The sequence below is a fragment of the Doryrhamphus excisus genome, chromosome 8 (assembly GCF_030265055.1).
Source record: "Doryrhamphus excisus isolate RoL2022-K1 chromosome 8, RoL_Dexc_1.0, whole genome shotgun sequence".
NCBI lineage: Eukaryota > Metazoa > Chordata > Actinopteri > Syngnathiformes > Syngnathidae > Doryrhamphus > Doryrhamphus excisus.
Genome location: NC_080473.1, coordinates 4657157 through 4945514, shown reverse-complemented (window position 1 = coordinate 4945514; position 288358 = coordinate 4657157). Strand labels below are relative to the sequence as shown.

Sequence of the window (288358 nt, the reverse complement as noted above, 5' to 3'; positions counted from 1 at the left end):
ATGGCTTTTTCTTGGCAGTCCTGCTATGAAGTCCAGCATCCTGAAGTCGCCGCTTCACTGTTGATACTGACACTGGTGTTTGATGGCTACTATTTAGTGCAGCTGTGAGGCATCTTTGTCTTAAACTACACACTCTCTTGCGCAGTTGTGCATCATTTTTCTGTCCTTGTTAGACACAGTTTTTGCTGCTCTCTGAAGGGAGTAGTTAACAGCATAGATGGCTTTACTAATCAACGATTAGCCTTATAAAATGATGAACTTGGATTAGCAGCCATACCAGGAGATTGATGCAGAGGACTGACAGTTGTTGATAGTAAGCTTCTATGCAAAAATGTAAATTGTTCTTTGAAATTAATTGTAATTGTTTGTGAAATGGAAAAAAAAAAAATTTAAATGCATGAAATTGTGTTTTTCTTTGGAAAACAAAGACATTTCCAAGTGATCCCAAATTTATGAGCGGTAGTGTATATATGAATGTAAAAAGCTACCTCAAATTCCTTAAATACAAAGTCAATCAGCACCTGTTACATGTAATAATGAGAGTCGTCCACTAGATGGCAGCTGTAACTCTCAAATGCACTACAGGCATTGCACGTAGAAATACTGCCAGGGAAATGACAGTGAAAATGAAGTGGAATGCATATGATGATGATGAAGGTTAGCTGGGAAGAAAGTGACTCTTCTTCACGGCGGCTGTGCTTGATGTCATATGCAGATGCATGGATGCACACAGGGGGCTATGTTTCCTGCATATGTCTTCTACAGATGCTACTTTGATTCCATGTCTCCGCAGTGCGGGCCAGATTGTTGTACACAAGCTGTGTGTGTTCACATGAAAAATGCTGGGAGAAACTTGAAGGAAGGACAAGAGGGGAGTATGAGAATATGCAGTAAGCTGCCTGTCATTGTGTGTGTGTGTGTCTTAAAAGTAAATAATGAGCCGATAAAACCGTCTAAACCGTCAGTGCGAGCCGCACCTGAGTCTGTTGTTGATTCTTCTCCTCCAATTAGAAGCCAGCAAGTAATGCATTGTAACATTTGCAAGGATTGACTGTAATAGGAGTCGCCTACAAATAGTTCATGGGGGATTTTACAGGGGAAATAAAATTGACCATTTGTAATCCTGGGAAAGGTTCATTTTTAATTGATTGCATGTCAAACAGATGGCTATTGAGGAGATGTTATCATCTCACATCTGTTATACAAGCGCTATCTTGAGCCTGTTCATTTACCTTTATGTGGATTTACTCCCAGTAAGATAGCATCCTCTGGAGACTAAATAGCTGCCATATACTTTCACCTTGTCTTGTGTATTTTGGCCACTTGAGGTCATTTGTCAATGGTTCAAATCCCGCTTACATGTATTTGTTTTGCCTTTAATTAGGTTTATATTGTTCAGAAATCTTAAATTTTATTTATTGCATACATTTCTATGTGAGTGTGAATGGTTGTTTGTCTATATGTGCCCTGTGATTGGCTGGCCACCAGTCCATGGTGTACCCCGCCTCTTGCCCAAAGACAGCTGGGATAGGCTCCAGCAGGAAAAGCGATAGAAAATGAATGAATGAATAAATTTCTATGTAATTTCTGTCCATTATTTCACAACTTGAACAGGAAGGGATGTGCTTTATTTATTTCTGTATTTATTAGTTTTCAATTTATTTACATCATATATATTTTGTATTTTTTTATAATATTTTTATTTTACTTACACTTATCTTATTATGTTCACATTTTATTCTATGTGTTTTGATTTAAATTACATTTAACATATTTCTTTATTTGTTATTATTTTGTATTTATTATATTTTTATATGATATTACAGCATATTATATATTTTGTTAATGATCAATTTTATTAAACCTTACTCTGCAGTATTTTAATTTGTGTGGTGTTAATTATTCTTTTTTCTTGACTAATAGATATTTATTCAAGCATGGATATTTCTGGGAGTTTTTTTATTATTATGAATGTTTGTTTGAGGATGTTTTGTTTTTATTGTTTTATTATTTAGAACTTTGCCTTAAAAACGGAATGTTAAAAAACGGAATGTTATTCCTTTCTGCTACATATTTATACTTTTCTTCCTTTCATCCGTTCCCTTCATTGCTTCTCATCTTCCTCTCTCAGTGGGACCTCGTGCAAACGCTAAGCAAACACTGCGTTCTTGTTTAGGGCAGGGCCAGCTCTCTGCGTGACCACTCCCGGGGTATAATGGCCAAGGAGAAAATCATAATTGCTGATAAACTGATGGAAGCATGATTGTGTTGACTGCCGAGTGTGGAGGCCTCAGTATCTGGCATCAGCCTAATTGACAAAAACAATCTGCCTCATTTGGTTGCCCTCGCTGGCAGAAGCGCGCTTGAAGGGTGCAAAGTGTTCTGAGTGGGCCCATTTGGGAGCCCTTTCAAGTGTTTTTCAGTCCTCCTCCAAAAATGATTCCACTCCGAAGCGTTTTGGGATCCTCTCTAAACAGTCGGACGCGATAAACAGCTTCTATTTGGAATTGTTAGGATTTATTGTCAGAAATGATGAAGGGAGTTTGACCACCAAAATGGAATGCTTCACGTTTTGTACAAGCTATTTTTAACACCACACATTAAAAGCAACAGAACATTGGTGCCTTGTATTACATTCATTCATTCATTCATTTTCTACCGCTTTTCCTCACGAGGGTCGCGGGCGAGAGGCGGGATACACCCTGGACTGGTCGCCAGCCAATCACAGGGCACATATAGACAAACAACCATTCACACTCACATTCATACCTATGGACAATTTGGAGTCGTCAATTAACCTAGCATGTTTTTGGAATGTGGGAGGAAACCGGAGTACCCGGAGAAAACCCACGCATGCACGGGGAGAACATGCAAACTCCACACAGAGATAGCCGAAGGTGGGATTGAACCCTGGCCTCCTAGCTGCGAGGTCTGCGCGCTAACCACTCAACCACCGTGCAGCCGCCTTATATTACATTCAATAAATACTGTATATAAATATACAAAATCCTTAGTTTTGTGGAAATGTGAATACTACCATACACATTGGTGTGAGGGTGTAATATGGCAAGAAATAAGGAGTTAGGAAAGGAAACCACGTCCTTGTTCTCTCTTCATCCCTTGACATCCCTCCCCTAGCGTAAGCCAAAAGGAAATGACCCAACTCAGGGCAGGAAGTGCTGCAAGGTGACCGGTAGCTGCCGACTGGAAGGTGTTACTGTTTTTCTGCGTGTGTGTTTTTAATAGTGTTACATAAAGTCTTTGGTGTGTGTGTGTGTGTGTGTGTGTGTGATTTAAAGCAGTTTGGGTCAGGAAACAGCTGTGGAGTGCAAAGTAACAGTCTGCACTTACAGCCGTTGAGACTTAGCCAGCCTGGAAGCAACAGAAGAACCCTTTCCCTGAGCACCAATTCAAAATTCATAAGTAAACCACCTTGATCACAACCTTGATGGGCGTCTGTCATTCTCGTCATGTCGTTTTTAAAAATATTCTTTATCCTTTTAATCACTTTTTTGCCTGTCTGTTTACCTCCCTACGTCTGCCGCTGTCAATCTTGACACATCGCTGTCACATGTTGACGACAAACTTTGTGATTAATTTATAATATATTTTTATATTTTTAGCCGACGGTGATGAAGAAGTGTCACTGTGTGGCTACATTACCCAAGCATAAGCCAAGTATTCAATAATAAAAACCATAAAAGTGTGTGTGGCATTAACTGTGAACGATGTTGGCAAGGCTATATGTATTGGACACAGTCACTAAGCAGCATGAATCACATTTTGTTTTTTTGTTTTTCGTTTCTCCTTCCAAACCTGTCTACCCTCGGGAAAAAGACTACAGCCTTCAGAGCCAGAATGGAAATTGTGTGGGATTCATGTCCGATACAGCAAAAATGAGCTAGGGTCATATTTAACTTACTTCAGTTAAATCTTAAGCGGGACCTTCATTCATTCATTCATTTTCTACCGCTTGTCATCACGAGGGTCACAAGGATGCTGGAGCCTAGCCCAGCTGTCTGGTCGCCAGCCAATCACAGGGCACATATAGTCAAACAACCATTCACACTCACATTCATACCTATGGACAATTTGGAGTCGCCAATTAACCTAGCATGTGTTTGGAATGTGGGAGGGGGAGAACATGCAAACTCCACACAGAGATGGCCGAGGGTGGAATTGAACTCGAGTCTCCTAACTGTGAGGTCTACGCGCTAACCACTCGACCGCCATGTATCCCTTAAAAGGGACCTATGATGCAAATTTTTTGGCCCTTTGTATTGAGTTGTGGACTCCTATAGAGCAGCTACAAACAATAACCCACAAAGGAAATGTTCTAGTTCTTCCAGAATCTGCACCTATTCCTTTGGTTTCCGTGTTTTCCCGCAATTAAAATGCATTTCTTTTGCTGGTAGGGCATCAGGAACTCCAACAACTTGATGATGGTGGCGTCTTTAGGAAACATGGCGTTCCCTTTCTAGGCATTGCCAGCAAGTAAACAGCGGAGCAGCACTTTGTTGAGGGCAGAGAGTTTATATATAAGGAAGTCCGGCCGTCTGTGATGTCACACGTCTTGCCACGCCTTTTTGAAACCAAGCGTTTTGAACCATCCCAAACGTCTTTCAGGGCTCACTTCCAAGTGTGCAAACCTCATCGTTTGTCATCGTTTAACACGAGAATACAACATTCTAACTACATTTATAGGTCAGAAAAGTAACAAAAAAACAAAAGCATAATAGGCCCCCTTTAACAAAAAACTAAAGTTAAGGTCAACTTTATTTATTTAACACATTTCCAACAATTAACTACCAAAAGTGCTGTACAGCAGCCAATAAAACACCAAAAAAAACCACACACACCTAATAATAAACAGTACAGCTGAAGGTAAACATGGTGCACAAAGTAATGACACTAATAAAAACTATAAAAGACAAAAAAAAAACAATGCCCAGGTTTACCTGTGTTAAAAGCCAGACCATAAGAGTAAGATGTCAATAAGGATTTAAAATGCTCCAGTGATTGTGCAGATCTAATGTTCTAATGTTAAGGGGCAGGCCACTTGCAACATAGAAGGCCCTATCACCCCGAGATTTAAGATTAGATCGAGGCGTGGTTAAAAGGAGCTGTGAGCTGACCTCATCGTTCGAGTGGGAACGTAAACAGTCATTCAGTCAGATAAGTATGACGGATCCAGTCCATTCAGTGATTTAAAAACCAAGAGAAGAGTTTTCAACTGGATCCTGTTAGCAACAGGTAACCGGTTCAAAGAGGCCAGGATTGGGGTTATATGTTCCCGTTTCTTGGTATCAGTTAACAGGCGGGCAGATGGATGACTTGCCCAAACCACAATGCAAAGAATTGCAATAGTCCAAGCGGGAAGTAATAAATAAGACGTCAACAGGAAGTTAAGGCTTTACCTTTGCCAACCTGAGCTTGCCCGAAATTGCAGAAATTGCACCTAAGTCAGAGTGTCATCTTACAAAGAACACTAAAGTCATCACACGGCAACTTAACACTTGAAAGGTTAAATCTATGTTTTCAATGCGTTGATGGCATGACAGCGTAACTAGTGTGCGTGTGTTATGTCGGCATAGTTTCCGGATTCAATTCCGATATTGCAGCCTTGATACCGATTTCAGATCATATATACACATTTATTACTTAGTGTGGAATGTTAGAAAAGGCTTAATAAAATGATATTACTCGTGAGAAAAACGGACCCATTGATGCATCTGGTGTATAGTTTAATCCACAATAGACATAATGTAGTGAGGCTCGACGTGCTCAATGAAGCGTTTAAACCCGACATAACTCACCACTGACAAGGGTTGGCTCTTTTCTCTTACAGCCAATGACTTTTTGCCGCTCCGTGGAAGTTTCTCACGCTTTGCAAATGTTTCAAACAGCGGTGGAAAACATTTCTTTAAATGCGCAATGAGATTATTCGTATTAAACTTCCCTGGTTGTGTGCCATTTCCGGACTTTTACCGAAACGAAATATACACTCATATACTCATACTTGGGAGTGCTGGCGCAGAGTCTGGAATGAACTTCTTGTATCGGAGTATCAATGTTGGTGATTTTAGATGCAGGACTATGTTTTTTTGACTGATCACCGAACAATAACGGATTGGGACACTCCTATTACTCAAAGCAGGAAGTTGCATATATAATGCATTCGGTAGGTTCAAATGTTGGAGCCCTGTCGACAGATGGGGGGGCAGCATACAGATTGCCCCAATAGTCAGCAGGAACTAAAATGCCTTCCAACTTTTTGAAGCAAGTATTCTTCACTGTAGTGGCTATTTGTCCTTCAAAAAATAAACGTAACTTAAACTATAATCAGAAGGCCACTGATGCACCACGGGTTGTTTTATGCAGGCAAAAGAGTCATTGTCCAAACAATCTTGTTCCGTTTCTTCTTATTTCCTTTTATTACCAAGCAAGCAAATAAACAAAAAAGAAACAAGGGCCTTGTCTCCTGTTGCACCTCTTGCGCTGTTACAAAAACCATAGGCCCACCTAAAATATGATAGATAAACAAATAAATAACTAACAAGAAAATATTATCAAGTAATCCAAACAAAACAACAACAAAAAATAAATCAACAGATATTAGAAACCTAGGAACACACTAATAAATAGTTCCTACATTCACTTTGCAACATCTTTAAAAATTTACCTGTGTTGTTTGAAAACGGTGTACATTTCTAGTACATCAGCTAGTTAGCATTAGCCAGTGATCTTTTCAGTCTTGAATAACGTATAGCGTACAAATTGTTGGAATGTTAAATAGTTAAGACAGAGGAGGAATGTGTGCACGAAGAGCAGTCCAGGGGGAATGAGCAGGTAACGGGCCTGAAGCTGCTGAAAGATGCCGTCACTCCCCACATCCTTGACCTCAACGCTGCACCCCTTGTAAAATTCCACACGAGGAACAAGAGAGACGCCACAAAAAACAAACACCAAATCCCCCCCCCCCCCCCCACCCCATTAAGCATTTCACGCCAGATCCATTTAAGAAACTCATACATTACCTCCTGTTTCTTTCCCTGAACATAGGAAATATTATTATTGCACCATAGCTGATAACATGTCACACTTTTTAATCATAATCCGACATTAACTGGAAGCAGCTGGCCTCGGCATTTATAGAATGATCTGAAATTTCATTATATGGCTTTTCCAGCTGCTGAGAGGTAGCTAGCAGCATCTGGCAAGCAGCCTGTTATCCCGTCTCCTTCTTCAGTGTATGCATTTGAATGGAAACACGGTTAAGCTAAACAATAAATGCAGTAGCTGGGAGCTTGATGACATGCGGCATAATAGCATAGCTGATTCACTGTTGGTTATGCGGCATTGATGGTTGATTCATTATGTCTTGCAGCAGAGTGCAGTACTTGGTTGCAACCAGCAAAGGCGCTGTTGATTGGCTCTGAAATAGTTTGTCTTCTCAAGAACATGAACATGAAATTAAGTGATTCCCACATCCCGTTTAAAACAGTATTTAAAATAAAAATAGCAATTCACTGATCGATGAAAATGTTTATCCTACTGTGAAGAATTACAGTATACACCATTAATTTATCCCCAACAATAGCATACTTAGTACATTTGGTAGTACTATGGCTGTGTTCGAAACCGCATACTAACTACTACATACTTCCATGCCCATACTATCTACACTCCATACTGCATACCCAATCTATCAGACAGTATGTAAAGCGTATACACTACAGCGTACTACATGATAACCCACAATGCATTGCGCTCCTACCCGAGCAGAAATCGACAAGCTGATGCTAATTTCACTTTAGCTCTAAACTCTTTGAATACATCACTTTATTGAGATTTTTTTTTTAATCAGGCGAGAAAGTGTCTGTTTAGATCCTGAGTGTGACATTTATTTGTCCAAATACCAACCGTTTACAATTTTGTTCGGACAAATTCCGCAAAATTTAAGCTAGCTGAAGTGAGCAACGCACTTCTGGTTATTTTCAAAAAATAAAACACCCCTTACTTTTCTCATACAAAAAAACATAGTGATAAATCACTGCTTTTACTTTGAAAATAAGAAGCAAACCAACTCGCAATATATCCTGCTTGACATCGCCGTTTGGCCCATCCTGCTGCTCAGTTTTGGTTTTTTTTTCGCGGTGACGTCACGTCGTGTTGCATCCTGGGTAATATGGGTATGAGTAGTAAGCTGATGATACATACTCAACATTTCCGGCGAATGCAGTATGCATCCGGGAACTTCTCGCATACTCAAAAACGGTATACTGCCAGTGTAAACACACTGCATACTCAAATAGTTAGTATGAGTAGTAGGTAAGTATGCAGTTTCAAACACAGCCTAAATGTAAAAAATAATAATTTATGACTGCTTCTGATTCTGTGTTGTGAATTATACAGCCGGTTTGAGACACGACTTGGAAAGCCCCTGTGTTTTTATGGATAATAGTTCCTCCAATTGAAATTTTATTCAAACGGCCCCAATTCCCACATGTTTTAGCTATCGTAGGCGCTTCAACCTTGATTTTTTTTTTCCATAAAATGGAAAACCTGCTTTGTGAACAGGCACAAAGGAGCCATAAGTTCTATCTTATGTAGTCAATCTTGGAAAAATTGTCAGTTTACTGTAAAGCCAACCAGGCAGGAGGTGTTGATTTTGTGTCCTTTTCTGTGTCTTGTTGAGAGGCTTTTAGCATGTTTGGTGCTGTAGTTGAGGAAATCCCAGCCTATAGTTTTTACATGCAGAAAACAATGCACAATAATTATTAAGAGCAGATGGAACTTATTGTTGATGCGGACTTCCCATACATCCTGGTGAGATCGAATTCAATACTTAAGTCACCTTCTCTATCATAGTGGCAGAGAAGAACTTTCTGGTGGGTTATTTAGCACTCGTGCACAATTCTTTAAAAATGCTGGGTGCTTTGTTCGGGCATGAGATTCCACGGAATGATACAGTACAGCGCTGGGCTGTACAAAATTCGAGTTTTGGCTGTACATGAGAAAGTCACACATTTTTAAAAAAATGGTTACATTACAAAAATGAAGTGGTAATATCACACAAACAAAATTTGAAGTAAAAACAAATTACATTTGTGAGAATAAATTCATAATAGTCGTCCCTCGTTACATCGCGGTTCAATTATCCATCCAAAATGATTGAAATACAAGTTATATGCAGTATTCTGGTCGCTCCACGTCAGTAAATAGACATTACTTTACATTACATTACCTTAACACTGCATGGAGTCAGCCATTGCAGACCCGACATTGCATAGCGAAAAAAGTTGTACCTTACATTTAGTGTGGAAGTGGTATATTTTTTGCTTGTTACTCTGCCCTTCTGCCGTATTCGGTTTGAAACCTTTCTTCTGTTTGGAATAAACAAATTGGAGGCTAACTAGTTAGCTCGGGAGCATGCTACTGTAAGTTTAAAGTTGTGGCTGTCTCTTGTGTTGTATTTAAAAGGTGTATTTAGAAAGTCATAAATGGGTTTTCTATGATCTAACTATGAAAATATTTATATATTATAAATACTGAATCTTACTTTGTGGAAATTCACTTATTGTGGTTTGGGTCTGGAAGCAATTAACCACAGGAAACGAGGGATGACTGTATTATGAAACAAAAGTCAAGAAAGAAATTATAATTGTAGTAGTATGAGAAAAAATATATATTTTTTAGACAATAACAATAACAAGCAAAATAAAGTCTTGATAATACAAAACAAGTTTTATGACAAAGACTTTTTTACAAGAAAAACTTTGGAATGTAACTTTGTAACTATACTATATAGAGAGGAGCAACTATACCATCCATCTATTTTCTATGCCACTTATCCTCACTCGGGTATGCTGGAGCCTATCCCAGCTGTCTTTGGGCAAGCAGCAAGTTGGGAAAACAGAGTACCCGGAGAAAACCCATGCACGGGGAGAACATGCAAACTCCACACAGATACCGAAGTGGGTCTAACAAGGACAGAAAAACGATACCTAAGATAAGTGGAGTCGAACCCAGGTCTTTCTGATCTCCTGACTGTGTGGCCAACATGCTAACCACTCGTCCACTGTGTGGCCCAATTATTGTCCCGTAAATTTACTATTTTTGCCCCTAATACTCATGATACCTGATCAAACCCCTGGCATCCGAAAAGCAGTATTCTACCACCATTTACAGTACTTACACTTTCATATATCCTATACTGTTTTAGTGGTCACATTACAGTGTGACCTCAGGCTCATGATGCACACTACTAATCACAGAGCATTCCTTACAGTATCAAATACAATACATTCATTCATTCATTCATTTTCTACCGCTTTTCCTCACGGGGGTCGCGGGGGTGCTGGAGCCTATCCCAGCTGTCTTCGGGCGAGAGGCGGGGTACAAATACAAATCTTATTCAAACTGCTTCTGAATGAAAACATTATGTAGGGTGTTGGATTACAAGGAAACAGTGTATCCGTCACCTTCACGTATAAAGTGGTGAAAATGACTCAGTCTAGCCGGCATATCTGGGATCAGTTGATGTCCAGTGAATCATGTGAGTATTTTCAATCATTTGTATGATTCAATGGGCCGTGCATATTTTTTCGGTGAAGTTACAAAGCTTTTTGTAAGAGCCGTTCAGTTGATTTAGTTGGGAATGTTGGGTTTAAAACGTTCATTCAATGCGTGGCAACAAGTGGTCACCCGACTTCCTTTGGAGTCAGCTCGGCACGTTCCACGGAGACGCACATTAAGAGCTTTCTCTGGAAGGCAGCCTGTTACCGTTGGAGTGCGGCGGGCCACATGTTTTGGCCACATGTGTGCTTTTTGAGACACAAAGCCCCGAAAATGGAACACACATTTTAGAAATGCTGCGTATGCGCATTCCTTGGGAAGCTCACAGGGAGGAAATGACTGCTATGGGATAAAATAAATGGTATTTTGAGAGTTCTTCAAAAGACATCACATTGTTATCATTTTATTTATTTTGTTTTAATAGTTTGGTTTACTATGCTACTGTGTCAGTCCACTTTTGTTGCAGTGAGCTGCAGATAGAGGGCAGCATTTATCCACAAAAGAAGAACCAGAGTTTAGTCACGTTGTAGATGGCTTCCTATTTGGCCTGTTTAAACTTGCTGTTGCATTAAATGGAGTAAATGCAATGAATCAATATGGCAGCCCAATAAAATAGTATGCCTAATGAGGCGTCTGTAGAATGTACAGCAAAAGTTTAAAGACACTCTGATCTTTCCTAAACCATAATATATTCATTCATTCATTTTCTACCGCTTTTTCCTCATGAGGGTCGCGGGGGGTGCTGGATCCTATCCCAGCTGTCTTCGGGCGAGAGGCGGGGTACACCCTGGACTGGTGGCCAGCCAATCACAGGGCACATATAGACAAACAACCATTCACACTCACTTCACTTCATACCTATGGACAATTTGGAGTCACCAATTAACCGAGCATGTTTTTGGAATCTGGGAGGAAACCGGAGCACCCGGAGAAAACCCATGCATGGGGAGAACATGCAAACTCCACACAGAGATGGCCGAGAGTGGAATTGAACCCTGGTCTCCTACCTGTGAGGTCTGTGCGCTAACCACTAGACTGCCGTGCCGCCCACCATAATATAGCTTCAATCTTATTATAATCACTCTTTTTTTTTTACATTAAGGATGTGTTTTGTGACATATTATGGTCTGCTGGTTCGGTCTCGATCAGCTTGCAAATTAACTCGGATGTGGTTGAAGTCAAACGTGAATGTGACACAGATCGATGTTAGCTAGAATAAGTAACAAATGTGTAAGAGAACATGACATTGTAAGGGCCGTCTCTCTGCTCCGTTGATGTGTTGTTGTGTGTGACACACAAAAAGTATATTTTAGAAGGTTTCTGCGAACAATAATATAGTAATTATACACTACCGCTCAAAAGTTTGGGATCACTTGTAAATGTCTTTGTTTTCCCAAGAAAAACACATTTTCATGCATTTCACAAACATTTTTTTATCCATGTCACAAACAATTAAAATGAATCAGATGATTTTCAAAGAAGTATCTCCATTTTTGCATAGAGGCCTACTATCAACAACTGTCAGTCCTCTGCATCAATCTCCTGGTATGGCTGCTAATCCAAGTTCATCATTTTATAAGGCTAATAGATGATTAGAAAAGCCATCTAAAAATCTAAACTAAAACTAAAATCTCTTACCATGCTGTTAACTACTCCCTTCAGAGAGCAGCACAAACTGGGTCTAACAAGGACAGAAAAACGATACGGCTTCAGGATGCTGGACTTCATAGCAGGACTACCAAGAAAAAGCCATATCTCAGACTGGCCAAAAACATTTCCAAGTCATCCCAAACTTTTGAGCAGTAGTGTAGCAGAACCTAAAAAATAACATAAACTGAAAGATTATTTTGTTGCGACACAGTATTTTAAATAAATACGGTACTTTTACTTTATGTCTTTGGCCCCATTATAAAATTACCGGAATGAAAGGTAAGCAATGGAACTGCACCGTGTGTATCTGCTCTTCCCTCCTTCCACCTTTCCTTCCCTTATTGCAGCGCCCTGATGTATTGTTGATGGCAAGTCCTAAGAAGGCCCTGATGTGGAATCACCGCCTCCCCTTCTCTCACCTATCATTTCCTTACTGCAAAGCCCTGATCGTCACCGCAGTCAAATCCTTTAAAGCTCCGCCCGGAGGAGGAACCTTCGCCAGATTGTTATCAACTCTCTGGTGGTAACGCTGTAAGATTATTTCTTTGTGTTTATGGCTACTCCTTTTGACCTCCTTCACCGTTTCACCTCTGCTTTGTTCACTGCCCAAGCCTTCCACTGATACTCTTGAGTATCAACACATTCTTGTCTTTTGCTAAAACTAAATTGAACGCGGCTTAAAAGACAATACGTCTTTTTTTCATTGCCCTCAACATTTAATATGAAATGTGCTTGCCTGATGTTGTTACTCTAAAGTGAGGTTCGACAAAATCCAGACTGTACAGTTTTTTTGCGCTGAGCAGCGAACCTGTTGAAAAAAAAAAAAGTGCAACATTGAGTTTTGAAGTTTACTTTTAACTGTTTGAGCCCGTCTGTCTCGCACCTGGTTTGCTGAGCATGGCGCTGAACAGAGGACTCTGTGTTCTGGACCCAGACAAATCAGCCAAGCCATACGGAAAATAAATCAGCACCACATTCATTAAACATAAAAAAGAAGGGGGGAAAAAAAAGAAGCTGTGGGCAGATTTATTTCATCATTGAATTTCTGGTCCATTTTCCCTTTGGTGGACGAGTTAACTCTCTGTGGACGTTGTCCTTAAGGAGCACCTTCTCAAAAGTTTCAGTTTTGTGTCTCCGCCTGGTTTGTTGAGGTACACTTTATTACTGGAAGGGCAAGATTCTCACACTGGGAAAGGCCCCCCCACCCCCTCTACAATGACAGCCTGCAGGTCTTTGAAACAACACAGATCAATCTGCACAAATATGCTTCTCATGTGTAAAGAGGCCCTGTTGGAAATAATGATGCTATTAGAGAATGTAAGTGGCCCTTTTTATCCTCATCACTGACACAATAGCGCCTCTCCATCTTGCTGCAGCTGATGTTTCATCATCATGTTCACATGGTTGATGCATGCTGAGGACACAAAGCAGTGCAACTGAATGTGCTTTCCTTTGTGAAACTCAGCAGAATATTAAGGTAGAGCCTGCAAATAAGTGATGCTTGTATTTTATTTCCTGTTATTACTGGAGCAGGCCATGGGTCCTTTGAGGCATATCACCTGTCTCCCACAAATCCACCGGCCTTGGCCATGTCCTCCCGAGCTGCTGACTGTACAACAACTAAAGCTACAGTCGTATAGTGGTTCGGTACTCTAGTCTGGAACCAAAATTTGAAAAGAAAGTATGATTGGTGTGCACTTTGGTCGGCTTAGCAAGAACATACACTACCGCTCAAAAGTTGACTCAAAAATGACTTTAAAATACTGAACCGTACCAAACATGACGTGTGTGAACCCTGACTTTCATCTTCATCCGCTCCTTTGAGGAAGGAAGCCGCATAAGAAGTCAGCCCAAAGTAGCCCACGGAAGCTTTACCATCTCCTGCAGGGCCACTGGTTATTTTTGGACTGATCACGTTACAAGAAGAACCCCCTTCAGACAGGAAACACCCAGCGTGCCACCCAGCAGCGCCTGCATTTTTGGCACCAAGCCCAGCTGGTTGGTGATTCATCCCGCTTCCACGCACACGGCGATCAGAGAGAGGAAACCCCGACAGAACAAGAGAGCATCTTCTTTTAAACTCCAGATGACCTCTTGTTCCCCACTGAAATGTCCACAAGCCAGCCAAGTGTGCCCGGTGTGACTGGAATACATTTTGGAACATTTTCATTGGCCGCCATTACAGAAAGTTTACCTACGCTTTCGACCACACCTTAAAGGCAAAAGCCAAAACCGAGTTCCTTTGATGGTTTTCAGCAGATACGTGACAGTAAAGGTATAATTTCCACAAACAGTGTGTATAAAATGGCATATTGTCTTTTCACTTCACACTGAACACTTCACTCTGAAATGTTAACTTTGTGTGACGGAAGGAACAATTTGTTTCTAATTTTGTTCTTTGTCTGGAACAATTACTTTCAGGAGGAAAACACTTCATATTCACTATATACCAATAATATCTTATTTGGGTTTTTTTTAGCCTTTGGCAGTTCATGTCCAAGTACCAGCAAGGTCTCAAATAACACCCCAGTAGTCACTTTTACCATCCTGTTACTCTTTGGTTACATCACATTGTCCAGGCTATGGAATCACTAAGGACAGTGCTGCTGTTAGCACAACAAGCTAGGAAAATCACTAGTTATCGTCTCTAATTTATTTATTCTAAACTTAAGAAAGAGCTGTTTGAGTGTGGAAGAAATACAAAGAAGCCACAAACTTACCACTTCCACATGGAATGAGAGGAGAACCTTCACTGGATCTCAGACATGGCATATCCGTCTCCATGCGGTCTCCAAGGGACGACTGCACATTTTAAACTGTCTTGTTGAGGGCTTTACGTATCTTATCACAAGAAGACAAAAAAAACATACATCAAACTTACCACTTCCACATGGAATGAGAGGAGAACCTTAATTTGAGGTCAGACATGGCATGTCCATCTCCATGCAGTCTCCAATGAAAGACTGTACATTTTAAACTGTCTTGTTGAGGGCTTTACATTGTCTTACGACAAGAAGACAAAAAAACATACGTCAAACTTACCACTTCCACATGGAATGAGAGGAGAACCTTCATTTGATCTCAGACATGGCATGTCCATCCGCATGCTGTCTCCCAGGGACGACTGTACATTTTAAGCTGTCTTGTTGAGGGATTTACGTATCTTATCACAATAAGACAAAAAAAACATACATCAAACTTACCACTTCCACATGGAATGAGAGGAGAACCTTAATTTGAGGTCAGACATGGCATGTCCATCTCCATGCAGTCTCCAATGAAAGACTGTACATTTTAAACTGTCTTGTTGAGGCCTTTACATTGTCTTACGACAAGAAGACAAAAAAACATACGTCAAACTTACCACTTCCACATGGAATGAGAGGAGAACCTTCACTTGATCTCAGACAGGGCTTGTCCGTCTCCATGCAGTCTCCAAAGGACGACTGTACATTTTGAACTGTCTTGTTTTACGTTGTCTTGCTTTACGTTGTCTTATGACAAGAAGACAAAAAACATACGTCAAACTTACCACTTCCACATGGAATGAGAGGAGAACCTTCATTTGATCTCAGACATGGCATGTCAGTCTCCATGCAGTCTCCAAGGGACGACTGTACATTTTAAACTGTCTTGTTGAGGGCTTTACGTTGTCTTATGACAAAAAGAAAAAAGAATAACATACGTCATCAGGTGACAAGATATGAAACCGCTAAGGTTACCAATTTATTAAAGTTTAAAAAGTGACCTTTTCATACTAGGTGGTGTAATGCCTGCACAAACCACAGATTACCCTCATGGGGGGGCCAGTCAGATGAAATCATTCATTGGGTAGAATATTCCTGCATCATTAACACCAGTAAGACACAAGCATATTGTCGTCATGTGTTGTTGTGTTTGTTTCATATGAACATTCCTGGGGTTAGTTAAAAGCCACACTGTCATTATGTGGGAGGGATATGAAAGACTGTGTGGCCACCAGAGCTCAAGTGGAGAGCATGAGATGTTTGCGACATACACTCTGATTTATTCTCAGTGTGTGTTGTATTTGTTTGACTGTGAGTGGCAGGACGGCTGAAAAAATATATATATATTATTGCGCCTAATTTGAACTGGGTAAATGTTTTTAATTCCTGTTTCCATGCCAGTAATTCCTCACAGAGGAGTCATGTTGCAAAGTACCATTTTGTACTTCTATCGTCCGAATTCGTAACCAATTGATAGGTTATTTACTGTTAGAGATGATCATACCTAATGCCGACGTTCTGGAAAAGCAATTTCTAGATCAATATACAAACAGCTGATAGAAACTAAGCACTTTCAAAGTAACTTGCTACATCTACTACTTGTATTTGTACTTGTTTTGATGATAGTTCTGATAATACTGCTACTACTTATGACAACATGGAGCTGTTATACCTGGCTTGATGAATACATATCGTGCATTTTCTCCTGAAAGGGTCTTCCAGCCATTCTTCCATCCATTTTCTTCCACTTATCCCAGTCCGAGTCAGGGTGGCACCAGTCTCAGTAGGGAACGCCACACTTTCCTGAAAAAAATCTTGATTTGCTATTATTTGATCAGACACAATTGAAGCAAGATGAGCAAGAAAAGATAAGGATGCACAACCACAACTTTTGACAGATTTATTGATAGATGTATTTTATTAATAAATTTTCATAAGGATATAGTTTCCTAATGTGCATTTCCTCCAGAAGGTATCTTAAGCATACACAATTATTGCACTTTGTTTTTCAAAATTAGGAAAAAAAAGGTTATAATGGACAAACATAACTTTGCATATAAATTAGTTGGACTGGCGCATCCATATGCTTTGTTAATAATAGGAATATATAAGGATATAATTTACTAAGATGCATTTTCTGCAAGAAAAAGTGAAGATGAACCTCCAAGTTATTGATGTATTTATTTATGAATAAGTAGCCTCCAGGAGATGGGGGTCTTGTTGACCTGTGTCTTGATGGAAAGAATGTGTGCCAGTTGGAGGTTTATTGGTGGTTCACATCAGGCTGACCTCAGGGTGTAAAAGGGCTGTTTCTCCATCGTTACTTCACCGGCTCAGGTTACACACCACCTCCACCATCCATCCACCCAGGATGAAGGTGACCGCCGCTGCTCTCTGCCGCTCAGGCTCACTGAAACTCATCAAATCCCTTCAACACCTTGCAGCATTTGGCTTCCATTATGGGATGGTATCGTGTGGGTGCATTAAAGTATAAATGGAATCAAGACCATCGTCACTTGTTTGACTCACAACATTTGGATGTTATTTGATATTTAATGTAAGTGACCATTAAGACAGCTAATAATTAACAACAACTAAAAACAACAATTAGGAGGAGGAGATACGGCGAATGTACCATCAAAGCTGGTGGAAAACAAACAAAATGACTGGATTAGCCTGCTGCTGTGTTTAATGTAACTGTCATGAACAGACGACTGATGCGAATGAGGCAATGAGAGGCACCTTCTTTCCTCCCTCTCTGCCACTTGCACTGGTGGTGGTCCAGGGTTCAAATCCACCCTCAGCCATCTCTGTATGGAGTTTGCATGGTCTCCCCATGAATGAGTGGGTTTTCTCTGAGTACTCCGTTTCCTCCCACATTCCAAAAACATGCTAGGTTAATTGGCGACTCCAAATTGTCCATAGGTATGAATGTGAGTGTGAATGGTTGTTTGTCTATATGTGCCCTGTGATTGGCTGGCGACCAGTCCAGGGTGTACCCCGCCTCTCGCCCGAAGACAGCTGGGATAGGCTCCAGCACCCCCGCGACCCTCGTGAGGAAAAGCAGTAGAAAATGAATGAATGAACACTTCTTTCAATCCAATGTTGATGCTACGTTTATGGTTCTCAAAAAAGCCACAGAAAAAGCAAATTGCGCTAATCCTTTGATGCTGTTTAAACTAAGCCCTATGAACGTGGTTAGCACACACCTGCCTCACAGCCAGGGGGTCCTTGGTTTGAATCTCAAGCTTGCATGTCTACCTTGTGCTTGTGTGGGTTTACACTAAACATGATAGAAATGGATGGATGGAGGCAAAAGTACTACCACTCAAAAGTTGGGGATCACTTGAAAATTTGTTTGTATTCCAAAGAAAAACTAATTTTCATGCATTTCACCAACATTTTTTTTCCATTTCACAAACATTTTTATTCATTTCACAAACATTTTTATCCATTTCACAAACAATTTAAATGAATTTTCAAAAAAGTGCTACTCCCTTCAGAGAGCAGCACAAACTGGGTCTAACAAGGACAGAAAAACGCTGCACAAGTGTGCCATAGAGTGTGTAGTTTAAGACAAAGATGCCTCACAGCTGCACTAAATAGTAGCCATCAAACACCAGTGTCAGTATCAACAGTGAAGCGGCGACTTCAGGATGCTGGACTTCATAGCAGGACTGCCAAGAAAAAGCCATATCTCAGACTGGCCCAAAAAAAATTTCCAAGTCATCCCAAACTTTTGAGCGTTAGTGTAGTTGGAAGCTGCAAGGTGGAACACCACCAGCGCTTTCCTCCTCCCTCCCGTCTCATCATTTCCTCACTGCCTCCCAGAACCTTCCTTCATTAAAACTCACTCCAGGGTTATGAATGAGTCTGTCTGGCCTTGAAAAGCCCAGTTGGTTCCTATTACAGCCTCTCCAAGAGTGCACACGTGTGTGTGCGGGTGTCGGGCAAGTGAGCTTGAGACAACCAGTGAGAGCTTGAGCGAGGGAGCGCTCACTCATCAGACAGTGAGAAGTAACAGGTTCTTTCTAGTTAATCCCGGGCAGGTAGCAGTGATGAGACCCAGTTCAGGTGCTGCCAGAGGATATTAGGTGTGTGTGTGTGTGTGTGTTGGGTGGGGTGAGGGTGAGGGGCCATCTATAGGTGAATGCTCATTTTAAGGCCTTATAAGGTGTCTGTCATCCTCATCTTGTTCCTTGTTCTCCCTTCCTGCATCCACGCCAGCCTCCTCTTCTTCCTATCAGTCCTTTTTTACTACCTTCCTGTTCTTTCTCTTTCACCTGTCTGCCTGTTGCTATTTATAGCAATAAATAAGAAAAACTGTTGTCATTTCTTTCCTGGACTCCAGCCAAACATGAAGATGGGATGTTGAGGCAGGCCGCAAGCCAAACATTCTTTTTTTATGAATGAGTATAAATCTGGGAAGGCGGAAATATATGGACTCAAGTCATGTGGACCTTTTCCTCTAATGCTGAGATCTCATGTTGATGCTGGGGGATGCTAATATGCAAATAATAGTACCCTTTCAGGAGAATAAAGTGAATGTAGGTTAGCTTTTTAATGAGAAGAATTACATCATTAACACATATTGTTGCATCAAGGGTGAATTGCATCACTTTATTGCTTGCCCAAAGTGACAGAGCCAGAAAATGCAAAAAAAAAAAAGAAGAAGAAAAAGCACTACTAGTCATTTGTGTATTGCAAGTTGCAATGTAAGAAATGCTTCTTTTTTTAGAGTGTTAGTTAATGTGGAATGTGTCAAAATTTGAGGGGAGAACATGTCTTAAGTGCTGCATTGCACTTCGAACATTACTAACTTGTTCTATTGTGGTTGTCCAAAAAGGAATGGTAATGGTAATGGTTTTATTTCATTTGAACATGCATCAGATCACAATTGAGTGCATCCCATAATCAGTTCACAGTTCCACATGTCCAAAAGGAGTAGGAAGAAGCAAAGCTTATTAAATCCTACCCCTCCATCTGGTACTTTTACAATCAGTAACTGTTACATTTGTTCACTTCCTGCTTTCCTAATATAATTGAAATTTTTTTAATTTTAATTTTAATTTTAATTTTAATTTTAATTTTAATTTTAATTTTAATTTTAATTTTAATTTTAATTTTAATTTTAATTTTAATTTTAATTTTAATTTTAATTTTAATTTTAATTTTAATTTTAATTTTAATTTTAATTTTAATTTTTGTGTACTACTTAACTGCTAGCATTAGCTGGTTGGTTAGCTGTTTTTTGTCACTTATTGAATAAAAAACAATTTTTTAATAATTTGATGTTTAAGAGGGGTGAAAGTCATCATTTGCATGACAGCTAAGAATTAATTCAACTCAACTGATATCTCATGGTGAGTAGATTGCATCAGCTTGTGGATGCTGCACTGTATTTTGTTATTATTTGTAAGTCAGATGGTTTAAATTGTGCCCCCCCGTATTCCCAGGCCCCAGTAAATCGCCTCACTTACATCGAAGTTTACATTCTCATGCCCTCCCAACCGCCAGACAGCCACCAACACCCCTCCTATGCACAAACAATTTCTCCCCTCCTCCCCGCCACCTTCCCCTCTCTCTCTTTCTCCCATCACTAACACCCTTGCTCACAGGAGCAACATATAGCACCCCCCTCCATCGCTCTCAACACATGTGCTTCCAATTACTTTAAGCGGACCACCTTCTCCCTCTTCACACACCCCCACTTAAGTTCACATACAAAACATGTACAAAAAATGTACAAAACATTAGGAACAGCCGCCCCCTCCTGAATATTACAGTATCCAATGTGTGCTTCACAATCCTATCATTATGTTTTACTCCAAATCAATTTGCTTCATGCCGATAACATAGCTAACAGCTAATAGCTAATAACAATGTTTCCATGTTCTAATTGGGAGATTGTATAACAATAGATAGCAAGCTTAGGCCAGGGGTGTACAAAGTGCAGTCACATATTCAGCGACATATTCAAATATTCTTTCATTTTTTTGTGCATGTGGTCCTCCATGAAAAATGGAGGACACCTAAGTAAATAATAATAATAATAATAATAATAATAATAATAATAATAATAATAATAATAATAATAATAATAATAATAATAATAATAATATGTGGTGTATACATAAATACTAAAATAAAAGAGGTAAATAAATACATTCATCACACATCAACAAATAATAAAATAACGGCACAAAATAAAATAATAAATTGATAAATACTGGAGTAAAACATTGTAAATAAATAGATCACTTTTATTAAATAATTATGAATGAAAGCAATTTTTCCTCTACTGGGAACTGACTTCCAGCCCAGTTATGTAAAGAGTGGAAGAAAAGAGTTATAGAAGTTCTACTTTTGTCCACTAGAGGGCTCTCAAGTGGATACCACAATAAGTATCCTGCAGGGCTGCTTAATACTGCCTTTTATTTAGCAAAAAAACATTTAAAGTGGCACTAAATAGTTAACTTGGTGGTTTTCTAGATCACATATTGTCCAATAAGGCAATGTACTATGGTAAAAAAATAGAAATACGTGAACAAGTGCACATATTCACATTTGAAATGGTGTTGCAGGAAAGTATTGTGAAAATGTGTTGTGGCCTTCTAGGTCGCTGCCACGGAGACGTTGTAAATTGGCGTCATTGTTTGCAGACATTGCAGTTTGAGCAACAGGTGCCTGTTATTTGTTTACCTCTGCTGAGCGATGCTGTGTTGAAGTGACTTATGTCTGTGTGCGGAAGTGTGTCACGCTACTTCTGCTCATTTTCTGACAGCTGGAAATACACCCTGGCAAGATGAGACTGCGGTTAACAGAGCTGCATATTCACCCTCGGGATTCATAGAATTTGTTTACCAGGCTGCCTGAAGGTGTGATTTTTTTTGTTTTTTTTTTAAAAAATCATTTCACACATGCAGGGGGAAAAAAACGGGTTCAAACCATCACTTAGCTCGACCTTTCAAGTTTTCCATTTGGCGGCATTGAAACTCATTCTTTCATTCATTTTCTACCGCTTATCCTCACGAGGGTCACAGGGGTGCTGGAGCCTATCCCAGCTGTCTTCAGGCGAGAGGCGAGGTACACCCTGGACTGGTGGCCAGCCAATCACAGGGCACATATAGACAAACAACCATTCACACTCACATTCATATCTATGGACAATTTGGAGTCGCCAATTAACCTAGCATGTTTTTGGAATAGGGGAGGAAACTAAATAGTTAACTTGGTGGTTTTCCACGTATGCACGGGTAGAACATGCAAACTCCACACAGAGATGGCCGAGGGTGGAATTGAACCCTGGTCTCCTAGGAGACCACTCGACCGCCGTGCAGCCCTGCATTGAAACTCTGAGAATGAAAAACATGGCCACCATCACCAAAAATGTTTTTCTAATATCAACTAATTGTCTATAATTCATCAACCTTTTGTCTGATGATTATAAGATTTTGAGGATATCTACATTACATGTATGCTAGCACGTCTTCCAGCGCACTTTGGTTACAACCCACAGTGGGCTCCACAAGCGCCATTTTCATTGTGTACAAACTAGTTAAGCTGTCAAGCTGTGAGGCTCCGCCCACTTTCAATGGCGCATCATCACAACCACAAGCAGGCGCTTCCTGGAGGAAATCCTCTGTCCGTCCAGACATAACATAGTGTCACAGTTATCACAACGCACCATCTGCTCATGTTGTCGTGGGCAGGTTAGTTGCCCCGGAGAAAAAAAAAGAATGTGAAGGAAATGGCAATTTGACTTCATTTTTGTACACAAGAACCTCTCCTTTAATATCATCTTTAATATCCGACCATGCTAAGTGAATTTACTGATTTCTCAGTATTGTATATCAACACAAAAACATCACTAGGAAGAGTTCCCAGCATGCTTTGCTATTGTCACTTATGACTCTGAAAGGTGTTATTTTGTACAGACAACCTTAAGAAGAAAGGTTGTGTAATTCATACAATTACACAACTTCTTATTACTATTACTATACAATACTATATATAATACTATGGCCACTTAATTCTGCTAAAGACAGAGAAACAGTCAATACTGGAAGTCAACTCAGTGCTATTTTCTGACAGCTACGGGCAGGATCAAATAAATGACATGCAGCCCACCAAGCGTTTGAATCCGGCCCGCCAGTTGCTTTCTAAGTATTTCAACTTTTAACATACAAACTGGCAACTTGCAAGTCAGATGTCTTATTTAGTAAAAAAAAAAAAAAACCAACAAAACTGTAAAATTTAATAACATAGTTTGATGTGGTCTGAAAAAAGGGACATGAGAACATTCAGCTAATAGTCGACCCATGGTCCGTCACATTCTTTTACTGATAAAATTAGACAAATAATTAGAGGAAAATTGTAAGCATAAAATAGTATGTGTGTGTGTTAAATATATGTTCTAACTCAATGCAGCCCACAAGTCAAAATATTTGCCCACTCCTGCTCTATTGTCACCTTTCTACTCGTATTAGGCAATATAGTAGACAAAAAAAAATCAATAAGACTCATGCTTGCGTGTGGTACTATGGCTGTGTTCGAAACCGCATACTTTCCTACTACTCATACTAACTATTTGAGTATGCAGTGTGTCTACACTGGCAGTATGCGATTTTTGAGTATGCGAGAAGTTCCCGGATGCATACTGCATTCGCCAGAAATGTTGAGTATGACTACTCATACCCAAATTACCCAGGATGCAACACGGCGTGACCTCATCACAAAAAAAAAACACTGAACACTGAGAAGCAGAATGTAGCAGAATGGCGGTGTCAAGCAGTGTCAAGCAGGATATATTGCGAGTTGGTTCACTTCTTGTTTTCAAAGTAAAAGCAGGGATTTATCACTATGGATTTTTGTATGAGAAAAGTAAGGGGGTGTTTTATTTTGTGAAAAAAAACGAAAGTGCGTTGTTCACTAGCTAGCTATCTTAAATTTTGCAGAATTTGTCCAAACAAAAACGGTTAGTATTTGGACAAATAAATGGCACACTCTGGATCTAAATGGCCACTTTCTCGCCTGATTTAAAAAAAAAAAATCTCAATAAAGTAATGTATTTAAAGAGTTTAGAGCTAAAGTGAAATCAGCTTCAGCTTGTGCCGGAGCGCAATGCATTGAGGGTTATCATGTAGTACACTGTAGTGTAAACGCTTTGCGTACTGCCTGATGGATTGGGATTAGCATGCGGTTTCGAACACAGCCTCTGATTGTGTTCCCCTCGGGGACCTTAGTGAGGGACGGACAGGAAGTGACATTGGCTGTTCAGTAGTAGTTAACACTTGGTAAATTCCTATTCTAGTCTTATTATTGTTCCTGTTTCAAGATGATTTAATGCTGCACTAAAAGCTATCAAATCAGATGCTTGTTTCCCAGAGGAATTACTGACATCTAGTGGCCAATGGGAAGTACTACATTCACATTGTCTTAATACCTTTTGATTTTAGTTGATTTCGCCATTTCTATGCCTGGAAATGCTTAATTTAGGCAAAAATATTGAACATTTTCTTAAATATTCATATTTTTTACTAATTGTCAACCTTATTCAACCATGAAACAGAATGATTTACTAATAAATATATTTAGAAAAAAACGCGACAGAGTGGAACTGCCAAATTCAAAGCGTCAAGTGGTGAGGGACGACGGTAGAGCATTCAGCTAATTAAGGAAAGCCTTCATCTCTGATTGAAGTTAGAAAAGCTCAAATCGATTTGTTGAGGGGAGGATGTGATAATCATCCAAACTGCCAAGAATGTCCCTTTAATCACACCTGCGTCTTCACAAAATAGATGAACTGAGAAGAGGTTGCCCAGGCGTCACCTGGAGGGAGGGGAGGGGAACTGATAACTGCCGTCCCGAGAGACATGTCCTCAAATAGAAGATGACAAGTCTAATTTGGACAAACAAGAGCGTCTGGTCTTGAGGCCTGCGACAGATCACGCATCAGTTGGAACTGATTTTGACAAGTCTGAACACACCGCATGCAAGCGTTTTGAGAGATAATGGAGATTTCAGACAGATGAACCACCGTCAGAAAGATAAATGATCAGGGCGTGACAGGGGTCTGAGAAGAACAATGAATATTTAGTCTGCAAGTGTGTATGTTGTGTGTGAATAGCGAGAAGTTCAATTGAAATGGCATTTCTCTTTGGTAATCCATCATCTCATGATGGGGATGCCCTGCCCAAATCCATCCTTAAAATGACAGGTCATTATTAGTAACACGGCACCTTTAAATGAGGGTGACGTTATAGGCCGTGCTTATGAAAGCACTACACTTGTGCTATCGAAAAAAGATAAATTACCAGTAGCGGTGTTTAGTTCCTACCTCGGTTTTGAGGTCACAGCGGTGTTTTCAAGGAAGATGTTGGCGACACCACAAATGAAGACCTGAGAGTCAGAAAACAGAAAACAACTGTCTTAAAACATTGTGTCATTACAATACAATTAGTAAATTAACTCACAGACCAGAGTTCAATTCCACCCTCCCCATGCGTGGGTTCTCACCCAAAAACATGCTAGGTTAATTAGTGACTCCAAATTGTCCATAGGTATGAATGTGAGTGTGAATGGTTGTTTGTCTATATGTGCCCTGTGATTGGCTGGCCACCAGTCCAGGGTGTACCCCGCCTCTGGCCTGAAAGACTCATTCAGGCGCCTTCAGTATCAACCATTTTAGACTATTTTGACTGACGTTTCAAGGCGTTTCTATGGCTACACTACCGCTGAAAAGTTTAGGATCACTTGGAAATGTTTTTGTCCAGTCTGAGATATGGCTTTTTCTTGGCAGTCCTGCTATGAAGTCCAGCATCCTGAAGTCGCCGCTTCACTGTTGATACTGACACTGGTGTTTGATGGCTACTATTTAGTGCAGCTGTGAGGCATCTTTGTCTTAAACTACACACTCTCTTGCACAGTTGTGCAGCGTTTTTCTGTCCTTGTTAGACCCAGTTTGTGCTGCTCTCTGAAGGGAGTAGTTAACAGCATGGTAAGAGATTTTAGTTTTAGTTTACATTTTTAGATGGCTTTTCTAATCATCTATTAGCCTTATAAAATGATGAACTTGGATTAGCAGCCATACCAGGAGATTGATGCAGAGGACTGACAGTTGTTGATAGTAGGCCTCTATGCAAAAATGGACATCCTTCTTTGAAAATTCATTGTAATTGTTTGTGAAATGGATAAAAATATTTGTGAAATGGAAAAAACTGTTTGTGAAATGCATGAAAACAAAGACATTTGCAAGTGATCCCAGAGCAGTAGTGTAAAACTGCTTTGATTTTCCGCAAATGTGAAAGCAGTGCAATCCGAATGTTCCGTACTAAAAAAATCAGATTACACCTACACGTGCCATTACACCCTTAATTTCCGGTAGCTGACCTTTAATAATAAGTTGGCATACAACAACTGAAACAGATGAAAGCATTACCCCCACCAAGGCAGATGGTGGCGTCCCCACAGCTGGAAACTAACAAGCTATTCCACACAAGGCTTGTATCCCCCAAGGATCCGCTTAAGGGAGTATGTAGAGCTTATAGGGCAGCATCCAAGGCCTTTCACCTTGGAGCTGTTAACAGTCAAGACTGTGATCTCAAAATCCCCCCTCAGTTAAAGACCCTCCTGGGTTTAGGACTGTAACCAGAGAGTTGGAATAACAGTGAAGGCAATGCACCATACGGAGCGGCCTCATGTGGCCTGGTGGGTCCTCGACCAGCACCCCCCGGTTGGCCCGGGTAGAGAGGTCATGGGGTCTTTCTCCCTGTCTATCTTCTGCTCTCTCCCATTGTCAAACATGGATCAGACAGTCAAGGAGGTCAGGATCGTATGGGTCTCAAGGGGGCCTCTGGTAGATGGACCCAGTGGTTAAGGTCAGAGGATTCCAACGTATTGTAAAACTGATCATCATGCAAATCTCGCAGGAGCTCATATAGCTGTTTATTTACCATAAATGCTGTAATTATAGTCTGGGCTTTTATTTACTAAGGAATCAGGCGGTAATTACAGAGAGGCTGTTAAATTCAAATTCAACTTTAATAATGAGTTGGAGTGCATGAGAAATTATTTTCATGAGAAGTTATGTATTGTTTCAACTCTAGTTGAGTGTCTTTAGACAGCTATTGTTTCGCTTTAAATCCCACCACCATTCATTTTAGAAGCGTCACACATTTCTCGCATCCCCCATGACCCATGATGTTCCACTATCTCAGCCACACAGACGTGTCACACCTACGCCCCGGTCAAATAGTGTCCTTGCACCTTTATTGTTTCCCATCACTTCAATTCATGACCTCCGACACAAACACAGCGGGGGTCTGTTCCTATTAATAATGGGACAAATGAGGAGGGGCAGTCTTCCTGTTTGCATTGTTGCCGTTTGCCAGCACTTCCTCCTTTCATTGACTGACCTCTTCTCTACTTCCTGTTTGTGCGACACACCAGTGGTCATCCCAGGGTCGTTTGGTTCAATTCTCTCAATTAACGAGGGTGGGGCCGCCGCAGCGGAATGAATGTGAGGAAGTGTGAATCACTGCTGGTATATACGACCGTGTCTAACCAGAACAAGTGATTCAGTCGACTCACAGTTGTATTTGTACTCACATGTAGTATTTATTACAGTCATTGTTTGTCACTGGCTGTAGTGATTGGGGTCGACTAGACGAGAAGTTTTTCAAATTACTTTTTTTCAGGAGATTGGAAAGACTTGGGTTCGATTCTTCGCTTGGGCATCTCTTTGTGGAGTTTGCATGTTCTCCCCGTGCATGCGTGGGTTTTCTGCAGGTACTCCGGTTTCCTCCCACATTCCAAAAACATGCTAGGTTAATTAGCAACTCCAAATTGTCCATAGGTATGAATGTGGGTGGGAATGGTTGTTTTTCTGTATGTGCCCTGTGATTGGCTGGCCACCAGTCCAGGGTGTACCCTGCCTCTCGCTTGAAGACAGCTGGGATAGGCTCCAGCATACCTGTGAGGAAATGTAGGGTATATATTTATATACACTACCGCTCAAAAGTTTGGGATCACTTGCAAATGTCTTTGTTTTCCAAAGAAAAACAAATTTTCATGCATTTTACAAACAATTTTTTCCATTTCACAAACATTTTTATCCATTTCACAAACAACTAAAATTAATCAGAAGGATGTACATTTTTGCATAGAGGCCTACTATCAACAACTGTCAGTCCTCTGCATCAATCTCCTGGTATGGCTGCTAATCCAAGTTCATCATTTTATAAGGCTAATAGATGATTAGAAAAGCCATCTAAAAATCTAAACTAAAACTAAAATGTCTTACCATGCTGTTAACTACTCCCTTCAGAGAGCAGCACAAACTGGGTCTAACAAGGACAGAAAAACGCTGCACAACTGTGCAAGAGAGTGTGTAGTTTAAGACAAAGATGCCTCACAGCTGCACTAAATAGTAGCCATCAAACACCAGTGTCAGTATCAACAGTGAAGCGGCGACTTCAGGATGCTGGACCTCATAGCAGGATACCATATATATTTGTATATAATGATAATTTTATACTTTTTTAGCAATAACAGTATGTTAAGAGTGAATGTAATAATATAATTTGAACAGTATAATAATACAAATGAGCTCAAATCTGAGGCATAAATGATCCAAAATGTTGTCCATAATAAATTGATGCATGTACAAAAGTGGAAAACTTTTTTTTTTTGGTAGATGCAATTCATACCACAAACCTGATTTTTTAAAAATCAAAAAAACTGGCACACACAATCGGCAGTAGCGAGTTGTTACTTTTTTGACTGTTTGCATGACATTTGCATATTTAGCAATGTATGAGGAAGATGCAGGCTGGTGTGTGTGTGCGTGCATGTGATTGCAGAACAATCTGTGAGTTCTACTTCAGATCTCTGTTGTCCCCAGGGAAACCTTTTTATAGTGTAACAGGAACCAGCCCTCCCTGGTGGCTTCCACTGATCTGCACCAATGACACACTTTTCTTCCTAGTTTATCTCTCTTATTTTCTCCCGAGTTTGTAAGTTTTTCTCAAGCAAAGTCATTAACAGTCACAAGGGACCTTTGTGATGCTTGTGAATTAAGTCATTTACTGTCACGTGGTATATGTTGGCGTACGAGGGCTATGCCGAAAGGAGAAAGTCGTAAAAAATGTTGATGTACCAAAACATTTACTATTTTACTATTGAGAAAGTATTTACGCTTATGTAATAGTCCAACTTTATTTTCTTAATATAGTGTTTTCTCATAGTACTACAGCTTTATTCTTGCAATTTTGTCACTTCATTGTGATAATCATAATAATTAAGACTGTATCCTCATAATATTGGTAATTATTATTAAAAAGTATCTCAACAATATTTAAGTAAAATTACACATATTTAATTACAAATACAACTACTAGTTTTTGCATTAGTATGCCTTTATTGTCTGAATATTTGGATTTGGTTAAGCTCATATAAATTTTACTTTAGTGTCAAATAATGACCTAATATTTTGACTTCAAGCAATATTACAATTTTTTTCTGGTAAAATATAAAAATTATATTATAATAATTGATGAATGTTAATAAATAATCATAAATCATTTAAAAATAACATTTCTTAAAATTCTCTGTATCATAATATGACATCATTCTGACAATATTAAGTGTGCAAAATTACAATTCAATCTTTTAATAATTTTTTACAATAAAATTCCTGAATTGAACTTTATATTGCCAACTGCAACTTAATTCTCTGAACTTTTCACAGAAGTATTAGTTGCTGTATTCTTCTAGTATTCCAACTCTAATCAGGTAAATGTCTTTGTTCACTTAATATTCCAATTTCCATCTTGAAATTCCCAGTCATTATGGAGCAAAGAGCAGCAAAAGCAGATAACTGATGGATACGACCATTTGTTAGCCAAGTGATGTTAAAACTATGGCAGGAAATGATGTAAATGGTGACCTGAGGAGGTAAAAACATTGTATGAAAACAGTCTCTGGAGGGTCTTTCTGACAATGGATCAAAATGAGCGCACAAACAATAGAACACAGGTTACAGCGTCAACCAACCAGATGGTAGTGTGAGAAAACAAAACATGGTGGTTTGATTATTTGGACCTCTTGAGCTGCTCAAGCCAAGGCTGCAGCCCACCTGGATGTTAGTGAGGTGGGAGGCTTGAGTCCTAACTCACAAGGCTCTTATCTCATTCCGACATTGTTTGCTCAGACAGCCTCCTCCAGATGTTTCCTGCAGGGCTTCTGCTGATTCTTAGCAGGGACAAGGGCCTGCACGCTGGGCCCCGTGTTGGCGTTGGACCTTTGGGTCCCATCCATTGTGTTTACCCATGACTGCATGCTGATAGCAACTTGGCAGTAAGGCTAAATCATATTCCAAATGCGGTCATCTGTGGTGGTGGAAGAGGATTGTTATTTCGATTATTTTTATCCATGGGCACGTGCACTTTGGTTGTTAAAAAAAAATGGAGGACTTCTTTCTTATCCGAAGGATGTTGTGTAATTGTACTCTTTGTGTTTCCTGTGTTTGAGCTAAAACGGTCAATCAAATGTGATCATCAGCTAAGTGCAGTGAGGTCATTCAGGCTTCAGTTACCCCATTCACTTTTCAGTTGGGTTTAGTACAAGGAGAATAACAAGATATGCTGGTACCTCCCAATTGAAACACTCCTGTACTGTGTAACTCACCTGCTTCACACCGCCCATACCGGGGCTCAAACATAGCATCTTCCGAATAAGAGATGAGAGTGCTGACCGTTGGGCTGTAACAACTGTACATTTTAAAAGTATGAATTTCACAGGGGGCGGCACAGCGGTCGAGTGGTTAGCGCAAAGACCTCACAGCTAGGAGACCAGGGTTCAATTCCACCCTCGGCCATCTCTGTGTGGAGTTTGCATGTTCTCCCCGTGCATGCGTGGGTTTTCTCCGGGTACTCCGGTTTCCTCCCACATTCCAAAAACATGCTAGGTTAATTGGCGACTCCAAATTGTCCATAGGTATGAATGTGAGTGTGAATGGTTGTTTGTCTATATGTGCCCTGTGATTGGCTGGCCACCAGTCCAGGGTGTACCCCGCCACAGCTGGGATAGGCTCTAGCACCCCCGCGACCCTCGTGAGGAAAAAGCGGTAGAAAATGAATGAATGAATGAATTTCACAGGAGACATGGGTAAATCTTGCTGGTTCAGTGAACAGCAAGGGATTTTCTGCACATTTTTGTCTTTTTATAGAAAGAAAAGCATGTTTTGAATGTCAAAAACCAGGAGGATTGTGCTTGAAATGAAGTGGAAGACATTCTCACATATAATACAGTCGTCCGTCGCTACTTTGCACTTTGAATTTTGTGGCGTCACTGAAATCACATTTTTTCAAAAAAGATATTTATTAGTAAATCAAGTTGCACAAGCACATTCATGTCGCAAGTGGTTTATTTTCTATTATGTCTATTGTATTAGGTAAAGGTGACTTTAGAGGTGGTATTTCATGTGGGGCTCCAATAAGGTTAAAAAACATATTTAGAAGGGAGCAAACCGTTTTTCTACATTTGATTTATAAATAAAGAATCCTAATGTGAGGAAATACACTCATCATGGTCGGGTCTGGAACCTATTATCCACGATAAATGAGAGATTACTGTATACTAGACATTTTGCTTGATGGCAGCAATGTTTTTCAACCAATCTTGTTAAAACGTTCCCATACACGTCTGAACCCAATTTTGTGGTGATTTGGCACACCCTAAAGTTACAGTGGTTGTTTTGTAGAGCACATTGAGCTGTGTGAGAAATTTCAAGTCAATCTGACTTGCATGGTGCCACCAAAATAATAGCACCGCCACTGAAGCATTTTTGGCCTTTTATAAGCTTTTTATAGCTTACATTTTTATTATATCATGCATGCCACTTATCCCCACTAGGGTCACGGGTATGCTGGAGCCTATCCCAGCTGTCTTCAGGTAAGAGTCTCTTCAACAGAAAAGCTGCAACAGTACATTAGGTACATTTTGGTAAGATCTCCCTAAATCTCCCGTCAGCAAAAGGGGTCACCAGGGTCGCGGGCATGCTGGAGCCTATCCCAGCTGTCTTCAAGCAAGAGGCGGGGTACATCCTCGACTGGTGGCCAGCCAATCACAGGACACATATAGACAGACAACCATTCACACTCACATTCATACCTATGGACAATTTGGAGTCACTAATTAACCTAGCATGTTTTTGGAATGTGGGAGGATACATATATGATTCCTTTCATCATATTTTTTAGCAACGTGCACATTTCCTGAGACTATACCGTCCTAAATTTAAACGTCTGAGTCAGTGCTTTTGATGTAGGAGAACCTATTTAATGTGTCTCCCTGCAAGTACGCACCGCAGGTTTTGAACTCGCCTTAGTGTTTTACTGCACCGTGATAATAGTTGGAGAATAAGAAGGCTGGCTTACTCAATCATCTGTGACAGCGGTGGAGACGGCTCTCCTATCTCATGTCTCATTCTGATAGAGCTTTTGTTAAAAAAAAAAATGCTGTCTCACCATCCTCCTTCCTGAAGCAACCCTGAACTTATCCTCTTGCACTTCCTCGTTTGTGTCATTTCTCATGAGCCAGCCATGTTTCCAATGTAGTATCAGCTGTTAACTTGCTACATTGGACATTTCACACATCATTTTGAACTTGCACACCCTTATGTTGTGCATACGTGTTCTGTAAAAACCATCACATGAGCCACCATGCTGATGGCAAAGTTTAGGGTCACGTAGTTCATATCACACCATGTGCCCTGGAACAATAGTTTTCTAATTGAAGACATGAAATCTTTCCGTAAAGGGGGCAGATTATGCTTTATCCACTGTTCTCACTTATAAATGTAGTTAGAATTACTCTCCTAACTACAGCTGCACATCATATGATGGCAAATTGTGGTGTGTACAAGTCAGCGGAGACCAGGCAACTCTTTTTTTTTTTCTGCAGTTGAGCTACTGTAACCAAGCATTTCTCCTTGTGGATCAATAAAGTCTAAGGAGCCAAATATGAGCCATGAAAAAACTCACAATAACCTTGCCAACCTTTTGGAAATTGCAGAAGGTCATTACTCAATACGACAGTCGGACTCACTGTGTTATCTTACAAACAATGTTAAAATTCATCACACAGCATCTGAACACTCCAAAGGAAACCAGGGAATATAAGTCACATGTACCAATACAAGTTCAGCATCACAAATAGACTATCCACCCATAATGCATTACCGCCAGAAGAACAGTTCATTGATCCTGTGTAAAATGTCTAAAAATAGACATTACGTTAAAAAATGTTATACATAGTACTGATCCGTTTTCAATTGTTAAGCCATGTTACTTTGCCGTCATCTAGGTCACGTTTGTCACAATGTCTGCAACAGAGTTGACACAAACAAAACAAGGTAGAAAACCCTCAACTGCATTCTAGACAGTCAAAAAAGCTACTTTGTAAGATATCAAGTTATCGCTTGCACTTTTACTGCTGCCAATGACATGCACTGACTTTCAAGCAGTGGGATGTATTTAATATCCACCTGCACCGTAAGGATCAGCGCATATTCATAGCATGTACTGCCAAGATGTTCGATTCTTTCCAGACCATTTGGCACCAAGCTTGTTGAAGCGCCTTGCAGATGGTTCTTTTATTCACCTTATCGGCCCTCCCCACCCCCTTCCCCCAAGACTGTTACTTCCATGAAGTGCACTGAATGAGACTTTTTTTTATTTTTGGCGAACAAATGAGGAAATCCATCAGATCAGCAGTGGTGCGCCGTATAACACCAGCCTAATAAATTGTACTTGCCTCAAAGTAACAGGAAGTACAGGTCGAACAGAGTGTATCCTCCAGGCTTCCTGTTGGGTTAACCCATAACGTAAGATCACTTTTTGGCCTTGCATCTAGTATGTATGGTCAAAAAGACATAATTATTTTATTTAATTATGCAGAGGGTGTGAAAGACAACACGACAATGCCATAGGGTCAGTTTATTTTGTACTTTAAAAAAATTGGGTGCTTATAGCATTTTTTTTCCGTATACAGCATGCCGTTGAAAGGACATGTTTCTAACTGAACTTATGACATCCATCCCTCGCTGCTTTAGCTCCCTGGTCTTGTATGTCAGACAGCTGATTAATTCCCCAAAGGACAGGAGAGGTGAATTTATAAATCATGTCTGTATTCATCCACAGGTAAAAAAAAAAAAAATGTTTAAAAACACCGTGGCATGTATCTAGACCTTGACACACACAGATGCTCTGCATTAATGCCTTGGGGCCCTCAGTGTATAGCATGGTAATTTATTAACTGTTTCTACATGTAGCCCCCCAGGGAAGGATGTGCACCTTTACTGCACTTGCATTGGAAAAAAACATATATTTAAGGTTTTTGTTATACGGTTTCAAGGCCCAAACAGACAGAAATCATCTAAGAGTTGTACAGTAAAGTCCCCAAGCTTGAACAGTTATGGGCCTGTTTTATGGGCTCGCTTGCATCTTCACAATATGTAAAAATGACCGCAATTGTACTTTAATCCAAATACTGCTACATTATGTCAAGTCAAGAGCATTCATACTTATTTTGCAAGAGCTCTTAAGAAATCATGATATTGCTGCATTCGAGCGCACTGTTGCACAAATGACACAACTATGTGAGAACTCTGGTGTTTTGTCACTTCATTGGAAACCCCAAACGGGTTTAGTCTAGCTGTGGCACACATTCAGGAGCCCTGTACTGTACATATACGCTTTCTCATGTACAATGTAATGAATAATTCCCACAATATGGGATCGTTAACTCACAGGCGTGTCTAGTCTCGTGTCAATGTGGTGCAGTAAAGCCCATTCATGTGGGAATTTTGCATGAAAAGTAATGCATTGTAAAACAGACATATTTTCTGTGTCACTTGTTTCATTCTTTTAGTATGAATGTTAGTAAAATAATATTCCTCAACCATTACTGCTTACAGAACAGTATGAGTATTTTCATGGTTAAATATGGCATTTTCACTGTGATAAATTACTACATTTTCAAGTTAAGATACTTTTTTGGTTTGTTACTAATTTCATTTCACTAGTAAATATTGATATTAGATTGTATCATATTTACAGTATATGTATATGATAATATATACACCGTATTTTCTGGACTATAAGTCACACTTTTTTTCATAAGTTGGCTGTTCCTGCGACTTATACTCCAGAGCGACTTATAAATGAAAAAACTGTTTATGTTACATAAACACCGGACACCATTTCTGTTCATGTTTATTTTTTGTGTAGCTGAATAACTATTGTGTTAGCATATCTTACATCTATTCAGACTGTTCTCTATTCTTTTATTGTTAGAATTTCCAAGAGGACGTAATGTCTGTTTTGGTCAAGTAGTTTGTAAAATAAAATACTCGCAAAAAATGTGACTTATACTCCAATGCGACTTATGTATGTTTTTTTCTACTATAATATGCATTTTTGTCCAGAAAATATGGTATATTGCACGAAACTATTTTTACGACAGTGGGTAGTAACATGACTTAACACTGTTTGTGTGTCCTTAGGCAAGAAACTTCACCCACCTTGCCTCCATTGCTGCCCACACTGGTATCTGAATTTAATTGAATGTTTGGTGGTCAGAGAGGCCATAGCTGCAAATTGGTAGCCAAATTTCTGTCAACCTACCCCAGGGCTGCTGTGGGTACAGATGTAGATTACCACTACCAGTGCATGACTGGAAAGTGAATGAATAATGGGTTCACTTCACTGTGAAACACTTTTGTACCTTCAAAAGCGCAATATAAAATATTAAATATATTAAAGAGGGAGGGGGGGGGGGGGTCTACTGGGGATCCACGGTAGTCTAAAACCAAAAATATGTAGACGGGAAATAGACGGGAATCTACTGTAGTGATTTTCACCTCTGGCCACTCCATAGCTTTTATACCTACAACATTCATTCATTTTCTATGCTGCTTGTCGTCACTAGGATCCCAGGGATATGCAGGAGTGTATCCCAACTGACATTTTGGGGACCAGAGGCGGGGTCATACCTACCTACAACATCATTAACAGAAAATATTAATATTATGGTTTTCTAACACAATATAATTTAAAAGAGGTACTGTTTACCCGGCTCACGCCGAATTCATCATGACTGCGGTCCTGATATAGTCTGGCTTGCCGCAAAGTGCCACTCACTCGGACTATGGAAACTCACAGCCTCGCCACAAACTGCCCCGGTGTCTGAAAAAAAAAAGTTTGACCCCAAACGGATTCTTACGACGGAGACGGAGCTTCACGGTACGGAGCTAGTGTGAACCTACAACAGGGATTTCAATCATGTGGAATTCTTCCGGTGGCCACAACAGAGCCACGATGGATTCAGTGTGAGCCTGAATAAAAGAAAAAAGTTTGTCAGTGCAGCAATATGTAAATCTTGTTTTAGTCATTCCCCAACTGACACCGCTGCTATTGCATTGTGATTATGACTTATAGCACAACTTGTTACAAGTTGGCTGGTCAATGACCCTGAACATTCGCTGCCTCTTCTCGGTATCCTGCTGCTCGCAACTTCTTATCGCCCAAAGTGACGCCCACTAAAATCAGGGTTAGGGTGACTAAGTGTGCAGAAAGTAAAAGTGCTGTCCATGCAAGTTAAAATTGCTTACACACATGTTTTAACATCCAGTTTGCTTAGAGTTACACTAGGTCCAATACAAACTGCGTAATGTTGATTTAACTTTACTAACTGTAAAATATATGCTCATCTGAGACGTGCAAAAAAATTTAAAGTAAAACTATTTAGCAAGTCCACTACAGAACACAGCAACAACAGAACCAATGTTGTAAAGCGGTCAGGAGCATACTCCTCAGTCAGCATTAATAGTGCTGATGAGTTCATTTGGTAAATGTAACACCAGCACCTAAATAACATGACTAATATTTTTTTAAAGAGCATGCACGGGTGTCTGGTGAGTTTACAGTAATTAATTTTTCTGAGAGCTAACGGTTATGTACATTCTAAAAATAACAGATGAGAAGTCCGGAGCTCTCTGAAAACGGATAATTTAGTCAAGTAGCCCTGGTATAAACATTTTTGTTAATCCAATTTAGCTGGTATGCCAAAACATCAATATTTGTTTTTCCTCCAGTCAAGCTCCAGTGTCTCTTTTTCTATTATTATTATTATTGCAAGTCACTCTGTTCTGCTTTATTTCAACGTGTTATCACCTGACAGAGAAAATCAGCTGTCCAATGACTCAGCATTTTGGGCTCGAACCCCTGACCACACTTTGGCCTCCGTCGCGTTCTCTCTCGAACAGCAAGAGAGGGGGAATGGTGAGAACGGTGGGGTGTAGCCTTTCCCAGCCAAAGCCCCAGAAGATTGCTGTGGAGCAAAGAGCCCACCTCAGCCCCCAGTGATGTGGGAAAAGCCTGGGAGGGCGTCCGCGGAGGCGTGCTAAGGCTCCAAAGCTAGCGGTGCGTGCATTAGTCGGGCCAGGCCTGGCTTGTTAAACACAGCTTAGTGTTTTCTTTGCATGTTGTTTCACCTTGCTTTGTACCAAACACAAGATGAAGGCTGAGTCATTGAGGTTGATTCCTGACCAAGCATTTGAACCCCTGGAAAATCTTACACTGATGAACTCAAATATTTGCCAATATTAAGTAGGTATTTCCACTATATTCATTTATTTACATAACTTTGAGTTAGGCGGCACGGTGGTCTAGTGGTTAGCGCGCAGACCTCACAGCTAGGAGACCAGGGTTCAATTCCACCCTCGGCCATCTCTGTGTGGAGTTTGCATGTTCTCCCCGTGCATGTGTGGGTTTTCTCCGGGTACTCCGGTTAATTGGCGACTCCAAATTGTCCATAGGTATGACTGTGAGTGTGAATGGTTGTTTGTGTGCCCTGTGATTGGCTGGCCACCAGTCCAGGGTGTACCCTGCCTCTCGCCCAAAGACAGCTGGGATAGGCTCCAGCAATCCCTGCGACCCTCGAGAGGAAAAGCAGTAGAAAATGAATGAACTTTGAGTTATGTCAATAAAACACAATTACATTCAGTTTCAACTCTGACCACTATAAGAACAACAAAAAATATACCACAATTATATACCTTTTATATTCTTTTGTAGTAACTGTGCTGCTAAAATATCTGCTGTAGTCAACATTTGAGAATGACACAGTGGCAGAGCGAAGTGTCATGGTGGCTTGGTGAGTAATCACTGGCTAGTCTCTGCGTGTTAAACTGATGCAGAGCAGGAGGATCTGCGTTCTGTCAAATCCTATAACAAGCACACATGCACACTCCAGCATGCACTGTTCAAACAACTTCCCACCAGCAGAGAGAGTGCAAATTTATCAGGAAGAAGAGAAATAAAGAGAGCGTTATTATTGTAAGATCATCGCACGACATCATCTTCAGAGTGTTCCTTCGCTGCGATGGGAATGATGGGAATAGGGATTGCATCGCATCTTTAGCTCTTCTATACAAATGTTTTCTTGTGTGTGAAGTAGAGCAAAAATGCCTGTGAAGCTCCTCCGAGCATACAAAGAAACCTAATGCATGACTGCAAGATGTTTACATGCACACCACTTGCTCAACTGGCGGTACTTTTCTAACCTTTTGCAGCAGTTCAAGCTCCTCGTGGAAGGCAGCACAATGGAACATGAAGTCAGATCACTCTGAATGCATTCACAATTTAGAAGAATATACAGTATATCTCTACAATTACACAGTCGTCCCTCGTTTATCGTGGGACAGGAAAAACTGTTTAGGACTCTTGAAATACACGTTTTAACATTGTTAGAGCCCCGTAGACATGTAATAACACCACAATAGTCACTTTTACACATCGATTATTATTTGTTTACATCACATTAGCGTAGGCTACAGAATCAATGCAAGGACATAACATACAGCCGTCCCTGGCAGAGCAAGGCACCAAGGTAACTAGTACTACACTTTACTTTTTCAATCTCAGCCATGGCATATTGGCTGGGCTCTGCTGGCTCAGTAGTCAGCTTCCATGCAGAGCAAAGGTAATGTCATCTAACATGAAGTCTCATTACATTACTGATGCTATCCTCACTAGGGTTGCAGGGGAGATTTGAACGCAGGTCCTTCGAATCACCTGACTGTGTGGCCAACATGCTAACCACGCGACTACATGGAACTTGTCTTTCAATAGTGGACTAATAATCGGCCATCCTCAAACACAAAACTGCGATCATTTATTTTTTTTTAAACGTGATATAGTGAGGGATGACTGCACTCACGATTGTAAACCACTTTCTGATTCTAATCCTTTTGTAGACAAAGTGCTGTTAAAGGGAATTGGCAGTTGCAGGAATCCTAACCCAAGGCTGAATGACGAACCCAACCCTGACCATAACTCTTGTGTCGCCACAATGATGAGAGCCCTCACCCTTAACCTTAAATCAAACACAATCCTAACCGTAACCCAATCCCCTGGCATGATCACTAAGACCAACTCCCAACTCTTTCCCTAACCCTGACACTTGCAGGTCTTCTCGGCTAAAAAAAAAATATCATTAATCACCTTTGGTAAAGTCATTTTATGTCAAAACCTCAATAACAAGCTGAAATGACCCTGGTACCAAAAGACTTCATTGGCCATATTTTAATCCAGTGGTTCTCAAACTGGTTTGGCTGCAGGACCGACCATTACCCCTGAATGACAAGCATTGACAGCATGGAGTCATTCCTTTTTTTTGGCTCAGGCAAAGACCTGCAACCTACCAAAAACGACGAGGTGAAGACCCACCAGTTGAAAATCATCGTGCAAGTTCAGTTATAGATACTAATTGTGTTGAAGTCTGATCTATTTTGATGCAAACCTATTTCAGGATTTTTGCAATGTTCACTTAAACAACTTTAAAGAGCTGTCAGTTTCAAAAAAACAACACTGTGTGTATTTTTTTTGTTTGTTTTCTTAGGGTCCCAGAGTTAATATTAATAATAATACACTATAATACAAATATATACTGTGCAATATCAGCCCACATGCCAGTGTCATCAACTTTAAAAGATTAGAAAAAGTGGACAAACAATAACAACTCTATTCAATTCTAAAGTTTCATATAAATGGCTGTCAAACAACTGTGTGTGTGCATTTACTGTGACTGTACAGCAGTTTTGTGTTTAGTGATTTCCACATCGACACAATGAAGACTTGAGATGTTTGCTTATGAAACCGCAAACCATTCGTTCTTTGCCCCACCCCTGAAACTAACCCACACACCCATTACATCGCCTTGCCTTCGGATTCTGACCTGGCAAAAAAACATTTTCAAGAGAGGAAAAAAATGATTCTAAAGCAAGCCAACACATGTCATGATAACTTAGTATGAAAGTGCACAAAATGTTGACACTAATCCGTAACCCCTAATTTGACCCTGACATAACCCCTAACCCTAACCCCAAACCTAAACACCTACACCCTAAACCCTAGACTCGCCCCTAACCTAATCCTGACCCTAATCAAGTCAGTTTGGTTTGGGTTTAAAGGGAACGATAAGGCTGGAGATATTGTTTGGGTTATGTTAGTGTTGTGTGTAAGGTAAGAGTGTCCGGTAAGTTAGATTAAGTTTCCTCATCAAATGTACTGCAATTTTGTCTAAAAAGTATCAAAAGTAAATGTATTAAATCTGAATGTAATATAGTATATATTTTACTGCAGTCCCCAAACAGGCGGTTCTCCTGCTTGTTAAAGCATGAACAAAAATCACTCTAAATCATCACTACACTTCAAAACAAAACTTGCTGACAGTCGTCTTTTCTTGCTTTTATTTTGTCCAATTTCAATGTTAGCTGTTAAATGGTTTAACATAAGCCCGCGGTTTGTAGCTTTTGCCTTGTGTGGGTTCAGTGTGGGGTCAACATGAGTCACAAATCAAATGTCAAATTTTCCTGCTATTTTCGATGAGCAGGGAAAGCCGTTTGGCCAAAAAAAAGAGAACACCAATTTGTGCTCTGCATCTACAGGATGTTTTCCCTGATCATTTAGTTAAAACACTGCCTTTTGCTTGACCTGTCCACTTGTGTGCCCGCTCCTCCGTTGGCAGCAGCCTTCTCTCTGCCTGCCCTTGCAACCTCTCCCTCCCTGCCTCTTAAATCCAAAAGTGCTCCAAAAAATGAGCCGTTGCATATAATGTTTTTGCAGCAAAAATAGCTCATTCATGTCATACAGGCCTTTGCACAAGCCCTGTGTGGATCTGTCCTTTCCCACAAAACTTTAACCTCCCAAGTGGCAAAGGTTGCAATAGCATAGTTCACTTAGAGAAAAGGCGGCTGCTCTCCAAGTCCTCATGGGAGGCAAGTTGTATAGTTTGTTGTGTGGCTGTAGAGGTGGACTTTTTCCAAATATGTAAAATGCAATGTACAATTCTTATTTATATACCCATTTTGAAAATAGACTCCCCACAAGTTGTGACTACGACAAAATTAAGGCTGACCTTCCCCTGTTGTTGCACACTTCAGATTTATTAGCTGATTCTGACCCAGGATTACACCTCCCAAAGAACTAGTCAGCACTGCTGTGCTGTAAATCAGTCCTAACACAGCATGAGCAGGGGCACGAAACCAATGGTGTTTAAGGTGAGAGGTCAATGGGAAGGAAGCTCAACATCAGGTTGATCTTTTACTTCTCAAGAGGCTACTGTTTTTTTCCCCTATTCAAATGGAAAGTTATGCAAAGAACTAATAATTAATTTTACATGGCAGTACAAATAATGTGCACACATGAATAGGACCTCAGTGTGCCCACTATGGTATGGAAACAGTTCGGTAACTGATGCAGTGAACAACTCAGTCCAAGGAAGAAACCCTGAACTGGGACCAAGTGTAGCCACTTGGGGGACAGAGGCAAGGAATAATTCCCTCTAAGGAAGAAACCTCAAACAGAAACAAGAGTCCATGTGGGCTCTTTGGCAAGGAAAAAGGAAAGGGAAAAAAATGGGATTGGATGGATTGGTGATGGAGGCAGGGAATAACTATTAACTCATTCACTGCCAAAGACGTCTATAGACATCTTTTCAAGTAACATTGATTACCAAAGACGTCTAACATCGCGGGAGCCACAAATCAAAGTCTTATGCATCTTGTGTGTGAATTTCAGACTTAGAGGCAGTGTATTTATGTCCCAGTAGAGGGCAACAGTTCTATTTTCCTCTAATTGATAGCAACAGTGTTGGATATGAAGAAAACAGAAGTCGGTGAATTGCGAGAGACAAAAATACAGGCGGCTTACACTGACACAGAGTTTGATTGGCTGAGGGTGTGTGGCGATCGCAAAAGGTAGTGGTGACGTTGGTAACGGGCGTGTCATGATCACGAACGGTAAGGGAAGACGCAGAGGCACGCCTTTGTTGCCGACAGTAGTAACGAGCTAGCGGTCGGTTAGCTTTGTTGCACAGTTGCTACACCGGAGATCTACATCAAGCTCACCAGCAAGAAGCCAAGACCAGTCAGGCAATGCAGCGTCTGTGCATGGAGGCCTCAAAGACATGAGAGCTAAATGCGGTGCAGGTTTTGCAGTGTGTCCCCCTGCACGTAGGACAGTGCTACACAGCTTACCACACTGAAATGCAGTACTCTTGACTATATAAACACATACATGCATGCACACTCATCTATAAATAGTTTGCGCCCACGCACACATCTGTAAATAGTTTAAACACATGCAAACATCTGTAAATTGTTGACTATTTCGTGTTTAAAGACTGATATTTTGTCATCAAAATCTTTTTTGTGTGTGTTGTTGTTTCATAGACATAAACACCTGTTCGGATGTTTAAGGTGTCACTATAATGAACATCATCGCTTGAATTTGCTTCTCTGCAGAAAAACTATTTCCTCTGTTTTTTGGTCAAAATCAGGTGTTTTCACTGAAACCACCCTATGTTCTACAGCCAATTTCTAAAGACTCAAAACTGCTAGAAACCTTTTTTTGTGATGAAAGAAGAGAGGCTTATGTCTCTTTACCCGGTTTCAATATTTAAGTAGTCCGAAGACTCAATATTCTGTGGGTCTTGTAGTATGGATCTCTCTTCTACCTCTGAGGAACAGACCTAGAACACAACCAATGCTTGTTGTGGGGTGGCTTAGGGTTAGGGATAGGTTGAGTTGCGATAGAGAGAAGAACGAAGGTAGATAGAGAAACAGTCATAGCGATATGATGATAGCAATAATGATAATAGTGTGTTTGTAACATTAAGACTCTCTTATACGTAATATTGTACGTAAAAGAACAGATGACTTGTTCTTCTACTTCAACTTTCTATGTTGTTGTGCATGTGTGTGTGTTTGTGTTTGTGTGTGTTTAACCCCAACAGCGGGGAGAAAAAGAAACGCTCTTTTGACTAACACTGATTGGAAGCAGATGTTGGCAAAAGCCAAGCTACACAAGAAAATGTTTCGGAAAATTCTCAGGGCTCAGCCTTCCCTTTTTCTGGGCCCTGGCCCAGGCAGCCAATAGCAGCTCAGCAACAGCCAGACTCAGGGGTGAAAGCTGCACTCCTACTGGATGGAGACGCAGACGTGGGCGTTTGGAGCAGATGCCCTGGGAAAGTTTCTGTATCCCAGGTTGAGAGTAGAAAAGAAAAGCAAGACCATTTTCTCGTTGAACTGGAGAGTTAGCAACATGTGTTGAAATGCAGTTGAAGTCCTCCTACTCCTTTTCTTTCATTGCAAGTGCACTTGTGAATGTCACAGATACCATGCAATGTTTTCGGATTCAATAAGAATAGAAAGCCCAGAGACATTTACAATGAGTGAAAGCTTCCACACCTTTGCCATTTGGTATTCCACTTTTTCATTTTCTTCCTCCTGTGTCATCTCTCCTCTCCTCTGTCACACTCCAGTTCACCTGCAAACAAAGACCCATCTTAGTCTTCCATTGTAGCAGCAAATCAATCATCTTTCCTAATGGAAACTCCGCATTAGCCTGCGAAGACACTCCATTTCCGCCTCGGAATGCCAGGGTCGCCTGGTTACCTGAGCTCCAGCCAGCCCATGCGGACCCGGGACCCGGCAGCCGCTCTCGAGGTGATGGCGATAGGTCTGGGGGTTAGCGGTGGGGGTCGATGGTGTATTAACTCAGGATGCGACAATGGCAATAAAAATGCAAATTAGCAGGCAAAGCAGGGAACCGCCCCTGATGTGCCCTTCATGAAAGCGGATAATACAGTCTCTACACCTGCCAAGACGTGGGGGTCAACAACACAACAATGCAATGAATGATGAAAGAAAGAGGCATTGACTGTGTCACCAAGCATGATACCATAGAAGTACTGAAGTGGATTACTACCCAGTATTTTTTGCTCCACACTGCTGTTTCCCAAGGAAACAGCATTGGTTAGTTAGTGGACTTGCAATTGTTACCACTAAACAAGCAATGTTAGCAATGTTAACAATGTTAGCTCAGGAGACAACAGTTTCAAAAAGACTTATTTGCAGTTCCATTTTAGAGTCTTCAGTTGAAGCATTGTGACAGTATATTAACATTTCATTTCCACAGGATATACCATGCCAAAATAATGACATGAAACAAAAGAAATACATTCAAACAAATGCGATAGCTTAATGCTAACGTCGCTCATATAAATGCTAGCGATTAGCATTAGCGATTTTTTGTGGGCAACTTCAAACACCTACAATATGACGTCCATCCCATTTTAGCATTGAGTTGATGTATAAAACACACATAGCACGACACACTTAGAGGAAACCACGTCTTTAGGCTCCATAAGAAACGCAGCGGCACATTCATTTTTTATCTCAATTGCAAGTGAACACTTCTTGACTACGGAAAGCCGTTTAGGACAAACTGAGCAACTAGACGCAACACAGCAGACATCGGTGTCGAACAATAAAGTATCTAAAGTATCAGAACATGTTCTGAGGGTGTACATGACTGACAGTGCAAGTAAGTAAACCACAAGTCAAAATATATTTACTCCATCACTTTGAAATCCATGAGAAAGGGTCACGTTGGACCCAAATGTGGAGGACATTAAGATGAGCATGTGGCTCTCATGGCCATGGGGGACACATTGATCATATTTCAGTGTATTTCTCCATGGAAGTTTTGTGCGTCACAAGGATTCTTTGCAGGACAGTGAGGTTATATTTAGCTCTGTTTCATCCTTATCAAAGTCTCTTTGAGGTTAAATCCAAGGCTGCCTTTCAGCAAATGGAGAGAAGGTAGATCGAATTGATAGAATGATAGAATGGACGGGTGTACGGTTACTCAATTTCTATAGGGCCAATTCACAACCGACGTTATTTCCCTCTAAGGAATTAGGCTCAAACAGACCCGAGACTCATGTAGGATGGAGGCAAGGAAAAACTCCCACAAAAATAGAAATTTCAACCCCACCCCCCCACCCCCTCCAAAAAAAAAAACAATCTAAGGAAGAAACAACAAACAGAATCGAGCCTCAATGTGGACACTTTGGCAACACAGGCAAAGAAAAACTACTCTACTGAAGAAATCTCCACTACAAACTTTATCCGTTTATCCCTTGAAAACATTTTGTATTTTTTTTTTTTATTAATCTCTCACCCGAATAACCTGGGATAGGCTCCAGCACACCTTGTATCCCTAGTGAGGACAATCAGCGCAGCAAATGGATGGATGACTATTTATTCATCTTCAATTTTATTGACTTTTTTCTTATTATTTTATATATATATATATATTTTTTTTTTTTTGTCATTCAGATACTAGAAATTTAAGGAACAAACAACAGACAGAAGTGAGATCCATCATGGCTGCTTTGGCGACAGAGGTAAGGAAAACAATGGCAATGAAAAACTCAATTTAAGGACGAAACAATAAATAGAATCAAGACTCATTGTGGGCACTTTGGCGTAATGAACAAGGAAAAACTCCCTGTCATGAAGAAACCTTACAAAGATCAAGTTCAAGCACTTTGGCGATGGAGGCAAGGAAAACAATGGCGATGAAAAACTCCCTGTAACAAAAAAACGGCAAATAGAATCAAGATTCATTGTGGGCACTTTGGCGTAATCGACAAGGAAAACTCCTTGTCAGGAAAAACCTTACAAAGACCAAGTTCAAGCACTTTGGCAATGAAGACAAGGAAAACAAAGGCAATGAAAAACCTCCTTGTGAAAAAGAAACGATAAATAGAATAAAGACTCATTGTGGGCACTTTGGCGTAATAGACAAGGAAAAACTTCCTGTAAGGAAGAAACCTTACTAAGACCAAGTTCAGGCACTTTGGCGATGGAGGCAAGGAAAACAATGGCAATGAAAAACTCAATTTAAGGACGAAAACAACAACCAGAAGCGAGCTTGGCTATGTGCACGCTAGTGATATTGGCATGGAAAAACTACCTATTAGGACAAAACCCCGAACAGAAATAAGATCTTTGGCAATGGAGGCAAGGAGAAACTCCTTCGAAGGACTAAACGTTGAACAGAAACGAGACTCAGTGGACATTTTGCCAAAACCACAAGATATCTTTATATTTCATGTTATATTTGATCTTTTTAGGTCTGTTAGTGAGTCTTTCTATGGATACGACACTGTTGTGTGCATGATGTCCACCACGCCTCATACTTACAAGAAAGCGCATGTTGAAGCCTTGTGCAACGTTGGTCTCACCCGCAGTGTTGAAATCATCAACTTTCTGTGTCCTTGGCCTCGTGAAGACTTGATCCAAGGCAATGGAACACAATGAGCACAACACAAAGAGTGTTAAATACTGTTGTGATCTTGACAACGTGACGACTAGCAATCACAGGCACAGGCTTCATTTGTGTGTCCGTTTTTTCTTTACACTCCCACACAAGCAACATGTCCAAAAATACATATTACATGAACTCTCATGCTGGTATTTCCCCTACTTTAAAATATATATCTTCTTTTAAAGCATGATTTCTTGTCTTGCTCAGCAATGTTAGGATGACATGCAGGAGACACATTTGGACAAATATTTAGCTTTGAGCGCTGACAAATGGCTGGGGAACAGTGAGCTGCATAGGAGAAGGTGAGGGTGCAGAATCATCCGACCACTTTTTGAACCTGCTGACTGCGACATGTCTCCATTTTTTTTTTACTTTTGTTGCTGCAGGCTTCCTCTTTGCATCTGGTGTATTTCACTCAAACGCTTTTAAAAGAGTGGAGATGTGGTGGTTTAGATTGCAGGAAACAAGTGTGTGTGGGGGGGGGGGGGGTGCAGAACTATGTTGGTGTCATTGTGTTTGCATGTGAAATGAGTAATAACGTATTTTCTTTTGTTTCCGCACCTATGCAGTGAGTATAGGAATCTAAAGTCAGTTATATAAGCCACTATACAACCATTAAATAAAATAATTCCTTACCTCCAACGATAAAAATTGTGGAGTTTCCTTAACTTTGATGACACACTTGTGCTTGGGAAGCCTTTCCCTTCACATTAAGTCCACCCGCAGTGGACTTTGTGAGTTCCGTTATTCTCCTTTTATCATTAATGTTTTCACCAATTAACCATTTGTGGTTTTGCATGGCGATTGAGTGGTTAGCACGCAGGCCACACAGCTAGGAGTAATAACAAATTACAAACAAATTCCGGAATAACAAACAAAAACAGACTGTGTACATATATTTATACTGTTATTCTGTATATTTTGTATTTTCATATTTTGTATTCTCAATCTTTTTTAATAGATGTGTATGCACCTACTACACCAAAACAAATTCCTAGTATGTGTTTGATCATACATGGCAATAAACCTTTTCTGATTCTGATTCTGATTCTAGGAGACCCAAGTTCGACTCCCTGCTCGGGCACACAGAGATGCAGAGAGATTCTCATGTTTGCATAAGAACATGGGTACACGGGGACTCCGGTTTCCTCCCACATTCCAAAAACATGCTAGGTTAATTGGCGACTCCAAATTGTCCATAGGTATGAATGTGAGTGTGAATGGTTGTTTGTCTATATGTGCCCTGTGATTGGCTGGCCACCAGTCCAGGGTGTACGCCGCCTCTCGCCTGAAGACAGCTGGGATAGGCTCCAGCACCCTCCGTGACCCTGGTGACCACTTTCGCTGACGGGAAATTTGGGGAGATCTTACCAAAATGTACCCAATGTATTTTTGCAGCTTTTCTGTTAAAAAGACACTTATGCAATTATGATTTTTTTTTCGCAAAAATCGGTGCAGTTTTATTCAAAACTTAAAAAATCAATTATGAGAAATTTGATCCTGTTTTCTTTTAAATGCAATTTTTTAATTCAACCATGATGTTGAACAACCTTTGCTTTCAGGTCACCATGGTGCGACTCTTCAGAGAAGATGCAACATACCACACTATCCATCCATCCATTTTCTATACCGGTTATCCTCACTCGGGTCGTGGGTATGCTGGAGCCTATCCCAGCTGTCTTCGGGCGATAGGCGGGGTATACCCTGGACTGGTTGCCAGCCAATCACAGGGCAGATATAGACAACCAACCATTCACACTCACATTCATACCTATGGACAATATATACTGTGTGTGTATGTATGTATATATATATAGATATAAAAAATATATATTTTTATACCATCATTATTTGTATTTGTATAGAGTATTTGCTAAATGTACTTAAATACTAAATCAGCTGCCCCCGCCCCCATTATCATTGCTTCAAAACTACTTTTGCTATCCACCAACCCTTTAGATACTAGATGCCTTCTATACAACTCCACAATCTGTATTCCAGCATGAATCATAAGAGTAACACACACCACAGTAAAATCTTTGTTCACATATATTTTATAACATTTTTTGAAGTACATTTTTAGAAATAGAGGCTACAGTTTATAAAACCTTTCCAGCAGAAATCATTGATGGGCCAGCATCAGCCTTTTTCTTCCTCAAGCAGACAGATCTATCATCTATTCTTTTTTTTAAAGAATAAAAAAAAAATACAATAAAACAAACCTTAAAAAAAACATATCGCTACATTGCTGAATCCTGTGCTACCTTTTTAATATCCCATGAAAGCACCAGCTGTCTGCAAATCTAATTTTTTTCTTCTTATAAAATATAAATTATTGAAAAAATATTCAAATGTTTGTGAACTAAATACAATAAAAAAGGATCTCATACAAAACAAAAAAATACAGACACTATAAAAACAACAACAAAAAAGGTTTTCCTTCTGAATCCTGAATCCCCCCCCACCCCCCCGGAGATATGCATATGCTACCAACGAGGGTAAGTATACACTTGGCCGGCTAAGACATACAGTAGATTGGAATGTGTGACGCAGAAAGTTAATTCCCTCTGCACTCAAAAAAAGTTCCTCTTTTTAAAAGACAAACTGGAAAAAGAAAACAGTGTTTTAAAAGAATCCTAAAGAACAGTGTAGCTGATGGCCAATGAAAGAGTGAAGTAGGTGTGAGTCAGTGCTAGATAATAATGAGCTTCCCAATTAAACATCAATTTAGTCAGTGGGAGACCCCTAGAAGCTAAATACATTACTCTTTGTGCTGCTCCGTTATAAAAAAAAAAAAAAAACAATCTGTGAGAGATACACATAGCGCAACGTCCAAAGACCTCACAAGGCTTTTGGTTATTATTCCGGCTTTGTCAGCTTGCTTATTTGCGCCTAAGCCGGGTCTCAATGAAGCATCATGAAACACAATCTGTACAAATAGACATCTCTTTAAAAAAAAAAAAAAGCTATTTTGATCAATATGGGTAACATTCAGCTACTGTAAACAATAACATTTGTATTTTAGAAAGGATGCTCAACTTTGGCATTTCTCATAAAGCCAGTGTGGAGCCAATGCCAACTTTCATGGATTAAGATAGAATCACGAACACGCCGTCACCTCCATAACCTCCGCTTATTTCCTGAGCACGCTCATACCAGAATTTAGTAGGACTTCTTACCAAAGATAAAACACTGTAGATGACTGGAGTTCACATTTTTTGTGCTAAACTTCAATGACAGTGATTGCTATTTTGTCATGAAAGTCACTTGGGCAAAATGGAGTGTAATACTTGGCTGCGATCAGCAGAGGCACTGTTGGGTCAATCTGAACTAATACGCCGGGGTGTCCAAACTTTTCCCCAGCAAGGGCCAGATACGGTAAAATGATGGAGATGGAGGCCACTTGGACTTTTTACATTTTAACTTCTGCAACTTTTTTTTCATAACACGATTACTTTATTCACATAATATTTATCAATGGCCGCCGGGCCGCATTTAGACACCCCTGTCGTATGCTGTCGAAAGAAGTACAGAAACCGCAGCTCAGAACATTCAGAATTTAAAAAGAAAATAATTAACAATGAATCAATGAATTTAGTCCATCAGCTATTGACGTGACGTCAACTAACGATAAACAAGAGTAGACTTTCAGGTATAACAACAAATGGGATTTTTTTTATTTATTAATTATTTTAATTATTAGTAAAAAATTCACATCCCATTTTGACGGCAGTGAATTTGGGATTAAAGTGTAACCTCCGTTTTCGACAAATCGAATGGCGAAAAATATCTTGGATTTCATACACTGTCTCGGTTGTGTCAGTGTGCCCAACAAACTTGTCGAGTGCCCAAACTACGCATCCACACACTGGCGACTCTGAAGAATCGATAGTGGTTAGGACAAGAGGACACAATAGACAGATTCCAGCCAGGGAATCCTTTGCTTAACTTTATTACGGTATGCTTGTGTGCGTGCTTAATTTGTTCCGCGAAATGCACACAGAATGATGACGAATGGGTTGATGAGGCATTCAAGTGCATCATGTATTTTTGAGTGTTCGAACATTTTTTTTTTTTAACAGATTCATGACTAAATCCAAGCAAGCTTCATATATGAATTTTTGACAAAATAATATTTGCCCTTGTTCTATTGGCATGGCAGATTATTTTGCTTATTTTAAACAGGTTTTAGTCATTTCAGATGACAATTGTGTGCCTGTGGTGTCAAATGAAGCATATGTATCATGGTCGGATGTAGGCTATGATTGACTTCCCGTATGATTTCCCACTAAATTCTGGCGAGAACACAATAATTTCTTTCATCTTTCATCTTCCACTACATTCCGGTCGCCACCTTGCATCTACCTTCTTCTACCATTTCAAACAGTTCCCTCCGTCCACTCTGCTTTACTTTGTGATCTGAAATTAAAGCTGAAATGGACGACCATGAATACAACAAAAGGACAAAGACCTTGATTGTCTGCGGTGTGCTAATACTGCTGGTTTATGCCAAAAAAAAAAAAGAGCATAATTTTGAGTCTGCAAGAAAGCACGTAAAGGTGAGAGTTCGGTAAGCGTAACGGTTACTTTCAGGTCGTCTCTTGCTATGAGTGATCCCTCACCACTGCTCCAGTCAGCACATTAAGGCTTCTTCTACTTGGCTTCCACCTTCATTGTCCGTACACGTTCCACTATAGGCCTGTTGCAAGGGTTGCACGGTGGATGTGATAACACTGCGTCTTCTCCTCCACTGCTTCGTCGTGACTTTTTGGTCCAAGCTGCAAACATTTGTCTCCATGTTGGCGTCCAACAGGGTATGAATGCAAGCTTTTGACTTTGTGTCCCCGCCCCTTCCATTCCACAAACGCTAGAAGATGACAAAACCAGTAAGTCATTAAAAACATTTTTGGTCCCTTACCCACCCCCCCCCACCCGCTTTACGAGTCCAAGTGGCGTCACTGTCTCATGATGCTTCGATTTTTTACGTTCACTCGTCCGTGTCGGGCTTTACGTCCAACATGGCGTGCAGCTCCTCGGGGGTGTAGCCCAGCAGGCTTTTTAAGTCACAGACAAAGCGGTACACGTAGCGCTTCCCCGATGTCTTGTGGATGATGTTTTTATCGTAGTAATAGCGCAGGCCGCGACTCAGCTTCTCGTAGTTCATCTTGGGCTTGTTTTTCCTCTTGCCCCATCTCCGGGCCACCTGAAGCAAAAGAGAAATGACAGCAGGTGAATTGATTGTATACAATAGGAGGACTTTGCTCGAAGTCGATTAATCTGTCGTTCAATAGTTCTAAAAGTTCACAGCTCAGAATGTTAACATTAGCATTGACATGAGCAAAAACACAATAGGAACCACCATATTGCCACATAAATAAGTAAAATAAACCCTGAGCTGATATTTTTGCAAGCTAGTATTCCATCTAGGTAGTTTATCAGTTTTTATAGGAACTACTACTATTACTATTACTACGTGCGGCTACTATGGCTAAGATACAGACCGCTTTCCCAATCATGAGTCATGGAAGCAAACATAAACTGTTTCAAACTAAAGACCTCCGTTTTGTTCATCTGCTTAACTACTTAGGACCTCCCAGCACGTGTGTAGCAGTGACCGGCGGGGTCGCGACTTCTCACCTCATCTGGGTCGGAAAGCTTGAACTCCCAGCCGTCGCCTGTCCAGCTGATGAAGGACTGGCAAGACTTGTCGGTCAGCAGCTCCAGCAGAAACTGCCACAGCTGGATGGGCCCCGTGCCTGCAAAGGGGACCACATCAAACCACATCAGGGGGCGGAGTCATTCATCTTTTGTTCTTTTCATACTACATTCATTCATACTTTCATACATAATGTTTCAAACTCAAACATTATGGTAGGAAGGTAGTATTTTGTATTATCTAACCTGCAGCCAGGCAGTGCAGTATTGGAAGCAAATACTGACCATAAAATCTCAACAGCACATTGTGTGCATCTGTGCAAGGCTAAGACGGCATGAACGCATGGTTTAATGAGTAATGTAACAACCAGTTCAAAGCTGATGACTTGTTACTTACAATGGAAACATTCAGGAGGGAAAGCAGCAAAAAAAAAAAAAAAGGTTTAGTGCGTGTGCTAGATTGACTGTCGCACGCTATGATGTTGTGGCTTTTCAACCTGCTGCTGAGGCGTGCATGTTGAAATCACACCTGCTTATGCAGCACAGAAAAACAAAGTCAGAGTCGCCTCGCTCAGAAAACCCAGTGCATCTTTTCGTATAACGTAGGCAAATGCGTTCGGGGAAACGAGACGTGTGGGTTCCACACTTGACATGACATTTGTGAGCATGCGAGTGCGGCAAGAAGGCATACTGTACGCCGCAAACACTGGCTCTCTTTCACAGCTTTGACTCGCATTCCAGTGTCTGTAACACTGAGGCCGTTCACCCACCGCCGCCGCTCTCATGCATTAAAACGCAGACGGCATTTTAATGAAAAGAAAAATGTTTCCAAAAATATCATACAATGGCCTTGTAGTGAGTAAGTGTACAGTGGGCCTTCACATAAGCACAAGACTTAAAGTATGTGACCTACCCAAATGGAAAACCTCATCTGGGGCCGTGGAACTGGCCAGCAGGCTGCCACAAGCAGCCATTCTTTTGCATTTATATTTGATACACAGCAATGATAGAGTAATGCCATACTAAGGTCATAATACTCAGAGAAAAAAGCTATAATTTCATGATTTTAAAAAGTATTTTTTCTGTTCAAATTTAAATTTTTTAAATGATTATGTCATGTTAAGTTGGAATTGTATTGATTTAAATTACTGAATAAAGCTTTACAAACATTTTTAATTTGGGAAAATAGTCACATCATCAGGAAAAGTAATATGGGAGTAAAGCCGTCCTCCCTTTACATGAGTAAAATCACACAGTTGTAATATTGAACAGAAAAAAAGTTAGTCATCATAATATGCCAAACATTTTCAAAACCCGTACAAATAAATAGGGTATATAAAAATATAGTAGTATAAAAAATTATTTTATCAAAATGGAAGTTGTAATATTAACAGGAGTTGCAATGGGAGAGTAAATCAATTCTAAAAAAAAAGTCCTAATAATGAGTAACGTCATAGTTTTACATAAAATTAATGAAGAAAAAATGGTAATATTATTGTAATATAAGAAAAACACAAACTTTATGATAAGTCAGAACTTTGAGAACTTGTGGTGTTTTTCTCTCATTTTTCACCTCATGTTTGCAATGTTTTTCAGAGGAAACCATGGCAATGGGGGTTGGCTGCCTTATCATGCTCCACATCTCCACCATAAGCGTCAAATGTGTCACACCACCCAAATTGACAACACAAGGGGGATATATGTATATAGTATGTTACATATATACAGTGGTGTGAATGACAGTGGGGTGATCATGACTCCGACAAGACAATGGGCAAAAATGAGTTCCAAGACCAAAACAAACAACAAAAAGAACATTAAAGGCTCGTCTCAATTTTGCCACAAAACATCTTGAAGACCTTTGGGTCTGATGAGACAAACATTTTGGAAGGTGTGTGTCACATTAAATTTGGTGTAAAAGTAATGCCACATTTCAGAAAAAGAACATCATACTAACAGTAAAATATGGTGGTGGTAGTGTGATGGTCCGGTCTGCCAATATGGGTTTGCATTTTCCCCCCCTTAATAATGAAAAGTTTCATTTACAAACTGCATTTTGTGCTCAGTTCTGTTGTCATTGATGAATATTTAAATTTGTGTAATGATCTGAAACATTTATATACGTGCGACAAATCAGGAATGAGGGCAAACATTTTTTCCACACCACTGCATACTCAGAATGTGATTTATATACTGTACTGTATGTGTATAATCAACATTTTCTTCAGTTGTGAGACTTAAAAGCATTCTACATGAACCGTCAACCGTTTTCAGTTTGTTCGGGAGACGTTGGGAAATGTAGGCCGAGTTGCGGGCTGCAGATTGCAAGGCAGTAGATTAGACTAAAAGGAGACGAATGCCATATCTATTTCACTTCCTGTAAATGTGTATGAATGTGGTTACAGAGGCTTTGTGAGGGTGTGACTCTTATTACTGCAATTTTAAAAGAAATAATTTGTCAAACGGAGCAAAGAAAAGTTGTTTTTGAAAGAAAAAGGCACATTATGTGAAAAAGTCAACAGTTTGACAGAATTTACAGGACGAAAAAGTCATAATGAGTAATACTGTCGTAGGAAATAAAGACAACTTTGTGGAAAAATTATTTTAAAAATGTTATGCAAGTTGTACTTTCAGGAACTTAAACGAACGTGGCTTTTTTCTGGAATAAAAAAACACTTTAAATTTAATACTGAATTTTAAAAGAAAAAAGAGCAAAACAAACAACAGAAAAATAAAAAAAATATGAAAAGCTGCAGTATGTAAGTACTACAATAAAAAAGCCATTAAAAAAATAAAAAAATTAACCCCCCGTCCCCCCCCCAAAATTAAATCTCATGGAAAATACAGTAGTTAGAGTAAAAAAGTAGTGTCATACCATAAAAATTTATGAAAAATTAAATGGGGACAAATTGTGAAAAAAATCGTACTTTTGTGAAAAAAAATATTGAGCAAAACAAAACCTTGTTTTTTTATGAGAATAACATTACAAAAATAAGTTGTACTATTATGAGAAAAAAGTTGTACGACACAATCAAGTTGTAATATGAAAAAAAACAGACATAAGAAAAATCATGTAAAAGCTGAATTTCACGAGAATGATACTATAAAAGGTTAGAAAAAGGACCGTCAGAGTTTTATGAAAAAATACTGTAATTTACAAAACACAACTCATTTCATGAGAATCAAATCAAAGAATCAAAGCCCTAATTTGACGAGAATAAAGTCGTAAAAGGATTCATTTGATGGGAATGACGACATTGCATATTTTACCAAAAAAAGGGTGCACTATGCTTGCAGTGCTTTGGGGGATGGTAAGGGTTTTCTCATGTTCTTACGTCCAATGTTAACGTTCTCTGCCTACGATCTTCGGACATCTCACCTGTGTATCCTGCCAGCGCCGCAGCGGGGATGACAGGTTTGTCCTTGCTGAGGTCCGAGCGCTCCCTCACGTAGTCCTTAAAGGTGCCCTTGGGCTTGTGGCCGTGCAGCGCCGTGGGGTAGTCCTCCGAGTCGAAGCTGTCGTACGACGGTACCCGCTGTAGGCTGCTGAACGACGACTGGCTGCTCCACGATTGCGTCAGCCGGTCACAGCTCTCGAAGCTCTCGATGCTCTCGAAAGAGTCCTGGCCGCCCAGTTTACCTGTGCGGAGAGGACAGAGGGAAATGAACTGGACTTTACTCTCTTGTCAAGCATGGGTTTTGGTGAATGGTCTAAAATTGGAGTTCAAAACATTCATAGAGGGATTATCCCATTCCCCAGTACAATCCCAAATACACACGCTAAAAAAACCTAGCCTAGATTTTTGTATTAGTCTTAATCATGAAATATTAGTAACACAACGCCCCCACTTCACGCTTTCTATAGTACCATTTAACCTCTGCATTTCACACCTCATTTCACTTGTACAAGCATTTCAATTGCATTTCTAATGAGTGAAAATCACACTGGCTATTTTTGGCCCTAGCAAAGATAAGAGCCTTTTATTGGCAAGCCATTAACAAATGACGGCCAATACAGCCCTTCCATTGATGCCCAGATCCTCAGACTACCCCCAAATTGAAGCCATGTGTGGCATATCAGTCAGGACCACAAAAAAATACTTTCCCACAAGAGCACAACGAAGGGCTGAGAATTAAAAAAAACAAAACAATTTGGAACTTGTGTAGAACACTGAAGGGATATTTGTACACTCCGCATGATGTAAAAAAAAAAAACATATTTGTAAACTGATTAATTCATCTTAATTAATACTTATTTAATCACTGAAAAATTTAAGAAAACGGAAATATTTGTATTATCATATTTATAATTAAAGAAACACACCCTGCTGTGCAATAGTGTTTTTATTGATAACTCTTATTTAAATATATTTTTAATAATTTGTTATAATGTATTTTAATAAAAATAAATACTTTTTCCATTTGAAACAATTTTGGCGACTCCCAAATGTCCATAGGTATGAATGTGAGTGTGAATGGTTGTTTGTCTATATGTGCCCTGTGATTGACCAGTCCAGGGTGTACCCCGCCTCTCGCCGGAAGACAGCTAGGATAGGCTCCAGCACCCCCACGCGACCCTCGTGAGGATAATCGGTAAAAACTGAATGAATGAATATAAAGATCCAATGTGTTCCACGTAGTTGATGCCCCTCACCTCTGCTTAGGCGTCCCACACACATGTTGTCAGGGGACACCACCTCCTGCTTGACGGAGAAGTAGTCTCCCTGCAGGGGGTTGAGGGGCGTGTCCCGCAGAATGACGGCAGGGTACTCGCTCTCATACTTCAGCGTCAGCAATTCCTCCGAGCTGATGGGGTGAAGAGTCTGGTAGGACTCTGTGATGAAGCTTGGCTCAGAGTATTCGGAGGGGGGGACACACTGGGCGTGCTCAACGCCGTAGCCTGGAGATAGTGGAGGGAAAGCAGAGCAGGAAAGAGATGGGTGAGATCAATCTTTGTGAGGGAGCAGAGTGATCATCCCTCATGGGAAGACTAAAACAACTGTGGCAGATGACGCCAGGAGAATCAGCAGTGAAGATATTGCTGACCCTGAACTGTTGGAAAATGTGAATTAGTGATTTAGGACATCCCAAATGACATTTGAAAGGCATACTAGCGTGCATGTAACACACATATATAAATATATATATAATCATTAGGCAAACGGTCAATGCCTTATTAGTGGCTGAATCCAGTCCCTTTCAATTGATGGTGGCCATGTTTTTCAACCAATCGTACTCTATTTTATAGGCATGTAGTTGTCAGTCCGTGAAAAGCGTGAACCAAATTTTGCGGTCATTCGGTTAGGCGACCTAAAGTTACAGCAGCTGTTTTGCAGCGCACATTTCAAGTCATTCTGACATGATGTGGGTTGTACGTGACAGAAAAATAATTCACATGCTGACTATGCCAATATTCTAACCCCAAGGTTTGAATGTCCTGGCCTATCATAAGCATGTATGCTATAATATTACAACGTGATTGTAAGCAAGTACTTACTGACAAAGTAGTCTGAGGTATAACGGGATTCCTGGAAGTTGGAGGTCAGTCCGTTGTTGGGGTAATGCTTTGTATCCTCTTCATGAAAAATAGATAGACAGTGAGCGTCAGTGACCTCTGCATTGATTTTATGTATCATGTAACTGCATGCAGCATCGTAAAAGATTAATGACATGAGCTAACACGCTCCTTCCTGTTCGTCTCCTGTTACGACAGCAAACGCAGGCTAAATGAACACAAGTAAAGGTTGCACATCTCGGGTGGTTTTCACAAATACACAGCTTTAGCTGACAGTACCAGCTTCTCATTCGATAATAATAATTTGGAATGTGAAAGTCTCACAATGTGATGCTGGCCTTACCTTTTTGAAGCATTTCTAAATGCTCCCAAAGGATGTCGCCCACAAAGTCGGGTGCCAAGTCCAGGAAGCGCTCCTTGCCCATGGCATATAGGCTGCCGCCGTTCATGCGGAATTTGTCAAAGTCTACGTTTTTCAGGCTGAACTCATTCACGGTCCACGTTAGCCATGCCGCCACATGGTTTTCAGTCCACTGTCTGGGGTCTGGAGCACATAAGAAGCAGTGATGGTTTAATTCGTATGTGTGCTTTGGTGAATGCGTATTTACTGTAAATAAGAATGGCTGGCAAATACACCTGGACACACAAGTCGATGCAAATCTAACAGCGAGGCATAAGTGGATGTAAACAAGCACTTGCACAATGGCACAGACAAGCACAGCCTGTCCTGCTGTTACCCAACAGGCCCTGCAGTTGGCCTCAATTAGGAAGCCACCTAATGTCTTTACTGTCTGTCTTCTCGGTCTACACTCTCAGGATGCTCGAGTCAGTCTGAAGTGAAAGGCACCGAACACAAAGCTCATTTTTCGCATATGCAACACATTAAGGTTTTCAGGGTCTGAAATGGAATCCCACCCTTTGACAAAACATTATAAAACAATACCACTAGCTAAGAAGTGTACGAGCAAGCTTTACAAGTGTACCTTTGGGGATGCCCAGCCGCTGTTGTTCTTTGGTGAAACCGCTGAATGTGGCCTTTAGAGCTTGAGACATCATCTCTTTGCTTCCGGGAGTTAGCAAAGGGATGTCGCCACACTCCGGATCTGCAGTTCACAAAGAGAGATACAGATATTAGATATTCATGCAAACACACACAAGAAAACACAGTATCATAAATGCTCTAATAATAAATGGGGTGTTAATTTACATAAACCAAATTATGCATTAATTGGAAGCAGGTGCCAATTGGAGCAAGGCTGTGATTATTTAAGAAAGTACTTCAAAGTTTTATTTCAGTAATTTATGACTTTAATTTATTTTTAAAAACTTAAAATAATAGTGCATGGTAAGGTGGAAAGGGACACAGCTCAGTACAGCAGCATCAGAACCAATGTTGTAACAGCAGTATTGAGCAAACTGCTCAGCCAGCATTAATAGCGCTATTGTAAGCAACAGTACAGCTGCTGTTACACAAAACTGCCATCTTACAGAGTTACTACAAAGAGAAAAAAACATCAGGATGTTGTCTACAGCCACATTTGTTAATGGCCTGGCAGTTTTTTGCTTCTAGAACCCACGTGACGATAAGGGCTCTACAATTTATAATATTCACGCCATTGCATATGGTTTGTTAAATGGGAGTGCAAAACGATCAGGCAAGTTCTGAACTCCTGTTTCTATGACAGCGTCATATTGGAACAGAACATGGCATGGATGTTGCTCACTTTGCCAGCAAACAAGTCTAGACTGAATCAACAACGTCTACACTCCATTTTGCTCGTAAAGCAATACCTTTCACCTGGTCTCCAGCATCCAAACAAACACCAGATGTTTATTTGCCATTTCTCTACTACACATTCCCGCCTGGTGCCCATCAGTGACACCGTGACCCCTCCTCAGGCCTCCTACCACGCTGCCTCGACACAGTGGACCTACTGTGGCCACACCAAAAACGGGGTCAAACCCTGAGAGGGGTCAGAGGGTCAGGAGATGAGGTGGTGATGTCATCCAGGCTAGGGAGGTGGGCCATCTTGAGGGTATGGGCTGCACACACTGGGCTCACTGTTCTCTGCTCACAGCCAGTGGGCACCCCCAGTAGGGAACAGGACTCCCTTTGATGCCTTTAAACAGTGCCTGATGACTCGTGCTGCTCTAATTAGATTGAGAAGCCGAGAGAAGTGTGGGACACGCAGGGCAACAAGGGAGACGAGGAAGGAACAATGGGGAGGACCCCCAGGCCACCATCACGACTAGAATAGACTGCTAAAAACAAAGTGGGCAAAGACCAATCACTTGCCAATAGCCACATAAAACTGTAGACATTTAAATTACTGCAAGTGTGTCTGTAGAGGATACGCTGTGTTCTATTATGCTGCCAGTCAGACATCAAGTCATTACATCGTCTGATAAGATGGACCGTAGTTAATTTATAACCTGACTGAGTTCTTTAAAGATGCATCACTGGTTCAACATGAGGTTTACGTCATTGCATTTAGCTTGATGTCATAATTCCTGTGTACTTTTTCCACTTTTCTGACCTATAAATGTAGTTACAATGTTGTATTCTCATGTTAAATGATGCCAAAGTGTCAAGATAATGAAGTTTGCGCATTTGGAAGTAAGCCCTGAAAGAAGTTTGAGATGGCTCAAAACACACAGTTTCACACTCTTTGTGATGGCACAGAGGGGCGGACTTCCTTATATGGTTCACAGTTAGGAAGCACTTTGGGCATGTGACCTATCACAGCGTAGTCGGCATGCCGAGAGGCGGGCCGTGGGTGGAATACATTAACAGACTGTTTTGGCAGGAAGCACAAATACAGGGAAATGCAGCAGGATTAGGTGCAGATTCTACAAAATCTAAAGAGCTTTCTGTGTGTGTTATTGTGTGTAGCTGCTCTATAGGAGACCACAACTCAATATAAAGGGTCGGAAAATGAGCACAATAGGTCCCTAATAAGTCCCTAATCATATGTAAAAGTAATAATACATTAGAACCTTATTACAGAAGGCATCTAGTCGGCAGACAGTGGTGATGATGAGTGCATTGTAAACAGTAAAGGAAGTTGCAGAACCATCATTTAAAAACATCATGCAATACAGCAAATGCAGTATTGCCCTCTTGTGTGTTCATTAAAAAAACTACATCAGGAAGTCGCCTACAGCCACAGATGTTCATGCCAACGTTATTTGACTCTGCACTAATAAGTCACTCTGGTGGTTATTTGTTGACCACATTCTTGCTTTAGTTGTGCTTAAATTTCCATTTTTGCCATGCAGTAACTCATATCACCCATATTTTAAAGTTGTGCTAATGCTAACATCCATTGCATTTCATTTCTTATAAGGATTGTGGCCTGTAAGTCTGTAAGTTTATGGTATTTATGCGTTAATGATACACAAGCCTCAAGCTAGCTAATTAACAGGGTGCTTGTTCAACTCCGTAGAAAGTACTAGAAGTACTTGTGTGCAAAGCTGGAAAGGCTTGGCATATGAATCATTTGCACTTTTTTCTCAGTTATGAGAATCACACAGACTTAAATTTTACAAATTGAGTTATGTACTTAACTTAGAAATTGTTTGAAGTTGTTGCCGATGTTATCTCATCTCATTTTATTAATCTATTTTGAAAATGAAACAATTGTATGCAGAATGCCGGTGCCAGCAACTCATACAGTGATTTGCAAAAATAAAGAAACAAAGCAGGGAACGCTTGAAAAAAAAAATCTCTTTCGGGGGGAGGGGCTGGCAGAAAATATTTGAGAATCACTAGTCTAGACTGTACCACATGCTAAAATTATCGCCATATGTTTAAAGAAAATAAAGTACTGTATATGCTTAAAGTACTGTTGCTTTAAATCTTTGGTCAAAGAAAGCAAAGTGGTGTTACAAAAAAAAAAGTCATCTTACAGCACCATCAAAGCCACATGTTCAGGCATCTTCCACTGGTCTGGTGGTTTTGTCTGCGAGCACGGCACACTAGAGCGGCGTACGCTTCATGCCTGTCGTGACCACTCACTGACGTCTCGACCTCGTCTGGAATTCCCAGCAGCTGTCCCTCCTTTCGCCCGTGTAACCGACATCTGCCTGCGTAAACTTAGGTCTCCCACTGGCTTTTTTGCATCCCTGTCTCTCTCTCTCCTTTATATGTAGTTTCCCCCCCACTGTGTATATGATTAGGTTAATTTTATACCAATATATCACTGGTAAACAACTGCCATGTTAACCATCATTATAGAAAGACAGTATGGTATATAATTTGCTGCAAATAGAAGATAGAATAAAGACTGGTTTTGCAGGACCATACAAGCTGACACATGCATTTCCTATCCTCAGTTTCCATTTGCAGTTAAATAAAACATGCAGCCTGGTTCCTTTTGAAAATGTCTACATGTCGCAAACGCTGCAAACTGAGATGCGACAGAAGGGCTCAGACAGTCTGCGCTTTGATGTGGAGCCCAAAGGGCCAAATGTGGCCACTGATTTAAAGTGGACGGAGCAGGAGTTTGTCTGCAGTTGTGGACTGACTTATCGCTTTTATCAGCCCCACACCCCCGACTTGTAATTTGCCCGGGAAGTCTTGAACCCACTTTAGCACTAAATCCTGCATCAAAGACACTCTGTAAGATAGATATATAGTGCTTAAGAGCTGGCATTAAACACTCTGAAAGAAATTTGAGCTGAGGTAGCATGCGAGTACAATTGGGGGTATTTATTTAGTTTTCATCAGGATAAAGAGACGATAATCCCTCATTAGTCCAATGGTAAACAATGGGGACTCAGCATCTTCAATAAAAGGCACTTCAGTAAAATTAAAGTGGCCTTCATTCAATTCCCTCAGCCATACTGTCCCTTACGTGTTTGGGCGATTATGGGAACAAATACTCAACCAGTTTCTGGCAAGATGAAAAAAAAAAAGGCTGCAAGAATTTTGGCTAAGCGCTGGTTTGTGAGGTACTAGCAGCTGGTAAGTGAGGTGTCGAAGCCGGGAGTGATTGCACACTGTTCATTAAGCTGCTTCAGTAAAACTGATTCATAACATTCATTCATTCATTTTCTACCGTTTATCCCAGCTCTCTTTGGGCGAGAGGCGGGCTACACCCTGGACTGGACAATAGCATGGGGCACTTATTGGGTTTATGTCAACATACAAAAGAGTCCCATTTGAAAAAAATCTGATTCGTACTATTCACACCGACATGAAAATATCTGACATCGTTCACACACTGTATGAGCAAAACAAATGGAATTGACCTGTCTCATAGCCATAAAGCAAGACCAGGAGCACCAGGACTCTAAATCCCAGTTGACTTTGGGAAGAAACAAGTTGCATCCACTTTCGTTCTTGCATTTTTACTAAATTATCTGGATAATTCATGGGGTGTCCTACTTTTTGCACGACTGGATGTACAGCAATTCTGCAAGCTAAACCTTTTACTCCTGAAGAGCACATGAAATGGTGAAACTTTGCCAAAGCATGCACCCTGACTGTCTTGCCAGTGGTTCACCGAACCAATAAAAAAAATGAGTACAACGAGCACGTCTGGAAAATATGAGCAAATGAGCAAAATTTGAGCTGTTGGATATAAAACGTAGATATCTGTATGACAGGTCTGCTTGCATGTGTTCAATAACATGTTGATCAGAACCCCGACATGAGGCCACACATGTTACTCGTGAAAAATATATGTCGATGCGATTTTTCCATGCTTAGATTGTAACACCTTGGTGTAGTGGTTCAACAAAAGATTGTAAGCATGAAAGTGCTGCAATTACAACAAGAAAAATCACTGTCGGTATTGATTTGTTCAGCGTCTATGAATTGACCAACAGATGAGTGCTGAAAGCGCAAACACCACCAAGCTGAGGGACTAATGGTAGCAGCGCCATCATCTCCGCGAATGAGCCATATGAAAGTTATCTGTGGCAAGGCTAATGTGCATCCATTAGTGAAAAGAGGGAGGCAGTCTAGCATCATGCCAGACTGTATCTGGTAAATGACGCCCTGATAGGATTTCAATGCCTGCAAGCCCCATTACAACACAATGGTCAGTATGTGCTGCCAGTTTGAACATCCTCAAGTCGTTGCTTTCCGCATTAGTGTCTACAAAATGACTACCGTCCACTTAGCTAACAAAAGGTGGGAGTGGCTTCCACATTTGACTGTCACGACTCGAGGGGGTGGAAAATATAGAATGGTCTCAAGTTTGTATGGCTGCTATTCTGAGAAGTGAATGGGTTTAGACTGGATGCGCAGTAAAAAGGTATCGATTAACCACGCCCCTCTTGCTATAATATGAGTAATGCACACGCTGCTGACAGAGTGATGTGCTCCCACGGGGATGCTACACCAGCCTTTCCATTGAAGCCACATCCCAACCTCAGACAAAGGCTCTATTAAGGACCTAAAACTGAAAAACATAAACACATGTGAACTGAATTAGCTTGAGCAGCAGAAGTGCGTGGGTGTGAAAATGAGATGCTTGCAGGCTTTGGGTCGTCAAGAGCAGGACAGGGAGCATCCTTGCTAGGTGGGTGCAAAGTATGGGGGGGGATGAGTCACCAGTCTGTAATAAGATCCCATGAACGGGAGGTCTCAAAAGGCTCCCTCTCTCTGCTATGACATCACTGTGGGACCAGCGCCATCTCCCAGCCTCTGGTGGAGACTCTCTTCATTCATAAAGCCACGGACTGCACAGCCTCCACTCTCAATGATGCAATGATACAAGCATCGCATGCAACGCAATGGGACAATGCACTTTTTTATCATGCAACTGAACTATAATTAGCCCTGCAGAGTTTATTCATTGAGGGGCTGTGGGTTCGGGGGGGGAAAAGCGGAAGCAACGCAAAAAGGCCATCTTTGATTCTCTATGCTGGTGTATGTTGGACTGTGTAAGAGTCAATTTCCTGTGGCTAAGTTGCCACTTCCTGTGGGAAGTAGGGAGAGCTCTGGGTTCAGGTGAGGGTCAAGACACTTTAGATTCACCACTGAGGTGTTTCTGAATATCCCACATGAATATAGCAGAGATGTCCTGACTTAATGCTAGAGACTTACAGCTCTTTAAAAGGCCGCAGCCGACCAAAGGTGCTATCTGAGACAGCCTTTGATGGAGATTCTATCAGGACCCCTGCTCTGAGACCTTGGGATCATAAACCTCCAACGATATGAAGGGGGTCCATTCAGCACCACAGGGTGATGGAGTGCCGGGTGAGGGCGGTAGTCTGGTTTTGAGAGGGCTGCTTGTTCAGACAGCTGTTTAGATTTCCAGAGCAAAGCAAAGAGAAGGCCGACATTTGAACCGTTCCTAACGCAGGACAGTGGCGGGGAGACAGTTGCGGTCAGAAGTTTACGTACACATGATTTACTTGAAGCGTTCTTTTTGCAGGATGGAATTATACAAAGTATATATTCTACTCATTTGATTAATCAGCAATCTGAATAACGGGAAAGTCCAAGACGGTCAGTAAAGTGAACTGGAGATTTATACAAGTAGGAAAAATTGTGGGTTCCAAGATCAATCATATATTCAAACCTGTGCACTCACGTTTTTGAAGGTGTTTTATGTTATTGTATAATCATTCCACCTTACAAAAAAGAATGGTTCAGATAAATCATTAAGGGCCAAACATGAATGACACCGAGTCCCATGATGAGCGCATGAGCTCTCCTGCACAGGCGACAACGCTGAGACAGTAAGTTTTATTCTTAGGGTGATGACCGCGGCTAACTTCTGGGTACACTGCCGAAGAACACAAGCCTGTGGTGGTGGGCCGATGCCACTCCCGCTGACGTCTGTCTTTGGCAATGAAACTAGAGTTGTCCCGGATCATCTTCATCATCACCACCACCACCACCACAGTCCCAGACATGTTGGCCACTGACACAGACAATAAGTGAGACTGATACTTCACGGCTGGCCATACCGTCCTATTTCCCCTGCATCACTCTCTCAAATCGTGTTAGCTATGATGTAGTGGTGGTGCTGTTTCTGCTACAGATGCAGTGCTAAACCCCGAGGAGATGCTAAACATATTTTACCCCCGGAATTTTTCTTTGTGGTAAGTGGGGGAAAAAACACTTTCAGCACGACTGGACCATGTTCTTTTTTTGTTGTTGTCGTTGCTTGTGTAACGGCTTATGATTCTTCAATGTGTGAAAAGTCCTGTGGTTTAGGTGTGCCTCAAGTTTCAATACTGTTTTTGACAGTACATCACCAAACATTCTTGTACCTCATTCCGTTTAAGAGTGAAAAAATTGAGTGAATGGCTACAGGCAGGGAACAAATGCAAACAAATGCCTCTGAACATTTTCAAATAATGAAAAATGGGTAATTTGCAAAAAAAAAAACAACCTTGCATATCCACATTTTGCTCTGCAAAAACAATGGGATGGGATGCAGAATCGAACCAGCAACCTTCAGATTGAGAGACAACCACTCAAACACTTGAGCCTAGCCATTTTTGCAGTTTTACAACATGATAACGAGCCTAAACGCACCCTCAAGATGCCAAGTGCATTTTTGCCTACTTAGCAAGTTAGCATGGAGCCTCGGTTTTCGGCATTAATTAATTCCAAAAGTTTAGATGAATACCGAAACATACAACAACCGAGGCAATTTTTACCATGGACAATGATATAAATCCAATTACCATTAATCACTGTTATTTAGTTATTAGGATTACTTATTGAAAATGCAGAATTTGAACATAGCAAACCTGTTTACGACCTCCTAAATACAATTTGTACCATAATTGAGCCACTCACATAGTCACTTTTACACACTTGTACCGTATTAACCAATATAGTTGACATAATAATCGGAAATAAGACATTACATAGACTCACATGTTAGCATTGACAACATACTTGGTGGCTATTATCTCATCAATATTCAACAATGACACCTAGTGGCGAGTGTAGTAGAACAATACTGTACAGTAGCAGCGAAGATATGTAGTAGGAGCTGCTGTCAGCCACAACTCACCCCAGTCACTGCCACGCCACACTGCTAAACTTGCTAACACTCAGCAGCTCTACCGTAGCTAGCTGAGGTCAAACACGTGACTTCCCAGGCCCTTCCATCATAGATATTATACTACATATAACATCTTCTAAATGACTTATATTTGTATTTTCAGCAGACTAATTTGTTATGTGCAACAACATTTTAGCAAATGTTTTTGACGAATAAATCATTAAAAATTTGGGCCGTACATCAATCACTGGTTTCTGCATGTGGGCAGAGAAGATCCTCAGGCTTCACACGAATGCTCATGTGTTGTATGCTTAACGTGCTAAAAGGCTTGTATTGTGAGTCATTGGGCAACAATGCAACCAACTAGACGTGGTCATTGTTTACATCATGACCAGTCACATTGACAGTGTGACTGTCATGATACCGCGCGCGCACAAACACACACACACACACTAGAGGGATGAGTCACGGAGAGAAATGCATCATCAATGAAAAGTTCAAATCAAAACCATCTCCTATTGCAAAACGTTCACTTGTAACTTTCCACTAATCTGACCGATTCATTCTGATATTTTTATGAGCTCAGCCAGTTGGAGGTTTATCAAGAAAACTTATCTTAAAACAAGGGATAGAGAGGGAGAAAGAGAGAAAGATACGTTGCCAGATGTTCCAATGCTCCTTATAGCCAGAGTCGCTACACCGAGCTTAAAATAGAGAGGTCGTTAATCATAAGCCGGCTCTGGCCATGAGTCATTTTTGGTCACATTTGACAAAATAAGAAAGCAAGCTTGTGTGACCATGCAGTACATTAGGGCTTATAAAACATGAAGTGGAATGTGAAGTATGCGGGAAGAAAACAGTGCGATATGGGGGAGGCATTTATTTATCAAGTGTTCATCTGTAGCCCATAGCTTGCCTTCAAACATGGAACAAACCTCCTTGATGTGCATGCTTTTCCCACCACTATGGCAAGAACGTGTTTCAGGAGACACAAAAAACACTTAATAGTTCTGGATTTTAATAATAATATCCTCCATATAAATGCTAGTGGCCATCTAGAGTCCCTGCAGCATAATAGCAATCCGGTGTAAACAATAATAGGAGTGTAATTGTGACTACAGGATTTCTGTGTCATGTCTACTGGGATCTAATAATGTTGCAAAAAAAAACGTACTAAGAACGGCAGAAACAAATTTTCTATGCCGTAAATACAGAAATTTATTATCAATGAATCTTATATTGCGGAAATTAATTAATCAATTTTGGTCTGCAACCTATTAAGCACGATAAATGAGGGACAACTATAATCGAGTAATTGTTTAGGCAATGGATGACAACATTTTTTTTTTACAAAGATTCTGAAATTTGAGGATATTTACATTTTAATACCAAAATAGTTGACAATTAATTGGATAATTAATTGTTGCAGCTCTAGCAAGCAGTGCATTTTATTTGCCTCAAGGAGCAATTAATTACACAAATTCCCCATATGTGCCGTCCTACTTATTTTACATTTACATAAGGGAACCTGGTTGCGGAATTTTCCGGTTTGCATGGAAAAAAAAATGTTTCGTGGAAAAAATGCAACATGCAGTGTAAACTGTTTGTCAGATGTGTCGTCTGTTTGGTTTAATGCCCAAACAGTTCCCCGAGAGCATCCCCTGTTTGTTTACAAGGAGATGGACCGAGCCTGGACTCCAACCGCCTGCGTTCTGTAGTGGAAGTTATCCATTTTTCCTCCCTTGCAGTGTGGGAATATGCTTGACCGGTTAGTTGGTGAAGTATCATTTAAAAATGTTTCAAATGTTTGCCTCGAGTCCCCCGGCACTATTGTTACTTAAACAGACACTGTTTGTCTCTGTTTACAGTCAAACCGGCTAAGAAACATCTCACAGAAACATCCTTTTCCATTTTTTTTACCTCCTTTGTGGCGCCCATACAACATTTTACCCCCATCTTAGAGTAAAAATTAACTGACTATTTTTTTTTTCAGGGCTTTGCTGTAAGGTTTCTGTGGTTGTGGTCCATTTGCGCACCTTCTCCACCCCAAAAAACTTTGCAGACTTTACAGCAGGTGGTGTGCCGAAAAAAAAAGCACTTTTAAAAGAAAAAACAAGTGAACAGAATGAGCAACATGGGTCCAAGCAGTGAAACAAACCAGCTGTCTTCTTGGACAGTGGGCTAACGCTCAGAGCAGATTTCCACTACAACATTAGAACTGTGTTAAAATGAGGAAGTGAAGCAGAAACAACAAGAATCTTCGAGGAACGTGTCGGGCTGATTGTCTGCTGGTACTCTACAAAAGATACAGGCTTGCCAATCCAGTTGCGGTGCAGCAGACGAGTATTACCATGACTCATGGCTTGCAGACTGGGAATGACGGTGGGGGAGATACAAAGCACTAACACCAGGAACTCACTATCAGCCACATAAAGATGATGGGATGTGGCCCGCAGAGAAGCGGAGGGAGGAAGGGAACACTGGAGCTGATGGAGTGGGCGGGCGTGTGAAAAGCTTGTTATGTTTTATTTCGCCTGCCAAGGCACATATTTTCTTCTCAAGTTAGTACTTTTTTTTTTGAATGCGAGTAAAAAGACAAGCCTCTTATCACCAAGCACATTGATAAACTGTCACTACCATCCATTCAGCCACACCTTGCTAAATCTCTGGCTCTTTCAACTCTCCCAATCCTCCTCGTGGCCCACGCCATATGCTTGCTATTTAGCCGACTGTTGGCGTAACACGCCTTGCTTTATGACTAAGGTTTATAAGAAGTGATTAAGGCGTGTAGTCACTAGGGAAGCTTAAAGATAGGGGCCTATGCTTCGGTGTAATGATTATACCTTTATACGGGCCATGCAGTACATGACAGACTGAACAAGGACGTAATGAAAAAACAAAAAAAAACATCAAGGTAGCATCGGTGAGCCGTTGAGGGGGGTGCATTGTGGAAACATTTATTTGTATTTGTACGATGTTTTCAACAAGGAGTCGCTGTTGAGAGGTTTGTAGCATAGAATTACAACCACTTGTCAAGAAACAAGGTCAGCTGTTTTTTTTTTTCCTTTATGCAACGTCGGCGACTCAACCTGTGATAACAGTTGCCCTCCTTTCTTCACAAGTGGTTAGAAAAAAAAACAACAACACTACACTATTTCTTCTACTCTTACAAAAGCTGCCATCTGGAATATTTATTTCACTAAGCATTGCTGAAAAATATAACAATAAATTAATAGATCATTGTTATTTTCATCGCGGCAAACTAACCAACAGTGCCTCTTCTGGTTTCAACAAGTACTGCACTCCATTTTGCCCCAATTGCATCAATCCATGCATCCATTATGATGCACATTTCTTGTAAGAACGGCCAGAAATGTCACTGCACCCCACCCACTCTGCTGTGTGATCAACAAATTGATTAACTGAGGATGACACATGACAAAATAGGGGGCGCACTGACCTATAATGCTAAGCATTTTGTCCTCAGTTTGACATGGTAGTCCATGAGAATGAAAGAAAAAAACACACCAGATTGCTTAAATTGGCCCGGTTCAATGACAACCCACATCAAGAGAAGGCCTGATGGTCCAAATAATGTTTGCACAGCTGCCAGGCAGCCACCACGTACACTCCAACACTGGCATATGTTACACGAGCGCACACTAGAAAAAGTGCTGACACCAAAGCACAACTTATGTAACACACAATTCCGGCGCAACTTGCTTGGGCCTCACTGACGTGGGAGGCACCTCCAACACCTGAAGGTTCTACGTGCATACGTCGCAAGAAAGGAACCTTATAAGGGCTTTCGTGATGAATGGGCGGACATGCTAGATATAACAAACAGCATTTCGATCTGATAAAGCATGCTCCTCCATGCATGTCACCAAGCAGGGGCATGATCATCTGCAGCATTCCTCTCTGCCACCAGAGCAGAGAACTCTCTCAGCAGACAACTCCTAGCATGGAAACTGATTAGCAATTTTTCTATATTAGATACATATATTCTACCCCACTTCAATGCAGTCCCTAAAACACAGCGGAACACTGAACAATTCAAACGAAACTTACATAATGTCACCTGAGAGCCATACAAAAACTTTTCCTTTGGCTTTTTTATTGCCATGCCAAGACAGATGGTTAGAAGTGACAGCAAGTGAAGACTAATGATAATCACAAAACAAAAACTGGAACCTAATGGTCCTGGCTACTCAGTACAATGTGGCTGAAGCAAAAAAAAGATAGCAGTCATAATATTACAAGAAGAAAAGAACATGGAAAATTAAAGTAAAAGTAAATTCTCAAATATACATATTATATATATTATATACACTACCGCTACCTATGTTTGGGATCACTTGGAAATGTTTTTGTCCAGTCTGAGATATGGCTTTTTCTTGGCAGTCCTGCTATGAAGTCCAGCATCCTGAAGTCGCCGCTTCACTGTTGATACTGACACTGGTGTTTGATGGCTACTATTTAGTGCAGCTGTGAGGCATCTTTGTCTTAAACTACATACTCTCTTGCACAGTTGCAGCATTTTTCTGTCCTTGTTAGACCCAGTTTGTGCTGCTCTCTGAAGGGAGTAGTTAACAGCATGGTAAGAGATTTTAGTTTTAGTTTACATTTTTATATGGCTTTTCTAATCATCTCTTAGCCTTATAAAATGATGAACTTGGATTAATCATCTGATTAATTTTAATTGTTTGTGAAATGAATAAAATTGTTTGTGAAATGCATGTTTTTTCTTTGGAAAACAAAGACATTTGCAAGTGAGCCCAAACTTTTGAGCGGTAGTGTATATATCTAATATAAATATATTAGATGATTCTCCCCTCTCCTTATTAGTAACATTGCTTTGTAAGGTTTTGATTACTTTGAAGACTGTGAGACTGTTTATCACTCTGAAGTGATAAGAAACGATATTACAGTACCATGGCCTGTAAAGCAAAGTCCTTTGGCATATTTGTGTTACGTATATGTCAATGGAATGACATTCTAGATTGCTAATGCATTAATTTATTGTAAACTGGGCAGACATATTATCCCATTATTCATTTAATTCCTTGTTTGGAACATGCAGAGCAGCACAAGATGATGCATTAGTGTCAAGTCCTAGTCTATGACTTGAGTGCACCCACCTAAATTGTTTGTGAGGATTTTGATATATATCGTTATGTGCAGAACAGTGAGCCTTAGCACCTTGCATCGACAAAACTTTGTGGGATGTGCATATATGCTATCCACAGGTAACTGCAATGAGGAAATGGGCGGTTAAAGTGGCCACTCATATCTCGTTAGTGGGTCAATGCAGTTTGGTGCAAATTTCCATGACGCACATGCACGTAGAATGGGGGGAGGGGGATAGATTTGAAAATGTAGAAAATCCAAAGTAGGGAGGCAAGGTGTTGATGTGTTTACATCACCCTCGGCCATCTCTGTGTGGAGTTTGCATGTTCTCCCCGTGTATGCGTGGGTTTTCTCCGGGGACTCCGGTTTCCTCCCCCATTCCAAAAACATGCTAGGTTAATTGGCGACTCCAAATTGTCCATAGGTATGAATGTGAGTGTGAATGGTTGTTTGTCTATATGTGCCCTGTGATTGGCTGGCCACCAGTCCAGGGTGTGCCCCGCCTCTCGCCCGAAGACAGCTGGGATATGCTCCAGCACCCCCGCAACCCTTGTGAGGATAAGCGTTAAAAATGAATGAATGAATGATAATTTTACATGTTTTACATACATCAGCAAAGTATCACTGATGAATCTTCTTTTGGACAAAAACAGACTGAATCAACAGCACCCCTATTGGTTGGAGACAAGCAGTACACTCCATTTAGCCTCAACTGCTTCAAGACCCAAATCAATCGATAACTTATCAATTAGCTAATTTTTATGCCCTTCCCTAATTCAAACAGCCAATACTCCAAAAATGGCACCCACAAAGCCAGCTGACAACACTTGTGGTCTTCCCCTGGACTGAAGTAAGCCAAGAGGTTCCTGGCAAGCAGGGTCAGCAGAGAGGCAAGCCTCAATTCTGCACATTCATCATCTCAGCAGGCAGTGGAGAGAGAAGGGGGGGAGCTACTAAAGAAGAAGAGAGGGGAGAGAGGACCAGGAGCTTTCATGATGGAGGGGAGTGGTTGCCATGCTCCTGTACTGACAGCAGCCTTGGCGTGGAGAAGGGGGGTCAAGGATGAGATGCACAAAGAGTTATGTGGAAGACAACACACAGGTCAAAATGTGTGCTGTTAGGTACTAATTGTATAACAAAGACTTAGCTTACATCAAGCCTACACTATCCCCTTACTACTCAGAGCTAACGTTAGCCAGCAGTGTCGCCAGCCCACACTCGGTTCAGAGCCAACATAAGTAAGCCCACGTCTAGAAAAATGTTTCCAAGACACTGAAAGGGCTTGAGTTTACACAAGTCCTTTAAAAAGGTTCAATATCGCCAATCCGGCCTCACAGAGATCGGGGTTTGAATCTCTGTTGGAACATCTGTATGTGCATGTTCTCCTTCCAATTACCCTAACATGAGCAAACAAAAGCACAAACATTGCTTATTGTGTCAATTATTGTAGGTCAAGTATTACAAAGACTAATTAGATTAACTTTTTGAATCAAGTCCCAGCAACGCTACTAACTTTTCCCACTTTTGTAGCACCCAATTTTCTTCAACAAGATGACAGCAGGACTCTTTCAGTCATCAATCATCTATTGGGGAAGCATTCTATCAAATCTTATGCAACCATTACAATTAATTACAGCCTTTAATTAGATTCCTTTTAAATCAAGTCCCACCACAACAAGTTCCAATGCTAACTTTCCCCCCAACAGTGCAGCCTGGTTTCTGCAACTAGATGACAGCATGATTGATTCATTCGGTCATAAAGCGGCTTCGTGTGTTATTGCATCACTATCAAAGCCCGTGGCGTGATTGCATTTTTCCCCCAAGTGTTGTCCCACGTTGAGCAACCATGACACTGAAATATGTCCACAGTGTGACGGCACTACAGTAACGTGATGTACTGTACAAGACGCGCGTCACTCCCCGTGTCTGCGAATGACATAAAAACTTGAAATTGTCAACTCACCGTCCATCTTTTCAGCCTTTATGATTGTCAATGTCGGCTTCATATCGACAGCTGCCGTCATGATCATCAGAGCAGTGCGCCGCTTTCGAATCACAACCTCTCACTTCTTTCTGTTTTTTTTTTTTAAGTCGCCCTCGCTAGAAGTCAAGCAAAAATTCTGCTTTCTTTCTGTCACTTCCCAACTTGGCTTTCTTTCCCTCTCGGCCGGCAGACACACACACACTCCCTTTTTTCCTCCTTTCTCACACACTAACACACACTCACTCCTTCCGTCCCTGGCGAGGGGGCGTTGCATTGATAGAGCGGCTACAGCTGAGGGGGGCGGTGCTTGGCGGGGTTGGAAGGCAGGAGGGGGAGGTGAGGGTGGAGGGAAGGGGTTGGCGTGCCAGTTGATTCACAATTCAATTATGAGCGCAACACACACACACACACACAACCGGTGTGTGTGTGTGTGTGTGTGTGTGTGTGTGTGTGTGTGTTCAAAAAGCCCGAAAACGTCATCAAGCAGTTTACACGTTCCCGAAAATGATGTTAAAGATGTTTCACGGGGAGGGGGGGGGGCATAAAAGTATAAAGCACATTTAAGTGAGTACTAATCGTGTACTTTTCATATTTTCATACTTCAGACCACTTTTCAAAGTTTTCTAAGATGTCAAAATTAGTCGTGTCCAACCTTTGAACTGACAAAAAAAATCAAAGGAAGTGGGGGTCACCTTGATATTTATTTCTTTTTTCCATGTTGTAAAAATACTCAAACAAAAAAGGCTTTCTCCGTAATATCACCTTTTCACTTGATGTTCTTCCTTTTTTATTTTTTTTTCTATTTTTGGACCTAAACTAAGGGAGGGAGATTCCAATGTGAGGGAGGCCAGAAGGCACGGCAGCTCGACAAAAGTAAAGAAAAAAACACCCCTCCTCCCCCGGTTGTCCGGTGCATTTCACTTGGGCGACATGACAGCAAATACCCGAATCATGGCTTCTTTCATGTGCTTCTTCCATTGCTAACTGTCATGATTAAATCCACTGTTGTTACTGCGTGAATATCAAGTACAGTGGAACCTTGGTTAGCGTCATTAATCCCTTCCATAAGGTGTGACTCTATCCAAATAGGTTGTTTTTCATGACAAATAATAAAATCCCTATTCATGCGTATAAATGACGAACCAAAAATTAAATTAACAGTGAAGGATACATTTTACCTTCATTCAAAGACCAGTATTTTGATGAAAAAGGTGAGAAACAGTACAGAATAAGAAAGAACTAATGTGCCAGGTTCTTTGGGAGCAATCACGTCTTTGATTAAAGGGGACCTATTAAGCTTTCACCGCTCCTATAAATGTTGTTAAAATGTTGTATTCTTGTGTTAAACAATGCCCGAGTTTCAGATAATGAGGTTTGCACATTTGGAAGCCAGCCCTGAAACAAGTTTGGGATGGTTCTAGAATGGTTCCGGTTCCGGCTACAAGCTATTTATTAGCTGTGCAAGCTGAGTGCGACCAATCACAGTGGAGTAGGCGTCCCTGGAGGCAGGCCGCTTTGGATATCCAAGGAAATATAGCTGGAATAGGTTCAGATTCTGTAAGATCTATAAAGTTTTATGTGCAGGTTATTGTGTGTAGCTGCTCTATAGGAGTCCACATCTCAATACAAAGGGTCACAAATGAGTGTGGGCATATGGGCATGGTTTGCCAAATATGGGCATGGTTTGCCAAATGAGGTCCCTTTTAAGGTAAAAAATTACCTTATATGTTAATTTATCCATTTTGTTTGTTACTTATATACAATAAGAATGGTTTAGTGCATGTCAAAATATAATTTAAAACAATGTGTTATTTGTTTGTGCTATGACAAATGGTGTTAGCTAGCAAAGAAGTACACAGTCAAACCCTGATGACATCATAGGCGGGTAACAGCGCTGACTTCTGTTTCCTGTTTCCAAGCAAGCTAATAAGGCCGTTGCGTTGTACAAACACAGTCGGACTTCGCAAGTCGCGTACTGTAAAACGGTGTTATAAGGGACGACGGGGACAATTTTCAGGAAAATGTTTTAAATGTAATTCTGCCTTTTCTTGTTAAACAGGAAGCTGTTTTGTGTTGTTTTTTTTTTCAAAGAAGCATATATTCTTGAATAAAAATCATTCAAAAAAAAATTCCCGAAAATTGTCCTTTATTACCCCGCCATCCCTTATAACCCCGTTTTACGGTACTGTATTATGTGCTAACTGGAAAACTAGGTGTAAATTTGAACCGTAATTTTGAACCGCCAACCAGAATTCTGCTGCCGTGGAATGCAGCTTCCTGTTAATCGAGGAAAAAAACAAACTTCTTTTTGTTTTTTAGCTCAACTAATCAAGATAAATTGAGTAAATACTTGTGGATCCGTTTTAAAGAACAGTGTCAGAAGTGACAAGAAACATGACTGATTTGACTAATAACTGATACTGATCTCACTGTGAATAATCAATAAAAAGAAAAAGAAGTTGCAATTTGTTATCTACAGAAAACAAGAACAAAGAGCATGGCTTCCTGGAAATCAAATCACCCAAAAAAAGAACAGAGTGAGGTCTGAGCAGAGCAAGTGTTACAGCATACAGAACGTCGCGTCATTCTCTCCACTGCAGGAACAATACGGGGAAATTCCTATTGTTCAGCAGCAGCAGCATCATCATTATTATCAACAAGCTTGTTTTTTAAAGGCGCATCATGGCAAACGTCAATATGACACTGCAAGAGCTGTGTGCATGCATGTTTTCCTAAATGATGGAGATGGAGGCAGCCCGGCCGCCCGCCCGGCCCGCCCGGGATATTGATCACGTATGGATTCTCAAAGCGGCGCTACTTCACCGCTTCCATTAGCAGGCCTGTGGGTCAGGTTTCACTGGCCAGATAGGAGCCTGGCTTGGGAAGAAGTGCTCTGGCTGCTGTGGTTGAATGGGGGTGGGTGGGTGGGTGGGTGGGGGGAGCTTGCATTGGGGCAAAGCAGAGCGTTGCGAGGCGGAGGGGGCGGGGGCATACAGTGGAGTCCACTCCATCTCCGTCATTCCGTCTTTCTGAGTGGACGTCTTTGTTTTCTGTTAATGAACTCCCTCATATCTGTTCTTAAAAGGAGCGGCCTACGTCCTTTGGTGCCTGGAGGCGGCCATTAAGAGTTTTTAATGGTGTTGCTGACTAATACCACTGAACGCTGGCTGTGTCGGTTGTATGTTGCAATTATAGCCAGAATTTTTATGCTAGCTACTCAAGGGGATGACAGTATAGAAATAATATACTTAATGGAGAATATAGATTTACATGCATAAACCAATGCAAAATTAAAGAAATGAAATGGATAAATGAAAGTTTTTACCTTTTATGAAGACTCTTTGTGGTGAAAATGGTGAGGAGAGGCAAGACTACTTTGCAATGAGTTATTTCAAGAGTTTTTCTTGCCTTCTTTACCAAATTGCTGACACTCGCAACTCTTGTTGGCCCCATGGCGAGTTATTTAGCGCTCGTACTTAATAAAAAATGCATGGCAAGTGTGTCAGCAACACATGGGGTGCTGGCCTGGCCGCTCAGTTCCACTGAATGAGGGCAATGGGACTAGTCTGTTATGCGAAATATTGTACGATAGTGCATGAAAACTGGGGCAAAATTGTCATCAAAAACCAAATCATACAAGAACTGGGGCATTCCAGATTTACAATCAACTGAAGAGGAGTCATTAGTGTCTAAAAAGATGACGACACAAGAGTGTACTGTGTGTCTTGTGTCAAAGTTTGGGGCTGCATGATTGCTGCTGACGTGAGAGCTGCGGTTCATTGATGGGAAACATGAATTCCAATAGGAACTGTGACACCACAGCCAAACAAAACACACCTATCACAATAACCAATTCTTACCACACCACTTTTAGGTCCCCTCTGGTAAGGCAACATCCCCATTGGTACCGTACTGTACCCTTGAATGGTCTGGTCGTCTATTGGGAATGGGAATGGGAATATAAGCAATAAATGTGGCACAACACCACTGGACCAATATTTCAGTCTGTCTCCAAAGAAAAAATGTTTTCTTGTAAAATTCCATTGCTCTCATTTTATTTTTCTATAGTAAATTTTAGTTTATTATTTTTTTATTATAATATTTTAGTTTGTTCTCTAAGAATTACAGCTTTTCTTCAAAACAATTCTACTTTTATTTCCTCAGTTTCATCTTTGCTTTATTCTCATAAAAGTAATATTTTTTATTTAAAATTACAGTTTTATCTTATAAATGGTTTATATTTTATTTATTATAACTTTTCTCAGAAAATGACTTTTTTCTCATAAAACAACATTTTTATTCTCATAAATTATATTTTATCTTTGAAAAAAAAACGTAACTTTATCCTCCAAATGTGGATAAAAAATCAATGACATTATTCTTGGTTTTGTATTTGCTTTCATCTCATAAATTATTATTTTTTTCTTAGAAAAAGTAAAAAAAAAATATTGCAAAATAATGACATTATTCTGGCATTTGTATGAATGTTATTCTTGTGAAATGATGTGTTATTCCAGTTAAAATAAACATTCATGGCTTTTTTTGCAAGACAGCGCGATGCTCTGATGCAGCTATTTCCCCTCCTGGCTGGCACATCTGTGTCTCCTGCAGGTCTACTGTATAATCCTCATGTGGAACACCTGCTCCTTTTACCACCTTTACTGAAAGCGTACTGAATTTGAGGCAATGCACACAGCTGCCAGCTTGACAACGTCAAAAGAAGAATCCCGCCTGCTTAAGTTGTTTATTTGGTGCGTGCTTCTTTTTCTGCATGAAATACGTACCCGATGCGATGGCTAGGTTGAAATGAAAAATCAATATGTGTGTGACAATGAGCGCAGTGTGTGGCTAGACTGTGTTTAGCATGCAATCAATCAGTCACTCATTCTCAGGCCCAGATGGGTGACACACACATAGAGGGTGCAGACAGTGAAACAGTAAAACAGTAGGATCTTTGTGGTGGCTGTCTAGTGGCTCAGTGGCAGCTCTATCAGTACTTCATGTTGTCTGAAGGTGCCACAGGCTGCATGCCCCCCTGCTGAGATCTAAGGCTTAGCTGGCTGACTCGCTGCGTACCTTAAAAGTGGGTTTATTTGTGTGTGTGTGTGTCTTGTGTGCATCTTTCCCCTGTGCCGAACATTCCACAGTCTGCCCAGTGTGTGTATGTATGTATGCATGCGTGTGTGCATGCGTGTGTGTGTGCAGTGGGAAAGCAGAGAAGCCCCCCTGAATAAAGGCTTTTCTGAACAATTAGCTCCACTAAAAAGGACATCTCTTCCTCCATTAGTGGCACCACGTGCCCCCCATCACTCCATTGTGCAGATAATTCAATTATCCCCACCCCCCTCCCCAGTCTTTTTGCCTCCCCCTCGCCTCGTCTTGCCCTCCCTCTTCCCCTCCCAGCCCCATAATGTTGCCGACATGCTAAGCCGTGCCGGAGCAGCTGAGGGGGAAAAAAGCATCAGTCTGCGCCTCTAATTTGCTTCACATTGAATGAAAGACTGCTTGACGTTGGCGGGAGGAGCCGCACTCATCACAAGCCGAGCTTTATCTCCTCACTCTTTCACTTGTGATATTTTTGCACCTTTATATCATACCTCCACAGCTTTTTAAACAGACAATCTCGAAAAAGATTGCATCTGGAGGACAAAAGATGCCAGTGATGTCATCCCTTTACAGCTCACAGTCCCTTGGGGTCATATGGGCATGGTTTGCCATGTAGTCACTCCATTCATTTCTTTCATCTCCCGTGGAGGATCATGGCACTAACAAGACATCTACAAAGTGGTATACAATCTACTTACTAACCATTGCACAGAAAATGCTGAAAATTAGCTGAAAAAGATGCACCACTACTGTGCTTTATGTGCTATTATTTTTCATGCAGTGCTACTACTGCTTGACCTTGCTACCACTGATCAATGCGCTCAACAAAACAGCAATGGTAACTTTAAGGTGTTGAGCCGAATTATTAAAGAATTAGTTTTATACCTTCAGGGGACTGACAAGCACATGTGTGTAAAATTTGAGCAATATTAGTTGAAAAACAACCATAAGGCAAAACGGATTTGCCAGAAATTTTCGATATGTTTTAATCATTACCTGCAACTAGCAATTTATTTTCTTAGTCAATTAATCTGAATCTAGATGTTTCGATTAATCGAGTAATTGGTTAACATGCAAATGTTGGGTTAATTAGTGACTCTAAATTGTCCATAGGTATGAATGTGAGTGTGAATGGTTGTTTGTCTATATGTGCCCTGTGATTGGCTGGCCACCAGTCCAGGGTGTACCCCGCCTCTCGCTTGAAGACAGCTGGGATAGGCTCCAGCAGACCCGCGACCCTTGTGAGGATAAGCAGTGGAAAATGAATGAATGAATTAATGAATGCTATAAGAGACTCGTTGCAAGTTATCACAAACACTTGATTGCAGTTGTTGCTGCTAAGGGTGGCCCAACTACTTATTAGGGTTGGTCGGAAATCACTTTTTCACACAGTGCCCTGTGACTTGGATTTTTCCTCTACCTTAAAAACTGCATTTTGTGTTCAGTTTTGTGAGAATTGGAGAATATTTATATTTGTTTGATGATATGAAACATTTCCAAGTTTCTTGAACGCTTTTTCAGGAGGGCAAACACAGTGTACAATGATTTCTGACATCACTCTAGTCCAGTACAACATGTTCTTCGATGGTTAGCAATTAGTCAATGTGCTATCAAAGAGGAACTAACACATTTCCTAGAAATATAACACACAGAACTCTTGGAAAAGGAAGTTTACAATATGACCAAAATGTTGATGATGTAGAAGAGAAAAAAATGTAAACTCTAATAAACTGTACTTGTTGGTGAACATTACAAGATATTTTTATGTATTTTTATTTCTATCAGTAGAATGATTAACCACTATCATATTATAGTCTCAAAATGTAGTATTATTATGAAATCAAACAGCCCTACTGCCTCATGGTGAGCCAAGTAGGGCCTGTTTTGTACATGCACCAAGATTAATATGAGCAAAATTTTGTAGTAGTGTTAGGGTCAAAAGCGGTGTGAAGTTGAAGTATTACCACAATTAAGGTATATACAGTATATGGTTTCATTGATTTATTTCATTAATAAATAAAATAAATGCTTTCATTTATTAAAAATGACTTTTTATTGTGAAGTTCAGACATTGTTCTCAAAATGGATGGTAATGGTGCTAGATACTACTAGAACCGATACTACTAGAACCGAGAGAACCGGCTACCACCTGTGACCTCTGAGCCTCGATAACCCAGCTGAAATGTGGGAGCACGCCGATGGCCACGCTGCACATTCCTCCACTGTTGTCTGCAGCTTTTCCGTGTTTCCACTCTTGTTTTGTTTTATTGTTGGAGGAGGGCGGAGGAAGTGTGCGCCGGCCTGATTAGCATCACTGCTTCCTCCTTTCCCATAACCCCCACTAAGACCCCCACGGCCCCCCTGTTTACTTGGAGAAATAAAAAATGGGCCTGCGCCCGTGTGGACGTGCCCCTCGTCATCGTCCCCCCCCGTAGGCTCTTCTCCCACCACCACCCATCCTCGCTCTTGTGACTTATCCTTCCACTCTGCTCAAACGCCATTCCGCCCACTCACTTTTACCCCCAGCCCCCCCTTGCAAATGTCCAGCTGTCAAATCACATCAAATAAAAGGGAGGCCAATGGTTCCTGAGTGCCAGATCACAGCTGTGTATACTAAAGGGAAGTGCTAAAGAGTTAATGTGTGTGTGTGTGTGTGTGTGTGTGCTTTGCTGAATGGGAAGATGCTGTAATTCAATAGTAGTCAGAGTGCATGGTGGGAATTTAATGAATGAATGAATATGTGAATAAGTGTGCATCATCCCCATGCAGGATCTTCTCAGATTAGAATGACACACATTGTCAGAGCATTGTCACATCGTGGGAGTGTTTTACAGAGCTGGCTCAGTGTAAACATCACTACGGCGTGTGTGTGTGTGTGCGTGTATGAGTGTCTTCTAACATTCAACATCTGTATTCTCAGACAGGAGAAAACCCACGCATGCACGGGGAGAACATGCAAACTCCACACAGAGATGCCCGAGGGTGGAATCGAACTCGGGTCGGCTAGCTGTGTGGTGAGCGCGCTAACCTCTCTTCCACTGTGCAGCCCCTACTTTATTTTCAGAAAATGAAAAAAAATATTCAGGGACTTTATTTCTTTATTTAAATTTCTGATGGAATCCTCATGCAATCTCGATTGTTTTCTCATAAAATGGTGATTCTCACGTATTCGACTGCATTGTGTCACATTTATTCAGGCAATTTTTTCAAGATTACTTTTTAAACTACCCAGAATTTTGATTGAACAATCCTGATTTTTTTCTCATAAAATGGTGACAGTCAAATTTTTTTACTATATTTTTCCTTTCTCCAAAAAAATACCACTTTACGCTCCGAAATTTATGAACAAATTCTCATTATTATTTTATTTTACTGTCAGATAATTTACATTATTATAATATATTTATATTATTGCTTTTTATATTATTGCTTAAATATATTATTAATTTAATGTTTTTTATTTCCATGAATTTGTAAAGCCAGTTACAAAAGAAAAAAAGTCATAGGCAGCAAATGGACGTTTGACACCCGTGCCTTTGCATCAAAAGCTGAAAATGTTGAATATTTAAGGAAGGCACTGTTGGAGGGTTTACCAGGAATTAGTCAAGGCCTTGAGACTATGCCAAAGTTCGGGTCAGCACCAAGTTGCACTAAATGACTCTATCAACATCTCCAGGTGGCTCAATAGCTGTTCAAACTGCGCTGGACATGGTGATAGCATTCAGGAGCGGGATGAGAAAAAAAAAAAAAAAAGAGAAGGTCATCGCTGGGTCATTTTTTTCCATTTAGCAATGTTTATGTCAACGGTTTAGCGCTGGGAGCAATGAAGTGAGGGCTGCAAAGGAGTGTGTCTGCGGCAACAAACACTAGCAAATCCCATCAAATCCTCACTCCCTCACACACGACACACACTCGGACCTCCTCCACCTCTCTAGAGACCAAACCAGAGGCTTGGGAAAAAGATGGCCGCCCTTTCGCCCCTTGTACGAGATCCCTCCCCTCTGTGTCATGTAGCCTCTCATCCAGCCCAAAGAGGTGGCGGGAGAGAGCAGCCCAGCGGCCCCACGCTGCTCCTGAGGAGTACGTCCCAGCCTGCCAGCATCAATCACGCTTGAGGACGACAAGAGGCACTGGAAAGAATGTTCCCGTTTAAAATTAAACGACAAAAGGGAGAAAAGATGGAGGGGACGACGAGGGAGCAAAAAAGAGAGGGGAGTGGTTATCTGCTAAAGGCATTGCCCTGTCGGTCAGCGTCAGCAACACAACAACAGTGCGCGCATGTGGCCAGGATAAAAACAACAAAGTTCAAATGCGGGTTGACATCCCACATGTTGAACCACAACTCATTTCTTCCTTTTACACAATCAGTCGTTGTGTCAGTGCTGTGCCTTTACAACACAACCGCAAACTCATGCACAACATCACTGCTTTTACCCTTTTAGCAATTCAGTCTGTTTTGGGGACAAACAATAGTCATGATATAACTGGGATTGGTTCAGTGAAAAATGGAAAAAAGGAGAATAATTAAGAAAGAATTAATAATAATAATGGATTCGATTTCATGCCGCTTTTCAAGCAAACCCATTATTCATTCGCTCCTCAGTCACACACTGGTGGTGGTAATCTATATCTGTATTAACAACTGTCCTGGGGTTGTCTAACGGAAACGTGGCTGCTCATCTGCACATAAAACCTCCCCGTCCCCCCGCTCCCACATTCATTGTCATCATACACCAGTGTGGGAAGCAATGGCGGCAAGGTGGGTGGAGTGCCTTGCCCAGGGACACAACAACAGTGACTGGGTGGAGGGAGCGAGGATCAAACCACCAACCTTCCGCTTTCTGGATATTTCTGGATAATATTACAAGCACCTGTAATGTCTAAATATGACAAAAAAGGTGAGTATTTTACTGAAATAAAGTGGTAATATTACAAGTGCCAGTAAAGCCTAAATATTATGAAAAAGCGTACATTGTACCAGAATAGGCGGCACGGCGATCGAGTGGTTAGCGCGCAGACCTCACAGCTAGGAGACTAGGGTTCAATTCCACCCTCGGCCATCTCTGTGTGGAGTTTGCATGTTCTCCCCGTGCATGCGTGGGTTTCCTCCCACATTCCAAATATTCAAAAATATTATGAAAAAGCTTACATTGTACCAGAATGAAGAGGTAATATTACAAGTACCAGTAATGCCTAAATATTACAAAAAAGTTGAGTATTTTACTAAAATAAAGTGGTAATATTGGCAATATTACAAGTACCTGTGATGCCTAAATATTATGAAAAAGCGTACATTGTACCAGAATAAAGATGTAATATTACAAGTACCAGAAATGCCTAAATATTACAAAAAGTGTATATTTTACTAGAATAAAGTTGTAATATTACAAGTACCAGTAAAGCCTAAATATTATGAAAAAGTACACATTTTACTAGAATGAATTGGTAATATTACAACAATAAAACAAAGCAAATATTTGAATAGAAATGCCAACAAGAAAAAAGTGTATGTTTAAAAAAAAAAAGTAATGTAACGGTCTGAGAATAAATTTTGATATTTCGAGAGTAATGCTGTCCTTTTTCCAGAAAAAGGAAAAGGTCCTACTTCTCTAAAAACACCAAAAGCAGCTGCAATTTTACAGGAGGAAAACTGACATTTCTGCGAGGAACAAAATAAAAAGCTTTAAACTTCCCTTGATTAATTTTGTAATGGAATATTTTCCGGGCATATTATCTTCATTCTGTGAAGGCATACTCTTCAACCATTGGCTTGTATCAAAGACCCTAAATGTCGTTTTAGCAGCAGCTTTTAGCCGCTCACGTGTCTTGATAGAGCAAGATATGCTCATTTGAAAAGCCTGCAGCCAAGGCTTTGACTTTTATCTAAAAGGGGATGAGGGGGGCAAAATGGGCTTTGGGATAAATGCAAATCGTTCGCTTGGAGTGTGAAACCGCATACATCGCATTCAACCATGGTGTTGATTAATGTGATGGCCAACAACATTTACATCAGAAGCCGCAATCTTTCCCTAACATGATACAGATGTTGTTTTGGTTTATGCCAAAACTTAACTACTTTCTATCACATACAATAATTAGACACTCCATTAGGTACGTACACCTGCACAATCCAGCAAGATGAAATACAACAGGTGTCAATCAAGGTGCTGAGCTTTACTAGCTCCACCAAACAGCTCATTCAATTTAATTACATAAAAAAAATATACCATAATGTGTGAATAAAATTACTTGAAAAAGTCTCAAGATAATATAATTTAAAAAAAGCAATAATATAATGTATATGAATATGTAAATATATGTAAAAAAAAAAGTGAATGTGTTAATGAGGATAAGCAGTAGAAAATGAATGAATTATATAATATATTAAATAAGTGTTTTTTATTTTAAAAAATTTAAAAGAGCAAGTACATTTTTTTTAATCACAAGGTGTAAAATGGCATAAAAATATATAATTAGTTTTTTCCCATTAACTTCAAGTCATTAAAACTTAAAACTAAACTAATAATTAAAAAATAATAATAAAAAGCAGATTGTCTAACGTATATATGTGCTCTGTCATTGGCTGGCCACCTGATGTACTCTGCCTCTCGCCCAAAGACAGCTGGGATAGGCTCCAGCACCCCCGGTAGAAAATGAATGAATGAATTATATTATATTATATATTAAATAAGTGAATATTTTTAATTTTAAAAAGTTTAAAAAAGCAAGTTAATATTTTTTACATCACAAATAAAATGTGTAAAATGGCATAAATAAATATTATTAAGTTTTCTTCCCATTAACTTGAAGTCATTAAAACTTAAAACTAAACTAAAAATGTCTTAATAATGTTCATTCATTCATTCATTCATTCATTCATTTTTTACCGCTTTTCCTCACGAGGGTGCTGGAGCCTATCCCATAATGTTAAAAAAATAAATAAAAATCAGTTTGTCTAAAGTTTATGTGTCCTGTGATTGGCTGGCGACCAGTCCAGGGTGTACGCTGCCTGGGATAGGCTCTAGCATGCCCGCGACCCTCGTGAGGATAAGTGGCATAGACTTAACATTGATGGATGGATATCAATAATCAAATAAAATTAAATGCTAATGGCCATCGACATATTACCAATTTTGTATCAACTTACTAAGACTTTTCCATGTCCTCTAAAACGATGTCATGAATAAAGCATCCACAGACATCCATATGCAGGAGTTGAATATCTGTCACAAGATGATTTGCTGCTGTTCCATATTAGGACGTGATGCCTCAGGGAGGAAGACTGATTTCAGGTTTAAGCTGACTCAGCATGAATGTTTCGCCTCGGTGTACACATCCTACCTGTGGGGCACATGTCGTGTCCATTGGGGACCTCCTGCAGGGGGACATCCTGGGTGTAGAGCGGCTGTGAAGGGTAGTACTGCGGCTGCTGAGGGTGGACAACACCGTGGAGGTGCAACTGAGGGCCGATGGCGACTCCTCCGCTCTGCTTCTTTGGACAAACAAGACACAGAATGATTATTTACTGGGTTGTTTCCGCCGTGGTTAAATGTGACGCTTTATCTTTTTGCTGTGTTGTTTTATTTTTCAGCTTATCACACAAACACGTACGAGAGGCCTCAGTGGGAGGGGGAGACAGGACTTGACAAGGGGGGAGTGGAAGAGATATGAAATTCTTTGTGGACGTAAGCGATAGCGGCATTCCATTTTTAGCACTGGTCAACAAACCTCAATAGATATTGTTCAGCGGCTTCTGTTTGAAAGAAAAGTCAAAGAAAAAGACATTTTCTCACCAAAGTACCCGTGAGTAAACGTTCAAGTATCACAGTTGTGTATTACACAGCACGCCACCACACTGACTAACCATCTGATAAGTGTCGCCTGTTCAAGCATAGCAGCGTTTATCAGTAGCTGGCCTGCTTTATGGATGGCTAACATGAAACGAGGATGCTGGAGGGGGGGGGGCATTTTATGAGAGCCTTTATGGGTATGAGAATGAGACGAGACTCTATCAGTCCAGTCAAAAAGTGAGGAGGCATGAAGGAGCAACATGATGATTGATGGATTGTAAAAAGAGACAACCATAGCGGAGGCGACACTGCTTGACACGCGTGTACTATGAAAAGAGGATGGGTACTCCACTATTCAATCCAAATGCAGTCAGTTGTCAATGGAAATGAAATGAAACACACATTAGCATCTGCTGAGTGAATTTGTGGATGCAAACTGATTTCTGTTTGTGCTTCATGGATGGCATCACACTTGGAAAAAAAGCCAAACAAACCTGGGCTCTGGGTACAAAAATCCCAAAAACTTTGACTTCATGCCCAAAAAACAGACCAAACTTAAAACAAACTCAAAAAAAGTAAAAAAAAACTTGGACTTCACACCCAAAAGCATAAAAAGGACAAAGAAAACGACAAAAGAAACAAAGGTGGCGGGCCGAAACCCCCCCAAAAGTTAAAAAAAATGTAAAACTAATTTGGGCTACTGGCACAAAATCACACACACAAAAAGAAACAAAGTGAAACTTTGGGCCTTAAAACACAAAAAGTCAAATAAAAAGCAAAACTAACTTGGGCTTTTGGCACAAAATCACAAAAAAGACAGATAACCTAAAGGTTAAAGAGCAAAACATTCTTGGACTTTAGGCCCAAATGTACAAAAAAGACCATGAGAAAGATAAACCAACTAAAGCTAGGACAGTGACACAAAAAATCTAATGAAAAGTAAAAGTAACTTTGATGACTGACTGAAAAAATGCTATGATGCAAAAAATTCTAAGAAAATGAAAAACTAACTCGAGATTCTGGCTCAAAATCACACACTAAGAAAACTAAGTAAAACTTTGGAGCTGAACGCACAAAAAAGTCAAAGAACAAAGAAAAAATACTTGGACTTTGAGCTGAAAAAAGCGCAAAAGAAGAAAAACAGACTAAAGCGTTGAGTTTAAAATTACTAAAAAGTCAAACAAAAACAAACCATACGGTACTTGGGCTTTTGACCGCCCCCAAAAAGCCAAAAAACATAACTAATTGGGGTGACTGGCCTAAAATCATAAAAAAAAACAAAGAAACTAAAGCTTTGGGCCTAAAAACACAAAAAATGCAAAAAAAATAATAACTTGTGCTAGAAAAGTCCAAGAAAAAGCAATACCAATTTGGGTGACTGAATGAAAGACACAAAAAAACAACAAAAAAGTGAAACAAACTCAGGCATCGGGTCAGAACACTAAAAGAAAAAGTAAACAAAAACAACATTTTGTCAGCCATGTGTCGAGGCTCACGACGCTGAAGTCTCATGTCATCTCAAGCATTTGAATAAGCGATATGGGCTTCATGCTGCAGCTTGTTTTTTTATTGGAATATTTACGGCATACTGTAAAAAGCAAAATTACTAATTTAGGTTAAATATTACACAGGTTTGCTTTGTCAGATATTATCTAAGATCGCTTCGTATATCTTGACATACACTGGATTGCGTGAAGCATCAAAAAAATATCAAAGCGGCTGCCACATCCTTCAATCTTTATGTATGCGGCCCTTGATGGAAGAAGTTAGGACACCCCTGCCTTAATGTGTAAAGAGCTTAGATGTGAGTGCTCTATAAATAAACATGAATTGTACTGTTTGTAAGGCAAAAACAAAAACATGGCGTCCTCTGCCGTACATCCAAATAAGTTTGCCTCACCTTTTGACCACATCTGCCCTGGTGTACGGACGTCTCAATTCCAAAGGCGAGCCCCACCACCTGAGCCAATTAGGAGCGGCGGAGCTGCAACCTTCCGTGTTTTGTATCGGGCTGGTGTGAGGTTCCCATTAGCATATAACCTCCATCTCTTATCCTAATGTGCTGCAGCTCTGCATACAAATGGATGCATTTGTGTTGCTGCTCTCTGGCCTTCACCCTTCCAACACTCACCTGACAGGAATCCCAATGTTCCCTGCTAGCGCCGACTCTGTATTGTTTGGAAAGACGTGTGGGGAAGTGTTTGATGGGGGTGTGCTGACTGTGATAGGCCCAGTTAGTGCAAGGTCTTAGGCGACATGGAGAAGTGCATCGTAGGCAGGGTGCTTGCGCAACGGTTCATAAAGCCAGTGGAGGAAATTGTTCAACATTTGATTGTCCTAATTGTTGATGAACTCATGAGGACTGCATGTGAACGCAACACTTGGGGACACATGAGGGTAAAAAAATAGAGGTGGTGGAATCCAGAGTTGCAACAATCTGGCAACATCCTCTGACTGGGCTGTGTGGTAGGTAGTCTGAGGTAATTTATGAGGCGAGAATGGGGAGTGGGGGTCTTACCATCACGCCCAGACGGTCACAGGGGTGAAGGGCCGGATAGGAAGAAACTGGATCCATGTAGTAACTCATCCCGGACACTGTGGACAGCAGAAGCTGGGCCTGCTGAAGGGATCAACAAAGCAACACATGAGGCAGCGTGAAGCCCGCCATCAATCACACACTGTTTACACTCTCTTTCTGTGTGTGTGTGTGTGTGTGCATGAACATTTGCAAGTGATGGGAGCTGGCCGTGTTAATATTGGAACTTTGAAGAAGTCCTCATCTCGACATTGGTAGAGTGTGTGGTGCTTCACAACACACCGCCAACCAAAAGTTTGGAGACACTTACTCGTCACCTCAACATAAACATGTAGAATGTATGCAATGCCGCCCACCCCGCCAGTTATTACCGATAAACACCACCTTTCACATTGAAATAAACACGCCAATTTCAAAGTAGACACAAAGTCTAAAAAAAAGATGCAGTACCACAGCGTTATATTATGAAGTGATGATGCATGACGTGTATCTAGTAAGGTGTCCTCACTTCGTGGTATAAGTTTGAGTTGTTCTTTATATTTATATTTCTGGCAGTTATCATAAATAACCAGCGGGATCGGGGACCCCATTAATTATGTATTTATTTATTTATTCATGCATGATGCATATGTGCAGCGGGCTTTGATTTTGCGGAAAATCTAAGTTTTTAATAACTGGCAGCTAGAGTGATCACATGACTGATAACATTTATCAATGCAGGCAGGTGCCTGTGCATGAGCAAGCACACCACAGACTTAGTTAGGGCTGCAATAAACGATTATTTTCTTCTGTACTTTACTGTTTTGATTAATCGAATAATTGGTTAAGCCCTTGATGGACCAACTCAATATACCACCCACACACAAAGATAATAGGTTTCTTTATTAGGTCTGCAGATATTAATCAATTAATCGCTGATTAATTAATCTACATCTATTGTAGATAAATATGGATTTATATTTGAGTGAAAACTGAAAATAGATTGACTAAGTCCAAACAATAATGGATAATTTATGGATTATACAATTAATTGGCAGCATTTTTCATTAATTCATTAATTTTCTACCGCTTTTCCTCACAAGGGTCACGGGGGATGCTGGAGCCTATCCCAGCTGTCTTCGGGGAAGAGGCAGCGTACACCCTGGACTGGTGGCCAGCCAATCACAGAGCACATATAGACAAACAACCATTCACACTCACATTCATACCGATGGACAATTTAGAGTCACTAATTAAGCCAACATTTGCATCTTAACCAATTACTCGATTAATCAAAACATCTAGATTCAGATTCAATGACAAAGAAAATAAATTGCTAGTTGCAGCTCTCAAGGAAATCAAAGAATATTTACATTCACACAACGATTTGTCAAATACAAATTAGTTGTTGATTAATTGGATAACTGATTAATCCTTAATTAATCGATTAATTGTTGCAACTCTTTCTTTACCAATTTTCACCCAAATACAAGTCAATAGTTTTCCCTCAGAAAAAGACAGTCCCCAAGAGAGTCAAAAGCTTTTCTTCTGGTCACTCACACACCCCAGTGACCTTCGGGGTTTAGTAACAGCACCCCCATGTGGTGTATTTGCCAGACAAATGTTCACCCTTTTGTGTGCAGCAGTTCAGCAATAGCCAAAAATGAGTCCAACATTGGGTACACTTATGTTGATGTAAGTGTCAGTTATTTCTGAGTGTGGTCCATTCTGTAGTTTTTCCCACCCTGAAGTCTTACAGGTACAGGTAGTATTTGTGCAGGAATGGATGCAGCAAAAGCCACATTCGACAGCAATTTGTCACACGCACTGTGACAGCTTGTTGACAGATTGCGAGGTGATGAGGCAACGCTTGCAGATGTTCACCACACTCTATGGGAGTCACTTGGTTCAGAAGAAGCGCCAAGTGAATCGTGTGCAAAACGCTCCTGTCATTCAAATGCACGCATGGTGCCGAGTATTCATTCAAAAGTAACTCAAAGCGCTCTTTTTTTAAGATTTTAGTGTCAATTCAACGGTAAGCCAATTGATTAAAAAAATTACGTGAAGTTTATGGCATGCTTAAATGTCAAAAATATGGCAGCCAGTTTCCGTCACTGAAAAAAAGAATATCCCGATGGTTGAAATAATGAGATAAAAAGTCGAAATTTTGAGATAAAAACTCAAAATAACGAGATAAAAAGTCAAAATAATGAGATAAGCTTTGTAGAAGAGTCACAGCAGCAGCTCTTCTGGATTGTGAGTACATTGAAGAGTACTTCAAGTGTGGCTTTACAAGTGATGAAATTACTTCATTTGCTGGTGAATTCACATGGAATTGTATACTAAGCAAACGCACATTGGAAAGAGTTTTGAGGCATAGAAATATTAAAAGGGATGTGGCTGTTCACAACTGTCTAGCCATTTTGCCAAGTGACGAAGACGACTGTGAAAAAGACCGCACCTGCGGCACATGCGCAGTTGGTATTTCATAATTTCGACTTTCTTATCTCAAAATGTCGAATTTTTATCTCGTAATTTCGACTTTCTATCTCGTAATTTCCACTTTCTATCACGTAATTTCGACTTTCTATCGCGTAATTTCGACTTTCTTATCTCGTAATTTCAATTTACCATTGTGATATTTTATTTTTCAGTGGCGGAAACGGGTTTCCATACTAAAAAGATGTTTCACGTGTTGAAAAAAAACAGACATTTTACAGCGGTAACATTGCATCAACAACCACACACATCACAGCATTGAAAGTCTAAATAATAATGGCTCCAACTTACCGAACGTTGTGTGAGAAGTTCGCCTGCAGACTTGTCAGACTTCAGAGATGCTCTACCTGCTCCGAGCGTGGAGTCCCGCCGGGAAAGAAAGAAGGAATATTATGCACACACACACACACACACACACACACACACACACACAACCGCACACACGCACACTTGTAGTCCCTCCCTCAATCATCCACGGTGATCCTCCTCAAATCTTTTATTTCCCTTTGGCGTGGATTCCTTGCACCTCACATACAGCAGCTGCAGCGCTCATAGAGAACAGGTGGAAACTTGCAAGGCAGTCCACTCCAAAGATAAAATGCTGACTTTTGATTGGTCAGGGGAGGTTGCATACTTTGGCTCAGTCTTTGTAAAGACATTTCGGTGAGGTTTGGGTAAAGGTACACATACAGGAGTCCATCTAGCCATCCCAAAAGTAAAAAAAAAAAAAAAAAAAAAGCCTCACATTTCATATGTGACAGTGATGCTCAAATGGTGGGTCGTTACCCGTACCTGGGTAAAAATAAATGAAGAAAGAAATAAAATCATACAAAAATAATCTTTGCTTCCATTCTGAGGGGGATGCAGCAATTTTTAATGCAGCAATATTAATAAAATATTAATAAAATAAACATGTACTGCTGAAATATAGCAGAATGTTTGTGAGGATATTGCACTAAACTAGAGTTGCCAACCCAGCACAAACATACACTGCTTTGTCGTAGTCTGTGTCCATTTTGCATATAGATCTATTATCCTCTCAATAGCGGCCATTTATGATGATTGCACACAGAATATTGTGTTCTTGGGCTACGTATATAGAAAGAAAGATTAGACTTAACTTAATCAGTAGTAGAATAGACATTGTGATGATATGTAGTATCCCACACTAGGTGTCAGTAATGTTACTGTAATGTTGGGTGAGACACACAAGCACCAGACACCATCGTCAGAACAACAGGCTTATTGCAGGTCTGAATTATCTGACAGCTAATAACAGCTAATAATAATACAGAATACAAACACAAGCCACTGTTGCGACCATAACCCATGTCAAGTTAAAACTCAACTCTGAACTGCCAACGCCACTTCCTGTCCGCCACTTACTCTGCTCTTCTAGTACTGGAACACATTGACATTTGTAAAGGTGACAATAGGGGTGCTATTCCATGCCAAGAGGGCTCTAATGTAAATAAACATACAGGGATTACTGTATGTGGCAACACAAGTGAGCACCAATGTAATTGTGCCTACAGAGAAGCGTGGTCGTAGTAGCGTCACGGTCTGAGGCAGCATGCGGTCCACTGAGGTAAAACATGAATTCCAACATGTACTGGGAGTCCAAACTCTAAATGATATTCCCGTAGACTTGAGTACAATAACGCTGCATGTCCACTCCACTGCACCGTACAACCTCAGCCCTTGTTGGTTTTCCACTCCAAAACCTGCAAAAAAAACATCAAAATGACCACTTCAGCAGGGAATGAGACATGCTAAACAACTACGTATAACAAAGGAGGGTCTACGGTTGTTTCGTCTCTGCTTGTGGATGATTTGATCCAAGCAAAGACTAAGGTTCCTTCCAATGGTCCAAAAACGTACCGATTAGGTTCATTGGAGACTGGAGTCCAATACTGCCAGCTCGCCTAGGTTGCTTTTCTGTTCCATTCGGTTTAGTTTTATCCACGAGGAGACTGAGGGCCACAAGTGGAGACGGTGGAGTAGAATAGAATATTGTTACCCATGTTTATCAGTCATTTCATAACATGTAGTGTAGACCACTATTGCAATAAAGCGAGCTGGAATCTCTCCAGAATCCAATGTTTGGACTTTCTGATCCTTCCATGACCTCTTATTCAAGTTGTGAAGGACCGAGCCATTATCAGTAATGTGTTTGTGTTACTTGTGTTTAACTGAGAAAATGTGGGCAGGAAAAAGCAAGTCAAAGACGAAGCTAAAACAGTCAAGATGGTGCCCACGTTGTACATAAAAGACACGATGGGTGTCATATCACCCCCTCCCCATACCTGCTGACCCAGCACGCTGAGCAGCCTTCTGCGAAATGAGAAGCTGCCTCAAGCAACATCACAGATCTTCAGGTCCACCTGTTCAGCCTCGATAGTGCCTAGAGATATGCACCCAATGGCAAACAAGCTTTATCTCGCCATTTTGCTTATTTTTACACATTATTAGTTTATGTATTTATACAGGGGGTCAGATAGCCAAGGGAGATTAGACGGGGCTTCTAAAGCTGCAACGTGTCTGGAACACCTTGTGGCTCCATGATAATTCCGTGACCCCTCCCGGTTGAGCATTTGTTTGAATTAGAAAGTGCAGGCTGACAGCCACTCGTCTTAACAGTAAATCTTCAGCAGCCTGGCCGAGGAGATGTGAGTGTATCTGTGGAAGAAGGGAGTGGGGGGTTGGAGTCAAGTCCAAGGTGAGAGGCGTGAAGAAGTACTAGAGGGGGGCTCAGGGGTTAGGCAGCCTGCCTTTTCTCAAGACCCCACTTAGTTTATCGGGCCCTCAGCGGGACACAGATGGGCAACACGTCCAGTGTGAAAGGGTATGACTTATGGCCATGTGGAGATAAACACAAAAGCACACGGCTCACTCCTGTGTTGGGACGAAATGTAGTCCAGATCTGCTGCAATGCTGTTTCAATTAGACGCTCCAGCACTTCAAAGTCCTCTTTTGCATCAAGACGCTATCATCATGTCGGCCACGTGTTTTGCACCTCCTCGTTACGCTGCCACCTGTCTGCCAAGCGTTTGGATTCGTTTTTAGAGCACTTCTTAAGGCACCCAAAGCACTCCACAATGAAGTAATTCCATTATTTATTCACACACTGGTGGTGGTAAACTACATCTGTAGCCACAGCCGCCCTAGGGTAGTCGAATGGAAACATGGCTGCTAATTCGTGGTTATGACCTCTCTGACCACCACCAATCATTCATTGGCATTCATACGCCAGTGTGGGCAGCACTGGAGGAAAGATGGGTAAAGTGCCTTGCCAAGGGACACAAGAACAGTGACTGGGTGGAGGAAGCGAGGATCGAACCGCCAACCATCTTGTTTCTGGATGGTAGGTGAAATCTTGTTTTGGGATGTGAATTACAAATAAAATATATTACTGGATTCTTATTATTTATTTAAAATTATCATTATAAATTATGACACACTTTGTTACACATGGATTAGGGGATATTAATTATGGTCCTAAGATTTCCAAAGTACATTTTTTTGAATTAACAATGTAATTTTTTTTTTCGGCTGTAATTAATGTAATCAACTTGCTATTTTTGTAAATGAACTTAACATGCAATTTTATTTCAATTATTCTTTTTATCTTTATTCTTATTTATCTTTTATTCTTTTTATTTTTTTACACTTTGACCCTAATCCCCTGTAATCTTTTGAGGCAACATTAATTCGGATTAATTTAAATTTTTTGGAAAGTTTTGCACCATAAAAAAAAAAAATCTACAGGACAATAAAAAAAAAAAAAGCTGGGGGCCACAAATGGCCCCTACACCACACTTTGGCCCTCACTGCCTGATACGGACAAAAGCCATTATGTTTTGCAAAGGCTGTGACGAGTTACTAAGTCGTGGCAATATTTGGGTGTGACTAAACATGGAGTTAATACTGGACCTAAAATCTAACATGCATTAGAACATCATGTAGAAGGTTCGGTGCCACACAGAAGAGAAAACAATGAAGATAAACCTTTATGGACATAGAATATTTCATACATTAAAAATGCAAAGTGCGTTCCAATAAAAATATCCAAGATCCCTCAATCGCACATACAAACACACATACAGTACACTTATAACCCAAATTCCCCTAAACTACGTTTTAAGCTCACATGACTTAGGATCAGGAGAAATGTGCTTTCATGCTGCTGGGCTGTATTGTCTTAACACAGATTTATTTTTTGGAAAACATTTGGAAAACTACTCAGCACATCTCGACCGCCATTGGATCTGTTGATGAATATTAAGCTGTGATTCTGATACAAAACCACAATAAAGTCGTCCTCAGTTGTCATCATGTGTGACTTCAACAACGTTCTGCCAACCCCAATCCATCCCCCACATACTGCAGAGTAGATCCAGATTACCCCCCCGCCACCATTTTCTCATTTTGGATGTTCCAAAGATAGATCTGACAGGTAGGTGATATTAATGGCCTTTTATTAGCATCGACTTGATTGCTGAAGATTTTTAGAAGTAAGAAGGGACGGAGGGAATTAAAAAGAGAGTGAGGCGTCCGCCTACGACTCCTCACAGGGGGATGGCCTCTTCCCTTTGATACCCTGCCCAAATGTGTTCCTCCATAGAAACTGCCCTGCAGATGTTGTTGCTGTATGCTGACTACAAAGAAGGAGCCCTTTATGAGGCCGGTGTCTATTTTGGGCCTCCCAAGATGTGGAGTCCAGTCTGTCAAAGAAGACTTCATCTTTCTGACGTTTTATTCCTTTGCCGGGATATTTTTAGATGAAAGCCAACTTCTAATAGATAAAGTGAAGATATATTGTCTTTTGTTCGGTATCAATATACCATGGGTCGGGCTCTTGACACCAGCCAGGCAGAGCGCAAATGAGGAAACATGCATGGTAACGGATTTATTTAAAAGGTCTCGCAGAGAGAAGCATGACTGTTGCACTGTGAGGGTCTTAGGGGCAATATTAGCTCTTGATATTATCTTTAATTAAAGCACCGATCCCCCAGCCAAGTTGTGCAAACACATCTAAATAGGCTCTGTAAATCAGACAAACATCCTCAATACTCCATGGCTCCTCCAGATGGTTCTGGTTTCTCAAGACCCGTTTTCACAAGAGATGCAGCTACGGGCACAGTCGTGGTCTTCTGCTGTCAGCCTCTTGACACCACTACTTCACTCTGGTCACCTTGTTGGATTTATGCCCACTTTGCTTCCAACATTTTATGAGTTTGCGCTGGAGTTGTTGGAGTTTAATTACATCCACCCATGTCGTCATTGCTGATGTAAAGATCCCGTAGCCTGTGCAAGAGTTGTGCAATGTGGCGTAAACAAAGATAGTCATAGTTGAGAGTGGATGATAGACTTGTGTTGATGCCAAGCGAATGACCCACATTATGTTTGAGATGCTACAACGTCAATGAACTTCCCAATGCTAATGTGAGTTCTGTCTTAATATCTTTTACCATGTTTAGCATATTTGATCAAGGTGACTATAGGGGTGTTACTTCATATCTACCGGCTCGGATGGTTTTAGAAGGTTATAAACGGGTTTTCTATGCTCTAAAAATATACACTACCGCTCAAAAGTTTGGGATCACTTGAACATTTTTTGCTATACTATGCTATGAAGTCCAGCATCCTGAAGTCGCCGCTTCACTGTTGATACTGACACTGGTGTTTGATGGCTACTATTTAGTGCAGCTGTGAGGCATCTTTGTCTTAAACTACACACTCTCTTGCACAGTTGTGCAGCGTTTTTCCGTCCTTGTTAGACCCAGTTTGTGCTGCTCTCTGAAGGGAGTAGTTAACAGCATGGTAAGAGATTTTAGTTTTAGTTTAGATTTTTAGATGGCTTTTCTAATCATCTATTAGCCTTATAAAATGATGAACTTGGATTAGCAGCCATACCAGGAGATTGATGCAGAGGACTGACAGTTGTTGATAGTAGGCCTCTATGCAAAAATGGAGATCCTTCTTTGAAAATCATCTGATTCATTTTGTTTGTGAAATGGATAAAAATGTTTCTGAAATTGATAAAATTGTTTGTGAAATGCATGAAAATTTGTTTTTCTTTGGAAAACAAAGAAATTTGCAAGTGATCCCAAACTTTTGAGCCTTTGAGTGTATACGTATATTAATTTGTTTGTTTCTTTCAGCTTTTTCCTGGTTTTGGAGTTGTCTGATTTTAGCTTGAGCACTTTATATTCCGGATGTCTTTCCTGACAAATACCAATATATTTATTGATATTGACTCATACTTTGTGGAAATTCACTTATCACTATCTGGTCTGGAACCAATTAACCATGATTAACAAGAGATGAGACAGCTTTTTTTGTCCAGTTCTTACGCTTTACATCGGCATGATACCGCATTCGTACCGGTGACCCTGATATAAGGATCACTTTCTTTCATGAATTCATTCCTTTTTTTATTTTATTACCCTCAGGAGTGCCATAAGAACAGAAACTCGCAGATTTGAAGGGCCTTGACTGACAAGGTGCCCTAGTAAATTTGGTCTCCATTCAGACATTTTTTGGTGCCACTCGTGCTTATCCTGTTGAGGGTGACTAGCTGATTCTGGGCCACAAACAAGTAAGACATACTAAAAATGTGGTGTTATTTGATGACAAGTTTGTGCACATTCATCACAGTATCAGTTATGGATGGTGTAGCGTATTTGCAATGTCTCGTCCAACCTAGAGTGAATATTTTACAGTACTCACAAATATATAAATCGAAACGGTATAAGTCAAGGTATACTGCCAGATACATCCACCGTGAAGCCACTCCTGTCAATATGAACATTCCTGCTGTTTGTTTGAACCTGAATTGCAATCTATTCGTCATTGAAGTTGGTCACAGTACATGTAAATTGTAGTCCGACTATTGACTCCCAGTGACCAGATCTGGACGTTCCCACCACAAAACTGACGGAAAAGGTCAAGTGCATCTCATACTGATGCCATCAGTATGTCCCATCGGGAGGAGGGGGGAGGGGGGGGTGACAATATGTCACTCTGAAGCCCATATTCCCACCAGTGCACTGTCATCCTTCGCTAATGGGGTAGTATTTTCAATTTATTTTGTTTCATAACCAGGAAGTAAACAAAAGCTGACTGCTCCAAAAGATTCAGTGGATTAGCCTGTTTTTGTTCTTACAATATGCATTTTATATTGAATACCGAACAGTGATTTTATTGCAGCATATGACACGTCGGGGCGGCACGGCGGACTAGTGGTTAGCACGCAGACCTCACAGCTAGGAAACCAGGGTTCAATTCCACCCTCGGCCATCTCTGTGTGGAGTTTGCATGTTCTCCCCGTGCATGTGTGGGTTTTCTCCGGTTTCCTCCCACATTCCAAAAACATGCTAGGTTAATTGGTGACTCCAAATTGTCCATAGGTATGAATGTGAGTGTGAATGGTTGTTTGTCTATACCAGTCCAGGGTGTACCCCGCCTCTCGCCCCAAGACAGCTGGGATAGGCTCCAGCACCCCCCGCGACCCTCGTGAGGAAAAAGCGGTAGAAAATGAATGAATGAATGACACGTCTTTTCATTAGCAGATAAAATCTGCCTAGCAACAAGAAGGCACATCACAGCAAATGTTATGATGTTTCATGATTTCATGTTGTTTTGGTGTTTTTTTTTAAAATTTGCAGTCAAAAAATGCATCAGACATGAAGAGACAGTAGTTTTCGTCATATGGCCGTCCCTCCAGGATTTGGGGGGCATTGGGGGAAGAAAAGCTTGCAATGTTTTTCATGCGTACTTTTTTATATTAGCTTGTTTTTTGATTAACTTAAGTGTTCTTTCCAGCCATAACCCCAAAAACACGAGGTTTCAATAAATCTACATTTTTTTTTTAACAATGACAACAACTTACCAGGCCCACACAGGATCTCACAGGCCTTTTTGGAGATGCTTGGTTTTTCCCAAAAATTTAAATGGGAATTTCAGGGGTTTTATTAGGTGTTAAAAGGCAGCAGTTGTAGCATTACACCAACAGGGTCTGACAGGGGAGTAGGTAAATTCCGCCATGTTAATCTCTTATTCTGCTGCATGCTGTCAATCACTATGGCAATGAGCGCAGTATGTGATTACTTGTCTCTTTTTTTTCTGTTCTGCCTCAGGCTGACTTGATGTTGCGGATCCTTTGCGCATTCACCAAGAATGTGCCCCATTGCGCAATATGGGGCCCCCTGTGGATATTGGTACCCTGGGCACAGCATGTGTTTGACGTGGAGAACAGAAAGGCTGTGCACCTTCATACAGTAGTGTGAAAAAGTGTTTTCTCCCTCCCTGATTTCTTATTTTTTGCATGTTTGTCACACAAGGGAGAAAAAAAATCCAAGCCGATGTACAAGGAACTACAAGGAATTGCCTTGTAGTTCTTGCTGAGAAGACACATTTTATCCAAGAGGAGACTGAGGGCAGTGGAGACCGAACCAGGGGCAGGACTGGGACAAAAAATTTTGCCCTGGACTTTTTGGTTGAAACTGTTTGACTCATAAATAAACGGCAGTCAAACCAAACGGACAATTATTTATCAGCCCACCGGGAAAACTCCCAGTACTCCCGATGTCCAATTCGCCTCTGGACTGCACCATAGTACAGCAGAAAGAGGATATGCTGACGTTAGCATGTGTGTTTGTTTTTGTCATTTCTCGCCATCTGTCAAAGGTGGCATATACGTAAACACCACTGAATAGTGCCAGCCTTGTGAAAGAACAAGAGGGGGTACTTGAAGGAAAATCAAGCAGTTACGCAAAGAGTGTTGCCTTAAAAGAGCATGTTGCCAGATAAAAGCACGAAAAAAAAAAAACGAAGTGGAGAGAAGGGAGGGAAAGAACAAGATGCTGAGTTTAACATGCCACAGTTGATAAGCTACTGGCTTGGCGCCAGGACAACACCCACCCCAACCCACCCCCACACACAACAAACACGCGCACACACACAGTGGCAAACTCCGCCGCCATCCCCGCCTCTCCAGTGGCGTCTACGGCTTGCTATTGCTCTTCATTAGCGTCCCTGAAGGGGATGCTTGTCATGTAATTAGCAGAGGAGGCTTTCTGAAGGTCCCTCATTAGGGAAGTCTTGAAGGGAGGGAGGGGGCTGTCAAAAGCAGCTGAATGAGGCAAATATTTGTTTCTTTGAACAACCTGAGTCAGTACAGTACTACAGTACGGAGTATCTTGTTAGACATGCCGCTGTTGTTAACACTGATAACAACGTCAGCACTACGAGTGGAACTGTCGACTTCTTTCACGACACCCATCCTGTGATGAGGTGTGCTTCTGTCTCCGGCAGACGGCTTATCAGTAGCGATGAGAGGTTTTTCACTGTGTGTCTCTTTGGTGACCTGTATAAATGGCATTTCTGGCGTCCCCTATGCGTTGATGGCAGCCATGTTTTGCAACCAATCTTACTCAAATTGTACAGACATGTGTTAGTCAGTCCCCTGTACGTGTGTACCAAATTTGGTGGTGATCTGGCAAACCAAAGTTACAGTTCTGCAGACCGCACTGAGCTGTATGAGAAATTTCAAGGCAGTCTGACTTTAAAAAAAAAAAGGTATGTGTTTGATGTGCAGCATCTAAGGAGAAGAAGCTTACACCAGCTAACAGCAGAAGATAGATCAACAGTAATGCCTCCTTTATCGCATTTAATTAGTTCCTGACCCAAACGTGATAAGCGAATTCCCGCAAAATTGACTTTCTTGATTATAAATGGAATATTTTTACAATGAATGCATAGAAAACCGTTTACAGCCTTCAAATTACAGTTTTTACCATCATTAGAGCCATCTAGACATGGAATAACACCCCTATTGTCACTTTTATACTTTATTGCCCAATATGGTACGCATAATAATAATTTAAAAAAAATAAGTAATAAGCTGCCCGGCAGACAAATGGTTAGCACACAGGCCTCACAGCTAGGAGACCTGAGTTCAATTCCATCCTCTGCCATCTCTGTGTGGAGTTTGTATGTTCTACCCTCCGGGTACTCCGGTTTCCTCCAACATTCCAAAAACATGCTAGGTTAATTAGCCACTCCAAATTGTCCATAGGTATGAATGTGAGTGCAGCACATGGGGGTGCTGTTATTAAACCCTGAAGGCCGCTGGGGTGTGTGAGTGACCAGGAGAAAAGCTCTTGACTCTCTTGGGGACTGTTTTTTTCTGAGGGAAAACTATTGACTTGTATTTGGGTGGAAATTGGTAAAGAAATTGACTCAGTGCAGAGTTGCAACAATTAATCGATGAATCAAGGATTAATCGGTTATCCAATTAATCAACAACTATTTTGTACTTGACTTATCGTTGTGTGAATGTAAATATTCTTTTTTTTCTTTAATTTCCTTGAGAGCTGCAACTAGCAATTCATTTTCTTAGTCAATTAATCAGAATCTAGATGTTTCGATTAATCGAGTAATTGGTTAACATGCAAATGTTGGGTTAATTAGTGACTCCAAATTGTCCATAGGTATGAATGTGAGTGTGAATGGTTGTTTGTCTGTATGTACCCTGTGATTGGCTGGCCACCAGTCCAGGTTGTACACCGCCTCTCGCCCGAAGACAGCTGGGATAGGCTCCAGCACCCCCACGACCCGCGTGAGGATAAGTGGTAGAAAATGAAAGAGAAACCTGAAATCTGTGAGAAACCTGCAATAAAAGAGTGTTGATCCGGCCATCGAGTGTGTGTGTGTGTGTGTGTGTGTAATGTCTGAACATTACAGTAACATTACTGACACTTAGTGAGCCGTGTAGAATACTACATGCCATCACAACGTCTTTGAATGCGTCTTTTGAATGCCTTGTATTACTATTTTACTTCATTTAGCCATTTTTATGCCATTTTTTAAAAATATTGGCTTTAATATGCATTTGTTTTTACAAATAACAGGCCATATTCAACAACAACACAGCATAATTTATGAATTAATAGTGAAGCAAAGATTGTTCTATGACTGCTACGACTGTACACAGTTTGCTGGTGAGCATATCAGATTAATTAAACTCGGAATGTGGATTGCGAGTAGTTGAAAAACATGTATTTTTGCCCCCAAGATGTTCTCGAACTGCAGCTTCTTGTCCATACCCGCTTTGGCCAAATGTGATTAAAGAGAGAGAAAAAAGATGTTCCCTAGAATGAGAACTGTATCTGCAGATCTCTGCTACACTTGATTTGAGGAAAGTAGAGAGAGTGGGATAATGGTTCTCCACTTTCACTCTCCTCCACACACACACATACACACTTCTCATCAGGGCTGTCTGGCAAGTAGGTGTGTCTTTGTTTGGCAGCTTCATGTTCCCCTTTCCAACCGCCGGCCGCCTCCACTCATCCACACCTCACTCAGCCCCTCTTTGCCCTCCCACACCTAACACACACACACACATGCGCACACACTGCTATTTATAGAGCACAGTTGATTTAAGAATGTCAGGTCCGCATTAGGCCAAGGCTTTTTTTTTTTTTTTTTTTAAAGGAAACAGTCTGTTTCTGCTTTTGACCTACCATATTATTTCATTTCCTTCACAGGAATCCCACTTTCTCTGACCCCTCTTTGGTCCTTAATACCCTTTTCCCTTTATCCATGCTTGTATGCATGTGGTCTGCCGCTGCCAAACTATATTAACCAATCATTAAAGACAACTATTTATGTTTGCAAAGCATTTGTATACAGCAGAACCCCGGGTTTCGTCATAAATCCCTTCCAAAAAAAGGAAATGTAGGTTAACCGAAGTAGTTGATCCCAGGGAATAATGTCAATCCAATTCATCTGTTCCAGAAACTCAGAAATATGAACCTAATTCACATTTCATTGGTAAAAATTATAGTTTTACACACAGAAAACAATGCAAAATGCATATAAATCGGTGGGTCACGACCCAAAAGTAGCTGCAGATCTAAAGTGGGAGGAGAAGGACCTCAAATGGGGACTTAACATGCCTTCATCCGACACACAGCTGCAGATATCTGCTGGGGAAGAGTGCCCCCATACCGTCTCACCGGTGCTGGGCATATTCTGTTGCTAACAGTCCCTTTAAATGCAATATTTGAGAAGTCTAAGTTGAAAAATTTCTGTAATTTGGCTCGCTGCTTGTCATTGAGGGGTGATGGTGGGTAATGCTACCAAACCAGTTGGGGTCCACTGAAAAAATGACAAATGAAATAGATAAATGGACATCATTTTATAGTCTTTCTCGCCTACTCCACTTAATAAGAGGAAGAAAGGAGACAGATACAAAGTTATTCATCATATTGTATGCTTTCTACGAACACATAAAGCACCCACACAAATTATTGTTATCGGAATCAGATTATTATCGGAATCTGTCTACAGTGTCCCAACCCTTATAGAACCACTATTCAGTCCTTATAGAGCCTTAGTCACCAACTTGTTATTGTTTTGTTTGGGAACTATTTAGCCATATGAAAACCAAAACATCCATCCATCCATGTCGCTTATCCTCACTAGGGTCATGGGTATGCTGCAGCCTATCCCATCTGTCTTCGGGCGAGAGGTGGGGTACACCCTGGACTGGTCACCAGCCAATCACAGGACACATAAAGACAAACAACCATTCACACTCACATTCATACCTATGGACAATTTGGAGTCGCCAATTGACCTAACATGTTTTTGGAATGTGGGAGGAGAAAACCCGGAGAAAACCCACGCATGCATGGAAGAACATGCAAACATATTTACAAACAAAAAGACCTCTTCATCAAATACCTAAACATGTCCAAAATACAGCATGTATTGCCATAACTTTGACTTTGACTGCACTGTACAGACAAACATAACATACATTGCAATTAAGTACAACACACAGTAAAACCAATCCTGGACTCTAATTGCGCTTTGGTGACTAGATGATCTGATTAGAACGAAGCACCTCAGGAGTCAAAAGTATACAGTATGCAAGCTCTGCTGTAAAGGTGGCAGCTTATTTCACGGCTCAATTGTGCCCTCTATCTGTCACTTGCTGAACTACAAACAACAAGTCAATCAAAACGCATGACACACAAACACCGATTGTCTACATCGGTGCACAAGTTCGCTCACTTTAAGAAAAGACAATAAATAAAAGTCAAAGTGACACATGCGGGGACTAAAACTGACATCTACTGACTTGTGCAGCCATCTCAAATTGCCCGCCGCCATATGTTAACACTTTACTTCCCATACAACCGTGATGACAGCCTGGCTCTGCCCCTTTAAGACCCGGGCTGGAATGCTGTGGTTTGCCTCTGCGTCGGTTGGGGTATAATAGTGCCCTCACTCACACATAAACGCAGCTGTAAAAAGTGACTCACTCCGGTGGTTCTTTCTACATTTTTGGATGTTGTAGGCATGTATGAGGATGTGTAGCTTTATCTAAGACAGCGCTGGAGCAATAGCTGTTTTTTTTACTGTTTGAATATACAAAGTTGAACACCATCCAGCTTGTTCAGATGTTAACACAACGTTTCACATAGAAAACAATGGAAAACATCAATTTTGGGGTGTCATACAAGTGTAAAAATACTATAAATAATAAATAATAAGTTAGGTTTATAGTAAAGCCAGGGGCGTCACTAGGTTCAGAGGACAGGGGGGGGGGGGCTTTCAAAAAAATCCAAAAAATTCTGTCCAGTGATCAATTATATAATCATCATTAATATATTATTAATTAGCCTATTATTATTACTATCATCATTAATCTTCTTCTGATTATTATTACTACTAGTAGTAGGCTAGTATAAGACTGTTTATTGTCTTGTTTATTAGCCTGCTTTTGCCCTATTACATGAAATTTGTTAGAGATTTTTTTTTTTTGTTAAAAAAAATCAATAAAAAATATCACATCGGTGGCACGGCGGTGAAGTGGTAAGCGCGCAGACCTCACAGCTAGGAGACCAGGGTTCAATTCCACCCTCGGCCATCTCTGTGTGGAGTTTGCATGTTCTCCCCGTGCATGCGTGGGTTTTCTCTGGGTACTCCGGTTTCCTCCCACATTCCAAAAACATGCTAGGTTAATTGGCGACTCTAAATTGTCCATAGGTATGAATGTGCCCTGTGATTGGCTGGTGACCAGTCCAGGGTGTACCCCGCCTCTCGCCCAAAGACAGCTGGGATAGGCTCCAACACCCCCCGCGACCCTCGTGAGGAAAAGCGGTAGATAATGAATGAATGAATGAAAAATATCACATTATTTAGGGGAGCTTAAGAACAATTTAGGGGGGCGGAAACTCCCCTAAAAAGCATGATGTCAATAACTTTGAAGATGCACCTAATTTTAGAACATTTTTTACCTGCGCAAGTGTAAACAGCAGACATATACAGTATAAAAATAAAATAGCAAAGCATACCTTGATGTTACTTCTGGTGTATATTCTTCTTCTCTTCACACATTTCCTCCAATGTGTGGATGTCTTTTACTTTATGGCGATATCTGCAGCTGTGTGAAGGACGGAAGGCACAGTAAGTCTCTATTTAATTAAAATAAATAAATAATAATATAATAAATACATCACACACACATGACAGTGTAGCACAGACAAGAATGTGAGGTGCATGCATTACATTTTCATTTATTGATTTATTTTTTGCCACAGCCCAGCTCCGCGACCCACTTTCGGTCATGAGCCACAAATTGACAATCACTGGCCTAGATCATGGATTCTCAAGTTGCGGTACGCAGGCTACCTCTGGTACAGGTACCCAGGAACTTATACAAAAACTGAAGATGCTGAGAGCGACTCTGATACCTTTCGTGGCTTCAAGATGCTAAAACCAGTCCAACAGTTGACTGGATTATCAAAATATTTCAGAAAAATATAATTTTAGTTTAGACAAAGTAAATTTAGTATATGAAAAAAGTCTGAACAAGCTGAGGACCAAAAAGGCCTCCAGGCCGCACTTTGGTAAAGCCTCAGGTACAAAAATGTACACGATTATAGTACAAAATAGCATTTTATTTACCAAAAATGTATTCATCCATCAATTTTTTATGACCTTGTAAGGGTCATGATGAGTTAGAGCCCAAGGCTACCCAATACACATATACACATACACTTATATACATTTGGACCATATAGAGCACAGATCTCTGAACTTTTTCCACCCAGGGCCAAACATTGAAAATGAAAGGATGCCAGGGCCACTTTGATATTATATTTTTTTGCAATTTTGCAGTTTCATTATTTTGACTTTATTCACCAACCTAATTTCCCCAATTTTTTTCAAAATATTCACTTGAAAAAAAATATATATATATGTATATATTTAATATTTCAACTCTGCGCTACTAAAATTACATTATTTTTCTTTATATTGTTATGGGTTTATTCTTGTAAAATCACTGACGTTTTTCTCGTACTATTTTGACTTTACAAATGTTCGTCTTGTAATATTATGATTTAACCCCCCCCCCCCAACTTAATTTTCCAAACAATTACAACTTTATGTGTTGCATCGTTTCTTTCTCACATAACATTTAAAAATATATATTTTTAAGATATCAACTTTATGCTGCCAAAATAATGTCATTTTCCTTCATAACAATAAAGGTTTTGTATAGTAAAATAAATGTTTTCTCTTACAGTAATATGATAATATTTTTACTTTATTCTTGTAAAAATTACTGCTATTTTTTCTCATTTTTGCTGTTGTTTTTTTCAGTTTTCTTCTTTAATCTATTTTTAAGAATGTGCCACAGGCCCAGGCTGCAAAGGACCCCCAGGCCACATTTTACACACCCCTGATCTAGAGTCTCCAATTAACCTAACATGCATGTTTTTGGAATTCTGGAATGTGGGAGGAAGCCATACTACCCAAATGGAGATTCAAACCCTCAAATTGTGCGTCTGACATGCTAAACTAAAAGCAAATCACCTGTGATGAAAGTCGAGGTGGGACTTGCAAAGCTAAACATTTGTGAGACGGCACAAATAATCCCAGTTCAATGTGCTTTAAAGCATAATAGACACAACATGACAGCATTTAGTTAAGGAGGTTTTCGTGTTAAATCCATTGAGGCACCATTGAGGACCTTGGAGGCCTCAATGGTGCCACAGAGCCCTCCAGTGGTCACATCTGGTACTGCCTCTCCTCCTGAACAGGCTGACCAAACGAGCGCCCCTTTATTAGATCCAGATTTGACCGTCTCAAGGCACAGATGAATGATTTTTGTAGTCTGCCGAGCAGCCCGCGTCGAGTTCAGCCTGTCAGACATGTCTGGTGGAGGGGTAAAAAGGGGTGGGGGGGTTACGGAGGAGGAAGCAGAGACGTGGGCCTCAAAGTAAATGCTTTGAGAACGCGGGGACTCGGGGGTAAAACCCAAAACCTGAGAGCTGGGCTCAAGTCCTGCAGCCTTCCAGGGAACAACACGTTTCTTATTGAGGCGGGCCCGGGGCCCAGACCCAAATGAGAGGTGACAGCATATTCATTTCACCCCGGTGTTTTTCCTTCAAGGGCCTTCTGAAAACGCTGCTGAATGACGAGCCGCTAGATTTATCACTGGACTTGGAGGGTGCTGCTCGCTGTTATTCATGGACTGATTTAAAACGCTTTAAAGCCGGGGGCTTGTTTGTTGGCTCCTGGCGGGGTCTTTCCACTCTTGCAGCTGATGCAAGATTTTGGAAAAGCTCGCAGAGCAGAGATGCAACGCTCTCGCAGCGTAAACACTCACATTAAGCGCATACCAGAACATATTGTCTGCAACGACAACACGCCGCTTGTCTCGCCGCCACATGTCACTCCCCAAACATCCTCCCGCGCTCCCGTCTGAGCTCTCATGTCAGACCTCCCCGCCTGCGGTGCCGGGGATACGCCACTGAGGTCACATGGTAGACCCGATGAGTGGCGGCACATCGGGAGGCGTTGCGGAGGTCGTTAATTTATAGGGATGCTATTAGCGTCATAAATGCTCGCCTCATAAAATGTCTGACTTGCTTTAATTTAATACTTCCCCTTGCTAATTATTACTACACAGTACACACACACACAAGTACTGTCTGAGCTTTTGAATTGAGTTACACCTTCAAAAAAAATGTTTGTAGACCACCACAACGTATCCCAATGTACATTGTGTAGATTTCCCCTGATGCATTACAAAATGGCTAAAAGATGGGGAAGTTGTTCAATCGTAGTTTGTAGCAGCTGGCAAGTAGAAGCAATGTAGACCACCACAATGTATCGTAACGCGACGTTAGCATGTTAGCATGCTCGCAAAACGCAAACAAGGAGTCATTGTCGGCCGTCTATGACATCATTAGCAGTTGACTGAGTAGTTCTTTGCTAACTAATTTGAGGTAAAAGTGATGTTAAATGTTCATTCATTCTTTTCATGTGTCATTGATATGCATTTTGGATTGTTTTATGCTATAAAAAACTAGTAAAACTATAATTGTTCAAAATTAAAGGTGTTTTGTGTTAACATTTCTGGGCATGAATTACTTAGATTCCTTATGGGAAAACTTTTTGGCGTGACAGTCGAACCTTCTGGAACTCATTACTTATGCTAACTGAGGTTTCACTGTAATAATAATAATAATAATTAGAAGACTGCTACTTTGTTTCCTTCAGAACCAAAAAGCGTCACACTTGTTTGTGTTCGATGTGTTCAAATCTGATATCAATTAAGTCGGATTGGGATCCTCTGTTGCTGTGTCGTCAAATTAAATCAAATATACAATTTGGATTGACACGGTTAAACAGGTATTCATTCAACAATATATTGTTAATATTATGGTTGCTCATACTGGCAAACAAAGCGCAGCAAAATGTTTGCAATTGCAACCATCCATGGCTACAATAAAAGGCAACTCCAAAATGTGCAGTTCAACAGATTATTTGTATTTTTGCTGAGTTTAATTATTCTCAAATTTGAACATCATTCCACTCAACAAAAATGAGATTTTTGCTCAACTGTGCTAGTTTGGCTACAATAAAAGGCCACTGAAAGTGTGCAGTTTAAATTTTCATGTTTATGTTTTTGCTCAATGTAATACACCCAACAAAAAATAAATAAAAACTAATTATTGCACAGGCACGCCTTAGGTTGGCTACAATAAAAGGCCACTCCAAAATATGCAGTTCAAAAGATTGTTTATATTTTTGCTGAGTTGAATAATTCTCAAATTTGAACATCATTACACTCAACAAAAATATAGAAAGATTTTTGTTCAACTGTGTTTTAGTTTGGCTACAACAAAAGGCCACTGAAAGTGTGTAGTTTAAATGTTCATATTTATGGTTTTGCTCAATGTCATACACCCAACAAACAATAAATATAAACTAATTATTGCACAAGCATGCCTTAGTTTGGCTACAATAAAAGGCCACTGGAAGCGCGCAGTTTAAATGTTCATACTTGAGTTTTTGCTCTATGTAATACACCCAACAAAAATAAATATAAACTAATTATTGCACAAACATGCCTTAGGTTGGCTACAATAAAAGGCCACTGCAAACTAAGGCCTGCTTGTGTAATGATCACGCTAATCAGCATCTAATCAGCATCTTGATATGCCACACCGCATGGGTGTGAGAAAATGTTTTAGTTCACCTTAGTAGAAATGGGAGCAAACGCAAGTATGGCGTTTATATTTTTTGAGTGTACTTTTGTTGAGGCAGAATTGTGCATTGTTATTATTCTGGTGTCATTAGTTAGTGTAAAGTAGTTGAAGACCCCCCCCCCACAATATAAACTGGAGCCTATTTTACTGATAAGAAGGAATGTTAAGGTAGGGAGGTTTAAGATTCCGTGTTGTTCCACGTCTGAAATGAAAAGATCTGACACGAGGGCCCAGCCTTCCCTGGTGCCACACTGCCATTTGCTCCGTCCCCGAGGAGCTCAAAGAGGGCTGGAACTGCCCACATCTCCCATCTCTGCCTGCCAGCCCCTTAAACTAAATAAATAATTCATTACAGTCCAGGGTGAGGAGCTTCATTTACTTCCAAGCGATGCAATCACAGATGTCTGTAGGTCGCCTAAATCATCGTTTTGGGTAGAATCCCAGGAGGAGCTGGCTTTGAAATATTAACAAGCGAGGAGGAAATACTGCAAAGCTGTTTGGAACATTGACTTTGACACAAACACCTCACGGTCGTGTCAATGTGCAAAAAAGAAAAAGGGGGGCAGAGTGAGACGGTACCAGACTTGATGGGGGAAGCAGACGTGCAAAGAATTTGCGAATATTCTCTTTTTCCACCTCTGTGGAAAAGACAGTGTTGCCACAATCAGACTAAGCGAGCTGAAAGTAATCACGGTGCGTCGTTAGAACCAGCTCCCGATGGCTGACCTGATGCATAAATCAGGATTTAGACGGCAGGTTAATCCAGGTCACGACAAGCTCCACTGACCTGCAGTGGCTACAATTGACTTTACAAGCGTAGTCATTAAAATACTATAGATCCGAGCAGCGTATCATGCACTGTGTCCAGTTAAGAACCTTATTTCGAGGGGGGGGGGCTTCAGGATGCTGGACTTCATAGCAGGACTGCCAAGAAAAAGCCATATCTCAGACTGGACAAAAACATTTCCAAGTCATCCCAAACTTTGGAGCGGTAGTGTAAATATTGAAAGTATCGATACCAAGGCTAGTATCAATAAGGTATCTTAATTTTGTTGTTCATATTGTTCCATTGATGTAATGATTCCTTCTTCAAAAAGGTCTTATTTGCACCTTTTTGTGCAAACCCTTGTTTTATTGTGATTATAATCATGATCAATTTGTGCCCATCACGCCAGCTAGCATGACTTTTATATACTCCTTCCAAAGCTCGACCATGTATGATGGAAGCATTACATCAGCCAACAGCCTGTCATGCACTATCTTCAATTAAGAAACTCATTTCCAAGTGATTCCAGCATGACATTCATGACGTTATGTCAGCAATGCCTCAATTTGTCCGCAGTTTTGATTTTCCTTCTACTCAAGTCTCATAACAAGCAGCATACCACACACTGTCTTAAATAAAGACGCTTATCCCTGTGAAGACCAACCACATTGATCACATGATGCAACATGATGCCACTTCTCTCAGCTTGATCACGACTCATACATCATGTCAGTAAGCAGCATATTATTATACACCATCATAAATTTTAAAAAGGTATGCCGAAGTACAAAAAATGCATCAGCGCTTAATTTGTACTTTTTACACCTTCCATAGATTGATCATGTGCCCCATAATGACATCGATCATGTGATCGCAGCATCATGCATCTATTTGTTCGCATACCTGTGCAGTTTGTGGTCCAATGAGATTTTAGGGAGGCTTAGCAACAAGCAGCATATCATGCACTGTCCTAATTAAAAAAGTTTTTTCCCATGTGACGCTGACGCTATCAGCACAATTTCTCAACTTGTCCACAGATTTCGGGTCCATTTTCTTGATTTTTGTTTACTACTCTAGTAGAGTGATGCATTGCAAGCAGCATATCATACACTGTATTAAATTTTAAAAAAAAGCTTAATTCTGTGAAGACTAAGCACACGCAGCACATGATGAGGCATGAAACAGTTACTTTTCCTTTCGCGTTTTGATCCGAAGCTTAATTACATGACTCATGTCTATAAACAGCATATCATGCATCATCTTAAATTTAAAAAATACAGTGTGTCAAAGTACAAATGTTCACTTGAGGAGCATATGATTATTTGTAGGCAGATTTGCACAAATTTGGAGTCCAATAAGACTTTAGTGAGGCTTAGCAGCAGTAGCATATCATGCACTGTCTTGATTAAATAAACTTTTGATGATGACACACAAAGTTTTGCCGTTAACTTATTTTTTGACCAGAAATGAAAATTGCTACTCTCCCACTACATCAAACATGTACGCCAAGACGGATGGCCAGAATTCCATAACATAAAAGTATTTTTTTCCTCCTTGAAAGAACACTTGAGTTGCCATTCAAGTGTGTTAGAAAATGTTGTTGCCCAATATCCTCAGGAAGGCAACACAGCAGGATCATGAATGGCGTTTTTCACGAAGAACGGATGCAAGGATTTCCGCCCATTGTTCTACGCTGGGAACAACATTATTGATGCTGTTGTTCCTATAATCACTGCATTAGGAAACGCGGCCGCAAACAGCCGCTGATGAAAGGAAACTATTATACCAGATGACCTTTCATCGAGGTGCCGACAAAATACACCACAACATTCACAATTTAGTATCCGTACGTATGGCCAAGTTAGATTCAAAATGGATAGAATACATTTCAAACGTATTCTGTGCAATTCCAGGCCTTCCATTGACAACCTGATGATAAAATCCATAGTTTGTTTGACTGTGATTACATTGCGTGAAACGACGACCTTGACGGCTGCCAATAAAAGGCCCCACTTGGGCGAGCACCAGTATGTGGATTCCCACCAATATCCTTTGGTGGGACCTTTTGCTTGGTAGATGATGGGCAGCGTGCAGGAAATGAAGTTAGCGAGCTGAGCCGGGTGAAGGTTTGTGAGGGTTGGGGGGGGGGGGGGGGGGGGGGTGGCAGGAAGTCCAATGTAGGGTCCTACAGATAAACTTGTGTCAATGTTGTTGTTTGATTCCTGCAGGAAATTTCACCAAGGGGACAGACAGAGACATCTTGTAACGGCACCAGCTTGGAGGATCAGCCAATAAGGTTTAAGTATACTGCTTATGTGTGACGAGCAATCAGATAGCATTCAATCTGATTGTTCCAATATTTAATCTGATTTCTATCATTGCTGCATGTGTTATGTTAAGACAAAAACCCTCTCATACTATGGTGGAAATTTTTTCTTATTCTTTATTTAGTTTTATTAATATATACATTATTTTATTTATTCTAATTAAATATAATTTGTTTTATATTTTATATAATAGTTTGAAATATACATGGTATTTTGCATGGGGGTTAAAATACCATTCCATTTGATGACAGCATCTAGTTGACTGGTTGCTATGATATGCTATGATCACCCATCCTCTATTGCTGTATTAGAGAGAAAAAATATGATATATGTAAATATCTGTTTGTAATTTTTTTACATTAAAAAGGGGGCATGTTAAAGCAAAAATAATGGACAGATTACAACAGATTACATCAAACAAGAAAGAAATTAATGAATCAAAATACATTTACTTAATTTCAGTTTTCACCATTTAGATGCTCATTTTATTCAAAAAATACAATTTGTAGTTCAGTTTGCAATTTTTTTTCCATGGCATGCAGGGATTGCTATGATGTGTGATGATCTAGCCAGCAGTTTCACAGAGATAACGGCTACAAAAGAGGCTAAAATAGAGGCCCATTGAATATCAATTACAGTATATTAGAAAGCTTATTTATTTCAGAATTATTTCTACAAATTTTGAATTTATTTATTTCAGAATTATCCAATAAGACCCCCAAGATGGGTCAACAATTTAAAACTAAATGGATGTTGATAAGCCTTGGCATTTGGTGCTTTCAGGTGTTCCAAGTTCTGGGGTGCCCAATACCTCCTCTGTCTGCATAAAAGCAGTGTTGGGAACACACTGTGGTACTATACCCAACAGTGTTGCAACAAAAATGGTAAAAAAAAATAATGGAATGAACAATGGAATAGAGACAGACCATCTTTTTCCTCCAGAGAAATTGGAGCATTCTAAAACTTTTTACCAGAAGTATACACTACCGCTCAAAAGTTTGGGATCACTTGCAAATGTCTTTGTTTTCCAAAGAAAAACAAATTTCATGCATTTCACAAACATTTTATCCATTTCACAAACAATTAAAATTAATTTTCAAAGACGGATCTCCATTTTTGCATAGAGGCCTACTATCAACAACTGTCAGTCCTCTGCGTCAATCTCCTGGTATGGCTGCTAATCCAAGTTCATCATTTTATAAGGCTAATAGATGATTAAAAATGTAAACTAAAACTAAAATCTCTTACCATGCTGTTAACTACTCCCTTCAGAGAGCAGCACAAACTGGGTCTAACAAGGACAGAAAAACGCTGCACAACTGTGCAAGAGAGTGTGTAGTTTAAGACAAAGATGCCTCACAGCTGCACTAAATAGTAGCCATCAAACACCAGTGTCAGTATCAACAGTGAAGCGGCGACTTCAGGATGCTGGACTTCATAGCAGGACTGCCAAGAAAAAGCCATATTCCAGACTGGCCCAAAAAATGTCCAAGTGATCCCAAACTTTGGAGCGATAGTGTAATTCTAAACTTCTAAAATTTTGACATAATTGCATCTTAGTTGAATACTCTAAAGACTGGTTTGTGCTCCAATCAGCAAATGAACTGCAACAACGTTAATTGGCGACTGAGATGCCCCTGTGTGTCATTGATTAGGAATATGACATTTCACAAAATCTCACATTTGTGTCTTTTCCCTCAGCAACACAAAGAAAGTAATTAATTTGAGCATGAAGAGAACTTTATGATGCAGATTTAAGCAGCAGCATGTGTGTGTGTGTGTGTGTGTGTGTGTCTGTTATTTCACGCGTGAGTGGCCTCAGAGCACTGCATGCAGACAAGGGGAGGTTTTTCACTGGCCGCTCATTGGCCGCATGACTTCTCCCTCTCATCTCAGGAACGTATCCATTCATACACCCGCTGCTGAGCTTTTAACTGAAATAACTCACAAAGAAACGGAGCAACGCGCGGACTATTTTTTTTTTTAAGAAGAACAGGAGCGGCAAAGCCCTTGCGACGACGCCTTACGAACAGGTGAGCTGCGGACTGGTACAGGAACGTCAGGTGGTGCTCACCTATTTCTTGCTTAATTGCTTTTTTAAGGTTAAGCTCATTAGAAAGTGCGCATTTTGTGCACTTAAAACATCAATGTAAAGCAATAGGGGTCGGGTATTAGCCGAGAATGAGTGGGCTGGTCTCGCCCATGATGGATAACAGCAAAGTAAGATGCTTAAAATGTAACACTAGAGGGGTCCCGGCCCACGGGCCCACGGGGGTGTCTCGGAGGAAGGTTCATGCCGTTATTCACCAGAGCTGCCCTGCTTAATTGGCTGCAGATGCTGGGCTCTGTGCACTTTTTTTGCAGAAAAAATGGATGCATTTGGGGGTTGGGGAGGTGGGATGGGGGGCTGCAAAAAAAAAAAAAAGTGACAATTGATCATCATGGCTAGGAGGTGGTTAAAATGGTGTTTTATTGCTGGAAGGGCTTCATTTAACACCTAATTGTGTGAGATTACAGCAAAACAATAAGCCAAGTAGATCCGGTGCACTCATAACTGTCATTTGAACTCCAAACTACTTCCTTTCTTCCCTGTTGATATCATGCATGTATCATGTATGCATGTGCAACAGTCACAAAAAGGAGGGAGCGTCCTCTTAGTGCCCTTTCACCCTAGACTTTGTAAGCTGCACTTATTAAAGCCAAAAGTGCTTCAATATGTGCTAAGCTTTAGGGGACTGGAAGAGGGAGGGGGGGGGGGGGGGGGCGTGATGGGGGTTGGGATGCATGCATAAGGCCAAAGTCCTCTCCACACACACACACACACACACACACACCCTGAGGGCCACCACTAATAATTCACCCATGTTGGTGACACTTGAATAAAACCTGCAACAATTTTAAACTTGGATTCATTGGGGGCAATGAAAAAAAATGATGTCCTATATTCCTGTCAATGCCAGGGTCCTGCTTCTACTGTTGGACACCCGGCAGCACCCGTGGGTGTCGTTACAGCCATGTTCCAAACTGTCCCAGACACATCGTCTTACGTTAAGGTAAGGCAGCGCCTCCTCTTCCTCCAACAGGTGGGCTCAACCACAACACAACTGACTAGCCCCATAAAATAAGTGATGATAAAACATGAAATTCATATATTACTGTATAATTTATATATGGAATATATTTTATATTATACAGTAGTCCCTTGTTTATTGCCACTGATTGGTTCCAGCCCTGACTAAGATGTGTGAATTTCCATAAAGCAATATTTTTGTTGTCAGAGCTAACCTTCTATACACAATTTTTTAACATTAGAGCCCTCCAGAAATTAAATAACACCCCTATAGTCACCTTTACACTCATATTACCCAATACAGTAGACGTAAAAGACAGAAAATAAACCATTTTAAACATGTCTGTTGCTGTAAATGTCTTCGAAGGAACTAAGAGAGGACAGGAAATGACAACTGGGATTTCGAGTAGAGATTTAGCTTGGTGTGGGTTACGGCTGCACCTGTAGCCCGTGTTGTTGAGAGATAAGTCAAACCTGCAATGAAAGTCTGGGACTTGTGTGTCGCATCTGGAACATTCTAGTATCGTCACTGGCACCTAGTCAGCTGTGTAGATATCACAAGGGGTTTGAATGCGTCTTCTGAATGCCTTGTATTTATATTTTAGTTCATTTAGCCAAGCACACATAATTTTATATGTGTGTTCAATTCCGAATACGGCCTGTTTTCAAGATTTTACGGAGCTTTTCTTACATGATTCCTGTTGTGTTTGTAAAAAAAACAACAACAGCAAAGTTTTGATGAAATTGATTCTTTGAATTTTGTTGTTGAAATAAACACTGTGAATGTGTCACCTTGCTGTCATGCATGCTTTTTTTTTTGTTTGTTAGCTTTAATGATACTGATACTGACACTGGTGTTTGATGGCTACTATTTAGTGCAGCTGTGAGGCATCTTTGTCTTAAACTACACACTCTCTTGCACAGTTGTGCAGCGTTTTTCTGTCCTTGTTAGACCCAGTTTGTGCTGCTCTCTGAAGGGAGTAGTTAACAGCATGGTAAGAGATTTTAGTTTTAGTTTAGATTTTTAGATGGCTTTTCTAATCATCTATTAGCCTTATAAAATGATGAACTTGGATTAGCAGCCATACCAGGAGATTGATGCAGAGGACTGACAGTTGTTGATAGTAGGCCTCTATGCAAAAATGGAGATCCTTCTTTAAAAATCATCTGATTCATTTTAATATTTGTGAAATGGAAACAATTGTTTGTGAAATGCATTAAAATGTGTTTTTCTTTGGAAAACAAAGAAATTTGCAAGTAATCCCAAACTTCTGAGCGGTAGTGTATGTGCATTCGTCACACAGCACGCTGGATGCCAGACAGACATTTTTGTTGCGTGCGCACTCACATTGCAGACATTCAAATATCGCTCAGAATGTGGCACAACTATAGAGGACATGCCCCCCCGCCCCCTCCAACTATCCCTTTTCCCTCATCCTTCAAAAGACTCCACGGTCCAAGCATTTGGTTTTGTTTGGTTAAGGCCAGGCGAGACTGGAACTCTCCAATAAAAATAAATCTCAAATTAATTATGGCCTGAAGGTAACGGAGAGGGGTGGGGGGGGGGGAGCATACGTGCAGCAGACAGCCACTTTTTGGGGTTATGTGGACTCGAGACCGGACAGGCATGATGTGAGAGCCTGCAAATGAAAGGCAGGCAAACACAAATCTGTGTAATATTTCTATTGATAGTATTAAAAAGCAATATTACGAATGCTCTCCTCCCAATACCGGATGATGACAATTGCAAAGCGTGTTCTATATCCTGCATGATCCATGCATGCATATGTCTTTTTCTGCTGTGTTTGTGTGTGTACGCTGGGGAAGACATGTCTGCTGGCTGTCTACTTGCAGCCAGCGTCAAGCCAGATGGTCTGTGGTTGACTGTGTAAACCGACTTGCATCTGTTTATTGGCCTTCCAAAATGTTTGTTACCACTGAATTCATTATGACTATCCGTAATGGGAAGACCCTCAGTCAACCGCCTTATGGTTCTATTATATCTCAAGGATGGTTTTATTTTATTTACTTATTTACTTTCTTCACACAAGAAAACATCTTCTTTCACCAATAATCATTTCATTTAGGCCAGGAGCTGACTGCATGATAGTCAAACTATTTCAATTTCAGGTTTCGAACATTTTCCCGCACATTTAAGCCTATTTGAGACTGACATCTATTTACATAAAGTTATGGAGTTTATGAAAAATAAAGGGATGGGGTGCATCAAAGCAGTCACCAAAGAGTTAAACAAGGTGTCTCCCTTAATTATACAAGTCTGAGCTGGCCCCAGGCAGGAGAAGCCTTGACCCTTAGCAGGATCCAGATGTGGTGGTCCCATGGGTGGGGCCCTGAGCCCCGCCAGACCCCCAAGAGGGGAGCAGACAGACTGGACCGTGCTGTCAAAGTTTGGCTATACTTTGAGGCGGCTGAACATTGTATTCATCAATAAGCAGTTATTGAGAAACAGCATTGTCTATTGGTTGTGAAGAACATATTGAATTGTGAAAAAAAAAACATATGTGCCAAAAAATGTATGCAGAAAGGCATCGAGAAAATGTGTATTTTTCATACTGACAATTTTTGGTGTTATTCATGCAGAACCCCATAGGGAAAAAATTATATTTTCTGACAAAACTAACAAAAAAAACCTCCCCAAATTTTTTTTCCCAAAGGAAAAAAATGTTTCAATAAATTACTCTTGGCACTCTAAATTTGGCATTTTTTATGTATTTTTGTCTCGAACTCAATAGATTAAAACATATTTTCCAGGCATAATTCCATTGAGAACCTGGGCATTTTGTCATGCAGAACTGCATCAAGAAAATTTACCTTTTTTGTGTTTTTCGTACAGAACTCTATAGAGACGTTAGTTTTTTTCAGGCATAACTCCATAGAGAAACTGGATATTTTTCACTCCATTTTTCAACTCCATATAGAAAATGGGTGATTCTCATGCTGAACTCTGTAGAGAAAATTGACGCGCTTCTTTCCCCTAAATGTACAACAAGCAGATACTACAAAGATACAATTCTTTTTCGAATACACGGAGAACGGTATTGAGAATGTTTTTTCTGTTTTCGCATAGAAAATTGTTTTTTCAGGCATAACTCAGCAGAGAAAAAATATATTTTTCATGCAGAACCCCATAGAGGAAGTGGGTGGTTCTCATGTGGAATGCTGTCGAAAAAAGAAATCCAGTTTTTCCATGTACAAAATGCATGAATTGAATTTTTCACATAGAACTACAAAGTCCAAAAATGTCAATATTTTTGGATGCAATTCCACAGAGGACATATTACATTTTTCATGTAAACCTTTCAGAGAAAAACTGCAATATTTTATACAGAACTCCCCTCCAGAAAATGTGATGTTTCAATCACAACAAAAAGTCGATTTTCATGATTTATTATTTTTTTCCGGGGGGGGGGGGGGGGGGGGGGGGGGGCTCCATACAGAAAGTTGATGTATTTTGTGTCAATAAAAATGTTGACACAAATGTTTTTTTTTCAGGCATACCTCCATGTAGAACTCCATAGAGAAAGTGTTCAAACAGAACTTCCATGTTTTTCATTCCAACGTGTTTTCATTGTAACTGAAATGGAAGCAATTTTAAAGGGAAGACAGGACAAAAAAAAAATAAAAAGTTGGGAGTAGAGCTGCTGGGCTCGAACAGGGGGATTGTGGGGGACGGGGGGGGGTACCACAGAAAAGCTATAATAAAAAATATGAATAATCCCAATAGACGGTGTAGTTCCTGCTGGTCCTGCTGCACATGTGCAGAACAGACTTCTTGTGTTTTGGGTTCTGAATGGTTGAATATAATTTATGCCACCTTTTAGGAAAGTCTTCACCTTGACGTGGAGGCTTGTAAGGGCAAGACATATTGCAACAAGTAGTGCTTATATAGATTTGTCATCTTTGCAGGATTTATTGCACCTTTTTATCATGCTGGTTGTAAAAAAAAATAGACAGGAAAAGATCTTTTTTTTGGATGTTAAAATGATATGAATGATGTCGGTCATCCATATTCAATTATTTCTGGGAAGGCAAAAAAAAAAAAAATCACACAAGAGTTTTTTTCCACAGTAGGCTGTCATCCTGTAAATATTTCCCAGCTTAAAAAAAAACAACGAAGTGGACACTCAATTGTTTTGCCTGCTTATCTCCTCAGGACAGTATCCTGCTTGCTTTTTCTTTTCTTTTTTTTTTCTTTTTTTTGAAGGCAGGGCTTTGGGTGACACACAGCTTCCTTCTCTGCAGCAGCAGCAGCAGCAGCAGTGGAGGAGGTGGTGGAGGTGGCGGTGACTTCACTTCCCAAATTTAGGAGGAAAGAAAAAAAAAGTGTGTCTTTCTCTGTGCCGCACATACCAGGACTGGGACTGGAATTAATTCAGGAGCGTGTCATGTTTGGGATACCGTCGGAGTCCACTGAAAGTTGCGCAAAATGGACGGAACTATTAAGGTAAGGGTGGAGAATGGGGTGTAAAGGAGGATTGTAGGGGGGACCGCTTCTTTTTTCCCCGCAAAGTTGCGCCTCCTTTTTTCCCCCTCTCAGTCGGAATGTGAGCTCCACACTGAGGACCTTTTTCTCTCGCTTTTCCTTCAAACCATCCCCCTTCTTCTTCTTCTTCTTTTTTTTTTTTAAATAATCATAATTTCCACCCTAAGCTGCTGCGAGGATGTGCATGGAAGCCTGAGTCACACTTTGGATTTCCAAGGGGGAGCGAGCGCTCATTTTACGCACGTCTGGAGAGGCTTTTTCTAAACAACACGTCTGTTTTCTTGAAGCTTTTCATGTAGGTATGACTTCTTTTTCACTTTTAAAAGCGTCTTCTTAACGGAGTGGATGGAACTGCGCAACCCGGTCCACCTCCCTCAAAAAAAAAAAAAAAGAGCTTGTCATTGAGTCTGAAGAAAGTGATGGTTGGGGGATTTATTTCATTTTAAAGCTGTTATTTGGCAACCTGGAAAACTTGCAACACTTTAAAACCACACGACGGTTTTTTTTTTTGTACTTACACAACTATTTTGTGCAATTGGTGTGATTGCTATACAGCGCTGGGTTGTATTAACATGAGCTACTGCACCCCCTTGTGCACTTCTAGACATTCCAGATGCTCCAGATGTTTGAATGGCAAGTCCCTCTTGGTTCCCAACAAGTGTCAGCTCCCAAAAATGCAGCATTTTGGAGGGGACAGTTCAAGTATAGTGGTCTTTGTGGCGGCTGGGTGTGGTTGTTGACGGAGTGTAAACGTTGGCGGCACACAAAAAAAATAACAAAGTCTGCATTTGTGCATCTGTGATTATTTTGTCATTTTGGCTTGTTGGTGGATGGGATGCAAAAAAAAAAGCAAAAAAAAAAAAAAAGACTCAACTACTTAAAGAAAGAAGGCACTCTGGAGAGCATGAGAGCTTCCTGTTCGACACAATCTTTTCCTGACAGGTTTCCTACGTAAAACAAAAGACAGGAACACGCGCACCCCCTCCCATTCCTGTGCTTTTCCACATCCACGTGCAGTCTCCATGTGGCGTCGTGATGCATTCAAGGAGCGATGGCTGATGTAAACAACCGCGGCAGGTGTTGTGTGAATCAGCATGGTGTTGGCTAAAGTGCGTCACGTGACGGTGGAAGCTGGGATGTCAAACTTTTCTGTGAGCATCCATCACATTAGATGTGATTTGTTGGAATCAGAGAATCAGAAAATGGGACACATTGTGTCATAGTAAAGTGGTGAAAACACACCTGTCCTGGCTGGTCAGTACAATATGGCTGATGATTCCACATGTACTGTACGTGTTGGCACGTGGGTCATTTAAGTAGAAAGTACTTTTGTGGATGTGATGATGATCGCAGAGCTTTCTGTGACATAGGGAAGTAGTAATAATACATCTCTGTCCCGGCTGCTCAGTACAACATGGCTGAAAGCTAGGTGTATTTGGTCATTATTGGGTTGGGGTTTGTTTTGCTTATTTTTATACTTGTATTACAGTCAAAGAATGTTTTTTATATAACACATACAGTACGTGTATATATAGATGTTGTTTTTTTGTTTTTTAACTTTCCTTAATCACCATAACAAGTGTAAAAAGTGTGTATATATATATGTGTGTGTAATATATATTATATGTATACATATATTACATATATATGTATATGTGTGTGTATATATATGTAATATATATATCCCACATATATAAATATATAAATACATACACACACATATACATATGTATGTATATATATAAATATATATATATTACACACACATATATTTACAGTTTTTATGGTGATTAAGGAAATTAAAAAAAAACAATGCATGATGCATTTATACGAGCCAACTAGCCCTACCTACATGCTAGGTGGCCATTGCATGTCAAGGTTTTGAGTACTTTGAATACTGACAGTGGTTAACTTATTATTACACTTGCATTACAGTGGTATGTGTTTATGCTTTTGACATTTAATATTAACATTGCTTCACATTTTGCACCTTGGTAAAAGTTCATGATGTGACATTAAAATGGCTGTAGAGATACTGGAGGGGGGGGGGCACAGTTTGACCCTGGAACAGATCATTTCAACCTCAGTGACTTCCAATGGGAGAGCTTTCACTGTCCAGCACGCTATACTATACTATACTATACATACATACATAACGGTACAGTGGTTAGGTGGTACCTTAAACCTACCCCCGTATTGTGTTTAATATTGTAATGGGTTAAATTGGGGTCGATATTGTTATCATTCATTCCTAACCACTGTATGCTATAATTCCTATGAAATTATTATTAATTTCTTATTTATTTTTGCTCATGTATCTGTGAGTATAGTGTGAAACAAAACAATTCAATGCTCTTCCACTAGAGGGCAGAGGGCACATAATTAACCTGATTTGCATGTTGCCAGTCCCTAATGAGGTAATTATGAGGTATCCGAGTGTAAATTGGACCTTAAGGGACACGAGTGGACTCGGTTAATGCACTTTGATGCGTTATCGTGACGATGCTTTAAGATAGTAGCAGGGACAGGTAAAGGTGGAGCCGAGTGCATAAACGTGGCGTTTGGGTGCATCTTGACTTTTCCAGGTTCAACTGTTTTGAGACAGACAGATGCCTTCACTGGCAGCACATTTGTGTTCCTCGCAGATACGACGAGAGAAAACACAGCAGATTCCTCCTCTCCTATTTTTAAACGCCCTCCATCTTGATGGGCACACGCCACCTGCCAATCATGGTTAACATATGACAGGCCACATGATGCGTCTCACGGACCACGACTCCTAACAGTCACCATGGCCTGGCGGCGAGGCCTTATCGGGTCGAGGCTGGACGTCCCCCTCGCTCGGCCCGTGCTTTTATCGTGCTGGCGCTGGCTGGTGTGCGCCTCTTAGATAGTGGCTAATACTGACTGTACGATGGATCCACCGATTAAATCCCTGGAAAATCTAATTCTGGGGAGGGAGGTTCAATGTTGGAGAGGGGGTTTAGCTTTTATATGCTTGTTTACAAAACCTACGGGGGAGCTTTTTATTCCATAGCCCACTCCAAAAATATGGTACGCCTGGCTTCGTATAGCAGTTTTTTGACGACAAGTGATGAAAACATGAATATGACTACTGCTATGTATTTCAGGGGTGTTCAAAGTGCAGTCTGAGGGCCGGTTGAGACCCGCTCCAAAGTCTAAAAATATAATTTATCAAGAAAGAAACAAATGGATAAATCAGCAGTAATTACATAGAATAAAATCAAAATATTATGAGAAAAATGTTGAAATATAAAAATAAAATAATGTATAAATTCAGTTGCATAAAGTTGAAATATTAAAGATAAAAATATCAAGTCATCATATGATGAGTTGTAAGGTGTAATTTTGGGGGAAATTACTTTGTGGAAAAGTTAAAATATTTTTATATAATATAATATATATATGAAATATAATATTATATTGGCGACCAGTCCAGGGTGTACCCCGTCTCTCGCCCGAAGACAGCTGGGATAGGCTCCAGCACCCCCGCAACCCTTGTGAGGAAAAGCGGCAGAAAATGAATGAATGAATATAATATGTGTATATATATATATATATATGAAATATAATATAAAATATAATATGAAAATATTATTAAATATTCAAGCCATAATTAGATAATAATAAAGAAAACATTTTTAAGAATGCAAAAATAGAAAAAAACTACTATAATTACTTTACATTTTCAAAGAATAGAAGTCAAAACATTAAAAGAAAAAATATTTAAAAGCATAAACTCATAATATGAGGAAAATTTTGATATTTAACTAGCGTAGAGTTGGAAATATTAAAGAAAAAACTGTTATTTCTTAAGTGGTAATATGGGAAAAACAAAATACAGTTGTAGTTTTTGTGAAATTCAGTTGAAGAAAAAGTTGCAATATGAGAATAATACATTTTTAACTAATTTTTAACTAATTTTTAACTATTAATTAAAAATAATAGATTATTTATTGAGGAATCTTAAATATTTGGAAAATTACAAAAAAATCCTCTCTGTTACAAAGCAGATATGCAGTTTGGACACCCCGACCGTATTTGAACTTGCTATCAAAGTTTGTGGTGTGAACTGTATGTTTTTAAAAGGCCAGTTGGTGCAGATTATTCCTTTCGATGAATGCCAATCCGTTCCCCTCGCAAACATATGTGGCACTTCGGAATGATAGAAATAAATAATTCCTTTGAGGATTAGACACGTCTCAGTCGTGCGTCGTGCCATCAAGCCTACCAGATCCAGATGTGTTTCAGAATCCCGAGTCAAAAGCACAGACACGGATGACGGCAGTGACTATACTTAATATTCCCAGCTTATTCCTCTCCAGACTTTTGGCTCCGCGACGGTTGTCACATCTCGGGGATGTTGACATGTTAGAATCCGATGATAGCGTGTAATATCTCATCCGGTGGAGAGTTTTGGCTGTTGTTTTCTTTAATAAACTTACATTGCTGAGACACAGCAGAAAGGTCAGTGTTACCGTGACCCCACCCGCCCCCGCCCCCTGTCTCGCTGCACCCAGACGAGACACCACAGGGCCAGACAGACAGAAGTACAGGAGAGATGAACATTGATGGCTTCATCAATCTGAGGGTTGGGGTTAGGGTGGACGATGACAGCAACGTAAGCAAATCAGATTGTGTTTACTCACTCCACTGTGAGCGTGATTGAAGTCATCTAACGTCAACAGGAAGCTACAGTAGCTGAAGGGGGCTGTTTAGTCAAACGACTCAGGATGCCAGACTTTGATATGACCCATAACTGCACGTAATTACAGTAAAAAAAAAAAAAACAGTTAAAAAGTTCCCCAGGAGAGGGAATATTTGACATCACAAGTTTGTGTGTAGTTTAAAAACGAGGTCTTATCGCAGTCATCACCTGCCAGTCTTTATGTTTGCCGTCTTGGCCCAGAGAGTGTTGAGAAGATTGATGTCATTCTCATGTCTTGGCAGGAAATGGCGGAGGTGAACATCTGCCTGCCAGCCTCAAAAGCGTACTAACTTCCTTGTTGTATCTTGTTTTAATTTCTCAATATGGAGGCTGGAAATTGTGGTTTTGGGTTTTTGTTTTTATTAAAAGCTATGGTATGTATCGTATATATATATGGGATTAGTCTGTCACTCAAGAAAGCACAGACCTCTGTTAAGGCAGAGTGTAAATCTAACTCGTTTGTGTTGTCTGTGCTAACAAAGTTTGACCCCTTACTGACTTGACTTTCTAACACAGCTCAATGTAGCACGGCAAAACACCCGTTGTAAATTTAAAGTTTTTAAGTTAAGCCCAATTGCCACCAAATTGGGTATGCACCTTTGGTCTACCTACGAAAATGTAAACTAAAATAATAGATAATAATAAAATAATATGAGGAAAATTTTTATATTTAAGTAGCGGAGAGTTGGAAATATTAAAGAAATTTTTTTTAATTCTTAAGTGGTAATATGGGAAAAACAAAATACAGTTGTAGTTTTTGTGAAATTCAGTTGAAGAAAAAGTTGCAATATGAAAATAATACATTTTTAACCATTAAAAATAATAGATTATTTATTGAGGAAGCTTAAATATTTGGAAAATTACAAAAAAATCCTCTCTGTTACAAAGCAGATATGCAGTTTGGACAGCCCGGCCGTACTTGAACTTGCAATCAAAGTTTGGGGTGTGAACTGTATGTTTTTAAAAGGCCAGTTGGTGCAGATTATTCCTTTCGATGAATGCCAATCCGTTCCCCTCGCAAACATATGTGGCACTTCGGAATGATAGAAATAAATAATAAATAAATAAATAAATATATATAATATAATATATGTGTGTAAAATTTGAGCAACATTGGACAAAAAACATGGCCACTACAAAGGGCACCATAAACATCATTTACAGTCATGTGAATAAATCTGGGGTACAAAATGAGATAAAGTCAGCCCTCGTTTATCAGGGTTAATTGGTTCCACACCTGATGGCAATCAGGAAACTTCCGTGAAGCAGGATTAATATGTTTCTAGTTCAATTATAGAAAGTCTGTTTATTATTGTCTGTTTTTTTAATCATTATTAGAGCCCCGTAGACATAAAATAACACCCCTTTAGACTCATATTATTCTTTGTTTACAAAATGCTGTTCATACCAACCCAGCTGTTATTATTATTATTTTTAAACTTGTAGTGTTTCAGAGGGAGTAAGGAAGAAAAACAAAGAAGGCAAAAACTTACCACTTCCACACAGAATGGGAGGAGACCTTCTTTCACTCTATCGTATCGGACTTGTCCATTTTTTAAAAATAGAGCGAGGGATGACTGAACTGCGTTCGTTATTCTATTGAATCAGAATCGTCTTTATTGTCATTGTAACATACTACGAAAGTGCAACTCCATGGTGCATTTTGTAGAAAGTAAAAATAAAAAATAAGGAAAAAAAATTGGTAATGGTAATGGTTTTATTTCATTTGAACATGCATCAGATTACAATTGAGTGCATCCCATAATCAGTTCACAGTTCCACATGTCCAAAAGGAGTAGGAAGAAGCAAAGCTTGTTAAATCCTACCCCTCCATCTAGTACTTTTATAATCAGTAACTGTTACATTTGTTCACTTCCTGCTTTCCTAATATAATTTAAGTATTTTTGAAATAATTTTAATTTTAATTTTTTGTCAAGTACCGAAGTATGAGGTGATATGACCATCCAATGACATAATGGGTACCATAGTAAGTGTCAATATAGTGATATATATAGCACATCATGACTGGTTCAAGACTCTTCATCCTTGTATTTAGCAAACATCAACTGCTTGTATTGTTTGGATTACATTTTTTAGATAATTGGTTATTGTTACTTTTAAAATTAAAATAAATAAGGAATAAGAATACAAATATAAAAATTGACAGGTGCTGTTCAGAAAAAATGTAAATATATGTACATCAAAAACAATAACCTATACAGTAAACAAAATGTAGAATTGCAGTAAACAAAATGTGGAATAGCAGTAAACAAAAGGTGTACGCCTGCACATCATTAGTAGCAGGTTCCATTGACGCCAGTCACGTGTTTGACATAAGTGTGCTAATGGTATATGTCTTATTATGACTGCAGTGGAAAAAATGTCATTTAAAAAGTTAGGCCACAGTAACCTACAACTCCTGCAAAGTGCTTCAAATGCTCCTTGTCTTAGTTCTCTAACAACTAACTCATCACTAACCCTTGTAAAAGCCATGTTCACGACTCAGCATCACTACGCCATGCCTGTTTGAGCGAAGAAAGACAAACGCCACATCTCCCTTTCCTGCTCTTTTCAGGAGGCGCTATCAGTGGTGAGTGAAGACCAGTCCTTATTTGAGCCTCCGTACGCCGCCGCTGCCCCTCTCCCCAAGACAGACATGACTGCATCTGGCGCGCAGGACTACGGCCAGACTCACAAAATCAACCCATTACCCCCACAGCAGGAGTGGATCAACCAGCCAGTGCGGGTCAATGTCAAGAGAGAATATGAGCATATGAATGGATCCAGGTAAGAAACAGAGGACTGTGTGTGCCCAGGTTGGAGGATGGTTACAAGGAAAGCTACTATTTGAAGAAATTGGATACTCATGCCACATGCCATGGTCAAAGACCATGATGTCATCATGCCAATACTGTCCTCAATATACTTTCACACTTCCTGATATTGTAGCAACGTGTGAAATCCAGCAGTGTCCAAAAATAAGTTGTGATTTGACACGGAACAACATGGCCGACGTGCCTCACTGAAAAAGCGATATGTCGCCAGGAAAACGTTTCGAGTCTTCAAAGGGACGTCAAGCAATGCCTTGAAGTGGCTGTTTTCTATGATTTTCAGTGTACGGTGGATCCCTGCCCAATCCTGATTCAGCATTCACAGCCTCTAAATTTTAGAGATTTTGTTTTGAAAACATATTTTATTTTTATCCTCTCAAAAATCTCCATAATCATCATCATTTCTAAGTACTTTATGTGATAATACCCCATTTTCTGGACTATAAGTAGCTCCGGAGTATAAGTCGCACAAGGCCAAAAATGCATAATTAGGTAGAAAAAAACATACATAAGTCGCACTGGAGTATAAGTCGCATTTTTTGCGGGTAATTTATTTTACAAACTACTTGACCAAAACAATAAAAGAATAAAAGAAACAGGCTGAATAGATGTAAGATATGCTAACACAATGCTTATTCAGCTACACAAAAAATAAACATGACCAAAAAAGGTGTCCAGTGTTTATGTAACATAAACAGTTTTTTCATGTTTTTTTCAAGTCGCTCTGGAGTATAAGTCGCAGGAACAGCCAACTGATGAAAAAAAGTGCGACTTATCGTCCGGAAATTACAGTACAAGTAAAAGTACAGCATGCATGCACCGCTGTTAGTTTTACACATTTATGACTTCATGCTTCACTGATAAAATATTTCGTACTTTCTTCAACGATACTTAAACACACCGTAGTTGGCTGGCTACAACGTGACTCAGATTCCCTCTGTTTATTGATGAGCTTACATTATATTTAATAAGTGTGGTTGAGGCATATTTAGAGTTCAAACCTGGATTGTACCACAATGGAAGATTTGAGGGTTGTAAAATATTTATTGCACGATTAAAAAAAATAATTATAGGCCTAAGTAATAACCTATTGAGTGCTATTGACCTGTCGCAATATTTTAGGAACCTTATTCAGTTTATGATTGGAACGTAGCTCTCTGGTCATCAGTCTTGCCAGTCTTGAATGCAGTTATGAAAAGTATGAGAATTAATTCTGTCTTGTGTGTACACCACAGATAAGTTTGGGCTTCCTTTATCCCCTGCTTTCATTTCAATCCTGAATCTTTATAATAATAATAATAATAATAATAATAATAATAATAATAATAATAATAATAATAATAATAATAATAATAATAATAATAATAATAACAATAATAATAATATATTATTAATATATTATATATTAATCAATTAATATAAATATATATAATTATATTATTAATATATATGATATGTATTAATAATATATTCTATTATAATTTATCATTATTATTATTATTATTATTATTATCATTATTATTATTATTATTATTATTATTATTATTATTATTATTATTATTATTAGTAGTAGTAGTAGTAGTAGTAGTAGTAGTAGCAGTAGTAGAAGTAGTAGTAGCAGTTTGGGCTTCCTTTATCCCCCTGCTGATCCTGAATTTGAATAATAATAATAATGATAATAATATATTGATATCAACATTAATATAAAATAATAATAAAACAATAATATATTAATAATTTATTATATATTATTATTATTATTATTATTATTATTAAGTTATTATTATTAAGTTATTATTATCATTATTATTATTACGTTTATTATTATTAAGTTAAGTGATCTGACAACACAGCATTTCGTCTATGTACTGTTTATAGGACAAAGGTGGGCCTCAGACATTTTTTATATTTTCAAGTGGGCCCTGAGTTGGTAAAGTTTGGGAAGCCCTACTCTACTGTATTTCCTTTCACTGGACATTTTGAACTGTCATTTGTCTTCAATGTGTGTTTTTTTTTCCTTCAGCAGGGAGTCTCCGGTGGACTGCAGCGTGGGTAAATGCAATAAGCTGGTAGGGAGCAACGAGACGTCCCAGATGAACTACGGAAACTACATGGACGAGAAGAACGCCCCTCCCCCCAACATGACCACCAATGAGCGAAGAGTCATCGTACCGGCCGGTGAGCAAAAATGTTTATGTACGTACATAACTGGGGCGGAGAAGCAGTGCGGATATGATATACAGGAGCAATGAATCTTAGTGTTTACTTCTGTAGTGCTTCTGTTTTGATAGAAGGTTGCCAGCGCCGCCCTTATTTTTATTCAACCGAGTGCCAACGTTTCATCTCTCCCTCGAGAGTATGGCTGAGCGTGCACAAGTACAAGTATGCGTTGGGTCTGCCAGAGCTATATTTTGTTTTAACAGCTATGGTTAATCATTAAATACGCGTCATGTAGCTTACAGCGGAGTTCATTTGCAACCAAGAGAGAAGTTATTCCCCCAAAAAACAATCACAAGAAATGTAGCAAATGAAGTCCGAAGAGTGAAGTTGATTGGAAACTGATGCAAGTGCACACTAGTCTAATGACATTAAACAGCGGCTGCACCTTGACTGCTTTGGTTCTGGATTCCAGATTGTCTGAGCAGCCTATTAAACATGCACTACGGTGTGTTAAGTAAGTCTCTCCAGATGGAACTTTATGTAAGAAATGTTGTAGCTTTCAAAATGAAAACTCCCCCTGTCCAAGCCTACTTCACCTGATACATTATCCTATCCCGCCGAGGTTTGAGGAGAACGAAGAATTATTTATAACAAATAACCGAGCCACGTCCACGCCTGATCAATCATTCTGTTTCCAACTTGTTCACTTTTTCCACAAGAGACTCTCGACTCTCCTTCCATCGCTCTGAGGCACGAGGCGGGCTCCACTTTTATATCTGCAGGCGATCAATGTCTTCTGTCTTCTGTCTTCTGTTCTGTAGATCCTTCATTGTGGTCCCAGGACCACGTGCGCCAGTGGCTGGAGTGGGCCATCAAGGAGTACGGCTTGTTGGAGATCGACACGTCCCTGTTTCAGAACACGGACGGCAAGGAGTTGTGCAAGATGAGCAAAGACGACTTCCTTCGGCTCACCACCATGTACAACGCCGAGGTTCTTCTTTCTCATCTCAATTACCTCAGGGAAAGTAAGTGCGCTCTCCACAAATGGTCAAGCTAACTTATCCTAGGTCTTTGTTTGAAGAATGGTTCTTTTCCCAGATGGAATTGTCAAACGATCCATTGAAACTGCTGATAGAAAGGAAAAGTTTTGAGAAAGTTCATTTATTTAAACTTCAAAGATGGAGTGTTAATTGGAAGCAGGCCATAAGTTAGAGAGAATACTACTTCGGAATTTTAACTTGGTCATTAATTAACAACTACTACTATCATTACAACACAGCAGCAACAGAACCAATGTTGCAGGAGCAGTAAGGCAAAAACTGCTCACTAATATGGCTGATATGTTCATTGTAAACAACAGTACGCCAACAGTACACCGCACATGGGTTTCATACCAGCAGCTCGGTATCATAAGTGGCATTTTAAAGCACATGCAGAGATAAATAAACCTGGCGGATGCTTCATCTTGGGGAGGGACTAACAAAAGTACATCAGGAGATTGAGTAATAGGAGTTAATAAAAGTGATGTCCGTGAATTCCCCCATCACGGTTTATAAAAATGATGTATGGGTCGTTGCTGTTTCGTGGTTAAATATGGCAGCACATAATACAAATATGAGGCATTCAGAAGTCCCATTCCAAGACGTTGTGATATGTAGTATTCTACACTGGTCACCAGGTGTCAGTAATGTTACATTGGTGAGACAATAGCCGGAGAAAGTACTGTCAAGAAAAAAACAACAACAAAGAACTCCACCAATGCTATGTTAGTCTATATGTATGCCTTATTCATCTCAAATGTTTAAATTTATCTTATTAATATGTATTATATAGGTGTAAAGGTGACTATAGGGGTGTTATTTTGTCTCAAGAGGGCTCTAATGTCAAAAACCCTATTGAGAAGGTCATCAACAGTGTTTCTATCATTTAACTATAAAACTATTCAATTTATAAAACTAATATCAAAATACATTATATAGGAATCCTACTATGTGGAAATGCACTTATTACGGCTAGGTTTGGAATCAAACAAACCTCAATAAACGAGAGTTACCGTATTCGCTTTTGTAGGCGATCATTTTGTAGGTGATCATGGGAGACTTTGCGGTTAAATAAATAGAGGCGTTGATTGGAGCATTTACAGTACTTCATTTATGTCAGGGATGGGCAAACTTTTTGAATCGTGGGCCGCATTGGTTTAACAAAATTGACGGGGAGGGGGGGCAGACTATATATTTTATACGTAACTGTCCACCTGGAATTATTGTATCTGTAAAAGTGTCATGCAATCTGATATATTTATTTTTATTTTTTTTTATTTATATATGTTATTTATATATGTTATAAATTTAATTTAATTTAATTTAATTTAATTTAATTTAATTTAATTTAATTTAATTTAATTTAATTTAATTTAATTTAATTTAATTTAATTTAATTTAATTTAATTTAATTTACAATTATTATGTGCTGGTGTCCCTTTTTTCAGGAGCACTTTGTAAACAACAGACCACATCAAATAATATAATAATAATATTGATAAAACAGGTACTCAAACCATCAAAAGGTTGGCTCAAGCCATGATGCCAGGTTCTATGTTAAGTTTAAATGAAATATTTAGAAAGAACAGGCGAGCCGTATTTTAACATTTGGCGGGCCGGATGTGGCCCCCGGGCTGTAGTTTGCCCACCCTTGCTCTATGTAAACGTGCGATATATCATGCTAGCTCGACAACGTTGGTAGAATCGGTGTTGATTTGACAAGAAGTGGCTAAGAAAAGCACCAAATGTCCTGCTACTATGTTTATGTCAACCTGGCCAGTGTTGACATGGATGCTAGCGTCGACTCGGAAACTTTCTTATCCGCCGTGATGGCTTCCAGTCCTCAGCAAAGTGGTCCACCCGCTACATGTCTCGCTACACTTCACTGTGCTGTATTCCACATGGTCCTAAGAAACAGGTCCAGGTGCATTGCCTGGGGAAGCATGCTAGGCCAGTGTGTCCAGGCAACTAAATTTGAGCTTATTACCTTTGAAGAGGCTCTCGATGGAATCCCGCTTCATATGTTTCAGCTGGGAAACAAAGCAATTTGCTGAGGCCGTATGCAAATGCTTTTCAAATAAAAAACATACCATCTGGAGAGGATAATATTTTTTTAAGTCACAGTGATTATCACAGAGACCTGTTGCGCCTATTAATGAATATTTTGCATTCTCCAGCTAAAAACAACTTTAAGAGCTTCTTTTAACATCACGAAACCACGCTGGGTGGAGTGATTGATGCCGCCACTAAATTTAACATAACTCCCAAAATGTTGTGATGGGCCTCAGCGTGATGTAATGGGAACTGTGCTTTAGTGGGTGTCAACAGTTTTTCCCCCGTGCACGTTGTCAGGGCAGAGAGGGATGCTTGTCAGGAGTATAACAGCCTCATTGTGCAACGCGGCAGCGGCTGGATCTGTCTGACCGCCACTCGGCACAGCACTTTTCATTATGGCCGCCGGCTGCACGACTTAGCCGCGGCTTAAGCGTGCTGTATCGTGACTTTGCCCGTTGCTGCCCCTCTTATTCATTATTTAGACCTTGTGTGCGCTGTGGAATCTTCTCCGCTTGCCCGGTTAAAATTGCTTTGGATCCCTTCCCGACAAACAAAAGCAATGAATTCTCCCTTCCCGTGCTTGGACTGCCTTGCTTCGGAGCAGCTGTCTGGGAAGCACACAGAATATTACTGACGCTAGGAAGCCTACGGGCCATTAGGAACTCACATTGAAATGCCTAAGAGAGGCAGACTTCGTGTGGACCCAGCAGGGACAATGATTTGGTAACTAAATCCGTTTCTTCGTCTCCTCCTTTGGAGCAATCATAGTGGGACGTCCAGAGTAAAAAAAAAAAAAAGACCTCTGGATTCACTCATGAATGCTGGAGGCAGGCCGAGCTGCTCAGCTGAAAATTGATGGAGGGAACATTTAAGCCAAACCCTGAATGTATTAGTGATTACAAGTCACATGACTTCTCCCTCATTGAGGACTCCTTCATTCATTATCCCGGACCCACGCCTGAACAGTAGATGGTCTAAAGGGGCTGCTGCAATCATTTCATAGACATCTGTGTGCATCATGCGTGATTTCGGTCTGTTTATTGAACCTCTGATTAACATTCCATACAGTCATTAAGCCCCGAATGTAGACTGGGACACACTTCCCCACCCTGCGGCCACTCCATATACAAACATCGCCGCAGTGTCCTGCGCTGATACATCATTCAGGTACCGAGTGCGTTCACTAGCACAATGAGAGCATCTGTCTGGGCAAAGCAGCTGCTCTCAGTAACAAGGGTAGTTGCCAGTGCAATATTTTGGCTTCATTCTTGCACGCAGATTTTTATAAATGATGGCTGTCCGCAACCCAATGTGCTTTCAATTTGGGGTGCAATTGGAGAATTTGTTCAAATTAGTCTGTCGGGGAGGGACTGTGGACTGTTTGCTTTATCGCACCCACGTAGGTCGGTTTGATACCACATGTGGTGGGAACAGAGTGCACAGAAAGGGGGGGATATAGAGGAAAGACAGCAGTACCAAGACAAAAAAATGTGGGTATGAGTAAGGCTGCGTTCACAGTTGTGGTTGGGTACTCTGGTCCGAACCAAAAAAAGACACTTGCAATTTGCGTAGTGTTCCCACTGGTAGTTTTAGCACGAGACCAAAGGCCCACCCTCCATGACACACTTAAGTACTGTAGGACTGATGGAAAAATAATACACACAATACATACATTTTTATCACTCACACAAGCTTAACTTTCACTTTCTCGAGGGGTGCTAGACAGTCATTCTTCGTTTATCACGGTTAATTGGTTCCAGACCCGACCATTTTGCTTGCTTTGCTATTATATTTTTGATATTTTTGCTCTACTGTATTTGTTATTTGAGCCTTATATTATTTTACAATACTACTTTATATACTATACTTATATACTATATACTACTACCATTCCCTTATTTTCTTGAACCCTGCATGCCCCGGTGTAAACTGTAAACTGCTGGATCTGTGAATTTCTCCTGGCGATGAATAAAGCATCCATCCATCCGTCCGTCCATCCGTCCGTCCACCCACCCACTCAACCATCCATCCATCCGAATTTCCACAAAGTAGGATTCCTTATTGATAAACAGATTATTTTCACTGTTTGACCATAGAAAATCTACTTACGACCTTCTAGATACGTTTTTTAAACATTATTTGAGCCCTCTACACATAAAACAACATCCCTATAGTCACCACATTTAGACACTTATATTTGACAAAAATGGTGTAAAATATACGTTCATCTGGCGATGACTGAGGAGGATTTGTGAACAGAAATACTGTTGCTTCTTCTTGTGTATCTGAACGGATTACAGTGGGAGTCAAGTTAAAAAAAAAAAAAAAGAGCTGCACCACACTGTTGCTGAGTGGGGGACATTCTCGAGCCCTCAATAGTTTATACAGACCATAAACATCTGGCCTTGAAGGCTGAGTCGGGAAAACGTTTCTCCCTCCCTTTCAACCCTCGCAACATTTTTATTGAGCTCCTTGCGCAGGACTTTCTTTCTATTGGCAGGTTATCATTGGTGTGCAGGGCCTGTCTGCTGCTAGCCATGCACCGCCGCAAACAGAGCTACTATGCAGCTGCTCACTTTTAAACGCGAGACATCAGACGCTCGGCGATACCAAGAATTTATATCGCTTTTGAAATAAGTGGAGATGCAGATGGCTCCTGCCAAACAGGAATGTTGATATTGGACAATTGGATAACCAGTTGGACAGACCCTGTGGCGGGGATCCTGTTTTTGTGTATTCCGCTACCTTTTTCTGAACCTACTGGGATTATCCATACATTTCTATAGAGCAGAGTCAAGGGGGGTCGGGGGGTTGCTCAGATCCCAGTTGATTTAGATTGACATATACCCCCACAGACCAATCAGCAGTCAGTAACAGAGGTGGACTTTAGCGACATTCATCTGTTAATATCATCTGCCATTCATTTATTGTCACCTTACTATGTCAGTTACACGGCTATAGTAGCCTTTTTATGCAAAATGGGCAATTTAATGATAGTTCAACAGTAATATGTGTCCTTGGAGTCTGTCTATGAGGACGAAACATGAGAAAAACGCATCATCCGCCTCCCTTGTTTGTTCTATGTGTTTGAAGTAGTGACTTTTAATCATTGTCCACCCCAAGTCTACGCCCCCACCACTTAGCTTTGTGAAATAAAATACAATAAAAGCAGGCTTTGCTACGAATCTTAAATAAAGTCAGTCAGCTACAACTGCCGGAGCTGTACCTTTGATCATTTTGTTTTGGTTCGAGGAACAGGCATCTGTTACGTTTATCACGCTTATCTGGTTCCAGGTGAATTTCCTCAAAGTAGGATTCAATATTAATATAGTGAAGATTTTCATAGTTAGAGCAGAGAAACCCCATTTATGACATTCTAAAAAGTTAATTTTAAGATTATTAGTATATGAAATACCACTCAATCTTTATAAGCAATAAGACATCTAACTCATCATAACTCACTGTAAGCACTGGAAAGTTCCAAAAGCACTCAAAAGTTTGGGATCACTTGCAAATTTGTTTGTTTTCCAAAGAAAAACAAATTTTCATGCATTTCACAAACAATTTTATCCATTTTACAAACATTTTTATCAATTTCACAAATAATTTTTCAAAGAAGGATCTCCATTTTTGCATAGAGGCCTACTATCAACAACTGTCAGTCCTCTGCATCAATCTCCTGGTATGGCTGCTAATCCAAGTTCATCATTTTATAAGGCTAATAGATGATTAGAAAAGCCATCTAAAAATCTAAACTAAAACTAAAATCTCTTACCATGCTGTTAACTACTCCCTTCAGAGAGCAGCACAAACTGGGTCTAACAAGGACAGAAAAACGCTGCACAACTGTGCAAGAGAGTGTGTAGTTTAAGACAAAGATGCCTCACAGCTGCACTAAATAGTAGCCATCAAACACCAGTGTCAGTATCAACAGTGAAGCGGCGACTTCAGGATGCTGGACTTCATAGCAGGACTGCCAAGAAAAAAAAATTCCAAGTGATCCCAAACTTTTGAGCGGTAGTGTATTTGTCACAATTATTACTCTAACATGACTGACTTGGGTCCTGTTTGTTGACAAAAGGCCACACCACATGTTTAGGTGATGCTATCCTATGGCTCCAGAGAATAAACAACCCATCTGTCGGTGTTACAACCCTGGCTGGCATATTGGAGTTACATTATGCAATCCTATGGAGTGTATCAGCAGAGAAAGGTTTAACATGGGCCACTGTGCTGTCAGATTACCAGGACCTGTTTGTTTTCGGAGAGAGGAAGAGGCCTTCCAAATAAACACGCAGCACAGCCAAAATTCCCTGTCATTTGCCTCCCTCGCTCCGCGTCGCTCACCCCTCCTTGCTAGTCGTCCTAACAGCCATCCTGGATTTCTCTGCGGGATGGTTTGAGGTTTTCTCAGCAATGCTGCCTGTTTGCCTGTCTGGGTCAGCCCACATATGTGGCGCACAGTCGGAAAAGGGTTAAACAGCCCCTTCCTCCTCCTTTTTTCTCTTCATCTCACCCCCTTATACACTTTCTGCCTTATTCCAAAGATGGCTGCCTGCGTGCCTGCACTCAGCATGAGGAATTATTTTTCTATGAGGAGCTGCGTTTGATTGCTGTGCAGGGACCCTGCCTCATACAATGGTTCCCCTGTTCTTAGGCCCCCAGGTCTCTAAACGAGACGCAGAACCTTGGGGGTGCCGCGGAATAGGTAGAACTCGGGGGGTGGGGGGGTGTTGGGAGGCCAGCATGCATTTGTGGAGCACCCCCTAAAATAACACAGGCTAACTTGGCCACCAAGCCGCCCCCGCCCCCCATCCCATAACAGGCACAGAGGATCTGAATCAAATCGCACACAAACTTTTTCTCCACAGTTTTCATTTAGTCCAATTTCGACAAAGAAAAAAAAAAAAAAAAAAAGAGAGAAAACTTTCCTCCCAACTCAGCAGCCGCTGAATCCTAACACGCTCCACATCGTTGTGTTTTCTCTGTGCATTTTTTGGGTCTGTTTTTCCACTGGCTTGATTTATGCCTGGGGCAGCTAAAATTAAGAGAGCATTTTGGTGCCGCCCAGGGTGCCTGCCTGTGTGTAAGTGCAGGAATGCAGCGCTGGCATGGCTTCTGCTACATAAGGTGAAACCACTCGGCAGCCAGCCTCGCACCTTTATTATTATTATTATTATTAGGATTTTTTTGTATTATTATTCAGGGTAGGACTTTGCGCTTTAAATGATGTTGTAGTGATTTTTTTCCTTAATTTTAGGGGGCGGACTGTGCAATGCTATGCTATACTGTCTATTATTTTCCAATGACATTGTTTATTAAGTCCAAATGGGGACGCCGGTTCAGGAATAAAAGCATTAGTGTGTGTGTGTGTGTGTGGGTGTGTGGGTGTGTGGACTTTGTACCGCCACCTGCTGGTTGTTTTATATAACATTCTATTACATTTCCATACTAGTGCAGGTTTCTTTAAGGAAAGGGTGTACAAAGTACAGCACTGGATTGTTTGTAATTGGCCCTTGGCATATTCTAAATATAAAATGAAGACATTACGTGCATTAATGAGCCGTCTGGTTTATCTCTTTAGAGAAAGACATACAGTATGTGTTCATGTGTCATGTAATGATTGTGCATAATGGGCAAAATTAAATAAAATGAGCATTTTCCTTTGAGGTGTTGATTGCCATTTTCCAAAATGTTTGAAATTGAAAATATTTTCATTTAATGTGACTTTTTTTTTTTTTTTAATATGTGTGTGTGTTCTTGCAGGTAGTTCATCATTATCCTACAACACACCATCTCACACAGACCCAGCACCACGCCTGCCTGCCAAAGAAGGTAAGAGCACTTTTTATTATCCGCTATTGTTTCTCTCCAAGTCCATGTTTCTATTCATCAATGGGCGAGCGAGGTGAGGGAAAATGAAGAGAAAAGAGAGAAGAAGTCAGCGACTGGCTGGTAAGCCTGTCGGACACACACTGGAAAATTAAAAAAAAAACAAAAAACAGAAGGTACTTGTCTGTTTTGTGCTTTTGAACAAGCCCCGGGCGCCAGGTGTAGCTTTTGTGATGTTGAAGAAAATGACACGGGCAATTGAAATGAATAGCAGCATATTAACTAGGAGATAAAATGTAAAAAGCGGCGGTGTTGACGGGTGAAGACAGGATGGTGAATGCAGTGATTACGGAAACGAGGCGGGGGTTGACGTGCGTCTGTGGCAGCTGTTGCTGAGGCAACAATTCATGTGTATGATATGGTCCGGGAGGCTGATTGTATATCAGAGATGAGTGCTTGTGACGACAGTGCATACTGCTTTGGGGTCGAAAAGAGACCAAAAGAGGGAATTTAGGAGGTCAATCCTTCTGTTTCAGGGCGCTATAGAACTGCACTGCATGGGTTTTTCCCACCGCCTAATACAAAATAATATAGTATTTGATGCAGTACTGTTTTACACACTAAAACTACAGTGTCGATTAACTGTACAAAGCCAAAGGTTTTACAAGTTAAATTGCGGGTTGAAGAATATACTGCGTTTTGTTACAGTCCGCTTGCATCGACGAGCGCCGCCTACAGGACCTACTGTAGAAATCATTGCTTATCCTCACAGCCTATCCCAGCTGTCTTTGGGCGACAGGCGTGGTGCGTGATACATCCTGGACTGGTCGTCAGCCAATCGCAGGAGTACATATAGACATACACTACCGCTCCAAAGTTTGGGATGACTTGGAAATGTTTTTGTCCAGTCTGAGATATGGCTTTTTCTTGGCAGTCCTGCTATGAAGTCCAGCATCCTGAAGTCGCCGCTTCACTGTTGATACTGACACTGGTGTTTGATGGCTACTATTTAGTGCAGCTGTGAGGCATCTTTGTCTTAAACTACACACTCTCTTGCACAGTTGTGCAGCGTTTTTCTGTCCTTGTCAGACCCAGTTTGTGCTGCTCTCTGAAGGGAGTAGTTAACAGCATGGTAAGAGATTTTAGTTTTTGTTTAGATTTTTAGATGGCTTTTCTAATCATCTATTAGCCTTATAAAATGATGGACTTGGATTAGCAGCCATACCAGGAGATTGATGCAGAGGACTGACAGTTGTTGATAGTAGGCCTGTGTACATCCTTCTTTGAAAATCATCTGATTCATTTTAATTGTTTGTGTAATAGATAAAAATGTTTATGAAATGCATGAAAATTTGTTTTTCTTTGAAAAACAAAGAAAAAGTGATCCCAAAGTGATCCCAAACCTTCCAAACCTATGGACAATTGGGAGTCGCCAATTAACCTAGCATGTTTTTGGAATGTGGGAGGAAACTAGAGTACCCGGAAAAAACCACACACGGACGAGGAGAAAAAGCTAATTCCATACAGAGATGCCCAAGCGGGGATTCGAACCCAATCCTTTCCAATCTCCTGACTGTGTGGCCTATGTGCTAACCATCGTGCAGCCCTGCAGAAATCAAACAAATGTAAGTTTTCCCATTGGAAATGAACTAAATAAATCCGTTCCAGGGTCAAACTGTTGCCTTATCCACATTTTTAACTCTACCTGCAATTTTTAAGTCATGTGTTAACAGTCCTAACTCTACTTCAAGTATAACGACATGCAGGTTTGTGTCCAGGACCCCTGGAATATAATATTTTGGTTGTTTTTCATGCATGTTAAGGCCCTCATAATTGTGAATAGACTGGGAGAATAATAACAATAAACACAGCAGTTTCAAGGAAAACACCCCAGTAGCTGAGTAGTTTTAAAGCACATTTTTAAAGCACATGCAGCTACCGCCATCCGAAAAAAAACCCTACATGAGTAGGTTGCCTACAGCCACAGCTGTCAAAACCAATGCGTTAACTTTTGTACACCACTACAATGGCGACAATTGGCACAGTTACAGCATACAGTAACCCCTTGTTTATTGTTTGGTTAGTTGCTTCCAGGCCCTTATAAACAGAATATTTTTGTAGAAAACCTGTTTATAACCTTCTAAATACATTATTAGAGCCCTACAAATGTGAAATAACACCCCCATAGTCACCATTATGCTCATATTAGTCAATATAGTAGACATATAAGATATAAATAAGACATAATTCAGACTCTCACATGTTAGCAGTGTTTTCTGCAGCAATCAAATAATCAAATCAAATGCAAAAAATCACCACATCTTTGAATGCCTTACATTTGTATCTTCATTTAAACATGGTTGCTTAGTTTAGGCCAAAAAGTACATAACATTTCCAAAAATATTGGATTGGACATCTTCATTAAAAGTTGCACTCCTTTTAAAATAGGTTTTTAACTAATTCTTCATCATATTCAAGATCTTTCCACCAGAATCCCAGCAAAAAAAGCCAAGCTTAAGCCTTTGAGGACAACGCCCAGGATGACTTCCTCTGGATACCTTTTCACTGCACAAACACGACTGTGCTGACATAACACAAACACTGCACCGCCTACTGCTAAAAGAAAGCTACACATCCTTTACGTCGTCCATATGGTGTCACCACCACAGAGGACTGCAATAACAAAGATAGCGCGGGCTAGCAGGATGAGAGGCCCATCCAGGCAGGAAAAAGAGGAAACGCTGCGTCTGATAAGTGTTCGAGAATGCCCTCGTGCTCGCTATCTGGCCCAGCGGGGACCGATGCTACAAGGCTTAAATACGAGCGGACCATGGGGCGAGCTTGATAAGATTCTGCTGGGTCACCCCTCGACCCCGGGCCTTTCCTGCTTCTCAGCACCAGGTATTTGGACTGGCAGGGAAAGAGGGTGACTCCCTTCAAGAGCATTTCCCTTTTCGCAAGAGGTGAATTCTATTATGGGCCGCCAGGCTGTGAATCTACATGTGGTCCATTCTTTAGCTAAGGCAAAGCCGCCTCCCAGCTGAGAAAAAGTCCATACAAACACATTGATATCTTCCCAATTGAAACACAACACCTTCAGTGACCCTGGCCACCTTAGAAATAATGCAATTTACCATTTATATTGTCCGAGTACACTTTGGTGGTCCAAATCCTTCATAAAACATCAGAAAATGAAGAGGATGAACGCAAAAAAAAGTTCCTCAGCTTCTCGTTTGCTGATTTCTTCCTCTCAAACTGAAAGTTTGCATCAAGATGCAAACAACAATAAATTTTCGTACTGGATGACAATTTAGCACTTTACACAATAAGTCACATTATTTGTATTAAAAAAAATCACATTCAAAGACAAGGTTCACTTAAGGTCAAACACAATCCCTTACATTTTATTCCCATATTAAATGTACCATACTGTATTCTTTATCCTATATATATTATATTTTATTATCACAAGTCAAATGATGCGATTTCATTTTTTTTAAGATTTGTCACGTTGCAATCATGTTATTAGATTTGTATGTAATGTTATTTATTTAGATTTTTTATAATTCAAATTAATATTATTACAATTTTATTGAAAAAGTCAGGTCCTGCAATTCTTATATGAAATAATATATGCGTTATTTAAAAATGCTTTGTTGGATTGCAATCATAATATATAAAATAATAATAATAAAATATATAGTTTTTAGCCAATGTAAAAATAACAAAAAATAACATATAACGTATTATGTATTAGTATGATAATTTATCCTAATTTTATAGAATAAGTATATGATATATTAAGGTAATAATTATATATATTTATTTTATATGATTATAATTTACAATAATCATTCAATTTATTATTATTATAATAATTGTATATTATTATAATTTGTTAAATAATCTAATTTATGATTAGATTTTTATCCCTTTTTTCTACTTAAAAAAAAAGTATGAAGTGAAGTCAAAATGTGTTCCTGAGTGCTGTCCTAATGTAATAAATTCCCCAAAATTGTATGAAAAAAAAAGTTAAAAAGAAAGGTATAAAAGGTATAAAAACTATGGACGTAAGATTTTAAATATATGAGTGTAAAAATAAGTTAACCGCTGCTGTTAAAAAAATAAATAAAGTTTTCAAGACTATATAGTTTTTATAAAGCTGCTGTGTCATTGTCGAATGTGTTTTGTTTTTTTTTTTTTTTGTCAAATTTCCTACTAAATTCATGCCAGAACGGTCAACCATGAGTTTCCCATCCCAATGATGTCAAAAATGTGCATCAATAGGAGAGACGGTTTGCTGCAGGATAAACCTTTATCAGACGCTTTCACAGATCAGCACTGCCAGATGTTGCTGTTCATATTGCTACTCCAGAGGAGCCAAATACTTTGCAGACTTTCAGGGTCGAGTATGAGCATGAGCATCCCGCAGGAGACAAGCCCTAATCTGCCCCAGACGCTGGGGTGTAAAATGCAATGTTATGAATAAAAGAGGCAGCGTATAAAACACAGAATGTAGCGGCAATGAAAGGGTGTGCGTGTCTGTCTTTCACTGCGTAGTGTCTTGTGTGTGTGTGTGGCTTGTAGCATGCTACATTGTTTTTCAGCAGTCTTTCCCCAACTTAAAAACGACCCTAAGTGGGCTGCTTGTTTGGTAAAGTCATGTAAGATGTTTTATTACTGGCAATATGTGGTACATTTTGGTAAATTCGGGTCCATGCAGAGTTCACTTCTCGCTGTTGGTTGAGTCTGTCATTAAAGTTGTTGTTGTTTTGTGTTGGCTGCAATGCAAATTCATGCGATTCATGACTTGGAACTTCATTCGTATGGTTCAGTTCTTCTGGGCGCATGAGGAAATACGGTGGTTCATCCTCGGGGCAGCCATCCTTGTGTGTGCTAACATGCTGTTTGCCTTTTATATGTTGGGAAAAAAAGATCCAAGGGATGTTTTGTGGTATTCATTTTGTATAATGTATATTCACATGTGTGAAAAATCACCCATGTTTTGATTTATCTTAACATAAACCAACACAATCATTTATGTTAAGACTTCAATTTGGATGGCTGGATTTACATTTTGAATATTTGTATTTGATTTTACTTAAACATGCATACAATATGAATAAAAAAAATAAAAAAATAAAAATAAAAAAACATGCATACAAAGTACAATGGAATACATCACATAATTCAAATCACATATTTTTGACATTTTCCCATGCAAAGCATGCAGCAAATGTTCCCACCCTTTACTGTTTTCTGCAGGGGCGCCTTCCTACTCAAATGATAATGCATGAAAAGCAATGTCGCTTCCAAGAATTAACCCACCTCGGGACTAGCGTTGAGTCTCGAGCATCGATGGGAAGCGGGATTAATATTTAAATTCCAAGTTTCGATGCTCATATCACAAATAGCCGCAAACACCAAAGAAGAAGTTGCTCAGTGCAACGTTTGCAACACAATATCATGCAAAGGATAGCTAACGAGGGTGCTAGGGTGAACATAGCTAACGCATTTGCTACTACACCGAATGCCCAATCCCAAAGACGTATTTATGAATCTTTTTTGAGATTGTTTCTAGTGTGGTTTTAAACCGTAAAAACGGCCACAAGTGCATTTGATAGGAGCTTGGCATGCGTCTTTACTAGTGCTCCACACCAAGCAGGAAGCATGCGCAAGGGTACGCGTAGCTAGCATGGCTAGATATATAATATTTGGTATGCAAATATTATATACGTATTTGTGTATTATATATTGGTACGAGTAGCTAGCAAGGCTAGATATATAGTATTTGGGCTGCACGGCGGACGAGTGGTTAGCATGCAGGCCTCACAGCTCGGAGACCTGAGTTCAATTCCAACCTCGGCCATCTCTGTGTGGAGTTTGCATGTTCTCCCCGTGCATGCGTGGGTTTTCTCCGGGTACTCCGGTTTCGTCCCACATTCCAAAAACATGCTAGGTTAATTGGCGACTCCAAATTGTCCATAGGTATGAATGGTGAATGGTTGTTTGTCTATATGTGCCCTGTGATTGGCTGGCCACCAGTCCAGGGTGTACCCCGCCTCTCGCCCAAAGACAGCTGGAATAGGCTCCAGCACCCCCTGCGACCCTTGTGAGGAGAAGCGGTAGAAAATGAATGAATATAATATAAATTTTCTTTTCACTAAAAGCTTTTTTTTTTTTTAGTCGGGAACTGATATTTTCCTGAAACTTATTGGAACAGAACAAACGGAAAAGGGTAGAAACAAACTTTTTTTTGTGATGAACCTTTCTTTTGGTAGGTATCATGTTTATAAAGTCATACTATGCAATATTCTGTGTGCCTTAAAAAGTCAGTCAGAAGGCTGAGTCAAGGCTACCGCTTTTTCTTGCCCATGTGTTTCAGCCATAGCGTGACTCGACATGGCTTGAATTTCTCTCGTTGTCTTTCACGTACTACACAGTATGTAGAACGCCCTCTCGGTTAGTGCTATGATTGCAACCCTGTTGTCTTTGCACCTTCCTGGCCCTCTCCGTCTAGCACTCAGGCCTTGTTTTGACTAACTGGTCGTGCAGTCAAAGTCTCCCAGGAGCGTGCACCACGCCCCAGACAAGAGTGGAAACATGGCTGGAGTCGCCGTCAGAGCAAAGCCTGGAAAAATGAAGGCAAAGGAGGGAGGGGGTTGTTGCACGTTCGGGTCCGTGTCTGCGTGGCTGGGCTAGCTGGCTGGCTGGCTTACTTACTTACTTACTTAACCCCCCCCCCTTCACTTCACTTGTATGTTTTACAAGCCGCTGCTTCTCGCTTCGTGTTTTGCAAGCGCTCGGCGTGGTCAGCTCCACAAAAACAGCAGAAAAGTGGATTGCGGTGTTGTACATTTTGCGGCGGCGCTGCTTCATTCTTGTTTCATTCTTCAGCGCTGCGTTGCGACATCGTGCTTTGTGGTTTAACCTGCTGCCAGCTACTTTACAATACCTACGAGGATGATTTCATTCCTTTTTTTCTTTTATTCAGCATACAAACTTGTGCTTCCTCTTACTCCTTTTCAGACGTGATGTACTTTCATGTTGGAAATGCGCCCCGAAAAGACGAGCTTGGCTATTCCCAACCACAGTTTGTTTTCCTTTAAAATTCCAATCATTTTGTCTTCTTTTCCAATATTCTCTTTCCTTTGATGACTTGTTCTTCCTCCATCCTTGTCTCCGCCATCTTCTGTGCCTTGTTGGGTTCCTTCAAAGGTGGTGTGGAGTGGATGTTGTGTTGGCTTGGGGGTGGTTAGGGGTTGGCGTTGAGTTGAGGAGGTTAAAAAAAAAAGGGGGGGGGGGGGGAGTAAAACAAAGAGAGGTTGTCTACAGGCGAGGTAGGCAGGAAATACAAGTCTCCCAGGACTCGCCCCTATACTCGTTGCTCCTCGGCTCTCCTGTCGGCCCACCAGATTGGACCTGACAGGCCCTCCGAGCCACGGCGCTGCGCTTGTTCTTTGTCCCTTTTTTGCTCCTTTTTTCTCAACCCGGCTATTTCTCGCCTCTTTTTATCATTCATAATTACCTTTTTGTAAGTTGAAGTCCGTATTTGGATCCGTCTGTTGCTATTTTACACTTACACATTGAATATCGCTCTCACCAAATGAGTCCTTTGGTGACATATTGGCACTTTTAAAAGACGGACAAGATGACAGAGATCAAAGAGGATGATTCCGCAGTAGGAATGACCCCATTAAATAACATCCAACATTAAACAGCCACTTAAATAACTTATTAAAGTTATGAAATGAGTGAAAGTTGACTTCCAGAGTTCAAGAGTTGGATTGTCTTTAAAATGGTTTAATTTAGGCTTACATGGGAGAGCATTTGGCCTTTGATTAAGGTGTGAACATATATTTGTCCACAAGGGGGCAGTATTGCACAGAGATTGATTGGATTGCAGCAGTTCCATGAAAGTGGATCCAATCCTTGTGGTATTCAAGTTACTAATTCAATGATTTGTATGTTTTTTTTTTGTTTGTTTTGATTAATCATAAACACAGGTTCACTATGATAACCATTTGCAAATTGTACATAATACACAATACAAAAATTAATTGTTTGTGTCATTTTGCATGTTTTTGCTCTAATTTTCATTAGCTGAACTTTTGGGGTGGCCTTTTATTGTAGCCAGCCTACGGCACACCTGAGAGGCGGATCACTAACACAGATTTAGACAGATATGTGAACACTATTTGAGAGAGGGACACAAAGAGGTATTTTGTGTACATAGAAAATCTCTACATCTTTTGAGTTCTGCTCATGAAAAAGGGAAGCAAAAACAAAAGTGTTGCGTATTTTTTTTTCTACAAACTTGCCTCGTCAACTTGAGTTCCTTCCAAATATTCTGCTTCCGCTGATGGGAAAAGGGATTGCTTTGACCTTGAAAGCAGTGTGTGTCGATTCCTGACGCAACCTCTGTCATCACTCTCACACCTCCACCGCCTCCTGGGAGAAACACAAGCAGATTAGTGGACACACTTCCAATAGAAAGTGGTAACGTTAAAGGGAAAAAAAAAGATGAATGTGGTTGCCAAATGTTTTGTAACTATGTGTGTTCTGGCAGCCGTTTGAGCTGAGAGTATTTAAAGCCATCAAAAGGTGCAGTATGAGTAAAGCAGGGAGATCATCACATCCTATGTTTTATCTGTTTGTGTCAGATATGATTGATTGTTACTGGAAGCCACCCAGCATCTGGAAGAATCCGCTGGCCGTTTGTCAAAAGTTGCACGAAAAGCTTGCTTGTGCGGTTGGAGAGAAGCAAACGCACGTTGAAAAATTGTCAGTGTTGCCGTTTCACCTCTTTCATCAGAGAGGTGAGGGTGTCGCAAGCTGTAATCGTTGTCAAACAGCGGGCCGCAATCGTGGCGGCGTGTGCCAAACACAACCGCGCTGCCTCGTCCAGATATCCTGTAAAAGCCACTTCACCTGGGCAAAATGTGATTTATGAATGCACTGTTGGCACCGGAATTATGTTTCAGGGACAAATAGTCTGCTACGCTGATGATGGTGATGATGAACTGGCGCCGCATGTGGGGAGAGATGCATTGTGAACGCTGACAATGTAGCATTCATTCATTTTCTAACGCTTATCCTCACAAGGGTCGCAGGGATTGCTGGAGCCTATCCCAGCCGTCTTCCGGCGGGAGGCGGGGTACACCCTGGACTGGTGCCCAGCCAATCACGGGGCACATATACACTACCGCTCAAAAGTTTGTGATCACTTGGAAATGTTTTTGCTATGCTATGCTATGCTATGCTATGCTGCTATGAAGTCCAGCATCCTGAAGTCGCCGCTTCACTGTTGATACTGACACTGGTGTTTGATGGCTACTATTTAGTGCAGCTGTGAGGCATCTTTGTCTTAAACTACACACTCTCTTGCACAGTTGTGCAGCGTTTTTCTGTCCTTGTTAGACCCAGTTTGTGCTGCTCTCTGAAGGGAGTAGTTAACAGCATGGTAAGAGATTTTAGTTTTAGTTTAGATTTTTAGATGGCTTTTCTAATCATCTATTAGCCTTATAAAATGATGAACTTGGATTAGCAGCCATACCAGGAGATTGATGCAGAGGACTGACAGTTGTTGATAGTAGGCCTCTATGCAAAAATGTAGATACTTCTTTGAAAATTAATTTTAATTGTTTGTGAAATTGAAAAAAAAATGTTGGTGAAATGCATGAAAATTTGTTTTTCTTTGGAAAACAAAGACATTTGCAAGTGATCCCAAACTTTTCAGCGGTACTGTATAGACAAACAACCATTCACACTAACATTCATACCTTTGGACAATTTGGAGTTGCCAATTAACCTAGCATGAGGGAGCCGGTGTACCCAGAGAAACATGCAAACTCTACACAGAGATGACTGAGGGTGGAATTGAACTCAGGTCTCCTTGCTGTGAGGTCTGCGCGCTAACCACTCGGCCGCCTCGCAGCCACAATGAGGCATATTCAATGTTATTCCTTGAAATTATTGCAAAACCTGAAGTGCATGGTTCCATACTTAACCCAAACCATTTCACTGTAAGAAAAAAACAACCAATTCATGTTGTCCTTGAGTTGACACTGAAATTATCTCAGCAGCTCTGAAAAATAATGTGTTTTTCTTTCCCTTGTCAGACCCAACGTATGATGCTGTACGGCGGACGGGATGGTCAAACAACATGCACAGTGCCAAAGGTAAGGACAAACATGACTTACCCAGTCTTAATGAATGGTAGCCAGTATGTCCAATTCCAATTCTAACTCTTCCTCACTTCCTCCATTTTTCACCTGCAGGCTCACCGGTGGTGACTCAGAATGTAACCAAGACAGCCGAGCAGCCCAGAGCTCAGCCAGGTAGTAAGCAGCACTTGCAACACTGCAAAGTAGAAAGAAGCTTATCGTACTGCTGTATTCTAATCCGTGTTAAATTGCTTCTTACATGACTGTAAATGGCACTTGTGGCACCCCCTATTGGTTGTATTCAAATGTATTTGGAATACATGCTAGCATATGGTAATGGTAATGGTTTTATTTCATTTGAACATGCATCAGATTACAATTGAGTGCATCACATAATCAGTTCAGTTCCACATGTCCAAAAGGAGTAGGAAGAAGCAAAGCTTATTAAATCCTACCCCTCCATCTGGTACTTTTACAATCAGTAACTGTTATATTAGGAAAGCAGGAAGTGAACAAATGTAATTTAAAAAAATGTAACTTTATTTTATTATTATTATTTCATTTATTTTTTGTCACATACCGAAGTACGAGGTGATATGACCATACTTGTTTTGTATGTCGCTCTATCTGTTGTTTATTTGTAGTCCGACACCATTCCAATGGCTCATTAATCACTTTGCCCGCTTTTGTCCACAGATCCTTACCAGATACTTGGTCCAACCAGTAGTCGCCTAGCCAATCCAGGTAAGACTGTGGAGTATCAAAACGAACCCTCAACTCGGAGGTGGCCGTCCATGCGGAGTCCCACTGAACAACGCCACTTCTCCTTCTTCTCGTCAGGTTCAGGGCAGATCCAACTTTGGCAGTTCCTCCTGGAGCTCTTGTCCGACAGCGCCAACGCCGGCTGCATCACCTGGGAGGGCACCAACGGCGAGTTCAAGATGACAGACCCAGACGAGGTGGCGCGGCGCTGGGGCGAGCGCAAGAGCAAGCCCAACATGAACTACGACAAACTGAGCCGGGCGCTGCGCTACTACTACGACAAGAACATCATGACCAAGGTGCACGGCAAGCGCTACGCCTACAAGTTTGACTTCCACGGCATCGCTCAGGCGCTGCAGCCGCACCCCACCGAGTCGTCCATGTACAAGTACCCCTCGGACCTAGCCTACGTGCCTTCTTACCACACCCACCAGCAGAAGGTCAACTTTGTGTCCCCTCACCCGCCGTCCATGCCGGTTACCTCCTCCAATTTCTTCGGACCCACCGCTCCATACTGGAGCTCGCCCACCGCTGGCATCTACCCCAACCCCAACGTCCCGCGACACCCAAACGCCCACGTGCCTTCCCATTTGGGCAGTTACTATTAGACACCTCTATCTAACCACCCACTAGCCAAGCCCGCCTTTGCTGAAGGCAACGAAGACGGATGATTATTTTATATTTTTGAAGAATAACTGGATGCTACCATCCAAAAATGGAATACTACTTACCTTTAGAAGACTTGATGTTCTGGACATTCATCTTCCACATCCTCCTGAAAGCTCTCCAAGTACTCCCAAGCCAAAGGTTAAGGACACTTGCCTCCTTCGGTCCCACGACCAGACATGGCCCTTTATTTACGGGTCTCAATCTCCATCCTCCTGAGTGCATGATGCTTTTAAGCATCTGCTCTTTTCCACCATCTACAACCTTGTCGGGGTTTGTTATTCCCACCACATCCACAACAAGCCTTCGTCCTCCCACCCCTGTCATCTGTATCATTTTGTATGTGTGTGTGTGTGTGTGTGTAGGGAGAGTGTTCTGGAAATTGCTGGAAAAGAAGGAGCCCTCACACACACTGAAGACCTTTCTCGGCACTGAATGAAAGTTGGCAACTGGAATATGCCATTCACCATTTAATTTATCCTCCAAACTGGAAGGCAACAGAGAAGGAGTGGAATCGCAGAGAAGGAAGCGCTGTACGTCTGCTGAACTGTTAACTTTAATATGCTTTCCGCATCGTGGAGTCCTCGACGGGCGACGTGTGTCCAGCTCTGTTGCGCCGAGGAAGCAGAGAGTCGAGGCGTAAATCGGAGCAGTTTTTTTCAACGACGACCGGCTGTTAAACGTTTACCGCGTTGTCGCCTCCAAGCCATGTTTTGTCTCTCGATCGTGTTCGTATTAATGTGAACCGTTGTCCAGTTTGTGTGTTTAAAGAGGATGCAAAAGTCAAAAATTGTCAGATTTTTTTTCATTGTGTAAAAACAATAGTCAGTACAGTCTAACTCAGGCGTGTCCGACATCTAAATGCCCCCCATTGCATATTCTAAACACAAAATTCAACACTGACTGACACCACAATGACAAACTACAGTTGATCCCCGCTGTTACGTCAGAGACCACCCAAAAATCAAGAGTCCATAACAACACTCTAATCAAGCCTGGGTTGTACTGCTGCAATGCGGCACCGTCGTATGCTACGCAAGGCCTCCTGCTAGCTTGACGACAATTGCAATAAAAGTGACTTAGATTAGATTCAGCTGTGATAGAATACATAAAATACAGGATATAGTTACTTGCCACTAATGAATGATAATGAACAATGATCCGTGACCCGTTAAATGTGTGTTTTCGTTTTTTTTTCTGTGCAATTCGCTTGCCATGCCGCCGCAAAGTGTGAGCCTTGGCAGCCACGTAATCGATGCAAACAGTTATTTGAAAAAATCCACAATTTGGGTGGCTGCCTGTCAATTGAGAGGTGATGCCTGGTCCCGTAGTCAAACCTCAGCTTTAAAATATCCGTACATCTGCAGTATTATTACCTTATTCTGGCACCAGCAGGAAGTAGAGGGTGGCGTGTATTCTAAATACAGTTTTTGACTTTAATTAGCTACTCCAAATTGTCCATAGGTATGAATGTGAGTGTGAATGGTTGTTTGTCTATATGTGCCCTGTGATTGGCTGGCAACCAGTCCAGGGTGTACCCCGCCTCTTGCCCGAAGACAGCTGGGATAGGCTCCAGCATGCCCACGACCTCCGTGAGGATAAGCAGTATAGAAAATGGATGGATGGACATTATTAGAGCTCTCTAGACATTAAATAACACCCCTATAGGTCTACCCAATATGACATACAAGACATAATATAATTTCACATGTTAGCATTGGGGAACTCTTTTTACTTCACGTTTTGAGCACTTCCTGTGGTGGCTAATGTCTCATCAATGTAACATTACTGGCACCTAGTGACCAGTGTAGGAGACTATGACGTATTATCATGTCTTCTTTGAATGCATCTTCTACAGCCCTCATAATTGTTAATTACTTTAAACATTTTATGCTTGAAAATGCTCAATTTAAGCAAAAAAACTATAATTTCCTTTCATAAGCATTTTTTTTAAAATAATAGGCCGTATTCAACCCCAAAACAGCGATGAATTAATATATTTTTGAAAATTATAAAGGGAGGACGTGAAATTTGGGTAAAATGCATCGTTTTTTTTTTTAAGGAAAAACAAAACAAAACAAAAATGGCCTACTTTTGGAAATCAAAAATCGAAATTGTTGTTATATGTGGGATTGCAAATGCTGAATAGCGAATATGCGGGGGTCCACTGACAACACAACACTGAGTTACATACAGTACCGCTCAAAAGTTTGGGATCACAAGAAAAACATGCATTTCACAAACATTTGTATCCATTTCACAAACAATTAAAATTAATCAGATGATTTTAAAAGAAGGATGTCCATTTTTGCATAGAGGCCTACTATCAACAACTGTCAGTCCTCTGCATCAATCTCCTGGTATGGCTGCTAATCCAAGTTCATCATTTTATAAGGCTAATAGATGATTAGAAAAGCCATCTAAAAATCTAAACTAAAACTAAAATCTCTTACCATGCTGTTAACTACTCCCTTCAGAGAGCAGCACAAACTGGGTCTAACAAGGACAGAAAAACGATGCGGCTTCAGGATGCTGGACTTCATAGCAGAACTACCAAGAAAAAGCCATATCTCAGACTGGACGAAAACATTTCCAAGTCATCCCAAACTTTGGAGCGGTAGTGTATGTTTAAATGCAAAACACATTGATTTTTGCATGTAACCGAGTAAATAAAACGCTACACTCACATACTTCTTTTTTTCCATATGCAGTCTTTTGTCGTACAGGTTTATACATGGCTGCTGTCACTAGACTCATTAACTAACAGCAAACCCTACCAGTGTTGCTTTCATCCTTTAACATTTAATTGGTCTCATTTCCTTGATGAAAAATCTGACAATATTTGATTTTTTTTTCGTAACGACTGCCACTGTGTCATCATCTCCTTCTGGGGCTAGTCAGGATCTTGAGAAGTGTCTTTCTCAATAAGTTGCATTTTACCAGGGCTGGATCCTAGTTTGAGAGCAGCATGTATGCTTGAATGTTAGTTTCTCACTGATCTAAAAGGCCAGAGGAAAAAAAGACAAAATGTACACGAACTTCAATGTAGGACCTCCAACTTTTGTTATCGCATCATATCAGAAGGTTTTCAAGTTGTTATGCGCTCCAAAACACTTGAAAGCAAGCGACTTTGGGCTACCTTTTTATTAGAGAACAAAACCGATTTTAAAATATGACGAGATGAAACAAAGAATTCCTCAGATTCGCAAACGCTGTGCGTTTGTCAGACCTATTTTGTATTGTTTTATATGCATCAGTCAACTAGGCATTAAAGCAACTTACTGTATAAATTATGCAGAGTTATTTTCATATGTGACACAGTATTAAAAAAATAAAAGAGACAAGAGAATTAATACGAGTTGACCTCGGTCAAAAATGCAAACCTTTGAAGTCCATTTCTGCTCAGTAGTTTGTTCGGCATTTGAAGTGTTTTTATATTTGTACATTTGGGCAGTACATTTTTGTACTTTTTTTAATTTTCTTTTTATTGTTATTACTTCTTCTGAGAATAACTGTGTACCAATCTAAGTGCCTTTGGGTGCACAAGCTATGTTTTTTGTTGTTTTTTTTAGCCTTCCCCATAACACAAGTGACTGCTGCTTGCATGCAATAACCAGGGACTTTTTGACTCTGTACGCAACGTATGATTCCGATGCTTCTTTTAATCACATTCAAAACCAAATGGTCCTGGAATCTGTGGAAATGAAGACATATTATGCAAATTAGTATTGACATCCACATGCTTCCAGCTGAAATAAACAGAAACGGAACCCAAAATCTGTACTGCAGCCTTAAAGAAATAAAAGGGATCTATGCTACTTCTTATAAGCAATGTATTTTGCGTGTGTATAATTTTACAAGTAACCAATGCCTTATTATTATTATAATTATTATTATTATTATTGTCATTCCTGCAATGTATGAAGTCATACCTTTCGAAAAAGGGCTTTTGTATAGGAAAATGTGACAAATAAATGTTTTTACCTCTCAAGTTCTCCCTTGATACCCGTCAATGGCTTCAGCAGCATCACCATGGCAACACAGCCTCTTTGTTTGGAGAGGAATCAGCCTTAAGAAACTTGTTTTGAGGTTTCTGTCCGGGTAAGATGTTCACTTGTATTAAAATGACTTGCCATCCAGTGACTTCTCCATCCATGACACGTGTTTTACAGAAAGATAGCAGCCGCTATGCTTTGTAGCCATTATCTTGATCAACAATGGGAATCTTATCTGATGGCGGTGTAATGTAATTCATGCGCAAAATAGCCGTGAAAAGACACAATGCCACATGCTGGCAGATATGATACGCACTCAGGGCGCTGCTTTATTGGGAACATCGAAGGCAACCCGATTTACATTTGTGATGCCCTTTGTTTGCAAATTGAAAGATCATATACGTTTAACATGTTTTTCAGCTCAATGGAACTCAGCAGATCTTGCATGACCAGAAGAACAGCTGAGAAATGTAATGTTAGCTTATTTTTCCAGCTACAACCACAATGGAATGCTCAATTGAGATGATGAACCAATAGAATGGTGAAATATTACAACAAATTTTACCACAATAATCAAGTCATAACTTCTTTCTCTTTGGGCTTTTGCCTTCAGGGGTCGCCACAGCAAACCTCCATTCAACCCTGGCTTCATGTCCTCGTTCACTACATCCATAAACCTCCTCTTATGTCCTCTCTGGACATGTCCCAACTATCTCAGACTTTATCCCCAAGGCCTCTAACATGTAATGTCCATCTGATGTACTCGTTCCTGATCCTATCCATCCTGGTCATTCCCAATGTGAACCTCCGCATCCTCATCTCTGCTACCTCCAGTTCTGCTTCCTGTCTTTTCCTCAGTGGCACTGCCTCTAGACCAAACAACATGGCTGCTCTCACCACAGTTTTGTATACCATTCATTATAGCTGAAATCAAGTCATAACAATAGGAGATTACATGCAGAATATCCCATCAGCGAGAATGCCTCACGTTGATCCAGGTCATTTGTTTGCACTGTACGACTGCAAACAACACGGCGTCTGCGGCAGTTATCGGCAGACAACTGCTGCACTGCTGGCAAACCAACGCAGGAAGAATGTGTGTGCCGTGTTTTCAATAGAAGGATTATGCAACAAGGCAACCGACACTGCTATCATGAACAAATGTATGCCCATCTCGAGCTCAGACCTCACTTTCGCCATTCAAGCGGAATTGGAACTGTAACAGCAGAACACGAATAGTATCAAGGGCTGCTTTTTTTGTCAAGAAGCTTGGTAAAGTGTCCAGGGGTCGCGTATGTATGAGATGGAAGGTACTCGTCACTGCCGTTCTTCCTTTTGTTTTTTTTATGCTCAGCTCAATGGATGAGGGTAAAATAATCGGACTTTTACAACAAAGTATCTTCTGGAGAAGGAACGGCATGTACACAGAAATGTTTTCCAGTTCATAAAAACATGAAATAAATGGGACTATGAAGATTTGAAATCCAAAACTCATAAGCCATGAAACTCACTGCATGTCATGACTTTTTACCAGCGGGTGTGTAATCACTATAACCTGCCTGCTTGGAAGTGCATGAAAATGTAAAAACATCCACATGGGAAATGCAGAGACTATTAATACTTCATAACGCAACTCCATGCATACTGTAGTTTTCCCCATGAGAGCCAAGAAAGTTTTTTTTTTGCATTAAATAATTGTGTTGTCGAGGTAAATACATTATTCTGCAATGTTGTTTTCAAGGGCAGACAGATATTTTTTTAATGCAATGTCCTCTGCAATGGAAAATGTTATCAACTTCATAACAGCAGAACAATTATTCCATATGTCAAGAGGATGACGACAAAGACGAGAAGTGCAAAACACATTAAAAAAAAAAGCAAAATAAATTACAAATACACCACCCAAAAAAGGAATGTACCAAATCCCAGAGGTTATAGGAAGTGATAATGTTTGGAGCAGTCAGCTCCAGGGAGTTCTTACATTCCTTTTCCGAATAATGTTAGTAGCCAAGAAGTGAAAAGCACTTTAACAAATTACAATTAGACCAGCCGGAAGGGGATTGTATCCCTGTTATACTCATTAAAATATCTGATGGGGCCCGAAGTACGTACATCTGTCCCTTCCATCTGGTTAGTACCATTTCACACCTCCACCAACTGGCCACAGGTGCCAAAATATCGCAAAAAGTGTGTGCCACAAAACAGGCAAAACATGACATGACAATTGACTGACCAATACATTAGGTACACTTTTCCTAGAAATTTGCACCTTGCATGTTTCATAAAATACATGTTTTTTTTCACAAGACGGCGGGCACGATCGTGCATCTGTCACAGACTGTGCTTTTTTTTGCTTGCTTGCTGGTGATGTAAAGTCAATTGGAAAACTGCTTGTAGTACTGTGCTTTTTGAGAACAATACAGTCAACAAGGCTGCCAGATTATTTAAGTCATGTGTGCATGCATCATCAACTTCACACAGCTCATTAAAAATAATGACAGAATAAAGTCTCAAGATTACTTACACACACAGTAAACGTATAGCTGAATAACAAACAATAAATATGAGCAACTTCTAATCTATCTATGTCAATTTCAGGCTTAAAATAATGTACAGATTTAAGCCCCACTGATTTTCCACACAATAACTAACATAATCCATGTTGGTCAGTTTGGCAGTCAACTTTGGAAGACAAATATTCAAGTACTGTACACTGGACAAAACTTTCACAAATGGCTACATACTATACACCAGTGATTTTCAACCACTGTGCCGCGGCACACTAGTGTACCTTGAGAAACCGTCAGGTGTGCCGTGAGGAATTATCCAATATCACTTTTTATAATTTACATTTATTAATCAGCGGGCGGCACAGCGGTCTAGTGGTTATCGCGCAGACCTCACAGCTAGGAGACCAGGGTTCAATCCCACCCTCGGCCATCTCTGTGTGGAGTTTGCATGTTCTCCCTGTGTGCTTGCGTGGGTTTTCTCCGGGTACTCCGGTTTCCTCCCACATTCCAAAATATGCTAGGTTAATTGGCGACTCCAAATTGTTCATAGGTATGAATGTGAGTGTGAATGGTTGTTTGTCTTTATGTGCCCTGTGATTGGCTGGCGACCAGTCCAGGGTGTACCCCGCCTCTCGCCCATAGACAGCTGGGATAGGCTCCAGCATCCCCCGTGACCCTCGTGAGGAAAAAGCGGTAGAAAATGAATGACTGAATTTATTAATCATCATTTGCAAATATTATGTCAGTAGTATACATGGACCCAAATATTCCATTTGCATTTGGTTTATTTGCTGAACAGGGGTGGAATATTCCTTTCCCCAATCCGATTGAGGTATCTTGTACCCGCTCAAACGGAAAGTTGTCAGGGTGCGTTCTTCTTGGTGGTGTTTTTCTTCTTCTGTTGTTTATTGGCGGTTGCAAAGTTTGTTTTTGATTCAAACTAAATTTCAAGACTGGACAGACGAAAAACTGGCAATACGGAGTTATTCCAACAAGTGAAAGAATAACTTGGGGAAGTCGGTATCACGTGATGTTGATGTTTACGTTTTACTGCACGACCCATTGACTATTCTGGTTGATTTTCACGATGCATGTAGACAAGAGATTGGAATATTCCTTTCTATGGATACTATTGTTTCCCGAAAGGTCATTCGGAAAGAGAAAAACTTGTCATGTAAAAACGTGGCTATTGTCGAGTGTCTGTGGTGTGTGGCAACACCTACCTTGTTCCTCCGATAGACTTATTGATGCACGTGTGAGGTCGTGGTGACATTTTGTAACATTTTTTGTTAGTGGTGTGCCACAAAATTTTTCCAATGTAAAAAAACGTGCCATGGCTCAAAAAAGGTTGAAAATCACTGCTATACACTACCGATCAAAGGTTTGGGATGACTTGGAAATGTTTTTGTCCAGTCTGAGATATGGCTTTTTCTTGGCAGTCCTGCTATGCAGTCCTGCAGCGTTTTTCTGTCCTTGTTAGACCCAGTTTGTGCTGCTCTCTGAAGGGAGTAGTTAACAGCATGGTAAGAGATTTTAGTTTAGATTTTTAGATGGCTTTTCTAATCATCTATTATAAAATGATAATAAATATAAAATATATAGATATAAAATAATCATCCTTATAAAATAATGAACTTGGATTAGCAGCCATACCAGGAGATTGATGCAGAGGACTGACAGTTGTTGATAGTAGGCCTCTATGCAAAAATGGAGATCCTTCTTTGAAAATTATCTGATTCATTTTAATTGTTTGTGAAATGGATAAAAATGTTTTTGAAATGGAAAAAAATGTTTGTAAACTGCATGAAAATTAGTTTTTCTTTGGAAAACAAAGACATTTGCAAGTGATCCCAAGCTTTTGAGCGGTAGTGTATTTACCCTGCGTTTGGCCAAAGTCAGCTGACTCTAGTGAGGATAAGCGACATAGAAAATAGATGGATGGAAAACGCCCACAAAATCACTAGAAAGTCTCGGATGCCCTGTCCATAGCACAACAGGTTTGATTCTTGTAGGTTGTTTTGGATTTCAAATAATATATGAAACACTTGTCTCTTACAGATGACAAAGATGCAGTGCTGGGTCCCAGGAGCTTATGTAGAATTTGAAAATACACACTGACAAATATAAACGGACACACATCCGTGATCCAGACGCTAAAGAATCCAAGGCTAATCAGCACTGGACATGGCCTCTTTGTCGGCTTACTTCTTGGTGTTTGGAAACTTGTTTGCTGTCACAACTTTACTTTGTTTAGATGAAAATCCTTAATAGGGGTCGGGCAGCTGGCAGAATGTCGCGTTGACCTTTTCGATTATGTTAATAATGTTACAGGCAGGACAGACAGACATAATGAGTGCAAAAATAGTTTTATTTCAGTATATCCCTGATGAAATAAAAAAAAAAGACTTAAAGATTTGATTTTCATTCAATAGTTCATTATTGAAGCGTTTCCTGAGAGTGTTTTCCCACGTCGTCTTTTCACTATTCAAGATGAAAAAAGTTCAACATGGGCGGTCATTGGTCCCTGATACCACCAAGCTTGTGCTGGTGCCTTGAGCAACAACTTGAAGTCCAAGTGCGTTTTTGTCTTTGGACTACGCTGGCATGAATTATTCAACAACAAACATAGTTTTCTCGTCTGTGACAACTGGAAGGCCCTTAAAGCAAGTCCTTCAAGTAAGATTTATAGACAGAATAATACAGTGTTTCATCTTCATACACAGCAAGAGCTCATTCCAGTACATTTCCCGTACAACAATACAAGTACTATATGTATATACATTTCTTCACCCCTTGTGTTGCATTTCAGCCAATGACCTGGCAGCCCCTCGGAAAACAGGTTCTTGATGGCTAGACAATGACAGGTGTGGTTTTACATCGAGATTTTTCACAATAACCGTCTTGACCCGTTCATGTTCCTTGGCTGTTAAACACAATAGAAAGAAATAAGTAGGTCTGCTTGACCGAACAAATAGAGCGTACTAACACAAGGCCATTGGTAGTACCGAGCTGGACTTGGGCCGGATTGCTGTCACTTTTACACTGAGGTTCATCTGACTTTGTGGATGATTTCCAGTCTTATTTCATATTGTTTGGATTATTTCTATTGTCAATCGCTTCTTGTTAGCACTTTCAGGTGCATGAGGTGCCACAGATTGACACGACCATGGCCAAGTCTAAAGGAATGGAAGTATCCGGAACTGAACTCACACTAGCCAAAAATGCTGGACTTGAGGTGTTCAGTGGGCCCAAACGTGGTACAATTGACCTTACACATTTATTTATTCATTTTCTACCGCTTATATTCACGAGAGTCGCGGGGCGTGCTGGAGCCTATCTTTGGGCAAGAGTCGGGGTACACCCTGGACTGGTCGCCAGCCAATCACAGGGCACATATAGACAGAACCATTTGTCTATATTCATACCTATGGACAATTTGGAGTCGCTAATTAACCTAGCAACCTGGAATGTGGGAGGAAACCGGAGTACCAGGAGTACCCGGAGAAAACCCATGCATGCACGGGGAGAAAACGCAAACTCCACACAGAGATGGCCAAGGGTGGGATTGAACTCGGGTCTCCTAGAGGTCTGCGCGCTAACCACTGCCCTAACCGTGCTGCATTACACAGTGGTTCTTAATTATGAACTGTCATGCCCCATCGGGGACCGTTTTTTTTTTTCACGTGCCCCCATGTGTACAAACTACTGTATGAGTTGCTTTTACCAGCATCATTTAAGCACTACTCATGAAAATGTACATATAGTATATACAGTAATATATAATAGTTGTGAGTACTCCCTTTGATGCTGTTCCCTCTTCTTAAGTGGAGTCTGTTGTTCACGGTGTATCCCAAGTCTTACATGTTGGTGATACTTGGAGGATCACCGATATCAATGACCTCAAACCCCTGGTTGTCGTGTCCATCTTTGAAGTGGTGGTGATGACCCTTGATGTTGTGGAAGCAGTAGGCGCAGTGTGCAGTGGCCACAGGCACCACTTTGGAAAAATTGGAGAAGTCCACCCTGTATTTGCCTTCTTTGCTTCGAGAGATGATCGGCAAGAAGTTGAAGCCCCACATGATCTCCTGGGGGATAAAGGATGTCCGGACTTGACAGGTGGAGCTGGTGGACTCTGCGGTACCATCCAAGAAGACAACCAATTCGAACTCTTGCTTATGGAGCGTGTCCACTGCCATCTCGAAGAAGGGACTGCTTTTATCAATGATGTGGAAAAGCGTGAGCGGACATACAAAGAAAAGGTTGTCCTTTCCAGCGTCCACCATGAAATCAATGTTGACCTGGTCCATGATGATTGTCTCGCCATCTGCTGTGTTTGTGGTTCTCAGCAGCTTGCCGTAGATCTGGCTTCCTATCATCAAGGTCTTGCGAAGGTTGGCCACTCGTATTGACAAACAGAGAGCGCCGTTCTTTGGACTGATGACGGCCATGTCGCTGAATGTGATGGTCTTTGCTCTTTTCTTGGGTAAGGAAATTTTAGACAAAATGATTCCACACATGAAGCAGTTGATGATCGCTCCCAAGAGAGACTGGATGATGAGGAGCGCTACAGCCCCGGGGCACACTGGAGTGAGCGCTCGGCCACCGTATCCGATGGTGGTCTGGGTTTCGAGTGAGTACAGGAACGCGGTGGTCAGTCCGACAACATTATCAACACAAGGTGTGTGATCCGTGGGGGGTGACTGCCATGTCAGGTCTCCGTTACTGCGGGCAATCCAGTACCAGAGCAGACCGAAGATGAACCAGCTCAGGGTGAACGACGCGATGAAGAAGAAGAGCACAAAACGCCACCGAATCTCCACGAATGTGGTCCAGAAGTCGGCTAGGAAGGCAAAGTGTTTGCTGTACTTTATGTTTCCGTATTCGATGTTGCAGCGCCCGTCTTTGGTAACCAGTCTGGTCCTGCGACTCCTTCTCTCAGACAGGTAGTCCTGGATGTGTTTGCGGAAAGGTCCGAACATTTTCTTTGAGTCCAAAACCTTAAAGCAAGCAAAAACACGAGTTATCTGGTATTTGAAACACGAATTACAAAGAATTCTAGTAAAGCAGCTCGAGTAAAACGATATCTGACTGGCTCAGTTAGCTGACTCAAACTCCTCAACGTCTATTCTTGCCGAGTCATGAAATTTACTTCAAAGGCTTCTTGGAGTCCTAATAATTGGTACAAAACTATTTGTACTTTAGTGGGCAGCTGAGAGTTTTTTTTCATGCTTCAAAGCTCAAAGTGCAGGAAATGAAATCATGACACTGCTCTGCTAGCTTCTTTCACTCTTATCTTGCAGCTAGAAAGCTATGTTTCACAAATACAACACATTCAGTTCTTATTTACCTCGCATGCATTAGCTGTGATGATTTAATGACAAGCATCAAAGGTTTGATGTCGGAGTAGCAGCACATTAAATGCATTAAAGAGGTGAGTAAAACCAGCACCCCCCAGGGATATGAAATCTTCTAAACGTTTTGCTAATGACCACCGAGACTGTGAAATGAGGTAATGAACGTCAAAATAGTTGCTTTGGTTGGTAAATAAGCCAAGTGAACGACATGATAATAAGGAAATTACACTTACCTCTGAGGATTTGAAGGCACATCCAGCTAAATGTTGATCTCCACTTCCAGCTCTTAGGTCCTTCTCACTGATGAATGACAGAATTGAGGTGTGCCTGCACTACAGCACCTGTGTACATTTATACTGTCCTCCCACGACGGGTGGGCCAGGTAATGTTTACGCCCACAGAGACATTAACTACCACCCCCCCAACCACCCAACCACCCAAACACACACATGCATATATGCATGCATGCATGCTTTCATACCCCCCCACCCCATCCACCCGGCTGCGCAGACAAAGTTGTGTTTACCCCACAGACGCCTGGCACCAAGGACTAAGCTGACCTCGATCCACTCCCCATGCAGTCATCAGGAGTGATGGGGGGGGGGGGGGGGCAAACTTCCTATTTTATTATATGGCACAATTCAGGAAAAACCGCCTAGTCAGTGTTTAAGTCAATATTCATAGAGAAGCTACATACTGTATATGCAGTATATATTATATATATATATATATATATATATATAATATATATATATATATATTATATTATTATATTAATCATATGATATTATTTACTGTGGAAACACACTTTTATTTGGCTGCAGTCCATTTGCTATCACACTGTCATCTTGCAGCACCATTGAACTGATAGTACAGATTTAAAAAAAAAGGTCAAGGTCTGTCAAGAAAATGCAGCTTTTTTTAATAAACCTCCCGTTCTGGACAAAACGCAATGCGCGGAGTAGCCGCTGTCAATCAAACATCAGTACAATGCCTTAACCGCAACCACAGGGCGGTGTTGTGATGAAATGTGAAACACGGAACAAAAGTAGGTGATGGATTGAGACAAGAGATACCGATAAAAGATAAAAAAGAAACATATTGTGCTGAGAGGAAAGGGTAAAATAAAAAAGTTAGGAAGTCAGGGAGTCATTTTTCAGCACTATTGTTTGAGCAAAAGTGACAGAAAAAGGGCTATGGTTTGACTTTCCATGTTGTAGGACACATGCTCTGTATCCACTACATGGTATTATTGGCAAATAGCACCATTAAGGTTCTACTATTTTTTTGTTCCCTTGCAAAAGGACGTCAAGCACGAGGCTTTCAAAGGCTCTTTTGATTCTCCATTGTTTGATCAAGTCTATCATTCCCCATGCCTTTTATTGTAGCCAATGAGGCCAGGAAATAGCCACTTTGTTGCCATACGGATGGCTGGGCTGGTTTGGCAACTTTAAACCCAATATGAACTACATTGTGTGGACCTGATAATCCATTTATTGATCGTATTATTGGTCATTTATAATGCAGATTCTGTCGCAAGCCGCGACAGTCCTGCAAACTCTGTGTTTTATGCATCTTCTATTCCTCAACCAACGCCCACAAAAGGGTGAAAATGTGTCAAAACATGCAACTCTGGTGTGTTGTCTGTGCAAAAACCCGCATAATACCCCGTAAGTGGGGTGGGCTCCACATAACAACACCAACTTAGCAAAAAAAAATGGCTAAGTCATTGACCATTTGTGTCATGATGATATAACTATTACATGTACAGGTATGCTAGGATGTCTTCCAAAACATTTCCAGCATAGCCCACTGGGGGCGCCACAAACGTCATTGACAGTCATGGAAATAAAAGCATTAAAGCATGTGAAGTCGAGCTGCAACAATTAATCGATGAGCAATCAATTATCAAATTAATCAACAACTATTTTAGTATTTAATTAGTCATTTTTTGTTATCCTCTGAATTATTGTGATTTAAATGTGCAAGTTTTTAACATTTCCTAAGTGATCCATTATAACAGACCTATTATCTTTGTGTTTCAGGCAAAACAGCTTTTTTGTTGTTGTTGTTTTTTTTTACCATTTTCTGATATGCCAAGGACCGAAGCACTAACCAAAGTACAGTCCAAAGTACAGTCCGGGTGCCCGGGAAGTTTAAATATTAAGAAAGCCCCCAAAAAAAGCACAAGAAAGTTTAAATATTTGTAAAAATAAACAAAAAATGCAAAAAAAGGTGTAATTTAAAGAGAATTTACGAATAATACACTTTGTCACCGATAACACAAAGCTGGGATTCAGTCTGTTTTTTTAAAGCCTCAGCATACAGCATCTACACGGATGTAGATATAGCTGGCCCTCAGTGGAAAAAATTTGGACACCCCTGATCTGGTGCCAAACCGATAGAAAAGGGTGATGTAAAGGTCGATAAAGCAATATAACGAACAATGGCAGTACACCCCCTGGCCCCTCCCACACCCATTGGAAAGAGCCCTTTCATGAACAATGGTGGTTTCTGTATCAGTTTCTGGCAATTAGCTTTTGGTTGCCAGGTGATCATGCATAAATACAACGGACGAGTGTGTATTTTGGTATGGTTCTTTAGCTTTCTGAGAGCAACAAATGATGATTCAACAGTTAATGTAATAGTTATTGATTGGGATGAAGCTTTTAACGGTAGTTCAGCAATACGCGTTCTTTGATTTTAACAAGATATGGGACTTGGGTTTTAATTTAAAGAGGGTTCACGTAAATGCCAGGGGATGGCTCTACGCATTTTAGTGTGCACTGATAGTCGTTTTGCTGGGTCATCATGTCACTGAGCATTCATATTCCACATCCATCACTCACAGGGTAAAAATGGCAACGTGCTAAATGCCAACCATTTGCAATCCCGAGCAGAGGAAATCTGCTTGTACAGCATTTCCAACCCCCATCCCCCACCCGACCCCCGCCCCACGCTCGTACAGTTACAAGCTGTGAATCATTTATTTGCAAACGCTTTTGTCTGAAATATTCAGCTTTGGGTTTCTTCAGGTCATAATGTTTGTGGGATCTTGCGAATCAAGTATTGATGTCCTTGGGTGCAATGTGCATATCAATAGAAGCCTGTAGGCGACAACTTGGGGCTGCCAGGCCTGTACGAGCATACGGAGGAGGCGACAGGCCCACGGGGTTTGTGGGAATTTTCCACTCGCTTGTCCACTCACTGCTTGGCCTCCGGGCCTAAATGCTTTTGGGTTTTATACAGCATGTAACCTCAGATGCTTCTCAGTATGTTTTCTAATAGGGATAGAGTCGGAATTTGCACACAAAGTAAGTAACGGTTTTGGTGGGGTTTCATGAGCTTTGTATTTTATTTTATTAATCGGGTAGTGAAATCAAACCTTTGAAAATCGGCACCCTTTTTTGATAACACCACGACCAAAAAATGTTTTTAAAAAAATTAAAAAGGTAGGCAGAAACTATTACAAATGATAAGACATACAAATATACACTACTGCTCAACAGTTTGGGATCACTTGCAAATGTCTTTGTTTTCCAAAGAAAAACAAATTTTCATGCATTTCACAAACATTTTTTTCCTTTCCATTTCACAAACATTTATCTGTAATTAATCTCCTTTTTACATTGTTGAGAAAAGCCCCGGCCTTGGAGTATTTTCATTTAGATGAATTTAAAAAATCGATACATGACCCGAAAAAATGTCATTTATTGTTTATAACAAACTTTAATCAATTAGAGTCATTTAAATCCGTTTTGCTTGTTCCAACTCCTTTCCAGGTACAATGAATCATGCAAGTACCTGCACAATAACATGCCCCTTAATGTAACTTATAAACCAAACCATAACCGTAGGCTCCACAGCCATTTAGAAACCCAAAGTGTTTTTTTTTTAGTTTTTTTTTTGGTATCTTGAATTCTAATTGTCCCTTTAGTGCCTCGGGGGATTTAGAGAGGAAGAAAACCGCGATATAACAATATAGAAACATAAAAGCAGTGGTTAAAAAGGCAATCAAATAATGAAATATGGAGTTGCTTGATTCCCCCATCCCGCTCAATCACTGGACTTCCATAGCCATAAAATAATCAAGTGTGTAATTTTGTTCCTACTCAGTATTCTTTGCTCAAGTTGTGATTCTGTCTTCTTGTCACCAATCCCCCCCCTCACTCAAAGGACTTCAGCTTGATTAGGCGGCTTCCTGGCCGGAATAATAAAGTAAATGAAAGGGAAAAAAAAACATCCAGTGTATATAGCCAGACTCAAGCGCTCCAAATCACTTCACTCGGTCACCTCTTACTTCCAACGTGAAGTGTGACATGTAAAGTGACACCCGGCAACGACAATGCTGGTGGGGTAATACCCTTCCTCCGTTGTGGATACAGCTACACCGCCACCATATCACATTTCTCTTCACAGTTTTGCAAGTACTTTTTTTTTGTCTCAAAGTCATTTTCTTCCAAGGAACATCATGTTCCGAAGCCCGGTCTCAGCTTTACATCTTACACTGTAATGACGGCCATACAGAGAGTGAAAGAAGAGCCGGGGGGGGGGGGGGGGGGGGGGGGGGGGGGGGGGGGTTATCTCCTTGCATATCACAGCATTCTCAGTCCAGTCATTGCTTGAAGGTTTCTGGAAACCTCTGCAATGACTGCGCCTAGAGGGACGTTCTGATTATTTTTGCTCAGGCAAAATCACCCCAATCTGACAGCAGCTCTTAGCCCTTTTGATATGGTTGTTTGACAATGAAACCTTCCCAAAGAGTACCAGGCACGGTTGTGGTTAAGGTTTGCTTTATTGTGAACATGCTTAACGGTGTTGCAAGAACTACCTCACATTTGCACTTGCACAATTCAACATGTTCAACGAGGAGTCGGGAGAAGCAGATCTTATTTAATCACCCTTACCTTCTCCCCCCTTAAAAGCAAAAGTAAACAAAAATATTTTTTTATAATTAAATGTACACTACCGCTGCAAAGTTTGGGATCACTTGGAAATTTTTTGGCCAATCAGATATATGGCTTTTTCTTGGCTGTCCTGCTATGAAGTCCAGCATCCTGAAGTCGCCGCTTCACTGTTGATACTGACACTGGTGTTTGATGGCTACTATTTAGTGCAGCTGTGAGGCATCTTTGTCTTAAACTACACACTCTCTTGCACAGTTATGCAGCGTTTTTCTGTCCTTGTTAGACCCAGTTTGTGCTGCTCTCTGAAGGGAGTAGTTAACAGCATGGTAAGAGATTTTAGTTTTAGTTTAGATTTTTAGATGGCTTTTCTAATCATCTATTAGCCTTATAAAATGATGAACTTGGATTAGCAGCCATACCAGGAGATTGATGCAGAGGACTGACAGTTGTTGATAGTAGGCCTCTATGCAAAAATGTACATCCTTTTTTGAAAATCATCTGATTGTTTGTGAAATGGATAAAAATATTTGTGAAATTGAAAAAAATGTTTGTGAAATACATGAAAATTTGTTTTTCTTTGGAAAACAATGAAATTTGCAAGTGATCCCAAACTTTTGAGCGGTAGTGTATATTTTTATAATCATTTTTTTCTAACACTGGCTCCCTGTGACATCACAGTGAGCCATACTTCCTTACATGGGCGTTCCTGAATATAAGCTACCATTCCCTGCTCTGCTGCACTGTGAAGATTTCACCGTGTTTGCATGGAGTGTGACCAATCATAGCAGATTGGGTGTGTGCCGTGGGTAGAATAACTTAAACCAGATTTTTTTTTAAAGTCAAGGAAATACAGCTGGAATAGGTGCAGATTCTGGAAGATCTCTAATGTTTTCTGTGCGGGGTTATTGCGTGGAGCTGCTCTCTAGGAGTACACAATTCTATATAAAAGGCCGAAAAATTAGCATAATAGGTCCCATTTACAAAATTCCAGGTGTACACACGGTGTAATATTGTGCCAGGTGATGGCTTAACATAGTTAAAGTTGTAATCTCACGAGCCGTACGACAAACAGTGCAGATTTCCATATGACGACTGCTGTCGCCGTGTCGGTGTGAACAGAAGCATCATCATTAAAGTTAGAGGTCACGGTGGGGGCGGAGATGGGGGTTAATTGCGTCCCTGCAACAACAACATATCAGATCGTGCTGTGACATACACATCGGCGGTAATGGTGTTTTGTCTTCGGCCTTTCTGCTTCATCGTCTCATATGTTCAGGCTGCATACGAAGAGACACAATGTACACTGTCTAAATTGCGTAACGCAGCGCTGCTCTGTAGAGTCACATGCTCATATTATTCATAATTTAAAGCCTAATAGTCATTCTCTGAACTCCCGTTCCAATGACAGAAGTCAAAGCTGGTATATTATTTTGTGTATTATTTTACCTCCCCTGTTCAAACAATCAACACATCATGCCCACCCACCCCCCCCACCCCCACCCCCTCCACGTACGTGCCAACACTGCATGTACTGTAAAACGTCTATTTGGTTCATTTGCTAAATATTTCCCGAGCATGACTGAAACTTCTATCATCCATTAATTCCACCCCTTTCCCTACGCCCAAAAAAGGAGTGTGAGGGTGACCCAGCATCGTCATTTATGATGACCTTTCAAATGAAAAAAAATTATGAACACAAATATATAAAAAATAAATAAAAATAAAAATTCCTTATATACGTATATCAGTAATTTGCATGCATTGGTATGTTTTTCCGATAGTATCAGATTACAAAAAAATATTCCACTCAACCTCCTCAAAACGCAAAGTATTAAGTATTTTGGGGGCTTTTAAGTAAAAGGTGCGATCGTGAAAAATGTCATTTTTAATGAGATATTTGTTGTTACTATGATCAAATGTGTCTAATATTGTGTAGTTTTGCCATTTTTGCCTAATTTAAGAAACAAATGAAATCGAATAACTATAACTTCCGATATACCAATATTTAAGATACCAATGTCAACACAAGCCATACATACTTTTATTACGAATATGAGAAAAACTGACCCATTTACTTCTTTAAGCATGTGGAGTATAGTTTTACCCACAATGCAATGGTAGCCAGGGATAATATAGCAACGTTTGAGGTGCTCATTTAAACCTTTAAACCCGACTTTACTCACCACCGACATGGGGTTGGCTACTTTTTGCCGTAGCTAGTGACTTTAACAGACTTCTTGTCGTCCTGTTAGTAGCTGTCGCTGCTTGAAATACGTCCCTGGTTCTGTACCACCATGGGAAACTTGTGCATGACAAGTATAACACGCTGAAATAGCTTTCGGACTGTAGCGGAAAAATGCAGGCCGGCCGACATCACCCAATGTTTAACATGTTAGCCTACATCGCTGTTGTGATCATTTGGAATGGAGTGCCGATATCAGATATTTACTGATTGATTGATATAATCGTTGGGTTTTTTTGCCGATATCGACCTGATATACTGTATATCAATATCGGCAAATTCAACCTGTATTCATTTAATACAGCCATAACCGCTTTAAGCAGTAACATGTACTGGTGGGTGATGAGCTGTTCTAATTGTGGCTTATATGCAAAAATACAGGCCAAGAAAGAATGCATTGCAACTCAAATGTAAAGACCGTCACATATACATTCATTCTTTTCTACCGCTTTTTCCTCACGAGGGTCGCGGGGGGTGCTGGAGCCTATCTTCGGGCGAGAGGCGGGGTACACCCTAGACTGGACACCAGCCAATCACAGAGCACATATAGACAAACAACCATTCACACTCACATTCATACCTATGGACAATTTGGAGTCGCCAATTAACCTAGCATGTTTTTGGAATATGGGAAGAAACCGGAGTACCCGGAGAAAACCCACGCATGCACGGGGAGAACATGCAAACTCCACACAGAGATGGCCGAGGGTGGAATTGAACCCTGGTCTCTTAGCTTTGAGGTCTGCGCGCTAACCACTTGACCGCCGTGCCGCCCCACATATACATATGTAATGTAAATCTATACAATTTGGTGCTGATGCAAATTAGGATTGTCCATCCCTTGATGGAGTGCTAGTCTAGCTTTACATGCAGACATCTGCACTGGGGGATATCAAATTACACTCTGTACAGTGATGCGATGTGTGCTCACCCTGCAGGGCATCCACAGTTTGATCTTTCTAATGTGCTGAACCAAGAAGACTCCGTTATAAAGCAATGCCCACCCCTATTAGGCAAATAAGGCTGGACTGTACACAGGTTTCCTCAGTAACGAACGTGCCAGCAATTTGTCAGTGTGTGTTATGTGATGAATGAGAGGTGGTACAGCTAACCGGATGGATTTCTCAAATGGGGTGTGAGTGTGCAGGGGAGGGGTGTGATCTCAGATACGGAATAATAATCACATGCCCTGGATTAGCCCATCGGGAAGTCAGTGGACCGGGGAAAAGGGGGGCACCAAACGGCAGATCAACGTTGTCAAAAGGCGGACTAGAATCCTTCCAATGAAGATCAGCACCGCTGTAGGGAGGACTGGGAGAATGACCCAGAACTTGTATCTCCATCCCTCTGGCAGATCCCAAGCTCCTCATTATTGCACGGGCTCTCCTTTATGTTCTATAATCCACTATAATTGGCTCCCTGGTCGGTGGCAGCCAGTAACACAAGAAGATGTATCTGACAGCCATCTTCCATTTTCGCCATGGTCCAGCAATTCACCCGAGTGATGGAGATTGAGGGTGGGGGGTGGGAGACAAAAGGGTGCGACGGAGTCATAAATCTCTTCTTGAAACTCAATGCAGGAAGTACTACATGAGGACTCTTTGGGATGACAACAAAGCTCTCCCCCCCGCCGTTGTTGCTCCTCCTCGTTTACATGCAGAACATCTTCTCTGTAGTATGGTGGTGAAAACTTGACATGCTTTCATGTATATGCACGCATACAGTGCATTCCGGAGGTGCAGAATTTTGCATAAATGAGCTTGCATTATTCTGATGGCAATTTATGGAGCACACAATGACAACTGGGGCCCGACGTAAGGTCAATAACATCTTAGGCTGAATTAACACTGCAGGTCTTGGGTGCCTAATTTAAATTGAGTGCTTATGTTGGACTGTTTGTACTTCCAAGTGACCCAAATCCAATATATTACATTTACATGAGGAGTTTTTCTCTTTCTTTCCGAAAACAATGGTATACATGGAAAGGAATATTCCAATCTCTTGTCTACATGCGCAGCTAGAATCACACAGAATAGTCAATAGGGCATGCGCAGTAAAAGGTAAACATCAACATCACGTGATACCGACTTCCCCGAGTTTTTCTTTCACTTAACTCCGTATTGCCAGTTTTTCCTTCATCCAGTCTTGAAATTTAGTTTGGTTAAATACAAACTTTCCAGTGCCGATTGCTGGCCTCCATTTTTAAAACTGAAGAACGTCTCGAGCTGCGTGTTACGTCGTATCTGAGCATGCGCTAAAACATCGCACCTGGGATAAATTTAAACAAGAAAAGATAAAATTCAAGGCACAAAATAAATTTGTATTGTCACAAATTGATTTGACCGTGCCAGTTCGCCCTCACTCAAACACATTATAATGGGACTGTCAATGAATGAAGCTTGTCTATAAAATTCTGTACAGTAGGTGGCGGTATGCATCGTATATCTGCTTCTGACCACGCCGCATACACACAAGACAGAAGTCACAGCGAGAGGGGGATCAGTGTCGCCGACTGTAGTGACTTTGTCGATATATTTATCAAGCATTCAAGTATTTACGGGGCTGCGAATGCTGAATCACTGTAAGTCAGGATAGTGGGCACATGCTGTATTTGACATGACAGCTTTCCTTCTCATGGGGGGGTGCTGGGGGTCAAAATGACCTCTTGGGGTTTGACAATTCTTAACCCTAACCCTCATCCTGTCCATTCTCTTTTTCTGTTCTTACATCTCCCTCAAACCCTTAAGGCATTTTCTGGCAAACGATTACAGCTCACTCCTCCTCCTCCTCCTCTTCACCATGACGACCTGCCTTGTCTGCATCCTCAACACACACACACACACACCGTCTTCTCTTCATCCTCGCTCTCTTTGTAAAAACTACACTTGACTTTTACGTTGAGGGGAAAAGATGCAAGCCATGTGGTACAAACACACGTCTAAAATGGTTGTGTGTGTGGATATTCTATCCACACACACACTCATTGGAAGGATATATCCCGAGGGACGAGAGGTGCAATATGTACGTGGAAGTGAGAAGACAGAAGCAATCAAGAGAGCGCTCACACACACACATATTTACATCCCCTTGCCTTGTCCCCTCTCTCGCTCTCTCTCTCTCTCTCTCTCTCTCCCGCTCTGACTCCGCATCTATCTCACCACCACCATTACCATTCTCTCTGGCCGAGACCCCCTCTCTCACACAGGACTTGATATAGAGTGGTGAGGAGCAGAAGGAGCTGGCTGGCAGGAAGAGAGAGGAGCGGTAGGAGAGCTACAAAAAAAAAAGGAGTTCACAGTCCTGGAAAGAAGAAGAGAATGCCTGGAAGAGACAGCTACTCCCACAATGCCCTGAAGGTAAGCCTCATGAATGCCGCTGATGATGGCGATAGGGAGAGCGCAGCTATCGAAGCTCTTCCTCATAGTGTGGATCTGTTTGCATGATGGCTTTCCCCATCTGGTGTCGCTGAATAAAGTGTGCAGTTGCAACTTGAGCAGGAATCAAAGTGACAAAGGCAGATGCAGAGAACACTGAGCAAAAAAAGTGATGATGGGGAAAATGTGGCCGGATTAGCCTCCTCCATCAATCTAATCACATCACACCTCATCTTTTATCGCCGGTGTCACTGCGGTGAGGCGTACGTCAGCCACCAACCCTCGTGGTTAGGAGGAGGAAGAAGAAGGGCCGGGGAGGGAGCAGGGTGATGGCCGCATGTCCGCCCCCCTCGTGCGCAGCGTGGTGCCATATAGTTGCATACAGTGCAATGCAGGAGTTTGCAGAGTGCATCTGCGCTACTATAAGTGGGGGAAGGGGGTAGTATGTGGCCCGTATTGTATAGTACGTGCCTTGTATAGCACGTTTTTGCTTTTAGACGATACAGCAGTGTCGGCGGTGATATCTGCTGGCTGTGGTTTCATGAATATTGCAGGCTACACCGAAGCATTGAGTTGGAATCATTTATATTGATTCCCTTGGATTAGCTCTGCATGTCGTAAGGGCCTGCATGTAGTCCAGTGCTCTCTGGAGGAAACATCTCGAGAGTAGTAGCCGTAAAACTTTTATGGCAATGCAGTGCGGCTTAGCGGCCGTATTAATCAAGTACATATCTCCATTGCTGCTATTGTCTCATCAGAGCCAAGGCGTCAAAAGTAGGCAACACGCCGAATCGATCATTTTTTAATGTTTCTCTCGGGTCGGTGGGGGGAGAAAAACATGAAAAGCGAGCCAAATCGGCGCTCTTCATTAACACACTAACGCTACAAGGGAAGGGAGGGCAAGTTCTAACATTTGGAAATGTCTCAGCAAGAAAAGCACTTCACAGCAGCTACTTACAGTATATCACTGTAATCATTAATGACCCCCGCTCACAGATGCTTGGATCATTATTGCCTATTTTAAGCGTGCTGGGGAAAAGTGTGAACAACCAAGATGTAACGCTTTGTGATGAACAGCCTTTTGACCTTATTATCCGCACATCACGATGTAGCTGCGACTCAGTGCGGACTTCACTCCACTCCTGCTTGGCTGCTATCCACTGTATGTCCGCATCTCCCTAGCAAATGGGGCACAAGGGGTCAGAGGTTAGATGTGGAGCAGGGAATGATTAATTGGATGTGTGATTAATGAATTGGAGGTCAAAGCCATGTATGGAAAAGGAGGCGTACATTCTGTCAATGGTTTATGCAGGAATAATCCCTTGCCTTGGAAAATGTCAAATATCTCCCAAGAAATACATAATTATAATCATTAATGCACTTGTAACAACTATGAGGTTATTTTTCCACATTAACAGGACTCATGGATGCCATTTACCATTCATGTCTAATGTTTATCTAAATGACATTGATATCTTACATTGGAGTCAACATTTTTCTGGCCTGCATGCATCAATGAGATTTTCATAGGATTCATTTTTATTATTGTGAAAAACATTTCGCGGCTTCTGTAAGGCAAAAAAGTGTGCTTAACAAACATGTCGAGTGGCCAAACATACTGTAGCATCCACAACATTGGTGACTTTGGAGTCTCTGTGAAGAATAGATAGCAGTTCTTTTAGAGTTGGGACACTACAGACAGATACCAGCCAGGGAATATCAACAAAGGAAGCATTCAAATTTACTTTGGTGTAGTCAAATAACCTAACATGCATGTTTTTGGAATGTGGAAAGAAACAGTCGTACCCGGAGAAAACCCACTTCCGCAAATAATCCCCATTTACATTCATCCTACCTAATTGGAGAAGCCACTTAAGACAGTTTATCTTGAAGGGAAGCAGACAGGAAGTGACGGTTCAGAGTTGAGTTTTAGCTTTTTGTGTGCCGTGTTTCTGTTATTATGTTATTGTTATTTTGCCTGTTGTGAGATCATTTAAACCTGCAATAAAAGCCGGTTGTTCAAGCCCAGGGCAGCACAGTGCCCACACGGGAAGACCTGGGTTTGAATCTCTTCTTGGGCATCTGTGTGGAGTTAGCATGTTCTTCCCGTGCATGCGTGGGTTTTCTCCAGGTACTCAGGTTTCCTCCCACATTCCAAAAACATGCCAGGTTAATCTGTGACTCATACGTATGAATGTGAGTGTGAATGATTGTCCCTCTGATTGGCCTCTTGCCCAAAGACTGCTGGGATAGGCTCCAGTGAGGATAAGCGCCATCAAAAATGTTCAAGTCCGGTGGCGGTCAAACCGAATATGAATATTATTAAAGCGCACGTTGGTTGCTCATAAACAGCCCCTGGGGCCACCTATTACTTTTGGAACATTGGAACTGTTTCATAATAGGGAACCTTATAAATGCAAGGTTGTCTTCATTTGCTTCATTAAAATAACTCTCATCTTGACCAATTTTCTTTCATCAAAATGTATGGCGGACATGTCTGAAGAGTACATATTTTGATGGACAGTTCCGGCAGATACGCGTCTAAACCACACATACACTACCGCTCAAAAGTTTGGGATCACTTGCAAATGTCTTTTTTTTTTTTTTCAAAAAAAAAAAACAACAAAAGTTTCATGCATTTCACAAACAATGAAAATGAATCAGATGATTTTCAAAGAAGGATCTCCATTTTTGCATAGAGGCCTACTATCAACAACAGTCCTCTGCATCAATCTCCTGGTATGGCTGCTAATCCAAGTTCATCATTTTATAAGGCTAATAGATGATTAGAAAAGCCATCTAAAAATCTAAACTAAAACTAAAATCTCTTACCATGCTGTTAACTACTCCCTCCAGAGAGCAGCACAAACTGGGTCTAACAAGGACAGAAAAACACTGCACAACTGTGCAAGAGAGTGTGTAGTTTAAGACAAAGATGCCTCACAGCTGCACTAAATAGTAGCCATCAAACACCAGTGTCAGTATCAACAGTGAAGCGGCGACTTCAGGATGCTGGACTTCATAGCAGGACTGCCAAGAAAAAGCCAGATCTCTGACTGGCCAAAAACATTTCCAAGTGATCCCAAACTTTTGAGCGGTACTGTAATTAAACATTTTTATATGAGTTGTTACCAGTCCGTGACGTTAAAAAAAAAAAAAGTTGGCATTTTATGTTTTCATGAGACAGCTACAATATTACTGCTTGCTTCTAGAATGTAGTGGGCCTAGGAAAATGACAGTGTATAATTTAACTTTGGGAGCTTTGAATTTTAATTCAAATTTGCCTTTTCACCCAATATGAATACATTAAGCAGTTAGAATTGCTTATGTAATTTGCTTACCCCCATAGGGAAAGCACTTATAAATCTAGCAATGCAAATTCAACTGCACCTACGAGTCCGAGCATGGAGATTTATAGTACAGCCCACTCACTGATCAACAGTAAGCCTTACCAGACTAATTATATTTCTGCTTTGGTGCAAACCGTCCATTTTGAATATTTCAGCAATGACCTCTCGACTCTTATGTTTCGTCTGCTGAAGATTCTTGATTAATGGATGGATTCTGTTCTTATCTGTAAGCAGCAGGTTATGTGAGATTAAGTACCCTAAGATTCAGTCCTGGGGCCCAATGAGGTTAAGATTGTCTTTAATGATTTAATAAAGGGTCATCCTTTATCCAATTCAAGAGGGGTCCTTTTGTTAAGATAGGTCGACGTTGATGTCTCATGTCTACCCGATGAAGATAACCAATCAGGTCAGGCCAGTTGAACTGAACCACTAAGGAAGACTCCTCCAGTTGCAATGCTCTCGTGTAATTTAGAATGGAAAACACAACCTCAAAATTACTTTAATTGGCCCGCTGGCAAAAAGGCCCATAAATTGTAGTTCCTCATAAAGCTGCAAGCTAACACACTAGCCACTTACTACATCCTGATTACTGCAATGGAAGGACAAATCATCATGGTAAACAAAGAAAGAGAAAGTCTCCCGATACGACAATGTATGGAAATTGTACTTTGTTTTGAGTTATGGACGCTGCTAATCACTGCAGTGCTATTAAGACGTGGGAAGCGAGCACATTCAGTCCTACTTCACATCTGGGAGAATTTTTCCCCCACGGGTTTTACGTAAGCATCCAGCGAGTGAGCATTTGTCACCCAGGGGAAATATATTCCCATACATTTGCAGCTCATTAACACGGATGAAGGGGGGAAATTGAGGGATGGCTAACAAGGCGACACCATTGATTTTCTCTGTGTGATGTATTCTTTTATTGACAAATTTTCTCCATGATGGAGTGACTGGGGGCAGGTGTTCGTGGCACCGACGCATATTAGAAGCGCACTTGCCGGAGCAAAGAGGCGAAGCTTGTCATGGAAATGTAAAGTTATAATCCCTTTTTATTCAGATGTATGTACGGACTGCAGAGTCAATCGGTTCCTGAACGATTCTTTTAGAGAGCTGTTCCATGCCAGGGATACTTTAAACCTACTTTTTGGTAACTACAATGTAGTGTTAAAGGAATGGATGTTGAATGTTCTGAATCCCTATTTCAATGCCAGTGTGTGAGGAGTTGAATAGAAGCTTTAAGCAAAAATTTAAGTCAAATTGAATTTTCCTGCAAAGTAGTTGACACTGAATCAACAGCGCCTCTGCTGCCTGCAGCCAGTACTGCACTATATTATGCAGCAATTACGTCAAGATGTGATTAATCATCAAACAAACACTGACAAATCAAATATTACGCTCATCACTACTTATATACCGGGTGACTATACAATACAATATTTAATAATCACACAAAAGGACAATAATCCTTGAATGTGAGTAGTCGTATGGAGGCTTATCACATACTACAGTGTTAATTGGCCCTGTACCCTAGAAACCGCCCATGAATGATACGGGAAAAGGCCGAAATGATACTGTGTCAAAGCCCAGGGCAGTGATACTGATAAAATATAGAGTTTAACCATGTCCAGTATCAGCCCCCGTAGCTGTCCACTCAGAGCGCGCTGCTCTGGTATCGTGCCCGTGAAACAACCAATCAGAGAACAGCACACGAGTGCTTAGTGCCTCATGCTTCTCCAGTCACCAAAAAACCCAAAATTGATTAATGGAACTTTAATTGTCAGACATTGATAAGATAAGACTGTTGATAAAATACTATTGTTGAAATATTTTTGCAATTGTTGTGTTTACACTGTTTAGATAAAATACATGTAATAAACTGAAATAATAAGCTCATGATTAAATAGTATGTGATAATAAGATCATCACATGGTTTGTCTGGTATCAGCCCGATAACCTATAAATACCACATACAATGGCCTCCAATAACGTCGCCTCTAACATGTTAGCAGATAAAAGAGGGTAAGATTTAACTGGGCTAGCAAAACTTGTCTGAAGCTTATCCAGCGTTGTATTGTCTGTAAAGCTCTGTCTCATTGCACCATTCAACGATTCAGTCCGCCTCCATCTAAATCAGGACCGCCAAACTTGTTTTCAAAGTTATGGTTACCTTTGAGGGCCGCCTGTAACTGTGAAACCATATTCATATTCATAAAAATGCTGGACTTCATAGCAGGACTGCCAAGAAAAAGCCATATCTGACTGGCCAAGTGATCCCAAACTTTTCAGCGGTAGTGTATAGTTAGTTTGTAAAGCACATTGAGCTGTGTGAAAAATAAAAACAAAGTCAATTCGACTAATGGGGTTTAATAGTGCAACCATGTGGTGCATTTGCCAGAAAAATAATTGTAAGTCAACACAGTAGGAGTGCTGGTTTTGACAATTTTTTTCAGTTTTCAAATGTTCTTTTTTTATGTGCAGCAAGGGTAGAAGAGTTAGCATCCACAAACACATACAGGCAGTCCACTTTAGTCCTTTATTTGTCCATCACTCTCTAAAGCTCCGTGAGGCCTGCAGCACTGAGCGGATGAGATCTAAGCCCTCAATCACAGCAGGTGTCTGACACCACTAGCAGATAAGAAACATCTCCCTCTCCATGCGTGTCTTCCCACCCCATCGCTCACACTTTAAGCCAACACGGTTTAAGAGGGTGATGGTGTGGTTTCAGGAGGTGTTGACTTTGTAAACCATACAAGCTCCACTCAGCTGCACGTCTAATGTTAAAATACGTTCGCTGGTGTGAAAAAGTGTTTGCCCCCTTCCTGATTTTCTATTTTTTGGCATGTTTGTCACACCTAAATGTTTCAGATCATAAAGAACATTTAAATACACTACAGCTCCAAAGTTTGGGATGACTTGGAAATGTTTTTGGCCAGGCTTTTTCTTGGCAGTCCTGCTATGAAATCCAGCATCCTGAAGTCGCCGCTTCACGGTTGATACTGACACTGGTGTTTGATGGCTACTATTTAGTGCAGCTGTGCGTCTTTGTCTTAAACTACACACTCTCTTGCACAGTTGAGCAGCGTTTTTCTGTCCTTGTTAGACCCAGTTTGTGCTGCTCTCTGAAGGGAGTAGTTAACAGCATGGTAAGAGATTTTAGTTTTAGTTTAGATTTTTAGATGGCTTTTCTAATCATCTATTAGCCTTATAAAATGATGGATTAACAGCCATAACAGGAGATTGATGCAGACGGCAGTTGTTGATAGTAGGCCTCAATGCAAAAATGCAGATCCTTCTTTGAAAATCATCTGATTCATTTTAAATGTTTGTGAAATGGAAAAAAAATGTTTGAAATGCATGAAAATTTGTTTTTCTTTGGAAAACAAAGACATTTTGCAAGTGATCCCAAACGTTTATTAGCCAATGACAACACACCTGAACACAATATGCAGTTTTTAAATGAAACGTTTCATTACTAAGGCGATGTAAACCCACATTGGCCCTTTGGGAAAAAGTGATTGCCCCCTAAACCTAATAGCAGGTTAGGCCACCCTTAGCAACAACAACTGCAATCAAGTGTTTGTGATAACTTGCATTGAGTCTCTTTCAGTGCTGTGGAGGAATTGTGGCCCACTTGTTTTTGCAGAATTTTGTTATTCAGCCACATTGGCGAGTTTTCCAACATGAAGCGCCTTTTGTAAGGTCATGCCACAGCATCTGAATAGGATTCAGGGAAGGACGTTGACAGGGCTACTCCAAAGATGCCATGCTTCCATGTTGCCATTCAGAGGTGGGCTTCCTGGTGTGTTTAGGATCATTGCCCTGCTGCAGGACCCAAGTTGGTTGCAGCTTGAGGTCACCGACAGATGGCCTTTGGTCGACCGCAGAATTCATGGTTCCATTTGTCACAAGTCTTCCTGGTCCTTAAGCAGCAAAACAGCCCCAGACTATCACACTACCACCACCATATTTTACTGTTGGTATGACATTTTTTCTGAAATTTGCCATGACACCAGATGTAATGGGACACATACCTTCCAAAAGTTGAAAATGTCTGGCAAAATTTAAATGAGCCTTAATGTTTTTGTTCAGCAGTGGTTTTGGTCTTGGAGGGCCATTCAGGCCGGTTTTGTCCAGTGTCTTTCTTATGGTGGCATCATGGACGCTGACCTTAATTGAGACAAGTGAGGCCTGCGGTTCTTTGGATGTTGTTGCGGGGTCTTTTGTGACCTCTTGGATGAGTTGTCGCTGCACTCTTGGGTCATTTTGTTTGGCCGGCCATTCCTGGGAAGGTTCACTGCTGTTCCATGTTTTCACCATTGAAACATGGTTTGCTGGAGACACAACGCTTTACAATTGGCTTTATAACCTTTTACAGACTGATAGATCTCAAATAATGTTTTAACGGGGGTGCAATCACATTTAATATTTAAATGTGTTTGATGATCGGAAACATTTACGTAAATCTGAATAAAAAAAAGAAACCAGGAACACTTTCACACCACTGTATAATGTGCATGAGTGACACACGTGAAACTATAAGCTCAAGCACAATAAAGTGAAGAATAAATCAAGGACAGAGGGAGAGTGACTGACAGTGTTTGACATATCATTAGGGAAATTGTTTCTCCAGTGTGAGAGGGACGTCTCAGTGCAGCAGTGTCACTTTGGAGAAGGTCACTCATGAGAAGGGCACAACTTGATACACTGGGCTCACTATCGGACACAATGGGAAAACGGGGAGGGGAGGGTTGGCAAGAACTTTGTATATGCGAGTCTACGAGGGTGTATATCAGTGTCGGTGCAGCCTGGAGCCAAACGAGTAGGGGACGTTTTTAGACATTTGCCCTAGCCGACCTGGAAGTGTCATAAGTGAGCAGAGATACGGATGAGGCTATGTTACTTTATGCGGCCATAGCCGTGACAATAACTCTTTGCTTTTGCTCCATGGCCAAGAAGCATGGACAAAAGATAAGCTTTGGTGTTTGATTCCATCTTTTTCATTCAAGTTCCTTGCTTCCTCCCAATAGGAAGGTTGTTTTGACTCTACAAAACTAAAATTGTGATGTGTGACCCACAAAGCCTATAGATGAGCAAGTCACATTTGTATTGTAAAATAAAAGGAATACTGCTGAGTTTGCAACGCCCGACTACCATTTGTAACCACGGCACGCTTTGTAGCAGAAAGCATGAATGCACAATTGTACTAGAGTTAATATACAATATAGGTAATGGATGTTTTGCAGTTTAAGTTTCACTGAATAGATTAATGCAGTTTGCAGCATCAGCAACTAAGGAAAATATACACTTAAAAGTTCAAGTCAAAGTCAGGTTTAAACTTTTGAACACAACATACACTACCGCTCAAAAGTTTGGTATCATTTACACAGTATTTAGTTTTCTAAAGAAAAACAAATTTTCATGTATTTCACAAACATTTTTTTCCATTTCACAAACATTTTAATCCATTTCACAAACAATTAAAATGAATCAGATGATTTTCAAAGAAGGATGTACATTTTTGCATAGAGGCCTACTATCAACAACTGTCAGTCCTCTGCATCAATCTCCTGGTATGGCTGCTAATCCAAGTTCATCATTTTATAAGGCTAATAGATGATTAGAAAAGCCATCTAAAAAATCTAAACTAAAACTAAAATCTCTTACCATGCTGTTAACTACTCCCTTCGGAGATAGAAAAACGCTGCACAACTGTGCAAGAGAGTGTGTAGTTTAAGACAAAGATGCCTCACAGCTGCACTAAATAGTAGCCATCAAACACCAGTGTCAGTATCAACAGTGAAGAGACGACTTCAGGATGCTGGACTTCATAGCAGGAATGCCTAGAAAAAGCCATATCTCAGACTGGACAAAAACATTCCAAGTGATGCCAAAATTTTGAGCGGTAGTGTATACTATATCGTAATAACAGGTTGTGTCAGTGTTTGGCACATACAGTATCTCATAAAAGTGAGTACAGCCCTTACATTTTTATTATAGTACATGGTCTGAAGGAACAATACTAAATAAATTCAACTTGGATACACTCCTCTTAATACGCTATGACAACAACAAAATTAGCATGTTGTCATACCTCCCATTCAGGGTTGGTCGAGTAGACCGCAATCAGAGTCTAGCTGTTGTTTGCTACAGGTTTGGACTTCACAGATCTCTATGAAATCATGTTTAATTCATGGGGATTTTTTCTCCTGGTGTATTCAGAGAGAAATTTTGCGTATGGTTCCTGCACATCCTGTCTGTCTCACTGTCTGTCTGTCTGTCTGCCTGCTCAGATGCTCGTCACGTCACTCTGCCCTTTGCTTTGGCCCATCAATGTCAACACTACATTCCTGTGTGGGCCTGATTTGTGATGTGTTCCTCTCACTTTTTCCTCTCTCGCCTCCGCGCTACCTCTCCTTGGCTTTGCTGGTGATCAAATAGATTGACGCTAAAGACAGATGAGGAAATGTCAGATGGCATTGGGGTCAGGAAGTCGCCATAAGAAGTCATTTATCTGTGTTGCTTTTTTTGCCCGGTTGATTACAGAGCGCTGGCTAGGACTCCATTGGTCCTTTTGTTAAATTAAAAGTAGCAGATTTTCCAACAACACCCCGGGGCTCTTTAAATTAATTGCCTCTTGTGGAACTCAAAAGGTTTAACTGGATTACAGCAGAAATTAGGGCTCTGATTGTACCGCTTTTTTCCATCTATTGTTATGTCAGTTGAACACCAGAGACAACTGCTTGTTTGCTTTCTCATATGTCTGACACACACACAAAACACATCAACCCCTAATAATAACAACTGTAATTTGTAGAACATGTGCCCATTTTAACCTTACACTTGTGCTATTTGTGTACTGTCTAATAGCCGCTGATATATACTGACATCATGACAAATTGCGGCTATTTAAATGACAGGAAGAAAATAAATTTGCCTGCAGGGTTGGCACTTGACATCGGCACAACACTTGTGTGCATGCATGTTTTTTTCCGACAACTGAAAGAGGGTTTAAAGGTTTAAAAGGTACGATTGGATGTATTGTTTGGTCTTATTGTGATGGGTCAATATGGGGAACGTCCCATTTTGGCAGCTGACGTCTTATGTATAATTGCCTTATGTCTTGTAGGTGTTCAGCTTCAGTTGAGGATGGCAGGAGATTCCAGAGTCCTCATGGACCACAACATAGAGATAGGCGTCACACCTGCACAGGTAATAAGACAAAGCCATCTATCCAATGGACTTAATTTAAACCTACATAAATATTTACCTAATTGAAGCTAGCAATAATTTGAAAGGGGCAATTGTTTCAAAAATGATAACATTTATTATGTATATTAGAAAAATCATATAGTATAACAACTTCATTTTTTTACTTTAATAATGCATGGAAAAGTGGAAATGAAAACCGCTGTCTTTTTGGCTACAAGGTCATTTATGAAAAGGTAGGCGTGTTCCGAACCAATGTCGATTTCAGATATCTTTTGGTTCTTGAGGGGATTTTTTTGTTAATGGTAGGTATACAGTGGGACAAGGCACAGAGCAGTCAGGGTGGGCCCAAAAATTTATCCCGGGGGAGACTCCCTAGTCAAGGGAGACTAAGGGAGATTAATATATGATCGCTGTTTTGTGGTTGACTATGGCATTTTACTAGTGAAAAAATATCAAAAGGAAATTTGTGTAAAGTGGCGACTCCAAATTGTCCATAGGTATGAATGTGAGTGTAAATGGCTCTGTGATTGGCTGGTGACCAGTCCTTAGGTAACCTGCCCCTTGCCCAAAGTCGGGGTAGGCTCCAGCATACACCCGCGGCCCTAGTGAGGATAAGTTGTATAGACAATGAAGGAATGAATGAAAGTTATTTGTAGTAGTAGTCTGGTCATTAAGCGTCAGCAATGTTACATTGATGACATCTGACACAATATTACATTACCTTAACACTGCATGTAGTCAGCCATGGCATGGAACTACATGACAGAGTAGAAAAAAAAAGTTCTCCCAGTCTGTGTGGAAGTGGTAAGTCTCCCTTTGAAACATGTCAATTTTAGAATAAGTAAATTGGAGACGTTGTCTCTACAGTGATCCCGTAGCCTGTGTCATGAGTAATAGGAATGTAAATGTAAACACACCAAGAGTCGTGCAATCGATATTTAAAACGCACCTGCATACGTTTAACGTACTGACCGTTAAAATAAAATAAAATAATGCATTCCATTGTAACCTGATGCATGTTCAAATACAATTAAATCATTACCAATACCATATGTAGAGTTTGCTTAGCGCTGATCGGACGAAGAGTCAAGGCAAAGATGGCCTGGGAAGAGATGGTGAAGTTTGATGGTTTTGTTATCTCTGCCTGATTCTGAGACAAACTACAACTTATACTCTTAGTGGCCAGGAAAGCTCAATAAGAAAACGCATCACCCACTTAGCACCGCAGTGTGGAGACAACTAATGAATTAGTGTAAAGGGCCGTCACCCTGCTCCAGGGACTGTGTTGACTCGAGAGGCCAAAGATTGGGTGGCACCGCTCTCGACAGCTTCATCAATCACTCAGTTAGCTCCAGCCCCACACCAGGAAGAAATTTTGTCATTCATCTTGTTTTTCCCTTTATACGCAAAGCTGTATAAATTCTCTGTAAACTTGTTGGTCTTATCATATGAAGCACATTCAAAAATGAGGGGGTGTCTGCTTGTGGATCAAGGAGTTTGAGCACAGTTGGTTAAATGTCGTCCACTGACATCTAGTAAATGCGCAGTCATCAAAGGACTAATTGCACTGCCAAGTCAATAAGCATCGTCTTTCAAGTCTGCTTTGTCCAAACGTTCCTTAAATAAAGATCACCTCCAATTGATAGCTGAACACTCAATAGGCGCTGGACTAAGTAAATGTATTTCTTATTGAGAGGTGACATCTCAGTCGAAGCTGCCAGTCCTGAATAAAACATCTTGTAGACGACATTCTTTACGACAATCAAAGGCTTGGCAAGGACGTTATTTCGACACCTTAAGACCGTTGCCGCCTGAAATGAAAAGCTGAGTAGGAGTACACAATAAGAACAACTTTAGTGAGGTTGCGTCTCAGGAGAGCGATGAATCACAGGTGTCTGATTAGTGGCAAGAGAGCCGTTTTCTTGACTCAACATTTTTCAGTTGTCAACATTGCAAAGTGGCGGTGTGATGCCAGCATGTCCTTGGGTCTCGTTGAAAAGGCGCCGCTGCCCTCCATCAGCATCATCTCATGCGTACACAATTCCAAAAATAGGGACAAGAGCGTGACAGTCATTGATTTTCTTATTTGTGAACGTTACAAGTCATGCAAAGTTCGGTATCGGTGTTGGTGTTTCATCCCTCTTATTGGCAGGGACTGGAAAGCGAGTCGTCTTCATAAGAGAGCAGTAAGAGTGATCACTCTTTTTGAAGGATGTAATTAGTATCTACGGGATGGATGGAGGATGCACGGCTGTTCCTGTGGAGGCTTGCCAGGATCCCAAGTGTGATCGGGGAGGGGGGACGGGGGAAAGGAGAGGAAGCTGCAGTAGAGCCAGATCGGTTCTCTGGAGTTGAGCCAACAAAGACTCAGCATCCTTGTTTTGTTATTTGTTTAACTGAGGTTTTCTCCACTCTTTCTCCTGGTATACACCAATGCAGATTAAACAACAACAAGAGACTTGGGCTGAATGGTAGCCAACACAACACGCCTGGTCAACCAAGATCAATGATCGCTCAAAATTAATCCAAAACCAAATCAATGCAATACGAGACGATCATATCTGGAGGTTGTAATTTCTGAGAAATACATTAGAACTATTAACCTCTAAAAATGACAGTTTAATAATATTAAACTTATTTCTAAAACCACAAATACTTAAACTTGCTGATATAGTTAATCTTCAAACAGCTGAAATAATGCATAAGGCTAAAAATAACCAATTACCTAAAAATGTCATCCGATACTTCTCTACAAAAGAGATATGATCTCAGGGAAGAACTAAATTTGAAACACTTATATGCGAGGACTACGTTAAAAAGCCATAGCATTTCAGTATGTGGAATCAAACTATGGAATGGATTGAGTAAGGACCTCAAACAATGCATGACGATGAGCCAATTCAAGAAACAATACCAGCAGTTGATGTTTGCTAAATACAAGGATGAAGAGTCTTGACCAGTCATGATGTGCTATATATATCACTATATTGACAGTTACTCTGGTACCCATTATGTCATTGTATGGTTTTATCACCTCGTACTTCGGTATGTAACAAAATTTTAATTAATTAACTAATTAATTAATAAAAAATAATAAATTAATAAAAAAACATTCCATAATTAATTAACTAATTAATTAATTAAAAAATAATTAAAATAAAAAAAAAACTTATATTAGGAAAGCAGGAAGTGAACAAATGTAACAGTTACTGATTGTAAAAGTACCAGATGGAGGGGTAGGATTTAATAAGCTTTGCTTCTTCCTACTCTTTTTGGACATGTGGAACTGTGAACTGATTATGGGATGCACTCAATTATAATCTGACGCTTTTGTGAGTGCTTCCATCTTCTTCTTCTTTCTTAATTTATTTCAGACATGCATACTATGTTACATTATTCTTTCTCACATATACACTTATTATTGCAGTGAATTTTGTGAGAAAATCACATAAAAAGCCTTACCCCAGTACATGATTGGTGAGTTCATGGAAAGAGATCATTTATGGGTGATCCTGTACTTCTGACATTGTCTCTCCATATCTGCTTTCTCCACACAGGTGAAGAAACTTCCCAAACACTTACGGGAAGCCCAGATCTCGACAGAGCGAACACACTTGATATCCGACCCTGGCAAGAAACCACGTCAGCGCTACGTGCAAAAGGACGGCAAGTGCAACGTCCACCATGGAAACGTGCAAGAGACCTACCGATACCTCAGTGACTTGTTCACAACACTAGTCGACCTCCGCTGGCGTCTTAGTCTCTTTATTTTCACCCTGGTGTATGTCGTCAACTGGCTTTTCTTTGGATTTCTGTGGTGGCTGATTGCACTCATCCGTGGAGATCTCGTGCATGCAGATGAAGAGGGCTGGACCCCCTGCGTGGAGAACCTGAACAGTTTTGTCTCTGCCTTCCTTTTCTCTATTGAGACAGAGACCACAATCGGGTACGGTTATCGTGTTATCACGGAGAAATGCCCTGAAGGTATCGTTCTGCTTTTGGTGCAGGCCATACTGGGTTCCATTGTCAATGCCATGATGGTGGGCTGCATGTTCGTCAAGATCTCACAGCCAAAGAACCGGGCCGAGACCCTCATGTTCTCACACAATGCTGTGATATCGGTGCGGGACAACAAGATGTGCCTGATGTTTCGGGTGGGGGACCTGAGGAATTCTCACATTGTGGAAGCCTCCATCCGAGCAAAGCTGATCCGCTCACAGCAGACAAAGGAGGGGGAGTTTATCCCGCTCAACCAAACGGACATAAACATCGGCTTCGACACGGGGGATGACCGACTGTTCCTGGTGTCGCCGCTCATCATCTCACATGAGATCAACGAGAAGAGTCCTTTCTGGGAGATGTCCCTGGCACAAATGGAGAAGGAGGAGTTTGAGATCGTGGTTATCCTGGAGGGAATGGTGGAGGCCACAGGTATGAAATTGGGTACATGAGGGAACACATTGATGGGTGGGAGGGTGACAAAAAGTACACGTTTTTGTGTTACCTGCAGCACATTTTAAAAATATATTACAAGAAGAAAAACAGCAAAAAATTTAAAATCTGCAGTAATTTTACAAGAATAAAGTCAAAATATTAAGAGTAAAAGTTGTAATCCAACAATAAAAAAGAATGATTAAATAACACAATTTTAGTAGTAAAATGTTGAATTACCGAAGAAAAAAACATGTTGTTTTTTCCAACTGTCAAGAAAAAACATAATTTCTGAAAAACGTGGTTGTGGGAAAAGTTATGTTATGAAAATGAAGTCGAAATATTATGGAAAAAAGTAATAAAGACAAGAAAAATTACAAAAAGAAAGCTGAACTGCTTGGAAAACTAACAGCAGAAACAAAAAAAAAACGGCTGTCATTTTCATTAAAGAAAGTCAAAATATTTAGGGAAAACAGTTGTATTCTAACCCAAAAAAGTAGCAGTTTTACAAGAATAAACTGTTTCAGTTTTAGTGGCATAGAGTCAAAATATTCAGGAAAAAATACAAATGACATTTTTTGAAAGTTAGGTTGAGGAAAACTCCAAATTTACAAAGATTATTTAAAAAGAAAGTGGAACTGCTTGGAAAACTAACAGCAGAAACGAATTTTTTTTTCCACATTTACATTTCCAATTTTTGTATTCCATTTTGTATTTAAACCAAAAAAAGTTGCAGTTTTACAAGAATAAACAGTTTCCGTTTTAGTGGCATAGAGTCGAAATATTCAAGAAAAACTACAAATGACATTTTTTGAAAATTAAGTTGGGGAAAACTCCAACCTTACAAAGATTATTTAAGAAGAAAGTTGAAATGTGCGGAAAATTACAAAAAATGGCAAAGCGCAAAGAGCAAAGTTGATACTAATAATTCGCTCTTTCGCCTTTATCACATAGCTGAGATGCAGTTTTCTTCTTGAAATATGTAACTTGAAAAGTACAACTTCTTCCAAATGTGTTGGTTGACAAAATATCATCACATTCTAAAGTGAGATGGCAATGGGTACGCCAGTGGGACATGAAGAGAATGCAATTCAATATTTGTTGAAGTGAGGATTTTCCACTAGCTGACTCAGTTCTCGAGAGCTGCTGATGTTTATTTATCCGACAGCTCTGCATTTAAAAGTATGTGTCACTCAAACTAAGGCATCACCCCCCCCCCCACCCGCATTTCCACTGTTGCTACTTCAAGGTTGCATCTTTGATATATTGTTTATTTCAAAATGAGTTGAGTGTAGCTACCCACACTGCTGGTCCTTGTTGTGGGTAAATGCCAAGCTCTCCAAAACCGCTCCAGGCTGGTTACATTTAAAAAGGCAGACGGCGCCAGGTGCTTCTGTAAAGTTCCCAAAAAATTTCCTGACACCAGCTGACACTGGCTGGCATGACATCTTACTGAAAAACAACAAAAATGACAATTTATATAATATATAATATCGCTGATCAGCAATCATTTATAGGACAATTATCGTCGAGTACAATTGGTTATCGTGACAGCCCTACATGTACAGCATTGGATACAGTTTGCGTCAGTAAATGAGACACAGTGACGGATAGGAAAAGTGCTCACCACTGCTCGGCAAACGTGTACAAGGCACAGCGCTCCCTGATGCAATCAGGCATGGCTTTGCATGCATGTGAACGTTTCTGCTCTATTTCCCGTTTGATTTTTTTTTTTAAATATATATATTTTTTCTCCGTAAGTACTAGTCGTCATCATGCTCCCTGATCACACTCTGCTGGATACTTGACTCAGCCATTAAATCACCCCCTCGTCTCAGCAGCACAAACCGGCGTAGCGTTTGGGGGTTATGCTGTCACTGTCCTTGACCGCTGGGCAAGCAGCCAACCTGACTGGTTCGTATCCCATCCCCCGTTAGAATCTCCCTCCGAAGACTCTTAAACTGGTCACAAGCCTAAGGTGGAGAAATGCATAACAAGCCGGGTTACTATCACAATGTTAAGGGTCTGGAAATACGACTTGTGGTAGTTCAGTCTGCACCTACACTACCGCTCAAATGTTTGGGATCACTTGCAAATGTCTTTGTTTTCCAAAGAAAAACACATTTTCGTGCATTTCACAATTTTTTTTTCCATTTCACAAACAATTTAAATGAATCAGATGATTTTCAAAGAAGGATCTGCATTTTTGCATTGAGGCCTACTATCAACAACTGCCGTCTGCATCAATCTCCTGTTATGGCTGTTAATCCATCATTTTATAAGGCTAATAGATGATTAGAAAAGCCATCTAAAAATCTAAACTAAAACTAAAATCTCTTACCATGCTGTTAACTACTCCCTTCAGAGAGCAGCACAAACTGGGTCTAACAAGGACAGAAAAACGCTGCACAACTGTGCAAGAGAGTGTGTAGTTTAAGACAAAGATGCCTCACAGCTGCACTAAATAGTAGCCATCAAACACCAGTGTCAGCATCAACAGTGAAGCGGCGACTTCCGGATGCTGGACTTCATAGCAGGACTGCCAAGAAAAAGCCATATCTCAGACTGGACCAAAAAACATTTCCAAGTGATCCCAAACTTTTGAGCAGTAGTTTATTACTTAAATGAAGCACCATGCCTTTTTAATAGCAGCTCTTTAACTGTTCACTAATATAATTGCTAAATATTTGAAAAGGGTGAAATCCTCCTTCCAAAAGGTTTAATTTTCCTTGCCAGAGAAGTGATATTACACAGTACAAATATGAATGTGAAAGCAAATGAATGAAGGCCACCAGATGGAAGGACAGCCCCTATCCTAAGCACCTGCTGCAGCTGTGCCGATCAACTATCAATTGTTTTCACCCAATGCAAGTTCCAGCTGCATCATATAAAAAACGCACTACTGTATAGACAACGCCAACACAATAACCAAAGCCAGGTTGGTTTAGATCCCAGCTGACAGCAAAACGATCCAATCATACCCTTTGGCCATCCATGTTTGCAATAGCTATATTCCTGTTTATTGTTATGACAACTTCTAAGCAAATACCTTGGTGATGATGCACAGTTTCAGAGTTTCTGTGTCAGAGGCCCGCTCATGTGTGCGCCCATGTTGCCGACAACAAACCTTGTTTTCGTTATCAAAAGGTCCGATAGTTACGTTTTATGACAGCTTTGTCATCTCGTTTCCGTCGCTCTGTGTTATTGGCACATGAAATAAGGCTATTGCTACGCAATACAGCTTTTTTTCTATCACAGAAGACCTTAGAACTAGTACTAGATGTTCTATGACTGACTCGGTCCATCACCATGCAAATACCGATAGAAGCAAATCGTTTATTATTCTTAATTAATGTAGTAATTCATGTATGCACTTGAATGTGTTTCCGGGGGGGGATGTCATTTTGACACGCATATGTGGAGCTTAGTTCAAAAGACTAACAAATGCAATGGCTGTTTGCCAGTTATATTAGTACAGGGGTGTCCAAGCTGCGTTTTATCGCATCAAATTCTAAAAGTATAATTTCACAAGATTTATCAAAACAGCAAAAATTGAAAAATCAGCAGTAATTTGACAGGAATAAAGTCAAAATATTAAGAGAAATATGTAATTAACAAGAAAATGTAAGCTTATGAGAGTATTGTTGTAATAATATGAGTTTGATATTTTATTTTAAATAATGAATAACATTGTGATTTTTTGAAAATTAGGAAAATGTAATCTTGCAAGATTGTGAGATGAAATATTTGGGACAAAAAACAGCAAAAATGGGGGAAAAAAAGTTTGTCTCTCTTAGGCAAACTTGCCAATTAAAATTAATGAATGAATTGACGATTAATACTTTATCTAATTAATCCACAACTATTTTGGTATTTGATCAATCATTTTATTTTAATGTAAAATGTAAATATCCTTGATTTAATGTTCTCACAGGTGAATTTTTATATTTCCGTAGTAGTCTATGAAAGTCAATTGATTTTCTTGATTTTTCATGTAAAACTAAATATATTAACAGCCATCAGCTTTGATTTTGGAAAATAGTGATCAACATTTTTGCCTCTTTTCTGATATGTTATGGGCCTCATATTGATTTGGTCCGCCTGGAACATGACCATTTACCAGATTAATCATACAAGTGTTGGATTAATCGACTCAGAAATTAATCATTAGTTGCAGCCCTACACCACAGTGGAACCTTGGTTTTCATCATTAAGCTGTTAAATTGTCCAAAAACCGAGGCAATTCTTCCCAAAGGAAGTAATGTAAATTTAATTAATATGTTACAGACATCAAATAACATGAACTAAAATGGATTTTAGAGAGAATGATCGTTTTAAATGATGACAAGACTTTCTTTGGCCCCATGGCGAGTTATTTAGAAGCCTCACTCAATGTAAAAATGCCTGGACAGTAAGTCAACAACACACTGGCTGCTTTATTCGGGCACTTGAGTTCAAGGAACAATACAGTACAGGGAACATGGACTAGTTTGCTATGTGCAATATTGTCCTGTGGCAAAATTTTTGACAAAAAAAAACAATTCATACAAAAACTGGGGCACACGAGGTTTGACTGTTTTATGATGTCTAAAGTGACTAATTAGTTTAGCATTTCACATTGCAAAGATCGCACTAGATTTGTTTGCGAGAGCTAACAGCCCTCTCATGGTTACTTCATACAGTACCTCAAGTGCCAACCTTGATCATTTCAAGCTGATGATTTTACAAGAAAAGCATCATTTCACTCAGCTGAATCTAATTGGGAGTTTAACACCCCGTGGTTAACTATGACTTATCCTTATTAAAATTATCAGCACAGTGCTTTAAGTTTCCATTTAAAGGTAAAATGCATAGAAAAGTACATGTCCCCTATTAAATGCCGCTCCGCTTCCTGCTAGATTGTAAATCGTCATTTCCTTTTATTATTTGACATAAGCCCTGAGCTGCAACATTTTCGGGACAGGAATGAATCAAGCATGAGTCGTCTGCATAGCGCAGGCTGAAACCGAGCTCATGAGATGACTAAGAACATGGAAGCCTTGAGGGGGGCCAAGTAAAGTCCCCAAGAGACACATAAGGGCGATTTCCACCAGCAACAAAGCTTAGTCAGCGCAAGACATGAGCGTGCACGGGGAAGTCTTGAGGGCCACACAGAAGGGCAAAATACACAAGGACAAAAACACGTGGACATGTCGTCGTCCTCACCGTATGAACACTTGACATAACACGTGTTAGCTACCACGATTAAAAGAAACCTTGTGGAAATAAGACCAGGCATGCTAATTACTTCTGACCACACGAACGCAGGGGAATGCATGTGGGGGGGGAAAAAAAACGGCTAATGATGTCTTCATCCCATTAAGTCAGCATGCACAGTAGCAGGAAGTGTCTCACCGAAAATGGACTACAACTTTAATTATGTTATTAAGTGCTCTTTTATGTTTCTACTTAGATGGGTTAAAAGGTCTAAAAGGGTATTTCCATACTAGATGTCTGGATGGGCCAGGATTACATTCAGTAATCAGTGCTATTGATCCACCTACCTGTAAGTGATCTTATAAAGTATTAATATACAGTATATACGAAGGCTAAATGTTATGTACACTACCGCTCAAAAGTTTGGGATGACTTGGAAATGTTTTTGTCCAGTCTGAGATATGGCTTTTTCTTGGCAGTCCTGCTATGAAGTCCAGCATCCTGAAGTCGCCGCTTCACTGTTGATACTGACACTGGTGTTTGATGGCTACTATTTAGTGCAGCTGTGAGGCATCTTTGTCTTAAACTACACACTCTCTTGCACAGTTGTGCATCGTTTTTCTGTCCTTGTTAGACCCAGTTTGTGCTGCTCTCTGAAGGGAGTAGTTAACAGCATGGTAAGAGATTTTAGTTTTAGTTTAGATTTTTAGATGGCTTTTCTAATCATCTATTAGCCTTATAAAATGATGGACTTGGATTAGCAGCCATACCAGGAGATTGATGCAGAGGACTGACAGTTGTTGATAGTAGGCCTCTATGCAAAAATGTAGATCTTTCTTTGAAAATGAATTTGAATTGTTTGTGAAATGGAAAAAATTGTTTGTGAAATGCATGAAAATGTGTTTTTCTTTGAAAAACAAAGAAATTTGCAAGCGATCCCAAACATTTGAACGGTAGTATACTTTCTTGCTTATTGACAGCTAGCAAAACATGAATGCTAAAAGTTATGTTAGATCCTAAAGATGTAAGCGCTCTTGACGGCATAACGTGAGTATAGGCCAACCCCATGTTCTTATGCTACTAAACCCCAAAAGTTTGACCTTGTAAGTCGGACTGGCTTGTCTAATGTTGCAAACACTTGTACTTGAGTAAACTGTACAATGATCCCTTGTTTATCAAAACTGATTGGTTCCAGACCCAACTGTGAAAAGTGAATTTCCATCAAGAAGGAATTCTTATTTTTAAAAGGAATATTTTTTAGTTACAGCAATGAACATGAAATAACACCGCTACAGTCACGTTTATACTGGTATTGCACAATATTAGTACACATAACACCATTTGAAACGTAAATACGATTCCAGTAAATGTGTTATGGTGGCACGGACAGGAAGTGGCATCAGTGGTTCAGAGTTTCATCGTGGTATGGCTTACGGCTGCAACAGTAGCCCATCTTTTGATGGAATAGGCTGTATTCAACCATGAAACAGCATGACTTTTAATGTTTATATATAAACAGAAATTTGATGTGCAACGGATGACTGCGTTAGCAAGCTAATAGGGTGCTAACGAGCACAAAAAAAAAAACGAGAACGCAGTTTGGCACACATTGTATTACTAACACAACAATAATAAATTTATATATTACAAATAAAAACACAAGTCATATTGGACGCTAACCGGAAAATGAATGCAACATTTTTGTCAGGACAATTTATGTTGACATCTCTATTGAAAAGCCAGCCTTTCAAGAAATGCTGCAAACATTTGACGGACAGTACAAATTGCATATGAGACATGTCACAAATGGCACCTTACATAGGGAAAGATGGCAATACAGGAAATTATTCTGACGGTAAATTCCAGACTTCTGCACCCACCAAATTTAATTAAGAAATCCTTGTTTATAAGCCTCAGGTGTCCACGCTGTAACAAGGGATATTTACACAGAACCCTACCACCCAGACCTTGCAATCCTACCAACACTCGACTGCTCCCAGCATCAATGGTTAGTGCCGGTGCTGAGATGTTAGTTCAGCGGAATTCAACAGCTGCTGCGGTCCAAACACTAAACAGAAGCTGTAATAATTCTACAGTGGATCAAACTCACTTAAGATTTGTCAGATTAAAAAAGTCCACTGCATAAGATGTGTTATTAACGTCCACTTCACCAGTCAAATTCCCTGACTCTGTGTTCTCAGCATCATGGGAATTGTAGTTATTTTAGCCATAAACTAGCCACGCCATTGTTTAAGCGTTTTAGTTTGTCATCCAAAATTTATAGTAAAAGACAAACATTCGTAAGAAGTACAAACTAGGCCATTAATATCCAGAGGGAATAATAACAAAAGTCTCAGAGCCCTCTCTTGTGCAGCAACATAAGAGACGCTGAATTTACTGTCCTTCTATTTTTAAATCACTTTTGCACACGACTGTGGAGATCGAGCAGGAATAGTGTGTCCATTTTTTTTCTGTTGAAAGTTCAAACCTTTCACTTTTTCACCTCTCTCAAATTCTGAATAAAGTGAGTTGTGGCTGTGTTCGAAACCGCATACTGACTACTACATAGTACTTCATAGTACTTCCATGCCCATACTATCCACACTCCATACTGCATACCCAATCCATCTGGCAGTATGCAAAGTGTTTACACTACAGCGTACTACATGATAACCCACAATGCATTGCGCTCCTACCCGAGCCGAAATCGGCAGGCTGAAGCTGATTTCACTTTAGCCCAAAACTCTTTAAATACATGACTTTGAGTTTTTTTGTTGTTTTTTTTTTTTTAATCAGGCGAGAAAGTGGCCATTCAGATCCAGAGTATGACAATTATTTGTCCAAATACCAACCGTTTACAATTTAGTTCGGACGAATTCGGCAAAATTTAAGCTAGCCGAAGTGAGCGACGCACTTCCGGTTATTTTGACAAAATGAAACACCTCTTACTTTTCTCATACAAAAAAACATAGTGATAAATCACTGCTTTTACTTTGAAAACAAGAAGCAAACCAACTCACAATATATCCTGCTTGACACCGCCATTTGGTCCATCCTGCTGCTCAGTGTTCAGCCGTTTGTAGGTTGGTTTTTTTTCGCGGTGATGTCACATTGCATTGCATCTTGGGTAATTTGGGTATGACTAGTAAGCTGAAAATACATACTCAACATTTCCGGCAAATGCAGTATGCATCCGGGAACTTCTCGCATACTCAAAAATCGCATACTGCCAGTGTAGACACGCTGCATACTCAAAGAGTTAGTATGAGTAGTAGGTAAGTATGCGGTTTATGACGTATGATGGCCAAGGATTCAGCTACATCCATCACCTTTAATCAGGTTTGATTCACAATGAGGAACAAAAGTAGATATTGCCGTATATGAGGGGTCATATTTTTAGACTTTGACACAGGCCAACTGAAAATGGATTGTGGGCTGCATGCTATAAAATGAATTGAAGAGTTGAACATGAAAGCAATGGCTTTTCTACCAGCGTTTACCAGCTGCTCTGCAGCTTTGGCCTTTTCTCAATTTGTGTACAAGCATGAATAATTTACTGATGTCATTCTCCGTATTTCTTTTCATTTCTCTGTGTTTACCTGTTCACCGTGGATGTGTGTGTACTCCATATCTTTTGTGTGTGTGTGTGTGTTCACCCGTCTGCCTGACTCGGTATAGGGATGACGTGCCAAGCAAGAAGCTCCTACCTGGACACAGAAGTGCTTTGGGGCTACCGATTCACACCCGTTCTCTCTCTGGAGAAGGGCTTCTATGAGGTCGACTACAATAACTTCCACGACGTCTACGAGACCAACACCCCCACCTGCAGCGCCAAGGAGATGGCCGCCAAGCTCCGGGAAGGGCCACTATTGCCTCAGCTGTCATTGCTCAGCCCGGAACCAAAAATGCATTCTTTTGATCCTCTAAACCGCCTGTCCGACTTGGACCCACTAAGTCAGGACGAGGACAAGGAGGAGAGGGAATCAGGAGGCGATAGAGGAGAGACCAATGGCTCAGCGGCTGCTTTGGAAGAGACGCCCTTTGCCGATGGACTACCTGACTGATAAGCCATTAATGGCCAGCTTGTTCCATTGCAAGGACACTTTCATGCAATACTCCTCTACTAGAGTGTCAATCTATAGTATAGATTGGTTTTTAGACACTGTACTGTAAGTACCGACACACATACGTACAGCATCTATATCTTCACTTCAAACTTGGTGGTGCCGATTGTCTTTTTATAATCCTATAATCATGTCCACTTGCTACAATTGCAGTTGTGTGAGGGAAACGCCATCTGAAGATTACAGGTTATCCGGCACTTTATGGATACACCATTGCTCTGATTTTAAAGAGTATTGATTGATTTCAACAAAGCTAATGCGTCTGAAAGACAGCTTCTCTGCAGTGATGGAAGAAAACAGTTTCCATCCCCTGCTTCCTGTTCACTGGAATATGTAAGGCTAATAGTTTGCTCATAGGAAAACATAGGAAGCCATCCAAATGCAACCGATATGCAGTTTTCTTTTTCAAATCCCTGTCTTTAGTGTAGCGTATATCGTCATTTATGTGTGACTAATTGTCTCTGTCGCACACACCGGGAGCTTTGCCCCAAAATAAGCCAGCTTGTACCTCATTCTATGCTCATTTTCAGGGTAATTAGCTGCAACACAGGCTGGTAAAAGAAGACAATGCAACTGAGTGACTGACTGATTTTATTTCTTCCCCTCGCAATTGTGAAGTGCCATTTACTTAAAAGCTGCGGTGGTAAATTACAAGTGGACAGCGGTTACCATGCACTTCTTAGTTGACAAAAGACCAAACTCATGCCAATTAATACGTATATGTGCTGGAAGCTAACAAACCTTGTCTGTAGCATAAACATCATGTCTTCAACTAGTGTTGCGGTCAAGACTATGGATCCTTTTCTTGTTTTATGATTATTTTATAATGGAAATGGATTAATCAACCCCCATTCTCCACAAACCAAGAAATTGCCTGCTAACTAACAAACAGATGGCTGCAGGAAATAACTGTAGCAATGGCGTAGGCCAGACCAGAGGTTTTCAAAGTGTGGTACAGCAAGACCTCCCTCGGAGAATATGATACAATTGGCCTATGTCAACTCCACAAAAACAGATTTTCTGGAGAATAACCCCAGACACTGTTTATTCACTCTCACTGCGGGAAATAAAAATCTATTCATTTTGCCTTTGAACACAACCGAAGTTAGCTCAGCAGGTTTGAAAAATATGGTTTTCTTTATTTTATGCCTCCCTTGAAGTGTGTAAAGCGCAGTGTATGGCACATTCTCAAACCCGCCGACTAAGAGCTGCATTCTTTCATTATTTTCATTAAAAAAACATGTAAAACAATAACTACACAATGTTAAATTCATGAAAAATAGTACAGTGAAAAGTGATAACGATCGTGATGACTGGACACATAATTTTTTAGGTATGAAAATGTAATTAACTTCAAGTTTTATTCACGCGGAATAATTTAGTTGCATAACGATAACCCAGCTTCTTGCATCGCAGCGGGTGTGCAGCATTCAAAGCTAATGTAAACACGTGTGATGGCGGCAGACACAAAAAGCAACAATTGTTGTGGATGGATTGAATGGATTAAATTTTTCCACATTTCCTGTACTTATTTCAACATGATCTGTGTAGCAGAAACAGCGCATCAATAAATAAATTGTTTGACTGGATGCAATTTTGTTTAATATCAGAGCCACTCAAAATCAAATCAAACAAAACCACCAAGTTTCAATCTGCCATCATTATAGTTCAATACCGTAACAATTTTAATTTCCATTTAACCTACAACTAATAATTTCAAAATGTACATGCAATCAAAAGATCTTTGCAAAGATCTCTGCAGGTTCAGAGAACGTGTCGTATGGCAATGATACAGACAGTAGAAATTAAGCCATTGCTCACTCAGATTGTGATTGACGTCCAGTTGTACACTCTTTCTTGAAACCCACCTCTCGGTTAACAAAACGGTACTGTGACTTTCAGTATTACATTAGGAGGAAATGGCGGCAGTTTGATCGCTGTAGATCACCTAGCTATTGCTGCTGGCTGATGCATGTTGTGGCTCTGGATTTTATACAAAATGTATTTTTCAAATGGTCTACGAAATGCTGGATGAGACACACGATGACAATGAAATGCTCCATGTATATTTTATTCCAAATGGAGTCCCACTTGCAACAATGCAACTGTCAATGATGATCTCATCTTGTGTCGATCATCATGAATATTTGCCTTTTTTCGTCATGGTTCCCTTCGGTCCTCACCCTATTACTTGAAGTGTTCTTTGTCTTTCCACATTTTCCGTCTCTTCACTTGTTTCCTTCCTTGTGTTCTGTTCAACGGCCCTTGTGGTGGCTTATGGAGACGGACAGTAGCAACTGACTGACTTGATTTGAGACTGCCTGCATGAGGTGACCCCTAGACGTCCTCGACTTCGGAATATGTTTAATACAGCGACATTAAAAGATACAGGGTATTTTCTAGGCATGCAAAACGAAAACAATTTCTACAATATACAAAAGTCATGATTTTAATATCCAGCTTTCATTTATTGAAATAAATTATAGATCCATAATCATGTTTGAATCCTTCCAACGCACCAGTCAATTGTTTTACAGATGCTTGTCCAATCAGTTCATTTATTTTCACTGTGACATTATTGCGTTAGATTCCATTTGCTAGGTTTGTTGTTAGAGAGTGCTCATCTTTCATTGCAGGAATGTCATCTGTTTTATGCGTGTTCTCATGGGAATAAACATAATACGACCAAAAGAACAACATGTTCTGTGTTCATCCATCAGTGAACATATTTTTTTCCCAGATTATTATGCAAACAAGGAATAGAAATGACCTTAATTTAAAAGAGCATGACATAGCATGGTGGTGTAACAAATTGACAAAGCTCCGGGTGAGCAAAATATACCTGAAAACTGGATTTGCGGTGCATGACAAGATCAGTATAGCACTATCTTGTCTTGAGGAAAAAAACTCATACAGTGAAGGCTTTGGGGAAGAAATATGTGTGATAAGAACAACATTGTCTCCCACTTTTTCTTGTATTTGATTTTTTTGGGGCGGTCAAGTGCATGCTGGGGAAAAGTGGATACATTTCAGAAGGAACATTATCTGTGTCCCTTTCTGAAGTCTAACAGTCGCATGGGTTCTGAAGGATTAAAACAGAAGTCAGCAGCATCCCTGAGTCAGCTTTGTGTGCCATGGAAGCTACTTTTACACCAGGGATGGGCGATATGGACTAAAATCCCTTTTGCAATAAACACTCCTGATGAAATTTGAATGTGAAAAAATAACACTGGGCGATTATATGATCGTGATCACCATAAATTTCAGGTCAAGTACAAGGATCAGCTGTGAGCATACAGTATTTACTTCAAACATGGTGGAAAAGTATGTGATAAGATTTGATCTTTTTCTGCACCACTTACAAGTTGCCACAGAGGTAAACAGAATGACCAAACGTGGAGCTAAACCCACAGAGGTTACTCTGCGTCGGCTGCGTGGCCATGGTTTGGGTTTGGGCAAGTGATGTTTAGCAAATCAAGTCAATGTGCAAGGTATGGCCTCAAAAACTGGCAACACGAGAAACCTGATTAATAATTTCATGTAATACCACACAAGTGATTATGCAGACAGAGAAAATGCGAGCAGTCTGCAGAAGGCGCCGGACCAAGGCAGCAATCAAAAATACCAGATGGTTTAATAAAACAATCATGATAATCGAGATTGGATGATATGAAAAAATATTGATATAATTTTTTTGTTTGCCACAAAATAGCTGGCAACATTTGGTGCTGTACATATATATATGTTTTTCCAATTAAAAGCTAATAATTCTTGGAATAGTGCCATGCCAACAGTAAAAACGGGCAAACATGGCAGAAGTCAGTATCATTTTTGGATGGTAAAACAAATTTGTTATAATTGCTGCCCCCTCTGACTTCTGCTGATTTGTCGGACAGCTTACACACAAACCGAGTCCAATCTTGTACCGGCCTTTTTCACCTGCTCTGTTCCCTGTCAGCCTGTTTGCTTGTAGTTTGTTTCGCTCAATATTGCTGGTATATCAGCCAGATTGCGGCATCAACATGCATTATCTCGATAAGGCCAAATGTACGTAGTTTCTATCGCTCATTACAGGTTTACACATAAATGTTGTCAAAGTAGATTAATGCTCCTACCTAGCAACAGTGGAGACGCGAGGAGGACTTTTAACAAGCGCAGCAGTCAAAAAAAAAAAAAAGAAACATGATATTACATTTGGTGGGGAGGGGAGGGTCGTCCAAATTCACATAATCACAGCGCTGTGCTGTCAAGGCTATTTCTGTCTGAGCTATTACATTTGGAAGGCAGATCGTCAGCAAGATGGCAGTCCCTGATTCAAAATTGAATAATGCACGATGGTAATATAATGCATCTGATGAATGACATGTTGAGATCGGTACCCGTGGCAGGTGCAAGAGGGTGCTCATGTTGAGTGTTGTGCAAGAGAGACATGATGGGTTACGATACAGTTGGGGGGGAAATAATTATTTTATCCGCGCTGTTTTGTAAGTGGACATGCAGAGGCCATAAATGGTTTTTAGCAGGTTTATTTTAACAAAGACACAATCAATCAACAAAAAACGAAGTAAAAGCTAAAAGGTCGTATTTGAGCCGCAAGAAAACTGTGGCTTAGTATGTAGTAGGCATCACAAAGTTTCAGCTCCCTCTACAGATTTTCAATAGAATTAAGGTGTGCAGACTGGGGCTGTGTTCGAAACCGCATACTAACTACTACATACTTCCATGCCCATACTATCCACACTCCAAACTGCATACTCAATCCATCAGACAGTATACAAAGCATTTACACTACAGCGTACTACATGATAACCCACAATGCATTGCACTCCTACCCGAGCCGAAATACATAGATAAGCTGAAGCTGATTTCACTTTAGCTCTAAACTCTTTAAATACATCACTTTATTGAGATTTTTTTTTTTTTTAAATCAGGCGAGAAAGTGTCCGTTTAGATCCCGAGTATGCCATTTATTTGTCCAAAAAAAAGCTAGCTGAAGTGAGCCACGCACTTTCGGTTATTTTCACAAAATTAAACACCCCCTTACTTCTCTCATACAAAAAAAACCATAACGATAAATCACTGCTTTTACTTTGAAAACAAACTCACAATATATCCTGCTGCTGCTGCTGCTTCAGTGTTGTTCAATGTTTTTTTTTACGTGGTGACATCACATCGCGTTGCATCCTGGGTAATATGGGTATGAGTAGTAAGCTGATGATTCATACTCAACATTTCTGGCGAATGCAGTATGCATCCAGGAACTTCTCACATACTCAAAAAAATCGCATACTGCCAATGTAAACACACTGAGTTAGTATGAGGTAAGTATGCGGTTTCGAACACAGCCTAGGTCACGCAAAGATCTTAAGGTGCTTATTCTTGAACCATTCCTTGGTCCCCTTGGCTGTACGTTTTGGGTCACCGTTAGGCTAGAAGACCGATCCACGAAATATGTAATGTAATCACATTACATTGTCCAAAGATCTTTCAGTGAATAGTTGAGGTTTTCATCGGCCAACTTTAGACTGCTTTGTACATTGAGCAGAGAAACTGCAGGATTTCAGTCGATTGCGGAAAAGTGTGCTCAAATAAATATTTCCCCCAAGGTATATGTTCCAGGGAATCACAAACAAAGACACCTCTGGGTTAGTTTACTTTCACTTTAAGAATGATGGTGGAGTAGGGGGAGCATGGCGCCGACAGTTAGCAATGATCTCTCAGGGCAAGGTCTTAGCCCGAATGTTAGAGATAATTAAGTGGGGCCCTGGAGCAGTTGCAATTTGAATCTCCCCTGTGCCTCCTGACCTTGGTCCCAACGCTAATAGGGAAGGACGGCTAACGCTATTTCAAACGGTAGCTATATATTATGTACTGCAGCATTAGTTCATGGTAATCAGTTGATCAGTTGTACTCTTTGTTTTCGATCTACAGAGGCGCTGCTTTTTTTTTTTTCATGAATAAAATATTTTGTCACGCTGGGCTGTAGATGTTATTTGCTCATGAGTAAAACACACCCATACAAAAGTGTAACATTGAACCACTGTTCTCTCGCTCTCTCTCTCGCTCCATTGCTAGTTAATACACGAGTCTTCTCCTTTAAATTATGCATGCATGTGGAAAAAGATGGAAGCACATGAGGCCATTAACATGTGTCGTCGGAATAAAACAGCTGCAGAAGAAAAAGACAATACTTGCCGGAGGATTATGGCAACACAAAGGAAAGAGCGTGAGCTTGATTCACATTAACACATCCAATTTCTACATTTTTATATTTCACCTAACAATTTTCCATTGTTTGTGGAATTGTGCAGCCCAAAACGGGGTTGTTTTGATTGTTCACTCATCTGCCCTTTATTGCCAATGAACTGACCTTGCTGTGACTGCTTCTCTCACAGCCACAAGAAGTAAGGTTTCATGCACAATTCCCCTCCTTCTACTTTAAATTACCTGGATGACAAAGATGCATTTACACTGCATCATCACATGCATCCCCATGAAAAAAAAACCCTCAAGAGCTTCCTGGAAAGTATTTTCCCTCCAACAAAAGAGGTACTGTAAGCCCCGGGAATCGAAAGTGAACATGCATGGAAAGCTCGGGTATAAAAGCAGCTTCTGACAGAGGCGTCCAACCAATCAGGAGAGGTACTAAGGTGATGCAATTTAAGACAACATTCAAAAAGGGAGAAAATGTGCTCACATCAACAAAAGTGGGACTACCCTCACAGATAAAGAGTGTTGCTGTATTTTGTCCCAATGCAACTATACAGAAAATATAAGAACATGCAATCTCACCACATTAGAAAACACGGTGCCTTGCACACAGATCAAACAGTGGCTGCTAGAAAGACAGAGTCGTGACTAAAAGCTTCAGAAGACAGAGAAACCTTTGCCTTCATCATGGAGGCAAACAGAGCTTTTTGCCTTTGATGGCACTTTCTATCGCCTCACAGAGTGCATCTTTCCAAATTTCAGCTGCAGAGAAGCACAGATGAAAACAAAACCATTTCCCAGCACAGACACTTTGCCGACTCCTAATTTTGACTTGGTAAACATTATGGGTTTTCACAATTTCTCGACGGCATGCCTCATCTTGGCCTCCTGTAATATACCAGTGATGGAGACAAGACTGGATTTACTGTTTCACTTTAAATTCTCCGCCTATTAAAGTGGATAACGGCATACAATGTAAATTATATATGGGAGCAATCAGGAAACCACATGAATTAAAAAGCAATATAAGGGCTGTATTAAATACTCTGCCTTTTACAAAAGGTAATTGCTATTTGAGGTATTAATCAGGGATTCTTGATATTTATTTACGATTATTTTCAATGTGGATTTATCTGTAGTTTGTGCACACCTGGAGGTAATGACTCAAGTTGGATTTGACAAACTGTACCTATTGATTCACCTTAACCAAGTACTACTATTACCAAAACATGTTAAAAAAAATAGCAGTACAAACTGTGGCTCCAAGATCCCAGATCGCTTTAGCCCTCAAGTAGTCTTTGTTTGCACTTTTAAAATGCAGTGGCGATAGGAACAAGCCCCAGACCGGGTGTCGTAGCAATGCTGGCGTTGCAGGTTGCTGATAGCTTGATGTTCTTTACCGTCACAGCAGAATTTGGCTAAATGTCTTCCGCTGAAACAAAGTCCCATGTGATCGACGGAATTTTTGTTTATAAGTGAGCTCAGGGGAAGTTACAGACAACGTGTCTGCAGGACGCCAGAGAAAACGAGGGCTTGGTTTGCTGAGCCAAACCCACCTGCAGCACATTAACTGTAAACTTGCTTCAATATGTTTATTATGGTAGTTGTTAAGGGTGTAATGGCACATTGCTGAATTTATTTTACAGACATAACTAACAATAGTGCCAAGTAAAAGCTCTGAATCACAAAAAGCACCTCAAAGGCTCCTGATACTTAGCCTTTCCTGTGAAATATTTAAAATGGACAAACACAAGTGGATAAGAACGGCAAAGGCAATTGGCTGGCAACCAGTCCAGGGAGTACCTCGCCTCTCGCCCAAAGTCAGCTGGGATAGGCTCCAGCATATCCCCATGACCCTGAATATAAGAGGTTTAGGGAATGGATTTCATTTGTTCATTCATTTTCTACCGCTTATCCTTACGAGGGTCGCTGGAGCCTATCCCAGCTGTCTTCGGGCAAGAGGCAGGGTACACCCAGGACTGGTGGCCAGCCAATCCCAGGGCACATATAGACAAACAACCATTCACACTCACATTCGTACCTATGGACAATTTGGAGTCGCCAATTAACCTAGCATGTTTTTGGAATATAAACATGCAAACTCCACACAGAGATGGACGAGGGTGGAATTGAACTTGTTGCTACCTCAGCTGTCCGTAAAAGCGATTGGTTGTCTTTATTTTGAACACCAAATAACAAAAGGATTGCACCATGAGTCATTCTTACGCTTAGAATTGGTTATTGATTAAGCAAAACCACAAAACAAAATCAATGCTTTTCTATCATTTCTTTTTTCACTTGAAAGTAAAAACATGAATGCCATTATTTGAGCCTTCATGTTTGAGAAATGTAAAATGAAGAAAACGAAAGCTAGCACTGCAAGTTAAAGGCTACTCAATCTTCCTCTGTAGCCCAATGAAGTGGCAAATTGGTTGGGTATGAATTGTTGGTACCATCAAGCAATGCAGAGCAGAAGTGTGGACAACCCACTTTCTTCTTAGGCTTTTTTTTTAACTCACAAGCGCCTTCTTACATAAAGACCATTTGGAAAAACTGCAAGAATTTACATGTTGCACTGTTGGATCTTGAGGAGGTTCTCAATCGGGCTTCAAAATGCAATAAGAAGAAACGGGAGTGAGAGGAACCGTTTTTTTTTCCAGTAAGCAACATCTCGCAAAAAAATATATAGTTCATCACCTGATCTAAAGTTTGGCCTTCAAAAGCCAAAATCTTGGCAAAAATGTGTCATTTCCCATCGGTTATTCACACGGTCACAACCTCTTGATGGCAAAGACAAAAAAGCTTTCTCACAGTTGGAATGCTGAGCTGCATAAGCAAGACCTCTTGTGGCGCACCGTTGCGACTGAGGTTAAAACACACTAAGACTGTCTTCTTAAATTATGCTGAAGGTTATGACACAAAAGGGGTCAAGTAGTAGATCCCAAAAAATGCAACCAGCTGGGTTTTTGTGAGCTATGATTTTAAACTTTTGATGAGCTGATGAACAGCCTTTTTGAGTTTAATGGCCATTTCTTCTTGTGCCTTTTGAACTACTTAAACCCCTTATGATCCAATAGTGCAAAATGCAAATTGTTCACATTTTCCAGTGGTCTTAAAATGTATATTCTCTGATAGAAGCAAGAGTGGAGTCCATGAAATATTCACAAATAAGGCATGCAAGAATCTACAGGACATCTCTGCGAGCAAACAAAATTAGAATCACTGATTTAGGAAACTGCATTACCTCATGGGCAGATAAGCTAGTGCGGCATATTTATCTCACGGATAAATTCCACCCATTCCCCTGCTCAGTGAGTAGGTAACCCCTGTGACTCCTCTCGGTCTCCTACGCACCAAAACAACACGAGAATAGGAAGAGAGTGCTGTCCGGTTCTCACCTACCTGTGGATGACTAATTTGTTGCAGGGCAAATACAGCATCACGGCACACACACACACACACAAGCATGTGATGCCATTTGGGCTTTCACACCAATAGTTTCCTTTAAAATGATCACAACAATGTCAACGGGAAGAAGGTTTGCGGTAGTGGTGGTGATAATATACCCAGGGTGCAGCCAGGGATTCTGGGCCCCATGAAAAACAACAACACAAAGAAATCTCCTCATTTAATTAACTTTTAAATAGCACTCATCATAAATATGTTGGAAAAAAAAAAATCAGTTTCGACACTGATTGGCCAATAATGATGGGTATCGGAAACCCTGACTGGAGTACACCTCGTTGTCATATATCACAAGCTTTGAACACGAGTCGCTTCCATTTATGGTAAACACTTGCATGCTTTTCCGACGCCAAGGTACTCCAGGTGCTTTGACACTGTTAACGCCTTTACTTGCTGATGATGCACAACTATCAGCTTCAGTTCAGTTCAGTATATTGCCCAAGGATACTTTCACATGATCGACGGCGATCATGACGGCGGATCAAACTCGCAACCTTCAGGTCGGGAGACGACCATGCCGCCCTCAAACTGTATTTTAGGTAAATAAACAGCCTGGCTATAATTAGAGCACTTATTGCATGAAATATTTGTTGTGTCTCAATGTTGAATTATGCTGAATTGACATAATTTCAACCAGAGCGATGGTCTCCTTTGGGCCATGGCATTTACATGCATCTGTGACCTGCTTTGTGCTACAACACTTCATGCATAAGGCAGCGAGCCTTTATGATTCATATACAATCACATCAAGTGTACAGCACAACACACGCCGTTTCAATGCACACACAGCAGGCCAATGAGAGATGGCCGGTGGGAACAGCGCTCAGCATCTGACTCTCTTCATGCAAAGTGCGCCAGCGAGCCTCTGTTCAAGACTGTTTTTAAGTCCCGGGCGATTTCCACGTCTTTTGACACACGTGCTTCCTTGTCACCGTGTGTCCTCCCTGCAGCCAAGCTTGTTTTGCCCGTGACCTTTCAGCAGATTCCCCTGGCATCACTGCAGCCCGCAGTCATTTGCAGTTTGCTCCGTCACAAGCAGCATAGTAAACGCTTCCAAACGGGGTCGTAAACGGCATGTTGGGCACTGGCATCGCACCCTTTGAGACATCGACAACAGCGTGTCGTCATCATGATAACATTCAAAGGGCTGCTCATCAACAACACCCTTTTACATGGATTCGTTTGTTTGCCCTTCAGCTTGGGATCAGGGCTATATTTAGACAAAAGAAGTATGCTAATGAGCTTCTGGAAGGCATATCTGACAGCTTCTAACACACACTCTGCCAAGCCCATAATCTTTACCCCAAATTCTGGCTTTCTATTTTTTCCCAGGTCACACTTACTGTGATCTAATTGTTGAAATGCTTGCATAAGCTGGAGATGGGTGTGCAGGGCGAGGGGAGTTCTCACGTTGTTCAGGTGCTGAAGTGCATCTCAATTTGACACCTAGCAAAGAGAAGGAAATGTATTACATAACTAGCATCTCTGACGAGAATTCAAAAAAAAAACCTATTTGCTGTCAATCTGCAGTGTTTTTAATAAAACTTAAGGCTCTATCGGGTTGTAAGGCTCTTCTCGCTTGGCTTCCTGATGTGATGAAGACAAGCAAAGTCCGCCTGTTTCATCTAAAATTGATACCACTTTCAGGACAGCCGGTTTTTCTTATTTAGGATGAGAAAGTAAGGGGAAAAAAACATTAAAGCATAAAAAAAACATATTGGACAATAATAGATGGTACATATAAATGAGGGAGTTGGCAGTAGGAAGACTGGGCTCGCTGTTTCTAATTAGGAGTCAATTTCTAAAATCCATGGGTGCTATTTTTAAACCCCTGTAAATCGCTTATCTGTAAGCATCTGGATTAGTCTGAGAAAAAGGAAAGAAGCAAGTATTTGAATGCCGACATCAAGGAAGGATCTTCAAGGAAGATCCAAAGTTAAACATTTGTCTTCCAAGTTCTAATTTCAAAATAAAATAGAGTAATACCTAAGAGTGTTGTATTACGTACGATTCAAGATTGTCATTTGCCATAAGGCATTCATATGCATGCTAAAATAAATATGCACTAAAATAAATGCGTTTTATATATATATATATATATACACACACACACACACACACACACCGTATTTTCTGGACTATAAGTCGCTCTGGAGTATAAGTCGCACAAAGACAAAAATGAATAATTACGTATGTAGTACATAATCACATAATTACTTGACCAAAACAGACGTCACATAAGGCAAGTTCTAACAATAAAAGAATAGAGAACAGGCTGAATAGGTATAAGATATGCTAACACATACATATGCTTATTCAGCTACACAAAAAATAAACATGAACAGAAAAGGTGTGCCGTGTTTATGTAACATAAACAGTTTTTTCATTTATAAGTCGCTCTGGAGTATAAGTCGCAGGAACAGCCAATCTATGAAAAAAAGTGCGACTTATAGTCCGGAAATACGGTATATAAAGATAATTCAAATACCTTCAGATATATCGTTTACAAAAAGTTGTCGAGGATTTTTTTCCACGTTTTACAAGCAATAACCCCAAAACAACAAGAAACTTGGAAAAACACAAGGCCAAAGTCGCTTATAATAAGCGAATCTGGCAACGCTGACCACAATGATTTGTTTACATGTGACGTAACAGGTTACCTGCGCTGACAGAAACATAATCACCTTCTAGTGCCTCACTGAGGCTCAAATCTGTAATTGTGTTTTTTAAAAAAATGATCAAGAAAAATGGTAAATGATAGATTTTAGTCGTTTTTACCTGTCAACATAAATGCAAAATAATGCTACTGCATTCATTTCTAATACAGTCCTATAATTTAGCAATGCCATTTGCAATGCTAACCATCAAAAGTGGCTTAAACGTGTCCAAAACATATGTTTGGAAGCTGCCATTTTTTTGCATTTCCAAACCAATTATTGCACGTGGACTGATCAAGCCATGCAGGTGCAAGTGTTTACATAATGCATCCACATCCATCATGCTTCCCGACTCCACTTTTTTCCTCGACTGGCCACGTGGATATTCTGACACAGAGAAGCCATTGACTAGCATCCATCTAAAATATACGACAGGCCGTAAAGTCAGCTTTTTGCATTATAACCTTTATCACCTGCCAATACACCTCCTCTGGCAAATGAGGCAAAGCCCAGTCTGACTTAAAGTGTCGGAATGCTTCTTCCGTCCCAACCCTGCAAAACATTCACTGAACTGACTGAAAATTAATAGGAAGAGACAACTAATTAGTATGGGCAATGTTCTTAAAAAAAACTACTTTCCAACTTGTCACGAGTGTAAAAATATGTTAACCGCTGTTATTATTAATTATGCATGTACCAATAGATTAGTCGACTTATATAAATGAGGTGGAATTTATGACTACCTGATTATGTAACTGAGGCAAAATGATGGTTGCAATACTACGGTCTAAAATAAATATTAAAATAAGGTTAAAGGAGGCTGCAAGGCGGACGAGTGGTTACCCCGCAGGCCAGGAGACTAGGAGACCCGAGGTCGATTTTACCCTCGGGCATCTCTGTGTGGAGTTTGCATTTCCCCGTGCATGCGTGGGTTTTCTCCAGGTAAACATGCTAAAAACATGCTAGGTTAATTGGAGACTCCAAATTGTCCATAGGTATGAATGAGAGTGTGAATGGTTGTTTGTCTATATGTGCCCTGTGATTGGCTGGCGACCAGTCCAGGGTGTACCCCGACAGCTGGGATAGGCTCCCGCACCCCTGCGACTCTTGTGAGGATAAGCTGTAGTAAATGAATGGTTAAAGGAAACTAAAAATAATAATAAATCATGAAATAAAAAAATACATTTTTAACACTTTAACACTTAAAACATCCATGTTGAAAAGTTTAAAATTAATATGGAAACTATTTTTAAAAATAACTGGTTAGTTCATTTGATAAGTAGTAATACTTATTGATATTTAGTCAAATACCCATTAGTAAGTATTACTAAAAATATAAAATCCCAACCCAAAAGAACAGCCAATTCTAACCCAGTTCCTGTTTATGTGTTGCTGCAAGGACTCAGCTGCAAAGGGGATTTAATTAGCAATGGATGACCTCCTGTGGGACCATCTTAGCATAGTCCAAAATGGACGACTAAAGTGTATTCACGCATTCTACTTGCAAATGTTGATGTTACCTTTATATCATCGGGTATCCAGGCGTTTCTTGAGGCAATCTTTTTTTTTAATCACCATGGAAACCAACTTTCTTGAGCATGTGGTCATTTCAGGCGGCGTTCAGAATGACTTGTGCAGTCTGCATACACCGTCTTGTTCACATCGTTATTTTTCTCTTTTTTAAGCGCTCACATCCCCACTGGGCAGATGTGAAGGAGCTGTCAGCCATCTGCTGAGTGACAGAACCATCAGGGAAATGTCATGTGATTTGACGAGCTCACCGCACCTCGTACAGAAGGGGGGGAGGACTTGAACACATGCTGTAATTGAAGGGTGTTTCCAGCTTAGTGCAATGTAAAATCCATGCACAGTTTTGTGTTCAAACATGCGCATGACGCCAACCCTGCTGTGAATTTTCACTGAAAGCCCACACAACACCGTTTCACAACTCAATCCGTACAAAAAGAGAGTTTATTCTCATTTTAGCAGAGTCTGCAGTGTGTTCCAGCTCTAAATGATTTAAATGCAGGCCCACTTCTATCTCAACTTTAGCAAAGATAGTTAGACATACACAACGGCAAGTAAACAAAATGCAGTTCATGATCTGTGTGGGTTGCTTCTCCGTGTCTCCCAGTGGGTGGAAATGCTAAGAGGGCTCAGTTTAATTTCAAATTTTAAGCAGAAGCTGTCCAATACAAAGAACACACCTCTTCTCACCACTTTAGGTACCAACTTCCAGATAATGCTCACCTAATATAGATTATTATTATTAAATTATTTTGTTGCTCTGCTCACAAGAAGTGAAAACATAAAAACACAACAGAACCAGGAAGTGCGACGAAGGCTAGCTCCAATTCCAATTCACTCCACAGGAATAATATATAAAATATTACGTATAGACCCTGAATTGGGACATGAATACAGTATACAGTAAGCAGCACAGTATTACTGCTTCATTTATTTATTGTGTATACTGTTTTATTACTGTATTTCATGTTATTCATGGGTTCTGTGTCCAGTGTGAGTGAATTCAATTTACCTGTGATCTGACCTACACCAAAATTAGACGGAACAAGTTTGTAACCCAAAGACCACCATGGACTACTATTCCCAAGTTGTAAATAAACGTGTTTGATAATATACATTTATAGCTTCAATACTGTTAATTATGAAGAAATGTCCAACTGATGTCCAGTTTACTTAACAGTACCAATAAAGTTATGCTTTAGTCTATTCAACTGTACAATATGTAGAATATAATAAAATATAAGTCCCAAAACCTATTTTTAAAAATCGTATACTGAATAAATATATATTGTACACTCACTGACTGCTTCTTTGCAGGCAAAGTCTGTAGTTGCTCCTCGTTTCTCTTCCAACAGCAAGTCCTTTCCTGCAGCCATGGAGGCTAATGCTAACAGTTATATAAGATCAGTCAAATTCTCCTTGTGTCCCTTTAATCCACTTCAAGGCTGATAATTATGCTCTTGTATGTATATATGCACCACTTATTTGGCCACCGTCGACCACTGTGAGTTTAAATACATATAATAAATCGATCTAAACTGATCTTATCTTGCTAACTGCTACAGTTGTAATACAGTTGTGGATGCTGACAGCTAATCACGAGAAGCGATGACGTCATCACACTCCTGCCCATCCGCCAAAGGTAATTAGACTTCCGGCTCCCAAAACAAGTTAGGCCAGGGTTGGCTAAATGAATCATTAGCCAATCAGAATACAGGATCTTGGGACTTGGGTTTTGTGCCAGCCAATCATGTTCAGTTGTATTTTTTTTCACCGTTGCAAACCACAATGATAAGTAAACTGCTAACGGACTTTAGTGTTGAGCTTAACACCTTTTTCATCATTGGAGCGGTTTTCATTCATATATTTAAGTCGACTTGTGAATTGATGGCCAATTTGGTAACAGTTTGAAGTTCTGAGTTACTTTTAAATGACAATAATAGGCGAGACAGTAGCAACCAAAGAACAGGTGTGTGTTGAGATCGTTCACTCCCCCATTCTGATGATTGGAGCTAGCCAAAAATACGTTTGAATATTCAGTCCTTTTCCCAAATATAAACAATCTAAAGTAGACACTGTATGTTGTCAAGCCTATTTAAATAATAAATGCGTATTATAAACTTCCGCAAGGGATATTTACAGTTATTTGGCAACACTGAAATCCGATCTGATGCAAGCTCATAAAATAGAGTAGTACAATAAGGGAGAGAGAAAGAATATAAGAAACAATAAGACTATAAGAAACAATTACATGCGGCAATGAAAAGGTCTAAAATTGTGAATTCTCAATATTATAATAATAATACATGTTCCAACAGCTTTCAGTCATATGCAGATAGATGGCTGTGCACAAAATATTGGGATGATACACTACCCTGTCACCTTTTACATGTACATTAGGCCTACATCATGTTTCTGAAGATATCGTGCACAGATTGAAATAGTTAAAAATAACACAAAGGCACAGGAAATTCTGCTGCAAACACACTTTTATTTCTTTTTGAATCATGACATCACACAAGCATCATTTGCTAAACCTTGCTGTGTCTGTTTGCGTGTGTGGGCAAGGGAAAGACGTGTGTTTATGTAAACGTCTTTGTCCATGCTAATTAATTGGGACAGGAACCAAGGGAGAGTCCATCTCCAGCTGCTACTCCCTGCCTCTGTACCCCAGGGTTAACAGGCCCCTTAGAGACCAATACACTTGCATTGTGCACACACACTTATACTGAGAGGGTTAGATGGGGGGGGGGGTGTCTCAAATGTAGTGAGAACAAGACAGATGAAGAATAGAAGTGTAGTCCAAAGTGACATTTTGCAGCTCTCGCATTCTAATTGTGAAAACAGGCCCGCAGGTTACAACGAAGGCGGCGTGGTGGTGAATACAAAGTCGTACTGGCGTCTCACTATGCGTCATCATCATCTCTGTGCGTTTGACATCCCTGCAGTGCTTTTTAAAAAGCATTTGTGCCTGTCTTACAATTGTAAAATGAATTTAACCACTGTGGAATAAAACTTCAATAAATGAAATACAGCGGAAACCTTGGTTAGTGTCATGAATCCATTCCGGAATGCCCCGACTCCAACTGAAACTAAACTGCCAAAATGTTAACATGTTATATGCTATGCTCTGATGCTATGCTAACTTTTCGGCTAGCTATCTTTAAAAATATACAAAGAATTTAACCACTGTGGAATAAAACTTCAATAAATGAAATAGAGCGGAAACCTTGGTTAGTGTCATGAATCCATTCCGGAATGCCCCGACTCCAACTGAAACTAAACTGCCAAAATGTTAACATGTTATATGCTATGCTCTGATGCTATGCTAACTTTTCGGCTAGCTATCTTTAAAAATGTACAAAGAATTTAACCACTGTGGAATAAAACTTCAATAAATGAAATACAGCGGAAACCTTGGTTAGTGTCATGAATCCATTCCAGAATGTCCTGACTCCAACTGAAACTAGACTGTCAAAATATTAACATGTTATATGCTATGCTCTGATGCTACGCTAACCCTAGCCTAGGCAGACAGACTTTTGGTCTAAATTTTCAGTGTTAACTGAAAAACACCTTAACCGGGCTATACGCTAACCAAGGTTCCGCTGGACTCACCTTCTGAAGACAAGCGAGGTGGGACAGTCTGGCCGGGGTTACCGTGGCAATACATCCTGTGCTGGGTGGTCTTATGAATGATACTTTAACCCGCTCATTTATTCATATATTAGTTGTACCGTATAACCAGCAGCGTGCAGAAATATGACGTGAAAATCTGTATAGTTTTTCCTTCACCACATCGCAGTTCCAATTTTGCGGCTTTTCAATCATATATTAATTACCCTGCTTTGTAGTTAAATTCTGTTTAATGTTAAGTCAAAATTATGCACGTTTAAGCAAATTGTTTTGGTCCAAATGAATCATTTACAAGCATAAAAATGTCTAAATGACCTAAAATAATATATAAGGCATTCAGATGGAATTCAAATTGTGAATGTAGTAATCTAAATTGGTCAATAGATGTCAGTAATTGTCCAGTGAGTCAATCACCGTTTTAAATGATCTCATAATAGTCACAATAATAACAATCATAATGATAATACGAATAATGTTGCGGCTGCAACTCACAGGTTTTATCCGAGTCAGGTTATTTTCTCTTATGTCGACTATATTGGGTAGTACGAGTGTAAATGTGTCTATAGGGGTGTTATTTCATGTCTCGTGGGCTCTAATAATAATAATAATAATAATAAAAATGGTACAGGTTGATTATGAAAATATTCAAATTATAAATAAGGAATTCTACTATTCGGAAATCCATTTGTCATGGTAGGGTCTGGAACCAGTTAACCTGAATAAATGAGGTCATTCCCAAATGTTAGTGCATCTACTTGGTATGCATACATGAGTAATATAGTTTTTCTCGTCACACACACTGACTGCGTTTGCCTTTGAGGCATATTTTGGTCAATGTAGTAATGCAAATATTGTTTTACAGATATACTGCAATTTTGTTTGATGTATTGCCTTTCTAATCACGTATATACAGGATATGCTGTACCGTCATTGAACATATTTACAGAGACACCCCCGGGCTTTCTTTGTGTTCATATTCATGTGTGGATTCCACCTTCCTCTTGTTTGTTGGTGGATTAAATGCATATAGTGGAGGTTTTGTCATGTGGTCAGAGAAGAATGGATGACTTGTCCAAGCTAAAACGTGTGCTGCCTTGAGCTTAATATGTTTCCTTTTATTTTTATATATATATTTATATATGTATGCTTCTGGCTCTGCAGATTAGGAGCTGAGGTTGTGATACTCAAGCTTGTTATTTTAAAACAGAGCCTCATTGATTTTAAGATGGCTTTCTTGCATGCATTTCTTTCAAGAAGCAGGAGCAGAAGCCAAGACAACAACCCAGGAAGCATCAAGTAAGGCCCCCCGTAGATGAGCTCCATTGCTTTCTGACGACAGCGTCATCTATCACGGCCATTTGAGGGCTCAAGGACCGTGAATGTGTGCCATTTTGGAAGGATCCGGGCTTTTGCTCCAGCAGGAGACTTGGTTGTGTGTGTTCAGAGTGGAGCCGAGATTCGGAAAATGCACGTTCATGTCATGTTTGTATTGCCATGACGTTAATTGGCATTTTGGCGATTGTTTTTTGTCATCGGCTTTGGATGCCGATCACAAAAATGGGTTGTCCCGAGTTTTGACGAATAATAGACCACAAAACCAGGACGTGGTAATCAAACCGTGATATAGCGAGTGTATCAGTTATGAGGGGTTTCATTCAAAGACGGGTTCTGAGTTTATTTTCTGTGATTTCCGAGCACACATAAACGCAGCAAATCAATGTCATTAGGTAATTAATGATTTTTTTTTTTTTTTCGCAATGGTACGACAAAAGACTAGCAATGACATGCACCAGTCAGAGCATTGATGAACCATAACGTGAACTCTTGGAGTTTTGGTAACTACCGGGATTACTTTTGACTCTTTTCAAGAATCGGGTACAATTTGTAGTAGCAGGTACTGGTTAGCATTGCGAGCAGATACAGTGATTGCTATTCCCTCGTTGGCTGAGGACAAAGCTAGAAATGACAATAATAAACAACATGTTTAACATGCTAAAATGAGGTTAGCTAGAATTGTAGTCCACAGTCCCCACTGTGCGGCCCCATGGTCTCTCACGGCCCTCGGCCTCCTCTTGGATAAAGGTATCATACAGAACGCATTCCCCTACTACTGGAGTCAAAAATAAATCCCTGTATCCAAACTTCTACCGTCCTCATTACAGTGAACAAGCTGACAAGTGGACATTTTTATATCAGGCCCCCCTCAAAAAAAAAAAAAAAGCAAAGTAATAATTGAAAGCCTTATGAAACCACCCTCTCGTGGTTCCATTGTTGTGGACGGTCATTATTCAAGGCTCAGCGTTACAAGCAGACAGGGAGGAAGAGAGGCACGTGGGAGGATATTAGCGCAGCGAGAGCGGGTTGACAGGTACAAAAGCCTGCGAAAAAATTCAAAAAATGACATTACGTTACGTAAGCCCAAAAGGCATTTTCCCAGGAGAGGAAATGACTATTAAACACTTCCCCTGGTAAAGACAGAGGCAGCACTACGCGGGCAGGTCAGTCTAACAGGCATTCACAACTGGTGGACTAGTGGTGGGTTGCTCTGCTGGCTGTCGCAAAAGAAGAGCAACAAAGGAAATGGTACAACCTGCAAAGTATGCTGGGTAACCTTGTGGGAGCAACTTTTTTGATGCTAATTGAGCATGGCGAAATTCTTCAACTTACTTGGGAAAAATGGGTATATCAGGGGTTCCCAAACTTTACCAACTCAGGGCCCACTTGAAATATCAATATCAATATTAATATCAATAGTAATATTAATTTTATATTAATATTATTGACCTGTCACAATATTTTAGGAACCTTATACAGTTTATGATTAGAATTTAGCTCTCTGGTCATCATGCCAGTCTTGAATACAATATAATAAATAATCATAATAATATTAATATTAATAATATTAATGTTGTATTTATTAATAATATTATATTATTATTATATTATATTTATTATTTTATTTTATTATTTTATGATTGGAACCTAGCTAACGTAACATTGATATTATTATATTAATGATATAATATTAGTGTTTTTAATAATAATATTATTATATTGATATTAATATTATTATAAAAAAGTATGTATTCAAGACTGGCATGATGACCAGAGAGCCATGTTCCAATCATAAACTCTATAAGGTTCCTAAAATATTGTGACAGGTCAATAACACTCAATAGGTTATTACTTAGGCCTATAAATATTTTACAATAAAAACAATTAAAAAAATAATATTTGCAAAAATGAATGAAATAATAGTTTTCATTTGTGTTCTTTGTTGTTGATCGGCTGGGGACCAGTACAGGGTGCACCCTGCCTCTGGCCCGAAGTCAGCTAGAATAGGATAGATGGATGGATGGATGGATGGATGGATGGATGGATGGATGCATGGATGGATGAACCGACGGATTGATGGACGGACTGACTGATGGACGGACGGATGCAGTCAGCTTGTCAGGTATGGCAAGTACACACATTTTGTTCCACTCATTCTGGGTTTGCGGATACAGAAAAAGCATCCAGTGTTCTCCTGCACTAACGTTTCATTAAATATTAGATATCAGATATCACAGTTTCAAATAGACCACAGTTTGGGTCAGCGCTTGTCGTTAAGGGACCTGCAGCCAAACCAGGTGAGAACCACTGCCCTATAATATTAGCACATGCGTGTGTGTGTGGACTTTTCATTTATTTGTATATAACAATAACAGTAAGATTGACAGGTTCTATCATCACTTATGGCTCAGCACTGGATTTACAGTCAACACGAGCTTGAACAGTCAAGTGTGGCAACAAACAAGCGGATGAGAGAACAAATACTTAGTAAGGTCCGCCTTAGAAAGACGGGGAACACACGAGACTCTGTTGCCATCACAGTCATCCTCAGTGGCAGTCACATGGACCACAAAGACAAATATACTTCATATTTTAAAAGTAAGAAAAAAATGACAAATTAATTAATACATTACATTTTAAAAGTTGATAATACATATGAAATATATTTTATTTCGAATTATAAATAAAAAACACATCAACTGCATCTAAGTAGCTCCTTTAGTAGCTAAATAATTCGACTCCATGAATTATCCCCACAGGACTCGTATGTGGGAAACAGTGGCACCCAGCGGCGAGCTGGATAATTGCACCGTCCCAAGACTCATGAGCTATTATACAGCTATTTACATTGGCGTACTGTACATACAAGAAACAAGCATGATGTACAAAGAGTAGTATCCATTAGTAGAACATGTCGTACCTCGAGGTCACATGACAGCAGCTGCATCGACTCCAACTTGGTTATGACTAAGACAGAGAATATGTCCTGACACCAAGCATATTTCTCCCTCCCCAATTTCTCACCACCATTTCCTTCTGGAGGCTGAATCAGACTTTTACCTACGTCATGATGACTTGTCAGAATACATTAAAAGAAAATGCATCATTTTATAGAATTGGAAGCAACAGATGGCGGCCGAGCGGTTAGCGCGAAGGACACACAGCTATGATACCGGAGTTTGATTCCACCCTCGGGCATCTCTGTGTGAGTTTACATGTTCTCCGGGTACTCCGGTTTCCTCCCACATTCCAAAAACATGCTAGGTTAATTTGCGACTCCAAATTGTCCATAGGTATGAATGTGAGTGTGAATGGTTGTTTGTCTATATGTGCCCTCTGATTGGCTGGCCACCAGTCCAGGGTGTACCCCGCCTCTGACCCGAAGACAGCTGGGATAGGCTCCAGCACATCCTTCGACCCTCGTGAAGATAAGCGGTAGAAAATGAATTATTATTAGTATTAATTATATTAATAAAATAAATAGTAATATAATAATAATATAAATAGTGTACCCCGCCTCTCCCCCGAAGACAGCCGGGATAGGCTCCAGCACATCCCGCGATCCTCGTGAGGATAAGCGGTAGAAAATTAATGATTATTAGTATTAATAATAATAATAATATAAATGGTAATATAATAATAATAAAAAATAATATAAATAGTGTACTCCGCCTCACGCCCGAAGACAGCTGGGATAGGCTCCAGCACCCCCGCGACCTTTGTGAGGAAAAGCGGTAGAAAATGAATGAATGAATGAATAATAATAATAATATAGTGTACCCCGCCTCTCCCCCGAAGACAGCTGGGATAGGCTCCAGCACATCCCGCGACCCTCGTGAGGATAAGCGGTAGAAAATGAATGATTATTAGTATTAATAATAATAATAATAATAATAAAAATAATATAAATAGTGTACCCCGCCTCTCGCCCGAAGACAGCCGGGATAGGCTCCAGCACATCCCGCGACCCTCGTGAGGATAAGCGGTAGAAAATGAATGAATGATTATTAGTACTAATAATAATAATAATAATAATAATAGTAATAAATACAGCTCTCTGGTCATGCCAATCTTGAATACATACTTTTTGTAATAATTATATTATTGAAAATTATTAATATATATATATATATATATATATATATATATATATATATATATATATATATATATATATATATATATATATATATATATATATATATATATATATATATATTGTAATTAATGTAATGTATTAATAATATTATAAACTATTAATTATATATATATAATATTTTTATAGTATTATTAATATTACAGAAAGTATGTATTGAAGACTGGAATGATGGCCAGAGAGCTACGTTCCAATCATAAACTGTATAAGGTGCCTAAAATATTGTGACAGGTTATTATTCAATAGGTTATTACTTTTTACTATAGATTACTATAGATATATTTTTTTAAATCGTGCAATAAATATTTTACAAAAAAATCATTTTAAAACATATTTGCAAAAATGAATGATATTTTGAATGACCTCTCGTGGCCCACCTGCAGTACCACCACGGCCCACACTTTGGGAATCACTGCACTAGCATCTACTGTACGTGTTTGTATTAGAAAGTGTGAGCAAACACAGCAATAACAGGTTTTCCATTGAGAGCGATGTTAGCCTTCAAATGAGCTGACTTGGCTGACCTTTGCAGCCGACACACTCAGCATAATCGAGGTTCAGGATGAAGCTGTAGCTTCGTTTTGGGACATTTAATGGGAAAGAACAAAAAAAATGCTTTGGTGAATGTTGGGAAGGAAGTCAACTTCCCTCACCCCTATTATGGGGAGGGGGGCATCACGGCGAGAGCCCCTGACACACGGTGGCTCATCCAAGCCAGATGTCCACTCGCTAGGTCGTCCTGCTACATCCTGGACCAAAGTCACTATTGCTATTTTTGGTTTGATCAATTTACTGTATTCTAGTGATATCATTATGTTACACTTATTTTACTCATTTAGACATATTCTAACATATATTATTTAGAATCAATGATTTATTTGTATGATATTATACAAGCCCCGGTGCTTATGTTGGACATCTGTGCCCTGAATATGTGCTATAATGAGGCATATGGCCTTCACTGTACTGTTTCCATGGCAACCTGGGGACCAACACAGCAACGAAAGGACAGGGACAGCTGGCAGGAAAGAAAGTGAGACAAAGTTGGGGGGGGGGGGGGGGGGCGCTCCAGCATAAAAAACCTAAAGCTCAAACAGACAGATGTCAATGATAAATACACACCAGGTGCCACCGCTAGAGGGCAGCAATGACCTGAATGAGGATGTCCTGACACTGCTGAGGTGGCATCTGTAAAGCTGAAGCGGACGACAAATCCATTCATGGCAACACTAATGAAGTGTGATGAAATGCAATATCATACTGTAGCATACCAGTGTACCAGATGTTATTTTAATGTTTATTAATGATAATATTATTGGATTTGTATTCCTTAATTGCACTTTTTAAATATTTTTTCCAGTTTTTATTTCATCTTTTTTAAGTTCAGTTAAAATATTGTGTTGTAATATTATTGTATTATACAGCTAATAATTGTGTTGTAATATTATTGTATTATACAGCATAATAATTGTGTTGTAATATTATTCTATATACCATGTTATTAATAATGATTCATTATACAGATACACACATTAATAACGCATAATATGTATTTACAATATATTTAATTATAAAGTACATCAATATAATAAACATGTTACTATATGTGAATAAATACATAAACACATTAAATATTAATATAATTGTATAAAATTAATATATATTATACTAATAATCACATATATTATACTACATAGTAGATATACATACAGTGAAGAAAATAAGTATTTGAACACCCTGCTATTTTGCTATTTCTCCCACTTAGAAATCATGGAGGGGTCTGAAATTTTCATCGTAGGTGCATGTCCACTGTGAGAGAGATAAACTAAAAAGAAAAATCCAGAAATCACAATGCATGATTTTTTAACAATTTATTTGTGTGATACAGCTGCAAATAAGTATTTGAACACCTGTGTATCATCTAGAATTCTGACCCTGAAAGACCTGTTAGTCTGCCCATTAGAAGTCCACCTGCACTCCATGTATCATCCTGAATCAGATGCACCTGTTTGAGGTCGTTAGCTGCATAAAGACACCTGTCCACCCCATACAATCAGTAAGACTTTAACTTGTAACATGGCGAAGACCAAAGAGCTGTCCAAAGACACCAGAGACAAAATTGTACACCTCCACAAGGCTGGAAAGGGCTACGGAGCAATTACCAAGCAGCTTGGTGAAAAAAGGTCCACTGTTGGAGCTATCATTAGAAAATGGAAGAAGCTAAACATGACGGTCAATCTCAATCGGAGTGGAGCCCCATGCAAGATATCACCTCGTGGGGTCTCAATGATTCTAAGAAAGGTGAGGAATCAGCCCAGAACTACACGACAGGACTTGGTCAATGACCTGAAAAGAGCTGGGACCACCGTTTCCAAGGTTACTGTAGGTAATACACTAAGACGTCATGATGTGAAATCATGCATGGCACGAAAGGTTCCCCTGCTTAAACCAGCACATGTCAAGGCCCGTCTTAAGTTTGCATATGACCATTTGGATGATACAGAGGAGTCATGGGAGAAAGTTTTATGGTCAGATGAGACCAAAATAGAACTTTTTGGTCATAATTCCAATAAGCGTGTTTGGAGGAAGAAGAATGAAGAGTACAATCCGAAGAACACCATCCCTACTGTGAAGCATGGGGGTGGTAGCATCATGCTTTGGGGGTGTTTTTCTGCACATGGGACAGGACGAGTGCACTGCATTAAAGAGAGGATGACTGGGGCCGTGTATTGTGAGATTTTGGGGAACAACCTCCTTCCCTCTGTCAGAGCATTGAAGATGGGTCGTGGCTGGGTCTTCCAACACGACAACGACCCGAAGCACACAGCCAGGAAAACCAAGGAGTGGCTCCGTAAGAAGCATATCAAGGTTCTAGCATGGCCCAGCCAGTCTCCAGACCTGAACCCAATCGAAAATCTTTGGAGGGAGCTCAAACTCCGTGTTTCTCAGCGACAGCCCAGAAACCTGACTGATCTAGAGAAGATCTGTGTGGAGGAGTGGGCCAAGATCCCTCCTGCAGTGTGTGCAAACCTGGTGAAAAACTACAGGAAACGTTTGACCTCTGTAATAGCAAACAAAGGCTACTGTACCAAATATTAACATTCATTTTCTCAGGTGTTCAAATACTTATTAGCAGCTGTATCACACAAATAAATTGTTAAAAAAATCATGCATTGTGATTTCTGGATTTTTCTTTTTAGTTTATCTCTCTCACAGTGGACATGCACCTACGATGAAAATTTCAGACCCCTCCATGATTTCTAAGTGGGAGAAATAGCAAAATAGCAGGGTGTTCAAATACTTATTTTCTTCACTGTATAGCATTGATACAAATTATATATATACCATTTGTATTAATGTTATATACAAATTTTATATAATATACATACTTTCTTACTATACTTACTTTCTTTTTACTATTGTTATAATTTTAGGTTCAACCACAAAGTACAGTAGATTTTGACCCAAATCAAATTATTGACAGTAGTAGTAGTAGTACTACTACTACTACTACTACTACTACTACTACTACTCATATACTTATATTGTACTTGTTTTGCAATATTTCATTTGAATAATGTATTTTAATATGTTGTGTGGGTCGCATGGTGAATGAGTCAAGAGAGATCAGGAAAACCTGGGTTCGATTCTCTGTGTGGTTTGCACACAGTTTGCATGTTCTCCTCGTGCATGCATGGCTTTTCTCTGGATACTCTGGTTTCCTCCCACATTCCAAAAACATGCTAGGCTAATTGTGCATCTATATGTGCTGGCGACCAGACCAGGGTCGACCCCGCCTCTCACCCAAATACGGCTGGGATAGGCTCCAGCATAACCCTGCAACCCTCGTGAGCATAAGCAGCATTGAAAATGAATGGATAGATGATGTGTATTATATTAGTTAATTTCATTTGCCCTTGGGTTGAGTGCCATCTAGCGGCCAAACGTGGTACAACCGACGAAGGCCACCAGTTCTCCCACAGTGTACAAAAAAGTCAAGTTTTTTTTTATTAAAAAAAACTTTTTTCATTATGTACAATAGAAACATCCAGTGGTATCAGTATTGCTTTTGGAAAAAAAAAACAATAAATAAATAAGAAATGCAAAAGTTCTTAGCAAGTCAGGTTTGGGACATTTCCAGTCCAATAAACACGAGTTGTGTGATCTGTTTATCTGATTTTTATAGTTAGAATGTGACTAAAGCATGATTGAGAGATGCATAGAAAAAGCAAAGTGTGCAGCAGAAATGTCTATTTAAAAGTCTGCACTTGGCCGCTTAATGACCTTAATGACCCCATTGAGAAAAGTGGAAAAAAACGCATCACAAATGCGGGTGCAAGGACAAGATGGCACCTGAGTCCTCCAGTCTTTTTAAGGCTTCCGCTTCATGATTGAGGTCATGATGAGAGTGCTACAAATAAAAACATATTCCACAACAGTTAAAAGTTGGCTAGACTGTGTGTGTGTGTGTGTCCCTTTAAGAGCCGCCTCCTCTTTACCTTCATGGACTTCATGGTGTCATAGCCATAGTAGTGGATGGGGTGCTTGATGTTCTTGGAGTTCGGGTAGCCAAAGCCTGCTATGTGGACCACGTCGCAGTAGTTCAGGGCAACAAAGATGGCCAGGATGCCTGTGGTGGGATGCACCGGGTACTGGAAAAAAAAAAAAAGTGGCATCTGTAAAGTTGAAATTTAGTGTGGAATTTAAAGAGAAATTTTGGTAGAGCATAATTCTTACACAATGTTCCATTATTAGAGCCCTCTAGACTTAAAATAGCACCCCTATATTAATCTTTACACTCATATTACCCAATAGAGTGGACGCATTAAGAGAAAATCAGCCATGTAAGACTCATAATTATGTGTGTGTGTTGCTGTAAATGTATTACTGTGCCAAGGGAGCTGAATGGGGGTCAGACAGGAAGTGGTCAGGGGGTTTGGAGTTCTTCGAAACCCCGAGAAAGTTTGAGGAAAAACAAATTTTGCTTAGGGCCCTATGGAGGCCTGGGGCCCTCGACGTGTGCAGAATACTACATACCATCACAACAACTTTGAACGCATCTTCTCAGTGCCTTATAGTATTTGACTTCATTTACCCATTTTTCTGCTTGGATATACTTCATTTTGGCAAAAAAAAAAATACAAACAACCTGTATTGAACCAGCATAATTTATTAACATCTTTTTGAAAAATGCAATGAAATTCAAAGCATCTTATCAACTATAATTTGCATTACAGCAACAATAAAAGCATCAAATTCAATGCAGTTACCCAACTGAATGTTTAATTATGGAGCTGCAGTACGGTACTGTGCCACTAGATGGCACTAAAGGTCCGCAAACACCGTCAGGTCCTTTTGGTACTTTCCTCATTTGCAAATGATGAATGTATTAAGGAAACTTTTAATTTAAATTGTTTTTATATTGTTAAAGCTAACTAACTAAATAATAAAGCCTAAACTATAACGCTGTTAATGTAAAGTTTGTCAACATTAAAACTTTATTGTCCCACAGCACAGACATGGATCTTGACCAAAGACCCATTGAAGACTCTTGAGTGAAAGCAACACAACGTAACCATGTCCCTCATTCTGGGCGCTTCCCTTTAGACGTGTTTATGATTCTTATCATTGGGTGTGCGGCTTAGATAAGGACAGTGTTTCGGGAGAAAAAGTGCTGCGTCAGCTTTGTCAGAAGACAGAGATGATTGTGTTCAAGTGTCTAACACAGTCTGAACTCATCAGTCCGTCTTCATACCAGGCAAGATCACCAACATAAGAGTTGATCTGAACGCCCGATGAGGAAGTTGAGGCGGCAACAACTTCCCCGGACGACGTGGTGAAATCAGTGATGTGAAACCACAAGCTTGTTTGAGAAAAAGTGAATTTAGCAGCACTTGTACCACACCTCGATCATTATAAAAGAAGAAGAAAAGAGTGTCACCATGGTTACAGAACCTGAAATGGAACTTGTAGTGTCGTCACCAAAGTGGTACATGCGTCTGTCCTGGCTGCTCGGTACAATACGACTAAGTCAACAATAAGTGATGCTAATAAAAACATCAATGTTAACTCATTCAATCCCAGCTACTTCTCACAATGTGTCATTCTCGGTACCGGGCATTTTTTTTGATGGTGCATTCAAGGGCCATTGAACAAAGTGAGACAGGGGCCCCGCTCGCAACAAACAACATAAACACTGTATTTTTTTAATACAATCATTCATTCATTTTCTACCGCTTATCCTCACGAGAGTCACGGGGGGTGCTGGAGCCTATCCCAGCTGTCTTCGGGCGAGAGGCGAGGTACACCCTGGACTGCCAGCCAATCACAGGGCACATATAGACAAACAACCATTCACATTCACATTCATACCTATGGACAATTTGGAGTCGCCGACTAAGCTAGCATGTTTTTGGAATGTGGGAGGAAACCGGAGTACTCGGAGAAAACCCACGGGGTGAACATGCGGTGGAATTGAACTCGGGTCTCCTAACTGTGACCACTCGTCACCGTGCAGCCCCATTTATACAATCATTACACAAAATTTTTGATATCGTTATGTCAAAATGTATATATATTTTTTTGTTTTACATTTTTAACTCAGTTTGGTTTTGACATAGTTTTGGCATGCTAATAGATGGCAAGGTGTCTCCAAACCTTTGACTGTCTCTGTATAGCATTTAGCATTGAGGTCCATGCATTGTTTACTGAGAAATAATGCATGAACAGGAAGGAATTGTGGTTAAAAAAGCAAAAAAAAAAAAAAAAAGTGATGTGCTGGATTGTCCATTAGCTCATGCACCCCAGTAGTCGTTTTTGTGTTTTGTGGCTGGGGTAATGAAACTTTATGAAGCTTAAAACCAGTCAACACCTCGATGTTAACTGCCTGCAGCCACAGGCTGTGTCTCTATTAGCAGCACTCCATCTTGGTCCTGCTCCCTGTTCTCCTCTCATGCACCGTCCACTTTGGGCTCGCTGCCACCAATTTTTTGACAAAAGGGCGCTCTGGCAAAGCCAACCAGGCAGAACCAAAACAAATCTCGGCTCCACCAAGCACACAAGCACCCAGGAGATAGAAGAGGTCATTGATAGGGGAGAAAAAAAAAGTGTTTCAAAGTCCAGGCTTGTAAGCCAAAGAGAGAGCGACAGAGTGAGAGAGAGAGAGAAGTGGTCCAAGTTTTCAAGTGAAAACAGATCAATGACTCGCTGCAAAAATGTCCTACGTCATGTTTTCTCCTTGTCACAATTGAGAGCGCTTCAGAGTTTCCGAAGTGATTTCTTTGTTTCCTGAACAGAACAACCAGTCTTTCGCAATACGAGTATCAAAACAAAAATGCTTATGGTTGAAATGGAAACAGTGCTTCAGTAATTATTTCCCAAGAGACTAACAAAGGCTTTATGTTGTAATGAGATGATAAGAAGAACAGCATCTTCCTCGGTAATTGCCCCCCCCCCCCCCCACAAAAGACTATTAACCAAGTGGAGTGTTTATCAGTCAAGGAGTCATGGCTGCTCGGCGGACGCTCCAGCCAGCCTCGTTAGCATGTGAGTGGGAGGCGGTGAAGGGGGCTAAAGGGGGAGAGAATGGCAACAAACAACACAAATGATTCCCAGCAGGAGAAACAGCAGCTTACGAATTCCAGACAGTCACAGTAAATTGGAGCCATGGTTTCACTCCCCCCCCCGCGCCCGTCCGCCTCCCCCGCCTGCAGCCTCATGAGCTGTCCACATTAAAGAAGCGGAGGTGCTCGCTCACCTGTTTGCTCTTGGGGTTCAGGGGGATCCGGAGCAGCTTCTCCTCCGTCTGGTGCAAAAAGTGCGGGTCCAGCACTCGGATTTGACCGACGTCACCCAGCCAGATTTGGGGAGGGGGCTTCCAGAAGCCTTTCCTGACCTAGGGGTGCGTAACGTAAACAGACGGAAAGATAAGTCGACAGAAGAAAGCCATTTGCAGGACAAGGCGGTGCAGTAACTCCCTCATGGCTAACGGCCTCTCCATGTTTAGCATAATTAGCAGGTAACGACCCTGGAACTCTTACAGCAGGCCAAAGGTTATTCATTATTCCTGTACCCTCTTCTCATTGTAGAGGATCTCCTTCAGCCACCGCAAATCTTGTGGCTTGAAAGGCACCAAGACCATCAGGGTGCCGGGCTCGTTGTTCAAGCCTGGATTGGAGGAGGCCGACTCAGGGTAGAAGAACCTCATGGTGGTCTTGTTGCCGACGTCTTCCTCGTAGCCCTTCACGGGAGAGTTGTTCAACCTAGGGCGTGGATTTGGGGGTAGAATCACATGGTTATGGACCCTCCCATAGTTACATTCACTTCACCATGCTAATGGTTCTGGATAAACAAGATCTTAATGGTAATGGTTTTATTTCATTTGAACACGCATCGGGTTACAATTGAGTGCATCACATAATCAGTTCAGTTCCACATGTCCAAAAGGAGTAGGAAGAAGCAAAGCTTATTAAATCCTACTCCTCCATCTGGTACTTTTACAATCAGTAACTGTTACATTTGTTCACTTCCTGCTTTCCCAATATAATTTTATTTTACTTTATTATTATTTTATATATATTTTTTTTTTATTTGTTTTTTTTTGTCACATACCGAAGTACGAGGTGATATGACCATATAATGACATAATGAGTACCATAGTAAGTGTCAATATAGTGATATGTATAGCACATCATGACTGGTTCAAGACTCTTCATCCTTGTATTTAGCAAACATCAACTGCTTGTATTGTTTCTTGTATTGGCTCATCGTTGTGCATTGTTTGAGGTCCTTACTCAATCTATTCCATAGTTTGATTCCACATACTGAAATGCTATGGCTTTTTAATGTAGTCCTAGCATAGAAATGTTTCAAATTTAGTTCTTCCCTGAGATCTGAGACCTTCCTGCAAGATGCACATGCTGCAACATGTTTTATATATACAGTATGTAGTGTATGTATTGTGTTCAATTACGTCATAGATATTCATTCAAGTCATTTGTGGTCTAGTGTCCATGGCATAGAAATTCCAATTATTAAAACAGTGTATTGCAACTATTGTCAGGTGTTAGGGTCTGAGACTAGCCGCCAATAGCTAAATAAGCGTTGAATCAAGCCTACATTATGCAGTTTGAGACGTCACCGTAGGATGAGTTGAAGATCAACATTTGCAATGAAAGTGACCTTGATTACATGCTGCTACGGAACCATCCCTTTTTCTCTTCAATTGCAATTGCTTGCTCGCAATGAAGAAAGCTAACAGGCTAAATGCAAATAAGCTCAATCCCGGTTTGAGCCCAAAATACGACTCACACATTTATTAAAACACATTTTAACAACGTATGGGTGCTCACCGCTAATAGACTCAGAGTCTCAAATTAGCCTTTAGCGCTTCCAGTTTCCTCTGATGCCACATGCAAAAACACTTACTGTACATTCATATAGTAACGGTGTTCACCTCACAGCAAATTCTGAGGCCGGATTGTAATAAAAATGACAGCAGAAGCTAGTGCTGCAACACAGGAGCGGCGCCATCGAGCACAGACGTCACCTTGTTATGTCGCATGCGTATGCTTGTGCATGAAATTATTACTCACTTCTGGTGAATGAGATGTGTTTTCTTCAGGAAAAACAAAACAAATACATGATAATATAACTGAAAATAAACCGGGTCGTTATTAACCCAAAATCTGAATGCTGCATCGCAAACGTATTTTGCAATGACTTTATTATTTTTTATTATGTTATTATTATAATTGTATTAATTATATTTATTGTTATTTAATTTTGCTGTAATTATAATTTGTTGTGATTTTTTTTACTTTTTTTTTTTACTTTTTTTGTCTTTTATTTAATTATTTACTGTAATTCTATTTATATTATGAAGGTATTTTAATGACTATTCTGTTCAAATTAAAAAAAATGTGAGTGATTATTTTTTTTCCGTCTTATTTAATCCGGAAGAGATGTCTGTGTGGCATTACGGAGAGGATTATGAGGAGAAAGGTTGCTTACCGAATAACCACATCGTATTTGTTAATGATGTCTCCCAAGGAAGTGTTTTTAATGGCGAAGCCGTTGCCTATGACGACACAGGTTCTGCATTCCAGGCTGAAAAAAAGAGGGCACACCACACATAACGTTATCAAGCCTAAGACAGTTATTGACAAATGAAAGAATATTATACAAATCATACTTCAAGAAAAAAAACTGCATCTCAGCTTGGTAGTATAGTTGAAAAAATGCTTTAGATATCAACTTGGCTCTTGCCCCCCCCCCCATTTTTGCTGTTTTTTCCCCAAATATTTCAACTTCCTTCTTGAATAATCTTTGTAGATTTGTACTTGGCTTGACTTTATTCCCATAATAATACAACTTTCCCCCGCAAACCTTTGTTTGTTTTCTTTCTTGTCATATTACAACTTTAAAAATAACCTATTTTATTGGCTGGCGACCACCCCCGCCTCCTGCCCAAAGTCGGCTGGGATAGGCTCCAGCATACCCCAGGACCCATACTGAGGATCAGCGGCATAAAAGATGGATGTTTTTTTTCTTTGCTATTTCAACTCCATGCTGGTAAAATACATATTTTTTCTTCGTAATATTAGGAGGTTGTTCTCATGAAATTGGTATTTTTTTCCATACTTTTTCTCCTTTTTCCAACTACTTCTACTTTCTTTTTGTACATTTTCTTCTCATCATAACTTATACTATGACTCATTATATTTGACTTTATTCTGCAATCTAATTTTCCCCCAAAAATGTTGTATTTGTTGTTTTTAGTTTCACACATTATGACATTTAAAAACTAAAATCTTCTTTCTTTAATATTTCAACTTTATGCCACTTGTTTGTTGTTTTTTTACGTTATTCTCATTAAATTCAGACTTTTTCTCGTTACATTACAACTTTTTACAACAAATAATAGTTTGGCTTTATTCTTGTAAAATTACTGATGAGATTTCCATTTTTGCTTTTTTGAGAAACTATTATTTTAAGAATTTGCCACAGGTCGCAATTGGTCCCCACTTTGGACACCCCTGCCATGGGGTGTAAGTGATATTTGTCATATGACATATATATGTATGTAACCTCATCAGACAAATGGTCAGTGACTTATGGAAATTAGCTGCTAAGTCTAACAGAGCAGGTAACACAGTCGAGGTGCATGTTTTCGCCCCCCCCCCCCCAACCCCCGTTGTGTGCAGCGGTTGTGAAATAGCAGAGTAAGACCAAGGACTGTCATCATTGTTTCACTTACTTTTCTATGCTGGCCGGCACCTCATAATTTGTTATTGCAAGAACTTTCAGGAGCTGCGGCTCTGAGAGGAAAGAGGAGAGTTTAAAATGTGAGGTGCTTTTAAAAGCTGATCTGTCTTGATTACAGCAGAGGAATAAACAATACAAGTGTGGATACACTACCGCTCAAAAGTTTGGGATCACTTGCAAAGGTCTTTGTTTTCAAAAGAAAAACAAAATTTAATGTATTTCACAAACATTTTTATCCATTTCACAAACAATTAAAATTAATTTTCAAAGAGGGATCTCCATTTTTGCATAGAGGCCTACTATCAACAACTGTCAGTCCTCTGCATCAATCTCCTGGTATGGCTGCTAATCCAAGTTCATCATTTTATAAGGCTAATAGATGATTAGAAAAGCCATCTAAAAATCTAAACTAAAACTAAAATCTCTTACCATGCTGTTAACTACTCCCTTCAGAGAGCAGCACAAACTGGGTCTAACAAGGACGGAAAAACGCTGCACAACTGTGCAAGAGAGTGTGTAGTTTAAGACAAAGATGCCTCACAGCTGCACTAAATAGTAGCCATCAAACACCAGTGTCAGTATCAACAGTGAAGCGGCAACTTCAGGATGCTGGACTTCATAGCAGGACTGCCAAGAAAAAGCCATATCTCAGACTGGCCAAAAAACATTTCCAAGTGATCCCAAACTTTGGAGCGGTAGTGTATATCTAAACGTACCACTGCCCTTTACGCCGTAAGGTAGCGCCAGCTTTGATCTATGTTCCCGCCAGAAGAAATCATCCAGTTTGAGAAAGAGCTGCGTCTGTCTGCTAACGCTGGGTGAGAAACAACAGAGGAGATATTATAACGCTGCATTCATTGTACTCAACACTTGGGTTTTTGCCCCCATTTATGAAGATACACAAAAATCAAAAACAGACAATACAAATTACGCTAAACATACTGATGTGGTTGGGTGATGTTTATGGTGTCTATTAGGCAGGTAAAACATGTTTCTATTGAAATCCTCTCACATGAGTAGAGGGAAAATTCACAGAGGCCCCAAGGCCCAAGACAAAGGTGGCTGCTTGTATTTTGGTGTGAAGCTGTTGTTGTCTGGACTGGCGGTGGACTCCAGCTGTTTATGACCTTACTGTCTTTCGACAAGAGACGCTAGCAGACATTTACTAGACTCATGTTCGGGCCAGCACTCCATAGTAGGTGGAGACAGGACTCTGGGGATGGGTTTCATTACGCAAAATGTCACCGTTGACTGCCTGGAGGGTTATAGCGTACTTCATGCACATAACGGCGACTAGGAATCTGGGAGTTTTAAAAGGTGAAAGGGCAGCTGTGCAGAATAAAATAAAAACAAACAGTAATTCTGTGATAGAAAATAAAGCATATGAAGCATTCATTCATTCATTTTCTACCGCTACCCCTCAAGAGGGTCGTGGGGGTTGCTGGAGCCTATCCCAGCTGTCTTCGGGCGAGAGGCGAGGTACACCCTGGACTGGTGGCAAGCCAATCACAGGGCACATATAGACAAACAACCATTCACACTCACATTCATACCTATGGACAATTTGGAGACGCCAATTAACCTAGCATGTTTTTGGAATGTGGGAGGAAACTGGAGTACCCGCGGAAAACCCACGCATGCACGGGGAGAACATGCAAACTCCACTCAGAAATGGCTGAGTGTGGAATCGAACTCAGGTCTCCTAGCTGTGTGGCCGGCGCACTAACCACTTGACCACCGTGCAACCGCAATGAAAGCCAATGGACGGCAAATGTTTTTTTCCAGCAATAGTGCCGAATCAAACAATATAATTGGGTGTAAAAGGCGGCATGCTGTTCATGTTTTCCACCAGAGAGGCCGAAAAGAGCATTAGCATTAAAAAATTATTTGTAGCAAATGTTTATTAAATGTTTATGACCAAAAAAAAAAAAAACAGTGGTTTGCTTGGCATTCAAATGGGTATTTTTGCTATGGGACCAAAGGGTGGGCAGTAGAGAAGATACACAGGAACACAGTAAGGACTTGATTGTGCAGTTTTTGTGACATATTGCATTTCATATCTCTTCGCTACAGTGAAAAAAAACAAATGATGAAAAAATGTCTGTCCCCTGGGGCGGCATGACAGAAAATGAGAAAAATGAGAAGCACCGCTGGATCATTTTCTCTCTTTTTTCAATTTCAGTCACGATGGTACGGTCCCATCGTCTTGCTTTTTTTTTCCCGGTTAAATTGCGGTACGGTTTTCTTTAACCATGTGGCATACAGCTTGAGTATTATATATCCCCTAGACCAGGGCTTTCCAAAAAGTTTTTAAACCAAGCAAATAATTATTAGCATTCATGTGATATCCTGTGACATGTCGTGTTTCAATTTGAAAAAAAAAAAGTGGCCGTTTCGAACTCCTTTTGGGCACTCCTGCCATGTGCGGGTACGGGTGCAGTGGCTTGTGATTGTCCAGCTGAGCAAACCGACAAGTCAATGGCACACAGGCACATAGGCACATAACTGAGCAGTGATAACATAAGAATGTAGTTTTATCATCCACAAATTCAAGCCAATCTAAAAAGTCTTTGTTAAAAGTGGGAGATATAGGATAACATCGGTATTGGCTTATCTGCTGCAAAAGTGAGACCTTCAGCACAGAGCAACAAGGAAATACTTTGAGATACTTCAGAAATACTTCTCTGAAATCTCTGAAATACTTCAGAGAGAATCACATGTAGCGTACGTAACTCCTTGTACATATTACAGAATAGTAGATACCGGCTTTTTGCAAGGGTTCTGTTCCAGACCAACCAGAAAATAGCAAGGATCCACAAGGATTTAATAAAAATGTCTTTTTTGGCACATTTTTTGTTGGTATTTCGGGATTTTTCGAATTGGATTTACACTATTTCCTTGGAGAAACACAAAGCTATTATTTTATCATGTTTGGAAATGATGACCGACTTATGGGCTCGACACACGGGAGGCAACGTCGCCACTAGTCTATTCATTTTCAGCCGACAATAATCACAAGTTTCCGCCAAAAAACGGCAATCAGCAGAAGTTTCACTGAGCCACCAACGAGTGGTCAGGATGCTATTCATTACTCTCTCACAGGTACACATGGAGTAAAAATGTACCGTATTTACTGGACTATAAGTCGCTCCGGGGTATAAGTTGCACAATCCCAAAAATGCATAATTAGGTACAAAAAAACATACATAAGTCATACTGGAGTATAAGTCATATTTTTTGCGGGCAATTAATTTAACAAACTACTTGACGAAAACAGCCATTACGTCCTCTTGGAAGGCAAGTTCTAACAATAAAAGAATAGAGAACAGGCTGAATAGATGTAAGATATGCTAACACAATGCTTATTCAGCTACACAAAAAATAAACATGAACGGAAAAGGTGTCCAGTGTTTATGTAACATAAACAGTTTTTTCATTCATAAGTCGCTCTGGAGTATAAGTCGCAGGAACAGCCAACTGATGAAAAAAAGTGCGACTTATAGTCCGGAAAATACGGTATTAATGATACCACGTTTGCTCCCACGAGAGGCACAAAAGAGGTAAGATAAGAACTCGGCCTGCATCTTTCCCTTTGCAGTAAATGCTCTGCAGGAACCAGGAAGTGAAAAAAGATTTCATCATGTTGTGTGAAGGAGGTTACTCATTGAAGGGGAAATTTTAACACATACAATTCAGTTGTAAATGTGAAAATTGCAAATAGTTCCAGATGTTGCCTCTACGGGTAATGACAGGTAAGAAAGCCAATATCGAACATCTCTCCGATAGACCCTATTTGAATGACCCCAACACATTGATGTTCTTATGTCCCACCCGCCCTAATAGGTCATCTACACTCGCTTCCCCAGTTAAAAACAAAGCAGTGACGCACTTAAAGTTTAGGCTCTCCCACTTCTTCTCCGTCAGCCAGCCACCACACAGAGACTTGCTGCTGTTGACGGACTTGCTGGTGCCTGCGTAACTGAAAGAGACAGAAACACGGACAATCGCTGGTGTGAAAGTGAGAGCTGCTGCTGTTAAATGTTGTTTAAAAAAAACACACACACACACACACACACATACATACACACATTAAACTACTTCCAAAAGTTTGAAAAAGTGCAAAAAATATCATCTAGGGATTCATCAGGGGGCATGTTTTTGCTGTTAAGTGACCTCAATAGGAGTGTGTGTGTTACCTCTGAATGATGGCATAGGAGCAGTAGTAGGTGACAAAGGAGACGAAGAAAAAGATAACTGGGAGAAGCCTAAGGCACCATGCTGGAGTCAAGAAAGAAAAAAACACATTTGATGCTGTTGGAAAAGAAAAAAACATTTATTAACACCAATAGTAGCAGGTCGGGTAGGAATATAAAGTTGAAATGATTATCTCAAAACATCAGTATGGTCACAACCCTTTCTGGTCCAAGATGATAAGCAAAAAAAAAAAAAAAAAGGAAACTAAGGTGACCTTGCAAAAATATGTACGCCGCATTTTATTCTCCAGCCACATCAATTCAATCCAATAGTGTTTTCACCTTCTTTGTCAAAATGCTTGCACTTTATACTCCTTTTGGATCCATTTTTTGTTACTTAGGTGAGAAACATTAATCCAAGAAGTAGCTAATAGCAGAAAAATATTATCTTTATTGTCATTGTTATGATACAATGAAATTAAAGTGCATGCCAGTCAGTGCATGATTGAAGACCATACATAAAAGCTATATAAAAAGCCTAAATAAACATAAACATGCTAGGTTAATTGGCGACTCCAAATTGTCCATAGGTATGAATGTGAGTGTGAATGGTTGTTTGTCTATATGTGCCCTGTGATTGGCTGGCGACCAGTCCAGGGTGTACCCCGCCTCTCGCCATAAAGACAGCTGGGATAGGCTCCAGCACGCCCCGCGAACCTCGTGAGGAAAAGCGGTAGAAAATGAATGAATGAATTATTCGATTTGCTAAGTAAACTAAGCTTAAATGCACATTGCTTTGCGTAGATGTTGTTGGTCCATTTATGTGCTGGCCTCCGATTTTCCCGGGCCAAGTAGCGGCCTATTACCAACAGACATCAGCCGCCATCAGCTCATGATGTTCGCGTTCGCCACTCCCCCTCTTGGCTCCGTGTCAGACTAAAAATATCAAATGAAATAAAACAAACTGCGGGGCGAACATGCCAGTGTTTCAGAGTTTGAGGAAGTGTCGCTCTACTTCCAGGCATCCTGTCTCGCAAGCACATGGTGACGAGCAAACAGAGGTGACAAGTCAGAAAGTTCAGTAAGGGGAAAAAATTTAGCCCAGTGGCGTTATTCTTTAGAAGAACATTTACGAGGTAAGATGGCATTGACATGGAGGTGTTTTAATTCATCCCAAAGGTGTTTTTGGTCATATGACAAATTGAGAAACAGGTCCTGCTGAGTACTCTTAGTACTGATAGCGTAGTAAATGCGGCTGTTTTCTACACACCAACACAAATAATAATTTATCACAATGCAGTACACAAAAACAAACAAAAAAAAAGAGTGTGAGGATCTTACATTTATTTCGTGTCCTGGACATTTTAACATCATCCTTCGTCCCACGGTCATGTCTACTCATGGCGTGAGATAATCATGGTCGGAGCGTGCCAAAGAAAAAGAAAAAAAAACAAAAGAAAGAAGATCCCTGGCAGTTAATTGAATCACACGGTGTGTGATTCCGTGTGTCGCCTTTTGACTTAGATGAAGACAGTGGAGGAAATGGGCGTTGGCATACTGTGTGTGAAGAAGCAAAGTCCAACTGAAGGTCGAGCTTAGGATGAATAGAAACTGAAATAAAAGGGATGTGCTGCCTTCTCGAGCCAACAACTGATTGCTTTATTGGTGGCTTACGTCGGTGAGTTGTGGCCCACAAGTGTGTCCTGGGGCTGCCTTCATGTCTTAATTTATTTTCATACAGCAGAGTGTCTGATAAAACTCCTGTAAGTGGAGATAAAGCTCCTGAAGATGTGGTAGTCCAGTCTCTCGTTGAGACATAGAAAGTGTAAAAAATATAAACGCAACACTTTTGTTTTTGCTCCCATTTTTCATGAGATGGAATGAATGAAATTCATTCCCGATACACAATACTACCATTTCGCTCAAACATCGTTCACAAATCTGTCTAAATGTGTGATAGTGAGCACTTCTGCATCCCACATCACTGGTGTGCCACATCATGATTAGACTGTCCACAATAAAAGGCCACCCTAAAATGGGCATTTTCTTTTTTTTGCTTTATTGGTGGTCTGGGGACTCCAGCCAATATTTGGTGTGACCACTGACCAAAAGCAAAATCAAGGTAATCCAGAGTAATATACAAGGTAATACAAAGCTGTTGTATATGTGTACGGGGTGTCATATTTCACTATTTCCCATCCCATTCCACACTCTTTCTCCTGGTCTATTGTATGTCTGTTTTTTTTAATGCTCTGTGAGGCTCAAACCTAGTTGTTATTATTATTATTATTAAAAATAACAATATCAGATTAGGTTTCATAGCGCTTTTCAAGGGACCCAAAGCGCTTCACAATGAAGAGAAGCCATTATTCAGTCACTCAGTGACACACACACTGGTGGTGAGTACCGGTAGTGGTATTGTACATCTGTAGTCACAGGTGGCCTTGAGGAGTCTGACGGAGCCGTGACTGCCAATTTGTGCCTATGACTTCTCCGACCAACACCAAACATTCATTCACATTCATACACCAGCGTGGGCAGCACTGGGGGGACAAGATGGGTGTCTTGCCAAGGGACACAACAACAGTGACTGGGTGGAAGGAGTGAGGATCAAACTGCCAGTTTCTGAATAGTGATTCAGAAATAATTTCAGAGATGCCTGTCGCAAAAAAGGGCGATTGGAAACATTGAATTCCACACTTGCTGTATACACCATCTTGTATACACCTTTAATGCTTTGACGTGGAATCAGAATCAGCAAGTTTGAACTTGAACTTGAACCTTTGGGATGAACCTCTTACAGATCAATATCAGTGACATCTCACCTCACAAATATTTGGACAGACGCGCTTTGAAAATCTTACACAATGTCCTCCCATGGAATATTTGTTCAGGTTTTTACTTCCTGTTGGCCAGGTGTGCCAATACTTGGATCAATAGTGTATTTCTATGCTTTAAAAAAGCGCTTTTCAAAATAGGAGATCCCAAGGGCCTCACAAATTAAATAGCCCCTGTTTTAAAATGTCAACAAGCAGGAAAACATCCAATGGTCCAATAAGAGGTGATTATGTTTACCTTTACCCTTGGTCATTTCCAGTGTCTCCGTCTCTCTTGGGGAGCTCACAACTGATCCGGGCTTTGCTAGTTCTCCTGGTAAAAAGTCAGAGCAGGAAAGAAGGCAAGCAAAGAGTCGGTCAGATGGAGTTGGATTAAAGAACTGAAAAGAAAGCAAGTCCTTCAACGTGACACACAGCCCTGATTAGACAAAAGAGTGAATTAGTATTTGGGAAGTGGCATCAGACCTGCACTTTTCACCAGATGGTAGTCACACACTGTAGTCATTAAGGATGATTCAGGAAGCTACCCTGGAAGTGACTCTGCTAAAAGGATTCCATGGGAATTTACTGACCGTATTTTCCGCACTATAAGGTGCACTGAAAAGTCTTTAATTTTCTTAAAAATGCTGGGCGCCTTATGCGTGTTCCTAAATCTGTAAAAATGTTGTTCTACTTGGGTAAGCACTCCTCGAGTACCTGCTGACACAGGGACATAATACAAAGCCACCAGAGAACTACATGTAATACATACAGCACGTATCTTAACGTCCCCCACGCCTCCCGGGCGTTCCAACAACACCACACCTATCTCTCCTACGAAAGCCAAGTGAAGTGATTGAGAGCTTGCTAGCATGCTAGGAGGCTTAACAAAAGACAGGAAGTTCAAAGTGACGTTGCACCTGGGGACTACGGACTACCTAACAACGACAGACTCTGACAATGATGAGAGGAAACTCAATCATTTTCTTCCTCATTAGGGTCGTGGGCGTGCTGGAGCCTATCCCAGCTGTCTTTTGGCAAGAGGCGGGGTCCAACCTGGACTGGTGGCCAGCCAATCACAGGGCACATATAGACACACAACCATTCACACTCACATTCATACCTATGGACAATTTGGAGTCGCCAATTAACCTAGCATGTTTTTGGAATGTGGGAGGAAACCGGAGTACAAACTCCACACAGAGATGGCCGAGGGTGGAATTGAACTTGGGTCTCCTAGCTGTGGGGCCTGCGCGCTAACCGCTGGGCACCGTGCAGCCCACCCGGCACCTTTGATAGCGAAATTGAAATGAACATGGATGAAGCGCCGGGCGAGTTACACACCATAAGTTGAATGGACTATCTAACGACGACAGACTCTGACAGTGTGTACCCCGCCTCTTGCCCAAAGACAGCTGGGATAAGCTCCAGCATACCCGCAACCCTAATGAGGATAAGCGGCATAGAAAATTAATATCAGGATGCATTTAATAAGGGACATTTCTACTAACTAACCCAAAAAGCGCACACGCTATGCGGGTAAAAGTAAGTCAAAAATGTAAAAAACTACATTCTAAAAACTAAAAACAAATTATATATTAAATATGTCAATGTCGATTTGTGAGCTTTGTGTTTGTGGTGTGTTTCTGACAAAATCCTTTTTTTGTTTCCCTTGCTCTGAACAACAATATAACTGCGGTATATGATATAACAGATACCAATCTGTTTGGTGGAAAGATAACAAAAGTACAGAGTTTCCATTGCCAGACCTGCCAACCTTAACGAAATTTTAGGAAGAAATATACTTGACTGAACCAATTTGATGGAAAAAACTTCAATGCTTCATGAAGCTTGCCTCGCCATCACTAGTTGCTATAGGTCCCATCAAGCATGTGATGCACAGGTAGCAATCAAAACAATGAACATGAAGGGCACACCTTTGCTTTGTTTGCAGGCAGCGATGAAAATCATCCTTAAATAAAATTAAATTAAACACAGGATGCATGTTTCTCACCAGAATCAATGCTAGTCAACACATCTGTTTGTGATTAAGGCACATCCAGGGAATATTGGGCTAACCCTGACAGATATCATCGTGTGTGTACAAAGTGTCTAAGCACATAAATGACAGAAATTATTCAAATGCACGAAACATGAGACGACTAGCCAAATGAAACGTGTACTTTTTTAGCTTTTATACTCACCCGAGTAGTAGGCCGACAAGATATAGTATTAATGCTACGAGAAGGGGGTCTTGTCCTGGTAGCGTTGCGGGGTCTGAGTGCGTCAAGACATTCCCGGAGCTTAGAGCCGCCGCCACCTGGCTAACCGCTGGCCTAACTGACAGCTGTATAGTCCGCCGGCCGCAGCCACATAGCGGGGAAAGCTTGGTTCAACATCCACCCCACCTCTCCTCCTAGCGCGCGGCGCTGTCCCAGCGACCACACAGTGCGCATGCGCGAGGACCACCAATAAGAGTACCCGTCTGCTCCTGCACGTGTCCTGATGGAAGACATCATAGCCACTGACAAGTATGGAATACAATGACTGTGTTTAAATTCGTGGTCTGCATACTACTAGGCCACTAACATCCTGACACTTCCTGTTTGTGTCACGTGGTCTCATGTTTATCCAAACGTCCTAACAGAAATCTGTATGAAAGTTTTTTTAAATGAGGTTTTACTGGACAGAGCTGATTTATTTCCAGATCACACCAGAGTATTTTCTTTGAAAAGTGTTAGTGACATGGCAGTGAACATCATGTGGATGGCTGATGATGAGGACAGTGGAGACATGCACCAGTCCACACGATGTGACAGTTACAGACACAAGACATTGTTGTGGACAGAACACATACAGCAATTATTATTATTTAAATACACCTTTCATATAGTCACTGTATTTTCATTCATGTCTATGATGTAGCCTTTTTTTTTACTCATTATAGGTCATAGTCAACCATGAAACATTTTTTGATGAATTAATTATTTTTTTGAAAAACTTCTTTGGCATCTACATGTAGTGTGCGACCCGCAGGGGAAAAGGTTCAGACACCAATGATGTCCAGTATATATGATTGTATAACATCAATATCTCAACTTTATAATGGTCTCATTTGCTATGTTCGAACATAAACCTCAACCTCATGTTGAATAAACGTCCGTAGATGCATTTATCTGAGAAAACGCAACAGAAAACAGAATCGAAAGACCTTGTTCTTCCCGGTTTTAATCACAGACTTCTCATTTGACTGTATGGTCTACATTTGTGATTCATGATAAAAACTAAACGGACAAGATGTTGGGATTTCCTTTAATTGAGGCAGCTGATGCTTTGCAGCCGCATGGCAGAGCGGAACGTCTTCACCGCAGAACTAAATGTTCTCAGGTCAGGCCAGACCACCGTGTATGTGGTGACGGAGCAGCTGAGAGCTTTTTATCTGACTGTTGGTGGTCCAGCAGCAGAATGCAGCAGCTTGACCTGTTTCCCCCCCCCCCCCCCCCTCGCCCCCCCATCTTTGTAAAAGCGGCGGGATGATGATGACACATTGCATGAGAGGATTAGGATTGATGACTATTTTCAGATTTAATAGTAAGCTGGAGAACAAGATGTCAACAAAGCATTCACTTCCTGAAAGGAGGGCATCATCCAGGCTATCTAATAAACATCGATATAAAAGTCCTTCCTCTTGAGCCATGTCAAACTGGAAACATCCTACTTATTTAAACATAGTACTTATTTTTGGCTGTGTCATTGCAACTCTGAACAGTGGGTGGCGGTATGCATCGCAATGCTGCTTTTAACACACACGCAAAGAATAAGAAGACGTAGCAGGCGGGATCGGTGGTTCCAATATTCCAATATATAGCAAATAATCAGACTTTTCTAGACATTTTTTTAAGTGACTGGCAACACATCAAGCGGCTTTTTCTGGCCATACTTGACATGTTGGGAGATATAAATATCCATCCATCCATTTATTTTCTATGCAGCTTATCATCACTCTGGTTGCTGGTTTGGCTACAGCACACCCTAGTGAGGATCAGCAGCATAGAAAATGGATGGACGGATGATAGAGTGAAGCCGGGAAATTGGAAACACTAAGTAACTGGTAGAGGGAAGACTGTATTTCTAAATATGTTTATTTATGTAAAATATGTATCTACACTGGACTATTAAGGGGCTTTTGTTCATCGTAGTGCCCTGCAGGGGAAGCAGGGGTAAATGGGAAGGTGATGATTTAGCATTAGAATAAATCCTTTAAGAGGAAAGAAAAAAATAGAATGCTGGCAGATGGCAGACAACACAATTATAGGCTCACCAATGTCATGCTCCAGTTGCATCACACATTCAGTGGTATCATATTCTACATTTACCACCAGTATGTTTGATTGAGCCAGCAAGGTTCTGCCAAGAGTACTGCCTTGCTGGACCTCATGCAGCGCCTGGTTTATTTACACAAATGCCGAGAGTGATAGGCTGATCATTATTGTGGATCTTGGTCATTTATTCCAAGTAATGATACATGGACATGGACATTGTCAAGTACAAAATATATCTCCAATGTTGTCCCACGCATTCATCTGCATTTGCTCAATCATGGATACAGATGACCCAACTGCACAATACAAGAGTATAAAATTCAACAGTACACAATGCACAATGAGATTGCAACTTTAAGAAAATGAAACAGGATACAACCCAAAGATGTTGTTTCCTGTTTCTTCTTTGTAGCATCTCACCATGCATCACTGGGCTTATGGATGGAGGATTTCCGTCCGAATGATCAGCACTGCCCTCTTGTGGCTGCCCTGGGTAATTCTGGCCTCCAACAAAGGAAAAATATGCAGATATTTCAATATATAGTATATATGTATAGTTATTTTTAAACACATGGAAAAAGAAAAACGGTATAACGTCTCTTTTTTATAGAAAATTATAAAAACTCTTGGTCATTAATAATATTTTTAAACAATAACGAAAATATATACATTTTTAACTTTTAGCTTTATTGTATATTTAAACGACATTGATACGTTACGTTCAATTTAAAAACGTAAAATTTAAATTAATAAACGCCGATTTTTTTTAAATACGTACCTTGCATATAAATCAATCTGCGCATGCGCTGCGTTACTGACGTACAGGGGAGCCGGAAAAATACGTCATTTCCTGAAACTGCGAGTGACGTGTCTAAAAAGTGTTTTGCGCTACAGCGGTGGATCCAACTCGTGGCGGAGGGGGGGTTCCTTTCCATTTCGGCATTTGTTTTGGTGAGTTATTATATGAATTATGAGCTGAGAATGACATTTCAATTTGGCTTTGTTGTTGGTTCTATTTGTATTCCACAGGCCTTTTAACGTAAGGTTTCTTACGCTTGCTCGTGCAGGTTTATTCGGTGTCAAGATGCTAGATTTTTTCACCATCTTCAGCAAAGGGGGCATAGTGCTGTGGTGTTTTCAGGGAACCGGGGTGACAGAGTCCTTCACCGGGCCTGTCAACGCCCTTATCCGCTCCGTGATCCTTCAGGTGAGCCAATGACGGCAGGTATCTTGTTTTAATCTGTGACTAGCTCACGATGCTAATGCTAACAGGTAGCACCATACGTAGGCGTATGGTGACTTCGTAGTAGTCACTCTTACAGCATGATTGTCAACTGGGAACAAAATGATGCAATTATGTGTGCTGTGTTTAAATGTATACTCTTGCGTGTGTGCTGTTTTTTTAAAAATCGCTCTTGGGATTAATCAATCCATGTATCTATATGCAGTTTCTTATCAGAGCTAAGATCGTCTTAGCTTTGTTGTGTTTTACAGTGGCTAGCATCTTTTTACACTTGCATGACCTTTAAGAATGCCCTCTGTCTATGCCAACTTGTCCCGTTCCAGGAGAGAAGTGGTAATAACTCCTTCAACCATGAGGCCCTGAGTCTTAAATATAAGCTGGATAACGAGTTTGAGTTGATTTTTGTGGTAAGTCTGGCAACATGTTCAAAGTAAACAAGCCATGATGGATCTCCCAGTGTCTTATAAAGATGTCTCTTTCCCTCCGCTTCCGCTTCAAGGTGGGTTTTCAAAAGATCCTGACGTTGACCTATGTGGACAAGTTCATAGATGACGTCCAGCTGCACTTTAGGGATCGTTATAAAAATGAACTGGAGCAGAAGGGAGCCATGAAGCTTCTGAACCACAGCTTTGAATTTGAGGACGACTTCAACATGCTTCTTCGGTAAGCATCGGGCACACCTATCGACAGTGCTGTTACTGGAGAGTGCAAACTACACCCACAATACATTGGAGTTTTTGTTGTTTCTTTTTTTAAATGTACATACAAGTATAAAAACAAGTTAACTCCTAATTGGATATGTACCTTGTGGGTGTTTGATAGGGGAGACTCTTTGCCTAAAGACTAAATGCAACTGAATTGTGTGTGCATCCCTGTCTGTTTTTGTTATGAGATCAATTGCTGGTGCTATGGTTGTCATCACACTTTTCCCATTTGGTACCTCCAATGAAAGCCATTCATTCATTTTCTACCGCTTATCCTCACGAGGGTCGCAGGGGTGCTGAAGCCTATCCCAGCTGTCTTCGGGCGAGAGGCGGGGTACACCCTGGACCAGATTGGCCAGCCAATCACAGGCCACATATAGACAAACAACCATTCACACTCACATTCATACCTATGGACAATTTGGAGTCGCCAATTAACCTAGCATGTTTTTGGAATGTGGGAGGAAACCGGTACCCGGAGAAAACATGCAAACTCCACACAGAGATGGCCGAGGGTGGAATCGAACTCCTAGCTGTGTGTCCGCTGTGCAGCTGCAACTAAATGTTTTTTTTCCACCAATAGTGCCGAATCAAACAATGTCATTGAGTGTAAAAGGCAGCATGCTGTTCATGTTTTCCAACAGAGAGGCGGAAAAGAGCAGCAAAGCTCGAAGCCCTGTCCCCATGCGGTCTTTTAAGGAGTCCGAGAAATCTCAAAAAACTGTGAAGTCAATGATCGAAACAAAAGGAGGGGACAAAGGAAAGGAACAGGGTGGCAAGAAGAGCAAAAATACCAAAAAAGAAGGTAAGTGTTGCATTTCTTATGTCATGGAGTGTTTCAACAGTTGTAAATAAGCCTCAGAGGTCCCACCCACAACAGTGTATTGGAAGTGTATTGGTCCGAAAACGTACAGGGAACACATTAGTTTGTGTGAGCCATGTTTGTACACACCTGCCTCCTTTTGTGTATGCTCTGTAACGCTGCACTTGTCCAAGATCATCACGCCAAGTTAGCCAATTCTGCTGTAGAAATACAAAACAATCAAATTAACAGCTCCCACGTTTGTAGCTGACTGACATATATTTGGCATATATTTTAAGATGTGTAGCAAAGCCTTTATTATTATTTTGTTGTTATTTATTATTAAGTTGTCCCGATTTTTCCTTCATGACATTATGAAAACAAGAAATTTCAAAAGCCACCATCTGAGCGTTTCTTCTCTAAATGTTTGACAGTCGGTGCTCATTTAGGTGTAAGAACATCATTAAAAAGTTGATTTTATTGGATTTGTTCAATTTCTTCCTACAGCTCCTGTTGCAGATGCCATGAAAGAGGGCAAAGCCCCGTTTTCTTCCGGTCAGAAGCTGGTTGAGAATGGCAACCATGGCCTGACTCCTGAAGAGATCATGCAAAAGAAGAGAGAAGAATTCTTTCGCAAGCGTGCTGCCGTACCTGCTGAAAAAGTCAGGTGAGAGATGACTCACTGTTCGCTACATTAATAGTTCAGTCTTGCAGCATATTACATCATCTGAGAATGAAAGCCAAGTTATCCTGCTCAGAAAAATGCTCTAACTGTACAATTAACTTGCTTAGATAAACTGCAATAACCGCGAAATACTGTAAACCTGTGACTTGGTCCACATGAATATAAATTCAGATTTGTATCAGCCTGTTTTTGCACTTTAACCACTCCTGTGTGCTATCATATCTTATCATTCTTTTACTCCTAGTAAGTCTCCAAAGCCTCAGAAGCCCAAAGAGAAACAGAGGCGTGTTTGGGACATGGGTGGCAGCAGTACCAAGGACCTGGACTATAGTGATAGGAATGGAGACACTTCTCCAAATGGTGGTGACCAAAACCAGGAAGCACTTATTGACCCTGTAAGTAAACACACACAAGCTGTTGCTGTTTCTCATGAAACAGTGTTAAGATGTCTGGATGGCTTTCAGGGGATGCAACTAAGCTCCATGAAGGGAGACTTGCTCTCCGTGGAATGTGATTCCAGTGAGGAAGAAGAGATGGAGGAAGAGGCGGAGGAGGAGGAGGAAGAGAGAGCGGCTGTAAATTCTGTCAAAACAAGGTAGGCAATGGACGTACTTGCTTTACATCGTAAGCACAAAACAGCTTTTCAGAAGACCATTTTTGTCATTTTTCACAGCTCCAAAAAGAGTGGAGGTTTCGGGGGCATGTTTGGGATGTTGAAGGGCCTAGTCGGCTCCAAGAGCCTGAGCCTGGAGGACATGGAGCCCGTTTTGGAGAAGATGAGGGAGCACCTCATTGGTATAACTCGGACTCCATGTTGTTTGTTCATTCGTTGTGCATGATTGGACGTTGAACAGCTAATGTGCGTTTACAGCGAAGAATGTAGCAGCCGACATCGCCTTGCAGCTTTGTGACTCTGTTGCCAAAAAACTGGAAGGCAAAGTCATGGGCACATTCACCAGTAAGTCAGGCAGTCTCTTTGGTTACTGTACATAGCAAATTGCAATATTCCATGGATAACAATTTTTGCGTCTTTAGCTGTTGCCTCGACGGTAAAGCAGGCCTTGCAGGACTCCCTGGTGCAGATCCTGCAGCCCAAACGCAGGGTGGACATTTTGAGAGACGTCATGGAGGCGCAGAGCCAGAGAAGACCTTTTGTCATCACTTTTTGTGGCGTCAATGGGGTCGGAAAGTCCACCAATTTGGCAAAGGTGTGTGTCTTTGTTGTGTTTAAACACAGACTATATGGCAAATTTCTGTGTTCTGAGGTAGTATTGTAATATAGGAAGTACTATTATGCTCTATCACTGCAGAAAGACAGTAATATAGTTCATTTAGGTATTATTTTTGTTTAAGATCACTTATGATCTATAAATTATATAGTTAATCTTCAAATAGCTAAAATAATGCATAAGGCTAAAATAACCAATTACCTAAAAATGTCATCCAATACTTCTCTACAAGAGAGGAGAAATATGATCTCAGGGAAGTACTAAATTTATATGCTAGGACTACATTAAAAAGCCATAGCCATAGCATTTCAGTATTTGGAATCAAACTATGGAATGGATTGAGTAAGGACCTCAAACAATGCACAACGATGAGCCAATTCAAGAAACAATACAAGCAGTTGATGTTTGCTAAATACAAGGATGAAGAGTCTTGAACCAGTCATGATGTGCTATATATATCACTATATTGACACTTACTATGGTACCCATTATGTCATTGTATGGTCATATCACCTCGTACTTCGGTACGTGACAAAAATTTTAATAATAAAATAAGAATAAAAATTTATAAAATAAAGTAAAAAAAACAAGAAAAATATATATCAGGAAGGCAGGAAGTGATCAAATGTAACAGTTACTGAATGTAACAGTTACTGACTGTAAAAGTACCAGATGGAGGGGTAGGATTTAATAAGCTTTGCTTCTTCCTACTCCTTTTGGACATGTGGAACTGTGAACTGATTATGTGATGCACTCAATTGTAATCTGATGCATGTTCAAATGAAATAAAATGATTACCATTACTTATAAACAACAAAGATGGTACTTGAGAACCACTGATCTGATTGCAAGCAGCACGGAAGCGCAGCAATATCCTGCCGTCGGCACGGTCGGAAAAAAATTCCCCATCTGAAATTATGGCAATGCCACCACTTTATCTTGCATGTGTCCTGAGACTGTATGTTTGTTGTTCCTGACACATCCATCAATTGTAACACATTAAACCCCACCTGTTCCACATCTTGGTCCAGATCTCTTTCTGGCTCGTGGAGAACGGTTTTACGGTGCTGATTGCCGCCTGCGACACATTCCGCGCCGGGGCGGTGGAGCAGCTGCGAACCCATCAGCGCCGCCTGAACTCCCTGCATCCTCCGGAGCGGCACGGAGGACGCACCATGGTCCAGCTCTATGAGAAGGGCTACGGGAAGGACGCCGCTGGAATCGCCATGGAGGCCATTGCCTATGGTAATTGGAGGGGGGGGGAAACATAGGATTTTTATTAAGGCTGAAAATATTATCAATAGTGTATAAATATTTACCATTTACACATCACATAATTTGGCTTGCTGTCTATCCACAGCGCGTAACCAGGCTTTCGATGTGGTGCTGGTGGACACTGCCGGGCGTATGCAGGACAACGCCCCCCTCATGACAGCGCTGGCTAAGCTCATTGCGGTCAACATGCCAGATCTTGTCCTGTTTGTGGGGGAGGCTCTGGTGGGCAACGAGGCAGTCGATCAACTGGTAAAGCCATCCTTGATGAAAAGTCATCCTTATGCTTTTATAGTGTCCACCAGAGGGCAGTGTTGCTCCAGCGATTGACTGCCCTCATAAATGAAACTTGCTGCTTGTTAGACAAGATACTGTAGAAAGTGGTAGATATACTAACATCTTTCTCTCGGGCCATCAGGTGAAGTTCAACCAGGCTCTGGCAGACCACTCCATGTCCGACAAGGCTCGTCTCATTGACGGAATTGTCCTCACCAAGTTTGACACCATCGATGACAAGGTACTTAAAATCCACTAACCTTTTTTTTTTGTAATTGTCAGCAATTGAAACATCTCCCCCCCACACCTCTTTGAAAAGGTTGGTGCTGCAATCTCCATGACTTACATCACAGGCCAGCCTATTGTGTTCGTGGGCACCGGGCAGACCTACAACGACCTGCGCAGTCTCAACGCCCGCGCCGTGGTCAGCGCCTTGATGAAAGCTTAAAACAAGAGCAAAAAATGGCTGCATGTTGATCCCATTCTGCCACACTGCCTGCCTGCGCTTCTTGTCTGCCTGTTCTCTCCACTTTTTGCAGTAATTCTAAAGAGTGTTCCATCTCGCTGCTCAGGACAGTCATTTTTAAACCTTCACTTCCAGAGGAGCCCCCTTTTTGTTTTATTTTTTGCTTTTTCTCTTTGGGCCAAATTGAAAAGTACCTCATATTCACTTGAGTTATCACATACTGTAGCTGCCCAATAGACCTCAGTTTTACTCAATAGGAACGAGTTAAAAAAACAAAACTACCTGCACAAACAAAACATATGGCAGTCAGTCATGGGAATAAATAAAGGTCAGGTTGACAGCAGCTGCTTGAGCAAAGCTTAGTGACCATAGTGCCTATTTGTCTCCTGTTGTCATAGTTACCTTTCACAACACGCGGCGTGATCCATCAAGGACACATGGAATTAATCCTACTCAAGAGGAAAAGATGGTCACATTTACACCAGTTGAAATCGGAGCTACAACTAACCAGATTTAATAACAATGGAGACGCCCTGTTAATTTCAGTTGAGACTTTTTGTAAATTGACAGCTCCTATAAATTTTATTTATGTATCAATAAACATCTCTCCCCCCCCTTCATTAAGTTGTGGTAATGCAATATGAAGGAAAAAAGTTAATTTATGGGAATGAAAACATTTCTAAATAAAGCTGCTGTGTCAAATAAGTTGCACCGTTCTTGCATCAGGATGACAGCACAACAAAAAGGTAAGATACCAAAAGCTTTATTTTGGAAAATAGCACTTATAAATACTATGTCACAACCACATGCAAGTATTTCAGACCTGCCGACCTTGGAAGAAATTTCTATTCAAGGGTCAAAATATGAAAACCAATACTTCTCAGTACAGGAGTGGCAAAGAGATTGCTACTTGCAGGAAACTGCCCTGCGATAGGATGTGTAACGTGTTAATTTGTTTCCTGATGCAAATCTGAAGTTGCGCAGTGCACATGTGTCATCGAGCGAGGCAAGACGGCGGCCTTATGTAATGCGAGAGTCCCTATTCATGTGTACACATGGAGAACAGGTGTTGCAGGCAAATTCACTTCCCATCCACATGCCTGTCTTCATATACAATCCAATGTGATGACTCACCTGATCATCACCAGTCAGTCCTTACACTTTTCCCTTTTAAATAACCAAGGAAAGGAAAAAAAATGGCAGACATGTTTCCATGAAATCAGCAACTATACTTGCAGTGGATTGATCCCTTGTTGGAGGGAAATGTCTGATACTGATCCTGTGTGCACCTGTCAAAAAAGGTCTGTGGCAAAAAGAGAAAGTCAACATTAAAAAAAAAAAAAAACTTCACCGTGAAGCCGACTTCAACGCATGCTAGGTTGCAAAAGTCAGCTGAAAACAGAAAAAAAACAATAACAGCAGCACTTCTTTTGACCCTCAAAGAGACAAAAGGTACTCTTTTTTTTTTTTTCCTTCGCCACCAACATGCAGTAAGAGAACATAAAAGCGTACAAAAAAACATACTGGTGTTTGCTAGAGTGGCTATCTGCTTAAGTGGCCACACGGCTTAGGAGAAGCATTCAGGCCTAACCTTGAAGGAGGTTTTTCTGACTGGTAAAGCCGTTCTGCTGCTCACCACCGTTTTGTGAGGGACAACCTGAAAACACACAAAGAAAGTTTATAAATATATGCTGATTTAAGTATAGTTTCCAGAAATATTGGCTGATTACAGCCAAATAAAATAATTTTCTAAAATGGAGGTGAATTCAACACATTCCATGGCTGCCTAGTATATGGAGGCCACTGATCACCATAGTCTAAGGTTTAAGGACCAGGATCTGAGGTCAACAACACAAGGCTCTGTCACATGACCGATCTAAGATCCTCTATGACAGGAGTGCTCTTCCGTTTTTGATGACCCACTGCACAAATTCTCGCAAAAAATCCAAAGACATAGTAACTTACTGAAAAAAGGCTAGTCAAAGATCCTCCATATGACAGGAGTGTGCTGCTGTTTTTGGGGAACTTACTGCAAACACTCTGGGGTCAAAGATGTTCAACATGACAACAGTGCTTTGCCCATTTTAGGAACCTACTGCAAAAAACTAGTCATTAGATCCTAGTATATCCAGTCCTAAAGGACCGCCTTGTAGTTTTTAAAAGACCCTCCGACAAAAATGGCAGTCAAAGATCCTTAATATGACATGAGTGCTCTGCTGTTTTTAGGAATCCTACTGCAAAAATGCTAGTCAAAGATTATCTCTATGACAAGACTGCTCTGATGGTTTTAGGAACTTCCTATAAAAATGAAACATCCTCTACATGACAGGAGTACTCAAAAACGCGAGTCAAAGATCCTCTACATTACAGGAGTGCTTTGCTGTTTTTAGGAACCTACTGCAAAAAAAAAAACAACTAGTCATCAGATCCTATACATATATGTATATATAAATAAAGGTGTGTCTTGTGGTTTTGAAGGACCCTCCAACAAAAATGGCTGTCAAAGATCCGTAATATGACATGAGTGCTCTGCTGTTTTTAGGATCCTATTGCAAAAATGCTAGTCAAAGATCCTCTATACGACACAAGTGCTTTAAGGAACCTAAAAAAAATAAAAGTAGTCAAAGATCCTGTATATCAGGAATGCCTTGTTGTAGAAAGTAAAAATCCTACCCAAAGATGCTGTACATGACAAGAGTTCGCTATTGTTAAAGATCCTCGAGGTAACAGGAGCGTTCTGTTGTTTTGAAAGGCACGTGAGTCGGATGTCATGTCTGAAGAATTCACTGCACAAGAGGCCAAGATAAACAAAGGCGCAAACTTACCCCACCCGTTGGTCGAAACGTCCCGAAAGCAGATCTCATTGGCCAGTCGCTCCAGGTACTCTGGCAGGTCAGCGTACTCGTCCCCGTAGGAAATGACCTTGATGCCCTTGTCCAGCATGTTGTCGCGCAGCTTCTTGAACTCGCCCACGTCCTCGCGCCGCACCAGCATGAAGTGCTCCAGGTCCGACTTGTGCTTGACCGCCTCCAGGAACAGAGCCTGGAAGGTGGTGTCGTCCACCGTGCGTCCGCAGCCCAGGAAAACAAATGATTTGGTCTCATATAGCTTCTGGATCTCCCGCTGGGAAACAAGGTTGTGTCACTTATTTACTTCTCAAAAGTGCAGCAGACATATGGACTCAAACAGATGCTGTGTCACACCTCAAATTAGAGGCCTTAGGGAAGAAAATAATGAAAAATAACAGCCAATAGCCTTCACTGGGCAGATATGAGGAACATCATACCGATAAATGTAAAAAAAAATGTTCTGATAACCTATAAAAAAAAAAATGAGGGGAGATTACCCATATCACACGCATGCACGGGGAGAACATGCAAACTCCACACAGAGATGAACCTGAATCTCCTAGCTGTGTGGCCAGCCGGTTGCCAGCTATTTACACAATAATGGTTGTGTGTTATTTATAGTGGCGAGTACATCTATACTGCTCTACAAGCTGTACACTAGCCATTCAAAGTGATATCCAAGCTTCATTTGTATAGCATTGTCCTTTGAGAAGATGCATTAAAATGGTGATAAAAACGCTGGCTGAAATGTGGCCAGTGCACTGACTTTTAAGAAGAAATAAGGTATCGGGGTACTCACCATAACCTCAGTGTTCCTGAGTACATTCTGGTAGCCAGCAGGGTGCAGTACAATACCGCACGGGTTGGTGTAAACACCATGGATGTGTAGAACGCTTAACCTTCGCTTCTCCTGAGCCCACTCCAACACCTACACACACAAAGACACACACACAAGGCACTTAACAGTCGACTGCACACAATCCTGTTCTGACTGGGCAGCAGAGGATATTATAGCCCTGATGGAGGACACAATGTAATAAATACCACGACTGAGAGGCAAAGCAATGGGTCTTACAAGCCAAGTCAGTGCATTTCTTCAAACTCCACTGTTTGTGCGGTGATTAACACGCGCTATAGAGACTTTGTGGTCACAAATGATAGTACAGGCCTCTATTTGTTTGAGCAAGGTTTGCTTCCAACTTTAACCTAAATGCAAATATTGTCTGATATTCAAAATTAGACGTGTAGTTGCTCAACCTTCAACCTTCCGCCACCTGTTGCAAACAAAAAAGGCTATTTCAGGTATCTACTGGGCTAATATTGACCCAGCAGGAACTTTACTAAACACTTGAAATTATTTAACTGACAAATGTAACCTAAGAAGAACTGGCGGCTTTTCTAACCTAATAAGGTGTTTGCACACGTGCGTGCTTTAGTGACCTTTGCTCTGCTTTCAAAATTGCTGACTGGCTGAAAAATGGAAAGCTCAATCTATACCACAACATAGTGCAAAAGAAAAGCAGCCTGGACCTTCTTCTCGTCCGTCAGGTCCAAAGACTCTAGTGTGGTGCCTTGGTGCGCAGCGTAGATCTCTAGCAAGTTGTCAAAGTTGGTGGTGAGGACCAGCGAGCCACTCTCCATTAACTGGAGCACCGAGCGCAGGAGGTGCTTGCCGGCATGCTCCATCTTGCACTCCAAATCGTCAAACACCTCGTAGAGACAGTCCTTGAAGAATGTGGAGCGCACGTTGCCGGTTCTCTAAAACAAATGGAACAAAATGGGGACACAAGCTGTGAAAACCTTGCAGAGATAACGCAAGAAGTTGCAAAAAGACCTTAAAGCACCGAACCGATAAGATACTGTATTTATTTATCTACCTGTGTTTTTTATGTATTTATGTTCATTAACATATGTTTTAGAATTTTATAGTAAATGGGTCAGTTTTTCCTCATTATCACTCTGAGTAATATCACTTAATAAAGCTTTTCTAACATTCATTCATTCATTTTCTACAGCTTATCCTCACAAGGGTCGCGGGGGTGCTGGAGCCTATCCCAGCTGTCTTCGGGCGAGAGGCGGGGTACACCCTGGACTGGTCACCAGCCAATCACAGGGCACATATAGACAAACAACCATTCACATCCACATTCATACCTATGGACAATATGGAGTCATCAATTAACCTAGCATGTTTTTGGAATGTGGGAGGAAACCGGGGTACCCTCCGAAAAAAGCTCCGGTGTGGCCGCTGGAAGCATTACGCAAGACTGAAATCCCTGTTGTAGGCTCACAGCAGCCGTACAGCACAACGGAAATAATCCGTTTGGGGTCAATTTATTTTTTTCCCAGATGCTGTGGGTTTCCACAGTCACAATGGAGCCCACTGCTGCGTCCACAGAGCTGCAACAGATTCACAGTGTGAGAGTGGAGTTATATCAGGGCACCCCTAAATAGTGCTGACTACTCATAAACAGGTACTGCAACCAACACCAAACTGGAGACATCAACATAAGAACCCAAGACAGGATACGATGTGAAGACTAAGGAAAACAAAAAGTAAAGTCCAACCTGTCATGTAAGGAAAACATGACACGATGGGAAGGAGAGTATGGTGTCTTCCATCAATACTTCTAATCTAACATTACACCTTGGGAATAATCAGTCACAAGTAGTCTTTTGGTACTTTTTCCTATAACTTATACTGCGTTTTTTTCCTATTTTGTGGAAGGTTTATCATTGAAATACATCCAGAAGAAAATGCACCGTGTGTTCATTACACCACATTAGATTGAGGGAAGAGCTGCTGCTGATACCTGAATATGGAGATATCGGATATGGGTAAGAAATACAGTATCACGCTTTTCTACATAAAATCAATTGAATTTAATGCTTCTGTTTGAGGGGTGTCACAAGATTTTAAAACAACTTGTTCAGAAAAAAAACATGTGGGCACAAGGCTTTGGACAGTAAATTAATTAATTGATCACACAATAAATGAAAAAATAACCTTGTCTCACTCTGTGCATTGGTTTCAGCACCTCGCGTTTGTTCCTTAGAACAACATACAGAAGAGTACAGAAGATTGATGCAAAGAAGACTGCAATATATTCCGACTCTGTTTACATTTCCTCTGGGAGAATATGCTAACAAGCTATTCTTCAATCCTTCCTATTTTTCAACAAGTAATCATTCCTCGAGTCCCACCACTGTGGTCATGAGGCATGAGTTTTGTAGTGGAAATTATCACTCGTTTTATTTTCTACATATCATTAGTTCTCTGTGGGTAAAAATCCCAGTAGATCAGCAGGTTTTTTGTGCAATATTAAGACCAGTCCATCTGGCCCCAACCACAACCACATTTTGTCTCTTTTGCACATGTGCACATGTTTCAACTTCAACAAGCCACGAAAGAAAATGTTTCCAAGCGACATCATTGCATTTTTCATGAAACTCCTTCAAAACCAGTGCATGCGATTGAGTTGCCGTTTGCATAGCCATTGAAGCTTTATATTATAAATTACAATAATGACACGTTAACTGTAGTTTCCTTTAACGGCAGCTATTTTTTGACGCGTGATTAACATGCGCTCCTCCTCCTGTATATATATATATATATATATATATATATATATATGCATGCATATACACATACACCATCATACCAACTCCTGAGTTCAACGTCACCTCGTCTTTCTAACACATACCCACCTACCTGGTAAGTCAGGAGTCTAATTGGATTGAACTTGACTTCACAGTGTTACTTATCCCCTCATCATGTGACCTAAATCAAGAGTGCGTCAAGTGTTTTAAAATAAATATATGCAGTGGAACCAAAGAATGGTCAACTCCTGCCCAAAATGTGAACAAATTCCAAATTTTACCAATGCTTCACCATATAATGGGTATGATAATGATTTCTATCCCGACGACACATTCTAAAAGTGGAAAGCAGCTAGAGATAGCAATGTATGCTGGTGTAGTGACCAAGGTGATCCGGGCACAGAGAGATGTGGCACTCGGTGGAGACTCTCTACCGCTCTAATGGGCTAAACAACTTGATTCCTTTCCACAGGAAGAACCCCATTAACCACATCTAGTAGTGTCTATGGCAGCCAAGATGGCTGTGTGTGTCCCGGGCCATCTGAGGACTTAAGCAAACAGCAAATAAAGTGCAAGTACACAAATGTACTCTTACAAACCGACAGTTATTTTTGTACATAACTGGTTTCACTAAGAGTGCTGTTTATCTGGAAGATGCAGTTCTGCACAAATATATTTAGGAAAATTCCAGTGGATGACAAAAAAAAAAAAAAAAGGAGAAGCCTTCATGTTTTTTTAATAATTTGAAAAAAGTTCTTTGTCACTGTTTGGACAACATCGTGCATATTTATTATTTCCTTCAACGTATGGCAAGAAATATTCCAAAGAAGGATAAGGAGAGGTTTTGCTTCAAACATTCTGCACATGCTCATAAGATTATCCTAATTACTTGAAAGGGTTCTGGCAGACAACAAAACACAGCTAAGCGAAAGTGTGTTAGTGGATTTAGTAGAAGGCTAGCATTCTTACTGATGTAGGTTAAGTTTGCAACAACATGAAACGGTGTTAAAAAACATTCCTGTTCACACGAGACAGTGAAAAAGGCCAGACAGTAATGTATGCCAAACAGTAATGCTATAATATTCTTAAATGTCCCGTTTTAGACATTTTTCAGGTGTGTTGCACAAATAAGGTTACGCATTGAGGGAAATTTTAACGCACAGTTGGGCTGGGCAAAAAATATTGATATTTGCTTTAAGGCCGATATCAAAACCAACCATATCATTGATATCGATACAGACTGGACTTGAGCTGTATCTCCCTCATGCCTGCAAAAAGTAGGGAGGAGGAGCGGCACATAAGCCTGGAGGCTCAGTAGAAGCTAAAAGGCTAGCGCGTCTGCAGTGGAAGAAGTTTGCAAGGAATAAGCAGTAACTCTGCAATATGGAGGCACTTCCAATCCAGAGCATTAAATAAATAATTTTCACCACCTTAAAACTTGGCATTAAGAAAAGAATGGCGCCCTTTATTGTAGCGACTATTTTTAGATGATATTTTTTTTAATGTGCATCTTGTATGAATATTTAAAATGTAAAAGAAATCATCATGTTAAGTAGTTATTAAGTAGTTAGCTTTCATTTTGTCTAAACTCCTTCTGTGGAAAAAATATTGGGATATGTATCGCATATCAATATTCAACCTAAATATATCGGGGTATGAGTTTTTGGTCCATATCGCCCAGCTCTAACACGCAGTTCGGGTGCAAATGTGAAAACTAAATCGTTCACATGGTGTTATATTTGTTAAAAATATTTATTTTTTTGTATCTTAAACAACAATTTTTGTGTTGTTTAGGTTGTGGCATAATTTTGTAGACATTGAGGCGTGTTAAGAGTGAAAATTATGCTTGAAATGTACAAAAAGCCCCTTTCTCACTTTTTTGTTGAGAACTGCTATTTTGCTGAAACGTACTTATGTTCTACTGCTGATATTCTGTGTACTACTATTCTGTGTTCCTTGAAAACTCAGTCACAATTATCAAAAATATCTGGCACAGAGAGGGACGGCTTTTGAAAAATGTCTGGGATTGAATTCTTTTTTTTTTTTTTAAAGGAGAAAAACAGATTTGTACATACATATAAGCCGCAACAGACAATAAGCTGCACATGTCCACATTCACGCACCGGTCCGTGGGAACCAGAAGCCAATTATGAGCTATTAGGGAGAACTCACAACAAGCTTGTCACCAATCAGAAATTTCAGGAGGTCATTAGTCAATTTAACAGTCTGACTTATGGTGTCATCTTACAAAAATGCTAAAAAAATCATCACACAGCAACTTAACAGTCAGATATACCACACACAGGTATACCTAAGAAATATACAAGTACAATTATGAGTTTAAAATAAAAAAGGTTCTGCCCCCCAAATGCCTTTTGTCCAGCACAGCAGTTCAGTGGCCAATGGCTGCCATGATGACACATAAGGATTTTGAATGGTGGGTAAAATTCCAGAAAGTGCAGTTTTCCATGAAGGTTGGGAATCGTGGCCTTGTGAGACTATATGGCAATGGAATGTGTGACTGACTGGAGGAAGGTGAGAGCATTTGCAGATGCAATTAAAGCTGCAAATTATAGTGCCATAGGTGTTTGGGTGTAGCTGGGGAGCTGCGAGTTCCCATCATTTTTTGTTTTACTCAGCGTGCTTGAGCACATAACCAAAAAAAAGGAAATGCGGATGGCATCTGCACTGCTGTGGGATGGCTGAGGTGAATATGTTGGGTGAAAGTGAAAAGCGTTTGCTGCCTCTGTTGTACACAAAGTGAGTTTTATCTGTATCAAAACAACGGCGATGAGACGCACGTAACGCAGGAGACAAACCAGGCAGCAAATGAGATGGCTTGTCTCCAGAGTAGGCTGGTCCTAGGTGAATAAAAAAGAACCCCACAAAATAAATGGACTAACAGAAAAGAGAAATACGAGGACAACCATCGAACTGGAAATTCAACTTACTGTAATGTACTGTAATTAAGTGGTAGTGTAGCAACGAAAGTGAAGGCTGCTCAGTAGAATCGAGGTGAAACGTCAGCAGGTTGAACAAGATACTACATACAGCAAAGTGATGAATTTATGCAAGGTGACTTGCCTCCAAGCATACTACCGGACAGTCCACTTCTTTTTACACTTGAATGACATTTCATAAAGATGAAATGATGCGTCATAATGTCATGTCATGGGAAGATAATATAGGCTTTGTAATGGTGATTATTTGACTCTGGAATAATTTATATGCATATTCATATACAGTCAAGCCTTGTTTTTTTTTTATCTTAGGTTTCAGTTTTCGTTGAAAATTTGTCTTTGCTGTACAATATTGCACATAAACTTGTCTGTTTGCCTTGTACTGTATCGTTCTGACTCACTGTCCGTGCATTTTCATTTTCATTTTAATTGAGTGTGACTGCTAAACACCACACCATGGGGCCAAAGAAAGATGGGAGCAGTTTGAAAAAGATGGTGAGAACCCATTTTTAATTGAATCTCGCCAAAATGTATGAAAAGTCCACATCAACAATAAGTATAAAATGTATTTGTTCATATTTTGGGGTGTCTGGAATGGACAAATTGAATTTACATTATTTCCTATGGGATTTTTGCTTTAATTAAATACATAAATCGAGGTACCACTGTATTTCTTATGACAAAAAAATGACAAGATCAGATGACGGGTGAGCAGATGTAGTTTCATTGGCTCCGATATGACGACATAGGTTTGAGGAATACACTTCCCTCTGACTGCTTAGCAAACAGAAAAGAAGCAGCTGACACGAGGGAGCATTGATTGGTAGAAAACACATGTTCTCCGTTCTTGTGCTGTTTACAAACCCTCTATCAATGTCGGTCAATGGGCTTTGTCTGCACTTCTCACTGAATGATCAAAGCGGGTAAGCTCCTGGAGGAACTGCAATGGCTTGGTGGTGGTTGGGCTGTTTGTGGTTCTTAATACAGACTTCTCCGCTTGGCGTCAACACTTACTGATGCAATTATGATCTTATGATATGATCTTCAAAATTCAGACAAATGTAATGCCAACTTCATATTTAAAACAATGAATCAAGTCTGTTTATCCACTAGCGCAATTTCATAGTGGGATGTCCAAAAGGTGTTTGACTTTAAAACTTAGTCGACTAGACGTCAAACCTCAAAGTTCCAAACACCCTTAAGTGGATCACATCTTTTTATACTTGTATGATTGTTAGGAATTCATGTGATGCATGAAGTCAGCTGGCTTTAGCGAAGCTCGCTATCCACTTCCTTAAAGGGGAACTGCACTTTTTTTGGAAGAGGTTGCCCATCATTCACAATCCTTTACGTGAAACTAACACATATTCATTTCCATTTTCTGTGCATTATAACATGAGAAGAAACGTAACATAGCATAGTTCATACGAACTAGCTTAAAAAAAAAAACACACAAAAAAACACGGCAACAGTGTTCCATTCCCATAATTGACCTGTATATTAACCCAACTTGGGGCTGCACGGCGGTCGAGTGGTTAGCGTGCAGACCTCAGCTAGGAGACCCGAGTTCAATCCCACCCTCGGCCATCTCTCTGTGGAGTTTGCATGTTCTCCGGGTTTCTCCGGGTACTCCGGTTTCCCCCCACATTCCAAAAACATGCTAGGTTGGCGACTCTAAATTGTCCGTAGGTATGAATGTGACTGTGAATGGTTGTTTGTCTATATGTGCCCTGTGATTGGCTGGCCACCAGCCCATGGTGTACCCCGCCTCTCGCCCGAAGACAGCTGGGATAGACTCCAGCACCCCCCGCAACCCTCGTGAGGATATTCAGTAGGAAATGAATGAATTAATGAATGAACTACAGCAATATTGTTATTGTGGAAGCTAGTGCCAATTACTCTATTTCTGGAAGACTAACAACGACTCACTATAGGCGTTGCCTCAAGCCACTCCCTGGTAACACCAACTAATGATGCTGGGACTGTGTTGTTAGTTTTGAAAAGTTAACCCTAGGTTATAAATCATGCCTCACACATGTATTGTTGGGAGGTTCTGGCCGACTGAAGGATTATCAGCTCTCAATTTATACTCAACAATATCACTACAAAAACTCAGCAAGATGCTGATTTGTTCTGCGCATTTTTTTTTAACCTGAGGGTTAGGTGCTCAACAGAGAGCACATGTCCAGTGCTAAAAGATACGATGGATGCAATTCCACCAGTCGGCATCCCAATGATAGCGGACATTGTAAGTAACTGTTTTATGTGTGTGCATGTTTTTAAGAAATTTTAAAGAAATTTGAACAATTTCTTAAAAGATGAATGCCAGTGACTGTCTGCATTTTAAAGGATAGATGATCTTTGTGTTATGCAGTATAGCGTTCCAACAGAGTTATGTAATAAGGCGAGGCAAAGGGAATAAACAGTCTTACCGGTGATAGTTTTTGAATGAGATCATGAGCCACATGCACCAGATTTTTATCCTCCTCCATGTGCTTTTGAAAGCGCCGACTCTCCTCCTCTTCGAGCAAGTCAAAGTCATTGGCGGCATCCAACAAGGCCTGGATAAGACCTTTCCAGGATCGGAGAGCGGGGACCTGGGGGGCCACTGCGGAGCTGATCCCGGTGCCAATCACCAAGACCAGCTCGGGGGCACGCTTTGTCTTCAGGCTGGGCAGCAGCTTCCTTTGAGGATAGCCAGACAGATCATACAGTTGTGGTCACAAGTTTCCAAGCACTTAACTTAATTTTAAACACTTAATGGTTGGTTTTCTATGGGATCCAAGGAACTAGAATGGACTGAGCCAGGCTTCAACGCCACTTATTAAAAGATTATGTGATTGTGTTAGTAATTATGACCCTGTGTGAATTGGACAAAATCCCAAATACAATTCATGTCTGAATGTAGGGCTTTCCTAAACAACAGGAGATGGTGTTTGTCTTGTTGACAAACCTGGTTTGTGAGTCACTTCCGAGCATACCTGGGCTTCTTGGCGTTGGAGTCTGCATCCTGTGAATCAGCGGCAGGTCGTTTCTCGGTTTTCACTGCGACAACAGAGGCCATTCAGCACCTGTGGAGACACAAGAAAACTGCCAGTCTCTCACCAACCAACAACTGCTAGGAAAACAATAGGTGGTTGCACTAGTCACAAGTACCATCACGCTGTAAAATGATATCACTAAAAGCTCTGCATGCGTTTCCCTATCGGATTTATCATGCAACAGGAAGTAAGCATCTTCCGTATTGACATATGATGTTTACTCTATTGTTCTACGTAACATATATAAATTAATATACTCTTAGTGATAGTACGACGATATGCCGACTTACCTTGATATAAATAAGATATAAATAAGTGGGTGTCCAATGTTCAAATTCGTAGCGTTGCTTCTCAGTCCAGTTCCAGCGAGAAAAGCTTGTAATTTCCTTATCGTGTTTAGTTGTAATATTCACCTCGTCAAGTATGTGTAAGAAATACTGACAGACAAAGCAGTAGTTTCAATTCAAGCTAGCATCGAGCTAACTTGACTTTTTTTGGAACTACCACAACTGTTGCGACTAAAAAAGCAACACGACCTCCGGTTAACTTGTCATGCTGAAGGTATTGGTGTGGAAAAAAGAACATAAACGACCGCGTTGAGGTGAGGTTGTGTAGAAGAGAACGCTCGATACTTGTTGAAGTTTGGAAGAAAATAAGAGGTTGAAGTCGCCGCCTGTGGTGATTGTGCCGCTTGTCTTGTGATGCCTTCACTTGCTGCTCGAATAACTTAGTGCCGACGGCCGCGCACCAGTTCTACCGCGGCTATACTTTATCGCTTATCATGAATCGACAATTACACAGTCAAAGAACGCGATAACTCGTATCACCATGTTATCGTTTTTATTAAATAATTCATCGAGCAGCGTCAACACTATTATTTATTCTGTTTTTACGTGCTGGAGTTATTCATTTACCACATATGAATAATGAGCACCTGAAAGCAGCAGGACTCAGAAATGCCCGCCTGTGTGACGTCATGGGTTGAGTGGGCAGGTGGCCCGAGTGTACATATATAAAACAATACATGTTTATTGCATCGCCTCCGAGGAAAATTACGTTTAAACAGCAGCACGTCACTTCTCACGTATAGAACGAAGCCCACACTGAAAAGGCAATTTGCTTGTATATTATACACTTTTGTATTTGTCATATTATATTCACGTTAGTTCTAAAAATACAATGCAAAATAATCGCTGACTATATTTTGAATCACAGCACACGTTGAAAACGTCTTTTAATTGAATTAAAGATTGATTTAAGGGTCACCACGCGTGTGCAGAGAATAACGCATCTTAGACTGCCATCTTCCGTTTACAAATGTAACAGCACCTTGCTGTTGTCCTCAATACTTTACTCAGTAATAGCTCGGCAGTTTTTCAAGTTTCCATTTGGAAGTGTAGCAGCATCAGAAAAATAAAGAAAAACATACTCTGATACTTGAAGGCCTAATTGATTGATTTTGTATCGTCTTTAATGTTAATTTATAATTTAACCCGGAACGCATCTTTACATCATGATCAATTAATTAAGACTGCAATAAACATATTTTTCTGTCCAAGTCAGCAAATTAACATTTACAGTGCAATACAATGTATATTGGAAGTAATGTTTCATAATCATATCAACTGCATACACCATTACATTCACTGCATATCCAATGGGCATAACAAGTGCAAACATTTTCCCTTGTCACATATGACAGTTTATCCTACATACAATTGATACTAAATATAACTGAATATGTAATCATAACTAAATATAACTGATTATACAACATATTTGCCATTTAACAGTAAATCTTTATTCGACGAAGAAAAGAGAGGTTAAAAATGGCTTTTCCCAAACTTTTTAAACCTAAAAGAATATTGAAGTTAAGGCAGTATTACTGTTCATGTTCTTGCCATGTGTACAGTAGTTTATAGTACTAGTCCAGGAATCCATTGATACAGGTTATATGATAATGTACAGCACTATACAGAGATGGAGCCCTCTCTGAAGTTGGTCTTGCCTATCAGGACATTGAGGAGTGTTGCTTTGCCCTTTCGGCTCTCCATCTGTGCCTCCCCGATGATGTCACGGAGCCGTCCCTCATCTTCACGCCTTACAACATAGCCCTTACCGCCATACCCGTCTGCCACTGTGTGATAATCTGCAGAAAGATTGTACGTAAAACACACTGGGAAATGCATAGAGGGTATATGCATGTCATGTGTGCAACAACGCACCTGTGAATGCCAGGCCGCACGCCACGTTGCTGCCCAGAATGGGAACCTGATCTCTGGAAATCTGACTCCAGCACGCGTCGTTTCCCACCAAAGCAATAACTGGTGTCTGGAAGACGGAAATTCATGTATAGAGTAGAGTATTATATAGAATATTGAGCGGGACCTATTATGCTTTTTATCACTTTTATGACTTATAAATGTTGTTACAATGTTGTATTCCCGTGTTAAACGATGCCAAAGTGTCAGATAATGAGGTTTGAACATTTGGAAGTGAGCCCCAAAAGAAGTTTCGGATGGCTCTGCACGCTCGCTTTACAGAGTTTTTTCTAACACTCCGGACTTCCTAATATGGGCTGCAGTTTGCCTGCACTGTCAAAACATATACTGTATTTTCTGGACTATAAGTCACTCTGGAGTATAAGTCGCACAAAGCTAAAAATGCATAATTAGGAAGAAAAAAAACATACAGAAGTCGCACTGGAGTATAAGTCGCATTTTTTGCGGGTAATTTATTTTCTGACCAAAACGGACATTACGTCCTCTTGGAAGGCAAATTCTAACAATAAAAGAATAGAGAACAGGCCGAATAGGTGTAAGACATGCTAACATAATGGTACAGCTACACAAAAAACACACACTCTATCCTTATTGATAGAGTATACAGTGCATCCGGAAAGTATTCACAGCGCTTAACTTTTTCCACATTTTGTCATGTTACAGCCTCATTCCATATTGTATTAATTTAATCTCTTACCTCAAAATTCTACACAAAATACTCCATTATGACAATGTGAAAAAGTTTTTTTTTTTGACTTTTTTTGAATTTATTAAAAATAGAAAACTAAGAAATCACATTTACATAAGTATTCACAGCCTTTGCCATGAAGCTCAAAATTGAGCTCTGGTGCATCTTTTTTCCACTGATCATCCTTGAGATCTTTCTACAGCTTAATTGGAGTCCACCTACAATAAATTCAGTTGATTGGACATGATTTGGAAAGGCACACACCTGTCTATATAAGGTCCCACAGTTGACTGTGCATGTCAGAGCACAAACACCAAGCATGAAGTCAAAAGAACTGTCTGTAGACCTGCGAGACAGGATTGTCTTGAGGCACAACTCTGGGGAAGGATACAGAAAAATTTCTGCTGCTTTGAAGGTCCCAATGAGCACAGTGGCCTCCATTATTCGTAAATGGAAGACGTTTGGAACCACCAGGACTCTTCCGAGAGCTGGCCGTCCTTCTAAACTGAGCGATCGGGGAAGAAGGGCCTTGGTCAGGGAGGTGACCAAGGCCCCGATGGTCACTCTGTCAGAGCTCCAGCGTTCCTCTGTGGAGAGAGGAGAGCCTTCCAGAAGGACAACCATCTCTGCAGCAATCCACCAATCAGGCCTGTATGGTAGAGTGGCCAGACGAAAGCCACTCCTTAGCACCTGAATGACTCTCAGACCATGAGAAACAAAATTCTCTGGTCTGATGAGACAAAGATTGAACTCTTTGGTGTGAATGCCAGGCGCCATGTTTGGAGGAAACCAGGCACTGCTCATCACCAGGCCAATACCATCCCTACAGTGAAGCATGGTGGTGGCAGCATCATGCTGTGGGGATGTTTTTCAGCAGCAGGAACTGGCAGACTAGTCAGGATAGAAGGAAAAATGAATGCAGCAATATATAGAGATATCCTGGATGAAAACCTGCTCCAGAGCGCTCTTGTCCTGCTGAAAAATGAACCTTCGCCCCAGCCTGAGGTCAACGACCCAAAGCACACAGCCAAGATCTCAAAAGATTGGCTTCAGAACCACTCCGTGAATGTCCTGGAGTGGCCCAGCCAGAGTCCAGACTTGAATCCGATCGAACATCTCTGGAGAGATCTGAAAATGGCTGTGCACAGACGTCTCCCATCCAACCTGATGGAGCTTGAGACTTATTGCAAAGAAGAATAGGCAAAACTGCCTAAAGATAGGTGTGCTAAACTTGTGGGATCATATTCAAAAAGACTTGAGGCTGTAATTGCTGCCAAAGGTGGATCAACAAAGTATTAAGCAAAGGCTGTAAATACTTATGTAGAGATTAATTTAATACAGTTTGGAATGAGGCTGTAACATGACAAAATGTAGAAAAAGTGAAGCGCTGTGAATACTTTTCGGATGCACTGTATCTACATCTTTTACCAATGTTACCTACAGTGTGTTCCATCTGCTGCCTTTTTGTACGCATGTGACCAATTCACGCAAAAGCATTCATAGTTTGCAAAACAAACACTACCAGAGGCTCCCTTATTGTCGGCTGTCTGCTTTCATCCCCAAGTTGCAGACATTCTCTGTGTATGTTTGATGCTTGAAAAGTTCATGTTGATCGTACAAAGCCAAAATGTGTGCGTAAGTTGCATAGTCATGTATAATTTGCAGTGATTGGTTAAATTTGCGTGAATTGGTGGGATCATTCAATGCTGAAGGGAGTGGTGAATACAGTTTCTCATATATATAATCTCTGGTGTTCCTCAGTATCACAAGGTTGAACATAAATGTTCTAGATTACTTATGGACACATTTATCCACATGTGATAATGGTGCGTACCTTGTGTCGTGTGAATGTGTCAAACTCGGCAACACTGTATCCCAAAGATCCATCTCCGTAGATAATCCAAACCTTAAAAAAAAACCCACAGGAGGTAATATTTCAGTCATGAGGTATCCCAAGTGGAGCATGTACAGCACTTTAAGAAAAAGTGACCTCAGACTCAGGCCGACACAGTTTTGCTCCGAGAGCAAATCCTCCCCCAACTCCCAGCGTGCCAAACGCCCCTTCGGAGACAAAACAACAGTCATCAGGAACCAAAGAAGTTCTTCATGAGTCATGTGATGTACAGACCTGGATCCAACCAGCGCAGCGGCCCTCGCGGTCTCATGATGTATGCGGCGCTTCCGACAAAATCTCCTCCATCCGCCACGATGATACTGTCCTCTGCCATCAGATCATCCAAAAGGTGGAGAACTTTCAAGGGGTTCAGGTGAAACTCAGTCTTCTCGTTAGCTTTCGTCCTGGAAAAAAAAATGATTACAATAGGACCCTTGCCGAGGCTGGGTTTTGTGGCCCTACATACACTACCGCTTAAAAGTTTGGGATCACTTGCAAATGTCTTTGTTTTCCAAAGAAAAACATTTTTTCATGCATTTCACAAACAATCTTTTCCATTTCACAAACATTTTTATCCATTTCACAAACAATTAAAATAAATTTTCAAAGAAGGATGTACATTTTGGCATAGAGGCCTACTATCAACAACTGTCAGTCCTCTGCATCAATCTCCTGGTATGGCTGCTAATCCAAGCTAATCCATCATTTTATAAGGCTAATAGATGATTAGAAAAGCCATCTAAAAATCTAAACTAAAACTAAAATCTCTTACCATGCTGTTAACTACTCCCTTCAGAAAGCAGCACAAACTGGGTCTAACAAGGACAGAAAAACGATGCACAACTGTGCAAGAGAGTGTGTAGTTTAAGACAAAGATGCCTCACAGCTGCACTAAATAGTAGCCATCAAACACCAGTGTCAGTATCAACAGTGAAGCGGCGACTTCGGGATGCTGGACTTCATAGCAGGACTGCCAAGAAAAAGCCATATCTCAGACTGGACAAAAACATTTCCAAGTCATCCCTAACTTTTGAGCGGTAGTGTACAGTTTTACCAAAAAAAGGCAAAAAAACAAAAACCTGTTTATGCTTTCTTTGGCGATATCGCCTGCTTTAAGGCTTTGAGGCCAGTCTCCTGGACAGCGATGGCCCTTCAAGCCCTTGGACAGTCTTAGTAAAAATGAGCCAGCATCACCTTCAAATAGACAAAAAGAGGTTTTAAGGAGCTGTTTGTCCATGAGGGATAATCCCTGTCAACAGCATGAACATACCTTGAATGGCTACTGTTGGTTTCCAGAACATATCAGAGTTTTTGAGCAGCTGCGTCTTGTCTCTGTTGATGGCAATGATGATGCTGCGTCTGCTCAGAACTTTGCCGTAGCTCAAACGGAAGTCGCACACGGTCCCTGGAAAAACGATAACAGGGTTTCTACATTTTTGAGTATTGCCTGTGGGTCACCTACGATGAAGATGCAACCAATGGCAACACACCCTGTGCTGGTCCGTCCTGGTCCCATCGGGGGTTTTCTCCTCGTAAATACCCGTAAGCATCCAAGTGTGACGTTGACTGTAATATGTGTTATACATATGCCAGAAACCTGACCATTTACTATTATATACATTATACAGAAAACCTGTTTATAACCTTCTAAATATGTTTTTTTTAACATTATTACAACCCCCATATAGTCACTTTTACACTCTTATTAACAATATACTGATTCGTTTTTTTTGTTGTTGTTTTTTTTTTTACTTACTGGTGTGTAGAGTACTTTATGCGATAGATATTGTCTCATCAATAATTCGATCCCAGCCACTCCCGTTTCCTCCCATATTCCAAAAACATGCTAGGTTAATTGGTGACTCCAAATTGTCCATAGGTATGAATGTGAGTGTGAATGGTTGTTTGTCTATATGTGCCCTGTGATTGGCTGCCCACCAGTCCAGGGTGTACCCCGCCTCTCGCCCACGGTCTAAATATCCATCCATCCTTTTTCTATGCCACTTATCATCACTAGGGTGGCATGGGTATGCAGGGGCCTAGTAGTATAGTTCATTTAGCTATTTTTATGCTTGAAAATTCTTCATTTAGGCATATAATATATAAAATTTGCATATATATGACAAATAGGCAGTATTCAACCTTAAAACAGTGATGATTTACGAATGTATTTGTGAAAAATCGAAAACACAGATAAATTGGAAGTATGCAAAAGGAGAAACACATATACAGTCCACCGATAAACATGATAGCTCATTTATGAAGGCAACAACATTCAATTTAACTTAATGTCTGACCTGCTAGGATCACCACATCCGCTTCCTTTAGTGCATCACGTCTGTTTTGTCTAATGTGGATTGGGCTATCTTTACCCAACATGCCCCGGGACATGCCGCCAAGGAAGCAAGGGATGCCCAGGTCCTCCAAAGCCTTCCTATAATGTATTCCAACTTATTAGGACTGAGAAGAAAACAAAGTGATCTAAAAGATGACAAAAGTGAAGCATGAGTCTTTACCTGATCTCATCGACTGGTGTCGGCGGTAGCGTGACTTGGCTACCCAGGAGGATAACAGGTTTCTTCGCTCGGCTCACCAGCTCCATACATTTTTGTACCTGGTTTGCATAGGGAAAAAAAAACACAAAAGTGATTGTCAACCCCCCCCTGCCAAAATCATGAAAGTCCACCACAAAGCGGATGTACCTGATCATTGGTGGCTTGTGGGACGTCAACGGGAAGTGGTGAAACATCTCTTTTCTCCCAGGCGCCGGCAAAAATATTCATGAGGTGGTTTTTCATATACCTGTCGAGAAGACGCTCACTTAAATCTGCTAATTAAATGAGTTAACGTAAAAGCTGCAATCAGTGCATGAATTGATGTCTCATGGCAATTAACTGGGTCATAGAGACTGATCCGTGTCGTTGTTGGGTGCGTGGTCTACAAAAAGAAAATAGCGCCGGGGTCAAGAAACATTAACAGCTGTGGCTGTAAGCAACCTCCTGATGTAGTCTTTATTAACTCTACAATATAGGTATGTGGGAGTATCATGAGTGGTCAGCATCGGGCTGCTTTATCTGCTGCTTTATCTGCCTCTTTGTTTGATTTAAAATGTAAACCGCGCTCCACGCACTATGAACTCACAAGTGGCGTTAATGGAGAAGGAGCAGCTTATATAATAAATAACTTTATAACAATGTAACAGTGTGACTCAGTGTCTGAGCAACACATCCATTGGGCCGCTGCATTGACGTTAGCCTCCCTATGGAGGACAGAGGCAGCCCTGCAGTGCCATCCACCATTTTCAATGCTGCTTGTCCTCCAAAGAAATGCTTGGCTCATACCAAATGCATTACAGGAAAACTTTAATATTTTTTTGTATGTTTTTTTTTAAGTCGTACTGGTCCATGTTTATATATTTCTGCGGTATACCTTGTGAGTGTTAAGTTGCAGAATCAAGTCAGACTATTATATTGAGAATTGTTAATTACTGTGGTCAATGAAATCAAGAGTTTTTCTTTCCACAATCTCATGCATTCCAAATCATTCAAGTTACTAAATTAAGTTGTGTAATGAATTTTCCATATTCCAACCTGCAATTCATTAAGGCTGTGCCCTCTTTGCAGTTTAGATAAATATGCTCCCTGGATATAATTCCAGAATTTAAGGTATATTTATAAGTAGATGTAAGTAAGTTATAAGTATATATAAGTAGAAACACAGGCTGATAACATACCAGGAAACAATTCTGCCCATCAGGCCCTTTGGAGGGTTCTTAACAGCAAACTCTTTGGACACCAGATGGAAGGGGTAGAGTGTGTCGATGGGGAATTCTATGAAAACTGGCCCCGGGGTTCCAGACTGAGCGACAGCCAGAGCCTTTCTGACCACGGGCACTATTTCTCTGACTGTTCTGATGGAGGCACAGAACTTACAAAGAGGCTTGAACAGAGACATCTGGTCAATGTCCTGCAGCGCTCCTCTGCCCTGTACCACAACAATAAGCTATTAAAGGTGAGGTGATGTTTGGGATCATTAGAATGTATTGGATCGTACCTGAAGGAGTGTACCAGCAGCCCCTCCCAAGAGCAACAACGGTGATTCTGCCATTTGAGCGTTCTTCACCGCTGTCACAGTGTTAGTGAGCCCTGGGCCAGCAGTCACTGCGGCTACGCCAACAGTACCTGCAGGGGGTATTCAGGAGTATTTTGTATTATTATAGTTATTCATCCACTTCATACATCGTTACAAATACATAGCATAGACAAGCACATTCTTTCACACAGTGCTACCACTGTAGCAGAAGGGTACCAGTGACAGCAATGAGAAATAATACAGTGATGGACGCCCTACCCAGGAACAACCACAATGTGCTTGCATGTATGCTTGTTGATGAGTCATACTATCAGCTTTAAGGATAATGGGCGTAAACACACATGCCTAGTTAGAAGATCGGTGCAAATAAGAGTAGTTTGGGGGCTTTTGGGGGGATCGGTTTGCACCTGAAAGCCTCGCCACAGCATCAGCAGCAAAGACAGCTGTGGCCTCATGCCTGGTGTCCACAATACGGATGCCCACTTTCTCACAGGCCACCAGGATGGGCGAGATGTGCCCACCGACAAGGGTGAAGACATACTTGATCCCGTGGGCACGCAGGACTTCCGCCACACTTTCACCGCCATGTCGAGGGCTTTGTGTCTCCGTCTGCAGGACAGGACATTTGAAAGGGAACTTATATTAACATTCACAGACCTTAAACAAGTATGGGTGGTTTTCTAAATGGGTGGTTACAGAAAAGGTCACCTGCCAAACTGCATTTTTAACTACAATTTGCACAATAGCTTTGTTGTTTGTGTGTGGTGATGTTTGTGCAGTGCTACAAAGCACCAGGGTGTCATGGTGACCTTTGTGCTGGAAAGCAAGACCAAGTGTATTGTTACATGAGTGCGCCATATCTTATCTTTCATTTAAAGGGAAAGATTGTTAGCGTGGCGACAGAGTATGTGGGGTCATCTACTTGAATATTTTTACTTATGTATAGCAGGAATAGATAAACATACGGGACTTTGTTAATGCGGTCTCAAAACCTTACCTTGTGGAACAACTGGTACAGCAAGCCAAGTTTGTAAGCAGCAAACACAAGTCCACATGAAGCAAAAAACGCCGAACATCCCATACATGCCCCAAATATCTCCATGCTAAGAAGCAGGAGACTACAAAAAGCCAAACTTATTCAACAAAACGCTACCTTAAAGTTCAGCAGCTACAGCTAGGCTACGTTGCTATAAGCAGCACACCCATTTACAAAAGTCGTGGTATGCAAACATATATACTGTACAGTTAGCTAATATATCATGACTTTAACAGTTGCTACCGATACAGTTATTACTTAAATTAAAAAAAATCAGGTGTCTTTTTTTAAGCCTCAAGCGGCAGCTCATCCATTCCTACGTTCAGCTGACAATACACGAAAAGCTAGCCAGAAGCAGTAGCTGGTTGTTTGCTTTCACAATAATTCACAGCTGGCGAACGAGCCACTCTACAGCATACGCTACGGTGTGTATTTAAAGCTATATTACTTCTATCCCACTGACGTTAAAGTCATAAATGTAGGCATACATTAAATTGCCATCTATTTGTTGTCTATTTGCTCACACTAAACATAGACGTATTTTGTTTTGAAGAAATGTCATACTTATTCCGGTTAGTGGGGCCTGAGCTCGTTTGAAACGGAGTATAGATGATTGACAGATGATTGCGCCATTTAGGAGCAAAGGGGAGGGGGGAGAGGCGGGATTCTAGGATTTAACTCATTAATCATTAATTTTTTACCTCCTTCTACCCGCGGGGGTGCTGGAGCGTATTCCAGAATTAATATATGCTAAAAATAAAACAAAACAAAAGCAGTTTTTGCCGGGACACTGAGGCAGATGTCGATAATTGGGAAAAAGTCTTGGGTCACCATTGTTGTTTTTAGCAATGCTCTGGTGATCATGCAGTCTACCCAAAAAAGGCTTAGGTAGCAAGTATCTACAACCTAATATTTAATGTTAGGATGCAAATAGTAATTTCTGAGAAGCAGGGTTTTAAAAAATTAGCAGGTGCTTGTTTACCTTTGCTAGAGTGCAGTATTGCTGCTTTCCCGCAGTGACAAGTGGTGCTGTATAACAACAACATCAATGTTTTCCTCCCCCATGGGATGGCAGAAACTTGCTTTAATTTGAAGTCATTACCACAGGCTTTGCCACTTCAGTCATCAAATCTTTGGCAGTGTTTACATAAACAGGAATACAGTACAACTATACAGCTGGATTACGGAGGGTTCACTTGGAGCTGAACACAATAGTGGTGTAATTCGGATAAATATATGCCTCTACATTACATTCTAAACTACACTCTAAACTATACATCATACAATTATAAATGACGTTATTTCTCCTCATCAAAATCAGAATCAGAATCAGAATCATCATCATAATAATAATAATAATAATAATAATAATAATAATAATAATAATAATAATAATAATAATAATAATAATAAGAATAAGAATAAGAATAAGAATAAGAATAAGAATAAGAATAAGAATAAGAATTAAAATTAAAATTAAAATTAAAATTAAAATATAATAATAATAATATTTTGAACCAATGCTGATGTTTTTGCATTTTTCAGTTTTTTTTTGTTAAAGTATATTTTTAGAAATTGCCACTATAAAAAGCCACTTCTGTTTGACAATTAATGATGGTACTTAAACAATGCTTGTACAGTTAATAAAGCAACAAATTAATCTTCCTGATATTATTTATCATGAGAACATTGAAATGAAATGATGATAGGACTTTTTTTGTGTGACTTTTTCTTTTATTTACAGTATATCCTACTTGCATAGACCAATAAAACTACAGTAGCAATACAGTAGTGTCATTTTTACACTTCTCTATTGTAGTGGGGAAAGTATCCACTAAGTGACACTGTTGCACTGTAACTGGCCTTTTGGCGACTACATACTTAATTAGCACTGAATTCCTATTTAATGATAAATAATAATAATAATAATATATTTTTAACATAATACTATGTTATAATAGTGACAATATTTTCACAATATATATTTAAAAATATGCATGATTAAAAGCTTGTCTATCTTACCATATGGTTGATGTGAAGTAGATGAATTGGTTTTAATGTAAAATGCTCAGCACCACCAAGCAACAAATGTATGTTATTATATTAGCATGACTTAAATTCATTTTGACATATTTTACCAAGATGACACGAGATCTGCATGGAGGGGCATTACACATCATACTAATGAACCTTCACTGACAGTCACATGATTTATCAGATAGTTCACCAGCTATTACCAAGAATGGTAATTATATCTGACAGCCATATCTCTCCGAAACCAAGCATTCATCAGATTTTATCATCAAGAAAGATTCAAAGTGATCATGAATAAATGTTGGAGGTATGCATTTTTGAAAACGCTTACCTTGAGGGAGGCAAAGTGAGTTTCAGGGCAGGTTGGTTTGATAATCATCAAAAGAGGTATTTTTGTGATATTTATGCTTAGATAGGAAGATTTATTGCTCTTACTCTTTGATAATGTCTCTTTTCTAAGATGGAGTGGAAGGGCCACAAGAAAAAGCTTGTAATATTACAAGAATAAAGTTGTAGATTGACTAGAAAAAAGTCCAAACTGTATGTTACAGGCTCTGCCTGAGACAGCTATGAAAAGGGGGCGGCTGGGTAAGGAAGGCAGAAGCCATGCTAATCTCTTTTTGTGCTTAACTGCTCTGTTTTGCCGCCACTTTATAAATAAAAGTTTCCCTGACGCAAGAGGAAAGTTTCCTTCCCTCCTGAAGAGCTATGCTCTCTTTTGTGTCTGACACATACTGCATGACAGGTAATATCACAACTTTATACATTACCAATTTTTTTCTCGTTTTTTTAGTATTTTAGGACTTTTTTCTTATGAATTTGTACAATGTTTATTCGTCATAAAGATACAATTTTATTCTTGTGACATTACAACTTTTTTCCCGCAAATCTATTACTTTATTCTCATAGTATGATAATTTTTTTTCATGTAAATTTACAACATAATGTCGTAAATTAATGACTTTTTATTATGAATTTATAACTTGTGACTTATTGTGACTTTATGACTTTTTCTCGTAAATGTACTTCTTTATTCTCATAATATTATGACTTTTTTAATTTTTTAAATTTACTTCATCTAGTAAATGTGCGTATGACTTTATAACTTTTTTGTCACAAATATACAACTTTATCCTCATGGCATTACGACTTTTTTCTCTAAATTTACTACTTTATTCTCATAGTATTATGACTTTATTTCACGTGAATTTACAGCTTCATCTTGTAAATGGATGACTTTTTCTAGTGACTTTGCAACTTTTTTCTCCTAAATATATGACTTTATTTTCATAACATTACGACTTTTTTTTCTTGTAAATTCACTACTTTATTCTCATAATATTACTATTTTTTTTCCATGTAAATGTACAACTTATTCTCATAAATGTAAAACTTTCATGACTTTTTTTTCTTTTTCTTTTATTTTGGTAACTTTACAACTTTATTCTCAAAAGTGTTATTATTTTTGGCCCTAATATTCTGTCATTTCCAACTGTTTGTACAGGAATACTTTGTATAGACAAATATAACAGAAATTGCAAAAAAATGTCTTTCTAATATTAAAAAATAATAGCTGCCTATTAGGTAATAATATTATAATATTATTTAATAATAAATAATATCATAAAAAATAAATGTAAACAAATAATAATAATAGTAATTATATAATAATAATACAATATAATAATACTAATATAATAATAGTCATAATATAAAAAATATTAAATTGTTTTACAAAAATAAATGAAAATGACAAATACATGAGTCAACAATCCTGTATTGTATATGGCTTTGCATCCATACAGTATGTACTGCTCTCCTCGTACATATCCAGCACATTTCTACAGGGTGAGCAATCAAAGCACTGAGAACAAACTAGAATTGGTCAATTTGCATCCTCCCGGCTACATTCTCCTTCCATCAGTGCCATGCACCATTGAACAAACTCTGATTTCCATTTCAAAGCGTTTTTTTTTTTAAGCGTCTGTATTGAGACCAACCACGTCCAAGAACAAATGGCAAGGCTTAATATGTGCACTCTGTTCAATGGCTTATACGGCCGCCGCACTCCAAGGGTGACCCAATTACTGCTAGTTCAAGTGCTGCATGAATATAGCTTCTCATTTGAACACACGGAGGGGTTAAAAACACAACAGTGTTTGTTTAGCTGACACACTTGTAAGCGGGAAGGATGATGGGGAAGGAGGTCAGAGGAGACGACAAGGACATTTTGAGTCAGAATGCCTGACGTTATCCTTTCAGGCGTTGCTGTTTTAGGGGCATGGCATCAGACAAGACGGGAGGGAGGATGGTGGATCTCGGAGGAGTGAAAAGACACATTGTCTCATAAACAAAGCAGCGGTGTGCACAAAGTATGAATTGTCTTTTCACGCTGGCTGACGAGGCCGAGTACAGGGCCCGAAGGACGACTGTCGCTGATGGGTCCGTACAACTGGCTTCAAATACAAACACCTTCTGAATCAACTTCTTCCTTCATGTGATGGACAGGGAAGAATGCACATACTGAGTATTGCATTTATAATCTTTTTCACAAGGATTTGCATATTCTGTGCACACTTTAAGTAAGTCTGACGCCTCTTTAATGCCAATCCCCATGTGCGTGAAGGCGATTATGTTCTGCTCGACTGTGGCGGTTGCAGGTGCTAAGTGGAGTGGTTTATGCGGTGATATGCAGTATAGTTGATCTGAGAGTACATGGAAAAATGATGAAATACTGTACAGTAATCCTTTGCCACTTGGTGCTTGGAATTTTATTTCTTCAGTCTATCACGTTTTTTCCAGAATATTTCAATTAAACCAACTAACAGATGATTCAGGATTAAATGAATACAAAAACATGTCGTTTTATGCTTGAAAAGGGGCCTATTAGTCACAAATATGCATTCATTCATTCATTTTCTACCGCTTTTCCTCACAAGGGCGTGCTGGAGCCTATCCCAGCTGTCTTCGGGCGAGAGGCTGGGTAACCTGTACTGGTGACCAGCGAATCACAGGGCACATATAGACAAACAACCATTCACACTCACATTCATACCTAAGGACAATTTGGAGTCGCCAATTTGTTTCTTGGAATGTAGGAGGAAACCGGAGTACCCGGAGAAAACATGCAAACTCCACACAGAGATGACCGAGGGTAGAATTGAACCCTGGTCTCCTCGCTGTGAGGTCTGCGCGCTAACCACTTGACCGCCGTGCAGCCACGAATATGCATATTTAAGCAATTTGCAATTTTTTTTGCAGAAATCAAACATTTTCAAGCATAAAAATGTCCAAATGCAAATATAGGGCATTCACAAGATGCATTTAAAGATGATATGTAGTATTCTACACTTGTCACTAGGTGTCAGTAAGCTTCATATAAATGTACAGAACAGGTGTAAAAAAAACTCTCCCACTGCTAACAGGTGTCTATATTATGTCTTATTTTCTCTTATTATGTCTATCACATCGGGCAATAAGAGTGGAGGGGTGACTGTAGGGGTGTTATTTAAAGTCTGGAGTTCTCTAATAATGCTGGTAAAACATTCATTCTTGTTTGGGATGTTTTGTTTCTTCAGTTTGTATTTGTTTTTTTATGGCACAGCTTTTAGCCAAATGATAAAAGCTAAGTGAACAGCACCAAATATGCGCTCAATGCATCTTTTATATACTACTCAAGAAGTTATTACCCTAACTCCAACCATTACTCATTAGTTCTGCATTAGTTCTTCATTCGTTCCTCTGTAAGTACTCTAAATTGATATGCCTTACTTCATCAGTAACTACTCTACTCATTAGTTCTTCATTAGTTCTTCATTAGCTCCTCAATATCTCATTCTGTACACTCTACATGCTTTCCAATGAGATTTCACAGCAGTGCCTTGGTTTTCGTCATTAATTTGTGACAAATGGTTTGACAGAAACCCATCCATCCATCCCTCCATCTTTCCATCCATCCAAAAAATACATTTTATAGGGGAGTAATTTAAATTTTACATGTAGGGGAATGAGGAAAGGATGGATGTTATTGTTGATGCAGACGTCCTGTACATTTTAGCAAGATTGTGTTTCTCCGCTTCAGCAATTGCTGGCACTTTCTTTGGCTCCGTGGTGGGTTATTTAGCAGTTGCCTTTTTCAGGGTCCGCATCTGATACAACACAGTTGTACCAGAAATTTTGCGATAAAAAACTTAAAGTTTTAGGTAAAATTGTAATTAATTGTATTTGTAATTACATGATTAGCATTTATTGTATAAGTACAAAATGCAGATATTTTGTAATATTTTATCTTGCAAAATGTAATTTTTTATTCAGCTTGCTTTGGCGATCTTTTGAGTCTCATAAAATTACAATTTCTTTCACTCAAAAGTTAGACTTTCTTTTGTAAAATGTCTGCCTTTGTTGCTCAGCGACAATAATTTTTGATGAATGTATTTATCTCAATATTGCAACTTTTTCGGTGAAATTTCTCAATCATTTGTGGACAGTTTTCTTCCGTAAGGGATTTAATCCACTCATAACAGTTTATTGTCTGGTGTAGACACACGGTGCATCACCCGGGGGTGTATGAAAGAACTAAGCTGAATGAAAGACGAAAAGGGAAAAGAAAGCTAATTTTCTTGTTTGGCTATTTCACTGGAAGCCATCTTGCTTAGACAAATCATAAGAGGGGACGGTAAAGACCGTAAAAAAGCAACAAAACTGGTTGAGAGACCAAATCACGTGTCAGGATTTGGGTTAGGTTAGTATAAGAGGGGACAGTCAGAGAAAACAGAGAAGCAAAAACAATAACATCACCCACAAGTGTTTAAGAACAAAAAGAGAGAAAGAAGAATGCAGAACAACAACCTCATCTGAGGTGTATTCCTGGGTTTAAGAGGGGACCAACAAAGAGAAAGTAGTTAAAACATCACCAGTGCTTGGTTTAAAGAAGGGACCGACACAAAGAGGATGTTATTGTTGATGCAGACTTCCTGTATATCCTAGCAAGATTGTGTTTCTTCCCTTCAGCAATTGCTGGCATTTTCTTTGGCCCCGTGGTGGGTTATTTAGCAGTTGAACTCAATAAAAAATACAAAGACATTGAGTCAGCAACATGTAGGGTGCTTTGTTTGGGCACTCAACCATACAGCACAGAGCAAATTGACTAGTTTGTTACGTGCAGTGTTGGACAAAACCAAGGCAAGGTCAATGTAAACTTTATTATCTCAATAAAGAATTAGTTCTACAGCCAGTACCATCAATAAATACAATAACAACAACAACATTACATACAGATATTTTGCAGAACAGTGGATGCTGAAACCAAAGAATTCCTCATCCTATTGGTCCTACATTTACGAACAATAACAATGTTATCATCAACGACTGATTGAGCTGTTTTCGGAATCAGTCTCTGATACAACACAGTTGTACCAGCATGACCTGTTCCTGTTTTTGAGGTAGAGCAGCCTATACCAGCGAATAAACCAAAAAGTAAGCACTAATTCAATAAAACATTTTCATAAAACTACGAATGATGAGCTTTTTTATATACGTTATCCCACTGAGGCGATATGGTGACACCACAAAACAAAAATAAAGTTGACTGAACAGGGATTTTATAAGGTCCATAATCAACGAGAAAGCGAGTCACTGAGAGGAAGTTCAGCATGAATTCCCTCGGGTGACAAAAATCAATTTCACAATTGTTTAAACAATCTCCAGCCATAGTTCCAGTCTTCCGATTGCCCTCTGTTCTCTTCCAAATGAAACATGGATGAACCCCAGTGCCACATAGCCCTTTTATGGCCTGCTATAATTCACTAGACCCGATGGGGCAATACACCCATAAAAAGCACCTACGTCTCTGCATAAATGAGCTACCTAGATTTTTTTTTTCAGCACAAGGCAATTAAGGATTCAATTTAGACTTTAGTGGGCAAATTGGATTGAGTTTAATGGTTGGAATGAAGGGCATGGGACTTGATGAACACAGCACGTTGCCGAGTATTCCTTAAAACATGAAGAGCGGCTGTCATGTCATTGTGATTGGTGGCCAAATTCAATTCAGTCAATAAACAGAATTAATGGACATTTGCGTGATATGAATTCCAACATCCTGTCAAGATTTTTCACTCTCTTGGCGACATGTCCGAATAGTCAGTTTCACATCAACGCCTCCACACTCTGTGATGATGGACATTTGAAGGGATTTAAAAGGTGTTAGCTGGATTTTTTCACCAAATTAACACCTATGACTCATACAGCTTGCTGCTTTTCTTTCGGGAACATTTTCACCAGCAACAACAAGAGAGGATTGACAGCTTTGTCACAAACGCCGGCCAAATATGTACACTCAGTAACTTTACACTACCGCTCCAAAGTTTGGGATGACTTGGAAAATGTTTTTGTCCGGTCTGAGATATGGCTTTTTCTTGGCAGTCCTGCTATGAAGTCCAGCATCCTGAAGTCGCCGCTTCACTGTTGATACTGACACTGGTGTTTGATGGCTACTATTTAGTGCAGCTGTGAGGCATCTTTGTCTTAAACTACACGCGCTCTTGCACAGTTGCGCATCGTTTTTCTGTCCTTGTTAGACCCAGTTTGTGCTGCTCTCTGAAGGGAGTAGTTAACAGCATGGTAAGAGATTTTAGTTTTAGTTTAGATTTTTAGATGGCTTTTCTAATCATCTATTAGCCTTATAAAATGATGAACTTGGATTAGCAGCCATACCAGGAGATTGATGCAGAGGACTGACAGTTGTTGATAGTAGGCCTCTATGCAAAAATGTACATCCTTCTTTGAAAATTCATTTTAATTGTTTGTGAAATGGATAAAAATGTTTGTGAAATGCATGAAAATGTGTTTTTCTTTGGAAAACAAAGACATTTGCAAGTGATCCCAAACTTTTGAGCGGTAGTGTATATGCATAGAACCAGTACAGTAATCCATCATTTATCCTGCCAAATCCTCATTTATAAAGAAATATTTTCATAGTTCAGCATAAAACCTGTTTTTGACCTTCTAAATCCAGTTTTTAACATTATTAGAGACCTCCAAACATGAAATAACACCCCTATAGTCACCTTTATATTCGTATTACCCAATGACCCAATATTGTGGTCATAATAACAGAAAATAGAGACTCACACATATTAGCAGTGTTTTTTTTTACTTCCTGTTCTGTACAGCACTTCCTGCTGTGGCTAGTGTATCATCAAAGTAATATTACTGACACCTAGTGACCAGTGTAGAATATTACCTATCATCACAACATCTTCTTATATTTGCCTTTTAGTTATTTGAGTCATTTTTATGCTTCAAAATGCTGCAACAATTTCTGCAAAAAAGTGCAAAATATGATTAAATATGCATGTTTTTGATTAATCATAGGCGGAGGAGAGGAAAAATTGTAAGCGAGGCCTTACTGTATAGTACTTTGTAATTTTTCCATGTGCTTTCAGCTCGACTGTACTGTATATCACCGCATAAACCACTCCACTTATCACCTGCAACATTATTAGCAAGATTATTAGAGACCTCTAGACATGAAATAACAACCCTACAATCAACTTTACATTCATGTTACCCTATAAAGTGGACATAGTAAGACAAAATAAGACTCATACTCGTGTGTGTTGCTGTAATTGTGTTTAGTGCTATGGAACCGAGTGGGAGGGGTAGACAGGAAGTGAGTTTTAGCTTGGCTTGTTTTGTTTGCACTAGTAGCTTGTGTTAAGGATGATTGTGCCTGTGGTGAGATCAAAGTGACCAAGTCTGGTGCTTGTGTGTCTCACTGAACATTACAGTAATATTGCTGACACTTAGTGACGAGTGTAGAATACGACAAATCCTTTGAAAGCATCTTATGAATGCCTTATATTTATATATTGTCGTTCATTTAGTCATTTTTATGCTTGAAAATGCTCATAGACAGTAGCATTAAAACTACAGGCGCACAAAGCAGCGTATTTTAAGATATGCCTTTATTCGTCCCTCAGTGGGGAAATTTGTAGTAGGCCTTACGATCCTTATATTCTTTTTCTATGCCGCTTATCCTCATTAGGGTGGCATGGGTATGCAGAGGTATGCTGGAGCCTATCCCAGCTGATTTTGGGCAAGAGGCGAAGTACACTCTGGACCGGTCGCCAGCCAATTGCAAGACTCGGGCTTACTAAAAGTGTAACAATTACAGGTTTGGGACACTAATACACTATTGGGTGGCTGCTTGAAAAATAGTACTTTAAATGAATACCTATTATACTTCCAATATCGTTGCCAGTGTTTTGTTGTTGTTGATGTTGTGGAAAATTGCACAATCGCCGGTGAAGATATCCTCTTGTGACCTTCAACAATTTTGACATTTTTTTCTTGTGTGACAAAAACGCTCCAGATAACACAAAATAGGCCCTCGGTTGCCTGTGCTGTCTCCAGACGTTTGATAGCGGGTACTAAGGGGTGGCACACAGCGACGCTGAGAGGTATCTCCCCGCCTCTCGCTGGCTGTTGTGATAGCGTTATTATCTTCCAGATTACAACGCTCCATTATCCGAGGACGGGGATTACAAGAGTGGCGAGCATCTTGTGAGGAATGCGCCGAGCCACTTCCTCACTGAGTGTTGTCGCTGAGTGGAGCCCTCTTCTCCACAACTCTCTTTTCATATCCCCTCTTAAAGTTAATTCTTCTTGTAGAACCTGCTCTCTGCAGGATAACTTTGCATGTGATTACAAGCACACAGGTCACCTATCCATACTTGAGCCACTCCAGTTGAAGTCATTGCAGAGAAACCTTCTAAGATGATTTGTGTGTGTTGGTAAAAAGTGTTTTGCGGACAGGCGGCCAATTGTAGCTTTCGGCAATCTGGGCCTGATTCAAGCACAACAAAGTCGTCATTTGGCCGGCATTGCGGCGATTGAAGACGCTTTGAACGGTTGCCTGCCTGCTTGTGCGTGATTCATCCTCGTGCTTTGTAGTGTGTTGCACAATGAGCAGTGGCCTGGATTGTGACGTGCGCCTCTCTCCAGCCCAGTATACAACATATGGCCTCATTCTTTAATCATATCAGCTTGATATTTTGTCACACTTTGCCTGTTAGGTCGCACACATGGTGTCGGTTAGTGTTGTTTTTACTGAATTGACAGGAATATACAGAATATAAAGACACCATAAGGAGAACATTAACATTAAGACAACAGATGGATGGATATTATGACTTTTTGGGGTATAATTTTACCTTATTTTTCTTGCAATATTATACATTTTTTGGTACAATTTCTACTTTGTTATTGTTACTTTTTCTCTTTCAATATTATATTTTCCTGTAAAATCTTAATAAGTTTTTTTTACAGTCAATAACACAACTTTTTCTTGTATAATTTTTTTACTGTCAATGTGATTTTTTTCTTACAAAATGTAAACACTTTTTCATTTGCTATTACCCCTTTTTTCACAGTTGTGTTTAGAATAATTGAAACTTTTTTCTTGCAATATTGTGAAATTTTGTTGTTTTTTAAATTGTTTTTTATCGCAATTTTTTTTGGTAAAATGGTAATTAAATCTTTGTAATACGTACTTGCTGTATTACAGTATTGGCATTTATTGTATAAGTACAAAATGTAAAATGCAGATATTTTGTAATATTTTATCTTGCAAAATGTATTTTTTTTTCAGCTTGCTTTGGCGATCTTTTGAGTCTTATAAAATTACAATTTCTTTCACTCAATAGTTAGACTTTCTTTTGTAAAATGTCTAACTTTGTTGCTCAGTGACAATAATTTCATATGAATGTAATTATCTCAATATTGTAACTTTTTCAGTGAAATTTCTCAAGCATTTGTGTACAGTTTTCTTCTGTAAGGGATTTACTCCACTCATAACAGTTTATTGTCTGGTGTAGACACACGGTGCATCACCCGGAGGTGTATGAAAGAATTGAGATGAATGAAAGACGAAAAGGGAAAAGAAATTTTCTTGTTTGGCGATTTCACTGGAAGCCAATTGCTTAGACGGTAAAGACCCTAAAAGCAACAAAACTGGTTGAGAGACCAAATCACGTGTTGGGATTTGGATTAGGTTAATATAAGAGGGGACAGCCAGAGAAGTAAGAGAAGCAAAAACAATAACATCACCCAAAAAGTCTATTCTAATATAAATGGCTGATATACAGCAGCAGGACACGAGCGAAGACGGTTGGGGTAGCGTGGGGAGCTACAACAAACAATGCAACAACAAACTAGTGTGCACGCACCTGAACTAAATAGGAGGGGAACATAAATAGCAACAGGTGCGAGTAAAAAGCAAAAAGCAAAGCAGGCAGACAAAACAGGAAATGTTACCAAAATAAGAGCATAAAACAGGAACTAAGGCATAGAAAGGGAAACTAACTAAACTGTCACATAGACTAACTTGCAGATCGTGACAGAAACTGGAAACAAAAAGCAATATTGACAGATACCAAAACAATAACAATATCACTGACAGTAGGAGTGCTTGGTTTAAGAGGGAACGGACAGAGAGCGCAAAGAAAATGGAGAATATCACCTACAAAAACTTGGGGGACAAACAGAGAGAAATACAACACAAAAAACAATCGCACCTCCTGCTATTGCTTGGTTTAAGAGGGGGCAGACAGAGAAACTGGCAAAACGCAATAACGACCAATGCAAAAACAGCAACACTTACAGTGCAAGGCCTTGGTTAAATAGGGGACGGACAGAGTGAAAACAGAGAACCAAAAACAATAACATCACCTGCAAGAGCTTGTTTTAAGAGGGGACAGAGAGTGGAAAAAAGAACACAAAACAAACATGTCTTCTGTTTTTGCTTGGTCTAAGAGGGGACAGATATGTATTAATATCACCCACAAGAGCTTGTTTCAAGAGGGGTCGAACAGAGAGGAAAAAGGTCACAAAGCAACAACCCAATTTCCTTGATTTAAGAGGGGTCAGAAGGTAGACAACAAAAATAGTAACCACGTCTCCTGCACTGCAAGCTGTATTTTAAGAGGGAACAGCATCGTATCGTGCTAGTACTTGATTTAAGAGGGGACAGAAAGTACAAAAAAAGCCAATACAAGTAGACACCACAGTAACCACATCTCCTACACTGCGAGCTGTGTTTTAAGAGGTAACAACATCGTATCGTGCCAGTACTTAATTTAAGAGGGGACAAACACAAAGGAAAACAAAACAATAACACAAAAAACAACAACAAAGCGCTTGGGTGTAAAAGGGGCTGGACAGAAAGAAAATATACAGCGCAGCAACAGCAGCGAGCGGTTTAAGAGGGGACAAAGGGGTAGCAGGCAATCAGCAAAACAGCAGTTTAAATGAGAGAAGAAAACATCAGCGAGGTATGTAAAAAGCAGAGAGGGCAGACAGCGACATCATCACACACTGACACATTCCCTTGTGAACTTTTGCACGTGTCTCTGCAAGATAACACCAAGTCATCACGCTTGGGTAGAATCGCACCTCTGGCATGCAGAGAACAATTACCAGTCTCAGCCTGCGCTCTCATCTTCTACACTCAACACGTCTGAAAATCATGTTTTTATTGTTATTCCTCAAAATATACTTTTCTTCTTCTGCCGCTCAGCTGGATTGTGTATTCTGTGAGACACACAGTTGGAACTGCGTGATGGGAGGGTGTCTTTGTGTAGAAACACTTCTTCATGCTCGCTGCTCTTATCTTTTATTCCACAGGAGATAAAACACTTTGTGTGAAGCAGCACAGAGGCAGATATGGTGGCAAGATCCATGTCTTGTGCTCCCAAATATTCAGCCAAGATCCATGACTTCAGTGAGATAAAAGCCTCAAAAGGAGTTCCTATCGACAATGAGCCCACCTTCGTTGGAAAACTAAATCAACTTTGTGAAAAGCAGCTTTGCCTTACGTACATTGAAGTCCATCTCAGCTTTAAAGACCAGGTGTCCAAATACTTTTGTCCATAGGGCTCATTTTTCATTTGCATTTTTGCATCTCTAGCTCAGCTTTACATGAAAACATGTACACAGTTCTGGGAATATAAAGTAAAAAAAATACAAAATTTTCCTCAAGAATAAAAGTAATACGCGATCAAGGTCATAAATTTAATCAATGAATATTTTTCCCATAATATCACAACTTTATATATGTACAATTAAAATATTAATCTTATAATATTTTGACTGTTTCATAATACTAAAACACTATTCTGAGGAAAATTTTGTAAATGTCTGGAAAAGTTTATTCTCATTCAATTGCTCATTTTTTGCTAATAATATTCAACTTCATTCTTGTAAAACTTTGTTTTTATTGGACATAATATTATGACATTATTATCATAAAGTTAAATGTTTTTCTTGGAATATTACCCATTTATAAAATAACATTTTATTTGTATTGTACGTCACACTATTTTCTTTTAGTTACTATTGTAACTTATTATTCATTTATTCATTTTCTATGCCACTTAATCTTCACTAGGGTCGCGGTGGAATGCTGGAGCCTATCCCAGGTGACTCTGGGGTACACCCTGGACTGGTCACCAGCCAATCACTGGGCACAAGATTATTAGTTTTGGAGTTTTTACATATTATTTCGCCATTATAACTTTTTTCATTACAGTACCACAACTTTTTCATGCTCCAACTATATTTTTATAAAATCCATAGGTACGTATGAATGTGAGTGTGAATGGTTGTTTGTCTATATCTGCCCTGTGTTTGGCTGGCGAGCAGTCCAGGGTGTACCCTGCGTCTCGCCCGAAGACAGCTGGGATAGGCTCCAGCACCAACCCTGACCCTCGTGAGGATAAGCGGTAGAAAATGAATAAATGAATGAATGAATGACTCTTTTTTTGTAATAACACATATTAAAACTGCTTGCATTTTGTAATATTTTGGCTGTATTGTTGTTTTTTTTTTTTTTACATATTATGGCTTTTTAAATCAAAACATAACTTTAGTGTATTGTATTCCCTCATAATAATACAACTTTATTCTTACAAAATTAAAAAAAAACTTCAGACTTCATTTTTTAAATATTTCAACTTTATTATTTCACTTTTTTCACAGTATTATGACACTACTGTCATAAACTAGAACCCTTTCTTGGAATATTGGTAATTTCGATTTGCTACATTTTTCATTTTGAACATTTTGCTTGTAATATAATAATTCTTTCATCACACTACTATAACTATCACATCTGTTATTCACAAAATAAAAAATTCTCTCAAACCAGTCCTCGGTGTACCTCGCCTCTAGCTTAATGAACTATATGTGACATATTGAAACTTTTAATATGTGACTTTTTGCTTGTCTTATAACTGATGCAAATGTCTCCAGGTGGAACTGCGAGCGACTTACGAAACAAGCTTTTGCTCCTGTTTGGAAGGCCATCACTCAAAAATGCATGGCTTAGCAACAAGCTGTGGAATGTTCAAAGTAATGCAGCGTAAATGATGCTCCCCTTAAGACGTATTCGCTGGGAAGGACTGTCTGAGGTGCAAAATGCTGCAAAGTAGTCCGCGTGTCTCTGCAGGGCAAACTCCCCCTCTTCAGAATGTGGACCTTTTCCAAGCAGA

General features: G+C 40.4%; 8 protein-coding genes and 1 long non-coding RNA gene across 22 annotated transcripts; 3 read left to right on the top strand and 6 right to left on the bottom strand.

Annotated features, from left to right (window-relative positions):
• Positions 1-48753: 48753 nt before the first annotated feature.
• Positions 48754-92534, bottom strand: ets1 (v-ets avian erythroblastosis virus E26 oncogene homolog 1). 4 transcript variants are annotated; one of them, XM_058080193.1, is made up of 10 exons: positions 92181-92534; positions 89394-89495; positions 86427-86574; positions 58871-58990; positions 58231-58431; positions 57870-57947; positions 57027-57272; positions 55752-56012; positions 52355-52473; positions 48754-51920 (listed from the first exon to the last, which is right to left on the bottom strand). In XM_058080193.1, exons 2-10 carry the CDS (start codon positions 89460-89462, stop codon positions 51705-51707), a joined length of 1458 nt encoding a protein of 485 aa, XP_057936176.1. In that variant the 5' UTR covers positions 89463-89495; positions 92181-92534; the 3' UTR covers positions 48754-51704. The 4 variants fall into 4 exon arrangements, with proteins under 4 accessions (XP_057936176.1, XP_057936175.1, XP_057936174.1 ...); XM_058080192.1 differs by having other exon boundaries at positions 86427-86577; positions 89394-89492; positions 92181-92533; XM_058080191.1 differs by having other exon boundaries at positions 86427-86577; positions 92181-92531.
• A 22918-nt stretch (positions 92535-115452) lies between these two features.
• fli1 (Fli-1 proto-oncogene, ETS transcription factor) lies at positions 115453-155369 on the top strand. Of its 6 annotated transcripts, none has more exons than XM_058080197.1 (10): positions 115453-115596; positions 116524-116616; positions 128442-128653; positions 130724-130875; positions 131679-131882; positions 139719-139787; positions 149906-149965; positions 150065-150124; positions 150647-150694; positions 150791-155369. In XM_058080197.1, the coding sequence occupies exons 2-10, from the start codon at positions 116578-116580 to the stop codon at positions 151318-151320; spliced, it is 1374 nt and encodes a 457-aa protein (XP_057936180.1). In that variant the 5' UTR covers positions 115453-115596; positions 116524-116577; the 3' UTR covers positions 151321-155369. The 6 variants fall into 6 exon arrangements, with proteins under 6 accessions (XP_057936180.1, XP_057936179.1, XP_057936182.1 ...); XM_058080196.1 differs by having other exon boundaries at positions 115455-115596; positions 130721-130875; XM_058080199.1 differs by lacking the exons at positions 115453-115596; positions 116524-116616 and adding an exon at positions 120896-121098.
• Positions 145540-213561, bottom strand: LOC131134684 (uncharacterized). Of its 2 annotated transcripts, none has more exons than XR_009131454.1 (6): positions 213233-213561; positions 209092-209194; positions 174847-174938; positions 150655-150863; positions 149987-150146; positions 145540-148235 (listed from the first exon to the last, which is right to left on the bottom strand). It is a non-coding gene; the product is annotated as an uncharacterized LOC131134684 (long non-coding RNA). The 2 variants fall into 2 exon arrangements; XR_009131455.1 differs by having other exon boundaries at positions 145540-148232.
• Positions 160234-163600, bottom strand: LOC131134683 (ATP-sensitive inward rectifier potassium channel 1-like). The gene is made up of 2 exons (XM_058080204.1): positions 163471-163600; positions 160234-162880 (listed from the first exon to the last, which is right to left on the bottom strand). The coding sequence occupies exon 2, from the start codon at positions 162860-162862 to the stop codon at positions 161741-161743; it is 1122 nt and encodes a 373-aa protein (XP_057936187.1). The 5' UTR covers positions 162863-162880; positions 163471-163600; the 3' UTR covers positions 160234-161740.
• On the top strand, positions 173473-205745 carry kcnj5 (potassium inwardly rectifying channel subfamily J member 5). Of its 2 annotated transcripts, XM_058080202.1 has the most exons (4): positions 173479-173742; positions 184240-184322; positions 187880-188753; positions 197628-205745. In XM_058080202.1, exons 2-4 carry the CDS (start codon positions 184260-184262, stop codon positions 198011-198013), a joined length of 1323 nt encoding a protein of 440 aa, XP_057936185.1. In that variant the 5' UTR covers positions 173479-173742; positions 184240-184259; the 3' UTR covers positions 198014-205745. The 2 variants fall into 2 exon arrangements, with proteins under 2 accessions (XP_057936186.1, XP_057936185.1); XM_058080203.1 differs by lacking the exon at positions 184240-184322 and having other exon boundaries at positions 173473-173742.
• An 11019-nt stretch (positions 213562-224580) lies between the features above and the next one.
• st3gal4 (ST3 beta-galactoside alpha-2,3-sialyltransferase 4) lies at positions 224581-241769 on the bottom strand. 4 transcript variants are annotated; one of them, XM_058080369.1, is made up of 11 exons: positions 241538-241769; positions 239599-239667; positions 236521-236635; positions 236214-236303; positions 233041-233138; positions 232317-232377; positions 231071-231166; positions 229131-229320; positions 228816-228953; positions 225559-225711; positions 224581-225470 (listed from the first exon to the last, which is right to left on the bottom strand). In XM_058080369.1, the coding sequence occupies exons 2-11, from the start codon at positions 239606-239608 to the stop codon at positions 225381-225383; spliced, it is 1041 nt and encodes a 346-aa protein (XP_057936352.1). In that variant the 5' UTR covers positions 239609-239667; positions 241538-241769; the 3' UTR covers positions 224581-225380. The 4 variants fall into 4 exon arrangements, with proteins under 4 accessions (XP_057936352.1, XP_057936351.1, XP_057936354.1 ...); XM_058080368.1 differs by having other exon boundaries at positions 224582-225470; positions 239593-239667; XM_058080371.1 differs by having other exon boundaries at positions 224582-225470; positions 236521-236602.
• A 2710-nt stretch (positions 241770-244479) lies between these two features.
• On the top strand, positions 244480-250952 carry srpra (SRP receptor subunit alpha). The gene is made up of 15 exons (XM_058080466.1): positions 244480-244606; positions 244723-244862; positions 245222-245305; positions 245398-245561; positions 246247-246407; positions 246912-247071; positions 247334-247484; positions 247554-247684; positions 247763-247884; positions 247961-248047; positions 248125-248297; positions 249350-249563; positions 249679-249842; positions 250009-250107; positions 250186-250952. The coding sequence occupies exons 2-15, from the start codon at positions 244740-244742 to the stop codon at positions 250312-250314; spliced, it is 1962 nt and encodes a 653-aa protein (XP_057936449.1). The 5' UTR covers positions 244480-244606; positions 244723-244739; the 3' UTR covers positions 250315-250952.
• Positions 250953-251089: 137 nt separating this feature from the next.
• Positions 251090-263512, bottom strand: fam118b (family with sequence similarity 118 member B). Its single transcript, XM_058080467.1, has 8 exons — positions 263073-263512; positions 262723-262812; positions 262174-262426; positions 254712-254939; positions 253981-254109; positions 253158-253455; positions 251924-251989; positions 251090-251635 (listed from the first exon to the last, which is right to left on the bottom strand). The coding sequence occupies exons 2-8, from the start codon at positions 262803-262805 to the stop codon at positions 251625-251627; spliced, it is 1068 nt and encodes a 355-aa protein (XP_057936450.1). The 5' UTR covers positions 262806-262812; positions 263073-263512; the 3' UTR covers positions 251090-251624.
• Positions 263513-264233: 721 nt separating this feature from the next.
• On the bottom strand, positions 264234-273315 carry ilvbl (ilvB (bacterial acetolactate synthase)-like). The gene is made up of 14 exons (XM_058079879.1): positions 272736-273315; positions 272146-272347; positions 271700-271827; positions 271380-271630; positions 270349-270448; positions 270163-270260; positions 269944-270080; positions 268917-269051; positions 268726-268840; positions 267881-268050; positions 267743-267813; positions 267587-267658; positions 265008-265113; positions 264234-264931 (listed from the first exon to the last, which is right to left on the bottom strand). The coding sequence occupies exons 1-14, from the start codon at positions 272838-272840 to the stop codon at positions 264753-264755; spliced, it is 1869 nt and encodes a 622-aa protein (XP_057935862.1). The 5' UTR covers positions 272841-273315; the 3' UTR covers positions 264234-264752.
• Positions 273316-288358: the final 15043 nt, after the last annotated feature.

Bases quoted from the DNA above. Each gene is read 5' to 3' on its own strand.
- ilvbl (XM_058079879.1), bottom strand. From the start codon at position 272,840: ATGGAGATATTTGGGGCATGTATGGGATGTTCGGCGTTTTTTGCTTCA. The intron at 270,261-270,348 runs GTACATCCGCTT...TATGCAAACCAG, and splicing joins CACAAGCCACCAATGATCAG to GTACAAAAATGTATGGAGCT. The intron at 265,114-267,586 runs GTACGCACCATT...TCCGTCTTCCAG, and splicing joins ACACATTCACACGACACAAG to ACACCAGTTATTGCTTTGGT.
- LOC131134683 (XM_058080204.1), bottom strand. From the start codon at position 162,862: ATGTTCGGACCTTTCCGCAAACACATCCAGGACTACCTGTCTGAGAGA.
- kcnj5 (XM_058080202.1), top strand. From the start codon at position 184,260: ATGGCAGGAGATTCCAGAGTCCTCATGGACCACAACATAGAGATAGGC. The intron at 184,323-187,879 runs GTAATAAGACAA...TTCTCCACACAG, and splicing joins TAGGCGTCACACCTGCACAG to GTGAAGAAACTTCCCAAACA. The intron at 188,754-197,627 runs GTATGAAATTGG...GACTCGGTATAG, and splicing joins GGGAATGGTGGAGGCCACAG to GGATGACGTGCCAAGCAAGA.
- st3gal4 (XM_058080368.1), bottom strand. The intron at 233,139-236,213 runs GTGCGTCACTGC...TTTCTCACCCAG, and splicing joins TGGGAGAGCCTAAACTTTAA to CGTTAGCAGACAGACGCAGC. The intron at 229,321-231,070 runs GTAAGCAACCTT...TCCACGCCCTAG, and splicing joins AAATACGATGTGGTTATTCG to GTTGAACAACTCTCCCGTGA.
- srpra (XM_058080466.1), top strand. From the start codon at position 244,740: ATGCTAGATTTTTTCACCATCTTCAGCAAAGGGGGCATAGTGCTGTGG. The intron at 248,298-249,349 runs GTGTGTGTCTTT...ATCTTGGTCCAG, and splicing joins AGTCCACCAATTTGGCAAAG to ATCTCTTTCTGGCTCGTGGA. The intron at 249,564-249,678 runs GTAATTGGAGGG...GTCTATCCACAG, and splicing joins CATGGAGGCCATTGCCTATG to CGCGTAACCAGGCTTTCGAT.
- fli1 (XM_058080196.1), top strand. From the start codon at position 116,578: ATGTTCCAAACTGTCCCAGACACATCGTCTTACGTTAAG. The intron at 130,876-131,678 runs GTGAGCAAAAAT...TCTGTTCTGTAG, and splicing joins AAGAGTCATCGTACCGGCCG to ATCCTTCATTGTGGTCCCAG. The intron at 131,883-139,718 runs GTAAGTGCGCTC...GTGTTCTTGCAG, and splicing joins TCTCAATTACCTCAGGGAAA to GTAGTTCATCATTATCCTAC.
- fam118b (XM_058080467.1), bottom strand. From the start codon at position 262,805: ATGGCCTCTGTTGTCGCAGTGAAAACCGAGAAACGACCTGCCGCTGAT. The intron at 262,427-262,722 runs GTATGCTCGGAA...CTATCCTCAAAG, and splicing joins TCCAACGCCAAGAAGCCCAG to GAAGCTGCTGCCCAGCCTGA. The intron at 254,110-254,711 runs GTCCAGGCTGCT...TTGTGTGTGTAG, and splicing joins ACCTGACGGACGAGAAGAAG to GTGTTGGAGTGGGCTCAGGA.
- ets1 (XM_058080192.1), bottom strand. From the start codon at position 89,462: ATGAGTTACTACATGGATCCAGTTTCTTCCTATCCGGCCCTTCACCCC. The intron at 58,432-58,870 runs GTACACTTGTAA...TATGTGCTCCAG, and splicing joins GCGGCTGGGCATCCCCAAAG to ACCCCAGACAGTGGACTGAA. The intron at 52,474-55,751 runs GTGAGATGTCCG...TCCCCTTTGCAG, and splicing joins GGCGCTGGCAGGATACACAG to GCACGGGGCCCATCCAGCTG.